The 234,648-nt window shown below is 39.0% G+C and overlaps 1 protein-coding gene across 2 annotated transcripts; it reads right to left on the minus strand.

Annotated features, from left to right (window-relative positions):
* Positions 1-51,177: 51,177 nt before the first annotated feature.
* On the minus strand, positions 51,178-185,869 carry COL6A5 (collagen type VI alpha 5 chain). 2 transcript variants are annotated; one of them, XM_012508361.2, is made up of 41 exons: positions 185,423-185,869; positions 156,564-156,658; positions 153,405-154,004; positions 150,160-150,792; positions 144,850-145,410; positions 141,045-141,599; positions 138,409-138,984; positions 134,724-135,299; positions 132,276-132,616; positions 132,088-132,169; positions 129,004-129,146; positions 128,330-128,422; positions 126,408-126,461; positions 124,419-124,490; positions 124,059-124,085; positions 123,903-123,947; positions 123,758-123,811; positions 120,729-120,791; positions 120,044-120,109; positions 119,587-119,640; positions 116,261-116,296; positions 115,710-115,772; positions 114,135-114,197; positions 113,016-113,078; positions 110,906-110,968; positions 108,631-108,681; positions 108,474-108,509; positions 107,052-107,114; positions 105,934-105,996; positions 103,606-103,641; positions 103,444-103,480; positions 100,275-100,286; positions 97,921-98,405; positions 89,998-90,091; positions 88,788-89,447; positions 86,027-86,117; positions 82,771-82,982; positions 62,817-63,503; positions 61,334-61,430; positions 60,375-60,619; positions 51,178-51,989 (listed from the first exon to the last, which is right to left on the minus strand). In XM_012508361.2, exons 2-41 carry the CDS (start codon positions 156,628-156,630, stop codon positions 51,964-51,966), a joined length of 7,845 nt encoding a protein of 2,614 aa, XP_012363815.2. In that variant the 5' UTR covers positions 156,631-156,658; positions 185,423-185,869; the 3' UTR covers positions 51,178-51,963. The 2 variants fall into 2 exon arrangements, with proteins under 2 accessions (XP_012363815.2, XP_003265445.2); XM_003265397.2 differs by lacking the exon at positions 60,375-60,619.
* Positions 185,870-234,648: the final 48,779 nt, after the last annotated feature.

Raw genomic sequence — 234,648 nt, forward strand, 5'->3', positions numbered from 1 at the left:
TTCAGGATAAAAAAATCAATGTACAAGAATCAGTAGCATTCCTACATACTAACAGCATCCAAGCTGAGAGCCAAATCAAGAACATGATCCCACTCACATTAGCCAAAAAAAGAATAAAATACCATCTAATCAGGGAGGTGAAAGATCTGTACAATGAGACTTATGAAACACTGCTCAAATAAATCAGAGATGACACGAACAAATGGAAATACATTCAATGGTATTCCTATCAAACTAGCAATGATACTCGTCAGAGAATGAGAAAAAGAAACTATTTTAAAATTTAGATGGAACCAAAAAAGAGCCTAAATAGCCAAGGCAATCCTAAACAAAACTGGAGGCATCACATTACCTGACTTCAAACTATACTACAAGGCTACAGTAACCAAAACAGCATGGTGCTCATACAAAAGCAGACACACAGACCAATGGAACCGAATAGAGCCCAGACATAAGGCTGCACACCTACAACCATCTGATCTTTGACAAAGCTGACAAAAAACAAGCAATAGGGAAAAGACTCCCTATTAAATAAACGGTGCTGGAATAGCTGGTTAGCCATATGCAGAAGATTGAAACTGGACCCCTTCCTTATATGAGATACAAAAAAAAAATCCAAGATGGATTTAAAAAACTGAAATGTAAAACCCACAAGTATAAAAACCCTGGAAGACAACCTAGGAAATACTATTCTGGACATGGGACCTAGCAAAGATTTCATGACAAAGACATGAAAAGCAATTGCAACAAAACCAAAAATTGACAAATAAGACCCAATTAAACTGAAGAGTTTGAGGCCAGCCTGAGCAATATAGTGAGATCCTATCTCTATAAGAAATTTTTAAAATTGGCCAGATAGGGTGGCACAAGCTTCTCAAAAGGCTGAGGTGGAAGAAGTACTTGTGTCCAGGAGGTCAAGGCTGCAGTGAGCCACGATCATGCCACTGTACTCTAGTCTGGATGACAAAGTGAGACCTTGTCTCAAAAAACAAAAATATGAATGAATCTTAGCAATATAAAGAGTGAAAACATGAATCCCAGAAAACTACATAGAGCATAATATCCTTTTGATAACATTAGAAACAATTAAAATTAAAATAGGTTTAAAGGAGTATAAATGCGATAAAATTATATTTTAAAAATCAAAGGGACGGTTTCTAGCCTAGCATATAAGAAGCTTGGAAGTCATCGTGCCATCCTAACAAGTAAAAAGCTGAACAAACTGAAAAATCAACTATTTTTCTTAGATCTGTAACAGAAGAAAGGTCACAGGACAAACCCCTGTCCCCATTGGAGAGACTAACAGGCAAATACAGAGAATCACAACTTACCAGAAAAGAAATCCATGAACTAAACCATCTGTGTGAACCCATGCTGGGGTAGGAAAACCTGAACTGCAATTGACAAACTGCAGGAGACTTAAAGTGTACAAGTCTGAGAAATAAAAACTCCAGGCATAGAGAACCCACTTTTGTGAGTTTACCTCCTGGCGCTCTACTGGGAACTCACAGTGAATACTGGAGAGAAACACCCTCATGCTTCTGGCAGAAGGAGACAATTAGGAGCCACTTTGAAATATGCCAGAGCACTTTGCTCTTCTTAACAAGTACTGCCCTCAGGGGAAAGTAGTTAAGGAGAACCTAACCAGCTAGGGTTTTATCAGAGCTTAACTGACCTGGAAGAAAAAATATCCAAATCCAACCCCCTTTAGATTTCCATGTGGGAGAAGGAAAACACCCATCTCCAGGGCACTCTAGCCATCCAGTCTCACCAAGGCAGGACAGGGGCCTGAGAAGCACTTGTGGAATTCATAGTCCAGAGACACAGGCTAACTAAAAGACTGAGGCCTACTCATAGAACTATAGAACACTTCCTCTCCTTACCACCACATTACCAAAGGCCTATTGACTGCAGTTCCTTTTACCCAGCACATTGCATCCAGCTACCAGGAAAAAATTACAAGACTTTCTAAAACGTTAAAAAAAAGTTTGAGGAGACACAGCAAACATCAGAACCAGACTCAGACATGGCAGGGATGTTGGAATTATCATACCAGGATTTAAAACAACTAGGATTGGCTGGGCACGGTGGCTCATGCCTGTAATCCCAGCACTTTGGGAGGCCGAGGCAGGCGGATCACCTGAGGTGAGTTCAAGACCAGCCTGGCCAACATGGTGAAACCCCGTCTCAAAATACAAATATTAGTCGGACATGATGGCAGGTGCCTGTAGTGCCAGCTACTCGGGAGGCTGAGGTGGGAGAATCACTTGAACCCGGGAGGCGAAGGTTGCAGCAAGCCGAGATGGTGCCACTGCCCTCCAGCCTGGGTGACAGAGCGAGACTCCCTCTCAAAAATAAATAAATAAATGAAACAACTAGGATTAATATGCTAATGGCTCTTATGGATAAAGTAGACAGCACACAATAACAGATGGGCAATGTAAGTAGAGAGATGGAAATTCTAAGAAAGAACCCCAAAGAAATACTAGACATCAAAACACTATAACAGATCATGAATGCCTTTGATGAGCTTATGGGCAGGCCAGACACATGGAGAGGTGACAACATGCTGGCCGCCCTCGCTCACTCTCAGCACCTCCTCAGCCTCAGTGTCTGCTCTGGCCATGCTTGAGGAGCCCTTCAGCCCACCACTGCACTATGGGAGCCCCTCTCTGGGCTGGCTGAGGCCAGAGCCGGCTCCCTCTGCTTGCAGGGAGGTGTGGAGGGAGAGGCACGGGCGGGAACCAGGGCTGCGCGCAGTGCTCGCGGGCCAGCGTGAGTTCCCGGTGGGTGTCACCTCGGTGGGCCCCCCCACTTGGAGTGGCCGGCCGGCACCACCAGCCCTGAGCAGTGAGGGGTTTAGCACCCGGGCCAGCAGCTGCAGAGGGGGCACTGGGTCCCCTAGCAGTGCCAGCCCGCTCTTGCCACGCTTCAATTCTCCCCGGGCCTCAGCCGCCTCCCTGCAGGGCATGGCTTGGGACCTGCAGCCTGCCGTGCCCGAACCCCTCCGCGGTGGGCTCCCTCACAGCCCAAACCGCCCTGATGGGCATCACCCCCTGCTCCGTGGAGCCCGGTGGCATCAACCGCCCAAGGGCTGAGGAGTGCAGGCACACGGCACAGGACTGGCGGGCAGCTCCACCCCCGGCCCCAGCTCCAGATCCACTAGGGGAAGCCAGCTGGGCTCCTGAGTCAGTGGGGACTTGGAGAACTTTTATGTCTAGCTGGAGGATTGTAGATGCACCAATCAGTACTCTGTGTCTAGCTCAAGGTTTGTAAATGCACCAATCAGTGCTCTGTGTCTAGCTAATCTAGTGGGGACTTGGAGAAATTTTGTGTCTAGCTAAAGGGTTGTGAATACACCAATCAGCACTCTGTGTCTAGCTCAAGGTTTGTAAACACACCAATCAGCATCCTGTGTCTAGCTCAAGGTTTGTAAAAGCACCAATCAGTGCTCTGTGTCTAGTTAATCTGGTGAGGACTTGGAGAACTTATGTCTAGCTAGAGGATTGTAAATGCACCAATCAGCACCTTGTCAAAACGGACCAATCCACTCTATGTAAAACGGACCAATCAGCTCTCTGTTAAATGGGCCAATCAGCAGGATGTGGGTGGGGTCAGATAAGGGAATAAAAGCAGGCTGCCTAAGCCAGCAACAGCAACCTGTTTTGGTTCCCTTCCACGCTGTGGAAGGTTTGTTCTTTTGCTCTTTGCAATGAATCTTGCTGCTGCTCACTCTTTGGGTCCGCGTTGCCTTTATGAGCTGTAAACACTCACTGCAAAGATCTGCAGCTTCACTCCTGAGGCCAGCGAGTCCACAAACCCACTGGGAGGAATGAACAACTGCGGACGCGCCACCTTAAGAGTTGTAACACTCACCACGAAGGTCTGCAGCTGCACTCCTGAAGCCAGCAAGACCACGAACCCACCAGAAGGAAAAAACTCCAAACACATCCGAACATCAGAAGGAACAAACTCTGGACATACCATCTTTAAGAACTGTAACACTCACTGCGAGGGTCCGCAGCTTCATTCTTGAAGTCAGTGAGACCAAGAACCCACCAATTTTGGACACAACATGACTGAGGAATGAATGTCTGAGATTGAGAATATCTCAATAGAAACTTCCAAAACTGAAAAACAAACAAAAAAATGACCAAAAAACCCTGGAATCTCTGATAATTGTGGGGCAACTACCAAAGGTATAATACGTGCAAAATGGGAATACTAGGGAAAGAAAGAAAAAAAGAAGTATAAGTAATATTTGAAACACTGAGAGAATTTTCCCATATCAATGTCAGATACCAAATCGCAGATACAGGAAGCTTAGAGAGCACCAAGCGGGATAAATGCCAAAAAAGTACACCGACGCATAACATTTTCAAACCATAGACAATCGGAGATAAAGAAAAAAGCCTGGGCGGGCACGGTGGCTCACGCGTGTAATCCCAGCACTTTGGGAGGCTGAGGCTGGTGGATCACCTGAGGTCAGGAGTTTGAGACCATCCTGGCCAACATGGTGAAACCTCTGTCTCTACCAAAAAATACAAACATTAGCCAGGAGTGGTGGCAGGCGCCTGTAGTCCCAGCTACTCAGGAGGCTGAGGCAGAGAGAATCGCTTGAGTCCGGGAGGCGGAGGTTGCAGTGAGCGGAGATCATGCCACTGCACTCCATCCTGGGTGACAAGAGAGAAACCCCATCTAAAAAAAAAAAAAAAAGAAAAAGAAAAAAGTCTGAAAGCAGCCAGGAGGTGGAAAACCCTCACTTGGAGCAATGATGAGAATTACATTCAACTTCTCCTCAGAAATCTTGAAAGTTAGAATAAAATATTTAAAGTTTTGAGATAATTCTGGGAAATTACCCTTCAAAAGTTAGAGAGAAGCAAGACACAATAGGGAAAGGATAGTCTCTTCAATAAATAGGGCTGGAGAAATGGGATATCCACATGCAAAAGAATGAAACTGGACACGTATCTTACACCACCCACAAAAATCAACTCAAAATGTATAAAAGACCTAAATATAAGACCTGATATGATAAAACTCCTAGAAGAAAAGATAGGAGAAAAGTCTCTTGACATCGGTCTTAATGATTTTGGTTATCACACCAAAAGTTCAGGCTGCAAAGGCAAAAATAAATAAATAAATAAAAAATAGACTGGCATACATCAAACTAAAATGTTTCAGCACAGCAAAGGAAATAATCAACAAAATGAAAAGGCAGCTTACAGATTGGTAGCAAATATTTGAAAACCATATATCTAATAAGGAGTTAATATTGAAAAAACCTCATACAATTGGATAGCAGAAAAGAAACCTGAATAAAAAATGGGTAAAGGACCTGAATAGAAATTTTTCCAAAGATGACATACAAATGGCCAATAGGTATATGAAAAAGTGTTCAACATCGCTAATCAGGGAAATGCAAGTCAAAACCACAATAAGGTATCAGCTCACTCCTGTTAGGATAGCTATTATAAGAAAGACAAGAGATAACAAATGTTGAAGGTGTAGAGAAAAGGGAACCCTTATACACTGTTGGTGGGAATGTAGATTGGGGCAGCCACTGTGGAAAACAGTATGGAGTTGCCCAGAGAAATCAGAAATAGTATGACCCTGCAATCCGTGCATCCCTCTTCTGGGTATATACCCAAAGGAAATGAAATTACCTTTGTAAAGATTTACCTTGTAAAGATATCTGCACTCCCTTGTTCATTGCAACATTGTTCACAATAGCCAACATACGAAAACGACTGAAGTGTTCATCATGGATGAATGGGTAAAGAAACTGAGATACACACGCACACACACAGAAAGGGAGGGAGAGAGAGAAAGAGAGAGGAATATTATTCAGCCTGAAAAAAGGATATCCTCCCATTTGCCACAACATGCATGAGCCTGGATGACACTATGCTAAGTGAAGTAAACCAGAAACAAAGAAAAAAACTGCACCATCTCATGATCTTACTTACATGTGGAATCTATTTTTTAAAAAGTTGAATACATAGAAATAGAGAATGACACGGTGATTACTGGGGGAAGCGGGAGGATATAAGGAGATATAGGTCAAAAGATATAAAGTTGCAGATATATAGGATGAATAAGTCCGGAGATTTAATGTACGTGAGAATTATAGTTAATAATATACTACTGTAGTCACAAGGTTCGCTAAAAGATTTTAGACACTCCTGCCACTGTGTTAGATGAATGATATATTATTTGGCTGATCATTTTACTATATATATCAAAATATGTTGCATATCTTAAAAATACACAATAAAAAGTGAAGAAATACTTTCTCAAACAAAAATTGAGATAACTTGTAGACCTGCTTTGCAAGAAATATTAAAATAAACTTCTTAGAAGGAAAATTATGTATGTCAGCAACTCAAATATACATAAAAAGCATCAGAAAATAAAATACAACCGTTTATTTTTCTTATTCATAATTCATCTGACAACAGATGAAAATATCAACAATGCATTTGATTATGTATGCTTGTATGTGTGTGTGTATATATGTGTGAAATGAATGACAGCAATGTTACAATAGATGGAAGGGAGAAATTAAAATTATCTTATTATATCTTACTTGCATTACTCATGAAGCAGTATAAGTGTTATTTGAAAGTAGACTTGGATTAGTTGCGATGTGTATCGTATACTCCAGGCAACCATTAAAAACAGCCCAAAAAAAGGAAGTGTAACTGTTATGCTAAGCAGGGAGGGAAAATGTAATCATAAAATGCTCAGTTAAAACCACAAAAGATAGACAAAGAATGGAAGATAAAAATAGGAACAAAGAAAAAGGGCATCGAATAGAAACAAGTAACAAATATGGTAGCTAGAGATGTAACTGTATCAATAATCAGTTGAATGTCAATGGTCTAAATGCCCCAATTAAAAGACAGTTTGTCAGAGTGGATCAAAAAATAAGATCTCACTATATGTTCTGTACACGAAGCCTACTTTAAATATGAAGCCAGGTATAGATTAAGAGTGAATAGGTTGGGCGTGGTGGCTCACGCCTGTAGTCCCAGCACTTTGGGAGGCTGAGGTGAACAGATCACGAGGTCAGGACATCGAGACCATCCTGGCCAACACGGTGAAATCCTGTCTCTACTAAAAATACAAAAATTAGCTAGGCATGGTGGCGCATGCTTATAATCCTAGCTACTCGGTAGGCTGAGGCAGGAGAATCCCTTGAACCCGGGAGGCGGAGTTTGCAGTGAGCCCAGATGGTGCCATTGCACTCCAGCCTGGTGACAGAGCAAGACTCCTATCAAAAAAAAAAAAAAAAAAATAGAGTGAATGGATGGAGAAACATGTACTATGTTAACACCAAGCAAAATAAAGCTCTGGAGTAGCTATATTAATTTCAGACAGATCAAACTTCAGAGCAAGAAAAGTTATCAGGGATAAGGAATGACATTACCTAATGACAAAGGAGTCAATTCTCCAAGAAGACATAATAATCCTTAACAGGTATGTGCCTAAAATCAGAGTGTCAAAATACATAAGGCAAAAACCAATAGAACTGTGAAGAGAAACAGATGAATCCACTATTATAGTTGAAGACTTCAGTACCCCTCTATCAGAAATAAACAGATCCAGCAGGCAGAAAATCAGTAAGGACATAGCTGAACTCAACAATGCCATCAATCAACTGTATATAATGGATACCTATAGACTACTGCATCCAACAACAGCAGAATATACATTCTTCTCAAGCTCACATGGAACATTCACCAAGATAGACCACATTCTGAGCCACAAAACACGTTAACAAATTTAAAAAAACAGAAATCATACAATGTCTGCTCTCACATGACAATGGAATTAAACTAGAAATAACAAAAATATAGCCAGAAAAATACCAAAACACATGGCAATAAAACAACATACTTCCAAATAACATGAGTTGAAGGAAAAACCAAGAGAAATTAAAAGATGAATAAAATGAAAATAGAAACACAGCTTATCAAAATTTGTGTGATGCAGTGAATTAAATCCAAAGCAAAGAAAAAATAGAGGAAAAAAATAAAAATTTTAAAAAGAAATCAACAGGAAAAAAAAAAATCAGCAAAACCAAAAGATGGTTCTCTGAAAAAGAAAAAAAAAACCCAATAAAATTGATAAGACTTTAGCCAGGCTAACTAAGAAAAAAAGAGGACACAAATTACTAATGTCAGAAAAGAAAGACAGGACATCACTGCAGATTCCATGGACATTAAAAGGCAAATCAAGGAATATTATGAAGAACTCTATGCCTGCAGATTTGATAACTCAGATGAAATGGACCAATTCCTTGAAAGACACAAGCTGCCAAAACTCACGCAAGAATATACAACCTGAACAGGCTTATCTTTATTAAATAAATAAATAATAAACTTCCAAACAGAAAATATCCAACCCAGGTATGGTCACTGGTGGGTTTTACCAGACATTTAAGAAAGAAATTACACCAATTTTATACAATGTCTTTCAGAAGATAAAAGCACAGGGGATACACTATATATTATCAGGAAAATGCAAATTAAAACAAAGTACCACTACAAACCTCTTAGAGCGGCCAAAGCCCAGAACACTGACAACATCAAATGCTGGCAAGGAGTTTGAATAATATGAACTCTGATTCATTGCTCATGGGAATGCAAAACGGCATAGCCACTTTGGAAAACAGGTTGGCAGTTTCTTGCAAAACTAAACCATAAGATCCAAATGAGTTGAAAACTTATGTCCACACAAAAACCTGCACATGGATGTTTCTAACAGCTTTATTAGTAATTGCCAAAACTTGGAGGCGACCAAGATGTCCAGCAGGTAAGTGGATAAAGAAACACTGGTCCATCCAGACATTGGAATAGTATTCAGCACTAAAAACTATCAAGCCATGAAAAGACATGGAGGAAACTAAAATGTTTATTGCTAAGTGAAAAAAGCCAATCTGATCACTGTGGCTCTGATTTTCATTTCTCCAATGATCAGTGATGTTGAGCTTTTTAAAAATATGTTTGTTGGCTGCATAAATGTCCTCTTTTGAGAAGTGTCTGTTCATGTCCTTTGCCCACTTTTTAATGGGGTTTTTTTTCCTTATAAATTTAAGTTCCTTGTAGATTCTGGATATTGGATTCCTCAAAGACCTACAACCAAAAATACCATTTGACCCAGCAATCCCATTACTGGGCATATACCCAAAGGAATACAAAAACATCTATTATAAAGATACATGCACACATATGTTCACTGCAGCACTACTCACAATAGCAAAGACATGGAGTCAACCCAAATGCCCATCAATGATAAACTGGATAAAGAGAATTAGTACATATACACCATGGAATACTATGCAGCCATAAAAAGAAATGAGATTATGTCCTTTGCAGGGAAATGGATGAAGCTGGAAGTCACTATCCTCAGCAAACTAATGCAGGGACAGGAAGCCAAACACCTCATGTTCTTACTTATAAGTGGGAGCTGGACAATGAGAACACATGGACACAGGGAGGTGAACAACACACAGTGGGGCCTGTTGAGGGAGGGTGGGGTCGGGGAGGAGAGCATTAGGTAAAAGAGATAATGCATGTTGGGCTTAATACCTAGGTGATGGGTTGATAGATGCAGCAAACCACCATGGCACATGTTTACCTTCGTAACAAACCTGCACATCCTGCAATGTATCCTGGAACTTAATTAAATTTTCTAAAAAAGAAAAAAAGGGCAGAGCACAAAGGATCTGTAGGTCAGTGAAATCATTCTGATACTATGATGGTGAACACATGTCATTATAAATTGTCTAAACACATAGAATGGACCACATGAAGAGTAAACCCTAACGTAAATGATGGACTTTGGGTGACGATGTGCCAGCGTAGGCAGGTTCATCAATTATAACAGATATCCCATGCTGAGAGAGGATATTGATAAGCAGGGAGGCTATGTATGTGTGATAGAGGATATATGGGAAATCTGTCCTTCAGCTCCATTTTGCTGTGATGCTAAAACTGCTCTAAAAAATAGTCTATTTTTAAAAAGGAAATAACCATAAGGGCCAGGATAGTAGTTACACAGGATGTGGGGGGCAGAGAGAAAGGACTGAAAATAAACTCATTGTAGATATGTTATTATCAACATTCCAGTTTTCATGTGGTAGACATTTATGGTTTATTATTAATAACCAAATAAATAGAACTTTTTGCAAGGACCCATAAATGAGTATGTAATGAACTGTGGGTTAGAATTAACCCAATCTATGTACCTGAGATCCAGTAAATGTATGTTTAAAAAAACTCCAAAATTTTTAGAATTAAATACTGTTGAAGGAAAGACATTAGGCAATTAAGCCTCCAGTTCATTTAAATGCTAAGAGCAGGTATGAAACAATTGCAGGGAAAATTTGTCCCACTGCGACGGTCGTCTGTAATAAGTTTTGCATTAGTGTGGCAGGAAACAAGGAAGTAAAGAGCATATTTTAATCAAAAAAAACCTTCCTTGAGCCCATAACTTTTCATGGTGTACTGCAGAACCCAATTAAAGGAACTCAAAGAAATAAATTTTTTTTTTTTTTTTTTTTTTTTTTTTTTTTTTGAGACGGAGTCTCACTCTGTCGCCCAGGCTGGAGTGCAGTGACACGACTTGGCTCACTGCAATCTCCGCCTCCCGGGTTCATGCCATTCTCCTGCCTCAGCCTCCTGAGTAGCTGGGACTATAGGCGCCCACCACCACACCCAGCTAATTTTTGTATTTTTAGTAGAGACGGGGTTTTACTATGTTGGTCAGGCTGGTCTCGAACTCCTGACCTCTTGATCCACTCGCTTCAGCCTCCCGAAGTGCTGGGATTATAGGCGTGAGCCACCGCGCCCGGCCCAGAAATAAAATTTCATCAGTGAAAAACCACCTAGCAATAACCATAATCTCTGTGGCTGACACTTCTTAGTTGTTCACCAAAAATTAGTGCTGCCCATTCCACATTAAGAAGTTGTCACTGAGCCATGGCGGCCAGCAGGGGGCTATGTTTTCTAGCTCCACTTGCAATGGCTAAATGAGTGCCAGCCAGTGGAACCTCAGCAGAAATTCCCACAGGGGGCACCTCAATCTCTCTTCCCCTTCTGATTGGCTGGAATGGAGGCAACCTCAAGCGCCAAATGTTGAGGATGGCAAGGTTACTCTCAGCATGGTGACCTGAATGGCTGTGTGGACAGGGGCCACCCCATGAATGTGTTTACAGACCTACTTCTGTTAAATCAGTAATAATTTAACTTACTATTATGTGTGCATCAGTATACATTTTTAGGTTTATTAGCTACAGCAGCAAGCATTACCCAATGTAGCCGCTAGCACCTATGATTGTAGGATAGCATGAAATAGTAGGGATAGGAGAGAAATTCTGAGCAGGGGATAGGAGGTGTGGGACAAATTCCTGAGGCACAGGCAGAATCACTCCACTGAAAATGACTTGGCAATACTGACGTCCCACTCCAATTATACTAGGATCCACCTGTAAGGCTGTGTGGGCTAGTAGTTAAACTCATGGATTCTGGCATCAAACTGCCTAATTAAAATCCTAGTTCTATAGCCCACAAACTGCATGACTAGGCAAGTAATTTAATTGCTTTGAACCCATTTCTCATCCATAAAATGGTGTTAGTAACCACATCCACTTCAAGGAATTGTTGTGGGGGTTAAATGAACTGATGTGTGTAAACGAGTTGGCACAGTATCTTCTTTGCAGCAGATACTAAGTAAATGTTAGCTGTTGGCATTATTTTCATTTTTGTTGCCATCTTTACAGTGGGACAGCTTGTGAGTAACCTAGAAAAGGCACCGCCTGGCAAGGAACTTTATTTACTCCCTCTCCTAAAGTCTTTCCTTATCACATTTCAACTCTTAACATGTCTACAGGCTTGTATAACATTTGCTTAGGCATAATATTTTGCAGATTTCCAAGTCTTTTCACAGCCATTATCTCCCTGAACCCTGAGAGTACCCCTGTAAAGTAGGTATAATTTTTTATTCATTTTTTTTTTTTACAAAGGAAACATCTAAGGCTTGGCAAAGTTGAGCATTTCCTCAGGTCACAGCCAGTCCCGCTGATCTGAGTCCAGTGCTTTTTCCATTATATCATATTGCTTTCCTTGAGGCAAAGCTTTTCTCTGCAGATGAAGACATTTTATCTAATGTGTTAGAATGTACCAGATAATCTGTTTGTAATTGTTTTTCACTGGAAATTTCTTTAAGTTGTCTTCTTTCTCAATGAATGGATACCAACTGCTGTGAATTTCTGCCATTGACAGCTAATCCCATTAAGTCTGAACAGAGGCTCTGTATCTCCAAGTTGCTGTTTTTCTGTATTTGACCAAGATACAAAAGGGCAGCCATACTGACACAATTTATAATGGCCAATAATGACATCAGCTAGTCTGAAATCTGTCCAGCAATACCCAAGAGGACTAGAGAGGTATTAAAATATTTGGTCACTGATAAAATATTTGTTACAGCTAAATCAAAAGCATGCATGGCAGGAAAAATGAGGTTTAACTGGTACTCTTGAATATCCCAGCAGCTAAGCCCAAAGTAGACATTCAACAAATATCTGCTAATTGTTGACCACCTACGTTTTAGGCTTGGAAAAGCAAAACGCAACTAAAGAGATTCACACAGGGTAGCATTTGAAAGCTAGCATGGATTTTCTCTATTAGCTCAAGCATTAAGTACCTTTGAAAAATATTCTGACCATGCATTGAGCAAACTAAGTAGAGAGAAACTCATAAGATCCCTGGGCTGACTGACTACAGTTGGTGGGGTGTGGGGGTGTTTCTGGAATGAATAACAGCTACTACTGAGCACGACTAAGTGCCAGGCATTATTCTAAGAGCCACACCTAATTGTCTCAACAACCCGATGAGTACCAGACCCACTTTACAGATGAGATTTAGAGGGTTAAGTAGCTTGCCGAAAGTCACACAGCTATTAATTGATAGAGATAGAACTAATCAATCAAATGTGAATGTAGTGTCCCTGTGTTAAGGGAAATAGACAATCTAATTGCTGAGCTGTAACAAATACACTAAAAAATAATTAACTGTTAAATAATGCACAGTTGAATATGACTGCCATCTCTGTAAGTGGTACCACTACTCGCCAAGTTTCCTGAGCTAGAAACATAGGAATAATTGACTCATCTCCTTTCACATCCCTAAGCAGACACTGTTAGTTTTACTTACAAAAATTAGATCTCGGATGCAGCCATTCGTCAATACCTTTTTTACTTCCACCTTAATCTAAGACACTATCATCTCACCTGAATTCTAGCAAAAGCCTTCTAATTGGACTCCTTGCTTCCACTCTTGCCAATTACATATTATTCAAGTGTGCTTCATTTTAAACTAAAAATGAGATAGTATCACATCTACTCAAAACCCCTTTCCATGTTCATCAGGGCCCTCCATGGTCTAGGCTCTATTAATCCTCTGACTTCATCTCCTTCCTCTCTCTCACCACTCCAGCTTCACTGATTTCACTTTTCCTTGAACAGGACAGGCTTGTTCTACCTCAGGGCCTTCGCAGTTTCTGCTACTTTGGTTTCCTTAGATGTGTGTTTAAATATTACATCCTTCTTAAAGGGACGTTTGGTTAGCACCCTATTGAAAATAATTTCCCCTTCTCTACCCGTCTACTCCCAATCACTATTATTTCTCTTCAGAGAACTTGTCTTCATCAGCGAATCTATTGTGATAATATTTGTTTCCTTGTTTATGGTCTTTCCTCATAAAAATGTGAGTACCACAAGGGCAGGTATTTGTGTTTTTTGCAGGCTGCACCCTGGAGTCTGGAACAGTGCCTGACCCACTGTGGCACTTGAATAAACAAGTAAATGAATGGATGTATAGGGATGAATGAATGAAAAGAGACAGGACAGAAGGACTCACAGAGAAAGTGAGACTTGAGTGTGACTTTAAAGGATGAACAGAATTTGGTTATGTGTAGAAAAGAGTGGAGAAGAATTTGTTTCATGAAGATGCATGGGCAGAAATCACCATGTAAGACTCACTATTGGAGAAGTTTTCTGTATAGCAGAGTTTACAAGAGCATCCCCTTCTATAAAATCAAAATAGAAAATTTGGCTCACTGGCCTGGAAAATGGCTAGAACAAGGATATCAAACTCAATGTGTCAGCTGCCATTTAGTATTCATAGCAATTCTGTGAAATTCTATTATTTTCTCCACTTTCTAGATGAGGAGTTGAGGCTCAGAAGCTAGGTAACTTTTCTAAGGTCCTATAGTGAGAAAGTAGTACAAATGGGATTTGAACCTAAACAGTTTCACAGTCGCAAGACTAATCAAAGTGTTTTACTGGAACCCTATATTAAAGAAGAGTCATAGATAAGAAACTTAGAAGTCTGGTGAAAAGTAGATACAGGGCTTCACCCTACAAAATCCATGTGGTACAGGAGTCCCAAACTGAGGAATTAATGCAAAAACTGGTTTCAACCATGAAATTCCTCAGCAGCTGGAGAGGCAAAGGCAAAACTCTTTAGGGGCATTTTCACCACTTTAGGTGCATAGGAATCTCTCAAACAAGTAAAAATAGCCACTGCCGAAGATGAGTGCAGAAAAAATTACAACTATGAAAAAAAAAGAATCACTCAAAGGGAGGCAGAAGGTTTCACAAAGAGGAGATGTGGCATCCAAGACTACTGGCTAATAAAATAATTCAAAAGACATTGCAAAACAAATTTGTGAAAAGTGCTTAAAGAGATGATAGAAAGCCATAGTGAAAAAAAGAAAGAGCATAAAATAGCTGGAGCACAAAAAAGTATAAAATGAGGTATGAATTTGAAAAACAACCATAAAAATATCTATCCATGGAAAATATAATATGTTCACTGGAACTAAAACTGATTCATTAAACGTCATGTTTTATACAGAACATTTAAAACAAGAATTAGTTACCCAGAGTAAAGCAGAGAAAAATAAAGATACAGAAAATGTAACAGGGAAGTTAAAAGCCTGGAGTGAGAACAACTGGTGTGGGTCTAATAGGAATAGTAAGGGGAAAAAAGAGAATGAGAGACAATGTCTGAAGAGGTCATGGATGAGAATTTTCCAGAACTGAAGGAAAATACTGTGAGTTCTCTTGGGTGGTGCAAACTAAGACTTGACTTGAGAAGGTAAAATAAATCAACAAATGAAAGAGATTTGATGAGCAAACTTCTCATTCATATCAACAGATGCCAGAGGCTAATATAAATGCTACTATAACATAGTAGGAAAAACCCAACACTCATTATAATTCAAAAATGAGAGTGAAATAAAACATTAACAGAAAAAAAATCTACTTCTAGATTTTCACCTGAAACACTACGATTAAACCAAGAAAAGAAAATGAAGGAAGCAATGATAATTTGAATGTAGGTAAATCTAGGTAGGTACCGACTGTGACAAAAAATAACCCAGGGTGTTTTAAAATAAAGTGTAGCTAAAATATTCAGCAATAAAAATGTGAAAGATGAGAGGGAAGTCATCAAGGAAAACATATTCCTGAGTTCTCATGTTAGGTATTTACTAAGATAGGTGTTTACTAAGATTAAACTCTGATAAATCACACACAATATTCCAAAGGCAGTATGTCAAAATGCAAACCCAAACCATTATGACTTTGGAGGAAATTATTAAGGAAAATACAGTAAGTATAAATCATAAAGGAGAGGACTGGTGAATGGAAATACATTAAAATGTTAGTGCTGACAAAAGACATCATAAATAAGAAACAAGCTACTATAAGGAGTAATACATTTAATCTATGAATCGGCATGAAATCACTGACTCCAGCAGAAAGATGAACAATGAATATGAACATGAAATTCACAGCAGAGGTAATCTGAATGGTCAATAGCCACATGAAAAGATCCTTAGCCTTATCAGTAACAGGGAAATGCATATTAAAACAGTGAGATTCCAATTCCCTCCTATTAGACTGGCCAAATTGAGTTTGACAATACCAAAAGTTGACAAGGATGTAGGGAAATTAGAACTCATGTGCATGGCTGGTGGGAATATAATTTGATGCACTCACTTTGGAGAGCAATTTGGCAATTTCAAGTAAAATTAAAGACAACCTAGCAATTTCATTTAAAGCAGATACCCTACAGAAACTCTGGTACATGCGTAGAAGACAATATATGTTTGTAAAAATTGCAGACCAACTATTAATGTTCATGCAGAGGTTAAAAGAGATTAAACTGGTGTGCACACACACATACATGGGAATATTGTTCAAACATTAAATGAATAGATCTACATGCCTTCAAGAGGAATAAATCTCAAAACATAGTGAGACAACTAGTTGTAGGTTGACATGACCTACCCACAACAGGGCTCCTATCCTTGGACGAGAGGCTTAGGGAAGAAGTCTCAGAAGTATGATACCATGCATGTAAAACTATTAAAACACACCAAAATACCAAGTGTTTAAGCAGAGGTACATTAAAACAAAACTTGGAACAATACAAATCAACGTCAGAACAGTGGTCCCCGCTGGGAATGCAAAGTGGAAAATGGGAGCAGAAAGGGGGACCAAGAGGATTTCTAACTTGTCTGTAATATTTTTTTTTTTTTAAAGTCTGAACAAACATTGAAAGATGTTATTGTTAAATCTGGGTAAGGAATAGTTATTACATTATTCACTATGCTTTTCTGTGTATTTGAAAAAAAATCGTAAGAAAAAAGGAATGCTAAATGATGTAACACAAGAAGAAGGAATGAACAAAGGTCTTTCAAAAAAGGAGTGTTCATATCTTATGAAAACCAATCTGGTAGAGGGTTGGAGGGTAAGTGGGAAGCAGGTGACGAAGTGATGACGTCCATTGTTATTAAATTAGGTGGAGCACCTGTGCTTGACACCGTTTTTGCTGTTCTTTTTTTTTTTTTTTTTTAAATTCCTGGGATGTAAGGCTATGAAAGAATTATTGACAGAGGCAACAAACTGCACTTGTTAGAAAATATGGTAAAATATGGCCGCTATTTCTTTGCCACTGCTCCCACTGAGAGGAAAAATCGAATTTCCCTTCCCCTAAATCTAGATTAGCTTTAATGACTTACTTGATCAGTAGAATGAGGCAGAAGTGATGGACTCAGCTTTTCAATGCTAGGTCATAAGAAACCTTGGAGCTGGCACGTAGGCTCCTGAGGCACTTGCTCTGGGCCAAGTCAGCTGCCAGTAAGGAGTTCCGCTATTCTGAATCCATATTGTGAAGAAATCTAAGCTAGCTCCATGGAGAGGCTTTGTGAAGAGGTCAGGAGAGATGCCTAACCAGCTCCCAGATGATCCAGCCCTCCCAGCCCAGGTGCCAGACATGTGACTGAAAACATAGTGATGACTCTGGCCTCGGCCACTATCTCACTGAGACCCTAAGCAAGAATTACCCAGAAACCCAGTCAACCCAAGAACCATGAGAGATATTAAATTGTTTTTAGGCCGCTACTTTTTGGAATGATTTACTTTGCAAACTTAGATAACTGGTGCATAAAGTAAGATCCAGTTTTAATTCCTTGAAGCACAGAATTTGAGCTGTGCACAAGTCATAGGAGTGGAGACATCCCACAGGCAGACGGACATGTAGTATTGGAACCTTAGTGAGTCACTGTCACATTCATAAGTCACCTGCTTTGGTCAGTGTAGCAGCCCCTGGGAACACAAAATCCAGCAAAGACAGCCCCAGACATCATGAAATCAGAGTCCGATTGGGGACGCAAGGAGCAGACCTGTGTTCACACAGGTGGGCGAGCCCAAGGTAGGAGTATAGAAGATCAGAAAAGGGGCACATTAATGCCTTGGCAGAGTGGGGTGGGAGGGTACAGAAACTATTTTTCTGTAAAGTGGCTGCTTTAATAAGTTCTGAAGGAAACATACTGTGTCAAGCACAGGTGCTCCCTGAGTGAATAAAGACAACAGACAATAGGGGTGGGGAGAAATACTGATAAGTGGCATCATTTCCAGGAATTTGAAGTCAATAACTAGGGAAATTGCATCGCCTTGTCAACTGCCCCATTAGATTATTTATATATTAATTTCAGAAGGACACAGGAAAGATCCTATTTCAAAAGCTATCAAAAGAAAATTAAAGCAAAACGCAAAATATGACAGGCAAATCCATGCATTTACATGTTCATCTGGCATTTTTCAAAGGTCATATTTCATCCTAAGCACACCTCCCAAAACCTCTTCCCCTGTACTGTCTGTCTATATACCAGAAAAAGGCATGGTTTTTCTTTGAGGAAAACGCATATACAGTATTTTTAGAGTTTATAAATTGCTTTTACATTATAACCACTCTATGAGGTAGACTCTGCTCTTCTCATTTTACAGAGATTAACACCGAAATTCAGCAAGAATGAGTGACTCTACCAAGGCCACAAGCTGGTAAACAGCACGATTTTGACTCAAATCAAATCATCTGCTCCTCTTTCATGGCTGCCCCTGCCTTCAAGGGGTTTCAATGGAGAAGGACAAAGCACAGGCCTATGAGACTATCAGAAGCACATTAGAAAACTCTGTGAAAAGACAGGCATGAGAGCGGAAGCTCAAGGGGGAGGCAGGTTATTAGAGCCACCTTTGATGGTAGTGATTTTGAGCCAGACTTTGTGGACAGTGTTTTGATGGGGAAAGGGAAGAGAATGTAGTCTATCTATGTGGGCAGCAGAGCAGCAGTGGTTCAATGGGAGTGAACTAGGAGGAAAAGCTCCTACATTTTCCTTTTTATACCAGTTGTTCTCACCTGGAGATTTTCCATTCCCAGTGGACATTCGGCAATGTCTGGAGATAGTTTTGATTCTGCGCTGGGGTGTGGGGTGCCACTGACATCTAGTGGGTAGAGGTCAACCCACTACTGTTGTTAGTATGCTGCTAATAGGATGTTAGATGCTGCTAAACATCCTGCAATGCACACAGGAGTTCCCCAAAATAAAGAATTGTGCAGCCCAAAGGTCAATAGTTGAGAAACTATATAGGTTGAAAAGCCTGGACCTACACATATTTAGCACATTGAATTAGGGCTCTCCAGCGAAATAAAATCAATAGGTAAAGAAAAGCAATGTGTGAGTGGCAGAGAGAGAGAGAGAGAGGGAGAGAGAGAGAGTGTGTGTGTGTGTGTATGTGTGTGTGTGTATGTGTGTGTGTGTGTGTGTGTGTGTGTAGAGGTGGGGGGGTGGAGAGGAGAGAAAGAGAGATTTCAAGAAATTGGCTCACATAATCATGAGGGTTGACAAGTCCCAAATTTGCTGAGTAGGCCAGCAAGTTGGAAATTCCAGCAGGAGTTGATGTTGCCGTCTTAAGTCTGGAAGCAGAATTTCTTCTCCCTCAGGGCACCTCAGTCTTTTTCCTTAAGGCCTTCAGCTGATTGAATGAGGCCCACATACATTACAGAGGGTAATCTACTGTACTTGAAATCTCCTGATTTAAATGTTAATCATATCTAAAAAACACCTTCACAGCAACATGGAGACTGGTGTTTGACCAAATAACTGGGCCCCATAGCCTAGCCAAAGGTTAAGCACCCTAACATATTACAAGCATTTAACTTTCAAAACCCTGTAAGGCAAATTTAATCCTTGTTTTAAAGACAAAGGAAATAAAACTCAGAATAAATTTTCCCAGAGTTGCAGTTAATAATACTAACAGTTAACATATTTTCACCACTTACTTTGAGCAGTGCCGTGTTAACAGCTCTATGTTGTTTATCTCATTTAATCCGATTCAGGTAGCTACTAGTATTTTTATCAACTCCATTTGATAGATGAGAATGCTGAGGTACAGAAAGGCGATGTAAATTTTCCAGAGCCAAACAGTTTTTAAGCAACAGAGCCAGGGTTTCGAAGCCAGGCAGTCTGGCTTCAGAATCCATACCCTAACCTGTGATCCTCACACTGGAACAAGCTTCAGAATCGCCAGGAGGGCTAGACTGAAACACAGATGGCTGGGCCACAGCCCCAGAGACTCTGAATTAGTAGGTCATGGTGAGCCTAAGGATTTGCATATCAAACAATGTTCCAGGTGATGCTAATATGGCAGGGCTGAGGACCACACTTTGAGGACCACTCCTCTAAACCACGGTGCTGCCCTCTGCTGAGGAGGAGGACTAAGTTCATGCAATCCTCAAAAATTCACTGAGCCCCTGCTATATACCAGGTGTTGGAGATAAAATGACAAGGCAGTCATGGTCCTTTCCGTCATGAACTTTTCCAGGGCCAGGAGGTTAAATTTATGTCAACAGAAAGAGATCTGGCTTTAATAGAGAACCTCACTAAGGGCTACAGGTGCTCCCAGCAGGGGCCCCTTCCCTGGGTGTGGGACCAGGAAAGATGCCTCAGAAAAAGCAGATGACTAAGCTGAGGAGAAGACTTGAAGGAGAAGCAGAAATTAAGCAGGTGATTGTAATGAGGTGAGGAAGCATGTCCAAGGCAGGGAGATCAGCATGTACCTGGAAAGGCCCAGAGGGGACAGAAGAGCTTAAGCAGTTCAGCAAGCTAAGTCACAATGGATTGCCTGTGTCTCCCTGGCATATCATCATACAATCTGCACAATACGTTTTCTGTGCTCCATTTTCCTCATCTGTATACTAGGGATGAAAATACCATGTTTCCTGAATTCAGAGTGAACATTTCCACTCCACCCCAATTTTAACATGCATGAAATCAGGATGTGTGTTACTAGAGATTTGTACACTTCCTGCTTCTTTTTTTTTCATTTCCTGCTGTGTTTTTGTACATTTCCTGCTGTGTTTTTCCCCTCTTCATTGAAAGCTATTGGTCAACTGATGATTTCTCAGAATTAAGAAAAGATGGAGTCATTTTGCCTTACCTATCTCCTAGGGCAAAGAGAATAAGGGGCTATCAAATGAGAGTGAGGCCCAGAGTGGCTCTCAGCCCAGGCTGCATCTTGGCATCACCTGGGGATGTTGCCCAGGCTGGAGGGCAGTGGTGGCACGATCTCGGCTCACTGCAAGCTCCAGCTCCCGGGTTCACGCCATTCTCATGCCTCAGCCTCCCGAGTTGCTGGGACTACAGGTGCCCACCACGCCTGGCTAATTTTTTATAGTTTTAGGAGAGACGGGGTTTGCACCGTGTTAGCCAGGATGGTTTCGACCTTCCGACCTTGTGATCCACCCGCCTACAGCCTCCCAAAATGCTGGGATTACAGGCATGAGCCACTGCTCCCGGCTTACCTGGGGAGCTTTTTAAGTCTATCAGTGCCTCAGTCCCATCCCCAGTGATGCTGATTTTATTGATCTGAAATAGGAACCTGGTGGGTAATTGTTCAAACCCAGGTGATTTTAATGTGCATCTGAACCTAAGAACCAATACCACCTGATTCTGCCCCAGGAGTCAGAAAACTACGGTGTGTGAGCCAAAATGATGCTCTGCTTTGCTAAAGCTTTATTGGAACACACCCACACCCATTCACTTATGTACTGTGACTGTGTTTACACTACAGTGGCACAGCTGAGTAGTTGCAACAGACGCAGTATGACCTGCAAAGTCTAAAATGTTTATTATCTCACTCTTTATAGAAAAGCTTTGCAACCCTTGCCCTATTCCATTGCTACTTAAAGAGTGGTCCTCAGATCAGCAAGATCAGCATCACTGGGGGTCAGAAATGCAGGATCACCTGTCCTACTGCATTAGAATAACAATTTAACAAGGTCCCCAGGTGATCTGCATGCCCATCAAAGTTCGAAAAGCCCTGCCCCATGCCCATCTGGCCACTGCCACTCTCTCTGGCAACCTTTTTGTTCCTCTTTCCTTGTTCCTGCTCAGTCCTCGTCTCCAAGTCTTCATTGCAATGCTGCTGCCTCAAGGAGGTCCTTTCCTTCTGTCCTTATTAATTTAGGTTCCCTCTGAGATTTTTCTCTCATAGCATCTTAATTATTTTTCATAGCATATCTCAAATCTATGATTAAGCTTTCATCTGAGTGTTTATCTCTTCAATGTCTGTCTCCTGGAAACCTCATAAGGGTTTGGGTCTCAGAGCATCAGAAACAGCTCTGAAAAATGTAAAAGCACACCAGGTGTTGCTTCCAAGAGGAGGGCAACAAAAACAACAACAACAACAACAACAACAACAAAAAAGGAAAAGTAACATTGGAAGTAACTTGATGGGAAACAACAGATAAAGTTACTATGCTGACCATGGGGGATGCAGCCTAGAAGGTCCCAGATGATAAGCAGCCAGGTCAGGTTTCATTTCCTCTTTCTGTATTCTGGGGTAAATGATTAGTATAAAATCACACCGAAACTATGAAGTGCTTTGGTAAACCTCTGCAGAGCAAGGATCCAATTTTACCAGCTGTTCATTAAATGAAATATCCATATGTATGTATCAGCAATTTAATTAGAAAGGCAGAGTGCCAAGGATGTGATCATTGCTTTGGAAAGTTACATTTCAAGCAGCTTTTGTCTTTCAAGAGAACAGAGGAGACTCTTAATTGTATTCTATTCTCCTTTCCCTCTTAATCACAGCTTGCCTCCGCTGATTTTCTTCAAAATGCCCTTGGCGGGGAGCACTGAACATTTTTGAATGGCTACCTTCTTATATAAAGATTAAGCACACCAGCTGCTCTTGCCTAAAGACGTACAGTGTCTTTCAAAACAGGACACAAATCAGATGGCTTAGGCTGACCTCTTTTGGGTCCTAGGCATAATACTCACCAATAGTGAGTTAAGATTAGTTATCTTTACTGGAGAAGAAAACAAGGTCAAAGAAGAGAAAAAAAATGTCATAGACTTGAGGTTCCTCAACAGAGCCTCAAAGGTGATTAGAATAACTCTTGACTGCCATTGGTGAGTGCCAGGCTAAACAGACTAGTTATCCATTAGGAGTTTTTGAAGCACATTTTGGCAACCCTTCCCTCTCCGCAATAAAAGAGTATGAGGTTCACAGTGGCTCTACTGCAAGAGGAAAAGTAGCCTAAAAGAGGAATGTAGAGACATGGGTTCTAGTCTGAGCTGACAGGCCTAAGGCCATTTCCTTAACTTAAACTCTCAGAGATCCATTTTCCTTATCTATAGAATAAGATCATTTTAGTTTATGTATTTATCAATTCACTTATTCATGCCTTCATTCAAGTAATATTTATTAAGCATCTATCACCTGGTAGGCAGACAGGCAGTGGGTATGCAATGAAAAGTAAAAACAGACTTTTTTTTATCTCATGGAGCATATAGTCCTTTGAAACTATAAGGTACTGATTAAAGAATTACATCAATAAGTGTAAAGTTACAACTGTGATATATGTAAAAAAGAGGTTTCTCTGAAACTCCTGAGCCAATCCATCAGCAAGTCTTGTCAACAGTACTTCAAAACATGTTTTAAATCTAACCACTTTGCACCAGCTGCAAACCACATCACTGCCACTGTCACTTCTTGGCTGAACTACTGCACTAACAGTACCTGACCCTTGTCCTTCTTCATAGATCCTTCACACAGCAATCAGAGGGATCTTTGAAGACCATAAATTAGATTGGTGCCCCTATGTTCAAAATCTCTAGTGACTTTTCATCACACTTAGGCTAAATTCCATCCCTACACCCAATCCATAAGGCTGTTAATGATGTGAGCCATGCCCATGTGACCTTTGATCTCATCTTCACTCTCCTCATTCTCTCCACTCCAGCCACTATGGCCTCCTTGCATTCCATGAACAAGCCAAAGTTGTTCCTGCTTGGAAGTGTCCCTCTACCCGACTTCACAAAGAGGGACTCATATTTTCCTCCCATATTCACTCAGATCTCTGCTCAAATGTCACCTCCCCAGAGAAGCCTCCCTGACCACCCCATCCAAAATTACCTCCTACTTTCTTTATAGTCAGTCATTAGCTCCACAACCAATTTCTTAATTAAGGTAGCATGGAATACTACCTATAAGTCATTTATTGACTTCTCTATTGTTTATATCCTCCTTGGAGCGGGGACTTTGTCTTGTTTTCCAGCACCTAGAATAGGGTTTGTACATAAAAAAAAGCTTAATAACTATTTGTTGAATTATTATACACTGTGATGACATATGTCACTACATAATGAGGATAACTGATTACCTTGGAAAGTCCCGGGAAGGCTTCTTTGAGAGAATGCTGTTTGAGCTAATGATGAAGGCATGGTGAGAGTTAACTAGCCCAGGAGGAATGTGAAGTTCCAGGAAGGGAGGACAGCTGATGCAAAGTTCTCGTGGCAAGAAGGAGAATGGTGTGGTCAAGGAAGCAAAGGAAGTCTAGTATAAATAGAACACGAGGAGAGAAGGGGAACATGGCACTGAATGAGACTGGAAGAGAGGAAGTGTCCAGGCCATTCACAGCTTTGTAGGACCTACTCATGATTTCTGTCTTTTTCCCAAGATCAACAAGAATTCATGAAAAGATTTTAATTGTGGGAGAGCGTAGAGGAAGAACCAATCACTTTTGCTTAAAAAAATACTTGAAACAATTTGTAAGATCCATTTCTGCTCTGAAATTCTAGGATTCTATAAAAAGTCAAACAGCAAAAAAAGGAGAATGGACTTTTGAAAATATTTACCAAAGTCAGTTTCAATGACAGAGATCCAAGCCACTGAGTGACTTCTCAAACATCGCCATTTTGAGACTTTATGTTCACAATGTTAGCAGTCTCCCTTTTTTCCCTCTTCTAAAAAATACTGAGTTAAAATTTCCTCTTACCATGAAAAATATGACTTCTGAACTGTTATTCTGAGCATCCAGGGATCTAAATTTTATCCACATTAGAAGTTTCTAGGCTTTTGAAGCACATATTTTCCAGATTACCTGGCAGAATATACAGGTAGCAGTATCAAGGCCTAAGTTTTAACCACATCCAGAATTCAAATCTCTTTCATTGGCCAGCTGTGATCTTGAGCAATTGATGAACCTTGAAATCCTGGACTCTCATTTGTGAAAGCAGGATAATGGGTTGTTGTAAGGATTAAATGTGATAATGTATATAATATGTTTAATAGGTGCTGAGTTCATTGATGTAGAAAACTCTGGATTGGAGTATTCAAAGACCCACCTTGTGAAGAGCTGAAGTCATTCATCTCTTTTTTCCCCAGGGTATATCTATCCCAGCCCAAAATTGCTTAGTGGCTGCAGTTAGTGGCATGGCTTCAGCTCTGCATCCACAGTGCATATCTCCTTTCTCAAGGCAGAGTTTAGCAGGGATAGAAGGCATGGAATCATGCAATCGGTGCCCAGCACACTGCCCAACTTAATAACTTTTGCTACTGCTGATTGAGATGACATAGGAACATCTATTGCCTAATTGCTGCTTTCTCCATGAAGAAATTTAAAGACTTGATAGAGCACTGAGAAATAAAATAAACAGATAAATAAAGTCCTTCATGCTTTTGGAAGTAAAAAGGCAACTACTTAAAGAATTTTGCAGCTAAGAATACGTATTTATGAATTTATCTATTCAAGCCTATCCAAGAAAATGAGGTGGGACTCCAACATAGACAACACCATTAACCACCATTTTGCCTATTTTTCTGAGTATACTGACTGTTACTTACAAGTGACTATGTATTCCCAAATTGTTAGGATATATAGAAAAAAAAGGAATTTATACACTTTGTATGTTTAGGGTGGGGCAGGGCACCTCTGGCCCAGTGAACTTGAAAACTGTATTGCTATGGACTATTAGGTAAGTGCGTCAAAGCAGTAATTTACTAAATACCCAAAAGCCCTTAAAATGTGCAGACAGCTCCCTTAGGTGCCATTATCCCAATTTCCAACCCAATTATGTATTTAATTCACCTCTCTACTAAAAGCTAAAAAATTCTCTGCCTTCATCATTCACCAGTGCAAGCCCAGGAACTTGTTCAGTGCTTGCCTCTACCCAGTTACATTGCCTATAAATGTGCATCTCGATTCCTGAGCATTTTGATGACAGTTCCCTGGAGGCTCAAAGATTAGGTGCTTAATGGTGCCATTTCAGGTTCATGACAGTAATCATGGAGAAGCGGGAAAAAAAACCAAGGAGGAGTGGGGAATAACTAATTAAGGCAGAATTCTTGGAAAAAAATCTCAGTTTAGGAATTGGATTCATGGCATTAATCCAGGGAATGCAGATATTGAAACTCAAGGAGAAAGACTGTTTGGAAGAAACTGTGAGGGAATTAGATGCCATTGTATGTTGTTATATCGCTTGCATTTCCAAAAACACACCTCTTGAAAGGTTTTAAAAGACCTTTTAGCTTTTAGCTAAATGATACTTTCCTCCCTCTGGGTTCCTCCCAGAGCTGCTATATCAAAGTGCCCCTTTAACTTACACCTTCCGGGATGTAGCCTTTACTGTCTCAAAACATCGTGAGGCAAGGCAAGCCCAGTTCTACCTTGCTAAATCCAAAATAACTTCTATTTATTGAGCACCAACTTTGGTGTCAGGAACCCCAGATCCATAATTTCATCAACTCCTCTCAATCACCCTGTGCTTGAATATTATTTCCACTTTGATAAGAAAACTGAAGTTCAGGTAAGTTAGGTGACTTGCCCGTGATCATCAGCTAGTAAGGAACCTGATTTCAGCCCATTATTCATACAACAGATATTTCAGTAGCTGGCACTGAAGGCAGTCTGGTGAACACGAAAGACTAAGAAATATAGCTTTTAGTGGGAGAGCGATATGGCTAAGGAAGCCCAGGCTATTGTGGGGATCCAGGGAAGGGCACTTTTCCTAGTAAGGGGGTCCAGTGATGCTTTTTCTCAAGGAATGAACATAGTAGCCAAGTTCTAAAGGGAGAGAAGCAGTTAGCCAGGTTGAGAGTCTGGAGAATATGGTTTTAGGTAGAAGAAATTCCAAAATGCAAGTGGCAGATGGTGAGAGAGAGCAAGGTCTCCCTAAAGAATTACAGGACTGGGAGTAGTGGGAACAAAATAAGAAGGCATGATGCAGAAGAGGCAGTTAAGATGGAGTGGTGGGAGGATTTTCAACCAGGATAAGGATTTTGGATTTTACCTAAAGCCACTGGAGCATTTTAACCAGAGAAAAGTGTGAGCAGATGTTTTCAGGCTGGAGTGTGGAGAATGCTACAAGAGGGGCATGACTAGATGCAGGGAGGGGCACTAGGAGGCCGGTGTTGAGTGAAATAGATGATGGTGTTTTGGAAATGCAGTGATGAAAAGGAGAATGGAGAGAAGTTTGTAGAGATTGTTAGGAAATTAAATTTGTAAGACTTGGAGACTGATTAGATAGGATTATTGATGAAGAGAGAAGGCTAGATCCTCAAGGCTACTTCAAAGTTTTCTGATGGGGCCACAGGAAGAGGGGAGGGTTTGGGGGAAGATAATGAGTACCATTTGGGACTTGTTGGATTTGTGGTGCAAATAAATCTTCAAGTGCCTCGTGGGTAGTTAGATATCTGGGACTGGAGTTCTCAGGAGAGGTCTGGCCTGGCGGTATGGATTAGAAAATCACTGATAAATAAACGGTGACCCAACCTGTGGAGGGGATAGGAACACCCAGCAGGAAAATAAAGGGCCCAGCCTTATCTTCACTGAGCATGTGTTTGAACCACTTTCCAGAACCTCTTTACATAACATGAGCAGAATGTGTTCTTTGTGCTATTTCTCTAAATATGGGATCACAACAAACCCTCATTGTTCTGGAGTCACATCAAATCTTCACTGATATCTCCCTCCGTGTCCCATGACAGTTTCCAGAAAGGTGATGAGAATTTAGGATCCAGTTATGACCAATAAGACACAAGTGAAACAAGACACCAAGACACCAGTGAAACAGTATTAGCTACAGACAAAATTCTGTTCTCCACTGTGGAAAGCAAGAATTCCATTCACGATTTACTTTTTGGCTAGAATGGCATGTATAGTCCACTTGGCTAAGTGTAAGCTGTACTTAGTTTACTGCAGTATAACCTATACTGCATTTACTGAAATAGCCAAAAAGTTTATGGTAGACTGGGTTCTCCCAAAAGCAGACCCTGGACAAGAATTCATACAATTAGTTTATTTGGGAGGTGACTCCTGGTAAAGGAGTGGAGAAGTGAGACAGAGAAGGGAAAGAAGTCAATGTTAATGAGCAGGTAGGTTACCACTATGGGCAGCTGGAGCTCGGTTCCACTGGGTACCTCTGGAGGAATGTATGGTTCATACGTCAAAAGTTGCCTCACCTAAGATGTGAGAAAGTGGAGTATTTACTCACCAACTTTCATGTATTATTGGGTAAGGTATTGCTCCAGGGGTGTTTATTTCCAGGCCCTTCTGGCCTACCCTACATGGGTCAGGCAGGCTCCCAAGGCCCAATAAAGCCCTCAGACAGAGTCACAGTGCTTGAAGTAAGAAGCCTCCAGCATGCACTGAAAGAATGAACACAGTGGGAAAATATGGGCAGGGCCCTCACATCATCTGTAGCCAGCAGAGAGGAGAAAAGCCTGGACATTGAGGGAATCTGCTACAGTGTATAATGTCATCTTCTTCACATTAAAGTTTCTAGCTGTCCCAGAGAAAACGTGAAAGTAAACAAGATTATAAAGTTAACTACACATGCTGGCTTAGGATGAAGTAGGGGTACAAAAATATGGTACACAGACCATTTGACATGCTGTGGGATTGTTTTATAACAAACAGTAATAGCCAAATATGACTGACTTGCTTATGATCTTCAAAGTTCTATTGTATTTGGAAGCATATAATGGAGACTTTTAGTCAGAATTTCTTACCAAACATTAATCAAGTTGTTTTTAGCGGACTAAATAAGTGATTAGCTTATGGTTTTTCAAGCCAACACAAATGCCTTTGCCAATTAACTCTGGCAAAATCTTTCCCCTCTAAAGTGTAGGATACACTACTTAGAGCAATACAAAAATATTTTAGAGTCGAATCAATGTTCACATCCTTAACTGTAAATGGTTTTAAGATGATTACATGTATATTTATTTGTGCTTTTGTGACTTAAGGAGAATACTGAGGTTTACATTTGCAAGACTAAGTTGGTTTGTGTATTCTATTCTTCTTCCCTCCCCTCTACCAGCTGAGCATTTGGGGAAACATTTTCTCATCATTCCAAAATTAAACGAGTACATTTTCTTAGACTTGTTCTTTGGGACTGTTAAATGTATTAGTTTTTGGGGTTATGTCAGTCAATCAAAATAGCTCATAAAGATAAGATTTAGAGTCAGTAATGATAGACCAGGTGTTTTAGTAAGACTGAACTTCAGAAGTACAGACACAAAGATGATACTGCCTCCTTTATCTTGTACCGAGATTTTTCATATTAGGAATTTTCCCCAAGATTTTGCATGTTATTGGATTTTCTAAGTGCAACTGCTACAGCTTTACATGAGACGCATAATTGAGCCAGAATCTTGAAATTTTAGGTCCTTCACTTACCAAATATTACTGAATACCTACTAAGTGCTAGGTATTATGGGAAGCATTAGGGATACAAGAGACACAAAAGATCTTTTCTTCTGCACATGACTTATGTTAGCTAATGGTATCTATTTTTATGTGGTAATCTCCTCTAAATTTCCATGCCAAGGCCTTGGGGTCACCTCAAGAAAAAAACAGTTTTGGAAGGAGGGCGAGGAAACAGAAGAGGAAGTGAGAATAAGACTCAATTATTTTTTCATTTAGAAAGTTCGGCCTTTAGTCACCGTTTTGTAAAGGATCATTTATGCCTTTTAAATTCCTTTGAAAAACTTAGCGTTGCTTTTGGTAACTGCTTTAAAATTCAGAAAATCTAAATATAATACTCTTCTGCTGAAAGTAGAAAGACATTATTGCAAAAGCATTAGCTAAAGAAATTAAAACATTGAGTGCACTTTTAAAAGCCTCCTACCTGCAGGCATAATTTGACCCTCACGGAAAGGTCTCCTCAAACGCTAAAGCCTAAGATATGAAGAAATTTGTAGTAAAAGCAAAACAGCCACAATCCTCAAACATCTCTTCCAGGATAGCAGCATGCCAGAGTGACAGGCCCTAAATGATCCCCATTATCTCTACAAACTGGAACACTTCCAAGGAGATTACAATGTTTGGCGGATCATTCGTTTCTGTTAATCATGTATTACACTTCATGGAAACAAAGTATTTGAGTGAGGTCAGAACACAGGATAAAATTGGGCTCAATATTAACTAAATTATTGGAAACAATTCTATTTGCCTGATCTAATGATGATGATGGCTTTACCACCACCATCGCCATCACCATTGTCCTCATTTATTGAGCATTTGTGCTTGGCATTTTACAAAGATCTTGTTTTTTTCCCATACACCCCTGTGAGGTAGGTAGATATCACTGCTCTATGTGACAGGTGACAAGAATAAGACTCAGAGAGGTAACTGCATTGTTTGAGTTTGTCTATAACTTGAATCTAGACCTGTTGGAGAGCAAAGCTAATCCACCTTCTACTTTAAATAACAACAATAAGGTCAGGAAAGGAAAAAAAAAACAATTTTGGCCAACAATCACCCTGGAAAAGTCATATTCATGAATCTTTTAGAAGCATAAGAAGAAGCATAGAAAATCTAATCTTCCTACTTATTTCTTAGGACTGTAAGAATGAGTATTCTTAGATTACAACACATAATCATTAGTCTGGATCACTTATATATATTTGCAGGGGGTCTAGCTCACAAACCCACATTTTTGAGAAATTCCAGGGTCAGCGGATATTTACTGACAGAGAAGTTCTTTTTAGTCATTTTTAAGACCATTGTATTAGTGGGACTTTATAGTGTACTAAGTATAGAGATTATTAAATAATGCACCAATTTTTATTCATAATTTTTACAACCTGATCTTCATTTGGTGACTTAATTAGATGCTCTTGGTACTGTCTATACAAATAAATAAATATTTTCTGCAAAATATTCAAGATACTGAAACTTTCTGAAATTCAGACTATCTGAAGGGAATGGAGAAACTGAAAATGGCAAGTATTTTATATTTAACAATAGTATTTCTGGAGAATTGGTTCACAAAAAATTTAGCAAAATTAAATTTTTTAAATTACTAAAATATAAAAGCCAAAGGTGATTCTCCAATGAATGCTTAACCTAACATCTTTAATGAACATTATAAAATTTGATTTCACATGGCACAACATCCAAAACACACCTTCTTTGGAGGCACGGTATTTTTTTTTCTCCTTCTTTTTCTCTCCTCTGCACTTCTAATATTTTGGAATAAAATGAGGGAAAAATTGCTGTAATCCCAGCACTTTGGGAGGCTGAGGCAGGCGGATCACCTGAGGTCAGGAGTTCGAGACCAACCTGACCAAAATGGAGAAACCCCGTCTCTACTAAAAATACAAAATTAGCCAGGCATGGTGGCTCATGCCTGTAATCCCAGCTACTCGGGAGGCTGAGGCAGGAGAATCGCTTGAACCTGGGAGGCAGAGGTTGCGATGAGCTGAGATGGTGCCATTGCACTCCAGCCCGGGCAACAAGAACAAAACTCCGTCTCAAAAAAAATAAGGAATTAATTGACAACTTCTTTTACAAAGACAAGAACTATTAAGGTTGTGTATTTTAAAGAACATTATTTAGAAGTTTCAGGATTTTTATGTAAGTGACTTCCTCTATGAAGACACTGAACAATAAATTTAACATTGAACATTTTATATTAAAAATACTACTCATTAAATAGATTAGTTTAGAAAAAGTAACATGACTGCTGAATTCTGTAACCATAGAATTCTTAACAGAAGACTTCTGATATCCTTCCTGCCACAAGTGTTAGGATTTTTACTGTCTCGGATATTCCTAATCACCATCACCACCCCTCTCTCCTATCACCCCCACACCCATCCACTGGCAAAGGTCCTCTTTAAATACATCCATAGAGTAGACTTTTAACAAGAGGAATGAGAAATCCTTGTCATAAAAGGACAAAAAAGAAAAGAAAATCACTTCCTAGTTTTAACATTTTTTTTTCCTCTTCCAGCCTGCCTCCTCTCCTCTTCAAAATTACTTGCACGGTTGATACCGAGCCAGGTAGTCGGGGTTCCGCTCGGAGCAGAATGTTTCTGGGAATTGAGAAAAGGGTGCATTTTCCCTGCCTTCCTTCCTCCCCTCACACAGCAGTAAAAGCCCAACCTTCTTTAATAAATTTGTGTGAAGTACAAGAAAAAGTACAGGCTGGGAATGTACAGGCTTGTGAGTGACTTTTCCTGACTCACCCTGATTAACTCCATTCATTTGTTTCCGCGAGTGGTCCACTGTACATGCCACTCGCCAGGCCCTGTGCTGTGAGGACACAGTGTTTGGTGAGGCACCTCTCAGGAGGCGCCCTGGTGCGCGGTGGGAGACGCGCAGATGGGAGCAGAGAATGACAAGAGTGTGCTGTAGGTTCGTCAACAGTCGGATGCGAAAAATTAAAAGAAAGACGAGGTGAGGGCAGCTACTCTGGTTTGGAGGAGGAGAAAAGCCAAAGGAGGAGATTTTGAGCTTCTGAAATTCACTTATTTCCTTCCACCGCAGTCTTTCTCATGCAGCCTCCTCTATTCTGGCCGGTGCCTCCCATCCAACTACTGATGACTTGTAAACCTAGTTCTGGCTCTTGCTGTCCCAGCGTTGGCTCCTGGACTTACCTTGGGGAAACTTCCATGCAGCCCCCAGCCCTGCACTTCCAAAGCCCGGGGCGGATTTCCTCTGGACGCGCACTGCGCGGGCAGAGCGCACCGCCAGGAGCGCAGAGTTTGGTGCCGCCTGCCGCGCGCGGGGAGACCGTGGAGACCTCGGAACCGTGGAACGGACGGGCAGCGGCGTGGGCAGCCTCTTGACTCCGGTGTCCCGCAGGCAAGCGGGTGGCAGCTCCCACGCCCCTCGCCGACATATAAACGCTTCTCCCCGCCCCGGGCCCGACCCTTCCCCGCCCCGGCGGCCCCGGGCCCAGCGCACGTCCCCCGGGAGGGGGGCGCAGCCTTAGGGAGGTGACGGAAGCGGGACTGGAGAGATTATGAGCGCTGTTACTGCTCCACCGGCTTCTCCCCTCTTGAAATTCCTACCCTAAGGTCCTGACCGTGGGAGAAAAGAAAGAGGGGAAGTTGGGGCGTTCATGGTACGCGCCTTCTCTGCACCCCAAAGATAGGGCGTGCAGATCCGAGGCGCAATGAAGGCAGTAGCTCTGCTCCTACTGTTGGAACTGTTGTGCTTTGGCGGCTTTGCTTGTATTCTGGGGTCTTCTGGCAGAAGGCAGGATCTAGCAAGAGAGCCAGAGAGAGTCTTTGGCTGGTAGGAACTCCTCCCTTTTCCATGGGAACGAAGACCGTGAGATTAAGGTCCAGAGCCACCACCTCATCCCACCCTCCACGCCCCACTACCTCCCCAGTTTCCCTACTCTCTGGTCCGAATTCAGGAGTCCCAAGGAGAATATCCTTGACTCTTTGTCTACTGACCTTTTTCTCTTCTCGCTATCTGCCCATTCGCTCATCTATCTATTTTTTGTTGTTGTTGATTCCGCAAATATTTGAGCACCTACTATGCACTACTATCAGATGCTTGGGGTAAAAAAAAAAAAACAGCAAAGTCGGGACCTGTGGTTGGCTCACAGTTTGGTTAGGGAGATAGACACGGAAACAAAAAGCAGTGTGGCAATTGCTGAATGGGGAAATGATGCCATAGGAACCCAGAAGAGGGGATCCCAACTCAACCTTGGAAGGCCAAAAGAAGCTTCTCTGAGGTAATTAAGTCCAAACTGAAATCCAAAGATGGAGCTAGACAGAAAAGCATGGAAAAGAGGGTCTCAGGCAGATGGAGGAGCAGCAGGGAAGAGAGAGGGAGCACTGACTTCTAAAGAGTAGCCAAGTTTGTGTGATTTTTAAAATTTGATATTTGTTGTCATCCTAAGGTAAGAAAATTTTAAAGAGAGGTAAACTTGTAGGTGGTAGAACTGGATCTGAATGCAAGCAGACTAACCATGGAGTGTGCATTTACCAGCTACTCCGTGTGTAGTATGATGTGTCAACTTGGCAAATAACAAGTTAAAAAACAGATCATTCACCAAGGAGTGGGGATTGCTCTGGAGTCTGGGGCATGACCTCAAGTCTCCGCTGGACCACTCATCAACTGCAACTTTGGCCAGGTCCTTAACCACAGTTCTTTGTCAATGGAATGTAAATAGTAAAGATGCTTTCCAGTGTCCCTCGTTGAGTGTCCTGGATCATGAGGCTTCATGTTCTGGTCCAGAGACTTGGTGGAACAGCACCAGGACAGGTGTCTTCAGTATGGTGATTCCTCCATGGACTCCTTGGCTTTGCACAAGGAGAACTGGGAGAACACTGGAACAACAACAACAACAAAAGAATGAACATTAGAACGTCTCAAATTATTATTGCTTTTATCTAAAACAATGAAGTAATTCAAATTTTCACATTCTTTTTAAAAATGCACTTAACACAAGTATCCTTTTCTCATTCCAGGGTCACTACTGAAGAGGCAGATGTGAATTCTGGGTGGCAGCGTTTCTAGCAATTTGCCAGTCCCCCACCCAAAACTACTTTTGAAAGTGTATATTTTAAAATAGCCAGAAGAGAAGATTTGAAAGTCCCTAGCACAAAGAAATGATAAATGCTTGAGGTGATAGATATACTAAATACCCTGACTTGATCATTATATATTCTATGCATGAATTAAAATATCACAAGTGCCCCATAAACACATACAAATATTATCTATCAACTAAAAAAATTTTAAGTGCGCCATACATGCAAGCAAGGCTTACTCTTTGACAGCCCTATAGGAAATCTAGTCTGGCAGAAAGGCTTTTGGAAGTCATGAACTTGTGACCCATGGCCCAGCCAGGACAAATAATCATGTCAGTCCAATGGGAAGGTTTGGCAGCACTGCCTTAACAATCAGCTGAATTCTTCTGACATATTGTTCTGAGACATCTAAAAACACTCTATCTGATGCCCTGGACCTTCTGATGTCCAAACCAGTTTTCACAACTGGATCATAGTTGGATAAGCACCCCAAGAACTAGGCTTCCTTTTACCCAGCCTAAAGCAAAAAGACAGGGAAAGAAGAGGGTTCCTTGGGTTTTATAAATGCAGGTGGTTGCCTGAAGTGACTCCAGTTTTTCCCATTGTGCAACCCATGATTTCTGGACCAGAGAAATAATGGGCAAGTAGCCAGTGCTCTTTGCTGTCTTTCTGGAGCTTTTTCAGGAACATCTGTAACTTAAGAAAAAGTGTGGTGCCATATGTGTCTGTATGGGTTTTTGAAGCCCATGAAACCTCACAAGCTGGTCATTAATTATATTAGAAGATAAGGGCAACCCTTAAGCTAAGCCATACAGTGTCTACAATGACAGTGTTGGGGCTCTGTGGGCCTTGTCTATTCATAGTTCAAGCCTTTGGGAGAAAGTCAGCTACCATTAGCCTGGGAAGAATCATGTTGACTTCTGAAATGTCTCCAATTTTAACCCAGCTAGACCTTCATACTTTAGACCCAGAAGCTACTAAAGTTGGCTTTTATGTGGTATTCCAAAGTCCAATCTTCTCCTTCATTCATCTCAACCCATTCAACTCCTGCCAATTCATTCTTCATTCTTCTGACAGAGGGATCCTTCTAAACCACATATCTGATTAATCACTCTGCTGACTTCATGCTATATTGAGGTACCCACTACCTGGAGAGCAGAGCCCTCACTCAAGACCCCTTATCACTCTCCTCATTATTCCTTCTTGCCTCATTTCCTGCCATCCTGCCACACTCCTACCACTACTTGTGAGTTACAGTGCTTTCGTAATGACCCACGTTGCTTGATTTCATGCTGTTTTAATATGTCCTTACTATTGTTAAGATCGTTTCCTCACCATTTATTTACTTATTCATTCAGCAAAACATATACAAGAGGACTTCAAAAAGTTCAGGGAAAAAAGGAACTAAAAGATACAAATAAAAATACCAACTCTACTTTTTACATAAGCTCCATCACATTTAAGACACTTATAAGTGATGATACCAGCCGTTTAGTCCACCCTTAAAGAACTGAGGGTCCTGGGAATTTAACCATGTCAATGCAGTCTTTTTTACATTATTAACTGAAGAAAAGTGGGTGCCTGTTAAAGACTTTTTAAGATTAGGAAACACAAAAAAGTCAGAAGGAGCCAAATGAGAACAGTAAGTTGGGTGCCTAGTGATTTTCTGTCAAAACTCACAAAATTGCCTTTGTTTACTGAGAGGAATGAGCAGGAGCATTGTTGCAGAGAAAAAATTTCTGATGAAGCTTTCTCAGCACTTTTCTGCTACAGCTTTGGCTAGCTTTCTCAAACACTCTCATAATAAGCACATGTTATCATGCTTTGGCCCTCCAGAGAGTTATCAAGTAAAATGCCTTGAGCATTTCAGATAACTGTTGCCATGACCTTTCCTCTTGACCTGTCTGCTTTTGCTTTGACTAGACCACTTACACCTTTTGGTAGCCATTGTTTTGATTGTGTTTTGTCTTCAGGATTATATTTGTAAAGCCATATTTCATCTCTCATTACAATTCGTTGAAGAAATCCTGCAGAATCTTGATTCCACTTGTTTGAAATTTCCATTGAAAGCTCTGCCTTGTTTGCAGCTGATCTGGGCACAATGGTTTTGGCATCCGTTGAGTGGAAAGTTTACTCAACTTTAATTTTTCAGACAGAATTGTATAAGCTGAACCGATTAAGATGTCTATGGTTAGCCATTGTTTGTGCTGTTAATCAGTGGTCCTCTTCAATTAGGGCAAAACGAGATGAAGTTTTTCATCACAAATTGATGTGAATGGTCACTGCTGTGAACTTCATTGTCAACATCATCTTGTCCTTTCTTAAAATGAGTTATCCATTTGTAAACTGCTTATTTCTTTAGGGCATTGTCCCCATAAACTTTCTGTAAAGCATCAGCGATGCCGCCATTCTTCCACTGAAGCTTCACCATAAATATGATGTTTGTTTTTGCTTCAATTTTAGCAGAATTTATGTTACTCTGTAGCGGCTCTTTTTAAACTGACGTCTTATCCTTTTTAGTGCCTCAAACTAGATATTGTTCAGACATATTCTGACAAGTTAGTACAGTATTATTTTAATGTCCCAAAATTCTGAAATCCATGCTGAGTTTTTTTTTTCATAAAACACATTTTCCATATTTTTGAAGACTCCTCATATATTGATTGCTTACCATGGGCCAGGCACTGTGAATCTCTATATTTTTATAATAATAATCTTTACTTTTTCATCATAAATTAAAATAATATACTTAAGACTGACATCTTAATTGAGTTATTAAAATCCATTTGTTTATCAAACATGTATTAAACACCTACTATACGGCAGGTACTGTATTAGACACCAGGATGCATTCAGCCATTGTCTCTGCCCTTATGACCTCAGAGCCTAGTGTTGGAGATGGATAAGTAAGCTAATTATTAATGTGATAAAGGTCGGTATGCACTGGGCACCATGGGAGGAACCCTGGAAAGAAGATGATGCTTGGGATAAACATTAGGCCTGGAGTTGAGTGAGGAAGGTTGGGAGACGTGAGGCATAATAAGAGGAGAAACATATATGAAATTATGGAAGTCAGTGGTGGCCAGAGTGCAGGGCAATGGAGGGGCATGGTATGAAATGAGGGTAGAGAAGTAAGCAGAGGCAGGTACTGGATTGGATGTGAATGAATGAGAGGAGTCTAGGATAAGTCTAAGGCTTCTGGCTCACAACTACATGTGGGCAACACCATTTACTGAGATAGTGAATATAGAAGGGGGAGGAGGTTTAAAAAGAAAAGCAGAAGAAAATAATTCTATTTTGAATATTTTGAGTTTGAGATGCCTGGGAGCTGTTCGAGGAATGACTCTTAGTGGCCGGATGGATTTGTATAGGTCTGAGGTTCAGGTGTGAGGCCTGAATCCATGGATTTGGGATCATAACAAAATGGGTAGTTGAATCTACAGAAGTATATGAGGTGATACAGGGAGAGTTTATTCAGTCCTCACTCGTTGAATAGATATTCATTGAGCACCTACTATGTGAGAAGCACTGTTCTAGACCCTGAGGATACATCAGAGAAAAAAGCAAACAAGATTCTTGCTCTTGTGGTGCTTGCGGGAGAAGGGTTGGGATAACCTTATTAGATGGCAGGGGAAGGTTACAATTTTCATGCAGTGTGAAGGTGACATTGGGCAAAGTCTTGAATGGAGGTGAGAAGTAAGTCCTGAGAGATATCTGAAGAAAGAGTGTTCCAGGAATTAGGAACAGTCAATGCAAAGGCCCCGAGGCAGGAGCACAGCTGTGCATTTGAACAAAAAAAAGACCAGTGTGACTGAAACTGAGTGAGTGAAGGGACAGGTAGGAGGGGGACATGAACTCAGAGACATAATGGAAGAGGCGCAGGTTGTAGGGAGAAGTGCAGTGTTTCAAGCAGAGACTGACATGTTATGACTCCTGTTCGTAAAGTATTACTGTTTATAAAAGATAATAGACTGTGGTAGGACAGGGTTTGACAGCAGAGTCCTGGGACATAGCTAACATTTAAGGGATGGGAAGGACAAAAGGGTGTTTAGGGAAGTGGGAAGGTTGACAGAGAGTCAAATCCAGGTGATCTTAAGAATGTTAGGATCTTGGCCGGGCGCGGTGGCTCACACCTGTGATCCCAGCACTTTGTGAGGCTGAGGCGGGCAGATCACGAGGTCAGGAGATCGAGACCACAGTGAAACCCCGTTTCTACTAAAAATACAAAAAATAAGCTGGGCGTGGTGGGAGGCACCTGTAGTCCCAGCTACTGGGGAGGCTAAGGCAGGAGAATGGCGTGAACCCAGGAGGTGGAGCTTGCAGTGAGCCGCGATGGCGCCACTGCACTCCAGCCTAGGCGACAGAGCAAGACTCCGTCTCAAAAAAAAAAAAAAAAAAAAAAGAATGTTAGCATCTTAAGATTCTCCAGGACATGGTGACTAATTAGACATGGTGACTAGTTATGACGGAAAGGCCAGCAAGGCAGGAGAAGACCAGGGAAAAGACCTGTCTAGAATGCTAGGGAGGATAGCTTTGTAGGAAGAGACTCATGGAAGGTGCCAGTCCTTTGGGGCTCATGGTGGAAGTGGGGCAATGCCTGTCTGCCTGCATGAATGTTTCTTTAGAAACATTGACTGCTCTATCCGGGGAACATCACATGGAAAAAGTCCCTTCTGTCGTTCAAAGAGGCTGTGTCATGTGCTTTGTGCAGCACGGGCCTCATTGGTGCCTTAACACTAGCTGCTGATGAGTTTAGTTGAGAATTATTGAAAAAGCACCATATTAAAACCTGGCTTACAATGTGATTTTCCTTTATCTGACAAGAATTGTTTATCTTGGATATATCTACAATAATTCAATATGTTGACTGGGTGCCTAACCCAGATGACCAAATCTCTCCAAACTGGAAATTAGAGAAAAGCTATGAGAAAGGCTTAAATTCATAATCTGAGTGCCTTAATTGTATGTATTTTCCTTTCACAAAGATGGGGATTGATCTATCATATTGCATTTTCCAAAGGTTTGTTCTGGGGGGGTTGGGGATGGCTTAAACAGAAGAAATTTATTTTAAGGAATTGATTCCCATGGTTGTGGGGGTTGGCAGTGTAAGATCTAGGTGTCTGCTGGGTTGGTTTCTTCTGCACCCGCTCCCCTTGGCTTGTAGATGGCCACCTTCTCTCTATGTATTCATGTGGTCTTCCCTCTATACTTGTCTGTGTCTATAGGACACCAATCATATTGGATTGGGCTCACCCTGATGACCTCATTTGAATTTATTTCCCGCTTTTAAAATTTTGTCTTTTAAATGCTTTTGCATTTTTTTCCAGCTCTATTGAGGTATATTGACAAATAAAATGATATATATTTGAAGTGTACAATGTGATGATTTGATATACATATATGTTGTGAAATGATTGCCATAATCAAGTTAATTAACACATCCATCACCACATATAGTTAACATTTTGGGTTTGTGAGAGAATGCTTAAAGTCTACTGTCAGCAAATTTCAAGTATGCAATATTAGTATTACTAACTGTCACCATGCTGTACATTGGATACTCAGAATGTATTCATCTTCTAACTGAAAATTTGTATCCCCTGACCAATATTTCTTAACTCTGCCACTCCCCTCAATCCCTGGCAATCACCGTTCTACTCTGTTTCTATGAGTCTGACTTTTTATTTTATTAGATTCCACACATAAATTATACTATAAAGCATTTGTCTGTCTCTGTTTGGCTTATTTCACTTACCATAATGCAAAGCATCAATAATTTTATTCTATTTTGATTTTATGACATGATTCTGAGGTTCTCAAGAGTTTGTGAGGAGATTCCTTGGTAAAATACATGATACTCCTTGAAGGCAAACTTCATTTGCAGTTCCTTATCACTTTCCAATTATTTATGAGTTTAAGCTAAGGCAGATTTCTATAAAGTGACCACAAATATTAAATTTTATAAGGCTACAGTTTCATGTTAATAATAATGAAGTTTCAGGATTCAAAATTAAATGTTAATTTAATTTAATCGAAATAGAATAAAATAACTAGGAAGTGTAATCTCTCAATCTGCAAGCATATTATTTGCCTTTAAGCCTTATTTAAGGAAATATAGGTCAGTGGTTGTAGTATGTGTTTTAGGAAGCATAACCAATTGTATTGGAAAGCTGTATCCTCCAATCCCTATTCACACTAACTTTGCAGTTTTTCAAAAAGCATGAAAAGAGGAATGTTGAATTTGGAGGGAAACTTGTGGTAGGCACATAGAAAAAAAAAAAGCCAGGTGCAGTGGCTCACATCTGTAATACCAGCACTTTGGGAGGCTGAAGCGGGTGGATCACCTGAGGTCAGGAGTTCAAGACCAGCCTGGGCAACATGGCGAAACCCTGTCTCTACTAAAAATGCAAAAATTAGCTGAGTGTGGTGGCATGTCCCTGTAATCCCAGCTACTTGGGAGGCTAAGGCAGGAGAATCGCTTGAACCCAGGAGGCAGAGGCTGCAGTGAGTCGAGATTGCACCACTGCACTCCAGCCTGGACAACAGAGCAAGACCATACCCGTCTCAAACAAAAACAAAAACAATAACAACAACAGACAAATTCTATTAAAATTTTATCTTAGGTTTTCATGAAAGAAGTGGAAGTTCTACTCTGAAGAAGCCCTGCTCAGAATTTTTGATCAGCCAGAAGAGACTGTGTTATTTGAACTGTCTGAAAGAAAGCCACATTTTAGGCATCTGGAGAAGCAGCAAATCTCTATTGTTAAAAAAGAAACAATAAGTCCAGATTTTCAAAAGGGTATGATTCATCCACTTGGGAACATTTATGGCAATTACATGTTTCTAGCAGCTTTTAATACTCTAATAGTAGACTGCAATAAGACTAACAAGGGCAATTAATAAATTTAAAGCCTCAACGAACTTTATTACAGGAGCAATAGCAATTGACATTGCTCCAACTGGTTATTTTACTGTAAGAAAGATTATTGAATAAATATGTGCAAACGTTTCAGTTTTTATTTCAGGGAAGCCCATTTAAGGAATAATTTGCATTTTTTCCCCAAATCTCACAAAACTCACCCCTTCTTATATGTTATTTCCATCCCAAGGTTTCTTGTGCTGGACTGTTGTTATTAAACATTAGATATGGTATTTTCCTCCCACTCTTATCCCCAAAAACTCTGAAGAAGTTCAGACTTACTGTGATTAGTCATCCATCCTCTGGGATCCCTGGTGCAGAATTAAACATATACAGGCACACATGCATGTACACGTACATGCCATGCAGAAACCAGAATTAAAAGTTCATGCAGAGGAGAATGGGGAACTCTGGGAGTGAAGTCTTCAAGGGCGAGGGAAATAAAATGCTAAGTATTTGATACCTTAAAGTATTTAGAAATTAAAATTGACAGTTGTTGGACAGAGCTGAAACTCCAAGATAAAACAGAAGTTCAATGAGAAAGTGAACATATTCACAGTCCCTTCTTGGATCAGTATCAAACAATATTTATATAGTTACAAAATAGCAACCCTAACTCTTAACAAAAACTTAAGGGACTCTATCAAGAAGGTAAGAATGGATAATTATGCTAGGTAAATTGCTAAATATGAATCATAATAGAAAGTCAGCAGATAATGTCTAAAATCTGACATGAAATTGCAGTATTGGCATGTTATTTAGAAATAGGAAGGTAAAAATTGAAGAAACTCATAAATGTATAATATGTTGTTTTAGTCCATTTGGCCTGTCATAACAAAATACCATAGACTGGGCAGCATATGAACAGGGAAATTTATTTCTTGCAGTTGTAGAGGCAGGAAAGTCCAAGATCAACATGTCAACAGCTTGGGTATCTGGTGGGAGCCTGCTTTCTCATAGATGGTGACTTCTCTCTATGTCCTTGTATGGTAGAAGAGACAAACTCCCTCAGACCTCTTTTATAAGGGCACTAGTCCCATTCATTATAAGGGCACTAGTCCCATTCATGAAGACAGATCTAATTACCACCCCCTCTCCCACAAGGTCTCAGCTTCTAATACCATCACCTTGCGGGTTACAGTTTCAAGGCATGAATTTTGGGGGACATGAATATTCAGAACTTAGCATGTGGTAACTTCTGGAAAGTAGAGGTGGGCAGGAGAAGAAAGGTAGTGGCTATCTTTCATTATGAACTTTTTAGTATTCGATTTTAAAACATGTTTGAGCAAGTAATATTTTTTATAGCAACACAGATTAAAGAAATATAATACACGTAAGAATTATCTAAAGAGTGTGTTAAAATGCAGCTTCTGTGTTCATATCTAGATATTCTAATTTAGTCAGTATGGAGGCACCTGTGCAGTGGTGCGATCTCAGCTTACTGCAATCTCTGCCTCCTGGGTTCAAGTGATTCTTCTGCCTCAGCCTCCTGAGTAGCTGGGACTACAGGTACACACCACCTCGCCTGGCTAATTTTTGTACTTTTAGTAGAGACACGGTTTCACCATGTTGGCCAGGCTGGTCTCGATCTCCTGACCTTGTGATCCACCTGCCTCAGCCTCCCAAAGTGCTAGGATTACAGGCATGAGCCACTGCACCTGGCCAGGACCATGCATTTTAACAAGGCTGATGAAATTCTGATGGAGGCAGCCCCTGAACCCCACTTTGAGAAACACTTGTCTAGAAAACAGCCACAACATTGTGGGGACATCAGCTTGAGCTGGTTTCTGGTAGAGGTCAAGCAAGTTGGAGTCTATGTTAGTTGTATCCATCCCCTATTAGTATTGGGGTAAAACAGGGTTGCATGCTAAAACCCTGCTTAATCAAAGGTGATTCTAACTTTAAGAGTGAGTGATGAAACAAGAAACCTAAATGCTGGTGTCAGGACATGTTTTTGGGCGGCTGTTAAGTCTTCTGCCCAGGCAGGTTGCTAACATTGGCAGAAGCCATGGGGACAGTCACTCCTGTGTTCGTAGGGGGCTGAACCAGTCTGCTGCATTATAGAAGGCATATGCAAAAGGGCTGCCATGGATCCTGCTCCAACATGCGATCAGCCCGTTGCTATGCAATTACTATGAGTTTGAAGGTGCCAGGGGTCAAATCCCCGGTCTGTGTGGAGGAGAACCTTAGAAATGTTTCCAATAGGAATGCTGAAGTGAAAACTATTGCTGAAATCTGTTACTTACACAGCAACAGAAGTGTCACTGTGACCGCAAGTCTACTGTAAAAGGTTTAAAACGCCATGATCAGCCCTCTCCAAAATTCTACACAACCCCACAACCCTGTTCCTTAGCCTACCCTGAAGGCTATTGCCAACTTCCCAAATGGAGTCATTAGGGATGGTTCCCAACTTCTGCTGAGGAGCTGCTGTGAGCCAGACACCATATAAAGCACCTTAACGTGCCAAATCGCACAAAACCAATTTCACAGATGAGAAAAATGGAGGTTCCAAAAAGTTAAACCACAAGTCCAGCATCACATAACCAGCATGTGGTAGAACAAGTTTTACTATTTCCATAATTCCAAATTGCATCTTGGACACATCTTTAAGCCTACGGGGCATTAGATAACAGATAATATCATTAGCCTCAGAGCTGCAGAATGTGGTCCATTTATCACTGCAAATGTGTTCACGGAATGGAATTCCTGCTGACCTGGCATAAGGACGCTCACGCAGGCACTGCAGAGGTTGCTGAACATAGCAACACTGCACAAAAGACATGCTGGAGCTCCTGCGAGAGTCACCAAAACACTGACATAGCTCCGTGGCAGCAATGGATGGCCAGGAAATAGCCACAGCCAGCCACACAACCCAGGGGAGGGGATGAAGTGGTAATAGAGGGTTATAGGAAGAGGGGCTGATTTTAAACAAAGACCAGTTCTTAACATTAAGTCACTAGTTGAAGAGTATCAGAAAGTAGCTGTAGACAGCAAAGAAAGTAGTAAATTCTTAATCACAGCATTCATAATATGAGGGAATTTTAGGGACGACTAGCCCAGTTCCCTCATTTTACTGAAAATGAGAATGAAGAGGAAGTAGATAATAAGAGTTAACGCTGAGTATCTTCCATATGTCAGGTATTGTGCTAGGTATTATCTCATTTAATCCAATGAGGTTCGTAAAAATTTTATTCCCATTTTGATGATGAGGAAGTCAAGGCCCAGAGAGATGGAGATTCATTCAAAGTGGCACAGCTATTTAGGGGTAGAGGTAGGGTTGGGATTCAAGCACCTGATGCCTAATCCTGGCTATTTTTCTCTGTGCTGCATAGCCAGTTTCTCTTCCAACGAGAATGTGTGCAAATAGTCTTTGGAGGAACAAGGCAAATCCAGATCTAAATCTCTCTTTACCTTGGATTGTGTGACCGTCTCTCTCTGAGTTCAGGATCCCTCATTAAAGGAATGGAGATAAGGATATCTTACTCTTGCTTTTGTTGTCAGCATTAGATGAGATAATGTATATAAAGTACTTACTATACTATCTGGCACATAGTAAGAACTCAATAGATGTTTTTTTTTTTCTTTTCCCCCTTCCTCTTGCCGTAGGTGTGGAAGTAGTATCTCTTTTATCTTTTTAGTATTTGTCCTTTTAGATAGTAGTCATTATATGCTATATTGATCTTCCAGAGAGCTTGACTGTATATTTATACACATATCGGGGCACACATAATGAGGTATTTGTAGGAATATGTAAAAATAATTTTAACAAATTTAATGCCAAAATGGCTCCTTTGCCTGTATTCCAAATATAATTAAGTTGTGTTTAGCACTGGAGTCACTGGGAGCTTTAAAAATGTTGTGTCCAGGCTGCATTCCACAGCAATTCTGTCAGGATCCCAGGGGTGAGATGCAGGCATTAGTAGTTTCAAAATCTCCTCAAGTGATTCTGGCAAATTACTAAATCAGAAACTCTGGGGTAAGGCCTAATAATGTATATTTTAATAAGCCCTCCAGGGAATTCTGATACACACTCAAGTTTGAGAACCACTGGTCTAGACACCCAGTCTTCTCCTCTCCCTTATCTTCTGTCCAAACCCATCGATGATCACATGCTACTAATTTTATCTTTTAAGTATTTTCCTCATATGTCAACTAATTTCCATCCTGAGCACCACTATCCATTCTTGCCCAGATAACTGGTTACCCTGTGACTAGTTTTTCTTCCCTTCAGTTCCCTCTTCTTTCAGCAGCCAGTGTGAGCCACAATAAATGTCTAACTATGTCTCTTCTCTGTCCTCAGGGGCAGCCCAGTACCTCCAAAATAAAATCTAAACTCTTCAGCATGGTGCACAAGGCCCTCTATGGCTGGCTTGGGCTAAGCTCTCTATCCTCCTCTCCTATCACTCCTTGACTTCATTTCAGCAATACAGGATCTGTACAATCACTCCCTCTTCCCCATGAACGCAACAGGGCTTATGGTTTAAACAAAAATCTACTTAGGAATGAAGAGCCAGGAGGCCAGGAGAGGCTCTTCCTTCATTCTGGATTGCCTATCTTATTTTTTCCTGGATAAATTTTATCTAGTCATTTTCAATGAGATCAAAGGAACACCCTTGAAGAAACCCTCTCTGGGTTCCCAATCTGGACTGAGTCTTTCTCTATATCCCCACACCACTCTCTGTATATCTCCACCTTAGCACCACTACGTGAAATTAAATGATCTCTTTCTGGGTCAGTCACTCCAGCTAGACCATGATTTCAAGGCACATGCCACCTTTTATTGAGCTTTATATTCCCTGCCTCTGGCACAATGAATGTTATATGGTAGATACCCAATATGCCATGCCATTCAGAACTAAAAACCTATAAAATGTATCTACTCATTCACAGCTCTCCAAGCAAATGAATTCTAGGCCAGCACTTTGCAAACTTAGATGTGCATATGAATCACCTGGAGATCTTGCTGGAATGCAGATTCTGATCCAGTAGACTTGGAATGGAGCCCAGAGACTCTGCATTTCTGACAAGCTCTCAGGTCATGCTGGTGCTCCTAGTTCAAGGACCACTAGCTATACCATGATTAGCTAGCACTGTGGCCATCCAAAGCCATGAAACATAAGGTGCTTGTAGATCAATTTATGTCATACTGGAAAAACTTTTTGTATTGCAGAAATACCAGCAATTGAGAAGACAAAAGATAATTTGTGTTGTTTACCAGTCTATTCTTATGATATCCATCATTCTGGACTCTTATCCATTCTTTGAAAGAGATTACAAATAGTCCTCTTGTGAGCCAGTCTTCTGCACAGCTATTGTTCCCATCACAGGAGGTGAGAACTTCCTTATCATCAGCAGCCTTTGTGTGGAGGACAACTGCTAGTTATTGTAGGATTTACAATCCAAATACATCTTGGGAAGTAGAACCTGTGGAGAAGAAGAGAGAGAGGCCAACAGGATTTTACCCAGGCTCAGCAAGACAGGGCTTATTCATTCATCCCTTCCTCTATGAATAAAAATAGGTATTGAACATCTATTAAGTTCCTAGTGTTCCACAAAGGGAGAGAGTCTAGGGTTTTCAAGGTGGATAATGCACATCTAGAGAAGAAATTTGGTCAAAAGAAAATCCCAGGGTTCTGGGGCTGGATCTCTGGTAATATTGCAGTGGGAGAGGTGTTCTGCAAGTATAGACAGGTTACTCTAGAAAGATGGAAAAGTGTTCCAATTCAGGGAGGCTTACTGGAGCTGCACAAACTTTCAACTGTGCCTATTCAAATTTTCATCTCCACTGCTTACACTCAGATAAGATTTAGAAATTAGGTTTGAAATGTCAACTGCAGTTTTCCAGAGATATCACAGGATTCTTAGTCATCTGTAATTCTGACCAGCTGTTCTACAGCATATTTTCTCATGTCACGTAAGGCTGCAGTGGGATGGCCGTGGGTCATTTCTGCACAGAACTCTGAAAAATGGGTGCTTAATGCATATACCATGGCTCCTTTCCGAGGGCATGCAGTTTTGCTTATAGATCATCCCATATTCAAATTGGATGTTGTGGAATGGTTCAAGTTTTTTTTTAATTTGCTATTTTTAAAGGCTTTTTAAAAAAGGCACTTCAGCCACTCACCACACTTGCTGTGGTCTCAAATTCCCAATCACACTGGCCTCCATACAAGCCAATTTCTCCACTTGCCTTAGTGCACAGACACACAGCTCTTTCTAGCTTTTGTTTTCTCATCATTGCTCATGCCAGTTCCCCTCACTGCCTTCAAACCAAACCATATTTATCCTTCAAGGCGAGTTCGTTCACTCATTCATCAAATCTTTATTGCGTGCCTTTTAACTGCCAGGCACCATCCTGGGTGCTGAGAGCACAGTGATAAACAAGATGGAGAAGCTCACTTCAGTGCCTCTTGGGGATATTGAGAAATGAATGGGCCATTATAACTCTCCCTAATGAGGGCCCAGAGGGAGAGATCCGGGTACTAGGAGAATAAACAGTGTATATTCTAACTGTATACGGTAATCCCAACCCCACTGTATGGAAGGTATTCCTAAGCAGATGAGAGCCAGCCTGGAAGAACAAATAGGAGGTAGACAGTGGAAAAGGTTCCTTGCAGTGAGAACAGATTGGGCTGGAAAGGCAAGCAAAGGTCAGATTAGAAACTGACCTATGGAAACTCCTTCTAAGGCATGAAAGGATTTTTCATTGTTATTATGAAGAAACTGGAAGGAAAGCATTGTGAGCCTTTAAGTGGGGACCTGGTGTGAATCCCATTTATTCTTTGAAGTCTTCTTCAATTATTTAAATTCCAGGTGATTTTTTTTCCTTCTTTGATTTCCAAAGCAATTACTGACTGTACTTAGCAGCCTGACTCTGAATTCATGCACCGTATTTTTATTAACCTATGTTCATTCTCTGATGTTGGTTGTTGACATTTTGTGCCCACAGCACACATTCAGGTATTATATTTTTTGCTTGAATGCCAAAAATTTATTTATTTATTTATTTATTTTTTTGAGACGTAGTCTCGCTCTTTCACCCATGCTGGAGTGCAGTGGCGCGATCTCGGCTCACTGCAAGCTCTGCTTCCCGGGTTCACGCCATTCTCTGGCCTCAGCCTCCTGAGTAGCTGGGACTACAGGCACCCGCCACCATGCCCGGCTAATTTTTTGTATTTTTAGTAGAGACAGGGTTTCACCGTGTTAGCCAGGATGGTCTCGATCTGCTGACATTGTGATCCGCCCGCCTCGGCCTCCCAAAGTGCTGGGATTACAGGCGTGAGCCACCACGCCCGGCCCCAAAATTTATTTTAAAGCTCCCTGCATTTACAGTGTAATTGCTCCTCCAATGAAACAATGCCACTTAATATCACCCATCTTAGCTCTTATGTGCATCAATTGTGCTGTGCTCTATGCAACCTCAAATGACCAGACATAAAATTTTTACACTGTTGGTGGGACTGTAAACTAGTTCAACCACTGTGGAAGTCAGTGTGGTGATTCCTCAGGGATCTAGAACTAGATATACCATTTGACCCAGCCATCTCATTACTGGGTATATACCCAAAGGATTATAAAACATGCTGCTATAAAGACACATGCACATGTATGTTTATTGCGGCACTATTCACAATAGCAAAGGCTTGGAACCAACCCAAATGTTCAACAATGATAGACTGGATTAAGAAAATGTGGCACATATACACCACGGAATACTATGCAGCCATAAAAAATGATGAGTTCATGTCCTTTGTAGGGACATGGATGAAGCTGGAAACCATCATTCTCAGCAAACTATCGCAAGGACAAAAAACCAAACACCGCATGTTCTCACTTACAGGTGGGAATTGAACAATGAGAACTCATGGACACAGGAAGGGGAACATCACACACTGGGGCCTGTTGTGGGGTCGGGGGAGGGGGCAGGGATAGCACTAGGAGGTATACCTAATGCTAAATGACGAGTTAATAGGTGCGGCACACCAACGTGGCACATGTATGCATATGTAACAAACCTGCATGTTGTGCACATGTACCCTAAAACTTAAAATAAAAAAACGAAAAATAATTAATTTCATACATCGATCAACATTATGTGGCATATCAGTGAAGGGGACAAGTTTCCCAGGTGCTCAATGTTCAAGAAGAACCATTATCTCAGAAGGTTACCTAACTCTAATGACCTTGACTTAGTGCAAACTCCTCAAGGTCAAGTAGAGTTATCTAATTAAAAAAAAAAAAAACCCTCTCAATTCCTAACATAGTCCTGGATGTAGCACAAGGATTTACTTGAATTTTGCATTTTTATTACTTAATTTACTCTTTTAAATTATGAAATGTCAGGCACTGAAATATGCAGAGAATAATAGTAAGGAATGTACATCTTTTCCATCACCCAGCTTAAGAAATAAAACATTATGATGATAATTGGACCCCCACTTTACCTCTTACCACTGAAAGATAACCACTGTCTTGAATCTGGTGTTTGTCATCCCCACATATGCCTTTATGTTTTCACTCCGGTTGTCAGTAGCCATAAACATTATGTGGTATTGCTTCTCAGGTTTTAAAATGTATAAGTGATGTCATAATGTGTCCATCTGCAACTCTTTCTGGTTCAATATTATCTTTGAGATTTGTCTCTGTTTGTAGATACAACTCCAGTTTATCAATTTAGCTGCTCTATCATATGCTATTGTATGAGTAGACCACATTAGGATGTTCATGTTGGCTTCAGCTCCTCTCTAAAACACACAGTGCTGCAGTGAACATGTTTGTATTTGGTTCCTGGCATATATATGTGAGAGCTTCTCACACATAGCTGTAGAGATCTAGTAGTGGGATTGCTGGGTTTTAGGATATGTGTATCATCCATCTAACGAAATATTGCTACAGTGCTGTTTAAACAATTTACACTCCCATCAGCAGAGGGTGAGTTCCTGTGGCTTCATATTCTTGATAATCATGTCATTTTCAGATTTAGGTATCTGATGTATTATTCATGTATATGTTCACACACACACACACACACACACACACGCACACACACCTACACATATCAGGGTTCTTAGGGGAAAACAAAACTTTATTAAATGAGTAGAGTTGAATATGGAACTTCCCAGAGAGCAATAAATGGTTACTATAAAAATCTCAGCAATTTAGAATTAATTGGATTATTTTTAAATTATGCAAATAACAACAGTAAGGTCAAGGAAAATTACATGGGAAAAGTACAAAATAGCCTATGGTATTATCCCATTAACATAGTCATTTCATTTTTTAATATAATAGATGCTCATTGACTTGGTAATTACTTGTCACCTTAGCCAAATTGAATGATTTTTAAAACTAATTCACTGTTGGCTGGGCGCAGTGGCTCACGCTTGTAATCCCAGCACTTTGGGAGGCCGAGGCGGGCGGATCACGAGGTCAGGAGATGGAGACCACGATGAAACCCCGTCTCTACTAAAAATACAAAAAATTAGCCGGGCATGGTGGCGGGCGCCTGTAGTCCCAGCTACTCGGAGAGGCTGAGGCAGGAGAATGGCGTGAACCCGGGAGGCGGAGCTTGCAGTGAGCCGAGATTGCGCCACTGCACTCCAGCCTGGGCGACAGAGACAGACTCTGTCTCAAAAAAAAAAAAAAAAAAAAAAAACTAATTCACTGTTGGCTAATTTTACATTTTATGTAAATATTCCAAATATATTTAGTCCTCTACTGGTGTTCTATTAGGGTTGAGTTAGACTGTAGTTAAATAATAATGAACAGAACAAACTTCCAAGTCAGACTTGTTTTTATTTTAGAAATTATCTCTTGCTACATTGTAATTCCCAAGAACATCTCTGGTCATATAGAGTATCTGTGCTTTTCCGTAATTCTTTTGCTGCAAAAATTCAGTATACATCAAGCAAAGCATGCTAAAATATAAACAAAAGATTACAGCACAAAATATGGTTCATAAAATTAGCCTCTTATCACTTTTTTCTTTTTCACCAATTCCATTCTTTTGTCAATGTCCTGGTGAAGAGAAAGCATTAACTATGGGTCATAGCAGCCTGACAGGTGGATTTTAGAAGACAATCACTGCTAGATGAAATGTTAGGGTCATCCCAGAACCGACGACATGGGCATGGCTTTCCAGTTTTAAGAATTAGTAGAAGATATTCCTAGGAAATTCCAATTCTAAATGCTTTTAGAGGAGTCCAATCTGAGATATAGATGTGATGAAAATAATGACAATCTTTTCCAGGCAGATACATCATCAAAATCGATGCCTGAACTGTGCAGAGCTTTCAAAGAAAAGTTAACTTTTATAGGTCGGTTTCCCCAGTTCTCAGGAGAAATGAAATCATTCCTGGTTTGTCAGGTCTTCTTAATTATGTCTTCACTCTGAAAATTCTTCTCCTCAGATTTGAGATGGAGAACAAATTTAGCATGCTATCAGCCAATTGTTTTTGTGAAAAGTCCCTGTCATTTACCACGCTACCTCTAATAGATGATTATACATTCTGGTTAGAACCACGTGGGATTATACATGTCAGTGGAGCTATCTTCTTTTCTCCTATGATGACCTTGTGTCTTCACCATCTGCAAAATATAAAAATATTCACTGCTGTTAATGTCATGGTATTTGTTCAAAATGTTCCTCCAGGGCCTACTCCTTTATATGCCACATATAAAACAAACACAATATTTTTGTCATTTTCACTGGTCAAAATAGAAGTCCAGCTCAGGGTGATGTGATAATAGATATAAATGAGCAATGTATAAGGAGAATCATAGACATAATTCTTCCTGGAAGAATGTTGGTACATTAATTATTTGACATTCCATGCTTAGCAAATTTAGTGGCTGGTATCATTAAACAGGTGCTTGAAGGGGTGTGCAACAGAACATATCAAGGTTTTGCCCAGAATCCCTTTAGTCTTTCTTTTTTAACATTAATTTCTAGGACAATATCCCTTTGTTTTCTGTCTTCCCCTTCTTGGCCTTCCTCCCCAACCATTGCCATGTGAGGTTTTGCTTCCAATATCAGCACCTATTATTCTTTGAGGACTGCTGTTAGCTACTTGACCTGCTTTAACTACATGCACTATGAGCACCTGGAGTTTACATTCCTCTCGACAGCAGCTCTTGACCAATCAATAACCTAGGAGGAAGTAAGAAAGCCCAACTTTATCCAATGTGCCAGTCTGTGTCTTTTAATTGGGGCATTTAGCCTGTTTACATTTAAGGTTAATATTGTTATGTGTGAATTTGATCCTGTCATTATGATGCTAGCTGGTTATTTTGCCCATTAGTTGACACAGCTTCTTCATAGTGTCGATGGTCTTTACAATTTGTTATGTTTTTTGCAGTGGCTGGTACTGGTTTTTTCTTTCCATATTTAGTGCTTCCTTCAGGAGCTCTTGTAAGGCAGGCCTGGTGGTGACAAAATCTCTCAGCATTTGCTTGTCTGTAAAGGATTTTATTTCTCCTTCACTTATAAAGCTTAGTTTGGCTAGATATGAAATTCTGGGTTGAAAATTCTTTTCTTTAAGAATGTTGAATATTGGCCCCCACTCTTCTGGCTTGTAGGGTTTCTGCAGAGACATCTGCTGGTAGTCCGATGGGCTTCCCTTTGTGGGTAACCCAACTTTTCTCTCTGGCTGCCCTTAACATTTTTTCCTTCATTTCAACCTTGGTGAACTGATAAGCAACTTCAGCAAAGTCTCAGGATACAAAATCAATGTGCAAAAATCACAAGCATTTCTTTACACCAACAATAGGCAAGCAGCGAGCCAAATCATGAGTGAACTCACATTCACAATTGCTACAAAGAGAAAAAGATACCTAAGAATACAACTTACAAGGGATGTGAAGGACGTCTTCAAGGAGGACTACAAACCACTGCTCCAGGAAATAAGAGAGAAGACAAACAAATGGAAAAACATTGCATGCTCAGGGATAGGAAGAATCAATATCGTGAAAATGGCCATACTCACCAAAGTAATTTATAGATTCAATGCTAACCCCATCAAGCTACCATTGACTTTCTTCACAGAATTAGAAAAAAACTACTTTAAATTTCATATGAAACAAAAAAGAGCCCAAATAGCCAAGACAACCCTAAGCAAAAAGAACAAAGCTGGAAGCATCATGCTGCCTTGACTTCAAACTATACTACAAGGCTACAGTAACCAAAACAGCATGGTATTGGTATCAACACAGATATATAGACCAATGGAACAGAACAGAGGCCTGAGAAATAATGCCATGCATCTACAACCATCTGATCTTTGACAAACCTGACAAAAACAAGCAATGGGGAAAGGATCTCCTATTCATTAAATGGTGTTGGAAAACTGGCTAGCCATACACAGAAAGCTGAAAATGGACCCTTTCCTTACACTTTATACAAAAATTAACTCAAGATGGATTAAAGATTTAAACGTAAGACCTAAAACCAGAAAAACCCTAGAAGAAAACCTAGGCAATACCATTCAGGACATAGGCATGGGAAAAGACTTCATGACTAAAACACCAAAAGCAATGGCAACAAAAGCCAAAATTGACAAATGGGATCTAATTAAACTAAAGAGCTTCTGCACAGCAACAGAAACAGAAACTATCATCAGTGTGAACAGGCAACCTACAGAATGGGAGAAAATTTTTGCAATCTATCCATCTGACAAAGGGCTAATATCTAGAATCTATGCGGAACTTAAACAAATTTACAATTAAAAAAAACCCCATTAAAAAGTAGGCAAAGGATATGAACAGACACTCCTCAAAAGAAGACATTTATGCAGGCAACAAACAAATGAAAAAAAAGGCTCATCATCACTGATCATTAGAGAAATGCAAATCAAAACGACAATGAGATACCATCTCACGCCAGTTAGAATGGCGATCATTAAAAAGTTAGGAAACAACAGATGCTGGAGAGGATGTGGAGAAATAGGGACGCTTTTACACTGTTGGTGGGAGTGTAAATTAATTGAACCATTGTGGAAGACAGTGCGGCAATTCCTCAAGGATCTAGAACCAGAAATACCATTTGACCCAGCAATCCCATTGCTGGGTATATACCCAAAGGTTTATAAATCATTCTACTATAAAGACACATGCACACATATATTTACTGCAGCACTATTCACAATAGCAAAGACTTGGAACCAACCCAAATGCCCATCAATGATAGATTGGATAAAGAAAATGCGGCACATATACACCATGGAATACTATGCAGCCATAAAAAAGAATGAGTTCATGTCTTTGCAGGGACATGGATGAAGCTGGAAACCATCATTCTCAGCAAACTAACACAGGAACAGAAAACCAATCACCACATGTTCCCACTCATAAGTTGGAGCTGAACAATGAGAACACGTTGACACAAGGAGGGGAACATCACACACTGGGGCTTGTCGGGGGGTGGGGGGCAAGGGGAGTGATAGTATTAGGAGAAATACCTAATGTAGATGACAGGTTGATGGGTGTGGCAAACCACCATGGCACGTGTATACCTATGTAACAAACCTGCACATTTTATACATGTATCGCAGAACTTAAAGGATTAAAAAAAAAAAAAGAAAAGAAAAGAAAAGAAAGCCTAACTCTCTTGCCTCAGATCAGGAAATCTCTGCAGCCTAATTTAGACACCTGCGTTTCCTTGAAGGATCAGGCTTAAGCTGCCCTCTATGGGACTTCGCCTGAGATGACACCCTTATTTGCCTTCCACTCCTTCCTTGTCTTGCTTCCTTCCTTACTGGTTCTCCTGTGAGCACTCCCTCAGTAACTCACAAGCACAGAAATTCTCAACTCTGGGTTGGCTTCAGGGGAAGCTGGTCTAAAACAGAATCTTAGGGAGGCTCCAGCCTAGTTGTCTTTAAAATTTTTTGCTTACAGCCACACCTCAAGGGAAAACAAAACATCTACTTCTTGCCTCGGACATTTTAAATATCTATTTTTCATTATGAGTTTAAGTGGTTGAAAAAGATGTAAGTTGTGACATATTATAAAAACTGACATTTGAAAATAAAACCTCAACATTTCTCTCTTAACTTATCCAACAGAGTCCACCATTATTTACTAAAAATCTATGCAAACATGCTCATGTTTAAATGATGTATAACATATCATTACAATAGAAAAATGCAGAAAACTTTTGGAGAAAATAATGAAGAATAATAACAAACAACAAAGATGCACACTTGATGATAATCCTTTTGCTTCTACCAACCTTATTATTTTCAGCAGCAAATCACCTTGAGATATCTAAAGCTAACAGGAGTGATTCAACCAGGATTTATAGCAGTGTTTTGCAAACTTGAATGCACATTGAAATCACCTGAGAGCTTCAAAAAACAAAACAAAACAAAAACAAAAGAACTGATGCCTGTGTCTTACCTCTAGAGAATGTGACTTAATTGATATGGGGCGTGGGCTAAACTTTGGGCTTTTCAAAAAATAACTAGGTGATTCTAATGTATAGACAAGTTTGGGAACCACCAATTCACAGGGCTCTTTCCTGTGAGTAATTTCTAATTATTTCCCCTGCTATAAACTGAAATGTGTCTCTTGCCCACAAATTTATATAGTGAAGCCCTAACCCCATGTGACTGTATTGAAGATAGGGCCCTTAAGGAGGCATTTAAGGTTAAACGAGGTCATAAGGGTGAAGCCCTGATTTTACGGAACTGTTACCCTTATGAAAAGAGAAAGAGACACCAAGTTCCTCTTTCTATCATGTGAGGACAAGGAGAGGAGGCAGCTATTTGCAAGCCAGGAAGAGAGCCCTCATCAAGAACCTTATAGGCTGGCACCTTGCTTGGGCTTCCAGCCTCCACAACTATGAGAAAATAAATCAATGTTATTTAAGCCACCCAGTCTATGGTCTTTGTTATGGCAGTCCAAGCAAACTAATATACCTCGTCTTCAACCCACACTTTCTGTTTCTGATCTACCCCTTATTCCTTCCTCCAGATGTTGGAAAAGCATACTGAATCAGAAGTTACCAAAATAGAGTCACTAGCAAGGCACTAAACCTCTTTGAGCCTCAGTTTCTCCATCTGTGTACTGGGGATATTAATTCCTGTCTCCCACACAAGGGTTTTAAAGGGAATCCAACGAGGTCATGGGTATGAAATTACCTCACAGACAGTACAGCTATTCACATGAGCAAGCTGTGTCTGGTGCTCACCACTTTCTCTTACTAAGCCTTCCTCCCTTTCAATCACCCATTTGATTTCTCATTTGTGCCCCTTCCTTAATTTCACCTGCCCAGTATGTCTCCTGCCCACTGAGTCACCAGTCATTTGACCTCACTCCAACTCCCTGGCTGTCACATATTTCTCCTTTAGAACAGGTCTGCTGGTGACAAGTTCTCTTAATTTTCCTTCATCTGAGAATGCCTTTATTTTGTCTTTATTCCAGAGGGAGAGGGATATCTTTATTGGATATAAAATTCTGTGTCCATAGTTCTTTTCTTTCAGCACATTAAAGAGGAAAAAAAGAAGTTGTTCCACTGTCTTCTAGCTTCCATGGTTTCTGATGAGAAATCTACAGTCATTTGAGTTGTTCCCTTATTTTGTCTCATAGTTTTTCCTTGGCTGCTTCAATTTTTTTTTCTTTATCCTTGGTTTTCAGCAGTTTGATTATGATGTGTCTGAATTTTTTTTAGCTTTTAAAATTTGTAAATTTATATCTTTTATCAATTTGGGGGGATTTTTGGTCATTATTTCCTAAAATATTTTTTTCTGCATCAATCTTTCCACTTCCCTTATAGAATTTTAGTGAAACAAATGTTAGACCCTTTGATACTCAACAAGTCTCCAAGGTTCTGTTCGCCTTTTTCTCAATCTTTTCTCTCTTCAGTTTGTATAACTGTATAATTAATCTTTCTTCAAGTCCATTGACTCTTTTTCTTTTTTATTTTTATTTTTTGTTTTTTGGAGACATGGTCTTGCTCTGCTTCCCAGACTGGGGTGCACTACAGCCTTGACCTTTGGGGCTCAAGCAATTATCCCACCTCAGTCACCTGAGTAGCTGGGACTATGTACAAGTGCATGACACCACATCCGACTAATTTGTTGTTGTTGAGGTGGGGTCTCACCATGTTGCTCAGGCTGGTCTCAAAATCCTGGGCTCAAGTGATCTGCCCACCTCAGCTTCCCAAAGTGCCAGAATTACAGGTGTGAGCCACTGCACTTAGCCTCTCGCTGACTCTTTCTTCTCTCATCATCACTCTGCTATTAAGCTCATCCAGTGAATGTTTTAAAATTTTAGATATTGTATTTTTTACTTCTAAAATTTCCTTTGGGTTCTTTTTTGTGATCTCTATTTCTCTGCTTGAAAATGTCTATCTTTCCATTCATTTCAAGTTATTTACCTTTACCTATAGAGCATACTTATAATAGCTACTTTAATGTCTTTGATCATTGCAACATTAGAGTCACCTTGAGGTTGGCATTTGTTGGTTGTCTTTTTCTCTGAGAATTGTTCACATCTCCTGGTTCTCTGTATGTTGCATAATTTTGGATTGTATCCTGAACATTTTGAATATTATGTTGTTTAGACTCTAAGTCCTGTTATGATTCTCTGTAGAATATTTTTGTTTTAGCAGGCAATCATCTCAGGTTCAGCATGCAAGTGCTGTCTGATTGTCTGCGAGTAGCAGTTACAGTTTAGTTTCTAGGGCCTTTGCTATCCTTTTTAGGGTCTTTCTCATACATGTACAGTTTAGGGAAGAGTCTGAGACCTATATAGGTCCCCTAATTACAAGTAGAGTATTCCTTTGTTCAACTGTCTTCTCCCTAAGGTTACCCACACATGCTGGCCACAACGTCTTCTTTTCCAGTTTCTCTGGCCAGAAATGTGACAGACTGCCACAGTTACTACTTGAGACTGTCACTATGACAGTTACTGCTGTTACTACTTGAGACTGTCATTACAACAGTTACTACTGTTACCGCTTGAGACCATCATTATGGGACTGAAGGAAGGGACAAACATAGAAATGAAAACTTAAGACAAAAGAAACTTTTACAGGAAGGGGAACCAGGGAAGAAGAAGAGAGCTCCCTGCTTCCGGTGAGCAAAGGCAGCCCCTGAGCTTCCACCGCCCTTCATATTTATTGAGTAGCAAGAGCAGGGAGGAGGAGGTAACGATTGGTCAGCTGCTTAATTGATCACAGGTTCATATCATTACTAACAGGCTTCAGATGTACCTAATCACAAGAAACACTTGCTTTGGGGGCATGACTGCCCTCAGCATTCCTTCTGGATGGCATACGCAGTTTGTCAGTTTGCCAACATTCTTCATTTATGAGGACAGTTTGCTCTGTACTCATATAGCCTCCAGTGGTATACTGAGTTGATCATGACCCTCACTCTTTCAGCCTTCAACAAGAAAGAAAGGGTTTCTCTTTAAGTGTCTGGCTTTCCACTTAGCTGCCAGCTGATGCCTGCCTTCAAAGCAAACCCATGACAGAAAAGGCGGAAAAAAGCAGGATTTCTTTAATCCACAGGGCCGCTTTTCCTGGTTCTTCTGGCCAAAAATACAGGGTTTCTAATGAGGTTTAGCCATCTACTTCACTGCCACACAGTTCCTGTACTTAGGCTTGCCCTCGGCATAAAGCCACAAAAGAAAAGAGAAAGGAAAATGGGAAACTCATGCCCCTTCACAATATACATGCTTTTGCTTACTTTTCAGAGCCCTCAGGTAGTTGCTTTTTGTATTTCATCCAGAATTTTCAATTGTAATCAGTGGAAAAGATAAGTGATATGGGCTTATTCCATTTTGAAACAAAAATGAACTTATTCCATTTTGATGAGAACCAGGTATTTCAATATACTTATATTTAATTTTTATTTTATTATATCTGTCTTCTCTCTCTTTTTGTCTGTATTTTTCCTATTTTCCCTATATTCACTTCTCTTATTTTGCTGATTTTCTTCTCTCTACATATAGATATATCTACAATTATACCCACATCTAAAACTATATATATGTTTATGTATGTGTGTGTATATATATCTATAGCTTTAACTATATATTTATAAATGTGTTTTATATATATATATACACACACACACATATATAAACTTTTTTGAAGTATACATATATGCCCCTATATGGGATTTTATTATATAAATGTCCCAAAATTTATTTTTTAATTCTGCTGTTGGGCATTTTTGTTCCCATTTTGGAGCAATGCAAATAGTGCTTTTATAAACATTTTAGTACATGATTTTTGGTTAATATGTATATTCCTATTGGGTATATACAATGAAGTAAAATTACTGGGTCATTGGATATACGTATTTTCAGCTTTAGTAGATACCCAGGAATATTTATTTTAAAATCATTTCCCACATGACTCTGGGACACAGCAAGGATGGTGAATCGCTGCCCTAGAGCCAATAGCTTCCTGCTGTCCATCTCCTGTTTTGCTTTTAGCTGTAGGTCCATTTCCCCACCCAGCCTATGGAGCTGCCCACAGCCTCCACACAGATCTTAGAACCATGGTGGCCTTGTCCTCTCCAGGTCTCACTGAGGCTGAGGCTCAGCTAGGGGCCTCCATCTCAAACCAAGAAAACCCTAGTTGCTAAGGGAGAGAGCAGATCTCGAGTATTAAAGCTCTGGAGGCTCCTTGCACAGTTCCCCTTCACCCCGATTTTGCACAAGGATGCAGGGTTGCTCCTGCTTACTTGGGACCTGCTATCCTTGTTCTTGCCCCTCCAACTTCCCCATTCCCTGACTCCACACCAAGCATTTATAGCTGCTTGTAATTCTGAATATGTCAACAAAGACTATTTTTTGCCTTTCTGAAGTTTTATCTCCCTTGGATCCTTAGATGGTAAGCCCCTCTTTTATCCTCATCCTGTCATCTCTACCTCTCCCAGTGAATTCTAACTGCTCATCTTCCACCAGGGGAAAATCCAAACAAAGGTACTTGAGGGTCTTCAACTCTATGGTACTCAAGATTACCTTCTTTTTCTTGCTGTTTATCAACCACTAGAGCTGAAATTTCTTCTAAATGTGCTTTTTCCTTGTCTTTCATTGCCAATTTCTCAGTTGAAAAGAGCAGGTATAACTTCTGCATCAAATCAGTAGCTGTCTCAGAACCATTACTGTGATTGTTCCCTAATACAAGGAAATGTTGCACCTGGGAATCAGATTCATCAAACAGCTTACCATTTTCTGTCTTTATTTCATATATCCCAGGAAGAAGTCTGAGGTAATAGAGAAGAGAGATGAAAAATTAGTTAGCCAAGTTCCCTGCAAGATTAAATGTGAATACCACCAGATAATATAAGAGGAATCCATTTTATGCATGTGATTGGAATAGTCCAAGTTCAGTTCATGAATGAAATTTGACTCGTGCAATTTTCTAATATTCTGAAGGGAACTTAGACAATTGTCTCCACAGTTTAGAATTCCAAACCAGTATAATTTCCATCATTAAATTTTTATTGAGTACTTAGGGTTGTACTTTATAAAATCAGACTTGAAAGAATCCTTCCTGCCAATCTTCATATGTGTTTTGCTTTCTAAATGGCCAAATGTTTTGTTTTGTTTTTTTATGTTTTTATTCTGCTCTAAAATTGTTACATGGAATCTTTGATATAAGTTTTCTGTTTTGGCAGTACCCAATATTGGAGTTATGTTATCTAATTACTGAGAAGGTACTAACAGGAGGGTATTTTTGGTAAAAGAAACAGAAATGGAGCATAGTTCTTTCAAATATAAGTTCTGTTCTATCTGCGATTAATTTCAGACCTATGCTATCATCACAAACGAGTAGCATTTAAAACACACACACACACACACACACACACACAAACATACACTTGGATCTTGAAAACTAAAATGCTATTCATTTCACAGTTTTCTTAAGAACTGTTTCCAGTTGTGGTATTAACCAAATTTGGAATTTCTCAACTCACAATACAGTGTTTTCTGTGACACTGTTCTCTGGGTTGGGAGAGGTCATGTTAACACATGTGGCTTTCATATCTTTGGTGGGATATTTGTTGATGGCACCTGGAGAGAGAGTGAGCTGGTTAGTCTAAATTTTACCCATCTACATTATTATCTCACCCAAAGTCAGCTCATCTTTTCATGTGGTTGGCAGTGTTTTCAAGAACAACTTTTATAACGGACTTGGCAAAATAGGCACACTCTGACATGGAAATTCTTTGTTCTTGGCAAAGTCAAGAAGATACAGCCAGTCATTGAATAAATAATTCCAATGCTCTATCACAAATTTGTGATATAATTTAAAGACATCTCTAAATTCTTTCTATCATTTGTTTCTCCCCCTATAAAAGGAGGATCTTTCTAGAAGACTCTTTTTTAAAAAATTATTTATATTTTTTATTTTTTTAAATTATACTTTAAGTTCTGGGAGAAGACTCTATTAGCTATTGAAATTGTCTGCCCTATTTATCTTCGGGTTGGGAGAAGGCACATTTTTACTTGCTACTAAACATAACTGCTAAATTCCAAGATTCCTGCGAACTGTGTAAGCCCTTGGGCTTTATGCATGCCAGAAAACCTGCAACCTTGTGATTCTCTAGTAAGCTTGCAGGAGCTGCAGAGACCATTCAATGTAGCCTCTGCCATCTTCCTAATTCCCAGCACAGGCTAGGACTTGTTTGATGTTACAAGGTTTTGGATGTGCTGCTATATGCATGTCTAAAGTCATAGCACATGGGCAGAGGCTGGGGCAGCCACCCTCAAAGCCCCACTGTGTAAAGACACCCTAAAAAATCCCTGCCAGCTGTCTGGCATGGAGGCTCTAGAGGAGATTTGTCCCTATGGCTCATAAGAATTCAAGTCAGAACTTAGGTTAATTTATAATGACAAGACAAAATAGAAGTCCTTGGAGTAGGTGGAGGGCAGTGTCAGTGTGATATTATTTATTATAGCATTACACCTTGCTAAGGGTTTAGTAATTAAAGTATGATTTACTAGACAACAGCATAGCCCTGTGGTCAGAATGTGAGGGGCTGAGTCTAGAATTTACCAATTATTACTTGTGAGATTTTAAGCAGTTTATTTAACGTTTCTGAATCTCAGTCTTTTCACTTGCAAAATGGAGTTATGAATACTTTCCTCTGAGGACTGCACTGAAGATTAAATGACACAATCAATTTAAAGAACCTGCCACATAGTAAACACAGATTAGGGCTAAAGGGCACTTTTCCTCCATTTGAGGATTTCCTGGCTAAAACTTTGGCAGCGCAGCAGCAAGGCTCATGGTAAAAAAATCTGGGACTTTTCTCTGAGATTTTTTACTGCCTCCTATTCACTTATACTCTACCACTCTTAACTGAAGTGAGGATCATTTTACTAAGTCTGCTGATGGACTGTACACAGAAACATTAAATCTATTGCAAAGGCAATCAAAGAGAATTAATGACTTACGTCTGATTAAATGGACAAATGGCTTGACAAACTTAATGATATAATTCCAATCTGGCTTGTGGGTTCGGCCAAGTTGGACCAAGTGATGATCCAGAGGGTGGCTGGCTAATTCTTCTAATTCCTTGTCATTGTGTTTAGGGCCAAAGGAAAACACAAATATGGAGTAGCCTTGACACTTGGCTCTCAGAGACACATTCCTTAAGACTTCTTTGTCTAAAGGGTTGGTTTCACCAGCAGATATTACAAAGATAACTTTGTTTTTCCTCAGATTCGGGGTTCCTACAAAGACATTGTCAATTGTCCACTGCAAGGCATGGCCAATAAAAACATCTCCATTGAGCTGTTGAGAGTCTTGGAGATGATGTTTCATTTGGTGTATACTGTTATAAGTAACCAAATCAAATTCCAGGTAGACAGGGCATTCTTCAGTGTTAGGCATATAGCCTGGGGGAGAGTAGCTCAGGACAGCAACCCTGTCTCCTAAGGTGGAGGTCAGTGGAGCGGGGGCGATGTGAAAGTAATCAAGCACTGAGGTTATGAAAGCTTTTACTTCCTTAAACTCATCACTTCCTACTCTTTGGGAAGTATCTATGAGGAAAGCCACATCCATGTAATATTCTTGAAGAGAGACATCTCCAGGTTCATAAGTATGATCTGGTTCTTCTTTTCTGCCATAATTTTCATGTCCTGCAACAGAATAACTCAAGTCATTCTTTTTAATAGAAAGATAAGCTTGGAGCTCCTAGTCATAGATGGCAAATACACAGCATGAGGGTATTACCATGCTGCATTTCCATACTCATGGCAGACATCAATAATCACATTGCTTGTTCCCAGATGCACCCTCCAAATCTGTACCGACATAGCGCATGCAGAGCCATTACCATTTGACATGTATTGTCACATAAGAAAAAACTCATTTGCTATCCTATCTCAGATCTTTGTGAAAGGATTGATTTATCCTCCAGCTATTTTAATATGAAAGATGAGAAACACTCATTTTTAATGTACTCCACATGGCTAAAAAATTTGAAGTACACATGTGCATGAAATTTAATTATATGTAATGACCTCAAGAGAAAGTACAGATATTAAAGCTACATTTATTGGTGGCAAAAGCACAAAAACCTTTATATATGTGTTCAAAGTATGCACCATAGAGCAATGGCATGAGAGCAAGTATAAACAAGTGCTGATTTTGGAATCTAAATGCTGTGTGAGATATGACATACTCTAAGAACCTGGTACTCAAAGTGCCTGCAAACAGTTCATCAGCCCATTTTAAGGTAAGGAGTTTGCACCATGATGTAAGTCAACTAAATTACTAAGCACACTGATTAGTTCAGCTGACATTTATTTATTTATTTATTTTCATAGCAAGACTTTATCCTTGAAGAAAACATTGCCTTGATTTACATTCTGAGGCAAGCTTCTTATCTTGCTACAGATGAGCACTTCAGGTAGCTCTGCTCTAAGCCTAAGGGATCATGAAGCCTGTCTACAATCATATGAATGATGGCTGATTGGTGAGGCGTCAACAGGAAATGACAGTTCGGAAAGACAGGAAGTAGATGGCCAATGTTCTTTGCTTCTATGAAAGAAGTGAATTTGTGAACCTAATCAAGCAAAAAGTAGATTTTTAACTGCCAGAAATTTATTGATCTCCATTTCTACTCAACCCTTTATTAGATACTTTTACATTAATTTTCACAACAACAAATGAGTCAACCTGTATTAATGCTATAAGCCTAATATAGAAATAAAATGCCAGAAAAATACCCCACCACCATGGGTGAAGCTATTAACAGTGAAATGCTATATTAGATAATTTTTGATGGTTAAATGAGCCCTGCCTTCCAGTATAAATTCCATATTATCTCTTTAAAAATCTATTGTTGGATTTAACTTGCTAACATTTTCTTTACAATTTTGCATCTGTGTTCACATCCTTGTGAATGATGCTCTGTGGTTGGTCGGTAGTTTCCCTTTCATGTAATGTCTTTGTCTAGTTTTGGTATCAGGGTAATCTGGCCTCAAAAAATGAGTTGGGAACATTCCAGATCTACTCTTCTAGCTATTTTGAAATATGCAATAAATTATTGTTAACTGGTGTTAACTTTAAAATATATAATAAATTATTGTTAACCATGAGAACACTAGATCTTATTCCTTCTAATAAGTATTCTGTGTCCATTAACCAGCTCTTCTTTGTTCCCTCCTCCCTATTAGCCTTCCTAGCTTCTGGTAACCACCATGTTATTCACAGATATCCCAATTATCCAGATTTGATCATTATACATTGAATGCTTCTATCAAAATATCACATGTACTTCAAAAATATGTACAACTATTATGTATTCATAAACATTAAAAATAATAAAATGAGGTGGAGCCAAGATGGCCGAATAGGAACAGCTCCGGTCTCCAGCTCCCAGCCCCAGCGACACAGAAGACGGGTGATTTCTGCATTTCTGCTTGAGGTACCGGTTTCATCTCACTGGGGAGTGCCTAACAGTGGGTGCAGGACAGTCGGTGAAGCGCACTGTGCGCGAGCCGAAGCAGGGCGAGGCATTGCCTCACTCGGGAAGCGCAAGGGGTCAGGGAGTTCCCTTTCCTAGTCAAAGAAAGGGGAAGCAGACGGCACCTGGAATATCAGGTCAGTCCCATCCTAATACTGCGCTTTTCCAACGGGCCTGGAAAACGGCACACTAGGAGATTGTGTCCCGCACCTGGCTCGGAGGGTCCTATGCCCACGGAGTCTCGCTAATTGCTAGCACAGCAGTCTGAGATCAAGCTGCGAGGCGGCAGCGAGGCTAGTGGAGGGGCGCCCGCCATTGCCCAGGCTTGCTTAGGTAAACAAAGCAGCCAGGAAGCTCGAACTGGGTGGAGCCCACCACAGCTCAAGGAGGCCTGCCTGCCTCTGTAGGCTCCACCTCTGGGGGCAGGGCACAGACAAACAAAAACTCTGCAAGAACTTCCACAGACTTAAATGTCCCTGTCTGACTGACAGCTTTAAAGAGAGTAGTGGTTCTCCCAGCACGCAGCTGGAGATCTGAGAACGGTCAGACTGCCTCCTAAAGTGGGTCCCTCACCCCTGAGCAGCCTAACTGGGAGGCACCCCCCCAGTAGGGACAGACTGACACCTCATTCAACCCGGTACTTCTCTGAGACAAAACTTTCAGAGGACCTATCAGACAGCTGAATTTGTGGTCTCACGAAAATCCACTGTTCTGCAGCCACCGCTGCTGACACCCAGCCAAACAGGGTCTGGAGTGCACCTCTAGTAAACTCCAACAGACCTGCAGCTGAGGGTCCTGTCTGGTAGAAGGAAAACTAACAAACAGAAAGGTCATCCACACCAAAAACCCATCTGTACATCACCATCGTCAAAGACAAAAAGTAGATAAAACCACAAAGATGGGGAGAAAACAGACCAAAAAAACTGGAAACTCTAAAAAACAGAGCACCTCTACTCCTCCAAAGGAACGCAGTTCCTCACCAGCAACGGAACAAAGCTGGATGGAGGATGACTTTGATGAGTTGAGAGAAGAAGGCTTCAGACGATCAAACTACTCTGAGCTACGAGAGGAAATTCAAAACAACAGCAAAGAAGTTAAAAACTTTGAAAAAAAATTAGAAGAATGGATAACTAGAATAACCAATGGAGAGAAGGGCTTCAAGGAGCTGATGGAGCTGAAAGCCAAGTTTCGAGAACTACGCGAAGATTGCAGAAGCCTCAGTAGCAGATGCGATCAACTGGAAGAAAGGGTATCGCTGATGGAAGATGAAATGAATGAAATGAAGAGAGAAGGGAAGTTTAGAGAAAAAAGGATAAAAAGAAATGAACAAAGCCTCCAAGAAATTTGGGACTATGTGAAAAGACCAAACCTACGTCTGATTGGTGTACCTGAAAATGATGGGGAGAATGGAACCAAGTTGGAAAACACTCTGCAAGATATTATCCAGGAGAACTTCCCCAATCTAGCAAGGCAGGCCAGCATTCAGATTCAGGAAATACAGAGAACGCCACAAAGATACTCCTCGAGAAGGGCAACTCCAAGACACATTATTGTCAGATTCACCAAAGTTGAAATGAAAGAAAAAATGTTAAGGGCAGCCAGAGAGAAAGGTCGGGTTACCCACAAAGGGAAGCCCATCAGACTAACAGCTGATCTCTCAGCAGAAACTCTACAAGCCAGAAGAGAGTGGGGGCCGATATTCAACATTCTTAAAGAAAAGAATTTTCAACCCAGAATCTCCTATCCCGCCAAACTAAGCTTCATAAGTGAAGGAGAATTAAAACACTTTACAGACAAGCAAACGCTGAGTGATTTTGTCACCACCAGGCCTGCCCTAAAAGAGCTCCTGAAGGAAGCACTAAACATGGAAAGGAACAACCGGCACCAGCCACTGCAAAAACATGCCAAATTGTAAAGACCATCGAGACTAGGAAGAAACTATAGCAACTAACGAGCAAAATAACCAACTAACATCATAATGACAGGATCAGATTCACACATAACAATATTAACGTTAAATGTAAATGGGCTAAATGCTCCAATCAAAAGACACAGACTGGCAAACTGGATAAGGAGTCAGGACCCATCAGTGTGCTGTATTCAGGAAACCCATCTCACGTGCAGAGACACACATAGACTCAAAATAAAGGGATGGAGGAAGATCTATCAAGCAACTGGAAAACAAAAAAAGGCAGGGGTTGCAATCCTAGTCTCGATAAAATAGACTTTAAACCAACAAAGATCAAAAGAGACAAAGAAGGCCATTACATAATGGTAAAGGGATCAATTCAACAAGAAGAGCTAACTATCCTAAATATATATGCACCCAACACAGGAGCACCCAGATTCATAAAGCAAGTCCTGAGTGACCTACAAAGGGACTTAAACTCCCACACAATAATAATGGGAGATTTTAACACCCCACTGTCAGCATTAGACAGATCAACGAGACAGAAAGTTAACAAGGATATCCAGGAATTGAACTCAGCTCTACATAAAGTGGACCTAATAGACATCTACAGAACTCTCCACCCCAAGTCAACAGAATATACATTTTTTTCAGCACCACACCACACCTATTCCAAAATTGACCACATAGTTGGAAGTAAAGCTCTCCTCAGCAAATGTAAAAGAACAGAAATTATAACAAACTGTCTCTCAGACCACAGTGCAATCAAACTAGAACTCAGGATTAAGAAACTCACTCAAAACCGCTCTACTACATGGAAACTGAACAACCTGCTCCTGAATGACTATTGGGTACATAATGAAATGAAGGCAGAAATAAAGATGTTCTTTGAAACCAACGAGAACAAAGACACAACATACCAGAATCTCTGGGACACATTCAAAGCAGTGTGTAGAGGGAAATTTATAGCACTAAATGCCCACAAGAGAAAGCAGGAAAGATCCAAAATTGACTCCCTAACATCACAATTAAAAGAACTAGAAAAGCAAGAGCAAACACATTCAAAAGCTAGCAGAAGGCTAGAAATAACTAAAATCAGAGCAGAACTGAAGGAAATAGAGACACAAAAAACCCTTCAAAAAATTAATGAATCCAGGAGCTGGTTTTTTGAAAAGATCAACAAAATTGATGACCGCTAGCAAGACTAATAAAGAAGAAAAGAGAGAAGAATCAAATAGATGCAATAAAAAACGAAAAAGGGGATATCACCACTGATCCCACAGAAATACAATCTACCATCAGAGAATACTACAAACACCTCTATGCAAATAAACTAGAAAATCTAGAAGAAATGGATAAATTCCTCGACAAATACACCCTCCCAAGACTAAACCAGGAAGAAGTTGAATCTCTGAATAGACCAATAACAGGTTCTGAAATTGTGGCAATAATCAATAGCTTACCAACCAAAAAGAGTCCAGGACCTGATGGATTCACAGCTGAATTCTACCAGAGGTACAAGGAGGAACTGGTACCATTCCTTCTGAAACTATTCCAATCAACAGAAAAAGAGGGAATCCTCCCTAACACATTTTATGAAGCCAGCATGGTCCTGATACCAAAACCTGGCAGAGACATAACCAAAAAAGAGAATTTCAGACCAATATCCTTGATGAACATTGATGCAAAAATCCTCAATAAAATACTGGCAAACCGAATCCAGCAGCACATCAAAAAGCTTATACACCATGATCAAGTGGGCTTCATCCCTGGGATGCAAGGCTGGTTCAACATACGCAAATCAATAAATGTAATCCAGCATATAAACAGAACCAAAGACAAAAACCACATGATTATCTCAATAGATGCAGAAAAGGCCTTTGACAAAATTCAACAACCCTTCATGCTAAAAACTCTCAATAAATTAGGTATTGATGGGACGTATCTCAAAATAATAAGAGCTATCTACGACAAACCCACAGCCAATATCATACTGAATGGGCAAAAACTGGAAGCATTCCTCTGAAAACTGGCACAAGACAGGGATGCCCTCTCTCACCGCTCCTATTCAACATAGTGCTGGAAGTTCTGGCCAGAGCAATCAGGCAGGAGAAGGAAATAAAAGGTATTCAATTAGGAAAAGAGGAAGTCAAATTGTCCCTGTTTGCAGATGACATGATTGTATATCTAGAAAACCCCATTGTCTCAGCCCAAAATCTCCTTAAGCTGATTAGCAACTTCAGCGAAGTCTCAGGATACAAAATTAATGTACAAAAATCACAAGCATTCTTGTACACCAATAACAGACAAACAGAGAGCCAAATCATGAGTGAACTCCCATTCACAATTGCTTCAAAGAGAATAAAATACCTAGGAATCCAACTTACAAGGGATGTGAAGGACCTCTTCAAGGAGAACTACAAACCACTGCTCAATGAAATAAAAGAGGATACAAACAAATGGAAGAACATTCCATGCTCATGGGTTGGAAGAATCAATATCGTGAAAATGGCCATACTGCCCAAGGTAATTTAGAGATTCAATGCCATCCCCATCAAGCTACCAATGACTTTCTTCACAGAATTGGAAAAAACTACTTTAAAGTTCATATGGAACCAAAAAAGAGCCCGCATCGCCAAGTCAATCCTAAGCCAAAAGAACAAAGCTGGAGGCATCACGCTACCTGACTTTAAACTATACTACAAGGCTACAGTAACCAAAACAGCATGGTACTGGTACCACAACAGAGACATAGATCAATGGAACAGAACAGAGCCCTCAGAAATGATGCCGCATAGCTACAACTATCTGATCTTTGACAAACCTGACAAAAACAAGAAATGGGGAAAGGATTCCCTATTTAATAAATGGTGCTGGGAAAACTGGCTAGCCATATGTAGAAAGCTGCAACTGGATCCCTTCCTTACACCTTATACAAAAATTAATTCAAGATGGATTAAAGACTTATATGTTAGACCTAAAACCATTAAAATCCTACAAGAAAACCTAGGCAATACCATTCAGGACATAGGCGTGGGCAAGGACTTCATGTCTAAAACACCAAAAGCAATGGCAACAAAAGCCAAAATCGACAAATGGGATCTCATTAAAGAGCTTCTGCACAGCAAAAGAAACTATCATCAGAATGAACAGGCAACCTACAGAATGGGAGAAAATTTTTGCAACCTACTCATCTGACAAAGGGCTAATATCCAGAATCTACAATGAACTCAAACAAATTTACAAGAAAAAAACAAACAACCCCATCAAAAAGTGGGCAGAGGACATGAACAAACACTTCTCAAAAGAAGACATTTATGCAGCCAGAAAACACATGAAGAAATGCTCACCATCACTGGCCATCAGAGAAATGCAAATCAAAACCACAGTGAGATACCATCTCACACCAGTTAGAATGGCCATCATTAAAAAATCAGGAAACAACAGGTGCTGGAGAGGATGTGGAGAAGTAGGAACACTTTTACACTGTTGGTGGGACTGTAAACTAGTTCAACCATTGTGGAAGTCAGTGTGGCGATTCCTCAGGGATCTCGAACTAGAAATACCATTTGACCCAGCCATCCCATTACTGGGTATATACCCAAAGGACTATAAATCATGCTGCTATAAAGACACATGCACACATATGTTTATTGCGGCACTATTCACAATAGCAAAGAGTTGGAACCAACCCAAATGTCCAACAACGATAGACTGGATTAAGAAAATGTGGCACATATACACCATGGAATACTATGCAGCCATAAAAAATGATGAGTTCGTGTCCTTTGTAGGGACATGGATGAAACTGGAAAACATCATTCTCAGTAAACTATCGCAAAGACAAAAAACCAAACACCGCATGTTCTCACTCATAGGTGGGAATTGAACAATGAGAACTCATGGACACAGGAAGGGGAACATCACACTCCGGGGACTGTTGTGGGGTGGGGGGAGGGGGGAGGGACAGCATTAGGAGATACACCTAATGCTAAATGACGAGTTAATGGGTGCAGGAAATCAACATGGCACATGGATACATATGTAACAAACCTGCACATTGTGCACATGTACCCTAAAACCCTAAATTATAATAAAAATAATAATAAAATAAAATGAAATAAGTGAGTCGCAAAATATTCCCTTTTCTTTTATGTTCTGGAAGAGTTTTCATAGAATTGGTATTATTTCTTCCTTAGATTTTTAGTTGAATTCACCAGTGAAATCATCGATACCTGGAGTTTTCTTTATGGGAAGATTTGAACTACAAATTCAATCTCATTAATAGGTATAAGGCTACTTAGGTTATTTCTTCTTGAGTAAGCTTTGGTAGTTTATACATTGCAAGAAATTTGTGTATTTTACCTAAGCTGATTTATATGCAAAAGATTGTTCATAATATTCTCTGGTTATCCTTTTAATATCCTTGGAATACATCTCCCCTCTCATTTGTGATGTTGGAAAGTTGTGTCTTCTCTTTCTTCCTGGTGAGTTTGATTATAGATTTATCAATTTTATTGATCTTCTCAAAGAAACAACTTTTGGGTTGACTTCATTGTTTTTCTTTTTTCAATTTCACTGAATTCCACTTTATTTTCATTATTTTCTTCCTTCTGCTTACCTTGGGTTTATCTGGTTCTTCTTTCTCTGATTTCTTAAGGTAGAAGTTGTGATCATTGATTTGAAACATTTCTTCTTTGTCAATATAGGCATTTAATGCTATTTATTTCCTCCTAAGTACTGCTTAAGTGGAACCTCAAATTCTGGCATATTGATTTTATTTTCTCTTATTTCAAAATATTATACTTTCTAATGTCCATTTTTATTTATTCTTTGACCATAGACTATTTAAAATTGCTTTATTTAGTTTCCAAATACTTAGGGAGTTCTCAAAGATCTTTCTGCTATTGATTTCTAATTTAACTCTGTTTTGGTCAGAGAACACATTTGCTATCACCTGAATCCTTTAAAATGTTGAGCATTGTTTTATGGTCCACAATATGGTCTATCTTGGTAAATGTTTCATGTGCACTTGGAAAGATTATATATTCTACTGTTGGTGGAGTGTTCTACAAATGCCAGTTAGGTCAAATTAGTTGATAGTATTGCTCAAACCTACTGTATTCCTGCTGATTTTTAATCAATTATTGGGAGAAGATCCTGAAACTAACTAATACTCTTCATTTTTTAAATCTTTTTTTTCTTTGTGTTTCATTTTGGAGAATTTGTATTGCTATGTTTTCAAGTTTACCAATCTTTTTGTTTTGCCAAATCTAATCTGCCATTATCCCATTCAGCGCATCATTCCTCTTGGACACAATGATTTTCAACCCTGCAAATTCTATTGGAATCTTTTTATATCTTTCATGTGTCCACTTAACTTTTTAACATATTGAATACCGTTACAATGACTGTTTTGATATCTTTGCTAATTCTAACATCTGTGTCCGTTGTGGTTTGGTTTTGAGTGATTATACTCTTCATTATGTTTTGTGCTTTTCTGCTTCTTATGCCAGACATTGTGAAATTTTCCTTGTTAGGTGTGAAATACTTTTGTATTCTTGTAAATATCCATGTGCTTAGTTCTGGAAGGCAGTTAAGTTGCCTGGAAAGAGTCTGATCCTTTTGGATCTTGCTGTTATGATTTGCTAGATGAGTCTAAAGCAGTGGTTAATTCAGGGCTAATTATTTCCTATTACTGAGCCAAGACCTTCCTAAGTTTTCTCCCCATTACTATGTGAATTATGTTCTTTTCCAGTCTTGCTGGTGGGAAAAAAAAACCATGATTCCTAGCCCTGTTAAGCAAATAGCACTATTTTAAGAGGGTTCTTTCCCTGGTCTCAGGTAATTCCTTCACATGCATGTGCTGTTAACACTCTCCTGAATAACCCAGGGAGACCCTCGCAGACCTCTGGGGTTTACTCTCTGTGCAGTTATCCCTCTCTGGTATCCCACCCTGTCAGCTCTCACTGCCTTGGTCTCCCTGTTCTCTCAGCTCTGACTCCTCAGCTCCAGGAGCTCACTGGGCTCCTCCTCAATGCCCTCTTCTTGTACCATGTCCTGAAAACACTCAACGCTGTAAGCTGGAGCACTTGTAGCATTCATCTCATTTGTTTCCCTTCTCTAAAGATTACTGTATTTCATTTCCTAATGTCCAGTGTCTTAAAAGTTGTTATTTCCTTTATTTTGCTTGCTTTCTTTTGTTTATTACAGTTGTGAGGTAAATCCAACTTCTTTACTCCATCTTGGGCAGTTCTGAAAGATGAGAACTGACCATCTTGTTTGAGATGCTTCTTTTCCTTCTTACAAAGGACTAAGAATTGGTCATATATACACCACATTCTTCCTTTATCAATAAATACATTTCTAGTAATTGAACAGGATTTTGCATTACACAAGCGTGTTTGACATTTATGGGCCTCCTATTCTCCACCAGGAACCCAGTGGCAAACTCTTCTTAGAATTTCTGGTCAAGATTGAGGTCCCTGATTAAACAACCAAACATGAAACTAGAAGTGCAGACCACAGCATATATTTTATATTCTTTGCAAATCACCACCAAAAACACTTCTAGAGTTCTCAGCCATAGTGTGTTAGGAATTGTGAGGATTAATTAAATGAACATTTCTAACTTTTTGGAGTTTGATCCTTTTTGGAGTTTTGGAGTTGACTAACCATTACCTGCGATGTTACCATGATCTCTGTTTTTCAACTACAGCATTTCAGTTTCTTTAAAAAGGCCAACCAACACACTTTGTTAAACATAAAGAAAAGCATTGCTGGGTGTGGTGGCTCATGCCTGTAATCTCAACACTTTAGGAGGCTGAGGTGGGAGGATTGCTTGAGGCCAGGGGTTCAAAATAAGCCTGGGCAACATAGTGGACCCATCTCTACAGAAAATTTAAAAAATTAGCCGTGTGTGGTGGTGTGTGCCTCTAGTCTCAGCTACACTTGAGAGGCTTAGGCAGGAGGATCACTTGAACCCAGGAGTTTGAGGCTGCACTGAGCTGTGATCACACCACTGCATTCCAGCCAGGGCAACAGGCAAAATCCTATCTCTAAAAAGAAAGAAAAAGAAAAAGAATTTCATAAATGTTCTAGTAGAAGCAAAATGATTAACTTCCCATGTTAGTGAAATATTGTTTTCTGCAAGCCCATACCAGAAATATTACTGTTTTTTCCAGTTTTCTCTTTATAAATAAGCAAAATCTCAATCCTTTTCTAAAATACCCCTCAGAACTATTTTCTAAAGAGGTATATTTCATCTACGAAATGTCTAAAAATAGGTCACCTCCCAACTTACAGGACTAGCATGAGAATCACAGAAGCTAAATGTGGATGATGTACCTTGAAAACTCTAAAATTTAGTCAAAGGTGTGATTATTCTACTTGGAGTCTAAATTCATCTTACTTAGGGAGACAAGGTCTTCAAAAATATTTTCTTTCAAGATAATCTGGCAGAAGTGTGGATAAAACATATCCATAGCTCACAATGGTGCTGTGTATTTTCTGGAAATGTCAACTCAGCCAAATTCTCATCTTCAACTCTGTGAAAGAATTTCCTTAGAATGGCAGAGGAAGGGGAGCTGGCTTGCTTTCCTATGGGCAAGACTTGGAAGGAATTAGGGATTCAGCAGAATTTCCAGGGAAGCACCCCCAGAGAGTAGCCTGACTTTGGCCAATGACTTAAGCCACAACACCAGATGTGCTCCAGTAACATTAGGGAGAAGTGGGGGTGGAAAGGAAACTTAGAGAAGGAGACTTTAAAGGATTTGGGCCACCTGGACGGGGATTAGATATGCTGTGAGGCTGTTATGCTGCCTTTCATGGCATTTGTGGGAAATCTCAAGATATGCATGAGTTATCCAGTGGCCTGCTTTGAAATTTGTTCAGGGGCCAAAATTAACCATGTGTTCTTCATAGGCAAGCCACATGTACAATTGAGGCTACTTGATGTGTGAGGTTCCGTCCAGATGAACTGTAGCTAATATTTTTCAAGTTGACATTTTTTATAATGACTTCCCATGAAATTAACAGAACTTTCTTTTGGCTTTTCTACTTTCTTAGTATTTAATCAAACATTCAGTTTGCTTCGGGTCTTGTGCTCAGCTCTACGCTTGTCTTCTTTCATTTAATCTTCCTTGAAGCACTATGAGAGTAGAATAATCATTTCCATTTTACAGATGAGCAAACCAAGGCTTGGAAAGGGTGAATAAGTTGGCTAAGAAAGGATGGCCGATAAGTGGTAGAGGCAGGATTTGAACCCAGCTTTGTCTAGCTCCTTCAGAAGAACTGGTCATTAGAGATGAGATTCTAGCAGAAACGTGAAAGGACCCATCAGCCAGCTCACTTATGGCCCTGGGACCTGGTGTGAAAAATGTGCTTGTTCCTTCTGATTGAAGCCACCAGAGAACGTTTTCTTCCAAAAGTAAGCAACTATATATGAATTAAATGCAATTTGTAATTTTTCTCTTCTTAGGCATTGTAGAACAGTGATTATCAGCAGAATATTCAGTTTCAGTCCTGCCTCTGTCATTTGTTAACTTCGTGACCCTGAGTTTTGTCCATGCCTCAGTTTTATTATCTTAAAAATATGTAATAATATACTACAACCTTACAAGGTTTTTGAGAAAATTAAAGTTTGCACCATGCTTTGCATATCCTAATTACTCCACAAATATAATTTTTAGAAAGAAACAAAGAAAAGCCTCAGGCATCTGAAAATCCTTCCCATGACAGTATATTATCCAAACCAGGACTTTCACTGAAAAAAGCAAAGTCAGCTGGTCTAGCTTAGAGACAAGTGTACAGATGCTCTCAGAAACAAGAACTCTTATTCTGTTGTGTTGACGCATGCTTAACTTCAAGGAGTAGGCAATCATTCATACACCTCTCCACTTACCACTGCCAGCCCAGGCCCATCACCCTTCCTGTCTGGTAAAGTCACTGGTCAAGTTCTAAAGGCACGTGTTGGGGCAACAAAGGAGGCAGGCACAAATATGTATGTATCTGATGGGTGTCATTGATTTTATGCCTAAGGGAAATATAGACACATTAAAAATTATCTTGTTTTGCTGTTTGAAGTCCTCTTCCCTCATTTACCTGGATAAGTAGGAAATAGATTTCATCCTTAAAATGTCTTAAAATAGATTTCATCCTTTTCTCCGAAGACTTAGAATTCATGTCTTTTTGGCCTAGACTTTTCTAGGTGGCATTTAGATGATAAAAGTGAGTCTTGTGGGTCATTTCACACTCTGAAACAGTAGTCTGCAGAAAGGGACCAGCAAACTGAGAAAAGGCAATGCATGCCTTTGGAGTCATTTATACCCAAATGACCTGGGATATGGCTCGTGGTTTTAATGGAGTTATTCTGTGCTCCATGCCTCTGGATGAGTTTATAAGAAGGTTTTTTTTAAAAAAAAATTTTTAATTTAAATTTAAAAATAGAATTGTGCCACCAAAACTATTTAAAAATAATTCTCCCAAATGATTACATGATTTAGTTTATATTCAAATTTGGCCATTTATTCCTCATTTGTAAACGCAAAAATGACCATCACCAGGCAACATGGCATACGTTGTTAAAAGTCCGCGTTTTTGTGTTAATGGTCATGTTTTTGAATCCTGGCTCTGCCACTTACAAGCTACATTAATTTGTGTGAGGTTCTTAACCTTTGCATCAGTGTCTTCATTTGTAAAAGAAATAATGATAGATTTAATTTAATAAAGATTAAATAAAATCATGTCTATAAAGTGCTTATATGGTGGCTGGCCCATGGTTGCCCTCAATAAGCAGTAGCTTCTGTGATTACTATTATTCGTCATTCATTGTTCATCAGTCAAGTGATACAGTGTATGCAATACTTTGAAAAGTGTCCTGCATAGAATAAATATTGATCCTCCCAAAGCATGCCACTTTTTTTTTTAAATGAAGTCAATACTTCCTGAATTGTAGTAGTCATTTTTTGTACACACAGAATATACCTGACAGACGAAAAGCTTCTTGAAGACAGGGCTTATGTCTGAGTCTTTTTTTAAATCTCCCTAATTTCCCCAAAACCACTTTAGGGTTTAATTCAGAACAGGAGTCAAAGACATATTTGTTATATGAAAGAATGTCTGAATAGTTAAGGAAAAATCCATGCAAAAATTTAAGAGTCTTCATATAGTAAGCCCTCTATGAGGGCTGCCATCATCCAACCAACTTGCCATCACCACTACCGCCACACCTGTCACCACCACCACCACTCTCACTACCACTCCACCATCATATCTTACTTCCATCACCAGTACCACCACCACCACCACTGGCATCATTACTATCACCTCCTCACTATCACCATCATCACTATCACCATCACCACCACCCCACCTTCATACTTTTATCTCCATCACCACCATCTCCACCACCACCAATATTACCACCACCACCACCCCACCACCCACCTCAACCACAACCATCAGCAACAGCAAACACCTTCACTACCATCATCTTCACTACTACCATGACTAGCACCAACACTATCATCACCACCGCCTCCATCACCATCACCACCATTGTCACCTACTTAATACTTCAAGTATCCACATTTTATTCCATTAGAAAGGGTAACATAACATAAAATGTCACCAACACTCTAGAAAATTCATTAGTTGCAACAAATGATTGCACAAAACATACAGAAGCAACATCAGTGTACGTCTGAATTCAGATAGTCCACTTATTCTGAACCCTCAGTTTACATTCATCTTGTTCACATGTGAAACCTTCACAGAAGACAATCAAAACTATAATGATAATATTAATAACAAATTGCCAAGCAAAAGGAAATGTAACCATCTCAGGCTACAGCTTAAAATGAGGTAATGGGAGACTCAGTTTATTCCACAAAGAGCAACACGGTAGTTGAGATTTCTTAATGATTTCATAAAACATGTTATTAAAATCTAGACATTACTACAATTCTGCTGCTGATTTCTTCTTTGAAAAGTGTGCTGATAGGAAAGCAGAACATTTAGCTGATGTTCCTTGGATGACTCAGAAGCCAATACTGCTGCATTTTATTCCAGTGCAGATTTAAATTTAGCCCAAGTAAAAATATACATTCAAGTTTGATACATGACAGCAAAATTTAGAAGCAATCCAAGTGTTCAAAAAAAAGTAAATGGTCAAATACATGCATTCATTCATCAAAAGGAACATTTTGAGTACATTTAAAAAATCAGTATGAAGCTTACAGCAATAAAGAAAATGTTGTGACATAATATCATGTGAAAAGCAGGATATGCAGTTAAATAAAACTGTAAACCTATATGCCTATGGAAAAACAAAAGAATGTATTCTGCATTAAAAATAATTTGTTAAATTGTTTGATTTGAAACTTGGTATTTGAATTTTTATATGGTATAATAGTACTTTTATCATTTGTAAAAAAAATATAGTAGAATCTTGGACGTGTAATAAGGGAACAGTGGACAGGGTGTAGAAGTAGAGAGCCTGTCTAGTGAGTCTGCCAGTTCCATAAACTTGGGGGCATGAGGTTTCTTCTAAAACATTTCCCTTAAAAGTGACTTGATAATTCATTGTTTTCAGGAGCTGTCCTGTGCATTGGAGAATGTTTAGCAATGATCTCTGTTTACTAGATGCCAGTAGTGTCCCCCAGTTTTGACAATAAAAAAATGTCTCCAGATGTTGCAATATGACCCCTCGGGTGGGGTAGGGCAGAGCTGCTCCCAGGTGAGATTTTACCAGGTCATCACTAATACCCTTCCAGTTCTATTATCTTACGATTAATTCAAAGCAAAAAATAAATATACTGGCTCTAAAAACAAAACAATTTATAAATCAGAATAAGAGTAAAGTTAGAAAAATTAAAAAGAAAAACAAAACCTGTGTAAATTCCCTAAAGCATAATTCCAGCCTAGTCTGAAGGCTCAAGGGTTGCTTCTCATTTCTTAATGAGCTCATTGAAAAGAACATCAGTTGAAGTTATCCTAAGGCCTGGGGCTGCTTAAAGCTAGGAGCAGGCCCTAGGCTGAGTTTGGGTTGGTATTTAAAATGCGTTACAAATTATCCTGTTTTTTAATTCTGAAAGTAGATTAGCTGTATCTTAAGTACTGGTTAATACAGCATTTAAAAAACATTTCACAAGAAAACATCTGCAAGCATAGTACAGCATCTTTGACGAAAGTGCTAATTTGCCAGTGGGTCAATAGTTGCAATTTAATTAGAATTAAACTACCCATTTTAAAATTACATAATTTCAAAGAACAAAGTGCATTCTGTTGGCAAGTAATTAGAAGGGACTTCATGTTGCAAGGGATTTTTATATTGCAGATGTTATGTTCAAAAAGCCTGTTAGTATCTCTAGATAATCTCTACATATTTAGATCTTAAGTGTGTTTTGTCAGATAGACGTCGGATGGATAGATGGATGTTCTTGAATAAGATAAAATTATAATCTACTTCACCTGGAACTCTTTAGCAACACAAATTCTCATTTCTATTCTGTGATTCTGGATACCCAATTGTTTTCATCTCCATTGAGAGCACAGATTAAATTTGGCACACCAAAATGGTCAAATGTGCAGTGGCCCTTAAACTTCTGCCTACATCAGAATCACCTGAGCTGCTTGTTAAAACCCAGATTGCTGAGTCCTGCTCCCAGAATTTCTGATTCAGTAGCCTGGGACAAGTGCTGAGAATCTGCATTTCTAATGAGTTCCCAGGTGATGCTGATGCTGCTTGTGTAGGAACAACACTTTGAGAACCACTGACATAGTTGATCTCAAGCTTGAGGGCATACAAATATTACCTACAATGGTTATAAAGTTTATAGCTTTCTCCTCCTCATTCATACTCCTAAATATGAAACAGTAGTTATCAGGAGGACTTAGGAATCTGTGCTTATAATGAGCTTCCAGATAATTCTGATATAGGTTGTCCTTGGGCTCCTCTAAGTAAAAGGAGGGCCAGGAAAGGTGATAGAATTGAAGATAATTTCAATTCAAACCAGAGCAGACAGGGAGAAGCAGAGAAAGAGGCATAGGCAGGAAGATAGTCAATGATTGTGCTTCTTTTGAAAGCAGGTGATATACAATTAATTGCCAGCTCACAGGACTCTGGGTACTAAAAATTTCTTACATGGTTAAGATTCCTGACTTTTCCCAGCCTCTCAGTTCAAGAGCAGAAAGATCAGCCATCAGCCATAAGAATTAGATTATGAATGGGTAACAAACACAGCATATGGAGGTGCTTATGAAACTTATCAACCTTTTATTTGTGCCATACATCTGGAACTTATCAAAGCTCATTTCTGAGTGACTGAATAAAATATCTGAACTATAACTCACTCTACAGACAGCACACTATACAGAAAGCTCTCAGCAGTTTTTGGCAACTGGCTAAAGATGATTGAAAGAAAGAAAAGAATAGCACAAAGTTCCTAGAAAACACTTATGATCTGAGTAAAGGATGAAAAAATACACATTATCCTTCCGTCTCAAATGCTCAGTGTTTCCAGCCTATCCCAGCCTGACATAATCATCCCCAGAACTCTCAGCATACTTCAACTCACTGTAGGAGAAACTGGGTGGGGTAGGATTTACATTTTTTTCCCTGCTAGAGCTATGAACAATTATTTCTTCAGCCAAATGGGACCTTACACTAACGATACAGATCTTGATTCTCAGAGAGCTGAAAAAAATCAATGAAAAGTCTTTCTTCTATACTGAACATCAGTCATTAACAATGGCTGCAAAGATGCCCTTCTTTGCTTCGTTTCTTTCATATCCAGTCATATCTGTCTTTCTTGAAAAGGCTCATGCTTCTAAATTACTAGACTTTGGAATGCTGAGCTCTAACAAAGCTATCACAAATGACAATTTGATACTCTAACCCTCTGCCAAAACACCTCTTCTCTTTTTTCCCCTTTTTAAACAAACCATAATAAATTATTGTGCCTTGAAGGCTACTCTAATTTGCATGTCATTAAAATGAACATGCAAAATTAACATCCATTAAAAAGTACAAATCTTTAATTTTCTTCTTCAGGCTATGTCTACATGAAAATAAAAAAAGTTTTAACTAAAAAAAAATACACATTTGAATGTCTTAATACCACGGTACTACATATATCTAGTTTTACTGCATCACTTCTTTTTTTGAGCTAAGATGCCTATTTTTCAACTAATGATCATCTTTTTTATCCTTAATTGTAGCTTCTACAAAGGTAAGTTTAGCTCTTTTAAAGATAAGGTTCAAATGAGAACACATGGACACAGGAAGGGGAACATCACACTCTGGGGACTGTTGGGGGGTGGGGGGAGGGGGGAGGGATAGCATTAGGAGATACGCCTAATGCTAAATGATGAGTTAATGGGTGCAGCGCACCAACATGGCACATGGATACATATGTAACAAACCTGCACATTGTGCACATGTACCCTAAAACTTAAAGTATAATAATAATAATAATAAAGTGCTTAAAAAAAGATAAGGTTCAAATATTTATATTTCAGAAACAATTGTGGGGATGTAAATGTTAAACCCAAGAAAAAAAATTTTATCCCGGGAAGCTACTAAGAATGAATATTATAGTACAAAATTGGCCTCTTTTTCTCTTATACTTACATATTCTAACTACCATATGATACTTTCAGAACAATGCTTAAAATGCTGACATTCTGCCAAACAAGCATTTTAGAAGATTCCAGATGCCTAGGTGGAATGGCTGAATAGTCTCTTTGGAATTAAAAATAAATGCATTTTTAATGTATATGGATATAGAGTAGGTGTGTACATTTATGGAGTACATAATATGTTTTGATACAGGCATGCAATGCATAATAATCACATCATGAAGAATGAGGTACCTCATTTAATATAGACATACTCCTTTGTGTCTGATTTGTTTGAAATTATTACATTTTTACAAAAGTTATTGCTTTGCCATTAAAATGTATACAGCAGGCATCAAGGGAGTTTATGTTCTATCGTTTCTGGGTACCACAAAAATAAAACATACTTTCTCATATTATCACAAATTCTGGAACACTGGCCAGGCCAGCTTTTAAAAGTCATTTTAAAGAGAATCGCTTGAACCCGGGAGGCGGAGGTTGCGGTGAGCCAAGACCACGCCATTGCACTCCAGCCTGAGCAACAAGAATGAAACTCGATCCGCCCGCACCAAAAAAAGTCATTGTAATCCCTCCTTTGCTCTGATGTTCACTATACTGCTTCCTTCTACATCATACTAACCTTCTAAACTGTGGATGCTAGAGAAATCTTAAGCTTGGTGAGAATATCAGGGACATTTCTGAGAGGTTCTATCAGTGATCTCCCTAGCAGTGCCTGTCAGCATTCACTTCTTCAATTTCAATAAAAGTAGAAGTTGTATCTACCATAATGAACTTAAAAAAAAGTTGCTTTAGATACCAGCCTTAATTTATTTGATTTTCTACTAGTGTTAAAAGATGAGGATCCTGGCTATTTAAACATTTCCATCATGACTTTTCATTTTCTTACCAGAAGTGAGACTTGTGATTTCCGCAGATTTTTGATCTTTTTCATAATTGATCATTAATTTTTGTGGCTCAAACATTTGGCTTGGAAGGTAAACCAAATAGTCACTTCCATTGTCCTCTATCTTTACAAAAGGCGATTCTCTCCCAGAATTTAATTCTTGGCCAATGAAGCCATTCTCTCCTGAAAAATCCTCTTGTAGCTCAGTAATAAATCTAGAAGAAAAAAAAAACTTTAGGTGAGTCTAGATAACTTTAGAGAAGGAGGCAAATAAAACGTCCTTAACATTTAACATAGTTATTTAATTATCTCCTTAAAAAACCAATTGGGTGGTGAAAATATAAATCCATTTCAATCAAATAATTCATTGAGATTTCATTATACATATTATTTTTTAAAACTCTGATGAGATTTTCTACTTATTCTACCTTTTCTCACATCTTTCTAGAGCCTATTAAGTACTACTTTGGAATAACCAAGTTTGGTATGTGCAGAGTTTTATTGTTTGCTTTTTTTTTTTGAGACAGGGTCTCGCTCTTTTGAGATAGGGTCACCCAGGCTGGAGTGCAGCGGTACAATCACAGCTCACTGCAGCCTCAGCCTCCTGGGCTCTAGCAATCTTCCCACCTCAGCCTCCTGAGTAGCTGGGACCAAAGATGCATGCCACCATGCTGGGCTAATTTTTAATTTTGTGTAGAGATTGGTTCTTGCTATGTTGCCCAGGCTAGTCTCGAATTCCTGGGCTCAAGTGATCCTCCCTCCTCAGCCTCCCAAACTGCTGAGATTACAGGTGTGAGCCACCATGTCCAGCATTTGCAGAGTTTTCGATAAGTGAAAAGAAACTCACAAGCATTTGGAACAATCATATTATATCTCAGACTGATACCAATCACCATGGAAAATGCAGAAAATACTTAATCTACCAAGCACTGCTGTGAGAAAGTAAAATTATATAAAACATAACCCATATCAGTGCCTCTTAAAATAGTGTCTACATTTATAATCATAGCAGTTTAAGAGTTCTCTGTGATAATTTAAGAATTTTGTGTTTTTATTTGGATGATGTTACAAAACATATTCAATAGAAGTTTATTCTTGATTATGCAATTTTATGTAATTTCAATGTCCGTGTTTGTATTTGTATTTGATACTGATGTTTGGCACCCAGTAATATGATTTTAACTGTTGAGAGTTAATGAGGAGAGAAAGAAAAGTCAGATGTAATACGTAAATAATACATTCACACCAAGAGAAAATCAAGTGATATCATGCGTGATGGCACACTGTGTGAATAATTTTGCAGTAGTGCAGGTGAATATATGTGGTGGGGAATCATGTCATCATGTAACAGAGTAGGCAAGCTGCATGTAGATGTTCTTCTGCAGCATGCACCATATTTTATATATTTTACCAACATTTACCTTTTTTTTTGGTTTTTAAAAATTCCATTTTGACAAAGAAGAATCATTCATTGGATTAAGTTAGTGTTGAAAATTTTTGTCTTACAGAGTTTGTCTGGATTTTATGTATTAACTTGTTTTGGTTTAACAGCTGCATAAGAACTATAAGTGTATAATATTTACAGCTAGATTTGTGTTTGTAAATGTTTAAATAACATTATAATATTTTGTCTGCTGTCCTGTAGGAATTGGTTTTCCATGTAAATGACTTTATGATTTATTCAAGGTTGGGAAACACCGCTTCACATAAGATCAGTGCCACATTGTCCTTCAGAAGGTGTTGGCTGCTAGGCGCTTCCCTGCAAAATTACCAAATAAATGAAATCTGACATTAGAGGAACATATGCTTGCATGAATTCTGGAGAACTCACCTTTCCATTTTGCTCCTGGGTATATCAAAGAGACCTTATCTGTACTGAGCAGCTCCTTTGCTTAATTGCAATTTGAGAAGATGGGGTGATTACGGGCCTAAACCTGGGCTTTCACAGGCTATAGTCAGGGATCTAAGCTCAAAGAAGCACATAGAAAAGAAGAAAGCAACCAAGACAGGCCACTTTCACTCAGTTTGAGGGCAAAGATTCATTCAGATTAATTCATTATATTTTTATTTAGGATATAATATCAAGGAACATTATTTATATGTGCAATTACATTGTGGAGTCTTTTATGCTAACTTTTGGGGATGAAACATGAATCATATGTAGCCTCAGACTTCAGCAACATAAGACCTTGGGTAGGCCGTAATAAGTGCCTCAGCAGCGCTATAAAAAACAGCTATGGGTTTTGATGGAGAGTAAACATTGGCTTCTGTTGTGGGAAGTCAGGGACCCAAAACGGAGGGACCAGCTGAAGCCATGGTGGAAGAACGTGGATTGTGAAGATTTCATGGACATTTATTAGTTCCCCAAATTAATACTTTTATAATTTCTTGTGCCTGTCTTTACTGAAGTCTCTAAACATAAATTGTCAAGATTTCATGGACACTTATCACTTCCCCAATCAATACCCTTGTGATTTCCTAGGCCTGTCTTTACTTTAATCTCTTAATCCTGTCATCTCGTAAGCTGAGGAGGATGTATGTCGCCTCAGGACCCTGTGATGATTGCGTTAACTGCACAAATTGTAGAGCATGTGTGTTTGAACAATATGAAATCTGGGCACCTTGAAAAAAGAACAAGATAACAGCAAGGTTCAGGGAACAAGAGAGATAACCTTAAACTCTGACCACCGGTGAGCCAGGCGGAACAGAGCCATATTTCTCTTCTTTCAAAAGCAAATGGGAGAAATATCGCTGAATTCTTTTTCTCAGCAAGGAACATCCCTGAGAAAGAGAATGCGCCCCTGAGGGTGGGCCTCTAAAATGGCTTCAATCTGGGTCATGAAAGACGCCTAGGGTTTCACTGAAAGGAGCAAGAGTCCCAGGCAGTGTGAAATGGAATAATTCACACAAGGCAGGTAAGAGTTCAGTGTGGCCAGAACTCATGGTTGGGAGAAATGAGAAGTGAGGTTGAGGTGGATCGAGGATAAATTGTGGGTTCTATTCTGGGGTAAATTTCAATACAGGAATTTCTGAAGAAACCATGAATTTAAAGGCAAAATTGTAATAAAGCTTATGATGTTATAAAAACAAATTGGAAATCATACTTGATATGTAATTTCTGCTATGGAAAATGGAATACATAAAATGTCTACTTCAGAGACCTTGTTAGCATCCTCAACCTAATAAAGTGTGATTAACCAGTTATACTCCCATCAGCCAATTAACAGTCACTTGTAAATATAAGAGCTTTCTAACTTACTGGAAACCATCATTTTGATTATTCTCTCCTTCTAAATTGATGAGTCTACAGGCATCCTCAAGCATTGGTGGTGGGTACTGATTGAATCCCCCTATTGAGAGAACAAAGTTATAGTTAAATTTTAAAACTGGAAATGATGTTTCCTAGGTAAAGAGAATCCCAACAGGAATCCTCTTGAAGCAATTAATGTCACTAACATATTTCAGCAAAATTTGGCTGGGGTAAAAACAGAAAATAACAGTTAGAAATAGCACTCAAAATTTGATTTCAGAGTGTTTTAGCAGCCAAAGGATTACCAGAGTCATGGAAACAGACCTCCTCAAATTGTTCATCTAAGAGCTAGTTGTGATGCAGGGACACATGATTTTCACATGCTCAGGGTAACATAATCTAAGAGATACTCTATTCTGATTCATCAAAGGTTTTTCACCCAGACTTATGCTAACAGATCAAACAGAGACAAGGTAATGTTTCATTACATGATACTGATATCATTTCTGTGCTTCTGCACCCACTAATACTGATTCCTATGAGGAAAAGAATCACAGACAAGATTTTACCTTACTGGTATAAATAATATGCCTATTTATCCCCTTCCTGATGTTGTTCTATAAATTTTGAGATACTGAGAAGTATGTTACCCTGTCCCATTCTGGAAAATAAAAGATTTTAGTTAGAGGCCCTCAGCCATTGAATGATCCAAGGATCTATGAAAATATCTCAGATAACATCTGTAGTTTTATAATAATCCCATTTTTGAATTCTAAGATAAGCATTTTTTTTCCTTTTTTCTATTTCTTTAAAATGAAAATATATCTTCTGATTAATTGCATCTGACACTTACTGTTGGGTGGGCAAGAATTGTGATGCAGTGGTCATTGCCTGTGCATGTGGGAACAGCAAACATGCCAGCACCAAAACTTGTAGAATTGGGGATAGCAGTTTGAAAACATTCCCGTAAATACCAGCAGAGCAGTCTTTTCACTCCTACAAACCAAGTGGTTGTGGGAAGGCAGTGAATTGGGTGTGTTTAACACTTCCCAGGTGAAAGTCAAAGGTAGGCTACCTCTACATGATTGCAAAGCCCCTTAACAGCCCAGCATGACCAGCTTTGAGTTGTTTTATAGTCTTTTAAAAATGTTGCATAATCATCGATCTTAATGGCACAAAGAACAATGTTGCATAGAAAAAAATGGATACCAATGACTCTGAGCCAAGAAGTAGCTCACAAGAGTCAAATTCTGAATAAGAAGTTGTTTTAGGAATGCCTTAACCTGCCTATTTCACATAGATTTTCTTTTTATGCATGCACAGGAGTGATATATTTACTACACATCCAAAAGAACTCTTTGAATTGCTACAAAATAAAATGCTCTAATAGGAAAGTTGGTATCAAAATTTAATTGGAAACATTTTTTTCCTCTACATTATACAATTGGGGGCATCTTAGATTTAAAGAAATAACAGTGTTCCCAAGAGGGCAGTTATTGCATTCTTTAATTGAATATGAATCACAGGAGAAAGGTGGAGCTCTCCTTGCAATGAAGAATGAATGCTCAGGACATTAACACCGTGGTGTTGTGGGGAGATCCTTTGAAAAGCAAGGAAACTGGGATTGTAGGGTGGTGGAATTAATTCCAGCCAAGTTTACTTCTAAACCTGTCAGATTTCCAGAAAGAAAAGGTTCAGCTCTGATTCTGTGGGATATTATGGAGAAGTGTTTCTCAACCTCAGTGCTATTGACTTTTGGGGATGTATTATTCTTTGTTGTGGTGGGGGGTCTGTCCTGTGAATTGTAGGATGTTTAGCAATATCCCTGACCTCTATTTACTTGATACTAGTAGCATCCCCAAGTTGTGACTGCCAAATAATGCCTCCAGACATTTCCAAATGTCCCCTGGGGCAAATTGTGCCATATTGAGAACAATTACTCTAGAAGAGCATTTTCCCAAACCATCTGTGATAGAGGACAAGGTATTCTTATTTCTAGTTCTTTGCAGACTATACTTTTGGTCTACATCCTGTTCAATGAGACAGAGTCCACTGATCATGCAACTGTACGCTGCAGCAATCAATGTCAAATTGCCTTAAAAGTTTCCAGATGTTTAATCTCAATTTGTGTGTTTATTTCTTCACACATCAATCTGTAGCCTGGCACTCATCCAATGAGCAACCCTTTGTAGTGCACTGGCCTAGAGCCATGCTATTCAAAGTGTGATCCACGAACCAGCAGCATTGACATTACTGCAGTACCTGTTAGAAGTGTAGAATCTCAGGCTTCACCCTAGACATCCTCAGTAAGAACATCCTGCATTTTAACAAGATTCCTAGGTTATGTGTGTGCCCAGGACTTTGCTAGCTTCACATCCTCACACAGGTCTCCAGGGTTTGCCAAAGTTGGAAATAAAACAGGTATAGCAAGTAAAACTTTTACTTGAATGTTCTTCTGAAATCACCTAACTGCTGCTAGAACTTCTTGAGCAAATGTGATTCATAAGACCTCTAGCCACTCTGTGGCTTTCTAGTGCTGAGAGTTTGGCTAAGAGACAAAGTAGCATAAAAAAAGGCCTCGGGCCTCGACCTTTTGTGACCAGGATATAAACAGGGTATAACCAGCAAATGATCCGTTCCTGCCCCATCTCACCATCTAATTCATAAATTATGTTTAGATTAGCTATAGACAAAAATAGGTTATCAATACTATAATATTAACAAACACTAGCTTATTAAAACAAAGAAAAACAATGAAATAATAACTTACGCCTGACTGAGTATAAAAATGGCTTTAAGAACTTCACAATATAATTCAGATCTGGTTTATGCACTCTCCCAAGCTGTATCAGGTGTTGATCAAGTGGGTAGCTGGCTAACTCCTCCAGGTCATCCTTATGTGTAGAGCCCAGAGAAATCACAAATATGACGTAGCCTTGACACTTAGCCCTCAAAGCCATCGTTTTTACAAATTCTTTTCTCTCATAATTTTCTCCAGCTGAGACCACAAAGATGACCTTGTGTTTTCTTAGATAGGGTGTTTTTGGAAAGAGATTTTCAGTGATCCACAGTAGGGCACGACCAATTGTGGCTTCTCCATTTAGCTGTTGGAAGGAAGTCTGGATGTGATTCTTCATTAGGAGTTGGTTGTTATAAGTGATGAAATCAAACTCTGTTTTTACTGTACCCATCTTTCTCCTGGAACTTTCCCAAGGAGAATAGCTCAACAAGGCAATCCTATCACCACAGTCTGAGATTAAAGGGTCTGAAGCAATGTTGAAGTTGTCAATCACTGAGCTCACCAAGGCTTTCACAGCCTTAAACTCATCCTTTGCTATATTCCGAGAATTGTCTATGAGGAAGGCTACATCCATGTGTGAATCTTCAGGTAAGAAAGCCTCTTGAATGCAAGCATTTGGAAAACATTTATCTGAAAACACACAGAGAGACACATCATTGGTTCAACACTGACCCAACAAGACACTTGTTTGAGATCTTCAAGTGACTCAGTGACTAATTACCAAGAATTATAATTTGATCAATATCTCTTTTATCTCACATAATTTAAATTAATGAGAAATTTTCAATGTCCCAGTACTTCTCCGGGCACTAGCAGACAATAAGGGAAGGGCTTCGTTGAAAGCAGATGTAGGTAGCACATATACCTGCAGTGTACAAGTCATGTCCAAGCTCATTTAGAAAATATTTTTGATATTTTAGAGACTTCTGATACAAACTACCCAATTGTCCCCAAGAAATGCTACATTGGTTGGGATAATTTTCTAAACCAATGTTCACATTCTATGGAAACTCCAAACATTCCAGAGATTGAAACCATGACACATGGTATTGAAAAACTAGAAAACTGAAAATAGAACCTATGATTAAAAATAGAAATCTCTGGATAAAATCACATTCAATAACTCATCTAGAAGGCATTTAAGCTCTTCAGCACAGTCAATTCTCTTCATTGGTCTTACCATAGCAAAGTGTACAGCGCCGAAGTCTCTCTAATGTTTGATTTTCCCCATTTGGAGGAACCGGAATCACCTGAAATGTTCCAGTGTTGTCAAACTGCATTGGAAAAGAAGTGAATGCATGTTTGCTCATTGTTTTACTATTAGGAAACCATTGTGCAGCCACTTTAAGGATTAGTTTAAAAAACACCCAACTAATCACTATTACCTTGCATTATAGCTCTTTGCTCCGTTCAGTGCATGTTCACACACACACACACACACACACACACACACAATCCCCTGCTTATCCTAAACATAACACAAAAAGTATCTATAGAACAAGTATCATCATCCCTAGGTTATGATGAGAAAATTGCCATGAGATAACCTGACCAGATTCACTCACTGGGGCAAGTATTAAAATCTCTTATTTCCAAGCCTGCAATTCTGGACTAAATTTGTACACACTTCTGATTATGCACCAGCTGATTATATACCACATGCCAGCTTTTGAAGTTGGGCCCTGCAGAAATTGTATGTTCCCAAGCTTCCTTTGGCCTCCGTGGGTAGTGATCCCAACTATTTCCAGTCCACTCTATCTAGAAGGCATATCTCTCAGTTGTCAAGAGGACCCTCTCAGTCACAAATTCCACTTAAAAGTCTATTTCAAAAAGCAATGGACAGAATTTTATTCAAAATTCCTGGTGGTACACTGTCTGATTTCTTATTTCCTGATTACTTTTTAAAATACTTTAATACTCACTGTAATGGGAAATATACAGCACTCATTCATTCATTCAGTGAGTCAATAACTCTTTATTGGGCATTTACTCTATGTGAGGCACCATGCAAAACAGATACTTTTATGATGAAAGAAATCTATCATTCCCAGTTGGTGAGGAGGCTATCTCTCCATCAACAAAGATGTTCATGCTTTTTCTCTTTCTCCCTGAGCAAATTAAAGGGCTATAAAAGCCAAACCCTCTGTTTTTCTGTAAAGTGCTGAATCAACATTGAAAAATATTTATAATCATTCCAGCCATATGTTTAGAAACTATTTACTACATTCCTACTCTCTATTTTTATTAAATTCGATGCTTTGGATGTTATTTTGTATTTGACCTTGTTGGTCCCATATGTAAAGACTAGATGTTGACTTGGTAAACCAAGGAAGTTTATTCATAGGAGTAAACCCCATGCTCTTCATTCATTCATTCATTCACTCATTCATTCAACAAATATTTATTGAATGCCTACAATGTTATAGGTGTAGTTCTAGGTTCTGGGGATACGAAAATAAATGAAACAGATAAAACCTCCATCTTGGCCTGGCGCGGTGACTCACGCCTGTAATCCCAGCACTTTGGGAGGCCAAGGCATGTGGATCACGAGGTCAGGAGTTCAAGACCAGCCTGACCAACATAGTGAAATCCTGTCTCTACTAAACATACAAAAATTAGCTGGGCGTGGAGGCATGAGCCTGTAATACCAGCTACTCAGGAGGCTGAGGCAGAACAATCACTTGAACCAGGAGGCCGAGGTTACAGTGAGCCAAGATCGTGCCACTGCACTCCAGCCTGGGTGACAGAGCGAGACTTTGTCTCACAAAAACAAAACAAAACAAAAGAAAACAAAACAAAACAAAACCTCTATCTTACATTCTAGTGGGAAAGCTGTAACATCAACATAACAAAAAAGTAAATTATTTAGTATGTTGGGAAGTAATACTTTTTATAGAAAAAAAACAAAGCAGGATAATAGGGATGAGAAAATCTGGGATAACATTTAAGTAGAGCCCACTGATAACATGACATTTAAGCAAAAATTCAAAGGAGAGGGAAGATGGAGAAAAGAATTTCCGGCATAGGAAATAGCCAGGTGAAAGCTCTGGGGAAGGGGGGGGAATGCCTAGCTTGTGTGAGGATCAGCAGGGAAGACAGCGTGCCTGGGATGGAGTGAGAGAGAACAAGACAAGGAGAAGGTGAGATCAGAGAGTTACTAAGAGGGATTGGGTGGTAGATCATTTAGAGCCTTGCAAGCCATCGTAAAGACCTTAGCTTTAACTCTGAGAGAAATGATAAATTGGAGAGTTTCAGGTAGAAGAATAACCTGGGGGTTTAATAAGATTACTCTAGCTGCTGTGTTCAGACAGACTGTAGCAGGGCAAGAATGAATGCAAGGCCACTAAGGAAAAGGTGATTGCACAGTCTAGGCAGAAGATAATGGTGGTTTGGATCAAGGTGTCAAAGATAGAGACACTATGAAGTGGTCAAATTCTGGATATATATTTTTTTTACAAATAATACCAAGATTAGTACTTATATCAATACTTAATACTAGTACTTAAATGAATGCTATATTTACTAATAAGTACTAATATACTTTATTGCACATATGTACACTTTAGTGTATATATGTACATATGTACACTTTTGTATACACAGACACACACAAACACACATATATACGCACATGTTAAAGTTAAGAATGTTGGATATAAGAAGAGATGAGGAATCGTAGACAACTGCAAGTAGAAGAATGGGATTTTTATTAGCTGTGATTGAGAGGGCTGTACGTTGTACAAGTTTTGGGAAAAAATTAGAAGCTTCATTTTAGATGTGGTTAAGTTTGAAATATCCATTAACATGCAAGTGGCAGTATTGAATAGGCTGCTCTGTGTATGAATCTAGAGTTCAAGGATGCAGTCTGGATAAGAGATAGACATATAATTGAGGATATTTAAAACCCTGAGTCTGGATGAGAGTGTCAAGAGATTGCATAAGGATAGAGAAGAGGGCTAAGGAATGGGCTTTGGGCAATACCGACATTCTGAGGCCAAGGTGATGAAGCCAAATCAGAAAACTAGACTGAGAAGGAACAATTAATGAGGTAAGAGAAAAACCAGGAAGATGAGGTATACTAAAAGTCAGCCAAAAAAAGAAAATATTTCCCAGAGAAGGGCAGGATCAACAATGTTGTATACTGCAAGTAAGTCCTGTGAGCTGCAGACAGAATCAACAGAATCAACCACTGGGTGCAGAAACATGACAATCACAGTTGACCTTGACATGAGCAATATCAGGAGAGCAGTAGGAATCCAAATGTGACTGGGATTATCTCAAGAAAGAATGCTAGGAGAGGCACTGGAGACAGCAAATATAGACAATGTTTTTTCCCTAGGAGATTGCTATACGGGAGCCAAGAAATGAAGCAGTAACTGAAAATCTAGGTCAGAAAGTTGTTTTATTTCTCTCTCCTGATTGGAATAATGTGGCAGAGAGGGGAAAAAATCAATCTATAGTAGACAGAGGGTCTCTTCCAGCAATAAAACTAATAAATAATACTAATACTAAATAATATAATAAATGATAATATATAAAACTAATAAAAATAATAAAATAGGGGAATGTAACTAATAACTCTGTCCATTTTATCTAACTTCACAAGAGGAAAGATGATGGGTAATTTTTAAAAAGATAGGCCGGGCGCGGTGGCTCACGCTTGTAATCCCAGCACTTTGGGAGGCCGAGGTGGGCGGATCACGAGGTCAGGAGATCGAGACCACAGTGAAACCCCATCTCTACTAAAAATACAAAAAAAAATTAGCCGGGCGTGGTGGCGGGCGCCTGTAGTCCCAGCTACTCAGAGAGGCTGAGGCAGGAGAATGGCGTGAACCTGGGAGTCGGAGCCTGCAGTGAGCCGAGATTGCGCCACTGCACTCCAGCCTGGGCGACAGAGCGAGACTTCGTCTCAAAAAAAAAAAAAAAAAAGATACACTCTATAGAGAAAAATCAGACTTATAGAGATTTAACCTGCTAATACTTTTTTTAAAATTTAGAAATTTCTAGAACATCAGTACAGCTTTGCAAGTTTAAATTCCATTTGAGACTGGATCCGGGATAAAAAGATAAGGCTAACTCTCTCACCACTCCTATTCAATATATTGTAGGAAGTTCTGGCCAGGGCAATCAGGCAAGAGAAAGAAATAAAGGATATTCAAATAGGAAGAGAGGAAGTCAAGTTGTCTCTGTTTGCAGACAACATCATTGTATATTTAGAAAACCCCATCATCTCAGCCCATAAACTTCTCGAACTGATAAGCAACTTCAGCAAAATCTCAGGATACAAAACCAACGTGCAAAAATCACAAGCATCCCTTTACGCCAACAATAGACAAGCAGAGAGCCAAATCATGAGTGAACTCCCATTCACAATCACCACAAAGAGAATACAATACCTAGGAATACAGCTAACAAGGGATGTGAAGGATGTCTTCAAGGAGAACTACAAACCACTGCTGAAAGAATTAAGAGAGGACACAAACAAATGGAAAACAGTCCATCCTCATGGATAGCAAGAATCAATATTATGAAAATGGTCATACTGCCCAAAGTTATTTATAGATTCAATGCTATTCCCATTAAACTACCACTGACATTCTTCACAGAATTAGAAAAAACTATTTTGAATTTCATATGGAATCAAAGAAAACCCCATATAGCCAAGACAATCCTAAGCAAAAAGAACAAAGCTGGAGGCATCATGATACCTGACTTCAAACTATACTACAAGGATACAGTAACTGAAACAGCATGGTACTGGTACCAAAACAGACATATAGATCAATGGAGCAGAACAGAGACCTCAGAAGTGACACCACACATCTAGAACAATCTGATCTTCAACAAACCTGACAAAAACAAACAATGGGGAAAGGATCTCCTATTCAGTAAATGGTGCTGGGAAAACTGGCTAGCCATATGCAGAAAACTGAAACTGGACCCCTTCATTACACCATATACAAAAATTAACTCAAGATGGATTAAAGACTTAAACATAAAACCCAAAACCATAAAAACCCTAGAAGAAAACCTAGGCAATACCATTCAGGACATAGGCATGGGCAAATACTTCACGACTAAAACACCAAAAGCAATTGCAATGAAAGCCAAAATTGACAAATGGAATCTAATTAAACTAAATAGCATCTGCACAGCAAAAGAAACTATCATCGGAGTGAACAGGCAACCTACAGAATGGGAGAAAATTTTTGCAATCTACCCATCTGACAAAGGTCTAATATCCAGAATCTACAAGGAACTTAAACATATTTACAAGAAAAAAACAAACAACTCCATCAAAAAATGAGCAAAGGATATGAAGAGACACTTCTCAAAAGAAGACATTTATGCGGCTAAGAAACATATGAAAAGAAGCTCAACGTCACTAATCATTAGAGAAATGCAAATCAAAACCACAATGAGATACCATCCCATGCCAGTCAGAATGGCAATTATTAAAAAGTCAGGGAACAACAGATGCTGGCAAGGCTGTGGAGAAATAGGAATGCTTTTATACTGTTGGTAGGAATGTAAATGAATTCAACCATTGTGAAAGACAGCATGGCAATTCCTCAAGGATATAGAATCAGAAATACTATTTGACCCAGCAACCCCATTACTGGGTGTATATCCAAAGGAATATAAATCATTTAACTAGAAAGAGTCATACACACATATGTTTATTGCAGCACTATTTACAATAGCAAAGACATGGAACCAACCCAAATGCCCATCAATGATAGACTGGATAAAGAAAATCTGATACATATACACATGGAATACTATGCAGCCATAAAAAGGAATGAGATCATGTCCTCTGCAGGGACATGGATGAAGCTGGAAGCCATCATCCCCAGCAAACTAACACAGGAACAGAAAACCAAACACCGCATGTTCTCACTCATAATTGGCAGTTGAACTTTGAGATCACATGGACACTGAGAGGGGAACAACACACACCAAGGCCTGTTGAGGGGTGGGGGTTGAGGGGAGGAAACCTAGAAGATGGGTCAATATGTGGAACAAACCACCATGGCACATGTATACCTATGTAACAAACCTGCATGTTTTGCACATGTATCCTGTTTTTTGTTTTTTTTCAGAAGAAATAAAAAAAAAAAAGTAAGGCAAACTATTTTAGAGCAGACTTGCCAAAAGAAATAATAATGCCAAAAACAACGGATACAAGGGATGTGAGGTGAGTTTCACAAAAAAATTAAAATGGGCAATAAACATATGAAAAATGTTTAACCTTACACAGGAATATAATCAAAACAATGAGATACTCTTATTTACCTACCCAATTGGCAAACACTTAAAAAGCTCAATAGGTAAAATCCAGTGTGGGTAAGTATGTGGGGAAACAGACACTCTCAGACACCAAGGGTAGCAGCTCTATGCCTTCACAGTTGAAGCAGTGAGGACTTGATGAAGAGGATTGGAAGGAGGGAATCAAGAGAGGGGGACAGAGAGGAGGATGTCCTGAGTAGAGAAGAGCGCAAGGCAGGGAAGAATAAAGAATGACTAAAGGGAGTACTGCTCAAGGCGTGATATGCGGTCAGAATGACTGTGTGGGGTTATTATCTGGTAAGAGCAGAGTGATGAGAACCAGATAGCTTCCTGGGTCACCTTCTCTGTAGATATGATGCAAATTTAAAACGATTTGTTAACAAGAGTGACTGGAGGCTGTTTCTCACTGGGGATTCTGAGGGCTTTGGCACAGTCCTATCTGAAGATAAGGATTAAATTTGATGTCTTATTAAGATTTCTTGTATTCTGGAATTTTATGCAACTTTCAAAGCTGAAACGTCACTTATTTTTCCCAGAAAGAAAAATTAAGGAGGCAGAAAAATTTCAAAAAGAAAAACTGAAAACCACAGGACTTTGACTTCCTGCAATCCTTTTTGTCAGGATCTGTTGTAACTCTCTGTGGCTCCTATTTCCAAAAAATGCTTGGATGTGTTAGGAACAGATTGATTCCCTCCATGTTATAGAGAGATTCTTTTTCTTTATATGGTAGAAATTATACATTTTTTATAAAAATAGACCTTTATAATCTCTTGAAGGACATGATGGCTTTAACAAGCTCCAGAAGAATGTATTTTATGGATAATCTGAATATATTTAAAAGTTGTAGAACAGATGAAGAGGTTTTTAAGTTTCTTAGGAGGAAGGGAAGGGGAGCATTGATCCCTTGAGAATCTGTGGATCCAAAAGTGACAGGACCTCTTTTGGGAAAAATGTTCATATACATAAAATGTTTTGCATGACCATAGGGGTTCAAAGATCCCGTGAACTTCTTCCATCACTGGTTAAGGCCAGCAAGCAGATACCAAATCTGAGAAACCAGAGTGGCAGAGGGCTGGTAGGGCACCACGTTCATGGCCCTTAATATCACATACACCTAAGTTCAAATCCCAATTTAGCCACTTAGTAGTGGTATATAGTTAAGTCACTAGTAATCCTCTGGGCCTCAGTTTCCTTTTTTTTTTTTTTTTTTTTTTTTTGACAGAGTCTCTCTCTGTTGCCAGGCTGGAGTGTAGTGGCGCCATCTCGGCTCACCACAACCTCCAACTCCCTGGTTCAAGTGAGTCTCCTGCGTCAGCCTCCTGAGTAGCTGGGATTACAGGCATGTGCCACCATGCCCAGCTAATTTTTGTATTTTTAGTAGAGATAAGGTTTCACCATGTTGGCCAGGATGGTCTCCATCTCCTGACCTCATGATTCGCCCGCCTTGGCCTCCCAAAGTTCTGGGATTACAGGCGTGAGCCACCATACCCGGCCCCAGTTTCCTCATTTTTAACATGGAGATGACAGCTGCATTGACCTCCGAAGGTTGTGAAAATGTATGAATACATATGGAAAGCTCTAGGGACAGTGCCTGGCAAACAGCAGGAGCTGAGCAAATGTGGTTGCTGTTATCATTGACTGTTGTTATTATTCAGGATTGGATTTCACAGACACTGACAACAATATAGCTGTGAAAACTGTAAAGGAGTTTTCAAGAGGCCACATATATTCCTTGACTCTCTACCACTCCCATCCTGCCCTATCACAATACCACTATCTTAAAAATAAAGAAGTTGCCAAGAGAAATTCTTACCCCAAAAGCTTCAAGGAAAACTCTGTCATCAAAAGCAAAGACTGTTGGACTGATATCCAAGGCACTAAACTCCATGGTGGCCGTGATGATGGACGACCTACTGGCCGTTTGACCATTGCTAAAAAACACAGCAACTCTCCTCACGTTGGCTCCTGCATACGTCCGCTTGAACACGCTGCGGGTCACAAACCTCATTGCATTACCAACATCTCGGGGCTCTGTGGTGTCTTGATATTTTATTTGGGAAAGCTGCTGGAGGAGTTGCTTCTTCCTATTGTAGTCAGACCAACGGATGAGATAGCTGGTGCCTGAGTTATAGGAAACCATGGCAACTCTTGCTCCCACAGGACAGTTATTTTCCCTGATGTTAAGGTCATTGACAATGGAAGTGATGATGTCCCGTGTTTTATTAAAGCTCTCTTCTGTGACGTCATAGGAATTGTCCAGAGCAAATACTAGCTCTGTTGGATATGCCGGACATTTTTCTGGAAAAAAGAAAAGCAGAAGTATTAAGTTATTTCACTGGATCAAAATCCTTTCCCCAACCCTTCACTCCAATGAAGTGGGTTCATACAGAGGCAAAAGCAAGTGCTTCATCCAGCTCTAGAACTAAAGGTACCCACATGCAAAGAAAGGAAAGAAATCTGGTCTGCAAACTTGAAGTTGTTAACATAAATGCAGAGCATGAATATTTGGCTATGTAATGCTCAGACTTCACAGCCCACTATCAGTCAGCTGTGTAAAATGAAATTGATGGGAGTTCTTGAGCTGATGGAACTCCTCTGTGTCCTGACCGGGGTAGTGGTTATATGAATCTATGCATTTGGTAAAACTGAACACATACACAGAGAAATGAATTTTACTGTGTGTAAAATTTAAAAATGAATAAAAATAAATTATAGCTTGTTGGGGATCTTGAAAATCTGTTCTCCCCCAAAATCTTCCAAAATGATCTATTAATTATAAAGATAGTTGTAAGATTTCCATCTACTTATGCAACAAATATTTGAGTACCTACCATGTGAAATGCTGTATAACATTCACTATGAAATACATGCAAAGATGAATCAAGTGCAGCACTGCCTTCGAGGAACTTGTATTGGCAAGGGTCATTATACTATAAGGTATAGAGTAAAGATTATTCTTAATGAGGATTCAGAGGATAAAGAGGCTGTTTCCAAAAAGGGGCTGTCTCAGGGGCTTCAGGAAAGCTGGCTTTCAATGAAGGCCAGGGTGGCAAGAGGAAGGAAGCAACACGAACCAAGAAAGGTTTACAATAAGCTCTTATAAAAATGGGACTATCTGCCATTCCTAGCTCAATACTCATGTCTTATGATGACTGAACTTCAGAATTTCATAGAAAATCTACCCTATGTATCAAACCTCACTTTTCAATGTCCTTGTTAAAGTCTGAACACAGGAAGAGAAAAATGATTTTTCTTTTAATAAGCACTTCCATCTGCTCAGGCTGTTCTACTATCCCCAATCTGGCTAACTCCCAAAGCATATTACACTCAAAATATCCCATATCCCAACCACTGTTCTTAGTAATAAAAATAGGGAAGTATTGATTTAGAGAAGTGTTTTGAATCGAAGAATTTTACCATGAAGAAATTTCAGTAATTTTAAAATATGAAAGCTGATAATGAACAATAGAATAAGAAAAATGAAAGATATATTTAATCCAAATCCATGAAGTTGTATTGAGCACTTACTGTGTGCAAGGTGTATTTTTGCAGAACTAAGGTGAATGGCTCCAAACTTGCGCCAAGCTTAAAGACCCTGAGGGTCTACATCAGCAGGCCTCCAGGAGACCAGGAGGTTTTGAAATTGACATAGCCACTGGCTCCAGTGGCCTTGCCATGCAAGGGCTCTAAGGTGACGTGCAGCCCCGACTACAGGTTAGGCCCTGGGAAGACCATCCACAGCCATGGACAGGAAAGGTTTACAAGTAGTGGGCACTCAGTGAGATGACAGGTATGAGTGTGGGCCAGAGGCGGGAAAGGGCACATCTCACACCCAAGAAGCCAGTGTCAAGGGCATCAGCAGCAACAGAACGTGGATTAGTCAGAGAGCCATGTTTACTGAATCCCCCAGCAGCACAGGGCCGGCTCTGGGGAGAAACTGACTTGTAAACTGTGATGGCTCCCAGGCTACGGGCTGGGATTCAGTCACCATTTCATAAACAGGTCAATCATGACACTGACAATTATAGTCATAATCAAAAGAAAGAACTGTCTGCATAGAAGGAAGAAGTCCTGTTTCCCACGAGGTTGAGGGCGTCTTTCAGATTGGTCTTGTTGGAATGCAGCAGTAATGATCTCAGCAGGGAAGACCATGGTAAGAATACTCACCTTTCCAGCAAGCTGTGAAAAGGAGAGAGGGAAAAGTTTGTTACCTTCTTGAAACAAGACTAAAAATAGTTCAAAAAACAACATTTTAACAAAGCTGAAAATGTTATTTGAGTCTAACTGCAAATGAGGCTAATTCCTAAGTGACAGGAAGTCAAGGTTATAGTATTGAGGAAGATGTCAACAGAATTTTATTAATTTGCGAGCCTTCCTAACCTTTTCCATTTGTGAGCCACAGCCAGCAGACTTTAGCAGAATTTTAGTTGAAACTGAAACACTGATCACTCGTCTTAGAAGCAAAAATAGATAAGCCTCTGATTAAACGGCAAGATAGCTGAAATTCAATTTGTTGTGCCTCATCTTATAGCCTTCTGAGAGTCATTCGGCAACACAAGGCTAAAATATGGGGTCTTATTTTCTTCCCTGATGAATATCTTGGGAGCCTTTATTTTCCCATACAACCATGGGGGTATTTCCAAGTGAATTTTGTCTTTGATAAAAAACAGCTCCTCTGAGTTATCTCCACATCCAGAGGCAGGAAGAAAAAACCCCAAGGGTTTCTCCTGGGCAAAACAGCATCTGGTTCCCTCAACTGAGAGGAATTAGGCAAAGTATTGGTACATCTTTAAGAAACCACAGGCCTGACAATTTCCATGTTCATTTCACTCGATTCCTAGGAAGCAAATGAGTCACTCCAATATAATAAAAGATATTATTAACACTGGCAACACACCAGCCTTCTGTCTTGCTGTTGTGTAACAGTGGTCCCCTGCCATCCACCCTCTGAACACCTCTTGTTTGTCTTAACCCCATGGCCACTGGGATGCTAACTGCCATCAGACAGCACACATAACCCACAGCCTCCTTTGCATCTGGAGACTCAAAACAGACCCCTTTTTCCTGACTGAGTACTTCCACGTGTTAACTTCAAACACAGCTGCAAGGCTACAAGCAGAGGCCGTAGAAGCAGAAACCTCACTGGGTTTGAGCCTGGAAAAGCTGGGTGACTTAGGGGAAAATTACTTAAACTCTTTTGAGCAATTTCTTTAAAGTTGATTTTTCCTAAAAATCTTTACTTATGTATCTCCCTCCAAAATGCTAATCACTTGGGCCCTTCTGTTTTATTCTCAACCACCCCCTTTCTCTCTTAATTTCCCCCAGCCTTCTAGACACCTTCTTTTATTCTCCAAAGACAGTCTCAGCCTGGACCTCATCCCCCTATGTCACAGAGCTGCTACTGGACTGAGGAGCAAATGATGTTAGATGAGAAGCCTTGGAAATGTCAGCTATTAAGTGAGGCCATTTAGATCAGCTCTAACGGCCTGTTGCCTGCATCTTTATCTCCAGTCTGCATCCTGGAGTTCCATGTTATCCAATCAATGCCCTGTGTGGTTATAGAACTTGCCTACTCTTCTCTGACCTCCTGATTTATGGGCTAATTCCTTTTATTCTATGTGGAAAACTTCTCCCTTCCAATCCCAAACCCCTCCAATGCTGGTCCTCACCTCCCCAGCCCCTTCCACCTACCTTTGGTCTTCTTTGGGAAGACATCATTTGATTTCACTGAGAAGACTGGCAACATCTTGAGGAAGGTTGATCCCACATTCATTTCTCCTACAATGGTTCTTCCCTTTTTCTCTCCCTGTGGTCCCAGTCCCTAGTTCTCTTCTCCTCCTGTGTGCTGAAGGGCCTTTCCCACTATCTCCTCCCTTTGAACCTCCTCTCCATTGCCTCCTTCCTCTTGCCTCCTTTCAAGCTGCCCACATTTGGCAGGACTCTCCCATCTCTGAAATGCCATTTTTCTGTACCTTGGCCCCACTCTTTTTGCCAAGAAACAGAAACTCCTTGAGATTCTGTTTCTGACTCTCTAGTTTTACATTTTGAGAAACCTCATCCATCATGTGTTTTGAAGGACCACCAGCACTGACGGACTTCAACATCTGAGTCTCCTTCCCTCACCTTTACGAAAGCCCCCGTTTCATTGGGGTCGATCGTTTCATGCAGGATCTACACAACACTCCTCTACCCCTAAAATATGTAAACTCATCATTTTCTCCAACAAATTGATTTCCCTTCACAATTCCTCCTCTGCTTACTCATCCTTGCTGACACTCAGCCTCTCCCCTGCTAGCCTGACAGTTATTCTAAACTTGCTTTCTTGCTGTTCTTTCCTTGCCACATAATTGCAATGACAACATTTTTATCTAGTCTTCTTCAGTAACGTTTCTGATTTTCCCCTTTTACATTCTTCTGATTATGATTATTTAAAAACCACAGCGGAAACATAATGAAGACAGATCTCCTAAAATTCCACCTCCTTGAACACGGTCAATCATTGTTTTTCCACTTTTGCCTCTAGTACTTGTTTCTATTATGTATTTATCTACATGCAAAAATAATGAGGATTCAATTTCATTTTATAATATTTAATGCCTGTATTTTTCAAAGTTTGTCTTCATAAAAACTATACTTGGTTAATATTTTCTCAGAAGATGATGTATTGTAACCTAATTATTCTATAAGTGTAAACAGTCTGTATAATCATTTTGCTTTAGCACATAATATTCTGACAATCATATTTACCTATATTTTTTCTTTCTTTTGCTGTATTTCCTTGGGACAAATTCTCAGAAATTAGATCGCTGGGCTTTTCTACCTTATTTTTCCTTCGTTATAACCAAAGACACCCTCTTTATGTCGACTCTTGCTTTATTCCTTTTATGAAAGTATTTTTTGCCACTCCCATCACTTTCCCATAGCTGGATTCAGTTACCTCTATGCAAACATCCTTTATTAACTGAGTAACTAACCAACCAGTCCCAAACCCCCACGATCATCCCTTTAACACCATGCCCTCCCAGTCCTTTTGCTATAACTGTTATACTAATGTGAGTTAATTCACTCACCTTTTGAGTTTTTCTCTAATTTTCCCATATGCATGTTTTCTCTTGATGTCTGCATTGCCCCTCATGAGTGAAGGCACTTTTACTTATACCCCTTTTCCTCTCTCCTTTAATGTGCGATGTTCTACAGTAGGCACTCCAGGCAAGCTTGTTACAGAGGCTTCCCACAAGTGAACTCATCCTACTGATCTCACATATCCACATTGCATACAATTCTAAGTGCCTCACCAACCATTGATGGATGCTCTTGTTCGATAACAGATACTCACGACTATGTTCCCGCAAAAACCGGATCAGATCACATTGCTGTAAATGTTGGAAAAGGAGAGAGAAAAGAAACATGAGTATAGTGACCTTTGAGTAACTGTGTTTATTTCCCAGTGAACTTGTTGAGTTTTCTTTCATGAATAAGGAGATACATAGATACATACAGAATATACAGGCTGCCCTGCCATGCCTTTAATGCCCTAGGAAAAACAAAAACAGAGCAAGTTAGTGGTATGCCAATTGAAGTCTTTAGTAATGAAACAAGAGAAAACAAAAAACTTTCTGTCTTAAAAGCACAGCTGGTAGAGAGTAGTTAAAATATTCCCAAACCCAGTGGATTAATTGCCATATATTTTCCCTACTCACATCAAGGGTGTAAATTTTTTGTTTCAGTGTTAGATCAGGTAAGCTAATGTCTACCAAAGTTAACAAAATTATTTTTCTTCAGTGATAAGAAGAAACAAAGGTATTTCTTAAAGATATTTTTACTAAAGATGTAATACTTAGAGGAAGGTATTTCTCATAAGAATGCTTAAAATTATAAACAGCAGACTTTTCAAAGGGCAGTGCCAAGGAGAGTAATTTATTGAGAATTCAGAGGAACAGTTATATTACACATCAAGAGTATAAAACACAGGAAATAAGAAACAGCCTCTACATATGAGAAAGATCCAAAGACAATTACACAGCAAAATAAACATTACACAAAAAAAGAGTTACAGAAGTGTAACTAAATCATTACAATAAGCTCATAAATGCCAAGAGATTATGGATCAAAGCAAAACAAATAATTTGGTGAGTTGAATCAGAGAAGACTTCCTGAAAGAACTCAGTCCTTCTTTCTCGGCAGCTTGAGCTTTTCTCTTTGCTGCTTCTTACTTCCATTAATTAGGATCAGGCTTCTCCTTGGCTGTGATTCTTAATATATTTGCATATATAGGTTCCCTTGGGCAACTAATGAATGCCTGTATGCTCACTTCAAAAAAATGTGATTTCATGCTTACACTTGTACAATTTCATTGACTCCGTCAGAGGTTCAACCAGGGATGTCAGCATAAGAACCTCTGTTCTAAATGACAACGGGGTCACTTCTCCGTTGGTCCATCCATCCAATAAACAGTTAAAGGTCTGCTGAATGTCTATGTGGCCTATTTTGGATTGCTGGAGTTAACCAGAACTGTTGTGGCATCCCTAATTGTACCCATTGGGACATATTAACCTTCTAACTCAAATCAGGAAATTATGCATCCACCAAAACATGTAGTGTCATTCTTCCTTTTACAAGTTATGGCAGATAACAGAAAAGAATACGTGACAATTTAAACAGAGAGATAAACAGTTTCTGGCTAATACACAGAGTAGACAGTCCACATTTTACAGAGAATCAGAACCATGGAGAGGACGTCCTGAAAGAGCGAGCCCTTGAATAACTTTGAACAAGTTCTTAAGCAGAGGCTGAGGATCAAGAGCTTGAGATAAAGAAGCCAAATTCCAGTCCAGACTAGCTGGGCCAAGCACAAGACCAGGAAGATGTGGGTGTCCCCAGATGAGAGCCCCAGAATCTGAGGAGATAAATCCAGAGCAGACCAGATTGGCCCAGAGACTACATTCTCACTCACATAACCAGGAATATTCACACCTTCCTTAATGCCAAAAAAGTAAATATTGTATCAGAGTATCCTTACCGTTAGCTGATTGTCATTCTAATATGGATTCAGTTTTCCACAAAACCATTCATGTTTTTTGCTTTCATAATAAAGTCCCAAGTTCAAGAACCTCTTCAAGTAATCAGAAAATACAATGCACAAAACAAGATAAGCAGCTTATCCACTCCTTACACAATGCTGCCTGGGCCTCCGCCACAAAACACAGGTGCTCGCAATATTTAATTCTCACCTGACTGTGCTTGTCAGGAGAGACAGATGTGTAACTAAATCATTAGAACAACCCGGGAGGCACTGAAATAGAGAAATGGCTATTTCGTCAGTAGGAGATATGCCTGACTGCCTGAGAACGCTTCCAGAGGTGCCACTTTTCTTGTAATGCAATCACAGGGGAAGTTGCGCCTATATTTCCAAATCTCTCTAAGGTCTAAATTTTGAGGATAGGAAGGCAACAATAGTGGTTTTGGTAAACTCCATCAACCTGGAGTTAACACTGGCATTAACCAATATTAAATATTTGCATTGTATATTTTATTTACTATTAATTATTTTGCAATGCAATATTACTATTTGTAAACCTTACAGTTTACAAAGAGTAGTCACATTTGATTATCTGATCCTCACAGATACCTTTTGAGGTAGTTAGGATAGAATATGTCATCCCCTCATTTTAGAAATAAACTGAAAGACCCAGTGACTGGGTCATATAGCTAGTAAAAAGCAGAATCTGGACTTAAATCCATTGCATTTGACTTTAAATTCTGTGCCCTTTCCATGGAACATACTGGAAACTACTATATCCTACTTAGTTCTTATGGATACACTTACTCTCTGTCCAGGAGGGCCTGGGAGTCCTCGAGATCCCTCTTCACCTTTCAAGCCTACAGTGAGCTGCAGATAGGAATATATTAATACATTAGTTTCAACATTGTCTATCTATGGGGACTACTTCAGTTTCGATAAGACTTTCTAATTTTAAAAAAACTTTTAAAAAGATAGCAGCTATTAATTGAAGTCAGGTAAATTGCTTACTTCTGATATAAACAATATATTCTTAATGACAGGTAAATATCCATTTCCCTCCTACCTCTTTAATAGTGACATACTTTGTTCTGGCACTGGCTGTGCATTTCAATCTTAATTAGCCATAAATTGGGACTGGTGCTAATAGGAAAAGCAAATATATGAGGGCACACAGAGGTCTAATGAGAAACCTCCCATCTGTAAAAAATCAAATAAGAAAAATGATTCCCTACACACATAAGAGGACATGAGTGGGCTATGTCATTCCCATACCCCGAAGTGATGGATACGGATACTAATGAAATTTATCCAGCCAGATGGAAAGTATCCATTGAGTTGCATCTTTTTTCACACTGATGGTGACCACTGATATGGCACTCAAACTTTAAAATGAAAGGATGCTTGTCTCAGCATTTTGCTTCTAAGCAAGTAAGCATAATATTCGATGCCGCACTTTGCTAAGTAGATCTCAATAGCCTTCCTCAAAATAGCCCATATGACCTTGTGATGGATAGTGGAATTGTCAGAAACCCTCAGGGACACAGTGGGAAGGACATCTTCCGACTGTCACCTTCATTTCCACTCACGGGGTTAATATGCCAGGATTTAATACGTGCCTTAGAAAAGACTGGAAGGCACTGACATTTCTTGGAATAGCAAGTTATCAATTTGTAAATCTTTAAAATAGTACTGATTCATTGAACCATAAACTTTTAGAGCTGAATGTGACCTTAGATGTCACTAAGTTCAATTCTTATGTTACAGAAATAGAGACCCTGAAAAGATGTGTTGAAGGTCACAGCTAGCAAGTGGCATTTCAGATGCCCTTGGGTTGAATCAATAATCCACATTTATTATTGTAACATAAAAGCCAAAGTCTGCCAAAGAAATATTTATCATTTCTGGAATTATAGGCTACTTACTGCTAGTCCCCTAAATCCTTTGGGTCCAGGTCCCCCAGGAATTCCAGGATCACCAATATCACCCTGAAGATTCAGATATAAAAAGTCAAGATGTTAAAGTATTTGCTAAGAAAGAATTAAAAAAAAAACTCTCTGGACTCAAACTTGATTGATATTATGACAATTATACATTAATGAAGGCCAGTACAACATTAAATGTCATCTTTTCCTGTCACTTGGAACTAAGTCATTGGTACACTTATTCTTCAAACTATTTTTAATTTTTTAATAATATAAATATTTACATATACATATCACTTCAGTGGTCACCCAGTTACTAAAAATATCCAAAGAAAATGCTTGAAAACCCAGAAAAACATTTGGAGTATTGACTATATGAAATAAATAATGAATTACTTTATAAATTCATAAAACATTTATGAAAAAGTTGAAGGTGAAAATAATCTATTCTGATTTTTTAAAATTTTGACAGTTATTTATCGATATGCTTATTTCACATTTATCTGTAAGTTGAATTATGCTAATTTTCTCCCTTTATCAGTAAATTGGAAAATTGATCCTCTACAATGAGGACTTTCTTTCTAATGGTTATTTATATTGTCCCTTTTGCACCCTTTTGTACTTAAGAATCTCTTTTGATAATTCATTCATTAAAAATAGTTTTAAGAGGATTCACAGTTGACAGTTTTCCTAGACTTTATTTGATTATTAGAGATTCTATTTTTTAACCCATATTTTGTATTTTAATATAAGCATCACTTACATAGAAGACATTGTTCTGGACTTTTTTTTCTAAGGGAGATCTTTCTACAGAATTCCAATGTATAAAACAGACATAACTTGAGCTACTTGGGTTGAGATGAAAGGTATGTCTGTTCCTACAGCATGAAGATGGATTTCAATCTGGCAGGCAATGAGAAATTCTTGAAGATGTTTGAGTAGGAAAGTGACATAATTTGGCTATGCTTTGGAAAAAAAGTCAAGTTGACAGTAGCGTTTGGAATTAACTGAATCAGGGGGAAGATGGAAGTAGGAACCCAATTAGAAGGATATTGTAATCGTTCAGGTGAGAGAAAATAAAGGGCACAATAATGAAGAACAAATAGCAATAACCCAAGCCAAGAGTATTGAATGAAATCACCAAGGCAGAAAATCAAGAAGAGAACAGAAGACTGAACTTGAGAGGATACCTGGAGGTAGGCTTTCAAGGCAGAGGCATCAGGCAATGATGGACAGAACAATCTTTTCCAATGTAAAGATTCATAGAGGTTAAATATGATTCTTTCCTCAGGAAGCCCAAGGAAAACAACTGTCTTGGGTTTCTCCTTATTGCCCCCATTTCATTCAGACCTACAGGTTTATCTCAGTTCTCAAGTAGAAGGTTAAGATCATGGTAATTTCAAAAGGTCATGCATACAATACCTTCTGCCCCACATCTCCAGGGAATCCTCTTGGGCCCTATAATTTTCAGCACAGAACATAAATACATCAACATATCACTTCTGCAATATGATCATTTCTTCTTGTATTATTTAGTTTGATTCATCAATGAATAAAAATAATTGCTTTCCATATTTACCTTTACTCCTTTTCGTCCCATCTGACCGTAGCCTGGAATGCCAGAATCTCCCTGTGTAAACACACCAGTTTATTTCAATTTCTCAAAAATGGAAATTAATTTTAATCTATACTGGGGAGATTACAGTGTCAGAAGAGAAGCACTGGGGACTTCCATGCAGAAGGTGCCTAACTGGTGACCTCGAACCCTAAGAACATTGTGTTGCTGTGTTTTCCTCACTCCCTGGTATGTTCCCTGTACTTCTTTGACCAGCTCCATTCTGTAAACATTGCAGGAAGCAGAGGGGTGGTCATTCAGGACTTGTGGAGTCAGTGGCAGTTTCTTGCCTAGAAAATTAGGAGCTGGTCCAAACAATACCGGTGAGAAACTCTCTGAAGAAGGATTACAAATAGTCAATAGACATACAGAAAAAAATGTTCATCCTCACTGGTAACAAAAAAATGCAAATTTGACCCTGCAATGAGATACTATTTTTGTCAATGGTAAAGATGGAAAAAAATGACAACACCTGTTGTTGTGGATGCCCTAAAACACTCTCCTGAATAACACGTGGATCCACATACTGTTTGAATTTTCCTAAGGGCACTTCATAATGGAGTTCAAAGCCTTTATGAAACATGTACATATTCTTTGATCCAGCTATGCTACTTTAGAAATCTCTATGTAGAAATTCATTACGGTTTTGTCCAAAATTTTAGTTAGGACAACACAGCATGAATGTTCATTGCTGTGTTGTTTATCACAGTGAAAAACTGAAAGCAAGCTAAATAACCAATAACAAGATATTGGTCAAATAAATGAATGTATATGCACTTAGTAGAATATTTTGAAGCTACTAAAAATTATGTTGAGGAAAAATGTAATGACATGAAAATATGCTCACGATACATTGTTTAGAATAATTTTTTAAAAATTTCCAGGATGATAATGATAAATATCTCAAAATGGTGCATTACAAGTAATAGTTCTTTTCTTCCCTCTTTCCTATCTTTTATTCTGGGTAAATTTTCTTTCCTTCTCTCTCTTCCCCTCTCCTCTTTCTTTCCTCTCTTCCTTCCTTCCTTCTTTCTTCCTTTCCTTTTAGATTCATGTTTTCAAATTAGATCACATAAAAAGATATTTTTTAAGACTTGCTGGACCATTCTACAAGCATTTAATTTTATGGATAGAAAAATGCAATGAAGGAAGATTGAAAGTCTTTATAGAGGCAATGGATTGTGGGTGTAGCCATAAGTTAGAAACTTGATGTGCCCTAATCATTTGTTCTCCTGTAAGCCTCTGGCTCCTTATGTCTATTTACCATTTTTTTCTTTTTTTTTTTTTTTGCAATTTTCAAATATACGATATATTAACTGTAGTCACCATGATATACAATAGATCTCTTGAAATTATTCCTTCTTTCTAATTGAAATTTTGTATACTTTGACCAATATCTCGCTTGTTACCACCTCTGGTAACTACCATTTTAATTCTCTGTTTCTATGATTTTGACTTTTTTTTACATTTCACCTGTAAGTGAGATCTTCTTCTATTTAACTTTCCATGCCTGGTTTATTTCACTTCACATAATGTTCTCTGGATCCATCCATGTTGTCACAAATGACCATATTTTCTTCTTTTTAAAGGCTGAATAGTATTCCATTACGTATACATACCACATTTTCTTTATCCATTCATCTATTGATGGGTACTTAGGTTGATTCCGTATTTTCTTGGCTATTGTGACTAATGTTTGTGCTTGGTAAATTTTCTATGATATCTATGTATAATGTTTGTAATAAACACTAATTTTTTTAAAATGAAATAATTGTTCCTATACTGGCTGCTCCATGAGCTGAGATCTTGTTATAGCCAAAGCCGTTAGGACACAGTGCAGGCCTAAAAATGCGATGCCCCATTTCTTAGCCTTATTCCTCTATCTCTCATTGTCACCCTAGACTTTTGCAAGAAGAGAGGAGAAATGGGCAGTGTTGTTTTTCAACAGATACACATCTATGTGGCCATGCTGGTTGTTAAGGTATTGAAATGCCCTGTTCTAACTCATCCATTATCCTCTCTGCCTACCCCCCTTCTCCTGCTTGCTGTTTTCCTTCACGTTGACAGACTATCTATGGAATGAGAGCTTTAGGGGTTGGGAGAAATGTTCTCACATTTTCCTAGATGCTGAAATACCTTTCATGCCCCCCATACTTGGGCTGATGGTGTCAACCCCTTCTCTTTACTTTGGAAGTGAATACTCAGATCTGGGGAGGGTAAAGACTTCAAAACTTCATACCTGTCTTCCTCGCTGCCCAGTTTGCCCCACTGGCCCTAGATCTCCAGGAAGTCCAGGCTCTCCCTAGTAAGTGGGACAAGAAGAGCTTCAGATCAGTAAAATCAAACCTGGTTCCTACCACGGAAAGTTCTGTCCACTCGATGAGGAGACTCAAGGTTCTCAGTGAGGGGTCAGTGCTCACTAAGGGGATGAGAGTAGGGCACAAATTATGGTTTTTTCATAGCTAGCAGAAGATGTCTAGCACAGCCCAGAGTTGGACTGGTGTGCTGCTTTTCCAGTATTATAAAAGGACTGAAGGAGAAGGCAAAAAGTAGAAAATTGACTCCAGGGAAAGTTGACTCATTTGCTGATGCATTTGCCTATCCAACAATTATTTATTGAACTGCAAAATAAACACATTGGGGTGGTCCTGCCTTCACCTGGCTGGAAAAAGAAATTATTAGACAGGCAATTATAATATCGTGAGATAAGGTTCAGGGTGCTATGGAAGCAAACAGAAGGGGAGTCTAAGTCAGATTTGGTGAGCCTGAGGAGGCTGCCGAAAGGAAAGGAGCAGGGAAGCTGAGGACTGAAGGATGAGTTGTATGTCAGGGGACTGGGCAAGAAAGGGGTGAGAGTGATCCAGGAAGAGGGAAGGCATTAGTGAGAGGCCTGAGGCAGGCACGCAGGAGGGAGGTAAGCAGTGAAACCTTAGAATGAAATGGGGCAAATAGCAAAGGGCCTTGTAAATGACCCCCTACCTTATTAACAAATAATTGCATATGTTTAAGGTGTACAACATGATTTGATATACATATATGTTGTAAAATGATTGCCACAGTTAAGTTAGGTAATGTATCTATTGCCTTATCATATTACCACTTTTCCTTTTTTATTTTTGCTTTAAGTTGAGAGAATTTAAGATCTACTCTCTTAGCAAAATTTCGAGTAAACAATACTGTATTGTTAACCATAGTCACTATGCTATACATTAGCTCCCCAGAATTTATTTATCTTGTAACTACCTTAAAGTTTGAATATTTCCTGGAGGCCATGGGAAAGCCAAGACCCATGATACAATTTGCTGGGCTCAGTGTAAAAGGAAAACTCAGGCCCCTTGCTTAAAAAATGAGATTCAGGACCATGACAGCAGAGCATTAAACTCATCAGGGTGTTCTTCTCAGCAAGGCCACCTGTGTGGCTGCACAGGTCACAGGACCCTAGAGAGGGGGCCATTGAAAGGTTTTAAACAGGGGAGTCAGATTCTGATGAGGTTAATCGTTTGCTCTCTGACGATCCCCAACAGAGCCATCTCAGAGATAGTTGTGGTTCGAGAACCGCATGCACCAACGGATTTGAGTTCTGACGCCACCCATCCTCCACTCAACTCAGCAACCACGTGCATTCTTGGATTCAGGAAATCAGGGGGTGAAAGAGATCTTTTAGAGTTGTTTCTGATGGGTGAGATCACTCTGTCCTAGGGAAACGGGGCAGCTTCATGGAGAGGTCAGCAGTTAGAAACTCTTTGCTCAATGGAAGGAAGAGAACATATTAGCGGAATGCTGGTGACTTGCTGATGGTGCTTGGATTCAATCACGTGAGGAATTAACATGAAAATCAGGAAGAAAATGGAGGTACTTTTGTATTTGAAATCCATAAGAAATAACATTTACTTTTTTCAAGAAGGAGTTCATGTCTCTGCAGGGACACGGATGAAGCTGGAAACCATCATTCTCAGCAAACTAACACAGGAACAGAAAACCAAACACTGCATGTTCTCACTCATAAGTGGGAGTTCAACAATGAGAACACATAGACACAGGGAGGGGAACGTCACACACTAGGGTCTGTCAGGGGGTGGGGGCCAAGGAGAGGGAGAGCATTAGGACAAATACCTAATGCATGCGGGGCTTAAAACCTAGATGACGGGTTGATGGGGGCAGCAAACCACCATGGAACATGTATACCTGTGTAACAAATCTGCATGTTTTGCACATGTATCCCAGAACTTAAAGGATAATTTAAAAAAAGAAAATATCACATTGTACCTCATAAATATATGCAATTATTAATTATCCATTAAATATAAAATATGTTTTTAAAAGAATTAAAAAACAGAAATAATATTTACTTTTTTCCCCAAAAGTCCAGGTCTTCCAGTGCTCCCTTTAGCTCCCATTAGCCCAGGAGAACCCTGAAAAAAAAAATTAGAGACTAAAAAAGTTGGCACCGTAGTAATTCTTAGAAAGCCCATTAGAAACATTTCACTTTCCTTCATGTTATTCCCAACAACTCCTTGATGCAGCCTTAACAAGAGATCCAGCCACCCAGGAGGAGAGAGACAGATGGCAGAGCTGAACCAGATGACTCAGGTTCCAGTCCTAGTTAGAGGACCACATGTTTTAATCTGCAGGGACATCACTAGTCCATATGGGGCTTAGTGAGAAAAAGAAAAGGCACCCTTGAGTCAACACATACTATTTCCAAATGTGGGAAAACTGTCATAATGCACTGATTTTTTTAGAACAAGACACTTTGCTGCCATCTTTGTGCACCGTACCATATGCACATACATAACGGCATGCAGGATATGTTTCAGCTTCCCAATAAAAAAATGGGCAGAAGTGTCTTTCACACACATTATTATCAGAAAGATAACTGACCACACATGCTAGGAATATAGAAATATGGGTATCCCTTGCCTTGTGAACTCTCACTATCTGAGCAGAACTGAATAGATTTAGAACATTTTTCCTACAAATCCTTCACAATCCAAACTATTATTTCTCAGGAAACAAACAGATTCAGATGGTGAATTCAAGAGGTGAACGTAGGAATCAAGTAGGTTTGAGTAGCAAGGGATCTTTGTACAGTCAATTTTAAATATCTATAGTCAATGGAGACATGTGCATGGCATGTATAAATTTTAAAAGTTAGAAAAATCAGAATAATGTATCAGTTTTTGGAGGAAATGTTATGATTGGGCAATATTTGTATTCTTCCAAATGCTTTCTTTAGGCTGATGAAATGGATTTGTGCTTTCACTGTCAAACCCCAGTGAAGGAGAAAGAGGAGTGCTTTAGCTATGTATGAGGAATCTGAGCTGCACTAAAATTTTGCCCCAGATAATCCAAAAATGAAATAATGTAGATGTAAATAATACAAAAAAAATTATATGTGAAGATTTTTTTGCACTAAGAGGAAAATAATTGTTAAGAGTCATTGAGCCTAATGTCTCTGAGTCACTCACCTGAGGTCCTTTGTGCCCCTGGCTTCCTTTTTCTCCTTTTCTGCCAGGATTTCCCTGTGTCCCCTTTAGTGGTAACAAAGGAAATACAATGCAATTATGTCAATGAAAGCTTACTTCTCAGTGTTTCTTTTGAAACACCCTGCAGAAAAGCAATGATCCAACCCTTCCCGCAGCCTTTTAACCCTGAGATTAAGCATGCATTAAGAGTAATTGAGGACAGGCCTAGTGGACTCAGTGGTCCAGATCTTTTTAAGGAATTCCCGGCCTGGATATAAGACCTTCATCCCTCTCCTACAGAGGACATAAAAATAGGCCAAAGCAGGAAATGAAACCTATAAGAAAAGGAAGTAAGACACAAACAACAGTCAGATGAATTCCTTTCAATGGACGGGTTACCTGAGCCAAAGCCCTTATTAATGTGTAAAATAGAGAGTAAAGTTGTTTCAAATTAGCACAAAAGGGCATCTTAACAGCAGACCCCTATCAGAAGAATCAAAGTCTATTTTTCTGCCATATTTGCCATCAAACACATGGTTCTCATGTGGTTATCTCATATAGAAGCAAAAACTAGAGGTGGCAGTAACGTTTCTTCCTATTGAAGTACCAGCTGTGAAATGGCCCTGGGCTGCCCAGGAGCCACCAGGTGAGCTTTGATTCACTGTCTCAGTGTCAAAGGGACCCTTGGGTGTCTGAGATATCTGAAGTAACTGTCATTGCCACCCCCACATCACCCCAAAGCCTGGGAATGGATCTAAGCTGGTCCCTTCCCTACCCAATCTAGAGAAACTGCTAGCTCGTAGTTTGGTACAGGGACCCCAGAACCACTCAAGAGAATCCCAAATTCCAGTTTGGTCCTAATATCTGAATTTTCTAGAAAAAAATGAATTCCCAGGAAGACCTTAGAATAGGCACAGCTACACAGGCCCTTCCATACAAGTCCAGGCTTAAGTTAGGCTTCATGTAAAGTGGGCTTCATAAGATGACTAAACAACCATGTGTTACAAAGCTACTGTCCACAATGACCACAGCTTCCCCTTCTGGCATGGAGGGAAGCAAGACAATGATGCTCTGACTTCCAATGCTCATATTACTAATGATATGACCATGAAAGATGCAAATGGCTCACAGAACGCCCTATCAGTCATATTCCAGAAATACTGATACCCCTGTAGAGTTAGCTTTAGGCAAGTCGAGTAGCAATTTCCAACTTTCAACTAATTTTCCTTTGTGGGAGCCTGTGTATAGAGGACCCCAGCTATGGAAAACCAATTTGTTGATCCTGGTGTTAATTACTAATGTAATATGAAGGTATTAATCATTCACTATTACTAATATGAAGACACAATACCAGGTGAGCACAAGAGCACATCTTTCCTCTACAAAGGCTTATTAGTGACCTGCAAATAATGAAGCAAGTTTGATGGAACAAAATCACCCCCCATCCCATAATGGGGAATGCAAAATAGGGCAGGGGGCAGATTCTCAGTTATTTATTTTTATACAGAAATACCTGCCTTCTTCCCATCAGAATAACTTTACAGCATTTATCAATATTTACAAAATATTCCAACACACCTGTGGACCTTGTAATCCTTCAGCTCCCAATGTGCCTGTAGGTCCAGGATTTCCTGGTTCTCCCTGATGAACAAGAGTTTCCAGTGTCAAGCTTTTCTACATGTTGTTTCCATATAGATTTTCTCTTTATAGTATTTACATCAGAAATAGGTACTATTTTGTCTGACTCGTGGCTCACCCTCTACTTTGCCTAGGATTTTACTGTTCTAGACTGTCTAAGGAATGAATATAAACTTGTTTCTTATTCCAATAAGGGATTTCTGTCTCTTGAAGTTGATTCCCAAAGCACATGAAGAGCAGTCAAATGCACAATATTTGGAATTGCACAGGTTCTGCCTGTCTGCAAGGTATCTATCAGGGAGGCTTTTCCTTAGGTCTGTTCTGTTCCCGGGAGCTGCAGTGATCATCGGGTCAGTGGGGATCACGTCCAGTACTGGGCACTTCCTATACCCTTGTCAAATGCTCACTGATTTGATTCCCAGCACCACCTACATGGGAGAAACCTCCTTGGTCCCATCAACCACAGAGAACAGGAAGTCAAGGTTACTTACTGAAACACCTCGGAGTCCCCTTCGACCTTCTCTTCCCTGGGACAGAAAAGGCAAAATGTTAGTATGTGGATGTCTGAATGGAGGGGTTCCTTGGGGCAAATCAGCCTCTTTCATTCTCTGATTGACACAAGTAATGAGCAGCTCACAGAAACAGTTTCCCTGAGGCGTTTTCCATAGACAAGCTTTCACACTGGGCATTTAATTACAGACTAACATTTGGGGGATTGATTGCAAACTAATCTAAAAGTCATTACAGACCTAGCTCCAGTCTGACAGCTTCTAACAATTATCCAGGAGGCTGTTTAGAGAATCAAATCATCCTGAAGACCCTGTCTTCTGTATTTCCCTCTCCAGCAAATCCCAAAAGGCACTGTCTGCTAATCAGAGCCTTCCCATGGGAGAAGAGCTGTGGCACATCCATTTCTTTCTGTCCTGGGCCCCTGATTGTATCTTGGGAGAGGGTAAAAAATTTCTAGATATTCTGTCTCATATGGGCCCACTGGGGCTTGTCCCTATAGAATTCTACAAGAAATAAATGGCTGATGGGGTCTGCTCAACTATGGTGATCCAAATGTCCAAATGGCTACCACTAGGTTCAACAGAGGACAAAAAAGCTTGGCTGATCCCTGAAGCCCAAATCTCTGTCTGTGCCTATCCAGAAGCGAGTTCACATTGCCAGCTCAGGCCCTCTACCTAGTGGTTGTCACACAGTCTCCTTTCCAGAGGGTAGCCAAATGGGAACAGGATTCAGGCCCCAGATCCTAACTTCCTTATCCCTAAACAGCAAGAATAAGATTTGCATCCTCTTATCACCCCCTCAAACCCTTTCTTTGCCTCTTTGAGAGAGCTGTGGAACATCTCAACCACCAATTCACTTAGTGTTGTGATAAACAACTATGATTAATTTAGGTAAAAAAGCAAGTATTTTTTTTAATTCTATTTCTTCATTCATTTATTCAGAAAGGTAGCCATGGAAATTATTTCAGAACTGCTGTTTTCTTTCAACTGCCCACCTTCTGAAGGCCCTTAGAATAAACTATCAAATCAAGTATCAGCTCCACCAGGTTGGCTATTGCTTACAGTTTCCACTGAGGGTCTGCCCCTTGATTCAAGGTACTTTTTGCTTTTAAGATGCAAATACTCTTTAAAAGAAGTTACCCATTGAAACTTTTCAGCTGTTTGTACCCAGAATCAATCTCCAAAGCTCTTGACATAAAAAAGCAGCGAAGAAACAGTAAACAAAGATTGAGGCCTCGGTTCCCACAACATCACAATTCTGTCTTCATTAAAAAGCAAGGATAAAATAATGTGTATTCTGTGTAACAGACTATATGCACAATGGTTAGAGATATGTCCTTGAAAGTCAGGCAGACTTGAGCTCAGTTTTGTTCTTTAAAGCCTGTGTGGCACAGGGCAATTGCCCAATAAACCTCACCCAGTGTGGTTAGCAGCCCAGACTCTGGAGGGAGACAGGCTGAGTTCAAATCCCAGCTGTGCCACTTACTAGTTCTTGTGACCTTGGGCAAGCTGCCCAAGGTTTCTTGATTTTTTCCATCTGTAAAAAATGGATGTAATAATAGTATCTATCTCACAGGTATGTTATGAGGATTAAATGAATTAATATTTGAAAGTGATTTGAGCAAGACCTGATGCAAAATAGATGCTATAGAAGTATTCTTTGTGTATGGCAGGCAAAAAGCATGAGGCCTGGAATATGGATTCCAGTGTGGTTTTCAGTGTGGGGATCCATTGTTTTGGCAACAATGGGTAAAACAATTAATTTACATAAGTTGAAATTCTGTCACATAGAAGGCAATGTCTTGGATTGGCTTACGTTGTTTAAAATTTATCATCCACTTAAGATGCTCCCACCCTCACAGAGAATTCTATTCTGCATCGGAAAGTTGGGGGAGAGGGGAGAAAACCTGATGTTGTTTTATATCAATGTTACCTTGTTTAATTCAGGAGAAAAGAAATTACAAAGGAGGAGGTCGGCAGGGAAATGGGTAGAAGATGAGGAGGAGGCCGAGAGCCTCATGTCCTATAACTGGCTGGTTTGTCCATGATTTATTGCCTACACCACTCCTGGCATCTCTTTTGTTAAAGTACCTGATTGATGTGTCAGTTATAAAGCTATTTTAAACAAAAGTATTTCCTCTTAAACCAACAAAAATACATACTTATCTTTAAAATTTATAGCATTTAGCTTATCTTGCTGCTCTACTGCTTCCTCTTATTACATTTTAATTCTCCTGTGTGAAGAAGAGGGCAAAGTCCCAAAGAATTTTACCAGAAGCACTGGGAAGCCTAGCCCCTTCCAACTCCAGCTCTTTTCCCTTTAAGAACTGTGGTTCAAGATAAACAAAGGCAAGTGGTATAAAAACACATTTCTTCACCATCTATCCCAGAGAGAAGGGTAATCAGCCACAGCCTTCAAAATAATGAGAAGATTCCAAATTTGTACTAGAAAAGAAATCCAAGCATTTTCAATTCCTTCTTGAACAAAACTCAGAGCCAAATCTAGGACTTTGTCCATTATTCTTTTTTAATGATGTCCATGCTGAGCGCATGAGAGAGGAGTTTTTAATACATTATAAATATCACTTCTAGCTTCAGTAGTCCACAGAAGGAAAGGCGATTTCTTGGTTGTTCCTTTTAAAAAGATAGAGAAGTCCAATGTCCCTGTTTTTTGCTGTGATAAGCTTGATATAACATGGGATGCTGTAAAGTTATGCCGGCACCTCAAGGTTGCCACTTGACCCTAATTGCCAGTGCTTTGGCCCATTCAGGAAGAATTTATTTGGGAGTCCTCTTTCTCATTGGCAGCATGTAAAGCAAAAGTATATTTACCTAGTTCATAATATTCTTATGTAAGCTACCAAAGGAGAGCTTTTGTGTCAAAATCATTGGCTCTCTTCAAAGACATCCCAAAACACCTGGAAGGTGGAAAGGGAAAGGCCAACTATGTTACAGTGGTTTCAACCACGGGTGATTTTGCCTCTCAAACCCACCACTACTACACCCACCACAGACATCTGACAATATTTAGAGACACTTTTGAATGTCACAAGTGGGCAGTGAGGAGGGGTGGTGCTGCTGATACTAGTGGGTCAAGACCAGGAATGCTGCAAAACATCTGGCAATGCATAGCATAGCCATTCACAAGAAATAATTATCTGGCCCCAAATTTCAGTAGTGTCAAGATGCATAAGCCCTGAAAAATATTTCAGCCCTGAATCAGCCAGCTCTGCGCAACAAATATTCTGAATGCCTCTGTCATCTTCAAGTGGTAAGGAGGGGAAATAAATGTCCACAGAAATACTTACCCTGCTTCCTCTGGAACTAGGACTGCCTTGCACCCCTTTCTGTCCAGTTCTACCCTAAAAACATAATAATTTCCTCAAGATCAAAAGGCAAAAATTCTGAATAAATCATAAAGGCATCAGCATCAAAACCTCAAGCACTATTAAAATGGCAGAATAAACATGTCATGCTGTGATCATTCTGCATATTAACAGTCAGTTACATGTCCTTTAAAGAAGAAAAAAGCATAGCAACGTGCACTGCTACTACATTTTCCCAAATAATATCACTTGCCAGAAACTTAATAATTTTGCTCATAAAAGTGTACCCTACTACAAATATGCATCATCAAAAAATAAAGGTCTTTTCAATGTGGGCTTAAGAGCATTTGTTCAATTACAGAAGGGTTACATATCTTACTAAATTTACTTGGATCAATAACAGAATTAATCAACTCATAGATAAAATAGATCAAATTACTTGTCTTCCTTGTTCTCCTTTGGAGCCCTTTTGTCCTTTGATGTTATTGTTTTGTCCTGGATTACCCTAGAGAAAGATTTTTAAAAGTAGTTTAGAATTCAGAAATATCAGCTTTTTCCCCAAAACCGTATGATGTTCAAGTACTAAGCTAATTTGGGTCAAGGTATAAGAGGTGTGGGAAAATTTTTCATGTTTGAAACTCACAGGATTTTGGAAAAAATCAAAGCAGCACTTCCTCAAGTTTGAAGAAGATTTGGCAATAAATACAGAATTAAAAGAGTGCCTGCTACATGGTGATTTTCCCTTTTCTATGATGGCAGCTTCACTGATGCACTGGTTCAAACATTCTTAGGCTATTCCCTCAAGGGTGTAAAAAGATTCCCCTGTAACTGAGTCTGCAAATAGTGAATCTGTAGGTCTGCAAGATTAGAAGTCCAATAAATAAAGCTATGGAAATGTTCTCCCAGAGGAACCAGAAAGTCTCAACGTACCATAAGGATTCAGAAGATGGGCCTAACCCAGATAAGACACAAACAGACTTTTCCCAAAGCCTCAGCCAACACCTATCACCCCTACTCCTAAGACAAGCATTTGCCTACAGAGAGGCAGGAAACACAAAGGGAAAGGAGATAGGAACTGTGGAGCAAGTATAAAATTCAGAGCCAACTTGGCCCTAGAAACTTACCAGATGCCCTGGGAAGCCCTTCTCTCCATACTGCCCAGGGGCACCTCTGGAACCTGGGCTGCCCTGAAAAAAAATGAAATAAATTTCTGAGTTAGCTTATAGGAGGCTTGTATAATGGTGTTAAGTGTGAAGTTTTGTATGTAGGGGGGTTAATCAGATAAAATGCTCTTTGTCCTATCACAGTCAGATTCCCTTAGACTTCTCAAGCAGTGCTAAGTCCAGTTTTAAGCCTATGGTCAGGATTATTTGTAGTGAGGCTCAGAAACTGGAAAACTTCCCATGGTCTAACATAGCACTGTCCAACAGGATTTTCTGCAGTGATGGAAATGTTCGATATCTGCATTCATCAATACGGTAGCCATTAGCCATATGTGGCTATTAAGCACATAAAATGTAATCAATGCCACTAAACAGCATAATTTCTTAATTAATTAAAATTTAACTTTAAATAATCACATGTGGTTAGTGGCTATGGTACTGGACATCCTAGCCAGTCTAGCAGCTTCTAACACCTATAATTAAATTGCCCACTGGAAACTTCCACAGGGATGTTCTATCGGGGGAACCAGCCCCCAATATTTCAACGTAGGTTCTTTTCTATTTTCCCTAAGTGTCGCTGGTCTGAGAAATAACGGGAAAGAGTACAAAAGAGAGAAATTTTATAGCTGGGTCTCTGGGGGTGACATCACATGTTGGCAGTTTCTGTGATGCCCCTTGAGCCACAAAACCAGCAAGTTTTTATTAGGGGTTTCAAAGCGGAGGGGTGTACGAATAGGGAGTGGATCACAGACATCGTATGCTTCAAAGGCAATAAAATATCATAAGGGCAGAGAGACAGAGTGAGATCACAAGGCCAGGGCGAAACTAGAATTACTGATGAAGGTCCACATCCTGCTGGGCACACATTGTCATTGATAAACATCTTAACAGGAAACAGCGTTCACGAGCAGACAACCAGTCTGACTAGAATTCACCAGGCTGGAATTTCCTAATCCTAGCCAGCCTGGGGGCTTTGCAGGAGACCAGGGCGTATTTCATCCCTTATCTACAACTACATAAGACAGACAGTCCCAGAGCGGCCATTTTAGAGACCCCACCACCACCACTGGGAATGCAATCCTTTTCCCAGGGTGATTCCTTGCTGAGAAAATAATTCAGTGATATTTCTCCTATTCACTTTCTGAAAGAAGAGAAATATGACTCTGTTGTGTGCAGCCCTGCAGGCAGTCAGACTATGTGGTTATCTCCCTTGTTCCCTGAAAATCGCTGTTATCCCATCTTTTTCAAGGTGCTCAGATTTCATATTGTTCAAACACACATGCTTTACAAAGAATTTGTGCAGATAACGCAATCATCACAGGGTCCTGAGGTGACATATATCCTCATCTTACAAAGATGATGGGATTAAGAGATTAAAGACAGGCATAGGAAATTATAAGAGTATCCATTGGGGAAATGATAAATGTCCATGAAATCTTCACAATTTATGTTCTTCTGCTGTGGCTTCAGCCTCTGTTCGGGTTCCCTGACTTCCTGCAACATGTTCCATTGTCACCTCAAACCTAATTATTTCCAATTAAACTTGCCCAAGCCAGGATCCTTGCAGGCATATTGACTGACTGTCTATTTCCTGTTCCTCTAGTCACCTATATCTGGAGATTTCAGGTCCCAGAACCATGACTAGTGTGAGATGAGAGAGGCACCTAGGGTGCAGAATGGAGGTAGGTATTTACTCCACATAACTCTGCCCCTTTTGCACCTTAGGTGCCCTGCTAGCCTCACTTCAGTCCAAGCCCTGCTACACCCTTAGCATATTTTGTGTCTGTTCTCACTATCGTTGCTGTACTTCATCACTTCTCACCTGATTTCTACAGATCTGCCTCTCATCTTTGCCTTGCATCTATGTCATCTGCAAAATATTGTCTACATTACTGCAAGTAATATTTCTAAAATGTAAATCTGATTGTGATTCTTCTGCTTAAAATCTTTCAAAGTCTCCCCATTGCCTTACGGTTAAAAACCAAGCTCTTCCACATGGCTCACTAGTGCCCTCCCAATCTCTTGATCACTTCCCACCACCTCTTGAACCTCACCTCCCAGTACCTGTATTCTAATGCTCCCTCCAGGAAGAAAAACTTGGCAGTGCCCTGATCCCTCATGTTTTTGCTTATGCTACTCCCTCTGTCTGGAATGCCCTTCCTCCACATCTTTGCCTTGCTGAATTCCTGTTCCTCTTTAGCTCAGAAGTCATTTCCTCCAGGAAGACTTTCTGGACAACCCCTGCCCCCAGGCTGAGTTACATGCCCTTCTCTGGACTCCCATGTAGATATCTGCAACATGGCCTCAATCACATTTTATGTAATTCTATTGATATGTCTGTCTCCCCAACTATACTGTGGGATCTTTGATGACAAGGGCTGTGTGGTTCACCTCTGATTCTTATTATATAAGAATATATGCCTGGCCAATGACAGATGCCTGGCACATGACAAGCCTGACAAATGACAGGTGCTCAAAAATATTTCATAAATCAATGGATCAGAACATAAAAGTAGAGCTGCTTGAAATCAGGCAGGCACACACTAATGAGTGTTGAAATAAATGTAAAGTTAAAAAATGTTTCACAGTGATTTGCTACCAAAGCCACCAAAATAATTTTGTCTCTTTCTCTTGCTTTTTTTTCTGACATAATAAAGACAACACAGAAATTACTGACGTTGATGGAAACGTGGTAAAAAACAAATGAACATAAGAAACCACTGACAGGTGAAAGCATTCATTTTTAGACATGAGAAACATGCCCATAGAATAAGCTTGTGTGTGCTAAATTTTTCTAGGTGGAAATTCTTGAAAATTACATAATTACCCCCTTGCTTCAATCAGATATGCAGCATATATTCAGTAGCAATAGGCCTTCATTATGTGGTTAAGTCAGTTGTAAATTTTATCCCCTATAACCACTGACACACAGCAGTTAAGACTGTCTCTGTCACCGAATTCTCCTTCTTTGTTGTATTGAAAAGTGTTACCTGAGATCCTGGATCACCTTTTTCTCCTTTTATTCCAGGAAATCCATGAGAGCCCTAAAAGAAGACAAGAAAAACAAAATTCCCTGTTAAAAAAATTTTAGCAACCTCATGACAGTTTTATGATACATGAAGAAATATGGCTTACCTCTTCCCCATCAAGTCCATCAATCCCATCGTCTCCATGTCCTCCCTGAGAGATGACAATAGACAGGCGTCAGGTAAAAGCAGGTCTCTGCCACATGCTTATTGGGAAACTAATCCCATTTGGAAATCAAATTAAACTAAGAAAAAACTCCAGTACCTTAGGTCCAGAAAATCCTTTGAGTCCCTGCAAAAGATGAAATATCTCTCACTAACATATCAAAGACAGAGTGTGGATTCAAAGACTGCCTCTCTAAAGTGAGTGAGCATGTATTTCTTTAGTTGCTTCGGGCTATACATCTACAAAGAGGTTAGAGATGCAATTTATTAATGCTAAAGACTCCTTGATATTATTAAAAAGCAGAATTAATCTGCAGACAGGAAAACTCATCGATATAACTGGAGAAAGGAAAAGAGAGAGGAGTGATGGAAGAGAGAAAACGAGGGAGGAAAGGAATGGGGAAAGAGAGGGAGAGAATGTTATAGAGAATTGGAAATAACATTTACAGAAGAGCCTTACCTTCTGACCCTGTGCCCCTGGACATCCTGCAATCCCTTTGTCTCCTTGGGGTCCTGTGTCTCCTCGTACTCCCTAAGAAAAGGAGCATAGACAGGTACCCAAAGTGATGTTTCTGCCAGAAGCTGCCAGTGGCTTATTTTCACAGAGTTAAGACAAAGCACATGGGCATTATGAGCTTTAGAAAAAGTGAATCCTCTTCAAAAAGGATTCAAAAGTGAATCCTCACTCATTTACGTCTGTTTTTCCCCTCTATATTCAAACATGTTTCCTGTCAATCTTCAGGGCTTTTTATGGACCCAAGAACACAAAAAGGTACAAGAAGAGCTCAGCCACTTCACTACCTGATCAAACAGCACAGTGGCTTCACTTTGTACCCACATTCCAAGATTCCAGTAATCCATCCAGGGCCCTAATGCTATACTGGGAGAGTCAGCATTCCTGACAGTAGACCCACAAGTTGGTGCTAGGGTACTGCTGCTGAGTAGAAACAGTTGCTGGGAAGTGACACTACTAGGAGAATGAGAAAGCAAAGGTGAGAAAAGCCAGTCCTCACAGGAGGAATCACCAGGTTAAAGACCCCCAAAGTCAGACTATCCGTGCAGGGGTGAGCACTGAAGGTCAATGATTTGTGTGTCTCCCACCAACCCTGCTTCTCCAAGGAAATATTTAAATTACAGGTAAATGCTAAAGTAAAATGGATCTTAAGAAAGGAACAATTTTGTGCTTTTTGAGGGCAGGAACCCCAACTATGTCTTTCACCATCATGTCCCTTTTGACTGGCTCATGTCTAGGTGCATAACAGGTGCTTACATTTTGCTGCATGAATAATTAACTAGCAATGAGCTTAATTCTTGCCTTGCCAGTAAGAGAGGGAGAAAGGGTTTTCCTTTCTACTGCTTTGCTTTCTTTATCCTGAGGATCATTCCCTACAAAAGGAGGAGGCCTTGCCCACGGCCACAGGTTGCTGAGAGGTACCTTAGCCCTATGGCTTCCCATTGCCTGGACTTTCTGCTGGGTGGGCTCAGCCAGGCAGGTGGGTGACCCTATTCCCCACACTGAAAGCACTCCCATGCTAGTTTGATGGTCTCCAAGAACCCTCGGAGGGTACAGAGTAGGTGATTCAGAGCACCCCCCTTGGTCAGCCATTAGATTGTAGAGGAACTTATAATTGCTTACAGATGAGAAAACTGAGGGTCAAGAAGCTAGGTATCTTGTTCAAGGACCCACATCTAGGCCAACTCTTGGCAGTCTGACTCTAGAGTCTTTGCTTTCAATCCTTATAACTTGCTGCCCAGATGAGGAACTGGACTTGATCTAAGGTGATAGAAATCCAGTCTGGATGCTTTCTGAACTTTTTCCATCCCAAACAGAGCCACCTAAGTGGTTTCAGTTTCTTCAAATTCTTTCTCATAATTTGATTGATGAGAAAGTGAGAGTTCTGGTTTTAAACATGGAGATTCGCAAACCTCTGTGTAGCATTTGACCGTGAAGCCATGCCTGTCATCTTGAGGGATGCTTTGCCGACTTCCCTTTCCATGGAAGGGTCTATACTCCAGCCTTGGCCCAAAGCCATGTACTATGCACTGGGTTTTAGGTCTAAAGAGAGCTCCCTGGCAGATAATCTGCTGTGCCCTGCTTGGGGGTAGAGAGGAGGGTGCCCAGGTATCTGCCACTGATAAAAACATGCCAGGCTACACATGTAAGCCTGTTCCCTCCTTACCCCAAACTTAGACTTAGTAACTGCCTCATAATTCAGACAAGGAAAAATGAAAAGAAAGGCAACCCTTCTTCCCACAAAAAAGCACAAAAATAAACACATAAACAAAATAAACATTTCAGCATATAAAAATAAACATATAAACAAAACCCCATCTACCCCTTTTGTATGAAAATAAGCTTTTTTTATGAAAAAGAAAATAAGTGTGTGTTTGTGTGTGTGTGTACAGTGTGTGTGCGGCAGCAGGGTGAGGGGGAATCATAAAAACTTACAGGGTCTCCATCCTCTCCCCTGTGTCCTCTGCTGCCTTTCAGACCTTGAGAACCCTGGGAAGAAAGAGAGAACAATAAATTTTAGTCACCCCCCTATAAAGTCAAACTTGTGAAATCATTAGGCATTCTAAGCAAGTCCCTTCCTCCAACTTGGTTGCAGTTTTTGCAGATGTGGCTGTGAGTTTGGGGAGAATCTGACAACATCTGGAGCTAGCTTTTGTCCTTGCACTCGGCTCTGAAGCCCCTCTGCAGAAGGCGACCCTCCTAATGCTTGCGGGAGGCTGACCTTTGGAACCCACCAGCAGATGAGGCCCACAGAGCCATGCCTGCACCTGAGCGATTTGCAGGGAGGACAGCTGTGCCAGCCACAAGCCTTCTAGCAGACAAACCAATAACATTTCCAAAGGTATTATTTTATTTTGTCCTGCTATTTTGAGAGCTCAAGGAAGAATAACCACTTCCAACAACAAGATTGCATATATTTTAATTGCGGTCATCTCTCCCTTAGCCATGTGTGGTTTAACTGCGTCGTGGCTTACTTGTGGCAAACATTTCATCTGAGTTTGCTTTCCCCACCCTCTAACACAGGCCCAGCTGGCTGATCAGTATACCGGGGGTTGTGCTTCTGGAACATAATTCTAATATTGACCTGAGCAAAGTATCGAGAGAAAATTGTGCTAAACAAAACATCACAGTGCAGTAAAAAGTTCAATAAAAATTGTCCTTCCATAAGGATGGACAGTGCAGAACTCATGAGCAAGTATAGTTGATCTCTTTTGTTTTAAAGAAAAACTTCATTGTTATTGTGATACCTAAAACCATTTGAAAAGTACATAAAATATTTTATACACATAAAAGTGTATAAAATATAAATGTATAGTTTAATTATTATAAAGTAACTTTGTAGAGCAATATTATAATTTTTATATATAAGGTCTATGTAGCCACCATGCAGGTCAAGAAATAGAGCATTATTGGTCCCAGGCACAGTGCCTGTCCCCAATCACAATTCACCCCCAGCCTCTCTCCACGAGGGCACTCCTGACTTCTGATAATATGTTCTTGCCTTTTAAAAATACTTCACCATTAAGTATTCCTCCCTAGATACTATAACTTTTAATAACTGGAATTTTACCACATGTATTCTTCTGTGTTTTGCTTTTTTTGGTCATTACCATGTTAGTAAAAGTTATTCATGTTGTTGTGTGTAGCTGTAGTTCATTCATTTTCTTTCTTTTTTTTTATTTATTTTTATTTTTATTTTTTTATTTTTTATTTTTTTATTTGTTATTTATTTTTATTTATTTTTTTTTAATTTTTTTACATTCATTTTTGTTGACATATTTTATTGAAAATATCATGACATATTTATTCATCCTATTATATAATATTTTATAATTTATGTTTTAAAGGGCTATTAATCTGCAATGCTATGATCTTTTTGTAGTTCAATCTCATTCCATTACTGACGAAGCACAACTCTTATTTATTTATTTATTTATTTTTAAGGAGATGGGGTCTTGTTATGTTGCCCTGGCTGGTCTTGAACAATCAAGTGATCTTCCTACCTCAGCCTCCCAAGTATCTGAGATTACAGGTGCAAGCTCCTACACCCAGCTTCATCTCCACTATTTTTACTTCTTACTACCTTTCAAACTTTCTAAAGCAGGTACAAAAGTATAAATTGCAAAACCAAGAAGCAACATTGCCAAGGGTATATAAGAGAAAAGGGAGTTATTCTTGCCAGCAGTATCAAAAGTGAGCTCTCCTGACCTGGATTTTATTCCAAAAAAGTCACATGAAATGTCCAAAGCAATTCCATTAGCATGGAGTGAAGGTTGTAAATTCAACCACTCAGTCTCAGTCCCACCCTTACCAAATCAAGGCACATTAGATAAAATAGTATCACAGGTGAGTGGCACCTTCATGGCTTGTAGACCTCGGGTCCCATGAGGTCCTGGAATTCCTGGACATTTGCAGAATGTACAGCAGCAAGCCCTCTCTGCAATGTTTCCCTGGGGGAAAAAAAATAAAGCTGAGTGAATAACAATGGTCAGAAACTTTATTCCATAAGAATTGTACTCATACAAATCATAATCCACCACCTACACGCCCATCTTCACCCTTTGGATGAGGGGCTGCAGAGAATAAGAGGTGCTTTCTGAATTTAACACTGCAGAGAGGGTACCAGGCACTGCACTGGCAACATCGCCTCTCCAAAGGAAATGACTATAGACAGGGCATCCAGTATGTGGATGTCCATGGCCCAACTTTGCCTAAGACTTGTTGGTTTCTAGTTGACAGTCTTCTGTTTCCTGGAATTTCTGCAGCACAAACAGTTGGGGGCTTTTTAATTCAATTATGAGTTGGTTGGTTTTTTAGTTCCTTATGCATTCATTTAGTGAGATGACAAAGAATGAAAGAACATGCAAAAACAAAATACTATGCTATGGTCTTCCACACTTTTTTATATACTAAGGACGATGCACTTAATTTAGTGGGGGTAAACAAAGGCAGTCTTTGAAAGTTCTCATCAAGATCCCAATTTAGTTCCCACGGCATTTTGAACAACTGGGGATTTTGTTCGACAACTCACCAGGTACTGTGATAGTTTTTTGCCCAGCTCTCTCATTCCAATAGTCAGATGAGTCCTGTAATCGAATCTTTTTCCAAATTCAAAGCTAGAAAACTCATGATGAGCAGTTGTGTTAAGGGACACTACCAGCAGAGCATCAAGTCCTATGTGGTAAAAACCACAATATAAATAAAGCAAAGGGGTTGTACATGAAAACGAAGAAGCCATAATAATTCTACTCAGTGAACATGATTTAAAGAATTGAAAAGGTGAAAAAACAAACATAAGAGGAAGGAGTACTCCTGATATATGAAGAAACTAACAGAGAATTTGCCTGCATTTTCTGAATATGCACCAGCTCTGGTCCCTGACCATGAAATCCCCTGATAAAAAGTATTCAAGAGAAACGATTTACAAATCTATAGAAAAACACTACTAGAAAACCGCGTTCCACGTCTTACCACCAATTTTGATGCAATTCCTGGGCACTGGAAAGTGATTTTTAAGAAAGGGCATTATTCATCTTCAGAGAGCTTTTCTGAATTTTCCTGAATGTAAATTAATGATAATTCTCAAGTTATTCCCAATTCCAAACACCCCTGGGAGGCCAAGCCCTGAGAACATGAGGAAAGCCCAGAGCAATTGTCTCAGCTGAACTCCTGACCACATCCAGTTCATTCATTAATTCATCTGTTTACTCATTAATTCATTTACTAGGTCATTGCCTTTATTCATCTTTTCACTAAACAAATTTTTAAATTATTAATAGGAGCCTATTATGTATTAATCATTGTATAATAGCAGAGATACAAATGAATAAGTCAGGCTTACTTCTTTCCTTCCCAGAGTTAATGGTCTAATGGAACAGAGGGTCAAGAATCAGATAGTTGCTCTGAGAAACATCAGGGTTCCACGAAAGCCTAGAGGAGAAGCTCCTAACCCATTCTTGGAGAGTCATGGAAGGTTTCTTGGAAAAATTGATGTTGAAGCTGATTCTAAAGGATAAATGTAAGTTGGCCAATGGAAAGAACCAGAGATGGAAGATGGAGAGAGTATCCGGGGAGGAAAGGAGATAGAGGAAGCTCTAGGCAAGGACAGAGAGAAGTGAGGCTGTAAAGTACATGGGGGCCAGGCGCAGTGGCTCACACCTGTAATCCCAGCATTTTGGGAGGCCAAGGTGTGCGGATCACCTGAGGTCAGGTATTTGAGACCAGCGAACTGGTCAACATGGAGAAATGCCATCTCTACTAAAAATACAAAAAAAAATTTAGCCAGACATGGTGGTGGGCACCTGTAATCCCAGCTACTTGGGAAGCTGAGGCAGGAGAATCGCTTGAACCCGGGAGGCAGAGGTTGCAGCAAGCTGAGATTGTGTCACTGCACTCCGGCCTAGGCAACAAGAGCAAAAATCCATCTAAAAAATTACATATATATATAACATTAGAGGAAGAATGGGAAAAAATAGTTTCATATGCCTGGAACACCGAATATAATAAATGAGTTGGCCGGGCACAGTGGCTCATGCCTGTAATCCCAGCACTTTGGGAGGCTGAGGTGGGCGGATCATGAGGTCAGGAGATCGAGGCCATCCTGGCTAACACAGTGAAACTCCATCTCTACTAAAAATACAAAAAATTAGCCAAGTGTGGTAGCGGGAGCCTGTAGTCCCAGATACTCGGGAGGCTGAAGCAGGAGAATGGCATGAACCTGGGAGGCGGAGCTTGCAGTGAGCCGAAATCGGGCCACTGCACTCCAGCCTGGGTGACATAGCGAGACTCAGTCTCAAAAAAAAGAAAGAAAGAAAGAAAGAAAGAAAGAAAGAAAGAAAGAAAGAAAGAAAGAAAGAAAGAAAGAAAGAAATGAGTTAAGGCTGAAATGGGAAGCAGAGGCCAGGTTCTGCAAAGCTCCCAGGTCATGTTAAGGAATTTGATCTATATCCCAAGAACAATGAGAAGGTATTGAAGGGATCTGTGCAGAGAAAGAGACACAACCGAGCAATAAAACAGGACATATTGTGGTCTTTAGGGAGGTTGCCTGTGGAAGATAAACCCTAGAAGCCAGTCTGGGCTACACCAAGGAATTCTTAAACAATGCATCTCATTTGACAATTAGTGGAGTCTTCCATTGCTGCTTCTTACTCTCAACTTCTGCATTTAGCTTCTGGCTCAGTTTGAAGCTATGACATGGACAGAAAATACATAGCAAGAAGTGCTTTTCCAAATCCATGTTGCTATCTTTCATATGGAAAATAAGAAACAGTAGGAGCTGTCTTGGGTCAGGTTCCCCAGAACTGGAATGTGAAAGAGGATTTTGTATGTATGTGGTGTCTATATTGAGAGAGAGAACAGGAAAGGGAAGGAGATGTTGTAACCAGGGATACATCTCAGTAAAGTCTTAGCCTTTGCCTGATTCATGAGGGATTCTGGAGTGCAAATTGTACTACAGTTGACCCATTTAAGCAAGAGTGCCAGGCTTTTGTATCCCTATATCATAGTTGCCCCCCACTCCACCACCAACGTGAGGCGTGGTAACCCCACACCCATTCCAAGCACGCCCAGGTACATGGCTCAGGTCAGTCAAGGGCACATGTCTATATAGAAGGTCATAAGTCTAAGCACTTGGCCCCAGCATTTGTAGCATTTTGGGGAGGAGTGTGAGGGCCGGTCAAGGGGGATTAGACGAGGTATCAACAGCCTCTGCTACAAGTAGCCAGGCAGATCTCAAGATCTACAGCATCTGAGTAAAGGTAGAGACTTGTTAAGCATATTCCATGCTTCACTGTTTAAATTTTCAACTCGGCTGGGCGTGGTGACTCACGCCTGTAATCCCAGCACTTTGGGAGGCCGAGTCGAGTGAATCACAAGGTCAGGAGATCAAGACCACCCTGGCTAACACAGTGAAACCCCATCTCTACTAAAAATACAAAAAATTAGCTGGGCGTGGTGGCGGGCACCTGTAGTCCCAGCTACTCAGGAGGTTGAGGCAGGAGAATGGCATGAACCCAGAAGGTGAAGCTTGCAGTGAGCTGAGATTGCACCACTGCACTCCCAGCCTGGGAGACAGACTGACACTCCATCTCAAAAAAAAAAAAAATCAACTCAATACCTGCTTCTCTGAGCCTGTCTGATTGATTTTCAAGCATTATGTTGTTTTCACTCTGGAGATCATCTGAAAAAATAAGCAGCACCTGGAGAAATAAGACAATGGTGTGGTGTAAAAGCTAAATATATAATTGGGGAATGAAGAACAAATGGAAGAATGTGGAGACGGGAGATAGAATGTAATATGGATACCTGGCCCCGGGATGCAGATTTATCCTTAAATGTGTCCCAAAGAGACTGCAAGAACTGTGCGTTCAGATGAGTTGGCCCACTGACGTTGACTTGCAGCAATCTGTCAAACACTGCTTTCTGATAGATTTGGAACTTGGCAGGGAATTCTTGGTCATTGTTCACCTTAAACGCCAAGCTCACCTGTGCCTCTGTGCCAGCCCCACAGCTCACCCCCCTGATAGAGCTGATGTCTTCTAAGATGCCTGGGAGGTAGGATTCCAGCTGGGGGTGGCCCTGGAACAAAGGCTGTCCCTGCACATGAGTGGAGATGTGAAACCCGACCACTATGTCCATAAAGCAATCTGGAAACCAAGGGAACAGAGTCAAGATTAATGAGTAGACAGGAGTAAGGAAGGAGAGACAGGGCAGAAAAAAGGAGCACTGTCATGCCCCAGAGCTAGAGGGTCTCTAGTCCCCAAATAGTGTTCAAGAAGGAAGATACTGGCTGCTTTATCATTATATATATATATATGTATATCATGTATATATGTGATACCAACATATATCACAGGGGTTTTCTCTGTCCCCTTTAAAATATTAAAACTTCCAATAGCTATTTGAAGTTCAAACCATAATTTAGTCTCATTCTCAGTGACTCTGTTGTGTGTGTGTGTGCATGCATGTGGGCATGCATTTTAATGGTGACATATTTTGATTCATATAGTCAGAATACATTAAAGTTTTGAGGCCTTTAAAGTTTTGAGGCGTGGTGGCTTATGCCTGTAATCCCAGCACTTTGGGAGGCCAAGGCAGGTGGATCATGAGGTCAGGAGATCAAGACCATCCTGGCTAACACAGTGAAGCCCCGTCTCTACTAAAAAATACAAAAATAAAATTAGCCAGATGTGGTGGCGGGCTCCTGCAGTCCCAGCTATTCAGGAGACTGAGGCAGGAGAATGGCGTGAACCCGGGAGGCAGAGCTTGCAGTGAGCCGAGATCCCGTCACTGCACTCCAGCCTGGGCGACAGAGCGAGACTCCATCTCAAAAAAATAAAAAAATAATAAATAAATAAAGTTTTGTGCTGTCTTTTCAGATTATTTAAGTTTTAGAGGTCACAAACACAAATGGCTGCAAAGGCAGGTAGATAAGATAAATGATTCAAGTGGGCAGGGTGTGAGGAAAATGAACTGGAGAACAATGACCCATTTCTGGGTCTGTTCACTGTTTAGTTCCAGCTGAGAGTAGCTATGTGGAAAATGTGGCCTAGTCTTGTCAGATCTTCTGATTTTTCAAAGAGGAGCCTGATGTCAACATTTTTAATGTAGAACCTTCAGTGTGAATGCTGTCAACTAATTTAGCAACTCATCAATGCTGGATGCGACAAACAAACTGCAACTGCAAGCTGCCATTTGGTTACTCTGATCCTGCCCAGGTTGCTTATTTTACAGATGAGGAAAGAGTCATGTGTGGAGGTTGTTGCTGCTGAACCAGAGTTAGAACTCTAGCTTTCTGAGTCCAGGCCCACGGCTCTTTCCACCACTGTAATCTGCCTCCACTTGAGCACTGCAAATGGGACATATAAGATGTGGAGAGTTTGGAAAGACTATCATATTTTGTGAAAGAAGTGATTTCAATCATAACAACTCTAGAAACATTAAGAACTCTAAGGAATTTCTGCACATTGTGTAAATTCCACAAACCGTTATCATTCGCTATTGCTTCCTTACATGCTGTCCTCCCAACTCCTAGCCTCAAATTTACAGAAGCGGAGTCCCCGGTGGCCACTCTCAGCTGGAGCTGAATAGTGGCATTCCTGTGAGATGCATCATTGTTTTTCAGTTCACTGTCCTCATACTCTGCTCACTTGACTCATCTCCACTATCCACCTGGCCTTTGCAGCCATGTGCTTTTGTGACCTCTGGATTAAATAACCTCTAAGGACAATTCAGATCTTTAGTAGGCTATGATTATATGAATGTAATCATTAAAAGAAGAAAAATACACTGTACACACACACACACACAAACACACACACACACACACACACAAGTCCCTTACAAGATGGCTTAACAAAGGTACAATAGTAAAACTTCCAATCAGCAAATGTTTATTTTACTTATTTTCTACTGGACGCAGGGCATTTACTAGGAGGACAGAAATAGGAGAGAGAGATCCAGGTGTTAAAAGGAGAATAAACACTGGATTGCCATGAGGGAACAGGGCTGACCAGAGGACACAACCCAGGGGTCCCCTCTAGCCTCTGCACCCTTTCCTTGTCTTTGAGGGAGGCTGAGTTATCCAAACTTCCTGGAAGCAGAGAAATCTCTTCTCACTGAACAATAAGTGAGATATTCTCACTAAATATATGTTCTAAGTATATGCTTTGCTAGAGCTAGCCCATAACACACTCTTGGGAAATGGAGAAATGAGAAGTTTCCATGGAAGAAAACCAAACAAGGAGCACTTACTGGTTTTCCCACAGCTCTGGCAGATTTCACGGACAATTCTTTTTTTCACATCCACATTCTTTAATTTATCAAAGTCTTGAAAAGTGATTATTTTTTCAGAATTGCCTGTTATTGGCAGAAGCTGTTCCTTATAAACATCTCCTATGCCCAAAACCAGGACACAAATTCCAAGTTCCTTCAGGGTTTTTACTGCATCTGCCACATTATAGCGAGAATCTCCAGATGTGATAACAACCAAAGTTTGGGGGACACCAGCATTTCTTCTCCCACCAGCATGTAGATTAAACATATCGTTCACTTTTCTAAGGGCAAAGTCAATTCTCGGAAATCCACCGCTCTTGGAGATGTTCTGAATTTGAGTCTTCCACTGGGTTTTAGTCAGAGAGTTTTTCAACTCAATAATACTCTGGTAGTTGCTTCCAAATTGAGCCATACCAATTTTCATTCTTTGAGACTGAATGTCAAAATTATCAATTAAGTCTGACAAGAAAGTTGTCATGGTTACAAAATCTGAATTAGATACCCTGTCAGAGCCATCGCAAAGGAAAATCACATCAGCTTCCTGAAGATTACAGACTGCAATAGAAAAAAGAATAAATTATTTTCCTCATGAATTATTCTAAATTTTTCCTTTCCTCATATACTTAAATTGCTTTACTAAATACTTCAATTGCTTTACATTAGCAAATTGAGATAAGTTAACAAGCGAATCACTGATTGATCCTCAAAAAGAAGAAAAAATAGCAAGAGGAGGAAAGATAATAGAGTTTTTTTCAAAGTTTAATTATTTATACAATCCATTTGAAAAGACACTGAAAGCTAATCAGAGAAAGAAAGTAAGAAGTTTGAATAAATTTCATGTACTCATTAAAAGGTGATTACAAAGGGTAGACGTCTCTTCAAAACACCAAGATTGGGACATTTACCCCATCAAGATAATAGCACTTACTTACTGTACTATTATTAGTACTCCTATTACTATTCATGTTATCACTTTACATTCATATTGAGGAGTAGCATTTTAAAAATGCTTTTGGCATACAATAACAACATTAATATTCACAACCACCTTATGACTAATTATTCTAATTTTACAAATATAGAAATAAAATTCAGAGGTTAAGTGACTCGCCTAAGAGCACACAGTTACTATGGAGTGGAGCTGGTATCTGGACCTCTAGATCCTTTTTACTCTTAAATTTAACACTTTTTTTCTGCTGCAATGCTTTTTAAAATTATCATGACTCAACTTAGAACTTCTCAGAAGAAGTGTGAATGGCTAGTAAATAGAGCATAAGGTCAGCTCCCTGAAGTCCAATCTGAAATGTCCCAAAATCGAAGGGCGACTTTCTATACTCATTTCCAACCAAACTCAATGGCTGTGGTAGCAGCAGCACTATGGTGATTACTAAAGGTAATTGAGACAGTAGGTTACCCACGGTCACACAATTCCTTGTAAGGGTGGTGTGGCAGACACAAAGATGGGCTGCCCGGATAGATCTGTAAAGAAGAACTTACTCCCCAGCTATGGGAGTATGGGCAGGCGGTAGACAGCTTCTAGCTGTCAGCACTTTCAGGGTCTGTCTCACTACAGAGAGATGACTTGCCAAAGGTCATGCCCTTCCCAGGGCCGCCACATCCAGGAACTAAGTGGGAAGGGAGTTCTCCCTTAGTCCCAGCCATTTCAGGCTGATGCTGGACAGCTCTCATGGGCGATATTTGCTTCAGAGCTCTCTGCTAGGTTTGGAGTTTGTTTAGCCTATGTCACTATTTGAGTTATTTGGTCCATCTTGCTTTCCCCATTTATTTTATAGGTGTGGATCCCTAATAAACATCTTGCATCCCAGACTCCATCTCAGCACTACCTCAAAAATGTAGGCATGGGAAATGAGAATAAAACAGCCTCCACATTCATAGGAAAATACTGTAGTCTTAGTAATGCACTAGTTTTGGAGGACACCCCAAACAAACGAGATTAAGCCTGCCTGCGGAGCTTGTAGTCTTGTGATACATACAGATAGGAAAACAGCAAATATGTGTCAAGTGCTACCACCTGGAAAATAGAAGGAGTGAGAGGTGGGGGACACAGTGGGGACATGGGGTCAGGTTTTGGGCCAGGAAACTAGCAAACAAAGACTGAAATTTGACAGAAAAGTGAGATGTAGGCAGGCGCAGTGTTGGGCAGGATAGTGTGCACAAAGATGTGGAGGAATTTCAGAAGGACAGGGTAGATTGTGAAGAGGGGAGAGGTGATCGATGAGGTTGGCGAGGTGGGCAGGGGCTAGATAGAGCTCAGGAGTTTGGAAATTGCCCCAAGGGCACAGGGAGGCCTCCAAAACACACACACACACACACACACACACACACACAAAACACTAAGCAGAAGAGTGACCACATCCAGTGTGTAGGACAAAGAACATTCAGTGTTAAGTGGACTGGCAGGTGTGTCAGGACCGAGGGAGGGGAGCCCACGCTTCAGAGTGAGAGTCCAGGGAGAGGATGGAACAGGCAGAAGAACTGGGGTGGTCCTGCTGCCTTGGGAAAAATCATAATTTTCCCTGGATAAAGATGATACCATCATTCAATATCTGAAACCAACAAGATGAATCAATTGCTTACTTAAGTAAGGTAAAGCTATGGTGGTCAGGCACAGTTTTGTTTAGCCAAGCAAATGCTGATCTGACACAGGATTTGAGGGGAGGTTTTGTTTGGAGTTGGACAAGTTACAGACATGGAAGTGGGTTAATGTCAGTCTTAGAAACATGATTTATATTAGTTACAAAAGTGAGCTTCCTATTGGTAGAAAGGAAGGAATAAAGGAGGAAAGAAACAAGAGGAAGGAGGGAGGAAGGAAGCGAAGAAGAAAGGAAATTTGAGAGTTGATTGTTTCATTTGCCAGATTGGGAGGACTGGGCCAATACACAAACCACAAGAATTCGGACCTTCCAAGTAGGCACAGCAGCCCTTCCTAGGTGACTTATCAGTCTCTCCTGCTTTTGAGACCATAAGTGGCAAATCTCACCCTGTCCTCACTCAAATGTGATGTCTCCAGCCTACCAACCCCAAAGGTAGCCGGTAATCATCTCAGTTCCCTTCCCTCCCTGTTTCTCTCAGCCAGCTTCCATTACCCCACATTCAACTCTCATATCCTGCCCTCTGCACTGGTGGCACTTACCCAGAAAAGCACATCAGGCCACTTGAATTTTGATGTCTCTCTAGAATGCCTATGATCTCATTTAGAGGGCCCTGGATCTTTGAAGGCAAAAGTCTATCCATTTAAACTATGAAACTTTCCGTTTGAGTTTGACCTGAAACTGATGTCCAGTGGCTGCATTGAGGCCATTAACCAAATGGAGCACCATGAGCAGCCATTACTTGGGGTAAGGTGAATATGACCCTAAGAAGAATTCTTTTCTGCCAGAAAAAGGCAACAGAGTAGTAAAATGCCAGGGAATGCATCTGGAACTTTCCCGTATAATCTATTCAGTGCATGCTGTGGTGGGAAGGAAACTTTGGGATCTTGTTCAATCAACCCATTTCTTTTAGAGATGAGAAAACTGATAGCGTGAGCAGACAAATGTTCAGTCCATAACATCCAGGTAATCGGAGACCTGAGACTTATGATTTACTTTTTGTTTAAACTTTTATTGCTGCCCCCATAGAAACTTTAAAGGTAACAACTTACCTTCTGATGCTTCAGTACACATACTTTCTTGAACAAGTGTGAAAACATCTTTCAGTTTGTCAAAATTATCTACATAGATAGCATTGTTTTTATTCCCTGCCATACCCTCAAGTTCCTTTTGGTTGGCCTTTCCTACACCCACTGCAAAGATGGTGATGCCTTTGTCTCTAAGTTCCGATGCTGTGTCATTGAGCTGATCATGGTCATGGGATTTCCCATCGGTGATGACAATCAGCATCTGCTTGACATTTTGGTTGATGCGGCTGCCATGTTCCTCTGTAAACAGGATATTTGCGTGCTTGAGAGCTTTGGCAGTGTAGGTGTTCCCTCCAGTGTCCCTGCGCATCCTCAGATTCTCAATTATTGCTGATCTGTTTGAGTATGTATTAAGGTAGAAAAGGATGTTAGGTTGGTCAGAGTATTTGAGGGCTCCAAACTGAACTCGGTCCCTGCCAACATCTGCTTTCTTCACCAAATGGATAGTTAGGTTAATCATGTGATCTTGATATTGTTTTTTTATGCTACCTGAATGATCCAGCACAAACACAACGTCTAGTAGTGTAATCCTTTTACAATCTGAAAGAAGATGAAAACAGGAGTCAGAAAATTTCTGCAGTGCATTCTACGCAGGGTGCTGAGAAGGGAAGAGAACTAGCATTTGCCATGAGCCTACTATGTGTCAGACACTATATCTCACTTAGTTCTTAGAGGTGGCTGCTGCCATTTTATAGAAAAAAAAAAAAAGTGAAGGCTCAGAGAAGTGCAACTTGCCTACATCATGACTCCAAGGACATTTGTACCCTATCTATATCACTCCAGGATTGGTGGTCCTTATGCCACAACACTCTATTTTGCTATATCTCATTAGGACATATAATGTCTTTTGCTAAGCAGGCTTTCAACTGAAAGGCAATGTTAGAAGCTAGTTCAATGCCAATGTAATGGCGAGACATATTGATGTTTGCCAAACTGGCCTGCTATTTTAAAAGGCTCGGGAGCTCACTGTATAAGTTGGTGGTTTTACCCTATTCCCTCTGGCTCCAGGTATCTTTGGACCCTCGGGTATGCAAACCATCCCTGTTTATCATGTCTCTCTGCAGTTATTTATGCTTTTTCTCCTGACCTTTTGAATTAGAATTCAGAAGGGAGTAGCCCCAGGTAGGAGGGGAGCAAAAACTCCTATCACCTTTTCCCTGACCCCAAACCCTCCTCCGCATTATAAGACAAGTGACTGTTCTGGCTGGCTTTCCAAAGTGTGGACTCTTTCCCCACTCTTTTCCTTCCCTCAATAACTTATGCACATGTATTCCAAAGATTTGCTTTCTCCACTTTCCGCCTGCCTAGCTAATTGTCAAATCTTATTTCTAATAATAAAGTCTCAAATTTTTAATTTTCTGACACTGTGAATGTCCCCAGGCTGTATCTGTTAAAAACCTTGGTCAATGACCCACTGAGAACTGGTGACTAGTCATGACCTGATACTTAGGAGACAATCTAATGCATGAGTCAGCTGAATTTCAGGTTATACTGTAGACAGGGTCTCCACATTTACATTAATCAAAATGAAGAAATGCCAAGAAGAGCCTTGCAGGTTTCAAAGTTGAAGCTATAGCCTTTAGGTACACCTCTCAACATTACCAAGAGTTTTGGAATCACTGCCACCTTCGGGGGAAGAAAAAAATTCCAATTAAGCTGTTACCAAGGAAACTTTAGAATTATCACCTAACACTTAAGCGTTTATAAGATATTATGTTAAGTTTCTGAAAATTCCACATGCATAATTTTGATGAATAAAGTCCAATGAAAATCTCTATGTTGCCAGAGGAACAACATAAAACAAACTTATTTGGTTTGTTCTCTTAGTTGTATCCAAAACACAGAAAATAGCACACGATAGATTTAAAAACATAGGTGTTTTAGTCTATGTGTGGATTGAGAGAAAGCTCTCATTCAAAAGACATTAAAATTGATAGGCTCAAACTGAAGGTTGCACAATAACAATTTTAAAAGCACTACAATTTGTAAGAATAAAATGATGACCCCCAAGTAATCAGAAAAGTGACAAATTACAATTTTTCAAAGGGATGGATACATGAACAGGCAAATATAAAATACCCAGTTGATAGAGGTTGATAGAATAATAATGTGAAGTAAAGAAAATAAACTATCTTTAAAGTACCCAGGGTTTTCTTGGTGGGTGGTGCTTAGGATACTAGATATAATTTAACTAAAAGAAAGATGAATTTGTATTTCTAGTTATTTTCTGCTTAACAATGGCCATAGATAGCCAAGAAACAATTCTAGAAAATCATTTGGGATTAAAAACTGGCTCTGGAAAATCCAGGTATGTGGGTATTAAAGATTTGGAAGTTTAAAGTAAAATAGTAAAATTCTGGGATCTTTTTGGAATATATTTGAAGTCACCAATGCCATACTAACTTGTGCCAAACTATATGCCAAAATTGTTAGTCCAAAACATTCCTGGAGGTCACAGGCATTTTAATATTACATAAAGAAGACCAAAACTTAACACTGAAGTCCAGGTGGAGGCCAGGGCCAGAGTGCCATTCACTGTTTTTCATTATAAAGTCAACAGCTCACATCCTTTAGTCCTGACAGGTAACAGGGGCACTTACCATGGAGAGCACACACACGAAAGACAAGTTTCCTTTCTAGTGCCTTTAGATGATCGAAGTTCTCAACATGAAAAACTAGGCTGCCATCCCCACTGATCTCTTCTAGCTGAGATCTATTGGCATTGTATACTCCTACAGAGAAGATGGTCACATCTTTGCCCCGAAGAATTCTAGCAGGATCTCTCACATCATCCTGCGCTACTCCATCTGTGATGAGGATGAGAAATTTTTTGGCCCCCAAACGGGCCCCCTTGGAGTGGGTGAAGTATTGACCTACAAAATTTAGTGCTTTTCCAGTTAAAGTGCCTTCATTGATGAGAGACATTCTATCTATTGCATCAGAAATTTCTGGCTGTGTAAAGTATCTATTAAGCTGGAACTCTTCCTTAGTTTTATCGCTGAACTGAACAACACCAATCTGAGTTTTGTCTGCACCAATTTGAATCTTAGTTAACAGGTTTTTCATGAAGATTTTCATTTTCCTAAAATTTTCATTTCCTATACTCCAAGAACTGTCCACCAGAAACATGATGTCAGCCTTCATGTCTTCACATCCTGCATGTTATAAAAATAAAAGACCAGAAATAACCAGGTTGGAAAAGTTCTCATGAAGTAACATTAAGGCAGAAACAAATGCATTAATGAGAAAACATTGAAAATTAACTCAAGCAACTGTTGTTATGTTTGAAAATTGTATTTGCTTCTTTAGTAGAAGCTGGTTGACTAGAACCCTGAATCAGAAATGCAACTTCCAAAATGTGTATTTATTCATGCATGCATGAATGCATAACTCATTTATTCATATTTCTTTCATTCATTCATTCAATCATAATTTTGAGTTGTATAAAATGCCAAGCATCCGGCCATGTGTTAAGGATGCAGTAGTGATACAAAAAAGGAAACAGAGCCAAAGCAATCGATTCCTTGCACTCATAGTACTAACACTCCAGGGTTTTATGTATATTCTGGAGAAACACAATTTCAAATAATTTTTAAATAGCATTATTTTCTGGGATAATTCTAAGTGATTTCATAAACATTATAAATCAATATTAGAAATTGGAGAAAAAGTTTTTACTAGAGATAAGTGCTTCAGTAAGCACATACTCATTCAACATGGACTGTTCCTTTATACATAACATTTGTAGACAGCCTACTGATTGGAAATGAACCTACAGACATACATATATATATATACACACATATATACACACATATGTATGTTCATTGTTCTATGTATAATATAGACATATGTACATATATAAAACCAATTTCTATAATCTATTAAAAACAATATTATTAATTCATGATACATATGTTGTGTATATATATAATATGCAAATATATTGTCTTTAGCATGTATCTTTTTAGTCTTAATCCCTTTTGTCTATCTGTAATCTCTGCCATCCTCTTACAGTTTCTCCCTCAACACTCTGAAGTCTATCCCATACTTCTTGAAAATAAACACAGCATCAGCCATATATTTAAAAAATGAAAAGATGTTAACTATTACTTAATAAATGTGTAAGGTCACATTCTGATCCATTAGGAGGACTACACCACCATTTTAAGATTCAAGCTGCCGTGGAACCATCTTGAAAGTCAATGACAGGAGAAATTGCTGAAGACGTTTGTGGCCTTGACAGAGTGGCCTTGACCACTGTAGTGAAGTGTGAAAGATTCTCTTCCATGTAACACATATAAAAGAAATAGGCTTTTACATACAGTTTAGTATTCACAGGATCTACCTCCTGGTATCTATTTGTGACAGAAACTACTTAATGTCCCTGAATATCTATCTATCTTTCCATCCTTCTATGTTAATAAAATTTTAGACAGGCAGATGATTGCCCATCTAAAGATTGTATTTCCCAGCCTTCCTTGAAGCTAGCTGTGGCCTTGTGTCTAAGTTTTAACCAAAAGATATGAGCAAAAGTGATCTGGCCACTTCTGGGTCTTACCATTAAAACAGTTGAGTGTGGTAGGCTCCCTTGGTCCTTTCTCCCTTTCCATGGATGGAAGGTGATAAGAACTGGATCTTCAGTTTTGACTTAAAGATGGAAGCTATGTGTTGAGGATGGAACAGCCTCTCTACTAGACCTGGACTATTCACCCTAAACTATTATGCAAGAGAAAAATAATATTCTGTACTGTGTAGTCTGGGGTCTTTTTGCTATTGCAGCTTAACCTGCACCGTACTAATAAACTGTGCCTCACTCCGTCTGCATCTGCTCTGAGACTCCTTAGTGTTTTTCTAGCTCCGCAAGCTTTGGCTCCTTTGTTTTCCTGCTTCTCTGTTAGCCATTTTATGACTCATTTCCTTGTCCACAACTTATCTCCTCCTCCAGGCATGCCAGTGCTCAGGCTGACTACTTCAGCTGCAACTACCTGAAGTGCAAGGGATGTACTGTACCTCCCTAGATTCGTCCAGGACCTTCTCCCTTGAAAGGATCTGAGATACAACCTACTTTATGCTTCCTGGAATCCTTTTACTTTTCTTAGCATCAACTCCAGGAAACATTGGGGAATCTTTTATTCTTGCACTCTTTCTAAGACACCCTAAAGACCCAACTCTGTTACTGTCCATAACAGGGAGAAAAATGAACAAAATTGTTACTTACTTAGGATTTTGTTGTTAATGCTATTTATTTGCTTACTTATTTTTTATTTTTGTTTTTTAGTGGCTCAGAGAAAATTCAAACATGTTTTCACTTTAGTAAGTTCAAATAAGTGAGAATTCTCTTCCTTTCCTCATTGGTGAACACCTTAGCCACCTTCTGCAACAGCTAACTTTTATGTAGCTCTTCCTATGTTCCAGGCACTCCTCTAACTGCTCCACGTGTGTTATCACCACTAAGCTTCACAATAAGCCTACAAACAAGGAAACCAAGGCAAGTAGACAGTAACTTACTCAAGGTCATGGCTAATCAGTGGTAAAGCTAGGGTGTGAACCTTGACCCTGACTCTAGCATCTTTCCTCTTTACCAGTAAACTAATGTGCTTCTCAGCAGGCAATATTTTCATGTGCTAATACTGGCAATCAACACATGCCATCTTGAACTAGTAAGTGGTGTAAGTGGCCATTATTAATAATAGAAATAAAAAAACAACCAGATACAGAAATTTGCAAATTGTTTCTCCTAACTTTTGGTACTTAATCTCTAATTAGAACAAAAATGCAAGTATGTGTTTTTGTTGTAAATAAAAATGAACAATTATTACATATATACTTGATATGCATTTAATATAAAAATAATGGTTGGCATTTATGATGCTCAACTTATAAGAATTCTCTGATGTAGGTATTATCCTCATTTTATAAATGACAATGTTCCAGGCTCAAGTGGAAGTATGTGAGTCAAACCCTAAGCTATCTAGAGCCAGAGTCCATTTTCCTTCCACTGTACCCACCTGTACACACACAAACACTGTACTTCCCCTGTACTTACCTGTGTATGCACATACACACACACACACACACACACACACACACACACACACCTCACATGCAGAATAGAATCTTTCTCACTCCAGAGCAGTGGGCTTTGTCAAGGCCCCAACATTCTTAGCAACCTTCCCACTTATGACTTCCAAGATGGTCTTGGGGCAACTGGTTATAGAGAGATTCTCCGGTCTTGGCATTTGGTTTAAAAGTGAGGGGCTGAATCCCTCCATGTTAATAAAGGAAGCTAGCAAAATGTTATCTGGACAACTGGTCACATCAGGCCTTGTCTCAGCCTGGCCATTAATCTGCCTAAAGCAATTGATGAAATGTGGAGAATAAAGCCTTTTTTGTGTTGCTTACCTTTTTCAGTGCAGATTTCACGAACGACTTCATTTTTTATGCTTTTCAAAGCATCAAAGTTCTGCCCAAAGCTAACCCTTTCTTCTTTCCCAGCAATTTCTTGCAGTTCTATTTTATTAGCTGCCCCAATGCCAACTGCATGAATGGTGATTTGCTCAGCCCTTAGTCTCTTAGCAGGTTCCACGACTCTGTCTGCGGACATCCCATCAGTCAACACGATGAGGTAACAGGGAACCTTGCTCATTCTATCCTTCATTCCATTTTTTATTATTTGCAGTATGTAATCCAGAGCTCTCCCAGTATAAGTTCCACCAGTTATCTGCTTAATGTTCAAAATAGCCTTTCTTAGGTCAATGTCATTAGAATAGTCAGTGATATAAAATTCCACTTCTGTGTCATCTGAATACTGCACAACTCCAACTCGGACTTTGTCTGGGCCAATGCTAAACATTTCTGTCACTTCCAACATAAATCTCTTGATTTGCTCAAACTGTTTCTCCTGGATGCTGCTTGAGCCATCAATGAGGAAATGGATATCAGCCTCTTTTGTATCCACACAGCCTGGAAAAAAAAAGTGCATTCTCTGTAAATTAGAGAACCCAGAGAGAACTTTGCAAGAGGGTTTGTGAAGGAACATGAAGCTGAGGCATTTCTAAAGAATGAAGACTTCGTTTTTGCATAGAGCCTGCACACTTCATTAAGCACAGTCATGCCCATTTTCTCCTTTGAAATTTACAACAACCTTGTGAGAAAATTGAAACAGGGCAAAATGTAGTGGTTTGTCTAAGGTCATATAACCAGTAAATTAAAGAGTAAAGATCAAATTCCCGAGACTCCAGGCTCCAAGTTAAATAGTTATTCTAGCATTGACACCTGCCTTCTTGGACAGTTTATGTCCTATCATTTCTTGAAAAAAGGCATGGGATTGACGACCTTCTATTCTTACTTCACCAATAATCTCTTCTTCCCAGAGCAACTAGAACAAGATATTTAAATATAAACTTAGATCACATTATTCTTCCTCTTAAATGATCTATCATTGCATTTGGAACTTAAAAACTAAAACTTGGCCTTATCTTGTCTCCTGCTTTTCTCTCTGACCCTATTTCCAGCAATTCTTTGTCTCCCTCACTGAGTTCCAACCACATTGGGCTTCATTCTGTTTTTAGAACGTGTCCCTGGGTCTTTGCATGTGCCCTCCTCTCTTCTTGAAATATTCCTTCCCCCAAATATCCACATGGCTGCTTCCTTCTCATCATGGATGTCATCAAGTCATCTCTTAAAAAAGGTCTTCTCTTTCCCTTATCTAAAGCATACCTGTTATTGTTTATCTTCTTACAGTGTTTATTTTCTTTATGTTACTTTCTGAAGTTACCTTCTTCATTTGTTCATGAGCATGGCCTGTTTCTTACCACAGAATGTAATCCATGAGGATGAAGACTGTTTATTTTTCTGCTTCTGCCCAGTAGGCCTGGCACATCATAGGAGTTCAATTTGTTTTTTTTAATAAAAGACTTCTCAATGTTCCTTCCTTTGTTAAGCTGAATCTATGAAAAACTACTTTTGCTTTCTTAGTAGTCTATTTACTACTTTATGTAGACATTCACAGAAACTGGGTAAGAGAAAGAACATATTTTCAAAATTTGGGGTTGAGTGTGTCATTATCTGGTTTTCTTGACAGCTCTTAGGTAATTTATAGCTACTGACACTACTTCAGCCCACGGCAGTTGCTCCTTAGGAAATCAGATATACTGAAAAGAAGTCTGACCCTGAGAAATGAACTATAAAATCAATACATAAAGCATTAGGGCAAAGACAAGCGGTTATCTGCAAAAGACAGGGTTGATCCCAGGCCAACAAAACTTGAAAGTAACTGGAATGCATTAATTTATATATCTAATAAAGAAGAATTAAATGTTCAGCAAAAGAAAGGTAGTGGTGATCAGCAATGAGAGAGAGAAAAAGGTGAGTAGGTAACTGTAGTAATGCCCATTCGTCCCTGCCTAGGGCTGTGCTATCCAATACACTAGCCACTAGTCACATGCTGCTATTAAAATGTAAATCTAAACTATCCAACATTAAATAAAATTAAAAGTCATCTCCTTGAGTACACTAGCTACATTTCAAGTGCTTAACAGTTCCATATAACTAGCAGCTACCCTATTAGCATAGATACAGAATATTCCTATCACTACAAAATTTCAATTAAACAGTGCCAAAGAATGTGTCCCTTGGCTCAAGGCCTCACCTGTGCATTCATATATACAGATACATATATAAATATAGATGTATGCATTTGATTTTAAAGTAGAAACATCTGCCCAATTGGATGCTACTAAACATTTCAATTATAAAACTACAGTAACTCTCTTGTTCTGATTCCACAACCCCAAGCAGAGTTTTGATTACAATTTAGCTTCTAATTTGGCATGTCTATAGGGACAGAATGTACCACTTGGAAGATGTGAATGTCCAAGCCCCTGGGCATTGATAGCTCTCATTTTTACATAGATAATTGTCATTCTTTTTCTATACATCAGTCGCTTGAGTTTGGTTAATGTGAATTTTGCCTTGATTTAATGAAGTTTTATGGAATAAAAACTGAACACTTACTATGTGCCAGATGTAGTAGATATAGCAGGGACTAAGCCAGATATAGATTGTTTCTCTGAGCGTTGATCATTCTGAAATTGCGAAGCTGGCCACCACACTCTAGACCACAGAAACTTCACTAAGGTAGTAGGTCTTAAATGTTGCTAGCCTGAATTCATTAGGGAGCTCACTAAAATGCATGGGCCCAGGCCCTACCCTCAGAGACCAATTCAGTAGTTTTAGAGTGATGCTTGGGCAACTGAATTATTAACAAGCTCCTCAAAAGACTCTAATTAAGTTTAAAACAGACACTATTGGTGTTTTTGCCTGTATTTTCTCAAATCTCTTACAATTTTTATGCAAACTGGCTGCTAGTGCTTTGCTTTCACTCCCAATAGCAAATGCTCTATCTGTAGGTGAGCTGCCCCTGAGTTTCTGGAAACTTCTTGGCCTGGCACTTGAACCAGGAGTGTCCAGAAATTTACATTCCCTGCATGTGCTTAAATGTAAATTCTCTAGTTACGTTTTTTTGTGTTTTTTGTTGTTGTTGTTTGTTTGTTTTCCTTGCCTGGGACAACTCTGATGTTTGATATACACTATCTCTAGAATGACACCATGGAATTGAGCCAACATTACTATCCATAGGACTTTTCTTATTGTCCTTTCCTTCCTGTTCCCATTTCCTCATTTTCCTACCAATCTCCGCTTTTTTTTCTGGTTACACTTCCTAATATATCAATTTCATGTGAATTTTTGCCGGGCATCTGCTTCTGAGGAGCCCAACTTAGGTACCAACATTTTAAAACAACTGGATTACTAAGGAGTTACATAGTGAGGCCTTGTGCCCTAGCTTTGGTCCCATATCTTCCCACTTACAACTTCTATAATGACAATAATAATTTTTTGTGGCATCATTGCAAACTCCTGAAAGAGACTATGCCACATATCCCTCCTATGCCCTAATAACAGTATTAGATTGAAGCTGGTCTGAGTTTAAAATTAGCCTTTAATATCACTGGAACATTAAAATTCCTTTCCATGTTGTGTGCTGCCAAATTCCAGTTTCAATTGCCTGGAAGCATTTTCTCCACAGAGAAAACATGTGAAGACAGCAGATATCTCAGAATTAGATAAGCTCAAAGTCATATTAAGTATCTCTTGGCATGTACCTTTGAAAAGAGCTCAGTAAAACTACAGCAGATTCACAAAAATCTTAACTAGGAGATCCTTCACTGGAATGATAGAAGAAAAAAATAGACAGGATCAAAATGTCAGAAAATAACCATGATTGTGCATAAAAATACAGGTAAAAGAATGTCCCTGCAAGACTTTTATAAAAACAAAACATTGGCCTATATATCCAACAACTTAAGATATGTTTTAAAAAATATGGTATATCCATTATACGGAATATTTTTCTCAACCTAAAGGAATGTTTCAAAAGAATATTTAAGGAAACAGACAAAAGATCATAATATCAAGTTGATGGAAAAGTGGATAAGGCAGATATTACTAGTTATCTCCAATATCCATTTTCTCCTTCTTCTACACCAATTGAACCACCAGTTTTAACCTAGGTGCTTGGCTTCCCCAAATAAAGGTCACATTTCCCAGCTCCCATTTTTATAACTTAGGTGTGGCATGTGACCAAGTGCTAGCCAATGGGATGTAAGCAGAAATGGCACATATAACTTTTGGGAGCATCCTTGAAGAAAAGGTGAAGAGGCCTGGCCCTTTTTCTTCCCTTTTGTCTTTCTTGCTTTCTGGATGTAAGGGTGATGCCTGGAGCCATTATTTTGGACAACGATCCTAGGAATTAAGACCACGAACAGCAAAAAATAATGTGGAAAAAGACAGGGTCTCTGACACTGGGGTGAATCAGACTAGCTCAGTCTACCTACCTCTGGACTTATTTGTGAAACAGAAAAAATAATCTTACCCTGTTTCAATCACTGAATTTTGGTTTCTTCTGTTGGTCACACCCAAATATAGTTGTAACTAATAAAAGTTACCCAATTGTCTATGCCTATACTGTTCAATATGACAGCCACTAGACACACCTGGCTATTAAAATGAATTAAAACTACATGACATTTAAAATTCAGTTCCTCCATCACACTAGCCACATTTCAAGTGCTCAGTAGCCACATGTGGCTGGTGGCTGACCTAGTGGACAGTGCAGATAAAGAACATTTCCAGCATCATAGAAAGGGCTGTTGGACAGCACTGATATATACAATGTGATATCATTTTTAAAAACTCTGTATTTGTCTGTATGTGCATGAATGAAAGGAAGACAGAGAGGGAGAGAGGGGTGAAGGATGGGAGAAGGGAGGGAGAGAAAGAGAGAGGGACAGAAGAGACTAAAGACAACAGAAAAAGTATTAATGGCTTCATCTGAAGATAGAATTACAGGTGATTCTATTTTCTTCTGTATGTCAAGCCATACTATTACAATATTTTATAATTAACATATATTTTACATTTTATTGAGGTGTGATTTACATGTTATAAAATTGACCTCTTGTAAGTGTATTGTTCAATGATTTTTGGCAAATGTTTGAAGTTGTACGGGCATCACCAAAATCCAGCTTTAGAACATTCCCACAACTCCTGAAAGTTCCTTTATCCAATTACAGTTGATCCTCACTCCCACCCTAGTCCTAGGTAACCACTTATATTACTTTTATAATTAGAAAAGTATTTTTAAAAACATACCAGTTTTATCAAGATTCCTTTGTTCAGCATAAGTAGAAATTTGGGACCATATTTCATTCTGGAGCTTTTTCAGGAACTTTGTACTATAAGTTTCTAAGTCTGCATAGGACTTCAGCATGGAAATTGTCTGTTCTGGAGGGTAAGACACTATTTCTTCTAACTGGGTATTGTTAGCCCCTTGGATGCTCAAGGCAAACACGGTTACATCCTCCAGCCGAAGGTTCAGCGCAGCATCATGCACCTCATCATCTGATGGTCTGTGGGTGACCAGGACTGCAATCTGAGGCACTCCTTGTGCTCTTCTGCTGCCATATGACTCTGAGAAGCCGTCTCTTCTCATCTGATCAATGGCAGCCCCTGTATTGGATTTCCCAACTTGGATGGAAATATTCTGGATTTGCTGCTGAAATTCAGATTGGGTTGTGCTTGATTTAAGAAATGAAATAGTCTTGGCACTATTGCTGTAACTCATCAGTCCAAGTTGCATGCAATTTTCCTTCACATCCATGGAGCTGGTAATGTTCTCAAGGAAGGTCTGAAGATGCCTTAAATTTCCTCTGGTCCCAAGTGACTCATCCACCAGGAACACGAGGTCAGCAAGTGAATCTTTCTGACAGGATATGGGGAAGGGAACTATGGAGAGAGAAAATGTGTGAAGATTAGTATAAACCACTGGCCCAGAGAGAGAAAGGTACTTTTTACATTGTCAAGCACATTAGTTAGGATAGAGGTAGTCATGATGGATGTAGACAGCATCGTTTTCTTTTAGTGAACAAAAGATCAAAATTCTAAACAAGGCTTACAAGGTCATTGACTTCAAAAGCTTTCCATATGCTGTTCCCTCTGTCTGAAGAATGCTTCTGACCAATTTCCCTACCACATCCCATGACCACCACCACTATTATCTCCATGAACACCATCACCACTGGTATGATCACCACCACCACTGCCATCACTTCCACCTCCACCACCACCACTGCCATCACTTCCACCTCCACCACCACCACCATCGCCACCACTACCTTCACTACTAGTGAAGTGAAGGAACCACCACGTCCACCATCACCGCTACCTTTACCACTGCCACCACCATTCTCGAGAACTGGGATGCAGGGATGAGTTAGCAGAAATATCTCTTACTACAGGGAGTTCACATTCTCTGGGGAGGGCAGATAACTAGATTGTATTATTTCCCACAGTAATAAGTGCTAGCAAGGAGATAAAACAGGTGACTTGACTGAGTGACTACACTGTGATTAAGGGAGGGTTAACTTACCTAAGACATGAAGAAATCAGGGAAGGCGTCTCTTAGAGGATCACATATGGGTTGAGAAATGACTGAAGAGAGGAATTCAGCCACGTGGAGTTCTGAAGGAAGAGGAATTCCAGCATATAGAACAGCAAGAGGTGGGAACAAGCAAGAAGTCCAGAGTAGTTGGAGCCATGAGTGAGGGGAAACATTGACGGATGAGGCCAGAGGGAAGCAGGGCCCAGATCTTCTGGGAGTCACATGATCTTATTTAAATATTTTAAATATCACTCCAGTTGCTGAGAGGAAATAATGAATTCAGGGATAATAATTAAGAAACAACGGCCCTAGTCCAGGAAAGAGATAATGATTCTTGGACAAGTATTACAGCTGCTAAGATGGAATGACAAGGATAGTTTTGATACGTGACTTAGAGGTAGAACAGAAAGCTGGATAAATTGGATGTGAGTATTGACAACAAAAGAGGAAGTGGTGAAAACTCCTGGGTTTTTGGCCTGAACAACTGAATGAATGGTGGTGGTGTCTTTTTTCAAGATAGGGAAGATAGTGGGAAAAACAAGTTACAGGGGGGATTTGTGTTCTGTTTCAGACACGGTAAGTTTGAGAAACTACTGAGTATTGAAGAGGAGATGCCAGGTAAGCAGTTGGTCACACAAATTTGGAATCTAAGGGAAAGTACACCATATTCACATAAAACATAGACTCCAAGCACAGGTGGATGAACTGCAGCTGTGGAAAGCATAGCCAATAGATAAGCTCAACCTTGCCAAGAACTACCCATCTGTGAGTTCTTAGAAGGCAGAAAGCATGTCTTACTTATCACTATCCCTCCAGTACCTGGTGCCTGGTGAAAGCTCAAAAATATTTATGGAATTAAAAATAATTCTCATAAATCTACCAATCTACTCTGAAACCCCACAGTTAGCTAAAACGAACTCCAAGAATGACCTTCTCAGGTTAGTATTTATTTGCAAATAGTTGTTACTATTAATAATAGTAAACACTGTGCCAAATGCCATACAAGTCACCTCACTCATATTTTATGGTAGACACTATTATCCTCACTTTACAGGTAAGGAAACTGATGCTCAGGGTTAAGTAAGGGACTCCATGTCCTAAGTGGCCAAGCCAGGGTTTGAACTCAGACCTTCCTGACTCCGAAGTCTTTGCTCCTAACCTCTAAAAGTCCAGGATGGGACAACACGGCAGATGCAGGGCTCAACACAGCAGAATGCGGTCCACTGCATTGCATTACTGCACCACAGAGGGCATTCCCTCTTCTTCCTGGTCGAACACAAAATATGAACATGTACTAATAGTGTCTCATTCTAAGGTTATCATTCTTCTCACTGAGTATCACTATATATCAGTTCACAAGCATTTATTGAATATTTATTGTGAGCCTCATACTGTAACAAGATGGTGAAGGAAAGAGAATAGACAGTGATCCTATTTCCTTATCTGTAAGATCCTCATGTATTAATTTATTAAGAAATAGAACACCAGCTCATTGTCAGGCACTGTGCTTGGCACAAAGGAGAGAGAGATAAGTTGTCAATCGTGCCCTCGTGTGCTACCTATTTCTTGCTTCATGGTGGTGGGGAAGGGAAGGAGGACAAACACAGAAATGGATAGTTACGAGAAGTGCTGCTGTCATAAGCTGTGTGCGAGGAACCGAAACCCAAAAAGAAATTAGAAAGGAAAGATTCCAAGAGGAAAAGAATGTAGGGATGAGATTTAAAGGATGACAGGAGTTATTCAAGCTATAAGAAAGCAAAGGAGTGCAATAAGATAGAGCTCTTGTCAGAAAAAATGGGACAAGCAAAGGCAGAAGCGAGTAGGAATGATGTGTCGAAGTTTCCAATACTTCAACATGGCTAATCATGAAAACCTAACATGAGTTGCAAGAGGTGAGAGTGGAAAGATGTAGACCCACCTGGGGATCAGGCATCTCTTCAACCAAGGGTTTCCTTACCTTGCATATCAGCATCGATGGCTCCCTCCTTATACTTAGTTACATCCTTGATGATCTGTGTCATGTTTTGGGAAAATGTGCTGAGGTCTCTGATTGTCCGAAGGTTGAAATGGAAATGGGATGTGGCCATGGCCTTCAGATTTTCCTCAGAAGCTTCCTGCACCCCCACGGAGATAATTTTCACCCCATCTTTCTTCAGGGCTTTCGAAGCCTCTTCCACTTCATCCTCAGACTCAGCTGAAGCCAGGACCACCAAAATTGGGGGAAACTGTTTCTTGTCTCTCCCATTTGTGTGTGCAGAGAAATAGGTCCTGTGAGCCTCCCGAAGAGCCTTTCCTATCTGCAGGGACCCGCCAATGAACTGAAAGTTCTTCTTGAGGTGGTTCAGCATGGGGCTCCTGCCTTTGAAGGTGCTCAGATGGAATTCACTGTGAAACTCGTCGCTGTACTGGGCCAGGGCTACACGGTATTTGTTGGCCTCTATGGGGAGACTGTTGATCATTTTGTTGATGAACGTTTTCACGAATGGGAACGACTTAGGTCCCAGGTGATCGGAGCTGTCCACCAGAAACACGACATCTGCATACACAGGGCCTGGCCCTATCAAAATAAAATAACAACAAGCAAAAACAAAGTTATCATTCAGCCTTTATATTTTAGACCACAATGCTTATTTAAGACTATGCGCTAGTGTTAAGTGTATATCAGAATCCCAAGAAAAGTGTCTTCTGGAGGTCAAACAGAAGAAACTATAATTGCCTTTGCTAAAATGTCAAAGAAAAGGGCTTTAGTAAAGTTAGCCAACAGATATACAAGAGACAATAAACTTCTTTTCTTTTTTAGTTCCAGAACCCCAAACTCCGATATTGTACCAACTCAGAAAGTCCCTGACTGGACTGGTTTGGCTATGTCCCTACCCAAATCTCATCTTGAATTATAGCTCCCATAATCCCCATGTGTCATGAGAGGGACCCAATAGGAGGTAATTGAATCATGGGGGTGCTTACCCCCATGCTGTTCTTGTGATACTGAGAGTCTCATGAGTTCTCATGAGATCTGATGGTTTTATAAGGGGCTTTTCCCCTTTTGCTTGGCACTTCTCTCTCCTGCTACCATGTGAAGAAGGACATGTTTGCTTCCACTTCCGCCATGATTGTAATTTTCCTGGGGCCTCCCCAGCCATGAGCAACTGAGTCAATTAAACCTCTTTCCTTTGTAAATTACCTAGTCTCGGGTATTTCTTCATAGCAGTGTAAGAATGGGCCAAAGTTGTCTGAGGACTAACAGCAATTTTTGAAAACATTATAGAGTAAGCGATTGTCTCAGGTGGGAGAACAGAGTCTAAGACAGGGAATTCAGATGAAAGTGCTTGATTGAGGGCACGCAATGTAAGAGAAACAGGACAGGACAGGGAACAAGCAGAGAAGGGCATGTCATCAGGTAAGGTCTAGCTTTGACCTGCTCTGCAAGGGGCTCTGGAGCCTAAATTACAGCAAAGCTGTCCCTCTTTGAGGCAAGACAGCCAGTTTTTTGTGCTACCCTATTAGACAGTCATTGGCTGCAGACCGTCCCCAGAAATTGGAGAGAAGGAGCAGAGGGTTGTAGGCAGAACCTCTTGGTTAAGTGGGAAAGCTGAGAACAGTTCCCTTGAGAAAATGGGGCACAGCCATGAGCTGTTGCCAGCAATATTCACAGTAGCTGGGAGGTGGGTGCACCAGCCAGAGAAGAAGAGTCTGGCAAGGGAGGTGCCAATAGTATCTACCTTAGCAGTCACTGTCAGCCATGCTGCTCTTGAAATTGGTAATGTGCTAGTAAATGTCTAACAACTGGCTCTTTCAAGGTAACTCAGAAATTCATCAGGAAATCTTAGAGTAACACAGTAAGAATGCACAGTTAAAAATACTTCTTTGAATGATGTTTTTAGTAATTACAAGAGAGTAGAAAAACTTACTTTTCATGCATGTTTTCTCTCTTTTCCTATACAGATAGGCGCACACGCACACACACACAAACACACACTCACACAGTCCTGTGCTTCACAATGACATAATGACATTTCAGTCAACAACAGACTGCATATATGATAGTGGCCTCATAAGGTTAAAATTAAGCTGGCTGGGCATGGTGGCTCACACTGTAATCCCAGCACTTTGGCAAGCCAAGGTGGTAGGATCACTTGAGCCCAGGAGATTGAGACCAGCCTGGGCAAGATGATGAAACCCTGTCTCTATAAAAAATATAAAAATTAGCCAGGTGTGGGGGCATGCACCTGTAGTCCCAGTTATTTGGGAGGCTGAGGCAGAAGGATTGCTTGAGCTGAGGGAACAGAGGCTGCAGTGAGCCGAGACTGCACCACTCCACTCTGGCTTGAGTGACAGAGTGAGACTCTGTCTCAAAAAGACACGATTATAATAGAGCTGAAAAATTCTTATCACCTAATGACATCATAGCTGTCATAATGTGGTAGTGCAACGTATTGCCTTTTCTGTGTTTAGATGTGTTTAGATATACAAATCCTTACCATTGTATTATACTTGCCTACAATATTCAGCACAGTAACATGCAGTACAGGTTTGTAGCCTAGGAGCAATAGGCTGCACCATGTACCCTAGGTGTGTAGTAGGCTACACCATCTAGGTATAAGTATACTCCACGATGTTTACACAATGACAAAATCGCCTAATGATGCATTTCTCAGAAAGTACACCCATTGTTAAGTGACGTATGACTACGTGTGTGTGTTTGTGTGTAAATATATATTTCATGCTTGTAAAAGGAAAGGAAAGCAATGGTTTAGTCATGAAAATACTTAGAATTTGTTTTCTGTGTGGGGTTCCTTTTCTTTCATTTATGAGATCAAGATTCAAATGGATCTATAAACAAATGGACTGACTCAATCCATGGAGACATGTAATATTGAGATTGAAGCAAATCAATGGATAATTGAAGTTTTTCTAGCCAGGTGCAACATAACTCATGACTTTTGCTCATGGCTTTGTGCTGTCTTTCACAAGTTAAGTTCGTTTGATATTGTATAACAATTACTAAATGCTGCATACTTTGATTTTTAGTAAATAAATTATTTCTCTCTGCTTATTAAAGTTTACTGAGATGTAAAAATATTTCCTAAATAATAATAAACATAAAATATACTGATACCTGGGCTCTGGTCTGCCAATGTTTCAGTCCAAAAGATTAGGACAAATATAATTAGCAGGATCTTCATTTTGTTAGTGAAGATTTTTACTTTTGTTCTGCAAAAAAAAATTATTTACAATATGAAAAATTTTATTTTATACCATTAAGTAACTGTCAAGATAGTTGTATTAGGGCATGGTACACTGTAAACAAGTATTTGTCAAGCAGTGCCAAGTGTGTTTATAAAATTCATCAAGCATTTGGAGTATTTGTTGAAAATATTAATGCTAATGTTTGCTGAGTCCTGGACAAGGCTCAAACACCTTTCTCAGTGCTCCACAAGTGTCATCTAATTTAATCCTCACAACAATCTTATAGGGAAGTACAATTACTACACTTATGTGACAGATAAGGAAACAAGCACCAAATGGCTTGGTAACAGGTAGATCGATCCACAGTACTAACCCAGACAAAGCAATTGCATCACCTAACCTCTTAACCACTATGTCATAAGCTTTATACAAAATTAGTATCCTCACAAAATTTATGTAGTCACTATTCTCTACCCTTTATTATGCCACTATCGTATATGTTTATAATTTGGCTTAAAAAGCCAACAGTTACACGTGTCTCTTCCTTCATTGAGCCTTTGTGAAAACTGCTTCCTCACTTACAGTTATGCTCAATTTCACAAACTACCTTAGGTTTGGTTTTTCCATAGTTCACAATCAATCAGAACGCTTCATGGGCAATTAAAATCTCAGGAATTTAACCAAATCAGAGTTTGTTCTTTATAAGAATAGAAATAGATTAAAATGGACAATACTCAAAAAATAGATCTCCCTTAAAACAGATACCAAAGGTATAAGGGCTGATTTTTAGAGTTCTTCTGAAATTGTTACTCATTCAGGAAGATTGATAGAATCACTGGAAGCTAGATGTGGAGAAGACCCTATAAATCATTTAGATTAAGCCCCCAGTTCAGAGGAAACAACATTTTTATCACCCCAAAAAGAAACCCCAAACCCATAGCAGTCATTCCCCATTCCCCCGCTCCCCTTCTATAGGTCCTGGCACTGATCTGCTTTCTTTCTGTATGGATTTGCCTATTCTGGACATTTTGTATAAACAGAATCATACAATATATGGTCTTTATGTTTGGCTTCTTTCATTTAGTAGGTTTTCAAGATTTATCCATGTTATAGTATGTATCAGTACTTAATTCTTTTTTTATGGCTGAGTAATATTCCATTGTATGGATATATATATATATATATATATATATAAAACATTTAAAACATTGTTAGTTGATGAGCATTTGGGTTGTTTCTACTTTGGGCTATTATAAATAATACTGCTATGAACACTTATGTACATGCTGGTGTGAATATATGTTTTCATCTATCTGGAGTAAGTACCTAGGAGTGAAATATTTGGTCTTATCATAACTCTATATTTAACATTTTGAGAAACTGGTACCAAAACAGAGACATAGATCAATGGAACAGAACAGAGCCCTCAGAAATAATGCCACATATCTACAACTATCTGATCTTTGACAAACCTGACAAAAACAAGCAATGGGATAAGGATTCCCTATTTAATAAATGGTGCTGGGAAAACTGGCTAGCCATATGTAGAAAGCTGAAACTGGATCCCTTCCTTACACCTTATACAAAAATTAATTCAAGATGGATTAAAGACTTACATGTTAGACCTAAAACCATAAAAACCCTAGAAGAAAACCTAGGCAATACCATTCAGGACACAGGCATGGGCAAGGACTTCATGTCTAAAACACCAAAAGCAATGGCAACAAAAGCCAAAATTCGCAAATGGGATCTAATTAAACTAAAGAGCTTCTGCACAGCAAAAGAAACTACCATCAGAGTAAACAGGCAACCTACAAAATGGGAGAAAATTTTCGCAACCTACTCATCTGACAAAGGGCTAGTATCCAGAATCTACAATGAACTCAAACAAATTTACAAGAAAAAAACAAATAACCCCATCAAAAAGTGGGCAAAGGACACGAACAGACACTTCTCAAAAGAAGACATTTATGCAGCCAAAAAATACATGAAAAAATGCTCATCATCACTGGACATCAGAGAAATGCAAATCAAAACCACAATGAGATACCATCACACCAGTTAGAATGGCCATCATTAAAAAGTCAGGAAACAACAGGTGCTGGAGAGGATGTGGAGAAATAGGAACACTTTTACACTGTTGGTGGGACTGTAAACTAGTTCAACCATTGTGGAAGTCAGTGTGGCGATTCCTCAGGGATCTAGAACTAGAAATACCATTTGACCCAGCCATCCCATTACTGGGTATATACCCAAAGGACTATAAATCATGCTGCTATAAAGACACATGCACACATATGTTTATTGCAGCACTATTCACAATAGCAAAGACTTGGAACCAACCCAAATGTCCAACAATGATAGATTGGATTAAGAAAATGTGGCACATATACACCATGGAATACTATGCAGCCATAAAAAAGGATGAGTTCATGTCCTCTGTAGGGACATGGATGAAACTGGAAAACATCATTCTCAGTAAACTATCGCAAGGACAAAAACACCGCATGTTCTCACTCATAGGTGGGAATTGAACAATGAGAACACATGGACACAGGAAGGGGAACATCACACTCTGGGGACTGTTGTGGGGTGGGGGGAGGGGGGAGGGACAGCATTAGGAGATATACCTAATGCTAAATGACGAGTTAATGGGTGCAGCACACCAACATGGCACATGGATACATATGTAACAAACCTGCACATTGTGCACATGTACCCTAAAACTTAAAGTATAATAAAAAAAAATTGTTTTCAAAAGTGGCCACACAATTTTACATTCTCAGCAGCAGTGTATAAAGGTTCCAACTTCTCCACATTGCCATCAACACTTATTTTCTGTTTTGCTATTATAGCCATTCTAGTAGGTATAAATGGTTTTCATTTGCATTGCCCTAATGATGAATGATGTTATCTTTTCAGGTACTTAATGGCCATTTGTATCTCTTATTTGGTGAAACATCCATTTAAATGCTTTACCCATTTTTAACTGGGTTATTTGTCTTTTATTGTTGTAATATAAAAATTCTTTATATATTCTAGATGCTAGAATACTAGATGCTTAGCAGATATATGACTTGCTAATAAACTCCTGCCATTCTGTGTGTTGTATTTTCACTTTTTAAATGTGTTCTTTGAGGCACAAGTGATTTTAAATTTGATGAAGTCCAATTTATCTGGGGTTTTTTGTTTTATTTTGTTCCTAGTGCTTTTAGTGTCACATCTAAAACACCATTGCCTACAGTCATGAAGTTACTTGCATGTTTTCTTCTAAGCATTTTATAGTTTAGCCTTGCATTTAGTTCTTTAACCCATTTTAAGTTGTTTTTGTGTGTGGTGTGAGGTAGGGATACAATTTCACTCTTTCGTATGTGGATATACAATTACAGTTGTCCTAGTACCATTTGTTGAAAAGACTTTTCTTTCACCATTGAATTGTCTTCACACCCTCATCAAAAACAAATTTACTATGAGTGGATGAGTTTATTTTTAGACTCTCAATTGTATTCTATTCATCTATATTTCTGTCCTTATGTCGGTATCACATAGTCTTGATTATGCTACCTTTTAGAAAGTTCTGAAGTTGGAAAGTGTGAGTCCTTCAACTTTGTTCTTTTTCAAGGTTGTTTTGGCTGTTCTGAGCCCTGTGCATTTCTATATGTGTTTTAGAATCACCTTGTCAATTTCTGAAATAAAAAAAAAGGCATCTGGATTTTGATAGGGATTTCATTGAACAGGTAGATAAATTTATGGAGTTTTAGCATCTTAATATTGTTTTACAATCCATTACTATGGGCTTTCTATGGAGAAGAGAATTTTTAGATCTCCTTATTTCATATTTTCACTGGTGCTCTTTAAATATAGGAGATCATAAGAATTCAAAGATAAAGAGGAGGCCTTTCTGTACAGCCACATGAATTCAGAAGCCAATAAATGTTCAGAGCTGTGTATACACCCTTCTCTAGGTGTATACCCACTTTGCATATCTTGGCTCCAAAATAGTGGCAATAGCTTAATTTTGTAGAGGTGGAACTGCTGAGTCAAAAGTATATTTACTTTAAGTTTCTTTGGATACTGCCAAATTGCTATCCTTTGGTTACCAAATAATATTCCCTTACCTGCCCCAACATAGTATGTCTCACTATTTTCACTTCACATTCCTATTTGTCTTTTCCATTATTTATACTGTTTTTGTGTAAGTTATTCTGATTAGTCTGTCTTTTTTATTGTTCATGCTTCTGAAATGAATAATTTTTGTCACATGTAAGCTTATTTTAATTCCCTTGGCAGGTAATATATGCCTGGGAACAGGGTGAAATTTGTATTTCTCCAGATAAGATGGATATAGAAGAGGGCAGCCTCTCAGAAAAGAAAATGACCAGTGTTATAATCTAGGCTCTACCACTCCCAATCCCCTCTTCCAGCCCTGTAGTTATTTGGGGGAAGCCACTCTTTCGATGACTCTTGGTCCTTTGACGGCTCAACCTGTCTCTTTTGTAACATCTTAAAGTTTGGATTTGGTATAGGAAGTCAGCAGGCAGTGCTAAATTTCCAACTTTTCCAAAATTCAAAGTTTCCCATACCAAAGGAAAAGTGAAAAAAATATTTAGAATATACAGACCCTCAGATATAATAGTAGGGGTCCCTTTGGAGAGAGTTGAATCACATCTCTAAGGCTCCTCCTAACTCTAAAATTCTCTGATCCTGTGATTCTATGATGGAAGGACCTGAGGTAGAGAGTAGAATGAATGAGTGATACTTTAAGGAATTAATTGGCCATTTTGGAGGAGATATACCCCAAACTAGACTTGAGGCCCAAAGAAACTCCAAGTTTAAATAGCTACCAAGTGAACCAATGCACCCTTTCTCATACTTTCAAATGCTCAAACTCTCAGAGGCTGATTGGGAATTCAAAGTTAGTATCACATCTGAGGGAAGGGCACCCCAAGCCCACTTCAGGGTAGACCAATAGCCAAACTGCACATCTGGAGAGAAGGCACACAGGCTGAGGTCTGGGCATCGATCAGCTGGCCTTGCTATTTCCTGTGGGGATGTTCAGCACATGTAGATCAGCCACATAGAGATGGGGGCTAAAGCTCCCTAGCCACTGCCAGGAGACAAAATAAGAGGGTAATAATAGACTAATGAATGATCATGTCCCTTCTTTTGATTGCATTCCTTTGGTCAAAAATATCTGTGAAGACAAATCTCACTCATTCCGAATGAGAAACTGTATTTTTTATGGGGCAATCTATTTTATAACCTATGGCATAAGGTGTTAAAGTGACTTGGTAAAGTAGGGAGAAAAAGCTTAATTTAGCAAAATATAAAGGCACATGATAAAGCTTGCAACCCTGTAAGAGGTGCAGACACTAAAGGGAAAAAGAAATTATTTAACAAGTTATAACCGCATAGCAAAGGCCTTGGTATAATTCTTGAATCCATGAGATTGGAAGTAAGTATGTAAACAGTTTATTGGAGGTTTAGACTGCTAAATCCTAAATCAAACATGCCACAAATATTGCAAAAGTAATTGCAGTTTTGCCATTAAAAGTAATGGCAAACTATCGCATTCTGAAAGAGAAAGTTTAATTTCTCTTTCTCTCCTTCCGCAGTCAAAGGAGCAAAAAGTCCTGAAATATGGTAAGAAATAAAGGTCAGGTCATCTTCCCTCTGTCCTCTACACTATTTTCCTTCTCCCTAATGCCTGCCTTCTAGCTTCCCTGGTTAAGCATCCCTCACTCAGGATTTATGCAACAAAAGCTGGCCAGAATATGGAGCTCCAGTAGAGGGAGAAGGGCACAGCTTTAGGAACCACAGTCTCCAGTTGATAAGGGCCATAGGCTGCAAATGCACCATCCATGCACTCCCACCTGAGGATCTGAGGTCACAGAACCAGTCCATGGCTGAGCTAAAGCTTAAATTCTCAGCTTAGCCTCCCTGGTGCCTTATCCCATTTCTGGAGCATCTGGAAGGCACATTGAGTTTTCCTGTCAAAACAAACTGTGAGGCTAGATAATTATTTACCCTTATTTTCCTGTGCTGGCTGTCCATCCTGTGGGTACCATATGACTCTACCTCCTTTGGTTTTCATTACTTTTGTTTCCTCCATGGCACCACTCCTCCACACTCTCAAATCTGTCCACACCCAGACACTCATTCTAGCCACCTGGACTGCCAAGTCCCTCCTCTTCTTTGGTACCTATCATATTCCGCCTTGTACTGAAGTTACTGAAAGACTTTCTTAATCCCCCACTTCTCCTCCTTACCCAGTAACACACACACACACACACACACTCTCACACACTCACACATACACACAGACCACTAACACCTATAAACTCCTTGAAGGCAGGACTGGACTCTTCATTCCTTGTCATTGAACGTCCCACTTGCTTAGGTCAGTGCCTGCTTTAGAAAAGGTTCTCAAGAAGTATTTGCTGAATTGAGTTAATTACTGAGGAAGTGATTAAAAGCCCCATTTATCCAACTATTATGCCTATTAAACTTCACACAGCAGGAATTCCAGAAATTTCTAGAAGCAAAAGGCCATGTTTGGAATATCCTGTGATTGATAAAGTAAGGATCTATGCATGGGAAGCAAACTCCACTGATTTGAGCAACTCTGGGGCATAGCTGAACACCATATTGGAGCATTCCAGACAAGTCCCAGGGAGCCTGCTGTAGCAGGAGAGGCTGTGCAAACCATCCTGGTTCCATCTTTTCAAAAGGCAGAGGCCTTACAAATCTTCCAGGGTCAGCCCTGGGAAGAAGTAGGTGTGGCGAGGAGGTTTGGCAGCAGTACTAGGACCAGTATGTCCTTTAATACAGTCTGGGTAAAGAATCTGAGAAGTGAAGATGCAGAGTTCTTGTCTGGCTAGAAAAAACTTCATTCCAACGCCACACACATTTCTGAACAATCGAGACGCATGAAGCTTACTGCAGACAATATGAGAAAATGAAGATAAAGACCTAGTCCTTACCTAAAATAAGAATAGAATCTTTGCCAGACCAAATCCAACTCATGATTTAGAACCTGATTTAGCAAAGTTTTCCCACCTCTGTAGTCTCACTGGACCTTATAATTTATATATATATGCATGCTTGGGTCTGAGAGATTATTTATCCATTCAGCAAATATTCCTCAAGTGCCAACAATGTTCTTAGCACTGTTGTAGGCAGTTTGGATTTAGCAGTGGGCAAAACAGACAAAAAGGTTGCCTGGAGACTTGTAATCTGGTTGCCTACATGTCCACCTCCCACTCTGAACTGCAAACTTCTTTAGAGTAGCGACCAAGTATGTTTGATACATCTTTATATCTCCAGTGCTTGGCAGAGTGAGTATTCAGCAAGAAAGGAGAAGAGGAAATGAAGGCAGGTTGGAAGGCAAGTGCTCGTGCAAATGCTGATAAAATATGGGAGGATGAGGTATTATTTCAAATGAGGGAATCGACAAAAATATCATGCACAAAGGGGAAGAGGAGAGATCAAGGATCCCAGGTAGAGAAGTGTCTACAACTGGATTGCACAGCACATCCACAGAAGGAAACTGTTTCTCAAGTTCTTTTACTGGGAAATGTCTGATATCACATTTTAATAACACCTTTATCAGAGGAAATTGGATTAGGACAGAAGGCAGGAATGCTTATGCCACCAGCTCCTAAAACCAAAACAAATAAGACCTATCAGAAACACGGGCTACAGTTTAATTAACACATCTAACAACCGTCACTTTCCCAGTCTTCCAACACTGCCGTTTATAGATAATTTATGGAACTGCCATAGGCTTTGGACACAGAGTAAAACACATAAAATACTTCCTCCAAGAGCACACAATCTATTTGGGGAGCCAGGACAGTGGCATGAAAAGATGAAATACGGAAAGTCACAAACATTAGCCCCCTAATAACTATGTGGGTTATTTTGTAAGGTCAGTAAAGGTCATAAACCTATTGGTTTTGACTAAAATGTCACTGCAGGCTCCATCATACAATAACTGTCTATGGCATTTACTTCAATGCCTACCCCATAGTAGGTGCATAGTGAATATTTGTTAAAAGAATAAATGAACATGATGTTTCAGAATAAATTCTAAAGAACAGTTAGAATGCAGTTTAAAGAATAAAATACAGCACTTCAGAGTATAATTTATAAAAAGGCATCAAAAGGAAATATACAAAAGCCCTTGATATACTCTAAAGACTTCTACAACTTTGAACACGCATTGTGGAAAGAATATCAAGGAATCAGAACTCATAATTCAAACCATGAGCTCCTCTCTGAGACTTGCTTCTCTAATCTATACAACAAGAGGGTTGGACTTGAGCTATAGAATGATCTCATTTTGTAAATTACAGTACAGGCCGTCTGGGAACACGGGCTCAACCAAAGGCATAAAATGAGTGAGCAGGTCCAGCCCTACAAGGTGTGGGCCTCTCAGAAGGGCAAGATGTCACCCTTCTTGCAAGAGCATTGGCAAAAACCACACTGATATATACAGAAGCCCCCTCTGTTGGAGCCCAGGCATCAGAATTTTGTTTCAAGTATTATTAATTACTGTTCAAGTATCTAACCCATAAGCTTCTTATACACCAGATTTTAAAAAATAAACATCCCTAGATAGAAGAATGTCTTGCTTATGTTACTAATCCTTCTATTTGCCACAACTTCTTAAGGCCTATTATATCCACATGGAAATAAATGACATTGGATCACAGCTGCCATCCAAATCATGAAGGCCCCAAATCAGCAGCATTACTATCCATAGTTTCAGTAGCCTGCTTTCCTGCTCTAGGATCCTTATGGGGTCTGGTTGCGTGCATTATTAGGGTTGTGGCTGAGAAAACAAAATGTGGCTTGGCTCGCTCTTCTCATTATTACTTTCTTAAAAAAGAACAGGCTGTGGGCTGGTGATTCTCAATTTTGGCTGCACATTAGAGAGCTATTAAAAATATTGATGCCAGGTCCCACTCCCAGAGTTTCTGACTCAATTGGTCAGGGGCATGGTCTGAACACTGGGATATTTTTAAACACTCCTGGTGATTCCAATGTGCAGCCAAGGTTGACGACCACTAAGTTAGGCCATCCTGAATGGTCTAAGCAAGCTCTCTATAGAAAACGCAGAGGTACAGTCCCAGAGAGAAAATCTGGGTCTCAATGTCTTTATCTGTAAGTTGTGGTCAATAATAGCTATAACATTGTGTTGTTGAGAAGTTTACATGAGACCATATACATAAAACATCTTAGGCCAGGCGTGGTGGCTCACGCCTGTAATCCCAGCACTTTGGGAGGCGGAGGCGGGCGGATCACGAGGTCAGGAGATTGAGACCATCCTGGCTAACACGGTGAAACCCCGTCTCTACTAAAAATACAAAAAAATTAGCCGGGCGTAGTGGCGGGCGCCTGTAGTCCCAGCTACTCCGGAGGCTGAGGCAGGAGAATGGCGTGAACCCGGGAGGCGGAGCTTGCAGTGAGCCGAGATCGCGCCACTGCACTCCAGCCTGGGTGACAGAGGGAGACTCCGTCTCAAAACAAAACAAAACAAAACATCTTAAAGGAGACATCTGTTGATTTTGTCTCCCAAAGTTCATTACTCTTTCTGAGGATCTCTTTCCCCACTTTCAAACCATGTAGTTGCTGAAATCTTGACCTCACTCCTACTCCAGGCAAGTATACCTGGCTTAGGCCAGCATTGCTACAGTCACTGTGATTGATCCAACAATGAGCACCTAACCTACACCATCAAAGTCAGAGAGCATCAGCCAATATACAGGTTTTGCCACCATGAAGAAGAATCCCAAGATCAAGAGAGATGTATCTTTGATGACATCAACTGAGCACCTTGATCAGCCTGATCAATCCCTCGATTTTTCAGGTGTCTCAGTCAGTAAATTCTATTTTGTGTTTGAGCTAGTTTGAGTTGGGTTTTACTAATACATAAGCAAAAAGAATCCTGACCAGAATTCAACTGACAACCTTTGAAAATGCCTGGATACCAGATCTGCTGGGATATCCACTATTAGGGCCTCTATTGATGGTTCTTTCCTGCTGCAACTTTGCAGAACAAGACTCACTGGAGAGATCTCGAATTCCTAGTCCCTTTGCACCTGACCAGGCACCATAGTATCCACATCATTTTTCCCTCTGCTTCAAGGCTGAAGGACTTTGCACTTAAGTGCAAATTCAAATCCTAATTATACTTCAGAACCAGACCTGCCTGCTCTCTGACTACTGCAGCCTCTATCTAATCCTCCATGTTTCCATCTGCCCCAAACACTCAGTCTACATCACCATTTTTTAATAGCTAAGATGTATACTGTATTTAGCTGTAGTGTTTATTTGTGTGTATACGTTTGGTAGTGCTATCTCCACTGAAACTTTTGAGAGAAGGGACCATGTTTTCTTCTACTTTGGGGTTGTCCTAATACAATGCAAAGCAAGTAAATGCTTGCTAAACTTAAAGGATATAGTAGGTTAGGGGTAAATGCAGAAATGGTTATACAGAGTATGATCCCAACTTTTTAAAGTGTCATATGCATTTATTTCTAAGATGTGGAGTCGAGGATATTTTTGGTTCATTCTTAAATTAGAAATTATTTTTCTGGAGTAAAGCAAAGATAAAAATTTGAGAAAAAAATCACAAATATAATATGTGGCTTCCCAGGACAGTGCCAATTTATGACTGTGGTCCCAGTGCAACAATTAATAGCACCTTAGTTATCTCTTAAAATTGCCCTGGGACTATGGTTTCTAGTTTGCTATCTGGTAGCTTGGAAGTAAGTTGTCACTCCATCCTAAAAACAAGTAAAAAACTAAGCAAACTGAAAATTAACAATTTTTCTTTGTCACAGGGAAAACCGCTGCCCCAAAATTAAAGAGACAGACAGGAGGATACAGAAAATCACAAGTACAATTTATTGGAGCAGAAACTCATGAGCTGAAACCTTTGCAGGAACCAGTGCTGGGGTAGGAAAACTTGAAGTGTAACTGACAAATGGCTGGAGGTTCAATGTGGACAAGTCTAATAATTAAAAATTCCAGAAAAGCAAGTGTTAAAGTGGCACCCACACTTTCGTTAAGTTTTACCTCAAGGAGCTCTATCAAACTCTCACAGTAAAGATAAAAGAAAAAATTCCTCATTATTCAGCAGGGTGAGGGGAATAGAAACCATTTTTAAATACACCACAGAACACTGTTCTTCTTAACAAAGCATGTTCTCAAGAGAAACTATTTCACCAGAACTCAACCTGCTGGGGTTTTATCAGAATCTAACTGGCCTAGACGAAAGGAAATACCCAACTTTAGTCCCCATTACACCATCCTGTCCCTCCCAAGAGTGACGGAAGAGAGAAGGAGAGGCATTTGTAAAGTTCATAGCTCGGGAACACAGGCTCACTAAAGGACTGAAGCCTAATCAGAGAACTATAGAATACTTCTTCTCACTCCATACCTTACCACTAAATCTGCCACTACATCATTAAGGTCCTATTTATAGGATGAGGAAGGGAGAATTTGAATTATTTTGTTATTATAAGTTATTTGCACTACCTGTGAGGCAGTATAGTGATATTTGAAAGTATACTTGGATTAATTATAAATGCAAACTCTAGAGCAACCACTAAAGAATGAAGTATAACTGATATGCTAAGTAAGGAGAGAGAATTGAATCCTAAAATGCTCAACTAAAACCACAAAAAAAACAGAAAAGAGTAGAAGACAAAATTGGAACAAAAAACAAAGGCAACAAATAGAATATAGTAACAAATATGGTAGATATTAATGCATCTGTATCAATAATCACTATAATGGTTTAAATGAACAACTAAAAGAGATTGTCAGAAATTAAAACAAATTGAATATATGTTCTCTTCAAGGAACCCTGTTTAAATATAGATAAATGTAGATTAAAAGAAATTGGATAGAGAAAGATATACCATGCTAATGCTAATTAAAAGAAAGCAGGAGTAACCATATTAATTTCAGACAGAGAAAACTTCAGAGCAAGGAAAGTTATCAGAGATAAAGAGGGGCATTAGAGATATTCCATGTTCATGGGTAGAAAGACTCAGTACTGTCAAGATGTCAGTTCTTCCCAAATTGATCTGTAGATTTAACACAATCCCAATCAATGTCAGCAAGTTATTTTGATATTGACAAACTGATTCTAAAGTTTATATGAAGAGGCAAAAGACTCAGAATAACCAATATGATTTTGAAGAAGAACAAAGTTGGAGGACTGACACTTCCTGACTTCAAGATCTTCTGTAAAGCTACAGTAATCAAGACAGCATAGTACTGGTGAAAGAATAGACAAATCAATGGAACAGATGGGAGAGCCCAGAAATAGACCTGCACAAATACAGTCAACTGGTTTTTGACAAAGGAGCAAATGCTATACAATGGAGCAAAGACAGTTTTTTCAACAAACAGTGCTGAAACAACCAGACATCCACATGCAAAAAAAAAAATAATTACATATATATATATATATATATAGAGAGAGAGAGAGAGAGAGAGAGAGAGAGAGAAACCTTACACCCTTCTCAAAAATTATCTTAAAATGGGTCACAGACCTAAATGCAAGATGCAAAACCATAAGCTCCTAGAATATAACATAGGAGAAAATCTAGATGACATTGGGTTTGGCAATGACTTGTGAAATACAACACCAAAGACAAGATCCATGAAAAAAAATAATAAATGAACTGCACTTCATTAACATTAAAATGTCATGCTTTATGAAGGGCACTGTCAACAAAATGAGTAAACAAGCCACAGATTGGTAGGCAGGGGAAGGTTTGCAAAAGACATATCCAATAAAGGACTATTATCCAAAATATACAAAGAACTCTGAAAACTCAACAATAAGAAAACAAACCAATTTTAAATTGGGTAAAATATCTGAACAGACTTCTCATCAAAGAAGACATACAGATGGCTAATAAGCATATGAAAAGATGGTTAACATCAGATGTCATTATGGAATTGCAAATTAAAAGAGTAAGATGCTACTACACACCCATTAGTATGGTGAAAATCCAAAACACTGACAACACCAAATGCTGGCAAGAATGTGAAACAATAGGAACTCTCATTCACTGCTGACAGGGATTAATGCAAAATGGCACAGCCACTTTGGAAGACAATTCAATAGTTTCTTACAGAACTAAACATATTCATTCCATACAATCCAACAATCATGCTTCTTGGTATTTACCCAAATGAGTTGAAAACTTAACGTCCATACAAAAAACTACACGTGGATGGTCAGCCTTATTTATAATTGCCAAAACTTGGAAGCAAACAATATGCCTTTTAGTTGGTGAACAGGTAAACTATGGTATATTCAGGCCAATAGATTATTTAGGACTAAAATGAAATACACTATCAAGCCATTAAAAGACACGAACCTTAAATGCATATTAATAAATGAAAGAAGCCAATCTGAAAAGGCTATATACTGTATTTTTACAACTATATGACATTCTGGAAAGGGTAAAACTATAAAGACAGTAAAAAGATTTGTGGCTGTCAGTGGTTAGGAGGTATGGAGGGATGAACAGGTGGAGCACAGAGGATTTTTAAAAACTATTCTGTCTGATCCTATCATAATGCATACATGTCTTTATATGTTTGCCAAAATTCATCAAATGTACATTCCCAAGAGTGAACCCTAACATAAACTTTGGACTTTGGATGATAATGATGTGTCAATGTGGGTTCATCGATTGTAATAAATGTACCACGTTGGTGCACGATATTGATAGCAGGGGAGGCCTCGTGTGTTTGGGGTAGGGGGGCATATAGGAACTTTGTACTTGTTGCTCAATTTTGCTGTGAACTTAAATAGAACGTCAGTTTGGGCACGAGAGACTTTTTGGGATTATGGAAATGCTCTCTATACTGATTATGGTTACATGGAAATATGCATTTGCCAAACAGTTCTAATAGTACACTTAAAATTGATGCATTATATTATATATAAATTATATCTCAAAAGGGTTGACTTTGTTAAGTGCACAGTTTGGATGATGAATTATTTTATCATAAGAATGGTATAACAAACAAAGGGCTGTGGTAGTAGTCTGGACTAGCAATAAAGGTGTGCACAGAGCCTTTAAAAATAATAACAAAACAAACTTGGCCTGCTTTATTATCCCCAGTGAGCAAGCAATGTTAATCAATGTCAGTAACAATCTTCACATTCATGGCTGCGTGGACTACTTTCACCACAAATGATACATATTCCCATTCCCTAGAGACATAATAAAACTCCTGGTTTGGAAGTATTCTTCCAGAAGGTTTCCCTCTGCATAAATGAATCATAATCTACATTAGCTGAATGCTGTCTGCATCTTAAAATCAATATATGATCAAAACAGGCCTAAGCTTAAATATCCCCCTCATAATATGAATTTGAAGAATCCAAGAATAAATCAGAAGTTTTTACCCCAAACATGTAAATTATTATCATTTTATTAAAACTTTAATGGCAAAATTATTAAAAATTGGCATTAGAGTACAGGAACAATATTCTCAGCACTGGTACCTGCTGGATTGTTCTTAAAGCCACTCTATTACATTTATGCCACACTAAGCAGATGCTCGTTTGCAGTTGATGTCTAGGAAAAGCATGTTATTTGGAGATCTATTGGGGATTTTTCCCATAAAACTTCCTTTTTTTCTTCATTCTCTTTATTCTTTCTGGTGTTTGGTATGAAAATGATTTAATATAAATATTGGTTATTTGTAATTTTCCTTGTCTTAAAATTTTGAGCTGATGTAGTTGACATTCCCCCATAACAAATGGTCGTGAATTGTGAACAATTCAAAAGTAGAACTTTTTCTTGAAAATTAACGGTCTAGGTGGAAGTAAATAACTAAAAATAAAATCCAGTTCATAAAGATAACTTTCTATAATGAGTGCTAATATACTAAGCTAAACTTCTCTGTGAAGAAAAAGTAAGTAAATATTTCAGGCTTTGTGGGCTAGACCGTCTCCAGGACAAATATACTACTCAATTTTGCCCTTGCAAAAGCAGCCACAGAAAATATGTAAACAAACAAGCGTGACTGCAGAACCACCTATGACTTTTGCCTTACGGGATCCTCTCATAATAAAATGAATTAAAAATTATTTTTGCTGTGGGTCCTATACACTTTTGCTTTATAGGATTCTCTTACCATAATAAAATAAATTAAAAATTATTTTTGATATAACTTTAAGTACTTTAAAATTTAATTTATTTCTGTTTTAGGCAAAATTTAATGGACTTACGAGTCCTAAAAATTACATTTTTTTCCTTGTGTGAGAAAAAAATTAAACAATTTTTGACCTAAATATTCATTTTTCTTCTAATTTTTTTTAAAATTAAACATTTCATAGGCTTCTAAAAAACTGTGCCTAATGGATAAATTGGCCCTGCATGGCTGTGCTCCAACAAAAATTTATTAGGTGGCAAGTTATTAAACCTGCACAAAACAATTATACAAGTTTAGTATTATTATATAATCTCTATTATTCTCCCTGGCATTGTTTCTTAAATTTTAAAAACAATTGATGGCTCAAATATTCTTCCTAAATGTACCTACCTCATTTATACTGTACTAATAATCATATTAACTGTCAATCTATTTCTATATGTATTTAACCATTTGAAAGTCCTTAAAAATTGTCACGGACTGGATTGACCATACTAGTTGAAATCAACATCCATTCTAATTAGTCAATGCCTAGTCATTGTTGACTATTTTTAATGTCAGTCTTGTATCTACTTCATTCATCTTAACAGCTGCATAGTACTCCTTTATAGCAATGTTTATTTAACCAATCCTTTATAAACAGATATTTAGATTGTTTCCAACTTTTTCACAAGTCCAAACAAGGTTGCAATAAACAACATTGCACAGTGGAAGACATATTATATTTCTAAAGGATCACTTATTAGGAATGGAAATTTGGGGTAAAAAGGAATGTATATCTAAAATTATGGTCAATATTAGACAACTGCAGCAAAAAGGCATGCCAAATCATATTTTCCCTCAGGAACATATGGAAGTCCTTATTTCCCCACACTCTCACAACATACTTTTGAAGTTTTGGAATCCTGATTGGGGGGAAAATATTCCACATTACCACATAGTTCTTTGAATTTGCATTTCTATAGTTACTAGTGAGATTGGGAAAGGTATTTTTCTACGAACTGTACACTTAAGATTTTTGACCATTTTGCCTGTGTTTGTCTTTGTATTTATTTTTATGTGCTCTTAATATATTATGAATATACAGTCCTAGATGTTTTATATTTGTTGCTATTTTAAATTGAATCTTTTCTCTTACTCATGTTACTAAATTATTTGTATTGACCACTTTGCTGAAATTTCTTGTTGGCTTGCTTGGACTTTTCCAGTATATTCTCATTTTAAATAAAAATAACAATAATTTTGCCTTCTCCTTTCTCAATGTATATACCTTATATTATTACATTGACCAGAACTTCAACAATGTTAAAGAGTGATGTTGATAATGTTCCTAACTTAATGGTAATTTTTTTTTTTTTTTCTCGCTCTGTCGCCCAGGCTGGAGTGCAGTGGCACAATCTCGGCTCACTGCAAGCTCTGCCTCCTGGGTTCATGCCATTCTCCTGCCTCAGCCTCCCAAGTAGCTGGGACTACAAGTGCCTGCCACCACGCCCGGCTAATTTTTTGTATTTTGTTTAGTAGAGACGGGGTTTCACTGTGTTAGCCAGGATGGTCTCGATCTCCTGACCTCGTGATCTGCCTGCCTTGGCCTCCCAAAGTGCTGGGATTACAGGTGTGAGCCACCACGCCTGGCCAGTTAATGGTAATATTTTAAGTGTTTTCTTCAATACACATATGACGATGGCACTTGGTTTATAATATATGTTTCTAATTATGTTAAAATATTTCTTCTTATTTTAACCTAAGATTTAAGGAAATCAAGAATGGCTGCCAAATTTTACCTTACCCAATACCTTTTCAGCACCTACTACAATGATCACATATGCTTTTTCTTTTCAAATATAACCATATGTTGAACTTTATTTACAAAATATTGGTGAATAATTTATTAGAATTATTAATATTGAATGATTTTTGCTTTTCTAAAATAAATTCCACTTCATTATCCTACATTTCCTTTTATGTGCTATTGAATTTTACTTGCTAATATTTGATTCGGGAATTTTGCATTATTGTTCAAAGGTGAGAATGCCTATTATTTTTGTGTGTATGAGCTAACTTTGTCAGGTATCAATCATGCTGGATTCACAAGAATGATCTGGAAGCTTTTCTTCTTTCTCTTTGTTCTAAACATTTTAAGTGACAGAGCAATTGCCAGTTATTTGGAGTTTTGAAAGGAATTACCAATATATTGACAAGGCCAAAAGTGTCAGCTTTCAGCAATTCTCAGTTCCTTCCAGGTTACTGGCCACTTAGATTTTCTATTGCTTCTTTAGTTAGATTTTGCAATTATCATTCATGTGCCCTCCTATCATTTTCCATTTCATCCTGGTTTCAAATTGTTTATTGTAAAGTCGAATAAATTATTCCCCCCTTTTTTCCTAATCTCTAGGGTTATGTCTAATTTCTCATTCCTAGAGAATACATTTGCTTTCATTCTTCGTTTTTTGTCTGGATTATGGTAACTAGTAAGTTATCCTGTTTATCATGAGTTTTTCCCGAAAGACATTTTTCATTTATTAATCAATTCTATTGGTATTCTTTGTCTTAATTCTCAATTTTCTGTCTTTATTTTTACTTCATTCTATTTTACATAGGTTTGTTTTGCTTTCCCCCAACTTGTTGAATTGAATGATTAATTCACTTCTATTCTTTCCTATGTGGTAATAAGAGCTTTTTGAGGCAGTGCATTTTCCTGAGTACAGCATCAGCTTTGATATGCAAGCATGCTCATCATTAGTACAGGCCAGATATTCCTCAATTATGGTTTGAAATTTTTCAAGTAACTGCATTTTCAATTTCGTCAATTGACAATCAAGAGATTTTCCATTTTGATTTGGTTGTTTTATTGGGGTTGTTTTATTTTTCAGTGTGAATGTAGCTCTTTTATGAGTTACTTTTGGTTTTAATGCATTGTGGTTAGAGAATGTAGTCTGTACTCTTTTCTGGAATATGTCAAAGTTTCCCCTGTATATAACCTAGTATATATTAGGTCGGTGCAAAAGTAATTGAGGTTTTTGCTATTACTTTTACTTTTAATGGCAAAACCGCAGTTACTTTTGTACTGACCTAATATAATGCTGTTTTTGAAATGCTTAATAAATGCTAGAAAAGAAACAATATTTGCTCCTGATGATAGAGTTCATTATTAGTCTATTAGCCCATCTTTATTTATTTTTGCCTATCTTAACTCTCAAGGACTAATATGAGTGTCTCAACATTTCCCCTACAACTATATTTTCATCAATTCTCTTATTTCCTGCAGCTTCTGCTTTATGCATTTCTACACCATGCTAGTTATTTCATAAGGATGATGACAGTTCTCTCTTCAATGTGGAACATATTCATAACTTGTTTACCATTATTATCTGACTTTTGATTATCGCTTGCGCCATCATTGTCTGCTTTGGCCCACTGTTGTATCCTCAATCTCTGTCGGTACCTGGTCAATAGTTAACACTTCATAACTCTTGGTTGAAAAAAAGAAGATGCAAAAAAAGAAAGAGAGGGTGGAAAAAAGTATGCACTACACCTCAATTTAATATAGTTTTTATTGACCTCAACATTTTCTGATATAACATCATAAACCCTGCTTCCTCTTGGGTGGTATGTCTTTTATAAGCAACTTAATTTCAATTATCAAATCTCTTTTGTTTTAGTTGTATCTACTGTAGACAGTGTGCGGCTGGATTCAGCTGTTTGATCAGATCTGTGATTTTTTTTTTAAGATAAGGACTTAAACTCTTTTTATTTTATATTATAAAATATATGTTTGGGCTTACGTCTGTCATCTCTTTTAAATACATTATTCTTTACTTTCCACTACTATTTGTTTTGTTTAATTTATTTTGCCTTATCACATTTCCATTCATTTTCTATTTCCCTTTCATTAATCATTAACTTTATGTGTGTGGGTATACATATTTTTTATTTTACTAGTTTACCCTAAGTGTGTGTGTGTGTATAAAATTTTACTAGTTTACCCTAAGTATTTGAGAGGTGTATATATCTCTCTCTAATTTTCACTTAGGGTAAACTAGTAAAATAATTTATAAAGAAAATGTTTTAACTTATATTTCCAAATTTATCAACTTTAGAAATAAAATAATATTGATAACTTCCACCTATGAAAGATAAAATTAGTCTGCTTACATTTCCTTTCTCTTAATTTTTTGTTTGTGTTTTATAGGGGCAAGAGGAATCTCTCAATGTATTATCATGAATTTATCTTTTAAACTTTAGGGATTTTTATATCATAGCTTTTCTTTCAAGAAGTGTAATTCTTGCTTTGTGATTCTAATACCACAGTTAATTCAAGTTTATTTTAAAATTTAAATAGAATGTGCACACTCCCAGTTTGTATCTATTCTAGGTTTTTAATTTTGATTCTTCTTTTTGCCGTCTAAAGCAATCCACATCAGCACTATTGGATAGAAACATAATGCAAATTGTGTATGTAATTTTAATTTTTTTGGTAGCACATTAACAAAAGTAAAAAAAAGGTGAAATTAATTAAATTTATTTTATTTAACCCAATATATCTAAAGTATTACAATTTCTATGTATAACCAATATAAAAATTATTAATGAGATATTTTACTTTTTTTAATACGAAGTCCTCAAAATCTGCTGTGTATTTTACTTCTATAGCACATCTCAACTCAGTCTAGCTACATTTCAAATGGTCAGTAGCCAATATGGTGAGTGGCTACCATACTGGATAGCACAGCTATAGATCGTGGAACACACAGAAATTTACAATATTATTCAGGTCCTTAGCCCATGGCCTTCCATCCCAGAGTCCCAGGCTAAAGAGATCAATGTCTCAGCCTATCATAGTTCTTACAAAGCACACCAGCTGGGAAGCTCTGGGCTAGATGACTCTTCAAGTAGTACTTCCAGGAAGTGACTCTTTTAGGAAGTGGTTAATTAAGAAAGTGTTTCTCAAGCTTTAACATGCATATGAATTACCTGGGCATCTTATTAAAATGTAGACTCTGATTCAGCAGCTTTGGAGTGAGCCCTGAGTTCTGCATTTTTAATAAGCCCCTAGGGAATGTTGGTTCTCAGAAAACACTGAGTAAGAAGGGATTGGATTCTGCGTAGTGAGGTTTTGCATACCCAGTGATGTATCTGACATTTTTTCAACTTGCTGTCTAGAGCAATCTAAATCACTGCTGTTTAACAGAAATATAACACAAGCCACATATAGAATGTGGCTATAGAAATCTTGGGTCCCATTCATTTCCTTTTCCCGCTAAGGTCCTTATATTAATTAGAACCCACTTTCATTCTCTTCTGGAATCTGATGTTGCTGAGACAATTTATGCAGCTAGCATGATTTATTTTTTCTTTTCCTGCTTGGATATTTTATCCTTTATCCTTAAATATCATCATGCTAATCTTCCTTCCTTCTTTCTTTCCTTCCCCTTTCATTCTCTTTCTTCTTTTCTTTTTTTCTTTTCTTTTCTTTTCTTTCTTGCTTGCTTGCTTGCTTTTCTTGCTTTATCTACTTCTCTCTTTCTTTTCTTCCCTTATCCAGAACATGGTGAGACTTTTGATCTGTGAATTCAGATGTTCTTTTACTTTGGGAAGGCTTTCATCTAATTCCACATTTCTTTAATTAAAAGATGCATCTTTTTCACATTTTAATATTTTTCAACTATAAGTGACATATTCATTTAATATATTATGGTTTTCTTCTATTCCTCCAAAATTAATTTTTAAATTGGTGGTGCATCTTGAAATTACTAATAGTTTGAGATCAAATAAATAAATGTTTTATATTTATTTTCAGTTCCTTTTGTTCTTTTTTTTTTTTTTCCAGAAATTTTACTTAGCCCTTTGCTGTTTTTCTGTTGTCTGTTTTTCATTATTATTATACTTTCTTACCACTTCTCTCTCTTTTCTTTGTAGCCTGCATTCTATGTGATTTTTTTCCCAAAGCCATCCTCTAAATCAAAACTCTATTTTTCACAAGATTTACTTATATCTAGCTGCTTCTAATTTAGGTTTCAGTTTTCTAATGGTTTTATTTTCCTTCTGGACTTTCTTGGCTTTGCTTCTCATTCTCTCTTGCATTTCTTTCAGCTCTTGATTTACAGAACTGTGTTGTCTAATGCCTCGAGTTTGGAGTTTTGTTGACTGAAACAATTCTTGATCTTTGTTTTGCATGTAACAAATGCTTCTTTTCTTTGTGGAAGTATTTTTGCATCAGATCCATACTGGTGCTTTTGGATTTTCTGTGTAGCCTTTGGATATTGTTTGTGGGAGGAATAAAGTTGAGGAAAGACAGATCCAACAGGGAGTGCTCCTACATATTTCATATTCATGTTCTTGGCTATTTTGTAGTTTATTGCTATTGAGAATAGAAATGTTCTTCTCATTATAGTTTTAACTGTTCATTGCTACTTTATAAATAAGCATTCGATTTTTTCTGGATTTATTTTGCAGTCAGCTATCTTAACATTAGGTTTCATAATTTTCACTTGATTCTCTTATTTACAATCTATCTGGAACAGCAAACACTTACATGTTTCTTATTATGTGCCAGTCTCTATACTTTGTTTTTTATCTTTACAATTTCTATATGAGGCAAATACTCTTAGTTAATGTCACAGAAGAAAGTGATATCAAGCACCCTGCCCAAATTAACATAGCTAGTAAGTAGTAAAATGCTGATTTGAACAAAGGTAGATGGGCTTTTAAATCATCACCCTGCTGTTTGCAAATTTTGATTATGTTATCTCCTTCTGTCCAAATAATTTTTGGAAAATAATATCACAATGGTTAAAATTAAGTATACATGGTTATCTTTATTATCTCATTTCTTCTACAACTTGCCCCCTCTCTACTAAGGAGATGCACTAGTTATCAGAAGAGCTAAGGTTTACAGTAACCCTGCACTAACTAGCTATGTGGTCTTGAGCAACCATTTATCATTCTGAGCCTCAACTTGATCATGAATGAAGTGATAATAAATATATCTACCCTTTTTATAGACTCTCAAGATTACTGTGGGGTTGAAATATAACCACTTATGTAAACTGCTTTAAAATCTAGATAGAGAGATCATTATTACTCTAATTTCACACCGAGAGTACTTCTCAAAGAATCCAGTTGCCAAGAAGCTTGTTATTATCACTTTCTCTCTACCATCTGCTAGTCTCTAACACACACACTCTACTGCCTACTACCCACAAACATTGCCACTTGCCATTTTCCAAAGAATCTTTTTTTTTTTATACCTTAAGTTCTAGGGTACATGTGCACAACGTGCAGGTTTGTTACACAGGTATATATGTGCCATGGTGGTTTGTTGCATCCATCAGCTCGTCATTTACATTAGGTATTTCTCCTAAGCTATCCCTCCCCAGGCCCACACCCGCCAACAGGCCCCAGTGTGTGATGTTCCCCACCCTGTGTCCAAGTGTTCTCATTGTTCAATTCCCACCTATGAGTGAGAACATGCGGTGTTTGGTTTTCTGTCCTCATGACAGTTTGCTGAGGGTGATGGATTCCAGCTTGATCCATGTCCCTGCAAAGGACATGAACTCATCGTTTTTTATGGCTGCATAGTATTCCATGGTGTATATGTGCCACATTGTCTTTATCCAGTCTATCATTGATGGACATTTGGGTTGGTTCCAAGTCTTTGCTATTGTGAATAGTGCCACAATAAACATACGTGTGCATGTGTCTTTATAGTAGAATGGTTTATAATCCTTCAGGTATATACCCAGTAATGAGATCGCTGGGTCAAATAGTATTTCTAGTTCTAGATCCTTGAGGAATTGCCATACTGTCTTCCACAATGGATGAACTAATAAACACTATAACCAACAGTGTAAAAGTGTTCCTATTTCTCCACATCCTTTCCAGCATCTGCTGTTTCCTGACTTTTTAACGATCACCATTCTAACTGGCGTGAGATGGTATCTCATTGTGGTTTTGATTTGCATTTATCTGATATCCAGTGATGATGAGCATTTTTTCACATGTCTGTTGGCTGCATAAATGTCTTCTTTAAAGAAGTGTCTGTTCATACACTTTGCCCACTTTTTGATGGGGTTGTTTTTTTCTTGTAAATTTGTTTAAGTTCTTCGTAGATTCTGGATATTAACCCTTTATCAGATGGGTAGATTGCAAAAATTTTCTCCCATTTTGTAGGTTGCCTGTTCACTCTGGTGGTAGTTTCTTTTGCCATGCAGAAGCTCTTTAGTTTAATTAGATCTCATTTGTTGCCATTGCTTTTGGTGTTTTAGACATGAAGTCCTTGCCCATGCCTATGTCCTGAATGGTATTGCCTAGGTTTTCTTCTAGGGATTTTATGGTTTTAGGTCTAACATTTAAATCTTTAATCCATCTTGAATTAATTTTTGCATAAGGTGTAAGGAAGGGATCCAGTTTCAGCTTTCTACATATGGCTAGCCAGTTTTCCCAGCACCATTTATTAAATAGGGAATCCTTTCCCCATTGCTTGTTTTTGTCAGGTTTGTCAAAGATCAGATGGTTGTCAATGTGTGGTGCTATTTCTGAGGCCTCTGTTCTGTTCCATTGGTCTATGTCTCTGTTTTGGTACCAGTACCATGCTGTTTTGGTTACTGTAGCCTGGTAGTATAGTTTGAAGTCAGGTAGCGTGATGCCTCCAGCTTTGTTCTTTTTGCTTAAGATTGTTTTGGCAATGCAGGCGCTTTTTTGGTTCCATATGAACTTTAAAGTAGTTTTTTCCCAATTCTGTGAAGAAAGTCATTGGTAGCTTGATGGGGATGGCATTGAATCTATAAATTACCTTGGGCAGTATGGCCATTTTCACGATACTGATTCTTCCTATCCATGAGCATGGAATGTTCTTCCATTTGTTTGTGTCCTCTTTTATTTTGTTGAGCAGTGGTTTATAGTTCTCCTTGAAAAGGTCCTTCACATCCCTTGTAAGCTGGATTCCCAGGTATTTTATTCTCTTTAAAGCAACTGTGAATGGGAGTTCACTCATGATTTGGCTCTCTGTCTGTTATTGGTGTATAGGAATGCTTGTGATTTTCGCACACTGATTTTGTATCCTGAGACTTTGCTGAAGTTGCTTATCAGCTTAAGGAGATTTTGGGCTGAGACGATGGGGTTTTCTAAACAGGCAATCATGTCATCTGCAAACAGGGACAATTTGACTTCCTCTTTTCCTCATTGAATACCCTTTATTTCTTTCTCCTGCCTGATTGCCCTGGCCAGAACTTCCAACATTATGTTGAATAGGAGTAGTGAGAGAGGGTATCCTCGCCTTGTGCCACAAAGAACCATTCTTGTCCTGCATCCACGTAGCAGATTCTAGTTGCCTACCCAACATTCTAATCCTCCCAGTTCTCTCCTTCTACATTAACAGAACTCCTATGTTGATTGATGAGGCAATGTACTCAGCTATGAAAATACATCTCCAAACCTTCTTTGTAGCTAAGGTTAGCCAATGAGATATATGTGGAAGATGGATGACCCAGCAGGAAAGTAGGTATTTTTGCACTATCCCCATTCCTTCTTCTTACTACACGAAATACAGATATAACATTTAGAACTCCAACTGCCATCTTGGGACTACAAGACAATCTTACAGATAGGAGTTCCATGCCAAGAAGGTAGAATAGAAAGGTAGAAAGAAGACTGGGCTACTAATAACCATGTGCTGCCTACCTGGGGACTTATTTTACACAAGGAAAATACTAGTGTATGACTTGTTTAAGCCACTGTTTTTGGGTCTGCTATTACTTGCAGCTGAATAGAATCATAATTCATATAATCTAGAGAGATATTTCATATGCACAAGAATACACACTTAAAGCACTTAGCAATATTCATATGTAAATAAGTAATTGGTGATTAAAATATAAGAAAATTATAAATTAGCTTATCTATTAATTAAAGAGGTCCTGCAAGACCCTTCTTAGGCAATGTTTTTATGTATCACTAGATTATCACATTATGTTTTACTTAAATTTTTGTCTGTTTCCTGATTGTTAAAAGACTGCCCTAGGTGATTAGCTACAAAATTACAATAATCATAACTACTAGCATACATTTAATACATACTATGTGCAAAGCATTTTACATAATAATCTCTAATTCTCACTTCAATTCTGTAAGTTAGCTATAATTATACCCATACCACAGATGAAGAAACTAAGGCTCAAAGAGTTAGCATAGCTTGCCCAAGGGCTTGCAGTCTCTACAAAGATGGTGTTCTTCCATTGCACTACGGTGCCTTTCTGAAACTCTAATTCCATTATTCCATTCTCTTCATGTTTCTTATTATTTTCCAATATAATAATTAATTAACCAAGTGACTTATTTCATCTTGAGAGAGAACGTTTGAGGTGTCACCTGGGACAATCGAATAATGTGGAACGTTACATTGGCCTTTCAGAGACCAAGTCTTGAGTTACAGTATCATCCCAAAGAGTGGCTGGATGGATGAGAATTTAAATAGGGAGTATTAGAATATTGGGTAGGCAATTAGAAATCTGCAACATGAATACAGGACACGAATGGTTCCTTGAACTTAAACAAATTCACAACAAAAAAACAAACAACCCCATCAAAAAGTGGGTGAAGGATATGAACAGACACTTCTCAAAAGAAGATATTTATGTGGCCAAAAACATAAAAAAAAGCTCATCATCACTGGTCATTAGAGAAATGCAAATCAAAACCACAATGAGATACCATCTCACGCCAGTTAGAATGGCAATTGTTAAAAAGTCAGGAAACAACAGATGCTGGAGAGGAAGTAGAGAAATAGGAACACTTTTACACTGTTGGGAGTATAAATTAGTTCAACCATTGTGGAAGACAGTATGGCGATTCCTCAAGGATCTAGAACCAGAAATACCATTTGACCCAGCGATCTCATTACTGGGTATATATCCAAAGGATTATAAATCATTCTACTGTAAAGACACACGCACACGTATGTTTATTGAAGCACTATTTACAAATAGCAAAGACTTGGAACCAACTCAAATGCCCATCAACAATAGACTGGATAAAGAAAATGTGGCACATGTACACCATGGAATACTAAGCAGCCATAAAAAAGAATGAGTTTATGTCCTTTGCAGGGACATGGGTAAAGCTGGAATCCATCATCCCCAGCAAACTAACACAAGAACAGAAAACCAAACACCGCATGTTGTCACTCATAAGTGGGAGTTGAACAATGAGAACACCTGGTCACAGGGAGGGGAACATCACACACCAGGGCCTGTCGGGGGGTTGGGAGAAAGGGAAGGGAGAGCATTAGGACAAATGCCTAATGCATGTGGGGCTTAAAACCTAGATGATGGGTTGACAGGTGCACAGCACACGTATACCTATGTAACAAACCTGCATGTTCAGCAAACACCACAGCACATGTATACCTATGTAACAAACCTGCATGTTGGGCACATGTATCTCAGAACTTAAAGTAACATTAAAAAAAAAAAAAAAAGAATGGTTCCTTGGAGAATGGCAAGTGGCAATGGCTGTGGGTAGTGAGTTGTGTGCATGTTAGGGAAGAGGCCAGAGGAATTTAGGGAAGTACCATAAAGCACTAGGGATTGATGGGGCAACAAAAATGTTTGCTACTGCCACATGCACCACCAGTCAGCCCTTCCTCATAAAGTAGGCATGCATCTCATTTTATCTTAGATCCCAACTTTGCCCAGTGCCCAACTCCTCTTCCTTTGCGCTTTCCACTTGCTCAGTGTATACTGGATCTGAGATCCTACAAGATTGACAGGGGCATCATCAAACAAACTGCAATACCAAGAAAAGTACACACTCTAAGTGAATTTGTGCCCTCCACTCTCAGAGCTGGAGGATTCTGGGTATATGCTCCAGGGTTGAAAATTCTTCCTTTTTGGAAGATGATTTGAACTTGAGGAAGGAAAATCACAACATGAAATACAATGCAAACAAGACATATGTGTCAGCCTTACACTTCATTATAGAAGGATGCTAAGCATATGCTCATTGAATACTTATGAACAATTTCTGCATGTAGCTATGATTCAAGATGGGAAATATTTACAGTGGCAAGCTTTATTTTCACAGGCTCGTAACATTGCTAGCAATGGCTCCCAATTTTACTGACATTTCCAAAGTTCTTTTCAAACAGAGAGGTGATTAGCTTTTGAAATCTGTGAAAAAGCCTTTTAGATGTTTTAACTTAATATATATATAATAATTAAATATAAAATCATTGTATTGAATGTTTTCTACGCTTTAATGTATTAATAATAGTTCAATATCATAACCACACAGGGTCCTCCGGGGAACTACTTTAAGATAATGCTAGCAGGTTCCCTATCAAAACCTTACATCCTGCACCCACCCATTGAAGAAAAGGGAAAACTGAGAAATATCTGCAAATAAATTTGCTCCACAGTCTCCAAATAAGTCAGCAGTGGATTTAGATTTCATATTTTAAGTTAAGCCACTGAAAGGAGAACAATAATAACAACACAAAACCATTCGTCATCAAAGATTAATGGCTCAGGTTCTCAGCAGTGATGAAGAGCCTGCCTCATCTGAAGGAGTTATTTAGAAACTTGGGAATTATCTTCTCTCCTTTAATTCATATGAAATCTCAGGATTCCTACTTATTCTATTTGTAAATTGTAGCACTGTAAACTTAAATAGAAAAAAATGGAAAAAATCTTGCAGTGTGAATTTTTTCTTAAGGATTTTTGTTCAGAATTCACAAAGTAATATGTATCTTCCAAGATACCTAGCCTGACACCCTGCGTTAACAACGGTTAATTTCAGAACAAGCAATTGAATACCAAAAAACAAAATAAATGTGATGTATGAAGCACTACGTCAACTTGTGAAGATCCTGGTAAGAGGAATAACATGCTACCAGCTTGGGGATCCTGAGAGTACAAAATTCCCTCCAGCACTTTGAAAGAACCTTACGTGGAGACTTGCACACAGTACAAACTCAGAAATAGTTGTTGAAGCTCTGAGTCCTGTTCTTAGGAAATCTCAAAGATCACAGTTTCGTTTGGGACAGAATAGAATTCCCACAAACCATGAGTGTTTAGAAGTTCTTTTTATAACTGAATACACCCCAGTATCTAATGCCTTTGGCTCATTACCTACACACCCATTGCTGTTTATTTGGGGGTTCCTGCATTGGGGTTAGAGGCTCAAAGGTAGGACTAAGTGACTTCTAAGGCAGTGCTTCTCAAACTTTAGCTGCATCAGAATCCCGTGGAGGATTGTTAAAATACACAGTCCTTGTCCCCATTCCCAGCGATTCTGGTTCAACAGGGTTTGGTGGGGTCCAGGAATTTGCATTTCTAACAAGTTTCAAGGGGAAGGCGATGCTATTAGTCCTTGCACCACACTTCGGATAGCACTGCTCTAAGGTCCTTTCGAATTCTGAGTCTACCTTTCAGAACCTGTCTTAATCATCTGTAAAATTCTTTAGAGCTCAGATTTGGGGGCGTCAACAGGTGCAAATCACCAGAAAGGAGAATCCTTCTCACATCCACCTGTCTACCCGAGGTTTCCTCCCCGGCCTGCCTCAGGCCCCAAGTCCCCGCACCCCATACTTACCCAGCTTTCCCGGGGTCAGGGGACACTCCGGACCCTGAAAACCGCCCCCAACTCTCCTGAAGAGGCTGCACCGAGCGCCTGAGCGCAGTAACCGCGCGCCTCTCGGGCGCCCGCGGCGCAGTTGGGTGGAGCGGGCGCCGGAAGCCCTGGTCCGCCCTGCACAGCTGCAGGTGGATGCCCGGAGCGAACGCCTCGTGCACAGAGAGGCTCTTTTAAGCCGGCGCTGACCCGTGCCCTTGGCCTGGCTCTTCCCTGGGGCTTTTAACTCTTCACAAGTTTTAATGTGAGTGTCCAGAGACGCTCCAGCTGTTTGCTGGCTTTGTTTCAGAGAAGCCGCCGGCTGCCAAATGAACTTGGGGAGTCAGAATTTCTCAGAAACCAAGGGCAATCTTTGCTGGCAGCCGAGCTGCGGTCACTTCTACTACTTGGACAGAGGACTCGCCATTTGGCTCCAAGTTCCCCAGTTTCTCAGAGGCAGCCTGCAGAGAACCAGCGAAAATGCCCAAGGAGGAGCAAAGTCCTGGGGGAAGCCCGATAAGAGAGAAAGTAACGCACCCCTGATGCTAAAGGCAGCAGGAGTTTTATCCAGCAACTTCTAGAAAGGGCAGGATGGGGAAATGAAGCAGGCAACAAAAATGAAGATATGACTTTTAGTAGATAGATCAGAGTGAAGAACTTGGAAAGCATAGACTGTTCTTACATGCATGGCTTATTTTTTGTTGGTTTGCATGGACATGTACTCAGGTTGAGATTTTATATTACATACCTGTATATCACCTGCCAGTAAAGGTACTCCTAGCTTGAGTGGTTAAGTTTAATCAATCCATTGCTTCAGCCTGCTAGCTTCTTCAGGCTGTCTGTAAAGAGATATGTTACAATTACTTACACTGATGAAAGTTTATTAAAAGGTCAAGAGGAAACATAAGACATGGGAGCTCACCCTTGCTCAGCAAGAACCCAATTGTGAGATTGCTTCTGAAGTTAACTAGGAAGTTTCTAAGTATGTCTTAGAAAGAATGGGTTGGAAGAATGAAGAGAGGGAAGTGTAATGAGGACTGTCAGGATTTTCTCCTGTTATTATTTATTTTTTTTTTTTTACAAAGAGAACACAAATATGTGTAAACCAAAAACTGGTTTTTTTCTGTTGTTTTTCATTAATAAAAAAAAACTGATGTAAGTTGAAAATGGTTTTTCTAAAAAAAAGTGTATTTCATCTATTTTGAATTCACTTGGAATAGTCAAGGTTATCGGGTGTTCTGCACAGAACATCCTGAAGTCCTGGATTTGAATGCCAAGACTTGCCCTTTGGTATCAGTGAGTCTCAGATCTGTCCAGGTTTTAATGGAAAATGTGCCATTGGTCACCAGAGTGAAGCACAGAGAGAGTCTATGGGCTGGAATATCAGGAAGCTAGAGTCTGGGGGGACAAAATATACATCTATTTCACATTCATGCCTGGCCCAGGCCAAAACTTTGCTACTGTGATGTCCACATACCCTCAGTGTGTAAAGATTTATTAATTGAGATGATCTTCCCCAACCAAGAGTAATGCCCCAAGGGAGAAAGGAGGCCTACTTTATACTTCAGGAGAAGGGCGGGGTTTTTTCTTCACGATTAGGGTAATATCCAAATAGTACTGAAGCCAAAAGGACATTGTGGGTTTGTGTTTTGGGGGTTCTTTTGTTGTTTAGAAACTTCTCTAGAAAGTATTATTGTAGAAATTTTTTTACTTGCAGTACAATTATGATTTAACTTTCACAATCATGAAATAACAGTGGCTCCAGGAATCTACAACTTTTCCACAGATTTTAACATTTCCTTTCCTTTCTTCTGCTTATAAAATTGAAACAAGGTTTTCCCTAAATAAATCAAAATGTGAAATTTATTCACTATAGAGAATTGCATTTATTCTATTAAGGATATATTAATTTACTTCAGAAAGTAGAAGTTTGGAGTTTAACATCTGAAGGAATTCAGGCACTAAAAGTGCCAACTTTTCTGTTTTCTAACACAGAATAGAACACAATTGAACTTACATTACTTTATCTGACTTGGGTTTCATTTTCCATTTTCTCTAGAAAATAAAAAGATATTGAATAAAAGAAAAGCAATCCAGAATTTCAAAAGTGTGGAAAAGACATTAAATTTTTTTCAGGCTTCATCATTAGTTATATTTGCCTTTTATTAACCCAACCTTCACAATCTGTATTTTCTGCAGCTGTTTTAAATAAGAAGATAACATCAGAGTAAAAGATAGCAAATTCTAGTCTACCCTGCACTTGTTCATTCCCACTGCAAAATACTGATGGTATGTCTGAAAATGTGAAAATCATACTATCAGAAATAGGCAAGATGGTTCTGGATGTGAGATGATTTAAATGGAATATGATTAACTTTCTCATTGATGCAATCAGAATTATTAAAAGATAAAATAACATTTTTCTTACATGTGACTCAATGCCCTTTGGTCATGCCTATATACCAACAGATAAAAAGTCAACAATTAAAATGCATTATCGATAACTGAAGCCAAATACTTTCCTCTCTGTGTACTAAATAATATTGGAATATAGTATACTTTACTTTCTCTATGTTTAAGCCACGCTGAAAATAAGCAAAAATGACTTAGCTACTTGCTTTAAGAAATACTTGCTCCTAATAGACAAGGCTGTGACTAACCAAAGTGGCTTACTTATCTATATCAACCAGCTTGCTCTAGAAGACTTGTTTCAACTCCTTCATCTCCCTGTGTCCAACAATTTAAAGCTATCATGTCATGAACTCTGCCAAACCCAAAGAGTTTTCTGTCTTGCAAAACCCACCTGAAATTCACCCAGATCTAGGACCTAAACCCTATAAATATCCTCCCTGAGTTCCTTTCTGAGACACTACTAAGACTGTCAATGTTGTGTTTACGTTTACTGCAGTAAGCTGGATCAACAGGTTTTTCTGATGGTCTTCTGGAAAACGCAACAGTTGGCAGCACACTGTAATCATGGCTTATTACTTCATGTTACAGTATCACAGTGGAAGGTGAAGCCAATAGTGTGTGGATGGCTGGGGGTCGTAGAATCAATAAAGCCTTAATGAGAGGGTGACATGAGAGGTGGGTCTGAAAAAGTCCTAAGTTCAACTCTGCAAGACTGGGGAGCCATGTCTCATGAGGAGAAACCCTCCACCTCCAACAGCAATTGGAACCAGAAAGCAATGTCTGTACTGGATATCCATCTGCTTTTTTTTCGAATTCCTGAAATTACATTCCTTTCCCCCTCCTAGGAAACATTTATTCTATCTCTACAATCCAAAGACAAATGCTGTTTTGCCAGGGTCCCGCCTCCCTAGCCACAGTTCTTTGGGGATGGCCCTTGACCCAAGTTTGACCAGTCAGCCCTAGGATCCCAGGTTCAAAAAAGCTGAGTTTCCATTCCTCAGAAGATAAATGTGACCCTGAAGGTTGATGGAAACCACATTCCAGTCACTGTGAAAAAAAGTCTATCTAAGGATTAGAGTTGACATGCGGAGAAGAGAGATGGAGAGCTTCGGGGGTGTTAGAATAGCAAATTCTAGTTATCTTTAATACTTTGTCCTTCCCTCAAGGTGTGCTCATTGGTGAGGAAATAGCCCTGCTTGGCCTAACCTAATTAAGCATGTTTTACTCAATAAAATATAATTGCTATTCACCTAGTTAATCGTGGTTGTATTAGTGAAACCATATCTTACTCATTTTGGTATCTCAGAACTGTCTTGAAGTAACTTAAAAATAAAAGAGCACCACAATAGGAAAAGTAAACAGTAATATTATCTGTTTCCATTTGAAATAAAGAGCTAACCACAGGAAACTTCAGAATATCTCATGTCCCCCCACTCAATGAATGAAGTCACATACTTAAGTACACCCCATATACAAGGTTCAACAACCACTGCTAAGCAAGTGAACAAGTTCTCAGTACATCAAGTCACCGAGGAGGGCTTGTAGGAGTAGCTCAAATTTCAAAAAACATGCAATGCCTCAAACCAATGCTGTTGGGATATTAAAATTAATAATGTAAGAAATAGTTAAGGCTAATTCACTGGTACAAGTTAAATCTTAAAGGAGCCACCATAACCTGAAGGGTTCTGAACCTGTTTTCTGGCTTTGGTTTTATTAGGTTTTGGTGAGGTCAGGCTTGAGATTACATTTTCCCAAATGGATTGTGTCTCAAAGTCAATAGAGAGTTTTTTTTAAAATGCATATGTATAGGCCCAACCTAAGGCCAATTAATTCAGAATCTCTGGTAATGGTGCCAGAAATTTGGATATTTTTAGGCTTCAGCATTGATTCATTTGAGCAGGAAGAGTTGAGCAACCCTGGTTCAAAGAAATGATTCACATACTCAAATGTGCAAAACCCTCATTAACAAACCACAATGCCCATTCATTTTGCCCTTGTTATGGGTAGGTCTTTCCACTGAAATCACTTCCATTGTGTGAATCCTGTAACTGCGACTTCTACCTTCGAAAATATCCTGAGTGTTTATTATTATTGCTGCCTAACAAATAAACACTGGCTTGGATGTCAAGAATCCAGAGAAACCAATATAGACCTAGGGATTTATATACAAGCAAGTAAAAGATGTAAAAGAAATGCCAAGCCGGGCATGGTGGCTCACGCCTGTAATCCCAGCACTTTGGGAGGCTGAGGCGGACGGATCATGAGGTCAGGAGATCAAGACCATCCTGGCTAACACGGTGAAACCCCGTCTCTACTAAAAATACAAAAAATTGGCCAGGCATGGTGGCACACGCCTGTAGTCTCAGCTACTCAGGAGGCTGAGGCAGGAGAATTGTTTGAACCCGGGAGGCAGAGTTTGCAGTGAGCCGAGATTGCACCACTGCACTCTAGACTGGGCGACAGAGCGAGACTCCTTCTCAAAAGAAGAAAAAAAAAGAAATAGAAAAAGAAAAAAGAAATGCCGAATGCTTTGGGTCCTTTTCTGCTGATTTTACTTGGTACTCTTGGGAAACATTTCCTGTCTGATTTATTGAGTAACTAAGATCTTTGTTTACATATCTGAATTTTTCATTATTCCTTCCTGAACTACCAAACATCTGTCAAGCATAAGCATGAAATTCTGTAAACATGTCCCTGAAGGATATTAAATAACAAGAAATTTCAAGTCCTCAATGTTAATTCTACTGTATACATCCAATTACTAAAAGACACATTGGCAAGATGTTATGACTTGATGCTCACTGTAATTATTCCAGCTGTATACACCTGAAATTTCGGTGCTGTGCTGCCTTCATACCCTAAAAGGAAAAGCAAGACAAGAAACCATTAGAAAAGGAAATGTGGATAAGTCAATGAGTGTTGGTGTTTTGGCCATCACATAAGTCTGAAAGATGTCTTTAGTGGATGGTTAAGAGTTTTTTGTTGTTGTTGTCCTTGTTAGAAAAGATTTTATAAAAAGATTCCAAATGCTTCTCAAATTCAAATGTGTAGAAAATATAAAACAAATGAAATTTCTGTGACTATCACCCAGAAACTTAGGTGAGAATTTATAAAAATAAAGAAAGTTTTAACAACCAAGGTCATAGTTCAGATTTTATGTATTAAATTACATAGGCAATAGAGATCCATGAAAGAGTCCTTTATTTTTTTAATCTGTGTGCTTAGTTTTTAAGATGAGAAAAATTATAGAATGGTAGGATGCCGATATGAAAGACTTAGAAGAAAGAAAAATTGAGGACATGAGAGAGAGAGTTGAAGTAGTCTCTCTGGGGAGGGCAGAGGGGAGGAGAGCTAGAACACAAGTATGATGAATAGCCTTAGAAAAGAGAATTGGCAGTCCACCCACAAGGAGAGAAGAAAGGACAGGGGATACAGGCACACACTCTGTACAGTTGGTAGGCAGGGATGGAAATGTGGCTGTTTTCTTCAGATTGCCTTTTTTTTTTTCTCATTGAAACAGGAAGTGAACTCATCAGCTGAGAATAAGGATGGTCTGGAAGTATTGGAAATTTAAGAAGAAAGAAGGTTCCATTTGTTTATTTTATTTATTTGGAGACAGGTTTCACTTTGTTGCCCAGGCTGGAGTGAAGTGGTGCGATCTCAGCTCACTGCAACCTCCACCTCCTGGGCTCAAGGAATCCTCCCACCTCAGCCACCCAAATAGCTCAGACTACAGGCACACACCACCATGCCAGGGTAATTTTTTTATTTTCTTTTATTTTTTTTTTTTATTTTTGAAGAGATGAGGTCTTGCTAAGTTTCCCAGATTGGTCTTGAACTCCTGGGCTCCAGTGATCCTCCTGCCTCAGCCTCCCTAAGTGCTGGGATTACAGGTGAGCCACTGTGCCAAGCCAGTAAGGTTTTAAATCATCCTCTAGATCATTATTTTCAAACTTTAATGTGCACAGGAAATACCTGGGGACCTTGTTAAAATGCAGACTGTGAGTAAGTGGGCTGGGGATAGAGATCCTGCATTTCTAATCATCTCTCAAACGTTGATGTTGTGGAACTATGAACTACATGTTGAGTAGAAAGGAGGGAAGAAAAATGTAATTTCGATTTGCTGGGGAGCACCACTGGTCAACATAGTTGTTCATTCTGTCCCAGCCACATTCATTGCCTGATGCAGGTGGCAAGGATGTGGAGAGCTGTATTTTACCAAGGTCAAGTTTTCCCAGATGAATATGGAGACAGAAAAGAGGGACAAGGAAGTTGAAGGTGCATATAAGGAAACGATTATGATGGTTTCTAGAATCTGAGAAGTGGAGACATGATGGGAAAAGGAGGCAGACTGTGAAAAGGTTACAGGATCAATGGATCATAGATCTCAGTGTGGTCAACAAAACTTTTTGGCTCTGGATACCGGTAGGAGTGAGGTGAAACAGTCAGAGACCCAGATGCTTGGATTCAAGACAATGGAGTGTGCAGCATAGGTGATGACATGGGCCATTGTGGGTCCTGGGAGTATTTAACTGAAGTAGGTAGGATCTTTGTTAAAAGCCAAGGAGCTGAGAAGCCAGGATATTGGAAGGGTGATCCATGTGGATACTGATATCATCAAGAATGAGGGAAGGGATAGTGACGGAGAGAGTGACTGTGAGCCACGAGCTAAAATCTTCATGAAGTGACTGAAGAATCTGAAGATATCTGAGGCTCAGAGTGGGGATGGTGTAGCAGAACTGCAATGGCATAAGATTAAAAGTTAGGCCATTAGGGAGAAGTGAGAAACATCCTAGAAGCAACAATAAGGATCCTTGCCTCTCTACACAGTGGTATGAGTGATGTGAGAGAGAAAAGACAATTGGCAGTCCTCTCACCTGAGAGGCCTTATGGGAACATGGTTCCTTAGGAGTCCAATGAGAACAAGCAATTGAAGAGAACACTCACAGAGGAGGCTGAGGGCACAGAGGACTTAGCTGGTGACTGACAGAACTTCAGGAGATGCAGTGAGAGGTTTGGGGGTTTTGGGAGCAGGCAGAAGGTGGAGTAGAAGAATTAGAGAACGTTCAGTGCCTCCTGAGGATGGGAGTCCAGGTGATGTTGGAAGACGTGGAAGTGTTGGCTTTCTGTGGTGGCTGACATGAAAAGGGATAGAGGGCATGATAGGATAGACTGCAAGACTCCAAAGCAGATAGGGTGGTGAGTCCCTGAGTGCTGGGGATGATGGTCTAGGAGCTCTGTGGCCATCTCCTCACGCCTCCCAGTGTCAGCACTAGAGCCAGGGAAGGTCTCCAGAATTCTTGGGCACTTCTAATATTTCCTACCCTGTAAGAGTTTGACAGTTTTATTGAGTATAAAGTGAGATGGGTGGCATGAAGTCATTTTACAAATGTAGAACATTATATGTAAAATAAATAAGCTTATTTACTCTTCCCTGGTGTTAATGAATGGATTTTGTTTCTTAACAAGATGCAGTTACATTCTGAAACTTGGAATCTGCTGTCATCCTATTAAAAACAATATTACATTTAAAAATAATAATAATAAAAATCAATGGAATTGGTGGGTTAGATCTGTGAGTGACCCTAGAGATGATTTAGCCCAGCTCCTTCATTTCAGGAAAGGTGAGTTTCTTTTGAGAGGCCAAGGAAGAAATATTTGCACTACAAATGCCTGCCCCTTACCCTTCATATCCAATTTAAACAAAATCCCCAGTCCCATTTTTACTGTTCCTTTCGTGTTCTTCCATCTTTTAATGACAAGTATGTATCATAAACATCCCCTTTCGTAAAATCAGGAAAATGATATCAGTCTACAAACACAGGATTGCAAGAAGTACTCCATTTATTTATATTCTTTAAATCAATTCAAATCTTGCTTTTAGCACGCATCTCTCTGGGTTGGGAGGCAATTCACTATTAATTGCTGTGGGCACCTTCTTTTCTATACGACAGTAGAAGCCATGAGGTCTCCATGACACCTGGAGAAGAGGGACGGCCTTTCACCTCCATGCCCTTGTGGTTGCCCCTCACATCCTCATGTCCAAAACCCAGTGGTCGTCCATGGTCTGGAAACTCCCTGTTTCAGAAATATGATGTGCACTTGTAAATCTTTGTCTAGATGAGAACAAAGTCCCATCTTTCTGAGAATTAAGCAAAATCAAAACTAAAAATCCCATTCTTCTAAGAAAAAACTGGCAGTTCTATAGCCACAGTAACAAATAAATACCAGAACTGCTACTCCATTCAGCGGGAACGTACTTTCCTCTGAAAGCCAGCCAATAAATGACAACCTCCCACTTTGGAAACCAACCAGTAAGTGGTGAACTCACTCCATTGAAACTGCTTCTAAGGCTGAGGTCAATCCACTCCTGCCTCTAGAAACAACACAACCCAAAGACGCTTACCAACAACCCGTTGTCAGATCAGCAGTTGGCATTTTTCACTGAGGCCCTGCCTGTGCAGCAGAGCTCACCCTTATGAAACCAGTAGTAAATTCAGCTTTTAGGTCTGTTACTGAAAGGTAGTCTCTACATTCATCTCTTCTTTTTTTTTTTTCTTTTTTTTATTATTATACTTTAAGTTCTAGGGTACATGTTCACAACGTGCAGTTTGTTACATATGTATACGTGTGCCATGTTGGTGTGCTACACCCATTAACTCGTCATTTACATTAGGTATTTCTCCTAATGCTGTCCCTCCCCCATCCCCCCACCCCACGACAGGCCCCGGTGTGTGATGTTCCCCACCCTGTGTCCAAGTGTTCTCATTGTTCAATTCCCATCTATGAGTGAGAACATGCAGTGTTTGGTTTTCTGTCCTTGCGATAGTTTGCTCAGGATGATGGTTTCCAGCTTCATCCATGTCCCTACAAAGGACATGAATTCATCCTTTTTTATGCATAGTATTCCATGGTGTATATGTGCCACATTTTTTTAATCCAGTCTATCATTGATGGACATTTGGGTTGGTTCCAAGTCTTTGCTATTGTGAATAGTGCCGCAATAAACATACGTGTGCATGTGTCTTTATAGTAGCATGGTTTATAATCCTTTGGGTATATACCCAGTAGTGGGATCTCTGGGTCAAATGGTATTTCTAGTTCTAGATCCTTGAAGAATCACCACACTGTCTTCCACAATGGTTGAACTAATTTACAGTCCCACCAACAGTGTAAAAGTGTTCCTATTTCTCCACATCCTCTCCAGCACATGTTGTTTCCTGACTTTAATGATTGCCATTCTAACTGGTGTGAGATGGCAGCAAAAGAAACTCCCATCAGAGTGAACAGGCAACCTACAGAATGGGAGAAAATGTTTGCAATCTACCCATCTGACAAAGGGCTAATATCCAGAATCTACAAAGAACTTAAACAAATTTACAAGAAAAAATCAAACAACCCTATCAAAAAGTGGGCAAAGGATATGAACAGACACTTCTCAAAAGAAGACATTTATGCAGCCAACAGACACATGAAGAAATGCTCATCATCACTGGCCATCAGAGAAATGCAAATCAAAACTACATTCATCTCTTCTTAGGTACACCTTGTGCTGCCGTGCTGCTTTTTCCTACCTCATGGCCTCGGGTTGCCCTTTTCAGTCTGGAAAAGCCTCCCCCTTTTCCCTACTATTGCCTGTTAGCAGAAGTTCTCAAGTCAAATGTCAGAAACAGGAAGGGAGTGTGTCAATCTGAGTAAAATTCACCCCATCTACAGACATTTAAATTAAAGCATTTTAAAGCCATTGTGCACCCCAAACATATTTCTTGCCAGAGTTCTCTATCCACTCTTCTCTTCCCTAATTGTTCCTCAAAGGCACTTGGAATAATCTCTTCACTTGGAATGATCTCTTCAGTGAATTTAGGTTCCAACAAATATGTGAAGATGCTTTTATTTCAAGTGGCTTCAAGTTTCAGCCTTGCCAAAAATTAAAATTAAAATTTTAAAATGAATTAAAATCACAGGAATTATCTAGGTCCTGGCTACCTGCTTGAAATGGCAGAAGGAACAAATATAGAAAAATAAACACAATTAATATTTTAACTCATCACACAGCAATTGAACCTTATTCCTTTCAATCTCATTAATTCAGAGTAGCAATAATGTAGACACATGTCACAAATTAGTAAATATTGCAAAAGAAAACCACATTCTTTAGCAAATCCTATTTGTATTCAATTCATTTCCTGGTTACAAATGAGTCCTCTATTTATTAAGGTTGCTTCAAGTAATCTATATGATGGTATGTAGTTAGTTCAGATGATGATGTAGGTGAAGGTTTCATGTCAATTTTATTTTAGACATTCACCAACAATGGCCTAGTTTTGTAGTATATATATTACTCACAACTAATAAGCTTCAATCCTTTTATTTACCTAGTAAAGATTAATCTCACACAGCTAGCTATATGAAAATCAAATGTAAATACAGTAAAATTCAATTCAAAGTTTAAAATATATATATAAAATATATATATTATATATAATATATTTTATATTATATAAAATATATATATTATATATAATATATTTTATATTATATAAAATATATATTATATAATATATTACATATAATATATGTAATATATTAAATATAATATATTACATATAATATATGTAATATATTAAATATAATATATTACATATAATATATGTAATATATTAAATATAATATATTATATAATATATGTAATATATTATATAACATATTATATAATATATGTTATACATTACATATATTATATATAATATATATATTATACATTACATATATTATATATGATATATTATATGATATATTATACATTACATATATTATATATAATATATAATATATAATATATATTACGTATAATATATATCATATGTAATATATATAATATAATATATGTAATGTATAATATATCATATATATGTAATGTATAATATATATCATATATAATATATGTAATGTATAACATATATTGTATATAATATATGTAATGTATTATTTATTAAATATATGTAATGTATAATATAAAATATATATTATATATAATATATGTAATATATAATATAAAATATATATAATATATGTAATATATTATATATAATATATAATATATGTAATATATTATATATAATATATAATATATGTAATATATATTATATAATATATGTAATATATTATATAATATATATCATATATTATATGTAATATATTATATTATATAATATATATTATATTATATATTACATATATTATATGTAATATATTATATAATATATTACATATATTATATGATATATATTATATTATATATTACATATATTATATAATATATATTACATATATTACATATAATATATGTAATATATACATATATTATATATATATACATATATATATATACATATTATATATATATATATACATATAATATATGTAATATATTATATAATATTATATAATATATGTAATATATTATATATAATATATATTATATATAAAATATGTATATATTATATTATATATATATATATAGATATACTAGGCAACTATTATATTAAGAGCCCTATGCAATACTCTGGGGATAGAGATGAGTACAAATACCAATCCTTGAGGAATATATAGTCTAGTTTGAGAAAGAACGTCAGTCTAGGTCTGCAACTTTCAGTTTGGTGATATGCTCTGGTGACCATACAGACGATACCCAATAAGACTGAACTCTTGATCCTGCATTTTTGCACCTGCATCTAGGATCTCTTTGTCTCTTCTTGCCTTCCAGTCCACTTCCTGGCTGGTTTCTGACTCTGCCTCATCATAGTATTTCTCTCTGGCTAAGCACTTATCCCTTGAGGCTGAAACTGAAACCAATCCTCTAGGACTCCAGGAATGACCTCCACTTTCTCCTCCGTCAGTCCTACTGTGTGTATTTCCCACTGCTCTGAATAGCGACTCTAATTGAGGGAATCTTCTTTCTGCTGCGAATGCTTTCTGTTCCACGGAGGGAGATCAAGTACATAGCATACTTATAAATATTCATAAACCAGGCCAGGCTCAGTGGCTCACACCTCTAATCCCAGCTGTTTGGGAGGCCAAGGCGGAAGGATTGGTTGAGACCAGGAGTTTGAGATTACAGTGAGCTATGATTGCACCACTTCACTCCAGCCTGAAAGTAAGAGACAGAGAGACATTGTTTCAGAAAAAAAAAAGGGTAAACCATAATATAAAGTAATGAACTAAGGCCTTCATGAAGTTCTTGAAGATGATAAGTACAATAGAAAGGAGGGAGCGGCCCCTGAGAGTCAGAGAAAGTTTCCAGAAGAAAGAAATGAACTGTTATTTGTTGGAAAATAAGCACTTGGAATAATCTCCAACCCTTCTTTGTTGGAAGGGTCAAGGCTAGATAAGCAGAAGGATAGGGTGAGGCACTTCTACCCTCATTCCCAGAGCCATTATTACCACTAATGCTGCCACCACCACTACTGCAATGAACACATACACCCATACGCAGGAACATCCACATACTCAATTCTGGATTTATCTTTCCCCTTTTAATTCTTACTCTGAAAGAGAACCAAAGCTGTTTTTAAACATTTGTGATGTTTTGTGTTTTTTTAAGGAAATTAAATGATGAGATTAGCCTGATCCCTATTGTCATCTTTCACTGCCCAAATATTTTGAAAGCCCATTAACTACAGCTGATTCTGCATAAACATATTCCAAATCTAAAATTTCTCAGTCTCTAAGGAAAATACTGGCCATTATATAATGTCAAGATAATTTTTCTAGCAGCTTCTCAGCATTGGGTTCTTCTGGTCATTTCTATGGCACAGGACATGCAATCTCTCTCTTTTTTTCTAACTTTTATTTTAGGTTCAGGATTTCATGTGCAGGTTTGTTTATAGGTGAATTGCATGTCACAGGGGTTTGGTGTACAGATTATTTAATCACCGGATGATAAGCATAGTACCTGATAAGTGGTTTTTTGATCCTCACCCTCCTCTCACCCTCTACCTTCCAGTAGGCCCTGGTGTCTGTTATTCCCTTCTTTGTGTCCATGTATGATCAATGTTTAGCTCCCACTTGTAAATGAGAACATGAGGTATTTGGTATTCTGTTCTTTGAGAAATCACCAAACTGCTTCCCACAATGGCTGAACTAATTTACAATACGACCAGCAGTGTTTAAGTGTTCCTTCTTCTCTGCAACCTTGCCAGCATCTGTAATCTTTTAACCTTTTAATAATAGCCATTCTGACTGGTGTGAAATTTTTTCTTATTATGGTTTTAATTTGCATTTCTCTAATGATCAGTGAAGTTGAGTTTTTTTCATATGTTTGTTGGCCGCAAGTATGTCTTCTTTTGAGAAGTGTCTGTTCATGTTCTTTGCCCACTTTTTAATGGAGTTATTTGTTTTTTGCTTATTAATTTAAGTTCCTTGTAGATTCTGGATATTAGACCTTTGTCAGATGCATAGTTTGCAGATGTTTTCCCCCATTCTGTAGACTGTCTCTTTACTCTGCTGGTAGTTTTTGTTTTCATTTTTGCTATCCATAAGCTCTTTAGTTTAATGAGCTTGGCAATTTTTGTTTTTGTCACAATTGTTTTTGGCATTTTTGTCATGAAATCTTTGCTAGAGACTAAGGACATACAACCTTTACATTCGTTGCTTTGTTGATTCAACAAACATTTCTTAAGTCTCTACTATTCGCCAGGCACGGGGCATGCAAGAGTAAGCAAAAACAGACACAGTCTCTGCTTCATGAAGTATTCAGTGTAGGGGAAGAGGTGGACATCATGTTAGTTATCTATTATTATCTTTTGCTGTAAAACAAATTATCCCCAAACCCGATAGCTTAAAACAAGTTATCATTTATTATCTCACCAAGTCTGTAAGTCAGGAATTTAGGAGTGGTTTCGCTGGGTGGTTCTGGCTCAAAGATTTTCATAAGCTAACAGTCAGAACGTTGGTCAGATGAAGGTTTGACTGCAGAGGAAAGATGTGCCTCTAAAATGGCTCACTCACATGCCTCCTGGCAGGAGGCTTCAGTTATTCACCACGTGAACTCTTCATATGGCTGCTTTGGTGCCTCATGGCATGGCAGCTGACTCTCTCCAGAGTGAGTGACCCAAGAGAGCAAGGCAGAAGTGAGATATCTTTTATGATTTTACTGCAGAAGTCACACATTATCTTTTCCACAATATCCTAAGTTCCATATATGTCAGCCTCATTCAGAATGGGAGAGAGCTACACTGAGCACAAATACCAGAAAGTGAGAATCTTGGGCTGGGTGGGGGACATTTATCTTGGAGGCTACCAGACATTTAAAAAATATTAACACAAACAAATGTAAAATTATAGCCTCAGTAAATAAGTCTTCACAGCCTTTTGAAGATATATTTTAGTCTTTATTCTAAGAACATTGAGAATTCATCAAAATATTCTAATTAGGGGTAAAAAGTTTATCTTTTAAAAGACCACACTAGAAGTTCTGCCTTGGGCAGTGTGTGTGTACATATATATATGTTTTATATATAAACATATTTTATATATAAAATATATATATATATACAATATATATAAATATGTATATATTGCTATATTAATTTGTTTTCACACTGCTATAAAGAACTGCCCAAGAGTGAGTAATTTATAAACGAAAGACATTTAATTGACTCACAGTTCTGCATGGCTGGGGAGGCCTCAGGAAACTTACAATCATGACAGAAGGGGAAGCAGGCACATCTTATATGGTGGCAGGTGAGACTGTGAGAGAGAGAATAGGAGGAACTGTCAAACACGTAATAAAACCGTCAAATCTCGTGAGAACACACTATGGTGAGAACAGCATGGGGGAAACCACTCCCATGATCCAATCAGCTCCCACCAGCTCCCTTTCTCAATATGTGGAGATTATGGGGATTACAATTCGAGATGAAATTTGGGTGGGGATACAGAGCCAAACAATGTCAATTGCATTGCTGGGCACACAAAGAAGTACAAAAAATCCCTAAAGGCTAGCAAAAATGAAGAGTAAGCAAAAATTACAGAGATAAAGATGGACAGAACATAGCACTTCTGGGAGCAAAAATCCATTTTAGGAACCCAGAGTTTGAGGGATAAATGGTTGGCTGATTCAGGGAATGGGAGAGTAGCTCTTAGACTACTCAGGAGTCACTTGAAGAGGCTGTTGAGGAAAATACCCATCTGCTTGCAAAGAGAGCCAACATGGGAAGCTATCTGTTTCTGCTCCTTTTCTGGATTATATCTGTATATAAAACAATGGACTTCCTGAGAAATGATATTATAGGCTTGCTCTGATACAAATCTGAGATTCAAATTTATTCTACCTCTGCCTAGGTAATCCCCAGAGCTACAAGTTAAATTAAAGTGGTTTCAATTTAATAGCACTATCGGATACCCTGCAGAAGCAAACGCAAATTCTTTCTAGAGATAAACATTCTCAGTCCAGAACTATCAAGTAGTCACAGACTCAAGTCATTTAAATGTGAATTAATGAACAAAATATACCAAATAAATGAGTTAAAAGGTGCCATGAGGAGTGGTCGGCATAAATAATTCTTTTAAAAAACCAGACTTCGGATATTAGGATTACCAGTTAGAGAATATGAAATAAGTTGTATAAAATATTTAAAGGAATTATAGTTGATTAGGCAGATGTTAAAAAGAACCAAATAGAACTTCTGGGAAGAAAAATGACAATCACCTCAATCAAGGAATTAAAAAGCAGTTTGGACACAATAGAACAAACAGTGCATTGGAAAAGAGAAATTAAGGAATTACCCAGAATGTAGTGCAGAGAACTAAGGAGTGATGAAATATATATATAAAAAAATGTTAAGAGAAATGGAGGATAAAATGGGAAAACATCTAGTATATATTTTCAAAGGATTAAGTAGAAGAAGAAATAGTGGCTGAGAATTTTCTAGAAATAATGAAAGATATACATCCATAGATACGGGAAGCACAACATAAACCAAGCAGGAAAAAAGAAAACAAATTCACACCTGGACATGTTGTTATGTAACTGCAGGGTACCAAAGACAAAGAAACTCTTAAAGGCAGTCAGAAAGAAAGAGCCACTAAACAGAACAATAATTTGACTGAAAACAGCTTTCTCATCAACCAAAAAATGGAATCCAAAGACAATGAAATAATATTTTCAAAATGCTGAGAGAAAACTATGAACCTAGGATTCTCTATCCAGCAAAATTGTCATTCAAGACAAAGGGTGACGTAAAGGTTTTTATCGTCTAACAAAAACTAAAAGCATTTACCACCAGCAGACCAGAGGAAATTCTCTGAAGAATGTACTTTGGAAAAAAGATAAATTGTTTTGAGATGCAAGAAAAGAGAGTATATAGATACGTTATAGTTAGTGTTTTTGGGTTCGGCAATACATTCATAGTTGTTCCTTAAGCAAAAGAGAGAATTTTAAAACAAAGATCATGGTGGGTTAATGATGACAGCATGTCATGAGTCCAAATTATGATTTATCCAATTATATGCACATGAGATTTGAAGTCGGGGTGGAAAGGTCAGCAAAAAGAATGGTAAATACATGGGCAAATCTAAACAAATATAGACTGCATACAGCAATAATAATGTCTTAACTTGTGAATTTAAAAAGTAGTATGATAAATCCCAAATTGGACATAATAGAAAATGATAGCATATAAACCAGAGAGAATGTGATTAGGCTGTTATGTTTTGTTTCTGAAGAAAATAGAAATAATTAATTGTAGACTTTACATTAAGTATACATATTCTATTTTTAAGAATAACAATGGGGGCCGGGCGCGGTGGCTCATGCTTGTAATCCCAGCACTTTGGGAGGCCGAGGCAGGCGGATCACGAGGCCAGGAGATCGAGACCACGGTGAAACCCCGTCTCTACTAAAAATACAAAAATAAATTAGCCGGGCGTGGTGGCGGGCACCTGTAGTCCCAGCTACTCGGAGAGGCTGAGGCAGGAGAATGGCGGGAACCCGGGAGGCGGACCTTGCAGTGAGCCGAGATTGCGCCACTGCACTCCAGCCTGGGCGACAGAGCGAGACACCGTCTCAAAAAAAAAAAAAAAAAAGAACTGGTTCAGGTGTTTCCAGGTACTAGAGCATTCCCTCTTGCTTTTCCTCGACCCTACTTAAACTTTTAAAAATCTTTCCTTTTATTTTATGTCAATAGTTTTTGGAGAACAGGTGGTTTTTGGTTAAATGGATACGTTTTTTAGCAGTGATTTCTAAGATTTTGGTGCACCTGTCACTTGATCAGTGTACACGGTACCCAGTACGTAGTCTTTTATTCCTCACCCTCCTCCCATTCTTCTCCCCCATCCCCAAAGTCCATTACGTCATTCTTATGGCTTTGCATCCTCGTAGCTTAGCTCCCACTTATAAGTGAGAATGTACAATATTTGGTTTTCCATTCCTGAGTTACCTCACTTAGAATAATGATCTCCAACTCCATTCAAATTGCTGCAAAGGCCATTGTTTCATTCTGTTTTATGGCTGAGTATATCCCATGGTGCATATATACCACATTTTCTTTATCCACTCATTGGTGGATGGGCATTTAGGTTTGCTCCACATTTTTGCAATTGTGAATTGTGTTGCTATAAACATGCACATGCATGTGTCTTTTCCATATAATGATTTCTTTTCCTTTGGGTAGATACCCAGTAGTGGGATTACTAGATGGAATCATAGTTCTACTTTTAGTTCTTTAAGGAATCTCCATAATGTTTTCCATAGTGGTTGTACTACTTTACATTCCCACCAGCCATATAAAAGATTTCCCTATTCACCACATCCATACCAACATATATTATTTTTTGATTTTTTAATTATGGCCATTCTTGCAAGGGTAAGGTGGTATCTCATTGTGGTTTTAATATGCATTTCTCTGATAATTAGTGATGTTAAACATTTTTATATGTTTTTGGGGTGTTTGTCTATTTTCTTTTGAGAATTGTCTATTCATGTCCTTTATCCACTTTTTGATGGGATTGTTTGGGTTTTTTTCTTGCTGATTTGTTTGAGTTCCTTGTAGAGGCCTTTTATTAAATTATCTTCAAATTATCTGATTTGAATGTGTCATCAAAGACTAAGCAAAGTAAAAACCATCAACTTGGGGATGATTGGTATGCCCAATAAGATGTGACTTTTTACCATGTCTTTCATACAAGTCTCATCCTCTGGTGTCTCTGGTGGTTAAAAGGACACACATCAGGTTTTTTGGCTTAGCTATGATTGGCAGCTTTTCCCAGCCCATTTGCCCCTAAAAACATAACATTGGGCAATGACTTAGAAATTTTTAAGATGAAAATTGAAGGACATTAAAATTTTTTAAAATTTTTGATACTCTTCCATGGTAGTAAAGACAGAAATGAGACTTTTTATCATGTGTTTACATATGACACATGCTTTTTCTGTGTGATACATTTTATACTGTTATAGATACAATACAAAAGGTTGAAATAAATACATACATTGTTCTTTGAAAAACTAAAGACTGTTGGCACCTTGAAAGAGGTAGGAAACAGTCTCAGGTTTAATTAGGGAAGACATCTCTCTGCAGTAGCTAAGCTCATGGTGCATGTTTATCTACGATTAAATGTTTTAGTCAGGAAAATTAGAAATGCCAATAGTGTAGAGCTAAGTATGAGTTGCCAGAATAATTCTGAGTGTAGCTAAACTGTAGTAAATTAGTAAAAACTATTCATCCCAATATAACTGAACTAAATTAGTGATTTACTAAGGAAAAGTATTAGGGAGAAAATAGCACAAAATGTGCTTGGAGAGGTAAGCCAGGGCCAATATCATGTAGGCATACTACAGACTATGTTATAGAGTTTGGGTTTTATTGAACACATTGAGAAATTATTGAAGGGTTAGATTTTGGCAGGAAAGTGACATGATTCTATTTGCATTTTAAGAAGAATGCTATGGCTGCTTTGTGATAATTAAATGGAAGCAGAGAAACCAGACTGGAGGCTATTGCAGTGGTCACCATTCAGAGGTGATGGTGGCTTGGACTAGGGTACTGACTGTGATAACACAGGAGAGTAGCCAGAGCCTCACTGTAATTTGAAAATAAAATTACTTTGATCTGGTGATAGCTCTAATGTGGGATAGAAGGGAAGAAAGGTATTAGAGATGACCCTTAGGTTTCCAGCTTCAGTGCGTGCGGGAAAATTTTAGCAAGGACAAAGAACAGGAGCTTTTAACAAAATGGGTGGAATGAGAAAAAGATTGTTTATTCATCCCAATCCTAGTGATTTTTAAAGAAAGTGGATGTTTATAATTTGAGGATGTTTCCATTTTCTCAAACCAAACAAAGTCATCATTGTCAGTATAAAAGTTTTCACATACTTGGAAAATAATATGAATTGGCAGATGTGAACATGCAAGATCAAGGTAGCTGAGTCCAAGCCGAATGGCTCTACATATAAATGGGAAAATGTGAGACTTGGAGGGAGATGAGGACTGCACTGGGAGGAGATTGAGAGACCCTTGGCCTTTGTATAAGCAGTGGCCTCAAACTACCTCATAACCCCTCTGGCTAGTGAAGTGTGAGCTACTCTAACTGGATCCTGCCAAGCTGGGATGAAGAGAGGAGAGCAAAACACAGTCCTTATACAGTATGAAGTAGTCCAGGACTGGGGTAAGGAGTCCTAATTCCTATCCTCTTGGTCAAACAGAAATAGATCTTTGAAAAGATTCTTAATTTAGAGAAGGAAATGAGAAAACCTTCCCTGGAAATATTGCTTTAAGGGCTCCATGGTGCATTTAAAATCATCCAATTGCACCTCCATCCCCATTTGATGCTTGAATACTTTTTTGAAATCATATCAATATTCAGCAGCCCTACTATTGGGACATTATTCAACTTAATCTCTGAATTACTTTATTAAACATTGTCTCTATTCTCCTCTTAAGAAAGCTAGAAAATTTCCAGGAGTCATCGCCTTTGAGGAGATAATTTTGAACGAACACCTAAGGACTAATGGAACACAGAGGTCAGATGTCCCCATACAGAATCTCTGTTTTTGCTCTTTACTGTACTTGAACCACCCAAAATTCAATACTAGTTGCATTCCCCAAAGGGAATTCACTCACACTAGAAGCATTAATGAGCAATATAGATTTTGTTGAAATTTGTGCAACAGAATAGACTTTACATCACACACCACAAAGCAAAATGCTCAAAAATTCTCATGTGACAAGTTATCCTAAGTGTCCTCTTCTCTTGCTGTTCCCTCTGGGAATTTGGCCTCTCTCTTGCAGGATCCCCCCCAAAACCTCAATTCTTCACCATGTTATTGGGCTTTTCTCTCGGAAGTGTAAATCACAACCTACCAGAGTTGTCAACAAATAAAGAGCCCTCAAAAAGTGGAAGATTTATCCTATTATTTTCTCACAATTTGGTTCACTATTGAAGTTTCTAAGTTTTGCATGGCTTAGCTATAATTAAGTACATATGGCATCTTTTCAACTTGGCAACCGCAGCTACTATTTTCTTGCTACTTATACTCCTATAATCAGCACCAAGAAGACAGTCAGATTCCATTAAATGTATGGGTTTCACACACCTGTGCTTCTCAAGGAGGTAGTTCCTAAGGGAATAATTTGAGGCCAAGCCACAGAGGACCCCATCAGTCTCAAGGAACAAGAGCCAAAGTGATTGGTGATGCTTGTGAATTGATGACCAGAGCCAGAGACAGGCTGAATAGAAAGACTGGAAGCAAGATGTTGGCCAAGAAAAAAAAAATAGACTGAAAGCACTAAGTTGTATGCAGGGGACACATCAGGTGCCACAGCGCAAATGCATATGACACAGCTTCTACTAAGATCGAGTAGGAAAAAGAGATGAGGAGTATACAAATACCCCTGCCAATGAAATAACATTTTAATGACACAGACCAAAGAGGATATGTGAGTTCACAAGGACAAATATAAATTAAGAATAAAGGGGGAAAAAGTCTGCTTAGTACAAAAAGAAGGAGAGAGAATTTCCCCATCCCTTTCCTTAGAGTATTTACTTAGAAAATTTATAAATTCTTTCTCTGACTCTTTGAGATGGATGTGAATATTTTTAAAAGATAAATAAGCCTCTTGCCAGTTTTACAACCCAGGAATCTTTTTCTGAGGGACGTGGCACCCATCTCTTTGAAATGTAATCATCAAGGAAGATAGTACCCCCGACTCCCCATCTCCCAGTTCCCATGGAAGGATAGGACTCTCTCTTTGGCAAGACACCTGACTGTAAGTTGCAAGACTACCACCTGCGGTAAAGATATGAGAAGTTATAAAAAAAAAAAAAAAAAAAAAAAAGAGAGAGAGAGAGATACGAGAAGTTTATTTTTACTTTGGATAAAGTCTGTTAGCAAACACAAATAACCACCTCAATTACCAGGTGAGTTAGGATAAATTATGTATGACAAAGGGCATGTCAAAGTCCCCTTACTTGAGATCTGGTTATCCTTATCTTGAGAACATGCGTGTAATGGATTGTATCTGTTTGGTTTTATAAAGGGTGAGCTTTCTTTCTGTCTTTGTGATCTCCTTAGCAGACTGCCTGTGATCCACATCAGAGTCTGGTTTAAACTTTATTCAATAATAAAACTACTTTTTTTCTTTCCTATATTTTGTGGGGAGTATTTTCTGGATGGGCAAGAGGTTTTATTTTTGACTGTATTTCCCCTGAAGTTCAGGGTAGGAAAATAAGCTTTCTGATGAGGTAAATGTCAGATAAAACAAGGTCTCCTGAAGGGAAGACCTTGAAGATGGGGTAGAATGTTGATTGAAGGAAGAAAGAAGTAGGTATTTCAGGCATCGCAGGTGACCCAATAAAAGACTTGCCTGTCCCTAATTGTTGTAAACTTAAAGGCCACATTTAAGAGTTGTCTCAGAGGGGTTTGAAGTCTCATTGCTGATTTTTGTAGTTTCCTTATAATGTCAGGGACAGATGGAGTAAAAAATGTATAGCCAGGAGAGCTTGCCCGTATGGGGAGTCTGGGTCTCCATTAGTATATTTCCTGAGTGCCCCAACCAAACAGCTGAAACCCAGTAGGATTTTCATCCTTTCCCTGAATTATTGCTCTAATCTTGTCATAATCAACTGGCTTAACAACACACTTTTTCCTCTGCTTTTTCTCTACGGCACAGCAAGTGGACAATACTCGTAAGTCATGACAAGTTAAATTAAAGAATGTGGCCAACTTAACAAACTCCTCTATAAACTTTTCTGGATGCTCTGAAAACTGGCCAAATTTTTGCTTGTATAAAGCCAAGTCAGATCTAGAAAATGCACATGTACTCTAAGTGTTCCCGCATTTCCATCAGCTACCTCCCACAATGAACACAGGTTTGACTTTAGGGGCTGATAGGGGACCCCACTCCTGGTGGTACTGGTTGGGCAGCAGGGTATATGTGCTGGGGCAAGTTGGATAAGGGGGAGGGTTGACTGATGACCTTGGGGTGGAATCTTTCATTAGAGAAGTGGTGGGACCTGCACCCCGCCTCAGAACTAGGGGACTGAAGAGACTCTGGAGAGGGCTTAGGCCTTTTAGGAAGAATAGCTTGGAGGGAATCCCTTAAGTGTAGCTTCCTGGTATCTGGAAGTAACATGAGCCAGTAAAGGGCCATACAAGCCTGTACATAAGAGATCTCCTCCCATTTTCCTTCTTTTTTACAGGATAAGTCCAATTGTAAAACAGGAGTATAATGTATAGAGCCATGTTTAGGCCAAATATCTTGGTTTTCCAATTTATATTAAACCCAAATGGTGTTGCGATAGAAAATGAATTTATTTTTCTTTAAGCTGAATTTGAATTTGCTCCAATAGCCTAAAGACATCCTATCGGTGAGTTTTCTGGGATGCTTATCATTGTCTCCATGTCAAACAAGGATTTCTATTGGACACCGATGTTTTTGTGAGTCTAGCAAGAGGGAAAGCAAACGGGTCCTCACTATTTTCCTTTCAGATTTCTGCTGCCTGCAGAGAAGATGTAAGTGTAGGTAGCAAGGCATTACAAAAGTAGATTGTAAGCATTTGCCAGTAAGTTAAATATGACAAAAGAAGTATTTTTATAAAGCAAAATGTAAAAGGAAAAGTGTACATAAAGTGACAAAGACAAGAAAATGCTATTACAGAAAATGATAACTTTAGGTCAGGAAATAAGAAAAGGGAAGACCAAGAATTCCCTAGGATGGACCCATAACTCATAATCCTAGAGATAATGGCAATGCCAAAAACCCTAGAGCATCTGGGAGGCAGCCAACAATGCCGAACGCTGAAAACCCAGAGTACCCAAGTATGGGCCAACAAGAGGCCCCACACCAAATGCTGAAAACCCCAGAGCATCTGAGGGGCAGCCAACAGTGAACTCCAAAGGGCTGGTTGGGGCCACAGAACAATATGACTCTGGCATCCCAGAGTCGGCAAAATGGGGACTTCTCACGACCAAGTGTCTTGCCTTAAACAATTGCCCAAATACAGTTAACAGAAAATCAAAGTTAAAAAAAAACCTCAAACAAAACATATAATTGAGAACTGAAAATAAAATGGCCGGGTCACCCAAGCTGAGGGAACCTGGAGAGACTTTCACCTGAGTCCCACATAGAAGACCAGTCAGTGCCATTTTGCCTTCTGTGGATGGATGCGTGTCCCTCTGCCCTCCCAGCCCCCACCCCTCTTGAATCAAGTGAGCCAGGGAATAAAGCCTCTGGCTAGAAGGTCAGTTTAAAGTCCACCATCATTTGGGTACCCCAAAGCACGTCCCTGTCACCCCTTCCCCTGGTCCTTTTCCTCTGACTCCAAGCCTGGGTGAGCTTGGCTGCCATGTTGCAGGAGGATGGGGCATGGCATGGGGACCAGTGACCTGCCGGCCTGCCAGTCAGAGTAGTGAGCCCCACACAAGGCAGCGGCACTATGGCTGCTTGCCCACCCACCCAGCTCCACTGGCAGGAAAGATGATGATCTTAAAAGAGCCTTTGACTAGTGTTACAGCTCTATAATGCTAATTGCCATCTTACCATCTCTCGCTAATCGCCGTCTCTCATCTCTCCAATCATCTCTTGATTTTTTCAATGGATTGGAATACCCAAATGAGAATTTTCTTTAAGAAAGGAAGGGCCGGGCGTGGTGGCTCAAACCTGTAATCCCCGCACTTTAGGAGGCCGAGGCGGGTGGATCACCTGAGGTCAGAAGTTCAAGACCAGCCTGGTCAACATGGTGAAACCCCGTCTCTACTAAATATAGAAAAATTAGCCGGGCATGGTGGAGGGTGCCTATAATCCCAGCTAATCGTAAGGCTGAGGCAGGAGAATTGCTTGAACCTGGGAGGCGGAGGTTGCAGTGAGCCGAGATTGCGCCATTGCGCTCCAGACTGGACAACAAGAGTGAAACTTTGTCTCAAAAAAAAAGAAGAAGAAGAAGAAGAAAGAAAGAATAATTATGACTTTTCTGAGTTCTTGCATATCTCAGGATGTCTCTCTTTTACTTTTGAACAGCTATAACATTTAGGGAAGTATAGAATTGTTGGGTCAATTTGGTTAATGAGTACAAAAACAATACAACTGGATGTTATATTGATCTGAGAATTGGAGATTTCTAATTAAGTTAGATTTTTATAGCTTTTGTTCTAGTGAACTATATTGCATGGAACATTAAACTCCAAGTGATTGCTGCTGTCAGAACTCTTCCTGGCTCTGCAACTGGTGAGTTTCTTCAATGACAAAGAATTCTGGGACACAATGAATCTCTGCTCATCTTCTACCTTTGCCATGTTTGGTGCTAGGAGTATTAATCTCTGAGTGAATATACAAAAAAAAAGGTGTTAGTAGGCAGGTGTAAAACCGGAGTCTGGTTGTTGGTGTGAGGTTCGATGTTTTTCTATCCATGAAGCCCTGTATCCCAGATTTAGGAGAGAGGTCACTTAAAGCCTTTCTTAACTCTTCGAGGGGCTCCAAACTGTCTATTTCAGAGGATGACAAGGAGATGAATGGCCTAGGATGATGCTCCTTGATTTACTCTAAAATGATATGCTCAGGAAAAATTCCACTCCAACTCTGACATCTCTTACTTTTATTTTCTAGCATGCTTTCCAGTTTTTATCATTTTCTGTTTTTTTAAGGCTGTTTTAATGAGAAGTTAGAAGGAGAAATATCAGGTCTGGCAGGCTGGTCTGTCACCATAGCAACCCAGAGCCCTCTCTAATTGTCTTTTGAACACACTGCTTATGTGGTATGATTATGTTGATGACTGTCTATGTCATTGGTAAAAATAAAGCTGTCAGTGTGGCAATTTTTCTAACTCAAAGAATCTTCTGCCCTGAGGCTGGAATAAAAGCTCTGATTCTCTGGAGGAACTGACACTCTGGGGTAGAAGTGTTTTCTGTGAACTGTTTGTCATTTGTGAAGAGCTCCTGTCTCCAGGATTTCTACTTTCTTCTCCCCTGATAGATCTATTGACTCCCTGGAAAGACAGGCAGACAAATTTATTAGTTCTTTTGGATGGGGGTCGTGTTTCAGAGAGAACATGGAAAAATTACACCCAAAAGACAGGGGCCTGAGCTTACATTTTATCCGGGAAACTGCCCCGATATTCACGTAGGTTCTTTTCTATTTTCCTTAAGTGTCGGCCAGCTTGAGAAATAAAGGGACAGAGTACAAAAGAGAGAAATTTTAAAGCTGGGCATCTGAGGGAGACCTCACATGTCAGTAGTTTCCATGATGCCCCATAAGCCGCAAAAACCAGCAAGTTTTTATTAGGGATTTTCAAAAGGGGAGGGAGTGTGTGAGTGGGTATGAGTCACAGACATCAAGTACTTTACAAGGTAATAGAATATCACAAGGCAAGTGGAGGCAGGGCAAGATCACAGGACTACAGGACCGGGGCGAAATTAAAATTGCTAATGAAATTTTGGGCACCACTGTCATTGATAACATGTTATCAGGAGACAGAGTTTTGAGAGCAACAGTTCTGACCAAAATTATTAGGCGGGAATTTCCTCTTCCTAATAAGCCTGGGAGTGCTATGGGAGACTGGGGTCTATTTCACCCCTGCAGTCTCAACCATAAGAGACAGGCATACCTGGTGTGGCCATTTATAGGCCTATACCTCCAGGCATGTATTCTCTTTCTTAGGGATGTTCCTTGCTGAGAAAAAGAATTCAGCGAAATTTCTCTCATTTGCTTTTGAAAGAAGAGAAATATGGCTCTGTTCCACCTGGCTCACCAGCAGTCACAGTTTAAGGTTATCTCTCTTATTCCCTGAACAATTGCTGTTATCCTGTTCTTTTTTCAAGGTGCCCAGATTTCACATTGCTCAAACACACATGCTGCACAATTTGTGCAGTTAACGCAATTATCACATGGTCCTAAGGCGACATACATCCTCCTCAGCTGACAGGATTAAGAGATTAAAGTAAAGACAGGCATAGGAAATCACAAGGGTATTGACTGGAGAAGTGATAAGTGTCCATGAAATCTTCACAATTCATGTTTATAGATTGCAGTAAAGACAGGCATAAGAAATTATAAAAGTATTAATTTGGGGAACTAATAAATGTCCATGAAATCTTCACGATCCATGTTCTTCTGCCATGGCTTCAGCCAGTCCCTCCATTTGGAGTCCCTGACTTCCTGCAACAACATTTTAACACACTATTTTTCCTTTAGTTAGCCCCTCACCAACACTGCTTCAGTAGATATCTTAATCTTGAGCGCTTGTTTGCAGACTATTAAACAAACTTACTAACTCATTTTACTGTCTCCACTCTTTTTTGTCCAATATTTATTATAAAAATGCTCAACCTTATAGTAGGATTGAAAGAATTTTACAGTGTACTCTCCACCTAGATTCTACCAGTAACATTTTACTCTAGTTGTTATATCACATATTTATCCATCTGTTTATGCATCCATCCACCTGTTCATCTTTTCTTTTGATGCATTTCAGAGTTGCATACATCAGTACACTTCCACCTAAACGCTTCAGCCAGCATACCATGGTCATTTCTTATTCTTATTTATTTATTTGAATAATTATGAAGTTGATTTTCTAATGTTTTATTGGTGGTGTACTTTCCCTTTTTGAAAAGTTTACTGCATCCTTCATCCATTTTTCTATGAATATGTTGGTTATTTGAATATTAATTTCTTAGAGGATTTTACTGAAATTTAATTTTCAGTTGTTTCTTTCTGAATAATTTCTTTATTACGAGACATTTATAAAATCTTAGGGAAAGCCAAAAAAAAATATGAGACAACCATCTTTTCCTAAAAATTTAATATTTGGTTGAATTTGCCTTACAATCTTCTTTGTGCTGTTATCTGAAATGTATGTTTTTTCTATTATTAAATGTATCAGTATTTTTCTGTTCAATTTTCTCTTTGGTATAATGCTTTTAAATATTCATCTATATTTAAATATATTTCTTTTGTTTTATACTTTTATTTTGTTAATTTTTTTAAGGTGAATGAAAATGTAACGCATATGAGAAATTAATATTCTAAATTTATGAAGAATACACAATAACGTAAAATTTCTCAGGGTCTCATTAAACATTTACAAAGGTCAGTAACTGATTTTATACAAAAGAGGATATTCAAATAAATATATAAACATATTACCTCATTTGAAATAAAAATAATCATTTCAACAGGTTATTAATTGAATAACCTTTATGATAGTATTTTGCATAGTAAAGGGGGAAATACATTTTTAGGAGTTGCTATAGCATTTCTCTAAAGTATTGTGGCAGTGTGAATAAAACAAACTAAAAACTAATATTCTTCGACTCAGCAATACCACAGCTGAAAATATAATAGAAATGTGGCAAAATCTCTTTTTTTAATGTTTTCGACTTCTTTTTTTTATTATTATACTTTAAGTTCTAGGGTACATGTGCACAACATGCAGGTTTGTTACATATGTATACATCTGCCATGTTGGTGTGCTGCACTCATTAACTTGTCATTTACATTAGGTATATCTCCTAATGCTTTCCCTCCCCCCTCCCTGCACCCCACGACAGGCCTCAGTGTGTGATATTCCCCACCCTGTGTCCAAGCGTTCTCATTGTTCAATTCCCATCTATGAGTGAGAACATGCGGTGTTTGGTTTTTTGTTATCACAGTAGTTTGCTGAGAATGATGGTTTCCAGCTTCATCCATGTCCCTACAAAGGACATGAACTCATCATTTTTTATGGCTGCATAGTATTCCATGGTGTATATGTGCCACATTTTCTTAATCCAGTCTATCATTGATGGACATTTGGGTTGGTTCCAAGTCTTTGCTATTGTGAATAGTGCTGCAATAAACATACGTGTGTGTGTGCCTTTATAGCAGCATGATTTATAATCCTTTGGGTATATACCCAGTAATGGGATGGCTGGGTCAAATGGTATTTCTAGCTCTAGATCCTTGAGGAATCACCACACTGTCTTCCACAATGGTTGAACTAGTTTACAGTCCCACCAACAGTGTAAAAGTGTTCTTATTTCTCCACATCCTCTCCAGCATCTATTGTTTCCTGACTTTTTAATGATTCCCATTCTAACTGGTGTGAGATGGTATCTCATTGTGGTTTTGATTTGCATTTCTCTGATGGCCAGTGATGATGAGCATTTTGTCATGTGTCTGTTGGCTACATAAATGTCTTCTTTTGAGAAGTGTCTGTTCATATCCTTCGTCCACCTTTTGATGAGGTTGTTTGCCTTTTTCTTGTAAATTTGTTTGAATTCTTTGCAGATTCTGGATATTAGCCCTTTGTCAGTTAAGTAGATTGCAAAAATTTTCTCCCATTTTGTAGGTTGCCTGTTCACTCTGATGGTAGTTTCTTTTGCTGTGCAGAAGCTCTTTAGTTTTATTAGATCCCACTTGTCAATTTTGGCTTTTGTTGCCATTGCTTTTGGTGTTTTAGACATGAAGTCCTTGCCCATGCCTATGTCCTGAATGATATTCTAGGTTTTCTTCTAGGGTTTTTATGGTTTTAGGTCTAACATTTAAGTCTTTAATCCATCTTGAATTAATTTTTGTATAAGGTGGAAGGAAGGGATCCAGTTTCAGCTTTCTACATATGGCTAGCCAGTTTTCCCAGCACCATTTATTAAATAGAGAATCCTTTCCCCGTTGCTTGTTTCTGTCAGGTTTGTCAAAGATCAGATGCTTGTAGATGTGTGGTATTATTTCTGAGGGCTCTGTTCTGTTCCATTGAGCTATATGTCTGTTTTGGTACCAGTACCATGCTGTTTTGGTTACCATAGCCTTGTAGTATAGTTTGAAGTCAGGTAGCGTGATGCCTCCAGCTTTGTTCTTTTGGCTTAGGATTGTCTTGGCAATGTGGGCTCTTTTTTGGTTCCATATGAACTTTAAAGTAGTTTTTTCCAATTCTGTGAAGAAAGTCATTGTTAGCTTGATGGGGATGGCATTGAATCTACAAATTCCCTTGGCAGTATGGCCATTTTCATGATATTGATTCTTCCTATCCATGAGCATGGAATGTTCTTCCATTTGTTTGTATCCTCTTTTATTTTGTTGAGCAGTGGTTTGTAGTTCTGCTTGAAGAGGTCCTTCACATCTCTTGAAAGTTGGATTCCTAGGTATTTTATTCTCTTTGAAGCAATTGTGAATGGGAATTCACTCATGATTTGGCTCTCTGTCTGTTATTGGTGTATAAGAATGCTTGTGATTTTTGCACATTGATTTTGTATCCTGAGACTTTGCTGAAGTTGCTTATCAGCTTAAGGAGATTTTGGGCTGAGACAATGGGGTTTTCTAAATATACAATCATGTCATCTGCAAACAGGGACAATTTGACTTCCTCTTTTCCTAATTGAATACCCTTTATTTCTTTCTCCTGCCTGATTGCCCTGGCCAGAACGTCCAACACTTTGTTGAATAGGAGTGGTGAGAGAGGGCATCCCTGTCTTGTGCCAGTTTTCAAAGGGAATGCTTCCAGTTTTTGCCCATTCGGTATGATATTGGCTGTGGGTTTGTCATAAATAGCTCTTATTATTTTGAGATACGTCCCATCAATACCGAATTTTTTGAGAGTTTTTAGCATGAAGGGCTGTTGAATTTTGTCAAAGGCCTTTTCTGCATCTATTATTTTGTTAATATTGTGAGAACATTTAAATACTAATTCATCTGGAATACTTTGGTGCATGCAGAGTGTTTAGACTCTGGCTTAAATTTTTCCAAATATTTAACCAGTTAACTCAGCATTATTTATTAAAGAATTTAATCTTCCCCATTTACTTGAAACCACAAATTTAACTCCTATATAATCTTTGGTCTTTTCTTGGAAATGCTTTACAATGACTGAGTAATCTATTATTTTATTTAATACATATTTGTGGTATATTTTAATGCCTAGCATTTCTGTGCTCCACTGGTGGTTCTTCCTTTCAATATTTTGTTTTCCTTCATGAGTTACTTATTCTTCCAGACAAAAGATAAAATTGCTTTGCCAAACTCAAAATAAGAAAAACTCATTGATATTTTATTTGCTATTTTTTGAATTTATAAATTAATGTAGTGATAATTGGCATCTTTGCCACTTAGTTCCTCTCATTGAAGAATATAATATATTTCTCTATTTAGTAGGTACTGCCAAAAAGTTTTTTTAGGTGATTGTACCAATTTACACTTCCATACAGTATGTGAATGTTTCAATCATTACACATCTTTGCCAACTCTTAGTACTTTTGCCTTTTTCATTTTAACTATTCTAGTGGCTATCACATTGCTTATGACTTTATTTGCATGTCTTTGATGATTAATAAAATTATATGTCTTTTCATGTTCTTATTTGCCGTTTGGATGTCCTGATTTTAATCAAGTATTTATTCAAATCTTTCCTCTGCTTTTTTCTATTGTATTGCTTGCCTTTCTCTTTTTGTTTTTTATGAGTTATTTGTACACTCAGGATTTGAGTCCTTTATCAGATGTATGTATTTCAACTGTCATCTCTTACAATGTGGCTTACCTTTTACTTTCTTAAAATTGATAATTGTTTTCGCCTTATTAATACAGTATTTATTTGTCTTCCCTCTGTCAAACCCTGAGCCAACCACGTTCCCCAGGCTACCTGGGAATGTATAGGAAAAAAGAACATACAGGGCCAATGAGACATAGGAGAAAGAAATATGGGAGGTGGAGATGGCTCCTTCGCATGGCAAAAAGAATGAGAGAGGCTATCATCAGGCAAAAGAGCCCCATGACCTCCCAGAGGGCAAAGCCCAGAATGGAATAGGAGAGCTGTTGCTTCAGAGAAGGGTTCCTGGCATAACCAATGATGAGGCTCACAAACACAGTCCCAATCAATCCCAGCCCCAGAGCCAGCCACCCCAACTGTAGCAGCCCCAACTCCAATAAACTTGGCTGCTGTGTCAATGTCTCTTGAAATTGCACTGGTTAGGAAGCTGCAGCTAGGGACAAGTGAGATAACGGGATGTGAGACTGCCAAGCTGCTGAGGCTCTCATCTGTCAGTGTCTCTGGTCATTTCGGCACCACTGCAGATAGTAGGCATCTCAGCAACTGGGAGGTACTCTTGACCAAGAGTGGGTGGAGGCACACTTGGAGCAGGCGTACATTTTTAGGGGTGAGGGGCTATGGGAACACAGTTGCTTTCAGTGCAGAGAAGGTAGAGCGCAAAATTCGTAATTTTAATGTAGCTAATTTATTAGTTTTTTCTTTATGGCTAATGCATTTTATATCTTTTTTAAGAATTTTTTGCCTACCCCAAGGTCGTGAGGATATTTTTCATTTTCTTCTAAAATCTCATTGTTTTCTTTTTATAATTGTAACTCTAAACTTGATTTTTGTTTATGATGTGAGGTAGTGGAAAAAGGTAATTTTTCCGTGTGCATTTACAAATGACCCAGTAAATAAATTTTGAAAGGACAAAATTATAAGAATAAAAGGGAATGTTAAAGCTGCCTGAAGAGCTCTGCACACCCACTCTAGCAAGATAACCATAATGAGTGAAAATTATATTTAAAAAGAACAACCATATAATAATTACATTTAACAAATGTATTAATCTTCCAATTAAGAGGCAGACATTGGTAACATGGACTTTTAAAAATCATTAATTGTATCCTGTCTATAGAAGATTAATTTTAGATTCCAACATACAAATACATGGAAAGTAAAACAATAAAAGAGGATACAACCATTAGAAAGTTGAAGTGGCAATACTAACATAAGACAAAATCAACTTTAGAACAAAAACTGTTACTAAAGAGATACATTTTATAATGATGAGTCATTATTTATAGAGGTATAATAATTATAAACATGCATGTACCTAATAACAGAGCCCCCAAATTCATGAAGCAAAAACTGACAGATTCAATAAATAGATAATTCAACAATAATAGTTGGAGATTTCAATACTCCACTTTCTATAATGAATAGAATAACCACACAGAAGGTGAATGAGAAAATAGGAGACTTGAACAACAATGTAAGCCAACTATACTTGACATGCATCTGTACAATAATCCACAAAATAACAGCAAAGTACACATTCTTCTTAAGTTCATAAGGAACATTCTCCAGAATGGACCATGTGTTAGGCCATAAGGCAAACCTCAATAAATTAAAGAGGGTTAAAATCACACAAAGTGCATTCTCTAGCCAAAAAAGAATCAAATTAAAAATCAAAAACATACAGAAAAAAATTTCATTCACAAATATATGGAAATTAAACATGAGACTTCTAAATATTCAATGGGGAAAATAAAAAATTTAAAATACTTACAGATGTGTTAAAATAAAAGCACAACATTTCAAAACCATGGAATGAAGCTAACACCTTGATTAGAAGGAAATTTATAGTAGTAAAAACCTATCTTTAGGAAGAAGAAATATTTCAAATTTATAACCTAAGCTTCCAACACAAATCACTGGAAAAAAGAATAAACTAAACTTAAACTGGCAAAATTAAGGAAATAGTAAAGACTATAATGAAAATTAATGAAGTAGAATACAGAAACAATATAGAAAACTAATGAAGCTGAACATTGTTCTTTAAAGAGATTAACAAACTGCAAGCTAGACTGACCAAGAAAAAAACAGGCACGACAGAGTCCTAAAATAAGAAATAAAAGACAGAGCGTAATACTGAACTTGCAGAAATAAAAAGGGTTATAAGGGATATGATGAACAGTAACTATATGTTAACAAATTAGATAACTTAAATGAAATGGGCAAATTGCTAGGAGACACAAACTGCAAACTGACTCAAGAGGAAGTAAAAATCCTGAATAGATTTAACAGTAGATTGAATTAGACATTTAAAACTTCCCACAAATAAAAACAGGCCCACATGGCTTCATTTGAATTATACCAAATGTCGAAAGATAAATTAACATCAGTTTTCCACAAATTCTTCCAAAGGAGGGAACACTTTCTCACTCATTCTATGAGCCCAGTATTACCCTAATACCAAAACCAGACAAACATATTACAAGAAAATAAAAGTTTACATCGATAACCTCTATTAGTGCAATGGCAAAAATTCTCAGCAAAGCACTATCAAACAAATTCAGCAACATATGAAAAGGATTATACACCATTACTGAGCAAGATCTATACCAGCAATTTAAGGTTGGTTTAACGTCCAAGAATCAATGTAATACAGCATGTCAATAGAATAAAGGACAAAAGCTACATGAGCATCTCAATAAATACAGAAAAAACATTTGACAAAATTTGATAGTACTTCATGAAGAAAATGTGCAACAAATAATAAGTAGAAGATGGGATTTCCTTAACTTGATAAAGGGAATCTTCAAAAGTCTCATAACTAACATACTTAATGGTGAAAGACTGAGAACTTTTCTCCTAAGATCAGGAATGAGCCATGAATGTCTGCTCCCTCTTCAACTTCTATTCAACTTTGTACAGGAGGTTCAAGTCAGGTCAATTAGGAATTTTTTTTTTTTTAAAAAGCATTCAGTTGGAAAAGAAGAAGGAAAACCATATATATTTGCAGATGATATTATGTATAGAAAATCCTAAGGAATCCACTAAAAAAATCATCAGATAATAAATTAGTTCAGCATCATTGCAGGATAAAAGATAGATTCATTATTTCAACTGATCAACATAAAATATCAGGCCAGGTGTGGTGGCTCATGCCTGTAATCCCAGCACTTTGGGAGGCTGAGGTGGGAGGATCACTTGAGCTCAGGGGTTCGAGTCCAGCCTGGGCAATATGGCGAGACCCCATATCTCCCAAAAATACACACACACAAATAGCTAGGCATGGTGGTATGCACCTGTAGTACCAGCTACCTGGGAGGCTGAAGGGGGAAGATGGTTTGAGCCCAGGAGACAGAGATTGCAATGAGCCAAGATTGCACCATTGTACTCCAGCCTGGGTGTTAAAGCCAGACACTGTCACGAGAAAACAAAAAAGATCAATCGTATGTCTGAATATTATCAATACACAATAGGAAGAGGTCCCATGTTCATCAATTGAATGATCTAATTGTATTAAAATGGAAATACTCCCCAAATTAATCTATAGTTTCAGCACGATCCTCATCAAAATTCAAGCTGGCCCCTCTGCAGTAATTGATGAGCTGATCCTAAAATATACATGATAATTCAAGAGACCTAGAATAGCAAAAACAATTTTGAAAAAGAACAAAGTTGGAGGGCTTGCACTTCCTCATTTCTAACCTGGCAGTAATCGAGACTGTATGGTACTGGCATCAGGATAGACATATATCAATGGAATAGAATTGAGAGTCCATAAATAAACCTTCTCATTTATGGTAAATTTATTTTTAACAAAAATGCCAGGACAATTCAGTGGCGAAAGGATAGTCTTTTCAGCAAATAGTGCCAAAACCACTGGATGTCCACATGCAAAATAGTAAAATTGGACCCGTACCTCATACTATTAAATACATGCAAAAACACACTCAAATTGATCAAAGTCATAGACATAAGAGCAAAAATTATAAAATTCTTAGAAGTTAATATAGGTCTAGATGTTTATTAACTTAGAATAGGCTGATTTCTTAGGCATAACACCAAAAGTACAAGAAGCAAAAGAAAAAACTAGACAAATTGGACTTTATAAAAATTTAAAACTTTTGTGCCACAAACGACACCATCAGAAGGGTGAAAAGACACCCACAGAATAGAAGAAAATATTTGCAAATCGTATTTATGATAAGGGACTTGTATCTAAAATACATAACACCTCTTACTCTTATAACTCAATCATGGAAAGAAAGCCCAATTAAAAATGGGCAAAGGATTTGAATAAACATTTCTCCAAAGAAGATATACAAATGGTCAGCAAGTACATGAAAAAATGATCGATGTCATTATCCATCAACTAAATGCACATTAAAACCACAATGAGATACTACTTTACACCCACTAGGATGCCAAAAAGTCAGATAATGACAAGCTATTGAACCCTTGTAAACTACTGGTGGGATTGCCTGGGAGAGAGCTGCTTTGGAAAATAGTCCGGCAGTTCTCAAAAGGCTGAACCTAGATGGAGAGTATTAGTTTCTAGGTCTTCCATAACAAAGCACCACACACTGAGTGGCATAAACAACTCTCAAATTCTGGAGGCTAGAAGTCTGAGATCAAGGTGCCAGCAGGGTTGGTTTCTTCTGAGACCTCTCTCTTGGGCTTGCAGATGGCTGTCTTCTCCCTATGTCTACACATAGCCTTCTCTCTGTATCTATCTGTGTTCTAATCTTCTTTCTTATAAGGGCACCAGTCATATTGGATTAGAACCTATCCTAATGGCTTCATTTATTTTAATTACCTCCTTAAAGATCCTGTCTCCAAATACAGTCACATTCTAAGGTGCAAGGGAGCAGGATTCCAACATATAAATTTGAAGAAGACACAACTTAGTACATGACAGAGTTTCTGTATGACCCAGCAATTTCATTCCTAAGTGTCTCAATTTGTTTGATCTGCTATTTTTAAAATACCATAAACTTGGTGGCTTATAAACAACAGAAACTTATTTTCCACAGTTTTGAAGGCTGGGAATTCCAAGATCAAAGTGCCAGCAGATTTGATGTCTGGTGAGGAACCATTTTCTGGTTCATAGGTGGAGTCTTCTTACTACATTCTCAAATGGTAGAGGAGGCAAGGCGGCTGTCTGGTGCCTCTTTTATTAGGACACTAATCCCATTTATGAGGGCTCTACCCTCATGACAATTACCTCCCAAAGTCCACACCTCCTAATACCATCACATTGGTGATTAGGTTTCAACATATGAATTTGAGAGGGACACAAACATTCAGACCATAGCACTAGATATCTACCCAATAAAAATAAACATATGTTCCACACAAAAGCCTTTTCATGAATGTTCATAGTAACATTATTCATAATATCCAAGAAGTGGAAACAATCCATATGTCCATCAACTGGGAAACTGGCAAACAAAATATAATGCTCATTCAATGGAATATTCTTCAGCAGTAAAAAGTAATAAAATACTGATACATATTTTAATCAGGTGAATCTTGAAAACATTATTCTAAGCGAAAGAAACCGTTCACAAAGCACCACATACACTATCGCGTCAAAGAATAGATTTAAGTTTACCCAAGGTAGGAGGGTCGGGAATTTGGAACGAAATGGTGGGTGGCTGCTAACGGGTACAGATTTTTTTGGTTGGGTGATTGTGATTTAAATGTTCAAATATCGATTGTGGTGATGGTTGCACAACTCTGTGAATGTACTGAAAACTATTGAGTTGTATATTTTAAATAGCTGAATTATACGGCATGTTAGTTATGTCTCAGTAAAGCCATTATTAAGAAAATAAGACCACTTCCTGGAAATAGAAATGCTATTATAATAGCTAACACATAAATAAAGCCATTAGATGTTAATATAGTCCCAAAAAATCTGCTGAAGCATGTATTCCATTAAAACACATGAAGAAACTAACAAATAGAAAGCCATGGAATCCAGAAAACAGATCATCAACATAAGACAGAGCCAAAGTATTCCCAGCATGATGGTGAAGGCAGAGAGCTATACAGCAAGAGCAGTCCTGAGTACAGCAGAAAGGCTTCAGGAGAGATGGAAGAGAGACAAACCTGATAGAATAACTCATGTATTTAATAAAGTGAAAGGAGAGTTACACTTCCTACAAAGTTTGGCAATGAAATGGTGATGCATGTATAAATGACAGTCAAACAAAACAAGAAATAGAAGTGACAATTACTCCTAAGAAAATAATAAATGGCACACAATGTATAAAACTTGGCTCTGTTAGGAACAATATTTGCATAGTCATAGTAATATAGACAGTAAACATTTATCTCATTTAAATAGATATAATTATTTGGAGGATGATAAGGGAAATGCAGATGTGGTTAAGACAGCCTTTAAAGACATTCTATAGAGAATATCTAAAACTAGAAAAGCAAGAAAGAGATGCATGAGAATATTATACAAAAACGAAAGAGTTGAGTGTGGTTGTCTTTAGAGCGCATGAACTGGGGAGGCAAGAGGCAAGAAAATTTTATCTTCTATAGTAACCTTAGTAGAATCAATTGACTCTTTAATCTATGTACATGGAAAGCCTTATTAAAAATTAAAGTTAAATTTTAAACAGAGAAAAGAAATACTTGTGGCAGATTTCCATTTCTATCAATATTATGTGCTAGATATACTGAAGGGGAAAACTTCTCACTAAAAAGTATCTAGAAATATTGGGTGAAATTCACTAACAGTCTTTTAATTCTATACCTGAGTTTAAAGAAAGTGAGGGGAATCCCCGAAACAAAACTAAAAAGAAACTGAAAACCAGAAGAAACCAGCATCATTTATTAGTGTTTTGTAGTTTTCACTGTAGAGGTCTTTCACCTTTTGGGGGGGTTGGGGGGAAATGAGTCTCACTCTGTTGCTCAGTGGCACAATCTCGGCTCACTGCAACCTCCACCTCTCGGGGTCAAGCAATTCTCCTGCCTTAGCTTCCTGAGTAGTGCCGCCAACATGCTTGGCTAATTTTGTAGTTTTAGTAGAGATGGGGTTTCACAATGTTGGCCAGGCTTGTCTCGAACTCCTGACCTCAGTGATGCACCCCACTTGGCCTCCCAAAGTGCTGGGATTACAGGCATGAGCCTGTAAAATTGATTTATGTTAATCAATAAACTGATTAAATTTATTCTTGGGTACTTTGGGTTTTTTGTAGATATGTAAATAGAATTGCTTTCTTGACTTCTTTTTCAGCTAGTTCATTATTGGTGTATAGAAATGCTAGTGATTTTGTATCCCGTAACTTTACTGAATTCATTAATCAGTCCTAAGGGCTTTTTGTGGCATCTTTAATTTTTCTGTATATAAGATTATGTCACCTGCAAAGAAGGACAATTTGACTTTCTCTGTTCTTTACTCTTATTCAAGGGTACTAATTAGGTATTAATAAAATCCTTTTTATGTTTCTATTATTTTCTCTGTAATCCTTTTAAATGCTCTTTTGCTTTTCCATTTTATTTTGCTCATTTTTCTGAAACCTATCCTCAATATTCCTAACTGTATTTTTGGTACTACCTTTTCTCCTTTTATTGATATTTCTAACATGGCTATCTTTTATATAATGGCTTCAGTCTCTCCTCTAATTTTTTTCTCCTGGCTCTTCCAGCTCATTTTAAAAATCCTTTTCTAGAATTTTTTTGTTATTATCTTATTTGTACACTTGTCTGTATTCTTTGAGCTCTTGGTGCAAAGAGACATATTTCTTTTAATGTATCTTATTTTAATTCAAGGAAAGTGTTCAATATTTTCTTATGCTTTGTAAAATAATTATTTTGGTGTTTTTGTTATAGTGAGTTTCTTCATTTTTATCTTTTAATATTTTTATCATAGTTTCTGGCTGGTTTTTTAAATTATTGTTTATATTTTAATGGGAGCTAGTTTTTCTTGGTCAGCTGCTTGCTGAAGAATAGGGTATGGTAACAGACATCAGTCTAGGTGAGCTGGCCCAGCTGGCAAATAGGGTCTAGATCTATTGCCTCAAAATATTCTCCCACCAACTTTCTACTCTGAAGCTCTGTCTTTTGTAGTTAGACGTGGGACTCCATGAGGCCAATATCCCAGATTCTTCACGTAGTGACTTTGTGCTTACTCCTCTTCAAATGACCTTGCCCCAAAACATTTCTCCTCTACCCTACCACAGCTTCACTCTCATGAGATGGCATCCCTGCTACTCTTTACATCTGAACTTTCTTACTGCTTTTTAATATTAAATGGGGCTCAGGGATATTCCAGCAAACCATCTGTTCCAAGATCAGAGATTGACAGTTTGTATCCTCATTAACCACCTACACATGGAGAATTCTATGCACTGATGGCATCTGAAGAAGCAAATTCATTTATTCAAAAAATATTTATTGAGTGGACACCACATTGCAGGTACTGTTCTAAGCCTTCAAAATACATCAGTAAACAAAAGAAAAAACATTTCTGCCCTTGCTGAATTTGCCTTGTTGGGAGCAGGGAGAGGGGGAGAGACTATAAAAAATAATGTCATAAATTATAAAAATTGATAAATATATTGGGCAGAAGTGCAGAAAGGAGGAATCAGGAGTGGTAGAGGATAAACAATTGCAATTTAAAAGAGAATGGTCTAAATTTCACTGCATTTGGCAGCTATTCTTCATTGATAGTGGGTTGAGATTTTCTTCTCATATGGTCTCTGCTCTTTTTGTTGTTTCAGAAGGGAGAATGAAGTTGGCTTATCTTGATTCTGCAATACTTAACTGGAAGGCCTCTACCGTCTCCTTTTGCATAAATGTATTTCATAAGTTATGGTGATTTGTAGTGTAACATTCCTTTCTGTTTTCCTTCTTTGCCATCATTCTGTATGTAGGAAAGATGGAGAAATCCGAGAAGTTCTTGAAATTCAACCATTCCTTCCCTAACCTGAATCCAATCACATTATGACTTACATAACTCTTGCGAGTTCTCTTGAACTTTAATTAATTTATGACAATTGGTTCGAGTGTTGCGGTTTTCCTTTTAAAGGCACATTCTCACATAATTTGGAACAGGGGCAGTGGGGGTGACACCCATGAGAAAATAACCTCCTCTTCTCTTTTTCCTCATACCTAAATATATAGTTACATTTGTAGGAATGCTTATCTATTTTTAACATGTGCTCATAATATTTCAAGATAAAAGCTATCCTCTTATAGGTGTAACTGAAGAGTGGAAGTCTTTCTGACAGAAAATCAGGACTGAGAGGGGATTACCAAGGTAGCATCCAGGGGAGACTCTAATTTTGATTATTCAAAGTGTCAAGAGATTTCTTGGTGGCAGATTTTGGACGTCATCCACCAGGTGGAGGGGACCTGAGAGTAAGAAAGTCCCCAGCCCTCTGATCCTTATTTTCTGGTGGCTTAGCTGGGTAGAAGTGGCCAAGGAAATGTCACGATGGTGGTTCAAGTCTCCTAGAAACATCTGGGCTGAAAAACTGAAACTGACTCACAGAGAGAAAGAAAATTAAACATAGAAATATAGAGTTTAGTCAGTATTTGAGTTTCTTGTTCCAGAAGCACAACTGTATACATTTCCTAAGAAGGATGCATGAGCCAAAAATTTTTATTGCCCTAACTGTTTTGAGTTTCACTTCTGTCACCTCCAAAAGAATCTTGACTAAAGCACAGGGGAGGAAGGGCCTTTCTACACTTGAGCTAGGGATTTAAAGGAGGAGCTTTGAATGCCTATGTATCAGTTAGGGTACTGTTGGGTTGCTGTTTCCAGAAAACTTGATAAACAATGGCCCAAACGAGTAATTTGTCTCACATGACAAGAAGTCTGGGACAGGCAGACCAAGGCAGGTAGATTGAAAGTCTATGCCCTCAAGACTCTAGACTCTTTCCATCTTTCTGCCATCCTTAGTGAAGCTTCCCGGATCTCCAGGCTCATGTCTATATTGTAGGTTAAAAAACAGACAAGAAAACGGAAACACAGCACCAGCACTCTCCCACCTGCTTTTCATTAGCCATAACTCAGTCACAAGGCCCCCTTAGCTACAAGGGAGTCTGGGAAATTCAGCTTTCAGCTTTCTAAACTTCATAGTGGAGTAGGGTTGGGATGGTTAAAACCCAAGGAGACAAGGTGGTGGCAGTGAGTAAAAGAGGCAGTAAGAAAGGAAGACAAAGCCCGAGAAACAGAGTTTGTTCTGTTTGTCAGCCATCCTATCAGCCGAAAGATCCTCCTCCCACAGCCAACTTTGAAGATTCCTGGGGTAGAATGTAGATCGGGGGGAGCTCTTGCTGTTAAGGCAACTGATAGTTACAAATATAATTCATGTAATTTTATTACTTTAAAGATATATATATATATAGACAGAGAAAGAGAGTACTGTATGTATATAGAGTACTACAGTATATATTTTATATAACATACACATATGTTAAACCATGTCTAAATACTAATGACAAACTGTAAAAAATATCAGTAGCACATATGACAGATAATTTTCTTTATTTGCAAAGAGATCCTAAAATCAGTAAGAAAAAGATAACCAATTCAGTAGAAAATTTGACTTAAAAGATATAAATAGAAAGTTTATAGAAAAAGAAGCCAAAATGGCACTCCCCAAAGCTAAAAAGATGATTACAATACTCATAATCAAAGAACTATAATAAAAACAGACTTGCCAAGACTTCTTCCTCCTCGGTGCACTTTCTTCTCTCGGCGCTTCCAGGAAGGACATCACAATATCTTGATTTTCCTCCTAGTGCTCTGGTCCCTTTGTCTTGGTCTCTTTCCCTGGTTTCTCCTCTTTTCCCTGGCTTCTCCTCTAAATGCTGGAGTGCTCCAGGAATCAGTCCTCTGTCCTCTTCTCTTTTCTCTCTGCATTCGTTCACTTGGAAATCTTATCCAATCCCAGAACTTTAAATAGTATCTATAGTCTAATGACTTTAAAAAAACATATTTCTAGCCCCGGCCTTTTTCTAAATTCCAGACGCACATATCTAGCTGCTTACTCAACATCCCCAGCTGCATGTCTAATTGCTGTCTCAAGCTCAACATTTCCAAAGCTGAACTCTTGGTCTTTAACAACTCGTCAAACCTGCTCCACTCACGACTGTCCCGCATTTCAGTTGACAACATCTTCCTCCTTTAAGCTGATTGGGCTAGAAGTCTTTCTGGCATCTTTGACTCTTGTTTTTCTTTCATATCCCACATTCAATCTGTCAATATTGGCTCTAAGTTCAAAATATATCTAAAATATCACCATTTCTTACCCATCATATCCAAGGCATCATTATCCCTTGCATCTTAATTCATCTCCCCACTGCCACCTTTGCAGGCCTATATTCTATTGACAACACTACAGCAGATTCATACTTTTAAAACATAAATCAAATCATCTCACTCCTCTATCAAAACCCTGCAATGGACTTTACTCAAAATAAAATCTGGAGAACTTTTTAAAAGGTAGTTTTAAAACATATCTGCAAACTTTGGGATGCTCCTCACACTTCAAGGTGGAGTTGAATCTCTCTCACCTTGCTAAGGGACCAGCCTCAGTGACCAGTGACTCATTTCTAATGACCAGAATGGGACGGGGCATGACTTCAAAAGCTGGCTCTGTCTCTATCTAGAGGCTCATGGAACTCAACTACCACATTGTGAGGAAACCCAGACCACATGGAAAGTTTACATATAGGTGGTCTGGCCACAGCCCCGGCTGAAGTCCCAACCAACATCAACCACCAGACATGTGAGGAAGCCTTAGGGAAGATACCAGCCCCAGCCTTCAAGCCATACTCACGGATGCCGAGGAAAGTAGAGATGTACTTCCCCACAGAGCTGTGCCCAAATCACAGATTAGTGAACAAAGTAAGTGTTTTCATTGAGTTAAGCCATAAAGTTTGGAATAATTTGTTACCTAGCAATAGATAACTTAAACATAATCCTTTATAAGGCCATATGCAATGTGATTCTCCTCCTCGATTCCTCTTTAACTTCATTTCTTTGACTCACTTTTTCATACCACTTCGTGCATACTGGCATCATCATTTCTGTTCCTCAAACAAACCAGGTACATTTCCACCTTGCAGCCTTTCTCTTTCTTTTTTTTTTTTTTTTTTTTTTTTTTTTTTTTTTTTTTTTTTGAGATGGACTCTCACTCTTGTTGCCCAGGCTGGAGTGCAATGATGCAATCTCGGCTCACCGCAACATCTGCCTCCCAGGTTCAAGCAATTCTCCTGCCTCAGCCTTCTGAGTAGCTGGGATTACAGGCTCCCACCACTATGCCCGGCTAACTTTTGTACTTTTAGTAGAGACAGGGTTTCACCATGTTGGCCAGGCTGGTCTCGAACTCCTGACCTTGTGATCTGCCCAACTCGACCTCCTAAAGTGCTGGGTTTACAGGCGTGAGCCACCATGCCCGGCCACAGCCTTTCTTTGTGTTAGCTGTTGCCTCTGCCTGGAATGACCTTGTCCCTGATATCTACATAGCCTTTCAAGGACAAGCTTTTCCTTTGCCTCTTTCAAATCTTTGTTCAAGTGTCAGCCCCTCATTGGCAAGCCCTGGCCATCTTTTTAATACTTGCCCAAACCTCCCCGCTGGCACTCCTGGTACCCTTACCTTGCTATACTTTCATTTTTATTTCATAGTGCTTTCACTTTATAACACACTGGATAATTTACTTATTTACTGTGGTACTATCTCTAAGATCCTCAGCTGTGCTCTTAATATGTAAACTCCATGAAGGCAGGGTTTTTTTTTTATTATTACTGTTACTCTTCACTGCCATTTCCTGAACTACTAGAAGAGTTCTTAGCACATAGTAGGTGCTTAGTAAATCTGTATTGACAGAATAGCTATATATCACCTCTTACATCTACACTTATAAGTTTCTCTTTAAGCCCCTGTACAGTTCTGAGTCAAAACAAAATTATGTCCAAAGGACCACGGGATTAAAATGAGACCAACATTCTGAGATCACTTTTCAGTTTTCCCTGAGGAAAGTGATTAAGAAGGCAAGACCAGGAACCAGTCTGGAATTTTCTTTTCCTGATAGAAGGAATTCTGACAAAATTGCTACATTCTGAATAATGAAAAAAATATGCTTTTAAAATGTGTCCACTCATAGATGCATAATGAAGAGCCCCTGCCCCTTCCAAAAAAAGGAGATTCACTCAGGCTGACACATATCTTAAAAGAATATGTTTTATTTTCCTGAATCAGGGGTCATATGAGGGTGACATCAGCTCACTTGTCCTGGATTTGTGTTTCTGAGGAATTTCTGGATTACTATGATGCATGAAACATAAATCAACAGCATAAAATATAAATATACACGTTAATGAATACATACAAAGTGAACTCCTGTGAAAATACAACTTTGACAGAAGAATAGAACATTCTTAGCATTTGTGTTTTCCTCCCCAGTCCTAGCCACCTCCCTCCACAAGAGGATTACAGACTGGAGTCCCCAGAAAACAGGCTCTGAAACAGAGACGAGCATGTAGGATATTTATATGGGAGTGTCTTTAAAATCAACACGTGTGGAATGAAGAGCGAAATTAGGCAGCGAGAGAAGTTGGGCTGTGGTGCAGTCCAGTGGAAGGCCTCAGTCAACCCCATAAGCAGCTCTGGGATGGCCTGTGGAGTTACCCAAGTTGTTGGGCTGGGATTTTATAACTCAGTGTTGACCAGTCACTGGATGCGTCTGCCCATGGAAGGTAAATTTCTCTTCCTCTGAGGAAATCCTCAATGAGGACTGACCTCTGAGAGTCACCTTCCAGCAGCACTCACAGCAGCTGAAGAACAAATTCTTCATTCCTGAAGTGGGATGCAGGCAACACATCATGGTATCTACCATGTTTCTGTCCTGACTTCAACGGTGACCATATATTTGGATTTTTTTCTAGTTTTACCACATAAAGGATAACAATCTAATTTTAATTTTGCCTTATTTTAGAGCTTAGATAAATGAAATCCTGCTGTATGCATACTTCTGTCTCTTTCTCAAGTATATGCTTTTAAGATCAAATTGTCCCTGTTTGCAGATGACATGATTGTATATCTAGAAAACCCCATTGTCTCAGCCCAAAATCTCCTTAAGCTGATAAGCAACTTCAGCAAAGTCTCAGGATACAAAATCAATATACAAAAATCACAAGCATTCTTATACATCAATAACAGACAAACAGAGAGCCAAACCATGAGTGAACTCCCATTCACAATTGCTTCAAAGAGAACAAAATACCTAGGAATCCAACTTGCAAGGGATGTGAAGGACCTCTTCAAGGAGAACTACAAACCACTGCTCAATGAAACAAAAGAGGATACAAACAAAAGGAAGAACATTCCATGGTCATGGGTTGGAAGAATCAATATTGTGAAAATGGTCACACTGCCCAAGGTAATTTATAGATTCAATGCCATCCCCATCAAGCTACCAGTGACTTTCTTCACAGAATTGGAAAAAACTACTTTAAAGTTCATATAGAACCAAAAAAGAGCCCGCATGGCCAAGTCAATCCTAAGCCAAAAGAACAAAGCTGGAGGCATCACGCTACCTGACTTCAAACTATACTACGAGGCTACAGTAACCAAAACAGCATGGTACTGGTACCAAAACAGAGATATAGATTAATGGAACAGAACAGAGCCCTCAGAAATAATGCCGCAGGGGGTGGAGCCAAGATGGCTGAATAGGAGCAGCTCCAGTCTACAGCTCCCAGCCTGAGCGACACAGAAGACGGGTGATTTCTGCATCTCTGTTTGAGGTACCAGGTTTATCTCACTAGGGAGTGCCAAACAGTGGGTGCAGGACAGTCAGTGCAGCACACTGTGCGTGAGCCAAAGCAAGGTGAGGCATTGCCTCACTCGGGAAGTGCAAGGGGTCAGGGAGTTCCCTTTCCCAGTCAAAGAAAGGGGTAACAGAGGGCACCTGGAAAATTGGGTCAGTCCCACCCTAAGACTGCGCTTTTCCAACGGTCCTGGAAAACAGCACACAAGGAGATTGTGTCCCGCACCTGGCTCGGAGGGTCCTATGCCCACGGAGTCTCGCTGCTTGCTAGCACAGCAGTCTGAGATCAAACTGCAAGGCGGCAGCGAGGCTGGGGGAGGGGCGCCCGCCATTGCCCAGGCTTACTTAGGTAAACAAAGCAGCCAGGAAGCTCGAACTGGGTGGAGCCCACCACAGCTCAAGGAGGCCTGCCTGCCTCTGTAGGCTCCACCTCTGGGGGCAGGGCACAGACAAACAAAATTTCAGCAGGAACCTCTGCAGACTTAAATGTCCCTGTCTGACTGAGCTTTGAAGAGAGTAGTGGTTCTCCCAGCACGCAGCTGGAGATCTGAGAACGGACAGACTGCCTCCTAAAGTGGGTCCCTCACCCCTGAGCAGCCTAACTGGGAGGCACCCCCCAGTAGGGACAGACTGACACCTCACTCGGCCGGGTACTCCTCTGAGACAAAACTTCCAGAGGAACTATCGGACAGCTGAATTTGTGGTCTCATGAAAATCCACTGTTCTGCAGCCACCGCTGCTGACACCCAGCCAAACAGGGTCTGGAGTGGACCTCTAGCAAACTTCAACAGACCTGCAGCTGAGGGTCCTGTCTGGTAGAAGGAAAACTAACAAACAGAAAGGACATCCACACCAAACACCCATCTGTACATCACCATCATCAAAGACCAAAAGTAGATAAAACCACAAAGATGGGGAAAAAACAGAGCAGAAAAACTGGAAATTCTAAAAGGCAGAGCACCTCTCTTCCTCCAAAGGAACGCAGTTCCTCACCAGCAACGGAACAAAGCTGGATGGAGAATGACTTTGACGAGTTGAGAGGAGAAGGCTTCAGACGATCAAACTACTCCGAGCTACGGGAGGAAATTCAAAATAATAGCAAAGAAGTTAAAAACTTTGAAAAAAAAATTAGACAAATGGATAACTAGAATAACCAATGGAGAGAAGGGCTTAAAGGAGCTGATGGAGCTGAAAGCCAAGTTTCGAGAACTACGCGAAGATTGCAGAAGCCTCAGTAGCTGATGCGATCAACTGAAAGAAAGGGTATCAGTGATGGAAGATGAAATGAATGAAATGAAGCAAGAAGGGAAGTTTAGAGAAAAAAGAATAAAAAGAAATGAACAAAGCCTCCAAGAAATTTGGGACTATGTGAAAAGACCAAACCTACGTCTGATTGGTGTACCTGAAAGTGACGGGGAGAATGGAACCAAGTTGGAAAACACTCTGCAGGATATTATCCAGGAGAACTTCCCCAATCTAGCAAGGCAGGCCAACATTCAAATTCAGGAAATACAAGAACGCCACAAAGATACTCCTCGAGAAGAGCAACTCCAGGACACGTAATTGTCAGATTCACCAAAGTTGAAATGAAGGAAAAAATGTTAAGGGCGGCCAGAGAGAAAGGTCGGGTTACCCACAAAGGGAAGCCCATCAGACTAACAGCTGATCTCTCAGCAGAAACTCTACAAGCCAGAAGAGAGTGGGTGCCGATATTCAAGATTCTTAAAGAAAAGAATTTTCAACCCAGAATTTCATATCCAGCCAAACTAAGCTTCATAAGTGAAGGAGAAATAAAATACTTTACAGACAAGCAAATGCTGAGTGATTTTGTCACCACCAGGCCTGCCCTAAAAGAGCACCTGAAGGAAGCACTAAACATGGAAAGGAACAACCAGTACCAGCCACTGCAAAAACATGCCAAATTGTAAAGACCATCGAGGCTAGGAAGAAACTGCATCAACTAACAAGTAAAATAACCAACTAACATCATAATGACAGGATCAAATTCACACATAACAATATTAACTTTAAATGCAAATGGGCTAAATGCTCCAGTTAAAAGACACAGACTGGCAAACTGGATAAGGAGTCAAGACCCATCAGTGTGCTGTATTCAGGAAACCCATCTCACGTGCAGAGACACACATAGACTCAAAACAAAGGGATGGAGGAAGATCTGTCAAGCAAATGGAAAACAAAAAAAGGCAGGGGTTGCAATCCTAGTCTCGGATAAAACAGACTTTAAACCAACAAAGATCAAAAGAGACAAAGAAGGCCATTACATAATGGTAAAGGAATCAATTCAACAAGAACAGCTAACTATCCCAAATATATATGCACCCAATACAGGAGCACCCAGATTCATAAAGCAAGTCCTGAGTGACCTACAAAGGGACTTAAACTCCCACACAATAATAATGGGAGATTTTAACACCCCACTGTCAACATTAGACAGATCAACGAGACAGAAAGTTAACAAGGATATCCAGGAATTGAACTCAGCTCTGCACAAAGTGGACCTAATAGACATCTACAGAACTCTCCACCCCAAATCAACAGAATATACATTTTTTTCAGCACCACACCACACCTATTCCAAAATTGACCACATAGTTGGAAGTAAAGCTCTCCTCAGCAAATGTAAAAGAACAGAAATTATAACAGTCTCTCAGACCACAGTGCAATCAAACTAGAACTCAGGATTAAGAAACTCCCTCAAAACCACTCAACTACATGGAAACTGAACAACCTGCTCCTGAATGACTACTGGGTACATAATGAAATGAAGGCAGAAATAAAGATGTTCTTTGAAACCAACGAGAACAAAGACACAACATACCAGAATCTCTGGGACACATTCAAAGCAGTGTGTAGAGGGAAATTTATAGCACTAAATGCCCACAAGAGAAAGTAGGAAAGATCCAAAATTGACACTCTAACATCACAATCAAAAGAACTAGAAAAGCAAGAGCAAACACATTCAAAAGCTAGCAG

This window comes from Nomascus leucogenys, chromosome 8 (genome assembly GCF_006542625.1).
Source record: "Nomascus leucogenys isolate Asia chromosome 8, Asia_NLE_v1, whole genome shotgun sequence".
Taxonomy (NCBI): Eukaryota; Metazoa; Chordata; class Mammalia; order Primates; family Hylobatidae; genus Nomascus; species Nomascus leucogenys.

Excerpts from the sequence above, each read along its gene's own strand:
- COL6A5 (XM_012508361.2), bottom strand. The coding sequence starts at position 156,630 with ATGAAGATCCTGCTAATTATATTTGTCCTAATCTTTTGGACTGAAACA. Across the intron at positions 132,617-134,723 it reads CCAGAGCTGTGGGAAAACCA|ATTGCTTTATGGACATAGTG; the intron begins GTAAGTGCTCCT and ends CTTGGTTTCCAG. Across the intron at positions 115,773-116,260 it reads GGGGACTCCGAGGTGTTTCA|GGAGAACCAGGAAATCCTGG; the intron begins GTAAGTAACCTT and ends CTTGTTCATCAG.